This window comes from Polypterus senegalus, chromosome 2, assembly GCF_016835505.1.
Source record: "Polypterus senegalus isolate Bchr_013 chromosome 2, ASM1683550v1, whole genome shotgun sequence".
NCBI classification, from domain to species: Eukaryota; Metazoa; Chordata; class Cladistia; order Polypteriformes; family Polypteridae; genus Polypterus; species Polypterus senegalus.
Window position 1 is genome coordinate 193,330,480 of NC_053155.1, and position 288,358 is coordinate 193,618,837.

General features: G+C 38.0%; 5 protein-coding genes across 12 annotated transcripts in view; 2 read left to right on the forward strand and 3 right to left on the reverse strand.

The window, feature by feature from the left end:
* The first annotated feature begins 249 nt into the window (after window positions 1-249).
* atp6ap2 (ATPase H+ transporting accessory protein 2) lies at window positions 250-33,107 on the forward strand. The gene is made up of 9 exons (XM_039745094.1): window positions 250-376; window positions 16,258-16,388; window positions 23,821-23,949; window positions 25,998-26,093; window positions 26,781-26,918; window positions 27,072-27,125; window positions 29,510-29,659; window positions 31,284-31,403; window positions 32,803-33,107. The coding sequence occupies exons 1-9, from the start codon at window positions 298-300 to the stop codon at window positions 32,995-32,997; spliced, it is 1,092 nt and encodes a 363-aa protein (XP_039601028.1). The 5' UTR covers window positions 250-297; the 3' UTR covers window positions 32,998-33,107.
* Window positions 33,108-35,004: 1,897 nt separating this feature from the next.
* On the forward strand, window positions 35,005-38,946 carry LOC120524447 (renin receptor-like). Its single transcript, XM_039746299.1, has 3 exons — window positions 35,005-35,011; window positions 37,117-37,286; window positions 38,685-38,946. Exons 1-3 carry the CDS (start codon window positions 35,005-35,007, stop codon window positions 38,877-38,879), a joined length of 372 nt encoding a protein of 123 aa, XP_039602233.1. The 3' UTR covers window positions 38,880-38,946.
* A 28,790-nt stretch (window positions 38,947-67,736) lies between these two features.
* LOC120523627 lies at window positions 67,737-164,623 on the reverse strand. 5 transcript variants are annotated; one of them, XM_039745096.1, is made up of 26 exons: window positions 164,251-164,623; window positions 158,462-158,596; window positions 154,913-155,038; window positions 152,148-152,300; window positions 147,803-147,982; window positions 142,634-142,808; window positions 138,525-138,632; window positions 131,847-132,017; window positions 127,420-127,566; window positions 126,316-126,453; window positions 124,460-124,669; window positions 122,300-122,383; window positions 121,367-121,510; window positions 117,037-117,186; window positions 113,928-114,131; window positions 106,091-106,231; window positions 99,902-100,051; window positions 99,348-99,497; window positions 89,818-90,021; window positions 87,953-88,084; window positions 82,552-82,761; window positions 77,625-77,768; window positions 73,909-74,205; window positions 73,101-73,142; window positions 72,016-72,159; window positions 67,737-69,113 (listed from the first exon to the last, which is right to left on the reverse strand). In XM_039745096.1, the coding sequence occupies exons 1-26, from the start codon at window positions 164,527-164,529 to the stop codon at window positions 69,034-69,036; spliced, it is 4,098 nt and encodes a 1,365-aa protein (XP_039601030.1). In that variant the 5' UTR covers window positions 164,530-164,623; the 3' UTR covers window positions 67,737-69,033. The 5 variants fall into 5 exon arrangements, with proteins under 5 accessions (XP_039601030.1, XP_039601029.1, XP_039601034.1 ...); XM_039745095.1 differs by having other exon boundaries at window positions 89,812-90,021; window positions 164,251-164,622; XM_039745100.1 differs by lacking the exon at window positions 164,251-164,623 and adding an exon at window positions 164,173-164,246 and having other exon boundaries at window positions 89,812-90,021.
* Window positions 164,624-165,927: 1,304 nt separating this feature from the next.
* On the reverse strand, window positions 165,928-181,863 carry LOC120523628 (uncharacterized protein CXorf38 homolog). Of its 3 annotated transcripts, XM_039745102.1 has the most exons (9): window positions 181,740-181,863; window positions 181,247-181,570; window positions 177,454-177,588; window positions 173,671-173,793; window positions 172,755-172,904; window positions 172,434-172,604; window positions 169,750-169,921; window positions 167,871-167,921; window positions 165,928-166,853 (listed from the first exon to the last, which is right to left on the reverse strand). In XM_039745102.1, exons 2-8 carry the CDS (start codon window positions 181,454-181,456, stop codon window positions 167,884-167,886), a joined length of 999 nt encoding a protein of 332 aa, XP_039601036.1. In that variant the 5' UTR covers window positions 181,457-181,570; window positions 181,740-181,863; the 3' UTR covers window positions 165,928-166,853; window positions 167,871-167,883. The 3 variants fall into 3 exon arrangements, with proteins under 3 accessions (XP_039601036.1, XP_039601037.1, XP_039601035.1); XM_039745103.1 differs by lacking the exon at window positions 181,247-181,570 and having other exon boundaries at window positions 181,740-181,853; XM_039745101.1 differs by lacking the exon at window positions 181,740-181,863 and having other exon boundaries at window positions 181,247-181,723.
* A 5,019-nt stretch (window positions 181,864-186,882) lies between these two features.
* med14 (mediator complex subunit 14) overlaps window positions 186,883-288,358 on the reverse strand; it is a 106,161-nt gene continuing 4,685 nt past the window's right edge. The window contains exons 2-31 of one of the 2 annotated variants that reach the window (XM_039745104.1): window positions 278,264-278,290; window positions 272,523-272,628; window positions 270,033-270,206; window positions 265,836-265,965; window positions 255,149-255,277; window positions 254,323-254,430; window positions 250,131-250,263; window positions 248,960-249,110; window positions 248,096-248,207; window positions 247,842-247,967; window positions 247,590-247,668; window positions 246,970-247,129; window positions 244,466-244,660; window positions 242,380-242,514; window positions 241,230-241,306; window positions 239,001-239,161; window positions 235,653-235,799; window positions 235,466-235,557; window positions 231,483-231,635; window positions 224,923-225,192; window positions 221,799-221,933; window positions 218,441-218,552; window positions 217,906-218,037; window positions 217,186-217,368; window positions 209,750-209,988; window positions 205,925-206,104; window positions 204,921-205,028; window positions 204,307-204,432; window positions 196,876-197,065; window positions 186,883-187,577 (exon numbers count right to left, since the gene is read on the reverse strand). In XM_039745104.1, coding sequence (XP_039601038.1) covers window positions 187,504-187,577; window positions 196,876-197,065; window positions 204,307-204,432; window positions 204,921-205,028; window positions 205,925-206,104; window positions 209,750-209,988; window positions 217,186-217,368; window positions 217,906-218,037; window positions 218,441-218,552; window positions 221,799-221,933; window positions 224,923-225,192; window positions 231,483-231,635; window positions 235,466-235,557; window positions 235,653-235,799; window positions 239,001-239,161; window positions 241,230-241,306; window positions 242,380-242,514; window positions 244,466-244,660; window positions 246,970-247,129; window positions 247,590-247,668; window positions 247,842-247,967; window positions 248,096-248,207; window positions 248,960-249,110; window positions 250,131-250,263; window positions 254,323-254,430; window positions 255,149-255,277; window positions 265,836-265,965; window positions 270,033-270,206; window positions 272,523-272,628; window positions 278,264-278,290 — 4,144 coding nt within the window. In that variant the 3' untranslated portion in view covers window positions 186,883-187,503. The remainder of the gene's footprint in view (window positions 187,578-196,875; window positions 197,066-204,306; window positions 204,433-204,920; window positions 205,029-205,924; window positions 206,105-209,749; window positions 209,989-217,185; window positions 217,369-217,905; window positions 218,038-218,440; window positions 218,553-221,798; window positions 221,934-224,922; window positions 225,193-231,482; window positions 231,636-235,465; window positions 235,558-235,652; window positions 235,800-239,000; window positions 239,162-241,229; window positions 241,307-242,379; window positions 242,515-244,465; window positions 244,661-246,969; window positions 247,130-247,589; window positions 247,669-247,841; window positions 247,968-248,095; window positions 248,208-248,959; window positions 249,111-250,130; window positions 250,264-254,322; window positions 254,431-255,148; window positions 255,278-265,835; window positions 265,966-270,032; window positions 270,207-272,522; window positions 272,629-278,263; window positions 278,291-288,358) is intronic. The other variant, XM_039745105.1, reaches the window with a different exon arrangement.

The window sequence follows — 288,358 nt, forward strand, 5'->3', positions numbered from 1 at the left end:
CGCCTCAACAAATTCGTAGAAGCTTTTAAAGGGAATGACATTTCCGCGCGCCCAACCTGCAAACTTCCGTCCTGAGAGTGAACGGCCCCCGGAAAATCACGTGTTGTTGTGCAATTCGTCATGACCATTGGTTAAACGATCTGCCAATTGTAAATATCTAGCGTACGATAGGTTATTTTCATGCTGTTGACGCCCATCTAGAAAGTTCTGATTGGCCACTATTAGGAACTCTCAAGGACGCAAAGCAAAAGGTTCGCCTCAGAGAGACAAGTGAGAGAGGAAAGACAAATCGGGAAGATGGAGAGTGGTGGAACGAGGAATATGTTCTTTAGCCTCGTCATAGCGATTTGGTTCGTCTTGGCCTCTTTATCAGCAGGTAAATCTTTTCCACGTAACCATGTTTATGCCCGAGGTTTGGTTTTAATCAGACGAAAGAGCGGTGCACGGTAATTTTGTCTATCCAAGATGAATGGCCGGTCATTCCGCTGTCAGATGGTTAATCAGCTGATCGGCAGCCCTTTAATCCATCCATCCATCCATAGATGTGATTTTATGGAAACCTTCTTCTCGACGTTTAAATCGTTCCGTATTGTTTGTTTAGCAACGCTTACGCTATTGTAAATTTACTCTCTGTATTATCAAAAGAAGTGTTGTTTTTGAAACCAATTGTGCTATAGGAAGAATACGACGCAGTAGCGAGCAGCTAACACCCATTCAGTACAAAAATAATGCTTGTAGTTTTTCGTTTTATTATTATTTAAAAGACATATCTGATAATAAAATGATGCAGTCTCTTCAGTACCGCCTTTTGTTGATCGGCATAGAACCGCGTGAGCCAAGTAATTAATTCTTACGAGTAAACCTTTATGGACCATTTTTACTGTATGAGTGAAACACTAAAAACCAGGAAAGTGAGTGCGGTATGATTAGGACATTCAGTCATGTGATGCAGTTTATTTCACATAAACGCAGAAACTGCTTCCCCTATTTTTTTTCCAGTAATTTACATATAAAATGTAACCACTATGGGGTAAGTAGCGGTTTTCAGTGTCAGGATTATGTGATAAAGACTATGTATGATTTAAATTTTGATTGGTCAGAGCATTTTGTTTTGTTACTAAAAAGCATTGTGCTGTTTTGACCTTTAAAAAAGTGTCATTTCAGTCATATTGGCATAAACATGGTGTTATGTGTTATGGCAACACAACTAAAAGAACATCTAAATAATGAAAACCGTAAATTTGTTTCTTTCCATTGTGACATTAAAATCTGAAATTTAAATTTTAGAATACTAATTTGTTTGGTGCAGTGGTGCAATTTCTTTAAATTTTGTTGGCCACAATTGTTTCACTTTGGATAAAATATATCTGCCAGTAAATGTCCTCCAGTTAGATTTAAAGACTGATAACATTTTGTTAGATCGTGTTCTATAAAGTCTCTGACAAAATGTTTTTGACCAAATAGCACAGTAAGAATTAGAAAACACCCTACACATACAGAATAGACAAAATAATAAGCCATTTAATTTTTGCTTTTTTTCCTTCTTTAGTCCGTATACTTTCAGACTTTTGAGCAGTTTTGAGGAGAACAGGCCATTTAGACCAACAAAGCAAATTAATTCAGCTAATTTCTCCAAAGTGATTACACTTTTGAAGGTCCCTCAAGTTCTGGTGTCTGCCACACTGCCTAGTAATGTATTCCATGTGTCGATGAGTTGTCCTTCTTCAAGGGTAATTGCGTCCTAGCTGGACGTTTTCTGGGTGTGTTTTGTTTGTATCACAAACATGGTCTGGGTCCTGTCACTTCAGTCTGGTTTTTCCTACCGTCTCAGGCTGATGTAGTTTATGCTCAGGATCTAACAAGTTTTCAAACAGGTTTTTGACATGATTGTCCTTAGAGGTTAGTCAGAAATGGCACGTTTGTACTGCTTTGTAGTACTTGACAATATTCATTCTAACTGCTAAATGAACTTGGTGTTCTTTATAGCAAACAATTTTAGAAAAATAATTAACATGCAGTAGATTCACTGCAGCCCTGTTTTAAGTAAGCAGGTCAGAAATTAGCTGGATACAATTACCTGTGCTTTATCATAAAACTCATTTACAGATAAATTATGTGAGTTATGTAAAATTCTTATGTACACAATACATTTATAGTATATGCTCACATTAAGTTTATTTTCCTTCACCAGATCCCACTGTGCTGGTGAGCTGTTGATGTTTCTTTCAATGCTGCTTTGATTTTCAACTGCTAGTGGACAGACTGTAGTAGTCTTTTGTCAGCTTTGACTAAAAAATATATTTGTATATATAATATCTACTGTCAATTGCTTAGCAAATCATTTTTAGTGTTAGCACTCTGTCCTTCCATTTGAACTATTTTAAGTATAAAAAAAGAGCTAAAAATGTACTTAAAGCACTAACAGTGAGCAAAGAGAAAAGAGGTCTATCAGTTGTCTGTGCAGCATCTGTTTGCTAAATTTATATTAAGCATATCCAACAAAATCTTCAATACTCTGCTAATTCTGTCAACTGTGACTTCCATTTAAGTCTGTAGTAAGGCTTAGAAATTTGTAATGCTGCACAGAAATGATAATAAAATATAGTGGTGAACACACATGTTTGTAAGACTAAGAGAATTCAAAAGCATAAAGTTTTCAGACATGTTTTTTCGAAATTTGTGACTAGGTTTATTTGTTTGCATAAACATGTTGGCAGACGTTGTTAAGTGGTGGTTTTATTAGGTATACATACCCCTTTGCCTGCATAATAATGTCATGGGATGTATATGCTTCACAGGAATGTTGGCTTATGCCATCTCTTCTGTGACCCTTTCTACTCCCACTAGCTTACTTTATTCATTCTGTACCATAGACACTTTGCCAGAGTGAGATTTGATAACTTTGTTAGTCACTGCTTTAACCTGAATTCACTGCTGGGTTCTGGGAACCATTCCAGGGCTCTCATAATCCCTATAGTGGAGCATTATTAAGAAGAAAATCTAATGTACAGAGGGACACACTGAAGCATTGAAGGAATGCACCTGCACTTGGGGTAGCTGACTTTGCAAAAGTAACATCAGGTCTCCTCTGCCCCCTTTTATCAAGTGCCCTGTTTGTCACTGAAGCTCAGTTAATGGCTGGATGTTGCTTACAGTAGGTGGTAGCCCAGTTTCAGTGGACCCTTGACCCTGCTTGGCATGATTCATGCCGACCTGCCTGCCAGATGTCATTCAAAGTCACTGAAATTTTTTGGCTGTCTCATTCATCTTCAGTATTGAACACACAATGCATTTTTACCTGGATTAATATGATTGTATGTATATATATATATATATATATATATATATATATATATATATATATATATATATATATATATATGTATGGTATGATGCTGTGTCTGACTGACACTGTAATAACTGGCTTGCCTGATGAAGTGGTCACCTTGTGTATGTGTTTCATTGTCCGGTATTTTTCTCTTTTTTTATTTTTAACTTTTATTTTTAACCGTGTTTGGTTTTCCAGATACACACTTTTAAGATTTTTTTTTTCTTTGAATTGTTACTATTTCATTAGTTTCACTTTTACTTCAGAACTTCTGTAAAAACAATATTTGGAATCTTTCGTGTCCCAATATGCTGAATGTTTTAAATGAGGTTCGTGAGACTTGTGTTTAATGACTTTGTACCCTAATTCAGGATAGGTTTCTCTGTTTGGAATTTCAGCACAGACAAAGAGATCTACATCATCAGCAGTTAGTAATGTTTTTTGCAAAGTAACCAATAAATGCATGTAAGGTAAACCACATTTTTGAAATTCTCTGACTTAAACTTCAAAGGCTTACAATATTTACGTACTTCTGACATATCACCTATGACCATATATTCGATCTCTATTCACCTTTTCATTATTTATCCAAATAATAATTTCTCTTTCTTTAATGCAGTGTTTACTTTCTTTGTTTTGACACTTTCGTTTTTTTCTGCTTTCATATTCTGTATCTTGCTCTGCATGTGTTTTGCTCCTACGTTTTTTGTGAGTCTTTTGAATTCCAGTTTTTATTATCTCTAACCTGCTCTGCATGTGTTTGGCCCCCTTGTTTTTTAACCTTTTTATGACGTTATACTTAGTTTTCTACTCTTTTATTTCTGACCTTGCTTTATCCTGCTTTTTTCCCCAATTACACTTGGTCCGTGGTGAATATTTTCCCTTTTTCAAGTAATACTTTTCGTTTGTTTGTGCTACTGCGATCTTTTTTTATACTTTCTAATTTTCCTACTTTCATATTCTTTAACTTGTCCACATGTGTATCGTGCCAACTTTTTTTTTTTTTTTTTGAGCCTTTCGAGTTCCACTGCTTTTATAATCTCTGACCTGCTCTGCATGTGTATAGCGCCAACGTCCAGATTGGACGTGCTTTTTTTTAATTCCATTTCCTCTGGGCTGATAATTACTTTCCTTATTTTCTGAATTTGAGCCTAGATTATTCTTCTTCTTTTTTCTTTTTTTTCTCCAACGCTTTTGAGTCTCTTTTCTGCGCACTGCTTTCTTCTTCGCTTAGTCATCTACATTTCATTTATAACGTTTTGTCCTTATATGCTTTATATGCGCTAAGAGCCCTGAATCTGTGTGTGCTCAAAGCCAAAACAGGACTGAGTCTGTTGTTGCCCGTGGTCTTGTTTGATATTGGTTGTAAGTAGAGCGTGTCTAGAATCTCATGTTCTCCGTCATTGCGAGACGGTCCTGGGTCAGTCTCTTGGCACCATGTCTCATGTTTAAGGTCCCTGCGAGACGCTCCGTGGCCAGTCTCTTTCGTCTCGCGGGTCTTATAAGTGTCTTCCATGATCTTCATGTGAAGATCACATCTTGTCGCCCTAGTGTTTCTCTCCAGGATATTTTTTTTTTTTTTTTTTTATAATAGAAAGATGTGCATGACCTGGTGAATTTCCCTCCTGTGAAAGCAAATTTGATCTTATTTAAATGTAATTGTCTGTAAATGTACAAATCAGAAAAAGATGGGACAGTGTGAAAAATGTGAATAAAAAAGAAAAAAGCAAGTTATAAATTCTCCTCAAATTTTATTTCATTGCAGACAGTATGAACACAAAATAATTCATGTTTTTTTTGTCAACATCATTTGATTTGTAAATAAATATCCATTCTTGCCATTCAGGCTTGCAACACATTTCAAAAAAAGTTGGGACAGTACAGCATTTACCACTTTGTACAGTTCCCTTGTCTTTTAACAACACTTAAAAGACGTTTAGGCATTGAAGAAATCAAGTGACTAAGTGTTGCAGATGTTAGTGTGTCCCATTCTTCCTGCAAACAACGTTTTAGGTGCGCAACTGTATGGGGTCTTCGTTGACGCATTTTTCATTTCAAAATGCGCCAAACATTCTCTATAGGAGACAAATCGGGGCTGCAGGCAGGCCAGTCAAGCATCCCCATCCTCTTCTTACGCAGCCATGCCTTTGTTATGCACGCAGTATGTGGTTTGGCATTGTCTTGTTGAAATAAGTATGGGCGAACCTGGAAAAGACGTTGTCTTGAAGGCAGCATTTGTTCCTCCAAAACTGAGATATACTTCTCAGCATTGATGGTGCAATCGCAGAAGTGCAAGTTTCCTTTGCCAACGGCACTGACACAACCCCGTACCATGACAGACCCTGGTTTTTGGATATGTATCTGGTAACAGTCTGGATGGTCCTTTTCCTCTTTGGTCCGCAGCACACGGCGTCCTTTTCTTCCAAAAAAGATGTGAAACACCGATTCGTCTGACCACAATACACGTTTCCACTGCACAATGGACCATCCCAGATGCCTCCGAGCCCAGAGAAGTTGACGGCGCTTCTGGACATTATTTATGTAGGGCTTCCTTTTGGCACAGTACAGTTTTAGCTGGCATTTCCTAATGTAACTACGTACTGTAGTGCTTGAGAGCGACTTCCTGAAGTAGTCCTGCGCCCACGCAGTTATATCATTTATTGATAAATGACGGTTTTTAATGCAGTGCTGTCTGAGGGCTCGGAGATCATGGCCATTCAGTATAGGCTTGCACCCTTGGCCTTTGCGCATGGTAATTTCTCCAGATTCCCTGATTCTTTTCACTATGTTATGCACTGTAGAGGGAGAAATGCCCAAATCTCTTCCTATCTGTCTTTGAGAAACGTTTTTCTTCATCATTTCAAAGATTTTTGCCCGCACTTGGTGGCAAACTGACGGTCCTCTGCCCATCTTTGCTCCTAAAGGAGTAGGCCTATCCTCGATGCTGCTTTTGTACCGAATCATGATTGCAATCACCTGTTAACATCACCAGTTTCAAATCACATCATTATTTAGTTATTATACCTCATTACTACCCCTGAATTGCCCCCATCCCAACTTTTTTTGGAATGTGTTGCAAGCCTGAATGGCAAGAATGGATGTTTATTTACAAATCAAATGTTGCTGACCAAAAAAAACATGAATTATCTTGTGTTCATACTGTCTGCAATGAAATAAAAGTTAAGGGAAATTTGTAAATTACTGCTTATTATTCACATTTTCCACACTGTCCCAACTTTTTCTGATTTGGGGTTGTATGTTGTTATTTGGTATAATGTATCCATTTCAATTTACCCATCATTATGTGAAAATGATTAGACGGCCAGAATCATATTTATTAGAGAAGGATTGTTACCTAACAGTGTCACAGCTAGGATTTTGGCAGACAGCAGTATTATAACTGACATATGTGCCATATACCCAATGTACACAGCTGAAACATACCTACTGTTTCTAAACAGAGTGGAGGTGAGTGAAGACTAGATGTCCTCCTGGCTATTTAAGCCGTGAAAGGTTCCCCTTGACTACATATGATCTACGTGTTGCCCTTGGACAGACAACTTGTCTGGGACAGCAGCATTTCTGGGAAAGTATGTGTCCTTGAATTCTCCTGACCTGTCCAGGGTTTGTTCCTTCCTTGTACGTATTTCAAGGCTGCAGAGTCTTGTAATCCAGAATTCATTTAAGTGCTTTGATGGGGTGAATTCTCTGTAAAAAATGAAAGTATAGAAAAGGCGTAACACAGATACTCATTAGTTAGCTGACTGACCATTACGTTGAGGCTTTCAACTCAATGCTCAGGATAGACACTTCAAGCAATGTTGTACCCGTCACTTGGGGGTGTGCTCATGTGCAGTTTATTTTCCCTGTTCAACATTATTTGACAAATTTTAAGACTTTAAGTAGGCATAATAACAGATACTTTATTATGGGGGGTGGGAATACTGTGCTTTTCATATAAATACCTGGATCTATTTCTCTATCATTTGATATTTATAGGTTTCTAAATATCAGAGGACAGACACCTTGCAAACTGTGCCATTAATAATTCAAGAGTAAGCTAGTTGTGTGCAGGTAAAAGATATCCTGACAGTCAAGCACATCTAATTTATTAATTTTCTTTCCTCTCCTTTTTCCCCATATACAATTTTCCTAGCTCCATGAACATACAGCAAACTGCCGCACACATTCTTAGAGCTGCAGCAAAGAAATCAACGTGAATTCTAGTCACCTTTGTTGTAACAGTCCTGTTCAGCTTTTATTCCACTCTGTAACCGTTTGAGCAGAATAACTCAGAAATTTAAATTTAGAAATGTTTCCTCATTTTGTTTCCTCTTTTTTTAATATATCTATGTTAACCTGGCTCAGCGTATTGATACAGACCACCAAGAACAAAACTATTTGCCCCCTTCCTGATTTCTTATTCTTTTGCATGTTTGTCACACAAAATGTTTCTGATCACATTTAACCATTAGTCAAATATAACACAAGTAAACACAAAATGCAGTTTTTAAAATGATGGTTTTTATTATTTAAGGAGAAAAAAAAAATCCAAACCTACATGGCCCTGTGTGAAAAAGTAATTGCCCCCTTGTTAAAAAATCACCTAACTGTGGTGTATCACACCTGAGTTCAATTTCCGTAGCCACCTCCAGGCCTGATTACTGCCACACCTGTTTCAATCAAGAAATCACTTAAATAGGAGCTGCCTGACACAGAGAAGTAGACCAAAAGCACCTCAAAAGCTAGACATCATGCCAAGATCCAAAGAAATTCAGGAACAAATGAGAACAGAAGTAATTGAGATCTATCAGTCTGGTAAAGGTTATAAAGCCATTTCTAAAGCTTTGGGACTACAGCGAACCACAATGAGAGCCATTATCCACAAATGGCAAAAACATGGAACAGTGGTGAACCTTCCCAGCAGTGGCCAGCTGACCAAAATTACCCCAAGAGCGCAGATACGACTCATCCGAGAGGTCACAAAAGACCCCAGGACAACGTCTAAAGAACTGCAGGCCTCACTTGCCTCAATTAAGGTCAGTGTTCACGACTCCACCATAAGAAAGAGACTGGGCAAAACGGCCTGCATGGCAGATTTCCAAGACGCAAACCACTGTTAAACAAAAAGAACATTAGGACTCGTCTCAATTTTGCTAAGAAACATCTCAATGATTGCCAAGACTTTTGGGAAAATACCTTGTGGACTGATGAGACAAAAGTTGAACTTTTGGAAGGCAAATGTCCGTTACATCTGGCGTAAAAGGAACACAGCATTTCAGAAAAAGAACATCATACCAACAGTAAAATATGGTGGTGGTAGTGTGATGGTCTGGGGTTGTTTTGCTGCTTCAGGACCTGGAAGGCTTGCTGTGATAGATGGAACCATGAATTCTACTGTCTGCCAAAAAATCCTGAAGGAGAATGTCCGGCCATCTGTTCGTCAACTCAAGCTGAAGTGATCTTGGGTACTGCAACAGGACAATGACCCAAAACACACCAGCAAATCCACCTCTGAATGGCTGAAGAAAAACAAAATGAAGACTTTGGAGTGGCCTAGTCAAAGTCCTGACCTGAATCCAATTGAGATGCTATGGCATGACCTTAAAAAGGCGGTTCATGCTAGAAAACCCTCAAATAAAGCTGAATTACAACAATTCTGCAAAGATGAGTGGGCCAAAATTCCTCCAGAGTGCTGTAAAAGACTCATTGCAAGTTATCGCAAACGCTTGATTGCAGTTATTGCTGCTAAGGGTGACCCAACCAGTCATTAGGTTCAGGGGGCAATTACTTTTTCACACAGGGCCATGTAGGTTTGGAATTTTTTTTTCTCCCTAAATAATAAAAACCATCATTTAAAAACTGCATTTTGTGTTTACTTGTGTTATATTTGACTAATGGTTAAATGTGTTTGATGATCAGAAACATTTTGTGTGACAAACATGCAAAAGAATAAGAAATGAGGAAGGGGGCAAATAGTTTTTCACACCACTGTATAATATTAAATGTAAGCTAAAGTACAAATATATAGCACGTGTCAAAGGCTCAGACAAGAGGCAATCAAGAAATCCAGCATGGCACAAGCTACTGAAGAAACAACACCTGGAAAGCCATTATTGTTTAGTAAAGAGAGTGTTTCACAAATATAAAGCACCTGGTATCTACAATGACCAAACACAGACAGAATTATCTGTAAGATGATGAGAAACATCTAAGTGCGGAAAGAAACTATTACAATACCCACCCACATGCCTCTACTAGGAGAGATCAGAGCCACTGCTCCTCCGCATTGAGATGAGACAGATGAGGTGGTTCAGGCATGTCCAACCAGGAGAAACCGAAACCGATACATTGGAGTTTCTGTAGGTACCCTACATTCTGTGTAGTGTTGGTTTATTGAGTGTATGCAGTAGCTGTATGTCTTGCACGTATAGTATATAATATCTTTCTATCTATCTGTCTATCTATCCACTGTTACAGTAGGTCCTGTCATCCTGTTGGACCAAGTGAGTGTCCGTTTGTGGATAAAATAAAGTTTTGTCTAATCTGTTTAAAAGAGATAATGGCTAAATAAAACTTGGTTTGTGCTTGGACGTCGTTCTACTGGAATATGGTAAAAGGCTAACTTCCCATTAAAGTTCTTTTGATCTGATCTGCCTTTCTGAAATAGGCAAAGGTAAAACTTCTGGATCAATTTGATGACCTCTTTGTATGCTTGTGTACCAGCCTACTGGCAGATGGGATGAGGCCGTTTTGCCACTTAAGGTCGTACAATGAGTGGCAGGATCTTGCCAATGCACTGTTGCAGTTTAAACTGCCTACACCCAGTACCAGAGGTGACACTCTGTTGCAGACAAATTCCATAGCAACATGTTACCTGTTTCTATGGCAGTATGAAATTCATGAGTGTTTTGTTGTGTCGCATCTCTTTCCTTGTCATTTGCTTTGCTTAAAAGGATAAGTTTGGTATTTTTCAAGTCAAAGTTTTTGGTTTTTTCCCCCACAAACATGGTACTGTATGTACGTGTTTGCCATGAAAAAATGTGCTCTAAAAGTAAACATTTTCTATAAATGTTTAAAAATCTCTTACCCTCACTGGCACTTTACAATAGAGGCTAATAGAGCAGCATAGGAAAATAAAAGCTTGAAAACTTACCGATGAAGCTGCAAAAGTTTTGATGGAAGAAAACATGTCCTCCTTGTTTCTGTCATATGTTTGTGACAACAAAAGGGATCTGGCAATAATAATTTTATCACATATTCCTGGTGTTATTTTTCTCTTTGTAAGGATATGTGTTTTATTTGCTTGTATGAGTACATAAATACGGAAGTAAATAAGAACAAAACATATCACATTGCACAAAAAGTTTACTGTGATTTGGCATTTTAAATGGAAATCACACTCCAGTGGCTGGTTAAAAGATTTTTAAAGAAGAAGGCAAACACTGAGATGGATTGCACAACTGGTCTTCTTTTAAAGTGGCTGAATCTCATGATATTGTTTTTGGTTTTTTTTTATATATATATATAATGTGTGGGTAATCATCAGACATGGATCAATACTTGACAACTGTTTTGGATGTATTCTGTAAGTTTTTAAGCTTTTGTCTTCTAGTGATGCCCAATGCCCTATTAGCCTGTATTGTAAAACTACAGTGAAGGCAAGATATTTTTTTTTAATTTATAGAAAGCACTTAACTTTAGAGGCTGGCACAGTGGTAGCGCTGCTGCCTCGCATGTTCTCCCCGTGTCTGCGTGGGTTTCCTCCCACAATCCAAAGACATGCAGGATAGGTGCATCGACGATCCTTAATTGTCTCTAGTGTGTGTTTGGTGTGTGTGTGTGTGTGTGTATGTGTCTGTCTCCTGTTGTGGGCTGGCGCCCTGCCTGGGATTTGTTCCTACCTTGTGCTCTGTGTTGGCTGGGATTGGCTCCAGCAGACCCCCATGACCCTGTGTTAGGATATAGCGGGTTGGACAATGACTGACTGACTTAACTTTAGAACACAAACTCATGTGTCAAATGCATACAGTGCATCCGGAAAGTATTCACAGCTTATCACTTTTTCCACATTTTGTTATGTTACAGTCTTATTCCAAAATGGATTACATTCATTTTTTCCTCCATATTCTACACACAACACCCCATAATAACACCGTGAAAAAAGTTTACTTGAGGTTTTTGCAAATTTATTAAAAATAAAACAATTGAGAAAGCACATGTACCCCGATCATCCTTGAGATGTTTCTGCAGCTTAATTGGAGTCCAACCTGTGGTAAATTCAGCTGATTGGACATGATTTACTCCAGCCTCTTTGGTGTGCTTCCCTCTTGATAGTCTTGAAGTCCACAAAAGCATCACCATTAATGATGTCCTGAAATGGTCACCGCACATCTCAACATCATTAAGAAGGCCTATCAATGCAATTTTCTTCCTTAAACATCTGAGGAAACTTCAAATGCTTCCATATATGCTTACTGACTTCTACAGGTAAACAGGGGAGTCCATATAAACTTGTTACATTTCATCCTGGTATGACACCTGTTCAGCTCAGGATAACAACACATTACAGAAGAAAGTGAAGTTTGCTCAGAATATCACTTGCACGTGGTTCCACTTTGTTCAGGACACAACACAAACTACATTAGTAAGGTAGACAGTATAAAGATCTCTGCCATCAAGCAGAGTCTTCTACTCTGGCAAAAGCTTCCGGACCATTAAGCATGCAATAGTGCAAGACTAAAAATGGAGCAAGAGAGCCCACTGCATGGTATGGCAATTTTGTGATTATAGTTAGAATTCAGAAGCCCATTTGCTCTGTTAAACTAGGGGAATTTCCTTACAGCTCAGCTGGGTAAAATAATGTTTTCTGAACATTAAAATTTTAAGTTCATGGCCAGCTTCTCCATGTGAAGATGCGAAACAGAGATGGAAGGGGACATGAGTGATTTCTTGCCAGTGACACTCAACACCAGTTTTTATCTTCAGGTCATAATGATACTCAATCGGCATTTGCTACTAATACAGACAACTGCATGAAGGCACCCAGTATTTGTTTAATGCATACATAAATGCATCTCCGTTTAGACAATGAAGGACGGGCTGTGGGAGACATGAGTGGAGTTCAGAATGGTGTCCTGCAGAGGTTGAAAAACTGGCAGTGGATGCTGAGCGGGAATGGTGAGCAGGTACAGTGTATCTGGAAAGTATTCACAGCGCATCACTTTTTCCACATTTTGTTATGTTACAGCCTTATTCCAAAATGGATTAAATTCATTTTTTTTCCTCAGAATTCTGCACACAACACCCCATAATGACAACGTGAAAAAAGTTTACTTGAGGTTTTTGCAAATTTATTAAAAAAAAAAAAAACTAACAAATCACATGTACATAAGTATTCACAGCCTCTGCTCAATACTTTGCCGATGCACCTTTGGCAGCAATTACAGCCTCAAGTCTTTTTGAATATGATGCCACAAGCTTGGCACACCTATCCTTGGCCAGTTTCGCCCATTCCTCTTTGCAGCACCTCTCAAGCTCCATCAGTTGGGATGGGAAGCGTCGGTGCACAGCCATTTTAAGATCACTCCAGAGATGTTCAGTCAGATTCAACTTTGGACTCTGGTTAGGCCACTCAAGGACATTCACAGAGTTGTCCTGAAGCCACTCCTTTGATATCTTGGCTGTGTGCTTAGGGTCGTTGTCCTGCTGAAAGATGAACCATCGCCCCAGCCTGAGGTCAAGAGCGCTCTGGAGCAGGTTTTCATCTAGGATGTCTCTGTACATTGCTGCCGTCATCTTTCCCTTTATCCTGACTAGTCTCCCAGTTCCTGCCACTGAAAAACATTCCCATAGCATGATGCTGCCACCACCATGCTTCACTGTAGGGATGGTATTGGCCTGGTGATGAGCGGTGCCTGGTTTCCTCCAAACATGACGCCTGGCATTCACACCAAAGAGTTCAATCTTTGTCTCATCAAACCAGAGAATTTAGTTTCTCGTGGTCTGAGAGTCCTTCAGGTGCCTTTTGGCAAACTCCAGGCAGGCTGCCATGTGCCTTTCACTAAGGAGTGGCTTTCGTCTGGCCACTCTACCATACAGGCCTGATTGGTGGATTGCTGCAGAGATGGTTGTCCTCCTGGAAGGTTCTCCTCCCTCCACAGAGGACCTCTGGAGCTGTGACAGAGTGACCATCGGGTTCTTGGTCACCTCCCTGACTAAGGCCCTTCTTCCCCGATCGCTCAGTTTAGATGGCCGGCCAGCTCTAGGAAGAGTCCTGGTGGTTTTGAACTTCTTCCACTTACGGATGATGGAGGCCACTGTGCTCATTGGGACCTTCAAAGCAGCAGAGATTTTTCTGTAACCTTCCCCAGATTTGTGCCTCGAGACAATCCTGTCTCGGAGGTCTACAGACAATTCCTTTGACTTCATGCTTGGTTTGTGCTCTGACATGAACTGTCAACTGTGGGACCTTATATAGACAGGTGTGTACCTTTCCAAATCATGTCCAATCAACTGAATTTACCACAGGTGGACTCCAGTTAAGCTGCAGAAACATCTCAAGGATGATCAGGGGAAACAGGATGCGCCTGAGCTCAACTGTGAGCTTCATGGCAAAGGCTGTGAATACTTATGTACAATTGCTTTCTCAGTTTTTTTGTTTTTAATAAATTTGCAAAAATCTCAAGTAAACTTTTGTCACGTTGTCATTATGGGGTGTTGTGTGTAGAATTCTGAGGAAAAAAATGAATTTAATTTATTTTGGAATAAGGCTGTAACATAACAAAATGTGGAAAAAGTGACACGCTGTGAATACTTTCCGGATGCACTGTACATACCGTGTTTTTGAAAAAGTAACTTTGACTTGGAAAAAATACCAAACCCATCTTTCAAATTTTGAGGTCATCAACCTCTTCTATGAAGCAGGACTCATCTCTATAAAATAATTTGATTATCAGTCACCCAGGTCATTGCTGGTCATTCTTGGTACCAGTCCAGATTTAGCTGACATTGGTTAGTGATCAGTATTAGAAGTTGTATGGGCACTGTGAATGGAATGCCACTCCTTACGTCATGGGTCCATGGTCTAAGGCACACTAACTGGTAATTCACAGTCTTTTTAGGAAAGATTTGATATTGGTGCTGTTGCATGATGGCTAGTCCTTACCTTGTAGGCCTCCCAGATATGTCTGAGACCTTTTCTGCAACAGCCCCTATTGGTATTCTTCCACTGTCACATTTTTTCTATCAAAATGTACAGTGATAACATCAAATGGACCTCTGAACCTCATAGAAACAAATGATTTGGTTTCTGATACTTGATACGTTTTTGGTACAACTGATAACTGCCATTGTATGTATTGTGAGGTGATAGTAGGGCAGGGTCAAATTACTGTTTGCTATGTGTGGTGAGCATCTGGTGGCATGGAAGAGCAGCGAGCATGCAAATGTAAACACCTCAGCCAGGGTGATTTTATGAAGTGAAACCTCTTTCTTGCACTAAACAATAATTCAGCATTGTTGATCAAGCTGATAAAGGCATCAGCAGAAAATGTATTTAAGGTTCAAGCTGTGAAGCTTTACAGATTAATTGTGAACACAGGGACAAAACCATGGCAAGCTGTAATTCTAGACTGAATTGTAGCACATGTTAGCTTAGTAAAGCAATTCAGACATCTTTGAGGAGGTTCTTTAAATGATACTAGGCCAGTACAAGGCCCCATCAGTGGATAGTTGGATGGTTGTTGTGTTTTGCACGCAGAAAGATAGAAAATGTTATTTTCATATTGCAGCTTGAAAATGTGCACAGTCTTTTGTCAGCTGCAATCTAAGGGTTAAATGTAGTCATATCACCCTTCTGTGAATAAGCAGGCCACAAAGCTGTTGTCATATATTTCCAGTGGAATGAATTAATTTATTTGTACATATGTTATATATAGTAGACAAAATGTTAGTTAGTCAGTAAACCACACACTTATGAGGATACATAGGGTTGTAAATGTGGTGTCTTTCATCATTTGATCACTCGTGGAAATTTCAGAACAGGAAGTGGATTTAAACAGCATATGTTGTAGCATATAGCACTGCCCATCTCAAGCTGTCTGTTGTTGAATTGTGATATTCATAAATTTGTTTCATACATTTGCCTGTAAGGTATGCTCATTGTTTAAATGAGTCCCATATAACTTACTAGAAGCTGGTAATTGTATGAAATCTTCGGGTTTAAAAAGATAACAAAAACAATCTTCTGTACGAGTTTCTGCAGTGCAAGTGTTGTGTGTGTGTGTTTTTTTTTCTTATATATATAACTTGTTATGCATATGTGCTGATTTTATATACAAAAATACAAATGGAATGAACTGTTGCAAATAAAACTTTGAAACTTATAAAGCATGTCAGTAGACGTTTGGTTTGTTGAAATGCATGCATTCTTCTCACCCTTTTAATGGTTAAAGCAGGTCCAGAAGTTGTCAGCATTCAGCTCTTTAGAGTCCTTTGCTATAATCTGATGAATATGTTTGTCCTAAATTGTTTTTTAGCGGATTTTGAAGAATAGATGATATTTATGTTGTATGCTTGTATTTTTGTAATTGTATGAGCTTCTGTTCAGCTGATGTTGCAATGCAAGTAAAGCTGAAAAGAGATGGTTGGATAGAAATCATATACAGTATCACTTTTTATGTATTCCGCATGTCTCCTTCCTGATACTGTAGTTAGTGTAGTATGTATGGTGGATTTAAGAGTTGTAAATTGTGTGCCTCATTTTATCTGAGTTCAAAGTTGCATCTCTTGTCTGACAAAATTGTTATAGATTTAGAAGTTCAATATGCAGTGTTTACATGAAGTGGTAATGGTACATAAAGCACTTTCCTCCGTATCTGAACAAAAGTATGACTGACAGCATTTTTTCAATTCTCCTTACATTGCAGGTGTGCTTGGAGACCGCCTCATCGTACTCAAAGCTCCTCCATATATCCACTTTCGGGATGGCAAGTGGCCAATCTCAGGAGACAGGATACCAGACCTGGTTGCATTAACACTGGGCTTCTCTGTGGAAGAAGTATGTAATATCACTTATTTAAATGAATCTTTTTAAACTATGTACATACTTTACATAGTTGCAGAATGTTTAATAGCTTTTTTTAGCTCATGGGGGGCAATAGTGTTTGATTTGACAGTATGGTGGCACAGTACTTGAAAGTAGGCATATTTTAAAATGTAGTCCTTATGTGACAAAAATGTACTTTGGAACTTTTGATTGTAACCGAGGCCATCTATAAAGTTATTGCAGCTATTATGAGATCAGCTTGTACTCTGAATTGAAATAATTTAGCTAAGTTACCTAGCACTGGTTAACAAAACCAGCAATTCTGTCATCTGCGTGTTCATGTATGTCCTTCTTTAGCCTCTGTAGTATTTTGCATTGTACTTTACTTCAGAATTGATGTTTACCTAAATAAAATTTGATGTCTAAAACGCAGGCATGACTTCCACTATACAGATACGGGGACCAATCGGCATTCAGCAGTGGATCTTAAACTTAAACCTCTTACACCTCATCTTATCATAAGTTTTTTTTGGAAAGCTAAGGAGAGTATTTCCTTTGTAACTACATCACACTATCTGGTTTTCTGTCTTTAAAATGAGAATCACCACCCATTCTGTTAATTCAGCTTTGTGTTATGCAACTTGAAGAATATCCAGTACCATGAGCATCCATTGTTGAGATTTCTGAACACCATAAGAGAGATCCAAACTTGGAAGTTGCATTCAGCGCTACAACCACTGAAAAGCAAATACACACCATGTTCCTACTCAATCCCTATATAATTACCCTTTATATTCCTTCTTGCTATGAATTGTCAGAGTAAGATCCCAGTTACCCTCCCTGAGTCATTAAATGTTTTGACAGAGTCTTAGTGATACTTTCAAAAAGCCATTCTTCATGTCCTATCAAAAGTCTTTCACTTCATCTGCTGCTATGTCATTGAACTGCCAGGGCCATTTGTTCAGACCCGGAGACGGTCCTCCTGACATTGCATAGAAGACCTACTACATAGGGCTTACATACCTGGTTGAACAGGTCATAACCATTTAGATCAAAGCTTTAAAGTTTAATAGTAAATAAAATATATTGGATTAATACAGCATGATGGAAAATAGCATTTCTGCTACAAGGGCTTGTCTATGTCCAAAGGCTCTCTATACATGAAAACCACCAAAGGTAAGCTTTTCTGATGGTACCAAGGTGAAATACTCTATAAGATTAAATCATTTATTTGTGCATGTTTGTCTTTGATTATACAAGTGATTTATACAAGTGATAAGTTATTATAAGTTATTATATTATTATAAGTTATTATAAGTGATTATACAAGTTTGTATGAGTGTGCCTTGCAATCAACTGACACCTGTCCAAGGTATGCTCCAATTTTACACCCAGTACTACTATTGTAACCTCTGCCATATTATGGGTTTCCCTTCAATTTTCAGTAAAGTAAAACAGAAGTAGAATTATATGGTTCTGCCTGTGAACATATGTACCACTTTATCTCCTGCCCAGGAAAACAACTTTTTTGTATAACGTAGGTGCAAGATAAAATCGGCTCTGCACAGATCTCTACTGAGTAACCCTTCTGTAAGAAACAATACTTGAGTTTACTGCCAACTGTACTCTTGAAAAAACTGTTTTCAGTGATATAATTCATGTGACCTTCAAATACATAGTACACACATCCAATCGCAAATTTATTTGAAGATGACTATCTCGGCTTCAAAGCAATAGAGAAATTACTCGCACTCAAGATGTGTGGTTCACAAGCCAATGCTATACTTTAGGGAAAGTCCATATTAATTATACTAAGGGAAAGTCTATATTAAGCCCCTTCTTTTCAGCCTTCTGAATAAGCTCTAGTTCCTGCTCATTGCAGTAATAATGTTCAAATGAGTTGCTGTTGTCAAGATCTAGTCCATATATCTCCGTCCCAAACATTCCGATCATCTGACAAATATCATACCTGAGCCCCACACTTTATGTAGCCTGGTTTTGTTCTACAAACCGGATTCCAAAAAAGTTGGGACAAGTAGCAATAAGAGGCTGGAAAAAGTAAATTTGAGCATAACGAAGAGCTGGAAGACCAATAAACACTAATTAGGTCAATTGGCAACATGATTGGGTATAAAAAGAGCATCTCAGAGTGGCAGTGTCTCTCAGAAGCCAAGATGGGTAGAGGATCACCAATTCCCACAATGTTGCGCAGAAAGATAGTGGAGCAATATCAGAAAGGTGTTACCCAGCGTAAAATTGCAAAGACTTTGCATCTATCATCATCAACTGTGCATAACATCATCCGAAGATTCAGAGAATCTGGAACAATCTCTGTGCGTAAGGGTCAAGGCCATAAAACCATGCTGGATGCCCGTGATCTCCGGGCCCTTAAACGACACTGCACCACAAACAGGAATGCTACTGTAAAGGAAATCACAGAATGGGCTCAGGAATACTTCCAGAAACCATTGTCAGTGAACACAATCCACTGTGCCATTCGCCGTTGCCAGCTGAAACTCTACAGTCCAAAGAAGAAGCCATTTCTAAGCAAGATCCACAAGCTCAGGCGTTTTCACTGGGCCAGGGATCATTTAAAATGGAGTGTGGCAAAATGGAAGACTGTTCTGTGGTCAAACGAGTCACGATTCAAAGTTCTTTTTGGAAATCTGGGACGCCATGTCATCCGGACCAAAGAGGACAAGGACAACCCAAGTTGTTATCAACGCTCAGTTCAGAAGCCTGCATCTCTGATGGTATGGGGTTGCATGAGTGCGTGTGGCATGGGCAGCTTGCATGTCTGGAAAGGCACCATCAATGCAGAAAAATATATTCAGGTTCTAGAACAACATATGCTCCCATCCAGAGGTCATCTCTTTCAGGGAAGACCCTGCATTTTTCAACAAGATAATGCCAGACCGCATTCTGCATCAATCACAACATCACGGCTGCGTAGGAGAAGGATCTGGGTACTGAAATGGCCAGTCTGCAGTCCAGATCTTTCACCTATAGAGAACATTTGGCATCATAAAGAGGAAGGTGCGACAAAGAAGGCCCAAGACGATTGAACAGTTAGAGGCCTGTATTAGACAAGAATGGGAGAGCATTCCTATTTCTAAACTTGAGAAACTGGTCTCCTCGGTCCCCAGACGTCTGTTGAGTGTTGTAAGAAGAAGGGGAGATGCCACACAGTGGTGAAAATGGCCTTGTCCCAACTCTGTCCCAACTGGCCTTGGCCAATTCTGAATCCACATATTTTTCCCTTAAAATGATACGTTTTCTCAGTTTAAACTTTTTGTTCCGTGATTTATGTTCTATTCTGAATAAAATATTAGAAGTTGGCACCTCCACATCATTGCATTCAGTTTTTATTCACGATTTGTATAGTGTCCCAACTTTTTTGGAATCCGGTTTGTACATCCACAAAATAAAGAAACTGATTACAAGGTCTTTCTGGCAAAAAACTCCCCAGAGAGGATTATATTACCACTCCTGTAGGCAAGGTTTAAATTGCTTTTGATAAGAAGTGGATGTAAGATTTCAAAATATAAAGAATTACTGAAGCACTTTATTTGACCATTAGTGGCATCTTTTCTGATACTGAGTAAAAATTGGAAGTATTGTCTGCTCCTCCATTTCCTTGGAAATGTTTTGCCTTCCTTCTGGCTGCTTGGCAGTTAGTGTGTTCTGAAGCCCATGTCTACACATTTGATGGTTGTGATGCACATTGTTTTTTTTTTGTTTTTTTTTTCTCAGGAAAACTAGTGTATACATTTAACTGGAAGAACTAATGGTTTAATTGACCATTTATACCTTGTAAACAGCATGAATTGATATATTTTTTTCTTTTGAGCTAGCATAAGACCCACCCAAATTTAAACTTATGAGGGTCGTTCAAAACATTTCCGCACTTCCATATTTTCGTTGTAAACGATGAAGGCGGGAGGAGTAGTGATTGGTCGTGTCTGAGAGTGTCATGTGATTAGTTCTGTCTGGCAAGCCAGCTGCCCTTGCAGTTTAGTATAAGAGTTGTCACCCTGTGCAAAAGATGGCTGCAACACTTATAAATTGTACCGAAGAGGAACAGTGTTCTGTCATATGCTTTTTGTGGGCAGAAGGTGTGCCTGGAGTCAAATCATCTCCGCATGTGTGCTCAGTATGGGGATAAAGTTCTCTCTCGTAGAGTTGTTTATGAGTGGATTGAGATGTTCAAAAATGGCCTTACTAGTGTGACGAATGCAGAGCCCTCCGGTCATCCAGCTACAGCCACGACCACGAGGAATGAAGAAAGAGAACTCTGATGCAAAAGCAGCAGTACATCAGTGGCTATGCACTCAACTAAAAACATTTTTTTCTGATGGCATTAAAAAGTTGGTAAGATGCTTGGAAAATTGCATCGCAAAGGAAGGTGACTATGTAGAAAAGTGATGTAATTTGTTTTTGAAATTCTTAATAAATAGAGTTTTTTTTGAATGCCCCTTGTATATTTTAATTTACGGCTTTCCATAAACTTTAAATAATCACCAAAACAGCCAAGCAAACGAAACACTTAGCTTAAACATAAAGGAGTGATTTATAAATTAATTTGGTTCACTCTGTACTATATTAAAAACACTACCTTACATTATTTAAAGTTTTACCTTGTGAATGTAATTGTTTTTTTCAAAATATACACTTCTGTCAAATCTGATGACTGCAACACGCTCCAAAAAACTTCCAGTGTTTACCACAGTATAACATCACCATTTCTTTTAAAAACACTTCATGGGTGTTAGGGTACTGAAAACAAAAGTTGGTTACATTTAGCAATTGTAATTTACTCCCATTCATCCATTATGAAGGTCTTCAGTTGGTTAATTGTACTCCACTGCTGTATTTTGTGCTTCATAATGTGCTTCATATTCTCAATTGAAGACAGGTCAGGACTGGGGGCAGGCTAATCTACAATGTATTACCCGCACTCTCTGTTTATGTGGTCGTGTGGTTGTAATCCTGGCAGAATGTGGTTTGGCATAGACCTGCTGGACCTGAAAAAGATGGCATCTGGATGGCAGCATCTGTTGCTGAAAAATGTGTACAGTGCATGTCTTTCTGTGGTGTCCTCGCAGATAAACAGCTTACCTATGCCAAGGGCACCAACACACCATCATACCCTGACTGACAGGACAGTGGCTTTTGGAAAACACACTGATAACAGCTTGGATGGCCTTTTTCCTGTTTGGCCCAGAGAACACAATTTTTTTTTTTTTTGTATTTCTGGCTTCTGTTTTGCACAACAAAGCCTTAACTTGCATCAGTGAATGCAGCAGTAAATGTTGTTGACACACAAAGGTTTGCAAAGCATTCCCAAGCCTGTGTCATGATATCCATTACAGCTGCACAACAGTTTTTAAGACATTGACATCTGAAGAATTGGAGATCATGCACATTCAGAAGTGGTTTTCGGTCTCTCCCTTTATGCATTGAAATTTGACCTGATTCCTTGACTCTTTTAATTATATTGTGCACCGTACAGGGTGAAATGCCCAAAATCCTACCAGTTTGACTTTGGGAAACATTCTTAAAGTGCTTGATTATTTGGTGAAACATCTGTTAGCAAATTGGTGAACCTTGGCCTATCCATACTCTTGAAGGACTAAGCCATTTTTGGATGCTGCATATATAACATAACATGATTGCCTCACCTGTTTTGGAATGTGTTGCAGGCATCAATTCGAGGATAAAACATATCTTTAAAAAAGTTGATAAGATAAAACATGAAGTACATTGTCTTTTATACTGCTTTTATTTAAGAATGTGTAAGTAAATTTAGCATTAACAGTTTTTATTACCATTTTCCCTACTGTCCCACCATTTTTGGAATTGGACTTATACCATAGATTGGGCACTCTGGAGCAGACCCCATACCTGGAAAGATACCAGTATAGTCCAGGTAATGGGCAGCAAGGGGTTTTAGTCCAATAACTTAACAAGGTGGCCACAATACCAATGATAAAGAAAATATAAAAGTGTTCCCCACTGGTCCTTCTTGTACTTCATTAGGGGTGTCTTATCAGAGTATTAAACCAAAGTGTTCCTTGTCTAGCTTCATCTTCCTCAACACACTGGCTTTATTTTACCTCCATACCAGATTAGCTCTCGTCTCTGCCCCTCTTCAAATTCCTGCTTGTTTTGTACAATGACAGATTTGTGGACTCTTTGAGAAGACTTGCAGCCATTTTCTGCCATTGTATAAGCATAGGTACTTAGGCCTCTACATGTAAACTAGTAACCCATTCACCCTGAACTCAACATTCTTCATGCATTCCAACATCAGATGTCTGAACTGACTTTGCTTTAACTTCATTGGTGGATATGCATGTATTCCTTCATACTGTGTCCTTGAGTGCTGTATGGTAAAGATCTCTATTATCTCCACCGTTACACCTACCTTTGTCGCAGGGTTTCATGCAAGACCCTGTAGATAAGTTGCCAAGGCATGTAAAGGAACTTTACTTTGTGCTTCCATCTGACATGTGGTAGCTTTGAGGAACTGAACATTTTCAAGAAGTCCATTAGTGGCTTCATAAGCTCCTTAAGCTTTTGGACATTGCTGCCTAGCCCTCTTCAGTGTAGATAAATCTGTCCTTGTCAAGGCAACATTCTTAACGTGTGCCTCAGATATCTCTGGGAAGTCATCTAGGCAGGGCAAGTGAATGTCTTCAGCAAATTCTGCCTGCTTCTAACAACACTATCAGTACTGTTTTTCCCAGTTTCTTTATGGAGGTGGGATATCCCATCCAATCCTGTGGTTTATGGGACTTGGAGTCCTCAGGTGGATAGTGTGTTCTGGTTAAATGATAAGAGTGTGTCACTAAGAAATATACATAAATACTCCCACTTTCCCTTATGGATCTACACTATCATCAATATCATGTTGGTCCATAGAGGATCACTGTCATTTTGCCTGCTTATCAACTATCTCTAAATTTGTGTCTCTGGGCTTTTATTAGCAGACTAATATTGTGTTCTAGGAGTACCGTATCATCTATTGATTCCTCTAGAGATTTATGTATGGACACCACCTCTGCTGTTAGATGGGGAATCTTGGCAGCTTTGATCGCACTAACTTTCCAGTTCTCCACTGTTCTTCACTATGCTCTTTGACTTGCAAGTGACCTAACAAAAATGGATTGGAAGTTAATACTGTAATTAAACTTTTGTCATTGATGTCTCTTTCATCTTTTCTCCCAAGCCTGATGTATTAGTTCTTGACAAAAGCACCAACTATGTCCATAAATAAAACAGAAATATGCTGCATAGCTCTTCCCCCAGTGTACCCTAAAAGTCCCATGTATTACAGGCTTCTTAGAAGCGCTTTCCCTTTAAATTTTCTTTGACTTTTTTGCATTTCGCACTTTATATCAAATTCAGGTTCACAAAAAAGTATATTTTTGTTTTTCTGCAGGACCTGGGATGGCCTGGCTTGCAGGTTGGAAGCCTGTTTCATCGGCCTCGTTCCAATGTTGTCATTGTGGTCAGGGGAGTGAGTGAACTTGAGGTGGCCCAGCCTGAAGCATCATATCCTATTGAGAATGTAAGAATCTGTTTCCTGTGTCCTCCTTAAGTTCATTGAGCTTAAGTTTTTAATTTCAGAGAACCCCACATGTATGTGCAGCTCTTCATCAACCCTGTGGTGCAATTCGCAGCTATTCTCTTTGAATAGGCATTGAGTTACTTCATAACCCACAGTATCTGTTGAGAATATAACATGTATTCATTATACAAAACTAACATTGCACTGTAGTCATAGATTTTAAATATAAAGATAACTATAGAAATCAAGTGCATAACCTATGCAGTTTGTTTTTGGTTAGTTCATATGCAGATGTATGAAAGTAAAAATATGTAGATAAGGCAACGCTATCTGGGGCCAGTAGGCCAGCATCTGTAGTTCTGAGGGTGTGAACACTTCAGTTGGCTTTTTTTTCCCCCCAGCAGTATGTCTCCCACACATACGTCATACATCTACCAGCATTGGTGCTACATAAAGCTCCATTCAGTGCCTCTTACTTGGTAGAATTTGCACATACTTTCTGTGTCTGCATGCAGTTTTTCTCTGGGTACTCTGGTTTTCCACCCACCTGACCAAGTCCAATTCTGTCAAGTGGGGATATGTGGGCCCTCTGATGGGCTAGCACCTTTTGTTCCTTCTTTGCTCCTGATACTGCTGGTATAAATTCTAGCCCCCATGATCCTGAACTGGATTAAATGGATTACAGGGTGTATAATCGTGTCCCATAGCAGATTAAGACTGGTAATTGCGGATATTCTCTAAAATATTAGTGAAAATTGCTTACTGAATATCTATGTTATATTACAAAAAAAAAAAAAAAAAGGCAGTGTTCAAATTGTGTCCTTGACGAATATTATTTGAGCAAATACTTACCTTAAGTTAACAAGCTGAATGCCACCATTTGGAAAAAATATAATTATCCTAGTGGAAAATTAAAGTATAAAGCACATGTGAAATATTTTGTTGCGAAGCGAGGCAGTTCTTTAGTGGTCATATAACCCTTGAAGCTCTTTTAGAATCAAAGGGTAAATTCAAGCAATAAGCTACTCACATCAATTTTTTTCATGAAGCCTCCTCATGTTAGACATGTGATTTTACCTTTAAGCAAAACTATCCAGCCAATCAATTTACAGGCAGTAAAAGAAATCACAACCAGTTTCTTGCTGTACTTTTTATTTTTGTTCTCCTGGCAATAACATTTTTTTTTTTTCCCCTCTTCTGTGCTTAATCCATTTGGTCGTGAATTTATGTGACACCAGAGTTAATTATATGGGTTTCATTTCTTGATGGGTGCTTTTGTTTATATATACAGTTAAAATCTCCTGAAGTGTGCCTAATCATCCATCCATCCATTATCCAACCCACTATATCCTAACTACAGGGTCACGGGGGTCTGCTGGAACCAATCCCAGCCAACACAGGGCACAAGGCAGGAAACAAACCCCGGGCAGGGCGCCAGCCCACCGCAGGTGCCTAATCATTCTATTGGATATCACAGATAGATGGATGGATGGATAAATAGATACCTTATTGATCCGGAGGGAATTTAAGCAAATTAAGTATGTGTAACTTAGTATTTAATTAAAATATTTTTATTTTTTATGTGCTAGTATGCTTCATTTAGTAACACAAAGAATTCCAACGGTTCACAGTGACATGCTGAAAAAACATTATGGAACAACAACAGCAACTTGTAATCTTCTGCACCATAATTCTAGTGTGTGTGTTGGTTATTTACCAGACAGATTGTAATGTACTCTCATAAGCATTTTTATTTCTTGTTCTATTGTCCATCACTTCTGAGCTCACCCAATAATGCCAACAGGCATAACAGTCTCTTATACTTAATTCAATGCATTTTTTATTTTTTAGTTTTAATTCAATGATTAACTGAGTTGACTGCATCCAATAAATAAATAAACGTCCGAGTTGAAATAGAGGCTTAATTGACAAGTTAAAGGTAGGGGTACTAAATACATGCAAATTAAGTTATAAAAAGTAAAAATGTATTCGGTATTCGGCTTGAGTATGTTCAGCTGTGATTAGTAACTACCTTGTCTGCCCTACAGGCTGTTCCCATTTCTCTTGATGGAGTTGCAAACACTGTGCATTCTATGTTCTCTGAAGACACCCCTGTTGTGTTACAGCTGACTCCAAGTGAAGAGGTGTGCTTTTTGATATTCTGATAAATAGAATTGTTTAGTATGTACTTAAGCTTCACATTTCTAATCAGAGAGCAGGATGATGGCTCAGTGATTAGTATTGATACCTCACAAATCTGGCAGTTGGGGTTCAAATTATGTATCTAGTCATTATAAGTGTGGAGTTTGCACATTCTGCATGTGTCTCCCCAAATCCCCAGCAAGTTTAGTTCCTTCCACATCCTACAGATCTGTATGTTAGGTTACCTATAAGTCCTGTGGTGGGCTAGTGTCACAGTCAGTGCTTCCAGGGTGGGCTCAAACCACACACAACCCTGGACTGGATTAAGTGAACTTAGTAACATTATGTTATTTTTAATATGAAGTCATCATAGTAGCTATGATTTGGGATTTCTATCCAATCATTGCTGACTGTAAATGATTCATTCCATTTTACTGTGCTCATTACATAGCAAGGCTGTAAAGATGATAATCACAGAGTCCTTGCACCATTGACTGACAGCTTCCTTGGTAAGTCCAGTATTATCACTCCCGAACAAGTCGTCTGCCTGATTCTAAATGCATTTTAAAAGTATCAAATTCAAAAACTAGGATAGTCTTTTTTTTTTTTTTGTCAGTTTGTTGTTGTTTTAGTGTATCACTTTGGAATATCGTGCATTGAATAAAATAAATTGTGTACTTTTTTTGCAGAGGATTTATATGGTGGGGAAAGCCAATACTGTGTTTGAAGATTTGCCTGTGACATTACGACAGATCAGAAATCGAGTTTTCCAAGAGAATTCTGTGTTCAACTCTCTCATGCCAAACTCATTGAGCCGAAATAGTGAGGTGAGGCAATATTATTAACAGCAACACCAGTGAAGGCCGTTTCCTTTAGTTGCCTTAACAGTGCCTTTGCCTTTCTGTTTTTTTTATTTTTATTTTATTTAATAATGATGTATTTTAAAAGAGAAATAAGCATGTTATTTGCTTCCTTTCCAGGTGGATTTGCTGTTTCTGTCAGAACTCCAAGTTTTACATGATATGACCACTCTGGTAAGCCTGCTAGATTTTGTGTATTGTAGGCCAAGGTCTATCAACTGAGCAAATTCAGCTCATTTTGTGGGACAATATGAATGGAGGAAGGCTGCTTTTTTAATAGTATAGTCCAAATCAGTCTGAGTTATAAAATTTTGTCAAGATCACTGGCAAATGCACTGCTTATACTTTATTTTTACTGTGTTGTTCTTATATATCTTGTGGCCAGATGCAAATTTGAAAATTTGGAACACCAACTCGGTCGTCATGTTTAATATGATTGACCAAACAAAAAAAATTACGTCTTTAGGCAGCAAAGCAAGTGGCTACTCAAGCACAATAACAAAAAACAATAAGCTATCAAAAAAGCAAGGGTCGTTTTGTGGAGCTGTGTCCGACGGGTCCCACTAAAGTGGGAAATGGCACCTCCTTCTGAGCAATTGGGCTTCTTATAGGGTAGTGTGGAAACCAGAAGGGGTGGAGCTAAGTGACCTCACTGGGTGGTTTCTCAGTGCTGCAGGTACAGAAGAACTGAACGTTTGCAACAGTGTCCCTTCTCAGCCCCAGCTGGTTATCATATAAATCAATTCAGCCTGTGAGGAGATCCTCCAACACGCATGTGTGACAATCTGTAAAGATCTCAGCTTTGTTTGTGAGTGATTTCATGTGGCATTTGTTTCTACATGGCATTTGATTATAAAGGCATACTTTCATAGGGGTTGCAGTGCACACAGTAAAGCTGCCATTGTATTTTTTTTATATTTATCATTGTGTGTACCTTTTTTTATCTTGCAAACATTTATTCCATTTTATGTCCATCAGTGAGATTTCACTTAGAAATTCTCATTAGTTGAGCTTTTCAGCCTTCTTTATAATATGTAATGTCATGAAGATCCATAGTCTGTTCAAGAACCATTTTTATAAGGGAGAAATTTTACAGTCTAAAAGAAAATTATTTCTATTTTTAAAATCTGTACTTTGCTGTGGTGTAAGGGCTTGCAGGCTTCAATGATCATTAGAGCTTTATTACCCCTTGCCTCATCTGGTCACCCTGATAAACTTTGAGTGGATAGGTCATACAAAGCAGTCCAAATATTTGACACTCACGATGGTTCAAAAATAACAATTGAAAAAACTCTTCCCCTGAAAAGCGATGCTGTAATCCACACTGGAGTCATGCTTGAGTAAGCAGTCGAGGAGCCTAATCAAGGTCAAGATAAAGAAGTCACTGTAATGGCTCACCCAACAAGGAGAAGAATAGTGGTCAAGTTTGTGATTAGTCTTAACATACATGTGTACATAGATCCAGACAGATTACATCTGGACAGTCATAACTGGAATGATGAGGAAAACATTAAAGAAGTTCTCTACATTTCAAAAAAAGATGCCACTTGGTGCTTTTTTATTCATACATGGAAATGCTTAAGGAGCCATAAATTGTAAGTGTCTTAGTTAATGCATCTTATAAGTCAAAATCCATACCATAATCACCACAATAGAGATGTTGTGGAAAGAACTCAATTGAGCTGTTTATGCTGAAGTACCGACCAGCATTTCCGAATTAAACGGTTTTACAGTGAGAGCTGTCAAATATTTCTCTAGTCATGTGAAACACTGACCTTGAGAAAGAGTGACATTGAATTTATAAGAAGTATTTGGTGGCCATCACTGCATTTAAATATGGCTAAAAAAAAGTAGCTAAGTGCAAGTAAGAGATTGCTTTTTCACATGGTGCCAATTGGTTTTAGGTAATTTTATGAATTAATACATAACATTAATAATAAATAAGTGCCTATGTTGCATATTCGATTTTTACATGAAGACTTTGAAACATTTTGTGTCAAATATTTGCAGAACTAGAGCAAATCTGAAAAGAGGCAATCAGTTTTTTATGGCACTGAATTTTGGTGGTTATTGAAAGCCAAGCAAAACAAATTTTAAGGCAAAAATAACATTGTTAGGAACAACTTTGGAGTGGGAGACTCTTTAGAAAAAATAATGTAAATTCTCATATCAGACATGAGAGACTGATTAATATTATAAGAAGTGTTTTAATGCTGTTTCCCAGCTGAAAGAATGCAACACTATTTGTGGAACTAAAAGATTTTTTTCTGTTTTCGTACTCACTGAGTTTCTATTAAATAAACGTTTCTTAAGTAAATAAAACGGTAAGGTGTATTTGCATTATGTGTGTCTATTAAATATTGGAGTTGCTAATATTTTTTTTTTTAATTATTTACACATTAGACATAAATTAATACACACTAAACTGAGTAAACACTAAAGACATTGTTTTCATTTTATTTTTTCTAATTAAAAAAACCAGCTATTACACTGAAGGCCTTACTCCTCTACATTAGATAACAGTTGTAATAATTTGCATTTTTGATTTGCTTTTTTAGCTGTCCCGGCATAAGCATTTGGCAAAAGATCATTCCCCAGATCTATATTTCCTGGAAATGGCTGGTTTGGAGGAGATTGCCAAGCATTATGGCCCTGAATCGGATCAGTTTAAGGAAGCCACTCAGATACTTGCTAGTCAACTGCAAAAGGTACAAGATAAAATGTAGCTTGTCTGTGTTGTTTTTTGTGTTTTATATATCTACACCAATATCTAGCCATGGTACCTATCGAGGACAGGTAACAGAATAATTCAAAACTGTTTGCTATCTGTTACCCTATATATACTTTCAACATCTTTCCTTGTTATTCACGTGTGTGAACCTCTTTTCACCGGTGCTTCCTTTCTCAAGCACATTCCTGTAAAACCTGCTTCTCTAACTCTGTCATTATTTTTGAGATGCCTCCACTTCCTGTCTGTTTTTTTACTTTCCATCTTTAAAGTTGACTTTCATTGTGCCTCCTATGCCTTTACACATCCTCTTTGTATCTCACACTCTCACTTCCTGTTTCTTTGCATCACCAAAGCCAAATTAAGCAGTGAGATTGATCTGAGAGACTGCACACACAGACCTTGGTGTTTTATTATATACAGTACAAGGTTTGACTGCATACGTATATATGTTTTGTGGACAGGTGTGGTAATGACAGACTCCAAGGCAGTAAAATGTTGGGACATTAACCAGGTTGTCAAACAAAAATGGAAAAAACGTAAACAGTGCTTCTTGGCACTTTCCCCTTCTTAGGTTTACAAAAAGGTTTAGGGTGGTCTGGTTTCAACTGAGTTCTGTCCTCCGGCTTCTTCAGGCCCAAAGGGACGCATCCTGCTGGGATGTCTGGGATTTATGTCGGTGGTACCAAAAGGGTTGGCGCTACTTTCCCTCACCAGGCAGGTTCTCAGCACTCTGAGGGAAGAATCGAAGACAGGATTAGTGGCGATGCCCCCTCATTGCCCCAGCAGGTTATTACATACCTCAACAGAGCCTGTGAGGTAGTGTCAATGCGTCATGTGCGTGGCAGTGTCAATTTGTTTTTGGCACATTTATTACACTAGCACTTTGAGCATATTTGTCTCTTAAAACAGGCTTTTTTTTTTTGGTTCTTTGACATTTATCTTCAGGTTGCTTCAGTAATTCAGAATTAGTATACATTTCAGAAAGAACATGTGCATTTTCACACTTCACTGTTGTACATTTACATTTTTTACATGGCAGACTGGTGAAACAGGACAGGAACAGCATCATAGATGAAAACGTATACCTGCAGAGATCATACAGAATAAAGACTACCACTAGAGGATGATATGCCATTTATATGTATGCCTGGAATGGCTAAAGACAGGAGAACTCTGATGCTAGAGTGTGTGTTAGGTGCCAGGACAGTAGCAGAAAACATGGCATTCACCAGGTAACACCCATCCCTCCTAATAGTCAGAGAGCAAGGCCATAGAGGGCTGGTAGTGGGCAACACAAAGTCCTAGGCAGGGACCCAGTTTCTATTTTAAATGGTGAGGTCTTCTTGGTGTTTGCTTTTTTTTTGTTTTTTTGTTTGTTTTTTATTTATTTATTTTTACCCTTGGGTCATTTTGCTGTTTTTCTGGGTTTGAAAGGACTATTAACATAGTCTCATCAGTGCTGAAAAATTGAATGGGTTTATGGGGTATTTTTGTATGAAGAATGCAAGTGATGGTCTTGTCATTTGAGTATGTAAACAATTTCTTTTTGAGCTTTTAATAATTATTGTTCTTATAATTTAATTACTTTGTTCTTTGATCAGTTTGCAGATAACATCTTCAGCATTTACAATAACAATTCGGTGGTGGAGGTTCTGACTGTGAAGACATTTGAAACGCCTTTTGTTAGAAAAACACGGTCAATTCTGGAATCGGTACAGATCGTGAGTACTCCAGATGTAAAAGTTTAGTTGCTGGTTTATCTCTAGGTAGAATATAACATTCAAAGTCAGGCTGCAAAGAGTGGCAGTCCAGGTCTTGGAGGGGCACAGCAGCTGCATTTTCTTAAAAGCAAATTCTGGCTGTTAATGGATTTAATTTAAGCGGATTGGTGCTTTGGCTTGCCGCATTCTCAGAAAATGCTAATAATGCTGGTTTTACTTCTCTATGAATTCAAAAATGTGTGTGTTATGGTCACAGTCTTATTTTTGGATTAATTTAGTGCATTTGTTTTTGTTTTCTGAACCAATTAATTAAAAATAAGGTGTTTCCATTAGTACTTTGAGTGCAGCTTTAAACAAATTAGGTTGTTTTTTTAAATGTGTAAACATTAACTATTGAGTTGCACAATAAGGGAGGAAATTTAAAAATACAAGTTCCAAACTAAAGAATTAGTTGCACTTAGCGTTTTAAAATGTGCTGCCTTTCTGCTTGTCACCAGGCTGTACATTTCCTATGAAAAGATCAAGCCATGTGCTTGCTAGCCACCTTGCCCCTTCTGACCGGTCATGGAGTGGACAGTGCCCAAAACTGATATCCAAGACAGCAGTGGGAAACCCATCTCTAGTATTTAATACACTCGTGACCCTGTGTTCGGATTCAACGGGTTGGAAAATGGAAGGATGGAAGTCTGTCTAATATTTTCTTAATTTAAGCTGCTTTGAAGTCTATACATGATAGACTTACAAAATCAACAAACCAGTAACCGCGAGAACACGCCTCCATTTAAAGTGGCTGATCAAAAACCTGTGCAACTGATCAAGAAATGGAGGCTATCGTGTAGTTTGCTGAACACTGAGGCCAAATTCAGTTAAGGAAACCTTGTCTGCATGAATATCCTCTTCTCTATGAAGTTATTGTTAATATCTCTAGCATGGCATTTTCTTAGAACTTCTCTCACTGAATTTTTAGTTACAGCCATGCAGCCCTGATGCCATAATGTCAGATGGTAAATCACAAGATTGCCAATCCAGTCTTTGCCATTGGCTTATGGAGCCCTGAGCAAATCACTTAACCTTTCAGTCCTCCATATGAAGAAACTGTAGTGTGATTTGCACGATGTATAGATAAATTCAGGTGAATCTAGTTTGCTGTCTGGAAGTCAGATTTTAAGTGTTTTCACATTAAGTCTGCCCAGCTTTATGGTATTTCTGGCAGACATTTGGTTGGTCCATTTGCATTGGACAGTGTATGTAGTGATTGAGGAACTGGAATGTGATTGTGGTGTTTTATTGTTTGAGTTTTCTTGCTATTTGTAGAAGGTATAAAAGTTAAAGCTGTTTTGGGGTATTTGTAATAATTTGTACATTTTAGAATATAACCCATCTTGCATTTTTATTTCAGAGTAACCCTGGAAGCCCGTATAACCTTGCCTACAGTTACAATTTTGAGTATTCAGTCATCTTTAACATCATCCTCTGGATCATGATTGCTCTTGCTCTGGCTGTCATAGTCATCTCTTATAACCTGTGGAACATGGATCCTGGTTATGACAGCATAATTTACCGGATGACCAATCAGAAGATCCGCATGGATTAGTTTTCAGCATTCTTCACATTTCCACATACAACAAAATAAGGCGGTCTTGTCAGTTACGTGGCAGTACGGGTGGGGCCTTTTATTCCTGTTTTGTTTCTCGTGTGCTTAAGTTGGGGTGCAGTAATGTGTCTTCCAAGAACAGTGCAGATCCTTTGTATTTCTTGGGTTCACAATATAGAGCTGGAAAATAAAATTTTAAGTTCCCTGGAATCCAGGAGATTCTTAATTTACTGTATTTAAGAAAAAATTGTTTTGTTGACTCATTTAAAAACTTAAAAACTACAGGTGTTTCAAAAAAGACAAAAGCCATAATTTTTATAGTGCAAACAAATGAACACGAGTTCCCGTTAATAAAGAGGCAAATCTGGGTGCTGCAATATTCATCTGAATTGAGGTTATTGTGATAGAATTACTTTGCTGCAGATGCAAGTTTTCTTGAGTACTTTTGGTCTAAAATAAAAGGTCCCACCTTAAGTGCAGGTTTTGGATAATTCCATGGGGAGGTTTCGGGGAGGCATCTTGTTAGATTACTTTTAAAAGTGTCTGGTGGTTCTTACATGAGGTGATGTAACTATTTTATTTTCTCCTTCAAAAATCTTTATTTTTTAATGCTTACTGCACTGAAAAAGACAGGTGCAGTTTAGTTTGTCCAGTTTGTTTCTGAAGTTTTGTGAGAGAAGTGGACAATTCCTCTGGTGTTGTAAATGTTTGTTCACAGACAAAATAGTGTAATTGTCTAATTTTAATTTAAAAATTCAAAACTTTGTATATATTGCAAGATATATATATATATATGTATAATAGCCATGAGGCTAATATGGACTTGTGTTCGCCTCCTGACACTCTGATATTATTCGTCCCAGTTTGATCATAGAGTCCGTTAAGATGCCACTGGGCTTATTTCTTTTTCCTTAAAGTAACTGTAAGCCATGGATGTGTATATCACATGGGTGAGTCTGTTCGGATGGTCTCTTAAAACTCATACTGGGGGGGATGCCAAATTGATCAACTTTAAACTTGTGTTTTGGCCATGTTTAGGATGTGCTGCAAAATTCCTGTAAAATTTTTATGTTAAATAAACTAATGGCCATCCACTATATTTTTCTCTGTCTCTTTTATTACTGACAAGTACAGATTTTTGCAGTTATCTCAAGGGAATCCTCCTAGCATGCCATCCAGAACCAGAATAATAAGAATTCAGACCACCCTCCATTGTATAAACTTACCTAATCTGGTTGTAGGCTCATGGACATCTGGAGCATGTGCTGGCAGCATCTAAGCAGGACTCATCCCTGGATTGTGCCAAACCACCACTGTTTAAAAAACAAAGGAACTTTATATGTGCCTTGTCATATTTAATTAAATGGACTCAAAATATAAACACTTGCTGTCCCACACTCAGACCTACATGGATGCCTGTTTAATCTTCGGTGGGCAACTTGTCTGCTTCCTGTTCAAAACCTTCCTCTCCCTCCCTCTCTGATAGTTCTTGTCATTTCCATTTGTAGTGAGCTTAGTGCCTTTACGTTGCAAATTACATCATCCTGGGGTTTAAGTCCAATGTCTCCACAGAATATATGTAACCTTTAGTATCCTCTAGTAACCCCACACTTTTCTGCATGCCACTGCCTGTTTCTTGGTTCCCATTAACCTCCCTGACTTTAACCCCAAATGTGACATGGGCTTGGAATTCTGTTCAAGTACAGTTAACCACAAGTCAGACTTGGGGTGACACGTAATGATCCTCTTTACAGCCTGAGTAATGCTTTGGGCAGTATTTTGCTGCCATCTAATGGATGAAGTAACATGCTGCAAAAAATCATGCATATTTCTGTTTTTGCTACTCTTTTAAGATATCTTGTCAATATGCATGAGTGGAGATGGAGTGTCAAAAAAAAAACTTGATGGCAAACAAAAAAATGAACATGCTCTTATTTAGAACGTACTGAAACTGAACCATTGCTGGCATCAAGCGATAGTGATGACGATATGAATTGGTCATCGGACATGGAAAGTGAAAATGATTTTTGATACAGCACTGTATGACCAAATCACCTCGATATACCCGGTAAATATAACTGCGTGAAGCTTCAGTGTGGTGTGACAGAAGCTGTGTGACAAAAAGGTAAAATAATTGTGATAGAGTACAAGGACAAGCAAGACATTAGCCCCCATAGCACTGTTTACAATGTGGCAACTGTCAAATTCCATGTCAGGGAAATATGGAAGTTGCTATGCCTTCGATGTGATAGCCTAAAATAACACAAGAGGCGTATCGATTGCGCAGGTCAGACACTCAAATTCTACCCTCTTGTGTAGGAATGATAACAAGAAAAATGTGCAAAGAAACACTTCTGTCCTGTTTGCAACAGCGGGCTGTGTGTTGGTGATTGTCTCAAAGCATATCACATGAAGCACTTGCATTAAATCTGCATCAGTATAGCAATGAGCCTAGACATACCTTTTTCAACTGTGTTTATGCTGATCTTTTGGTATTGGCATGTTTCAGTTACACAACATTTTCCTTGTTAAAAAAGGCTAATTTTTCCAGGAGCTCACTGTGTGCTTTCATTCCAACCAACTTCAGCTTTTATTTGTACTCCCACCTTAATTAAGCAAGCTGTTGTTTCCCAGTTTCTATTGTTTTGTTGCAAATCAACAAATTACACAACTAGACTAGCTAATGTTTATTGTAATATATCAAGCATTTGTGTATGTTATATAGGAATAGTTGAATATTTTATCTGATGTTTAAGATTTTCAGACTCATCATTGTGCTCTTCTTTCCGCTTTCCCAGGTATTTTGGTAATTTAAGCCGTTCTGAACTATTATGCAAGCAAGTTGTTCTGACTCTGAAGCAGCAGCAGCCTTTCTGCATTTGGTGCTGTTTACCCTATTTGACATTTTCATTATTATGATAAAATTAAGGGAGCCAACTAAACAGAAGAAAATGTAAATGAATAGAGAAACGACAAAAAAAAGAGTTGGAATGTTTAATTCATTGGCAAAAAATATGAAGTCAAGTCAAGTTGGGGAGTATGCACTTGTACAGTGTATTACCACATCCACCACAAGACGAAACAGCTTGGCAACCCTCCAGGCAGACACGTGGTCTGCCACAACCAGGTGCTACGTGGGTGACGCCTTGGCCTGGTCCAGCCACTCATGTACCCATCAATGAGGATCCTATAAGTTGGATCACCCTTGAGAAATCCCCATAGTGCCGTAACTGATGCTCCCTCACAATGCAGGTAATGTGCCTCATTCGGGACTCCCAGAGCAACCTCTCATTCAACACAAAGTCAAACCAAAGGTACCCAAGGATTCTCCGAGAGTCCAGTCTTCATCTCGGTCACTGGACAGACATACCTCAACAGAGCCTGTGAGGTAGTGTCAATGCGTCATGTGCGTGGCAGTGTCAATTTGTTTTTGGCACATTTATTACACTAGCACTTTGAGCATATTTGTCTCTTAAAACAGGCTTTTTTTTTTTGGTTCTTTGACATTTATCTTCAGGTTGCTTCAGTAATTCAGAATTAGTATACATTTCAGAAAGAACATGTGCATTTTCACACTTCACTGTTGTACATTTACATTTTTTACATGGCAGACTGGTGAAACAGGACAGGAACAGCATCATAGATGAAAACGTATACCTGCAGAGATCATACAGAATAAAGACTACCACTAGAGGATGATATGCCATTTATATGTATGCCTGGAATGGCTAAAGACAGGAGAACTCTGATGCTAGAGTGTGTGTTAGGTGCCAGGACAGTAGCAGAAAACATGGCATTCACCAGGTAACACCCATCCCTCCTAATAGTCAGAGAGCAAGGCCATAGAGGGCTGGTAGTGGGCAACACAAAGTCCTAGGCAGGGACCCAGTTTCTATTTTAAATGGTGAGGTCTTCTTGGTGTTTGCTTTTTTTGTTTTTTTGTTTGTTTTTATTTATTTATTTTTACCCTTGGGTCATTTTGCTGTTTTTCTGGGTTTGAAAGGACTATTAACATAGTCTCATCAGTGCTGAAAAATTGAATGGGTTTATGGGGTATTTTTGTATGAAGAATGCAAGTGATGGTCTTGTCATTTGAGTATGTAAACAATTTCTTTTGAGCTTTTAATAATTATTGTTCTTATAATTTAATTACTTTGTTCTTTGATCAGTTTGCAGATAACATCTTCAGCATTTACAATAACAATTCGGTGGTGGAGGTTCTGACTGTGAAGACATTTGAAACGCCTTTTGTTAGAAAAACACGGTCAATTCTGGAATCGGTACAGATCGTGAGTACTCCAGATGTAAAAGTTTAGTTGCTGGTTTATCTCTAGGTAGAATATAACATTCAAAGTCAGGCTGCAAAGAGTGGCAGTCCAGGTCTTGGAGGGGCACAGCAGCTGCATTTTCTTAAAAGCAAATTCTGGCTGTTAATGGATTTAATTTAAGCGGATTGGTGCTTTGGCTTGCCGCATTCTCAGAAAATGCTAATAATGCTGGTTTTACTTCTCTATGAATTCAAAAATGTGTGTGTTATGGTCACAGTCTTATTTTTGGATTAATTTAGTGCATTTGTTTTTGTTTTCTGAACCAATTAATTAAAAATAAGGTGTTTCCATTAGTACTTTGAGTGCAGCTTTAAACAAATTAGGTTGTTTTTTTAAATGTGTAAACATTAACTATTGAGTTGCACAATAAGGGAGGAAATTTAAAAATACAAGTTCCAAACTAAAGAATTAGTTGCACTTAGCGTTTTAAAATGTGCTGCCTTTCTGCTTGTCACCAGGCTGTACATTTCCTTTGAAAAGATCAAGCCATGTGCTTGCTAGCCACCTTGCCCCTTCTGACCGGTCATGGAGTGGACAGTGCCCAAAACTGATATCCAAGACAGCAGTGGGAAACCCATCTCTAGTATTTAATACACTCGTGACCCTGTGTTCGGATTCAACGGGTTGGAAAATGGAAGGATGGAAGTCTGTCTAATATTTTCTTAATTTAAGCTGCTTTGAAGTCTATACATGATAGACTTACAAAATCAACAAACCAGTAATCGCGAGAACACGCCTCCATTTAAAGTGGCTGATCAAAAACCTGTGCAACTGATCAAGAAATGGAGGCTATCGTGTAGTTTGCTGAACACTGAGGCCAAATTCAGTTAAGGAAACCTTGTCTGCATGAATATCCTCTTCTCTATGAAGTTATTGTTAATATCTCTAGCATGGCATTTTCTTAGAACTTCTCTCACTGAATTTTTAGTTACAGCCATGCAGCCCTGATGCCATAATGTCAGATGGTAAATCACAAGATTGCCAATCCAGTCTTTGCCATTGGCTTATGGAGCCCTGAGCAAATCACTTAACCTTTCAGTCCTCCATATGAAGAAACTGTAGTGTGATTTGCACGATGTATAGATAAATTCAGGTGAATCTAGTTTGCTGTCTGGAAGTCAGATTTTAAGTGTTTTCACATTAAGTCTGCCCAGCTTTATGGTATTTCTGGCAGACATTTGGTTGGTCCATTTGCATTGGACAGTGTATGTAGTGATTGAGGAACTGGAATGTGATTGTGGTGTTTTATTGTTTGAGTTTTCTTGCTATTTGTAGAAGGTATAAAAGTTAAAGCTGTTTTGGGGTATTTGTAATAATTTGTACATTTTAGAATATAACCCATCTTGCATTTTATTTCAGAGTAACCCTGGAAGCCCGTATAACCTTGCCTACAGTTACAATTTTGAGTATTCAGTCATCTTTAACATCATCCTCTGGATCATGATTGCTCTTGCTCTGGCTGTCATAGTCATCTCTTATAACCTGTGGAACATGGATCCTGGTTATGACAGCATAATTTACCGGATGACCAATCAGAAGATCCGCATGGATTAGTTTTCAGCATTCTTCACATTTCCACATACAACAAAATAAGGCGGTCTTGTCAGTTACGTGGCAGTACGGTGGGGCCTTTTATTCCTGTTTTGTTTCTCGTGTGCTTAAGTTGGGGGTGCAGTAATGTGTCTTCCAAGAACAGTGCAGATCCTTTGTATTTCTTGGGTTCACAATATAGAGCTGGAAAATAAAATTTTAAGTTCCCTGGAATCCAGGAGATTCTTAATTTACTGTATTTAAGAAAAAATTGTTTTGTTGACTCATTTAAAAACTTAAAAACTACAGGTGTTTCAAAAAAGACAAAAGCCATAATTTTTATAGTGCAAACAAATGAACACGAGTTCCCGTTAATAAAGAGGCAAATCTGGGTGCTGCAATATTCATCTGAATTGAGGTTATTGTGATAGAATTACTTTGCTGCAGATGCAAGTTTTCTTGAGTACTTTTGGTCTAAAATAAAAGGTCCCACCTTAAGTGCAGGTTTTGGATAATTCCATGGGGAGGTTTCGGGGAGGCATCTTGTTAGATTACTTTTAAAAGTGTCTGGTGGTTCTTACATGAGGTGATGTAACTATTTTATTTTCTCCTTCAAAAATCTTTATTTTTTAATGCTTACTGCACTGAAAAAGACAGGTGCAGTTTAGTTTGTCCAGTTTGTTTCTGAAGTTTTGTGAGAGAAGTGGACAATTCCTCTGGTGTTGTAAATGTTTGTTCACAGACAAAATAGTGTAATTGTCTAATTTTAATTTAAAATTCAAAACTTTGTATATATTGCAAGATATATATATATATATGTATAATAGCCATGAGGCTAATATGGACTTGTGTTCGCCTCCTGACACTCTGATATTATTCGTCCCAGTTTGATCATAGAGTCCGTTAAGATGCCACTGGGCTTATTTCTTTTTCCTTAAAGTAACTGTAAGCCATGGATGTGTATATCACATGGGTGAGTCTGTTCGGATGGTCTCTTAAAACTCATACTGGGGGGGATGCCAAATTGATCAACTTTAAACTTGTGTTTTGGCCATGTTTAGGATGTGCTGCAAAATTCCTGTAAAATTTTTATGTTAAATAAACTAATGGCCATCCACTATATTTTCTCTGTCTCTTTTATTACTGACAAGTACAGATTTTTGCAGTTATCTCAAGGGAATCCTCCTAGCATGCCATCCAGAACCAGAATAATAAGAATTCAGACCACCCTCCATTGTATAAACTTACCTAATCTGGTTGTAGGCTCATGGACATCTGGAGCATGTGCTGGCAGCATCTAAGCAGGACTCATCCCTGGATTGTGCCAAACCACCACTGTTTAAAAAACAAAGGAACTTTATATGTGCCTTGTCATATTTAATTAAATGGACTCAAAATATAAACACTTGCTGTCCCACACTCAGACCTACATGGATGCCTGTTTAATCTTGAGTGGGCAACTTGTCTGCTTCCTGTTCAAAACCTTCCTCTCCCTCCCTCTCTGATAGTTCTTGTCATTTCCATTTGTAGTGAGCTTAGTGCCTTTACGTTGCAAATTACATCATCCTGGGGTTTAAGTCCAATGTCTCCACAGAATATATGTAACCTTTAGTATCCTCTAGTAACCCCACACTTTTCTGCATGCCACTGCCTGTTTCTTGGTTCCCATTAACCTCCCTGACTTTAACCCCAAATGTGACATGGGCTTGGAATTCTGTTCAAGTACAGTTAACCACAAGTCAGACTTGGGGTGACACGTAATGATCCTCTTTACAGCCTGAGTAATGCTTTGGGCAGTATTTTGCTGCCATCTAATGGATGAAGTAACATGCTGCAAAAAATCATGCATATTTCTGTTTTTGCTACTCTTTTAAGATATCTTGTCAATATGCATGAGTGGAGATGGAGTGTCAAAAAAAAAACTTGATGGCAAACAAAAAAATGAACATGCTCTTATTTAGAACGTACTGAAACTGAACCATTGCTGGCATCAAGCGATAGTGATGACGATATGAATTGGTCATCGGACATGGAAAGTGAAAATGATTTTGATACAGCACTGTATGACCAAATCACCTCGATATACCCGTAAATATAACTGCGTGAAGCTTCAGTGTGGTGTGACAGAAGCTGTGTGACAAAAAGGTAAAATAATTGTGATAGAGTACAAGGACAAGCAAGACATTAGCCCCCATAGCACTGTTTACAATGTGGCAACTGTCAAATTCCATGTCAGGGGAAATATGGAAGTTGCTATGCCTTGCGATGTGATAGCCTAAAATAACACAAGAGGCGTATCGATTGCGCAGGTCAGACACTCAAATTCTACCCTCTTGTGTAGGAATGATAACAAGAAAAATGTGCAAAGAAACACTTCTGTCCTGTTTGCAACAGCGGGCTGTGTGTTGGTGATTGTCTCAAAGCATATCACATGAAGCACTTGCATTAAATCTGCATCAGTATAGCAATGAGCCTAGACATACCTTTTTCAACTGTGTTTATGCTGATCTTTTGGTATTGGCATGTTTCAGTTACACAACATTTTCCTTGTTAAAAAAGGCTAATTTTTCCAGGAGCTCACTGTGTGCTTTCATTCCAACCAACTTCAGCTTTTATTTGTACTCCCACCTTAATTAAGCAAGCTGTTGTTTCCCAGTTTCTATTGTTTTGTTGCAAATCAACAAATTACACAACTAGACTAGCTAATGTTTATTGTAATATATCAAGCATTTGTGTATGTTATATAGGAATAGTTGAATATTTTATCTGATGTTTAAGATTTTCAGACTCATCATTGTGCTCTTCTTTCCGCTTTCCCAGGTATTTTGGTAATTTAAGCCGTTCTGAACTATTATGCAAGCAAGTTGTTCTGACTCTGAAGCAGCAGCAGCCTTTCTGCATTTGGTGCTGTTTACCCTATTTGACATTTTCATTATTATGATAAAATTAAGGGAGCCAACTAAACAGAAGAAAATGTAAATGAATAGAGAAACGACAAAAAAAAGAGTTGGAATGTTTAATTCATTGGCAAAAAATATGAAGTCAAGTCAAGTTGGGGAGTATGCACTTGTACAGTGTATTACCACATCCACCACAAGACGAAACAGCTTGGCAACCCTCCAGGCAGACACGTGGTCTGCCACAACCAGGTGCTACGTGGGTGACGCCTTGGCCTGGTCCAGCCACTCATGTACCCATCAATGAGGATCCTATAAGTTGGATCACCCTTGAGAAATCCCCATAGTGCCGTAACTGATGCTCCCTCACAATGCAGGTAATGTGCCTCATTCGGGACTCCCAGAGCAACCTCTCATTCAACACAAAGTCAAACCAAAGGTACCCAAGGATTCTCCGGAGAGTCCAGTCTTCATCTCGGGTCACTGGACAGCGTCCATGTCTCACAACCGTATTTCAAGTCGGGAAGCACCAGGACTCTAAAGACTTGGACCTTCGTCCTTTTGCATAGACATCATAGAAATCCAGCCACTACAGTGGACCCCCAGAACTGAACTTGAGAACTACTGCTTTAAAGGGTCAAAAAACTCTTCTTAGGCTGCCTTGTTAGGTCTGAATATCAGGCTACATGTAACTTACACAGGCCAGCTTCTTAGCCTTGGTCTATTATGTTTCTCCACGAGACTTCCAGTTACACCCATGGCCTGGGCACCCTGTTGAATGACCTGCTGAACAAAAGAACGTCTTAACCCAAACCAAGGGTTCTCAGCTTTTTTTCTTGGTGTACCAACCTGAATGGAAATGGTTTGTTTTTTTGGGTTTTTTTTTTTTGGTTTTAAAATGTTAAGTACTGAACTTGTTTTTAGGTGAAACTAAAGGAGATATTTTTCAACCCAATATCCCCTCCCCACACATCATTTTTGGGTGAGTGTTAACAGGAGTGTTTGAGAGAGTCTAAAGTTTCCAGACTTTTACATTAATAAAAATATACTCTTTAAAGGCTGGATTTCAGGGTAATAACTAAATGGATTGGGAGTTATTGGCTTTGGTGGTTTTAGCAAAGATTTTATAGACATTAGATAGAACTTTATTTGTTTGTATCCTGGGAGAAGTTTGATTTTTTTACAAAAAATAGGTAAACATTGTGGAAGACAGGGGCTGCCACCAAGCACCAAGCCCCAAATCCCAGATATAACTGATAAACATAAAGTCACAGGTTCAACTGTAATAGATTCTATTGCTTAGTGCCTTATATATAATTCAGTACATACTGTATATGGATGACAGATCCTTCTTTTTTTTTTTTTTTGTAACTCCCTATTTTGTTTTCTCTCACAAATGTTGACCTCTGACTCCCTGAGGCAAGGCAGAGCGGTTCCCTTTAAACTGGATCCCAGGAGTACTTCCGGTGTTCACCCAAAGTCTGATGGAAGCACCTCTGGGTCAGGTGGAATGTTCTATAATGCAGACATGGTTCCTGTGGTGTTAAGGGTCCACAGCTCACTGAGCACAGGCCATTTTTAATAAATAATCGATGTGCTCGCTGCTTAGCGAGGGGACGTTGGGCCATAGTGGGCGCTGGACGATCCGTAGGGTGTGGGCGTTTCTCACCTAGTGCACAGGTGAGGAACTGCCCACATTCATGATTGTCCCGTGGCTAATGCTGCAGCTGCGGTGGCCCTCGTCATTTTAAAAAGAAGCGTGAGTCGGTTTTAAGGGAGGAAAAAGGTGGAGAGAGAAAGGAAAGGAAAGGAAAGGAGAGGACGGAGGTTACCGGGAGCAGGAGAGGAAGCAGACGGTGCGTGAGTGTGGTGAGCGCGCGATCGAGCGCTCGTGGACAGCTGCGTGGAAGCTGGGTGTTAGGCCGACACCCAGGCGTTTGTGTTGATGTCGCTCCCGCTGAGCGATCAGGTAGCGGGAGTGACCAGGGAAGGCGACTGGCCGCATGAAGGCCATGGAAAGGCAGCGGAAGTCGGGAGACTTGGTGCTGGAATCCCCAACGTGGGCGACCTGGCCGTTGGTTGGAAGCCAAGTTCTCCGAGACTGGGATGAGTGCCATACCGAAGCCAGGGTTCGGGAGGTCTCCAGTCTCATGCGTGTGTTGTAGGAGGGCAGCTGCAGAGAGCGTCTTGCCTGCTGCTTGGCCCAAACGGGATTAGCAGGTGAGACGCTAACAGAAGAGCACCGGATTTGTTTGATGGTTTTTAAGACTGCTTCCTGATCATTTTAACCTCTGGTTTTAAAGGATTGTTTTTCTATTGATTTTAACCTCCTCGTTTTCATTTAATGGATTATTTATTTATTTATTGAAGAACTTGGAGTACTGCACTATTTATGAACACTGTTTTTGTTTTGTTGATTTTTAATAAAAGCACTGTTGCACTTTTTGCACCACCCCTTGCTCAAGTGTTTATTTGCCTCCACTGACTAGCTCACTCGGTAACATTATCGACGGTGTTGGGTTCATGTGCTTCCAACAGCAAAGGGAGTGTGGAGCCAGAACCCACATCGTCACAGTTCCTCCATGCAGCTCCCTCTGACAGCACCACAGGACTACATCTCCCAGTATGTCTGTAGTCAAAAAAAAAATGGGAGCAGTAACACAAGAATGCTACCCTCTAGTGTATTGAGGACGTATAGGCTCCCAGAAGGCTAACTCCCCCAGTTCCTTCATCATTCTGGCCTCCCTCCCTAGCAAAAGATCAATTCTCAACCTGGTCAGGACACCAATCCATTATTGTCTTTCCTCTCTAGCCTCCCCTCCTGGCAGGGCACCCCTTTCCCTCCAGTCGGGATGCCAGGCAATCCCTGATGACACAACATATACACACTCACTTCCGTCTGAACACACACCAGAACTACTAAAAAGAAAAAAAACTACTGACTTGGCTGTCACAGTCACAGTGTGGCATTATGCGGGCATTGTGGTGTTGGTATAAAGGAGCCCCAATAGCGTTTCTTGACACTTCTGCTGAATAATTTGTACTCAGTGTTAGTGGGTCAGAGAAAGGATGTGTAGCATTGTTTGCAATGGCACTCAGTTTTGTTTTAATTCTCTCCTTTACTGCTAACTCCAGGGGGTCCAGAGTGCATCCTATAATTTAGCTTGCCCCTTTAATTAGCTTGTTGATTTGGTGGGCCCCTCTTGAGTGACATTACCAGCCTAGCACACCACAGCATAGAAAATCAAACTGGCCATCACTGAGTTATAGAAGATATGAAGGATGTCACCACCTACATTAAAGAAACAGAGTCTGCTTTTTCCTTTTCTTATATACTTTCTCATTGTTATGAGCCCAATTCAGCTTGTCTTTGATGTGGACCTCTAAGTACTTGTAAGAGTGCACTACAGTGCGCATCACTTTTGCACATTGGAAACAGCCTTATTCCAAAATGGATTCAATTCATTTTTCCCTCAGAATTCTGGGTGGTGTAATAACTGGAGACCAGAGGCGGTTTGGGGCACCACCCGCTTAATTTTCCTGGCTGCAATAGAATTTGAGACATTTCAAACAGTTGTTTACACAACAGAGTCCAAGTGCCTGCCTACAGGCCTTTATAGCTCCAAATGATGTCGAACTTGACATCACCCTTGGGGCAACCGAAGTGACCTCATTCTCCCTGGTGTGTCCTTCCTGGAAATGGCGGCTCCTGGTGGGATTTCCGGTAAGACCTGCAGAGAACTCTGGGTGGCTGCAAAGAGGAATGGGCTGCAGGTCAAGAAACCACCTCGTGACCCGCGGATTCTCCCTGTGAAGGGCCATACTTTAAAGGCGCATGATCCGTCACCAGAGTGAACACGCGACCCAAGAGGTAAACTCTTTTCTTTGTCAAGTCGGTCAAGGGCGCCGCTCTCGAGAAACGAGGCACAAACCGGCGGTAGTACCCGCCAAACCGAGAAAGGATTGGACTTGCCGCTTGGTTTATGGACGGGCCAGGCCATTATGGCTTGCAACTTGGAACACTGTGGCCTCACAGTACCCCGCCCACTAGGTAGCCCAAATAACCCAGTAACATTTCTTGGGGTTGATGCGAGCCCGTCTCCCAATGTCCGTAATACTGCTGTGACCTGCTGTATGTGCTCCTTCCAGGTGCTGGAATAGATGACAACGCCATCCAGATAGGCAGCACAGAACGAAGTTATGGGGCAGCCGCGTTTTTCCTTCGGACTCCGTTAAAGGAACCTGCCAGTACCCCTTTGTCATGTCAAGTGTAAAGCATCAAATCGGGAAACTTGGTTGAGCCGACGGAAGTCATTGCAAAACCTCCAACTGCCGTCAGGCTTAGCAATCAAGACGATGATAGGTGTGCAAGGGGAGGAGTTGGTCCCAATTCCTCCCATCCTTGCTGACTACCTTACGTAGCATTTGCTTGAGAGTTTGATTGAATCAGGCTTGTGGCATCATATTCAAAAATTCTCCCCAGGCCGGCTGGGCAAATTCCTGACTTGAGGTGCATCGACAAAGTATTGAGCAAAGGCTGTGAATACTTGTGTACATGTGATTTCTCAGTTTTTTTATTTTTAATAAATTTGCAAAAACCTCAAACTTTTTTTCACGTTTTCATTATGGGGTGTTGTGTGTAGAATTCTGAGGAAAAAAATGAATTTAATCCATTTTGGAATAAGGCTGTAACATAACAAAATGTGGAAAAAGTGATGCGCTGTGAATACTTTCCGGATGCACTGTACCTCTACATCCACTCCTTGAATAGTAACCTGACATAGACACTCTTTGGTTTGGCAAGTCATAATCAGCTATTTCCTTTTGCTAAAGCTAAAGTTTTGATAATTCTTTCTTTCCCAAGTAACAAAGTTCTCCACCTGACACCTGAGAGCCTCTGCAAGAGACATATTTATAGTCTGAGGTGTACAGAGTGAAGGAGGAAGGAGACAGGAATGTTCCTTGTGGTGCTCCATAGTTGCTTACATCACTATCAGAAACACAGTCCTTCAGTCTCACAAAATGTGGTGTGATAGTTCATCAGGGCACCACAGGCTCATCCACCTGCATATCTCTGAGTTTGCCACCTAACGTATTCCTCACAGTGCTGCCAGCTTTGTCCAGGTGAGAATAACCCTTGTGGAGCAGACAAAGAATTGCATACTCCACTCCAATCTTTGTCCGATTAGCAAACTGCAGTGGGTCCAACACAAGGGTGGTCTAACAAAAGAGGACTAATATAGTCCAGGACCAGTCTCTCAAAGGTCTTCATGAAGTGAGATGTATGTGTCACTGGTCAGTAGACATTAGAGGCACCTGCCTTCTTTGGAACAAGGAAATTGCAGCATGTTTTACACTACAGAAGCACTTTCTGGAGCCTTAGGAACAGACTGAACCGGTGACAATTTCATGCTGCATATCACAAATGATGAAACTTTGTTATTTACGCCTATGTTGTAACCCAGAATTTGCCACGGAACTGAATGGTAATAATTACTTTGTCATTATAAATCAACATTTCATAAGGTAATAAAGTGTAAACATTTAAGTAAAACATCAAGTACAAAAAAGAAATGCATTCATACCATATACAGTATAAATATTACAAAACAAGCCTGAAACAGATACTTGCAATTTGTAAGTGACAATCATTCCAATCACATTTTCACAACACATTTTAGAAAGCACACGGTCAAACACACCCAAACTTTGACAGCAGACCCTGCCTTTTTAGATGCCATCATCAGAGAGCTTTTGAGCACCAAGATGCTGACTTGACCCAGGCAGAAGGAGGTGATCTAAGGAGAGATGGTCATGTTATTAAAAGAGAGATAGAATCAGAGAATAAGTAGACAGGAATACAATGGGACAAGAAATGAAGCAGAGTGACACAAGGGTAGGACTGCCATAGTCCTTATCATGTGGATGAACACTGTAATGAACAGTGTCTATCAATCAGCAATTAACAGACACTTAAGTCAATTGTCCGCATCAGAAAGGGGTGTTTACCCACCAAACCAATGTGATTTGGCTTAACGGATGCAGGTACTGAGTGGGATATAGAATACTGTCTGGAATCGAGAGATGGGAGCAGTAAGGTGAAATAGTGAAGATCAAGCCTGGGCTTTTAAATTGCTTCTGAAGGCCGAGGGATCAGATTGCATGTGGCAAGGACTGAGTCGGGGTTCACAGTTGTAACTGTGCCTGAACAGCCATTTGACTAAACCTGTAGGTGGCAACCAGATGCAGTGGCATGAGGCTGAAATGACAAAGCAGCTCTTTTGCTACAGCTTGTGGGACTCTAAGTAGCTTGCTAAGAGAAGTACCACTTTGGTGTTCTTGTTAAAGCAAAAAGAATTAAGCTCCTTTTTAGTTGTCCTTTATTTGGGTTGTTTTAAATAACTCCAGGAGGTTATTACCTATTTGGGGCATGTTGGCCACTGGGCCCAAGAAAGTGGAAGCTGTGCATTTGTGGCCAACATCTAATATTGTAACATTGCTTTTTTGAGATCAGTTTCCTACTATAGAAGGTTTATTGCAGCATTTGCAGCAGTTGCCCAACCCCTACTTCAGTTAGCATAAACAGAGATTCATTTTGAGTGGAATATTAAATACCACAATGCATTTGAAATTTTAAAGCAATGGCTTATTACTACACCAATACTGTAATATCCTGATCCCCCTAAGCAATTTCTTTCAGATTCTGATGCAAGTGATAAGGGGATTGGTGCTGTTCTTTCACAGATGCTTATAGGATGTGAGCAGGTGGTAGCTTGTGCCAGTTGGGGGTTGACATGAGCAGACAGAAATTATGCCACTACTCATAAGGAACATTTAGTTGTTGTTTTTACACACTACTTTAAACATAATTAACTTGGGAGAGAATTTCTTTAAAGGACAGATTCAAACACAGATAAAACAACTTTGTAAGTTACACAGGATAGCTGAGTGCTGGGATAACGTTATTGGTTAGAATTAGGGGAACTTTAATTACTTACATTGAATACCTGTGGAGACAGCTATAATTTTTATGAGATCTTTTTTTAATTTGTGCCTAAAGAAAGAACACAACGGATTTAATGAATGAGGACCACAGACTGCAGCATTTTGCCTTCTGCTGCAGATCCATTATTTTACATGCAAAAAATACAATATATAAAATGGATTCAAACATATGAACAGCATATATAGAACTTAAAAATGTGCCTTTATTTTTTTTTTTTCTGAAAGGACATATGTGAAAAAACTTTTGTTGTACTCCATCCTATACAACCAAAACAATTTGTAACACACAGAGAAGGTAAATCTAGGGAGATACAGAGAGGACCGCTCAGCAAGCCATGGAGGCAGTATGATCTTGTGGTGAAGGACCTTGACTTCAAAACGCAGTCGAGGACTGGCATTTAATGTGTGACCCTGAGTGAGTTAATCAGCTTCACCTGCTTTGGTGCAAATTAAAGAGACAACTGCTGCACTGGAGAGGCAACAGCAAGACGCTCCCCAAAAAAGAAAGGGAATGGTTTTGCAGGTGGTGGCCACAGACAATTGCTTTCTCCTTATCCTTCTTGACGGTTTCTTCTCTAGTTTTGCATTTTGCTAGTGTCCTTGTCACTACTGGTAGTATGAGGGGTTCCTACAGCCTATTCATGCTTCACAAGTAGTCCAGTTCCTCCAGGATGGCACAGGATGAACAAAATTGAGTGTCATTATGAACAATGCTGCACATCCTTTCTTTGACACACTAACACTTTCAGACAACAAATTATTTAGCATAAGTGTATCAGGAAATGCTACTAGGACTCCTTTACACCAACAGTAATATGTCTGCATAATGCTTCACTGTGACTGACTGCCAAAACAGAAATTTTCTTTCTTTTTCATGTTTGTCTTTTTGTGATTCTGGTGTGAGTGTCTATCTATCTATCTATCTAAAGAGCTTCTGTAAAAAATCGCATTTCCCCTGTGGTGACAAATAAAGTTCTACCTACTATAAAACCATTTTTGCCCTAGGGTATATATATAAAGCTGACGTCTCGCAGATCTTGATTAGTTCTCATGAGACTTGCTTTTTCAATAACTACACCAAAAATATCCAAAATCGTAGGTGAAAAGCAAGAACAAGCTTCTCACTGATTGATGTGGTTTTGTTCTGGCATACCATTATTTGCTCAATTATTCGTTGTTTTTAAATATCTGAAATAGCATTATTATGTACTATTATTAATGTAACTTGTAAGAAAAAACTATCCTAAAATTTCCCCTTTGTTGATTGCTTTATTGTGCTAGAACTATAAATTTAAATTATTGAACAAAACTGGGTGAGGGTAAATTTATTTTCAAAAACCCAAGGTGGTATACAGTGCAAAACAGGATGGGAACCCCTGCCACAGAGGAAAAGCAGATGTGCTAAGTATGACTTGCATACGGGCACCAACAACCAATATCTGATTTCTTTTACTTCTGTACGTTTCATTCAGAGAAACATGGGAGGGAGCCTGCTGTGTGGAATAAATGTGCCACAGGCTGTTGTTGCTTTTGAGATTATCCTTTGTTTTGTTCCATCTATTTTGTGGCTAGAAAGCAACAAAGCCTCATGAGTTAGAATTAGAATGAAGGCTGTGGCTTTACAAATGGAATACTTTATACATGCTTGCATGTGCACCTGTCTTTATCAAATAAAAGGTATGGTCTAATATTTACGAATCTTTGCTTGAAAGAGCACCCTGTGTGCTTTTACACTCCAAACAAACAATAAAAAAATAATCATCCTAGATAAAGCATGTTGTTGTTTACTTACCGTTGAAAGGTTCTCAATAAAATGATAATTGATTCCAAGTGTTACCAGAAAAGCACTGCTGAGCCATTGTGGTTGAACTTGGGTTCGATTTCCATCTGGGCTGCTGTCTCTGTGGAGTTTGCATGTTCTCCCCCTGTTGATGGGGGCTTCACCTTCAGTGTCAGCTCTCAGCTGGAGCTGTGTGAGTGCCCCCTACCTTGGCCTGCTGTCCCTTCCAGTAATGGTTTCTGATTTTATGACCATAAAACTTGAATAAGCGGGGTTAGATAACGTATGGTGAGGTGACTATAAATCATTAACAGGAATGGCCTGCTCTCAAGTTCTGTATAAATGAGACGCGGGCACAGTCCTCTAGTCGTCCTCCTTTGGCTGCCGTTGTGTCTGTAAATAATGAATGAGGAAGGCGTACAAGCTGTGAGAGGCAGCGTTGTAGGAGTCTCCAGCGAAATCAAAAAATTGCACAGGGACAGGGGGATGCTGCCGTAATTGAATTTCTGTTTTGATTTTTGAGCTGTGCCAGCGCCTGAACAACTTGTCATTTCGAGCCTCCTACTGCTACAAAGACTTGAAGAAGCCTGGCGGCTTTGATTTAGTGTCGCCGGCGCAGTGCGGATCGCGGAGCTTCCAGCCGCTCAGGCGTCTTGAGGGGAATGTTAAGCAGTGTCGCGAGTGCGCTTGGCGCTTTCCTTCTTCTTTTCCTTTTTCGGGGGTGTCTCTCAATAGTAAATTCTCAATAGACGGGTGGCTTTTGTAACTGAAAAAAGCAGACTTGCGGTAAAAGTCGACTTTTAATCTGCTCTGTGACATTTTGAAAGCAGCTGTCATGCAAATAAATCATACTGCAACGCCTCTGGGTCGAGACCTCAGAGGGACACGTCTTCTCGGGTGGCGGCGGACTGTCTGAAGTTGGCGGGAGTACTCGGCTATAAAGCGACCGCGTATACAGCAGGAAAAATGGGGCGTGCTTACAGAGCACTTCAATCGGACAGGGCCCCTGGCTACAGAAAACCATCGATTCGGATTCTTGGCCGCAGATGAGCCTCGGATTGGACCCTGGGCTAGGAGAGCCGGGACACAGAGTGGCATATAGGTTACCACTGAACCCAGGTGAAGCAGAGTCGGGTGACGTGTATGAAGCACCAGAAGTGCGTGGCGCCGCTGAACACCTGAGTGGCAGGAAAAAGCCAAACCTGTTATTTTAGGGGTCACTCACCTGCAGAGGCTCGTTCTATTCCTCCGTCTCCCAAACTCCCGGGTCTTTACAATACTGAAATGTCCGTTAATGCACAACTATGTCAAAATAGTCGCTGTCACACAATACCGTTAGCTGCCACCACCTTCGTTTATGCCCGGTTTGAGTATGACAAATTCACGCACTCATGCTTTTTATTAACAGAAACTGAGGTACCATATACAGACAGGATTCCATGTAAACTTATAAAAGAAGAATACATGAATCATGAATTACTAAGTGAAACACTGAATAACGGAAAAATAACTCATTAATGTAAATCAGCTGTTACAATCAAATAACTTCCACAATCGTGACCAAATGTTACAGCGCCCTGCCGCCAACCAAAACACCACAAACTTCACTTAAATGTACTGTAAATGTATTCATATCTTCTCATTAAAAGACACAAAATGCACCCGTCAAACACAATTAAAACAAACTTCCCTTCTTCGGTGAATGTTGGGATTCCTACGAAGTATAGTTGTCCGTCTTTCCTTAGAGTTTGCTTTTACTTTAGACTTGCCGGAGTCCTGAGATGTCTTTAACCAGCAAACAGATTAGTCTAATGACTGGGAGGTTTAACAAAGCTAATAATCCCAAATTCATTTAAAAAAATAATTACTCCTTCCCAAATCTGCGACTGGACGGGTCAAATTTACAGCAGCAGTTTGAGTCCGGAGTGTGCTGTACTGTTACGTTTTCGCGGGACAGTGGCACGCACTCACGTGACAGTGGCACGCGCTTATAGGTCAGCGGTACCGACGCACGTGACAGTGTCTACTACGGGCCCGGAGCCAGTTAAATGACGGGTCCCATGTACGATACTCCGTTGCCACACCCGCCTTAAATAATCTCATTCAAAAATGTAGCGGCATAATCTGAATCATAATTATTACCTTTATTTTATTACGGTTTTAATCATGACAACACTGCTACCTTTACAGCGATTGCATACGGTAGGTCTTTGACACACGATTGAAGAGTGAGGATGATATATTTATGTTTATTTTCTTTCTGTGTGTTTAAACATACTGTAGAGTTGTCTTTGTTTAATCATTGTGTAAGCACATAAACATAAGTGTGCAATTTGTAATTCCATTTATAGCACTCTGAGCCTGCACTCAGTGAAGGGTGCTATACCAAAATAAAGTGAGTTGACCTGAAACAAATGTCAAGAAAATCATCATAGACTGTCCACCTACTTAAAAAAAAATCAGTACTAGAATCCCCCCAACTAGCACTAAGGGAGCCAAGCCGCGCTTTTTTTACGCCGTTGATAAGAGCAAAAAAGCTCATCACCGTGTATCTGAAATCAGATAACCAGTTTGGTTAAGGAGGAGATTGTGGTTTCTTAAAGTGTTAGTTTTTTATTGGTATCTGTCCAGATAGACTCGGAATTACTATCAACATTACCACCTCAACGGCGACATCATAAAGAGGTTCAGAATGTTCTTTCTATACTGCCAGCTCTTCATCTATGCCGCCCATGGTCACTAGAGGGCGGCAGAGACAAAATTCTGATCGCGAGCACACGAAACGAGCGTTGAGATTTGGAAAGCGTTCGGTGAACAATAGGACAAAAATCAATCAGTCAATCAGCTTTATTTAAAAGTGTAAAATCACCGGGCAGCATGGTCCCGATACACTGTACAAATGAGAAGAATACATGAAACATGATACAAAATAAGTAAATAAAACAGAAATGAAAATAAAACATCGATGTTAAAGGATGACTAAGATAGATAGATAGATAGATAGATAGATAGATAGATAGATAGATAGATAGATAGATAGATAGATAGATAGATACTTTATAAATCCCAAGGGGAAATGAAATTGGAATTAAATAACATTAAAATATTAAAAGTTAAGGTATGTCAACAAAGGACTATTGTAATAAGGAACATTTCAAGGATGATAGACCTGATTGAATAATGAAGACAGTAAATGCAGATTTTAAGTCTTGATTTAAAAGTCTCAATTGAGTGTGTTCCTTTTACACATAATGGCAGGCCATTTCAATGATAAGGTCTACAATAGGCAAATGGTCTTTGGCCAACTGATTTTTTCTTAACTGAGGCAATGACCAAAACACCAGCATTAAGAGAGCAAAGAGGACGGGCAAGAGTGTACGCTATAATTAGCTCAGCTAAGTAAGGAGGTGCAACTCCATGCAAGGCCTTGTATGTTAAAAGAAGAACTTTTAAATCAGCTCATGCTTGTACTAATAACCAGTGAACAGAAACTAGAATGGGCTTAATTTTTTTGCTTTTGTCAAGATTCTAGCTCCAGCATTCTGAACAAGCTGAAGACTTCTAGTAGCACAAATATGAAGAACCAGAGAAAGCGGCATTACAATAATAACATCTAGAAAAAATAAATGCATGCATTAATGTTTCAACATCATGCAGAGATAGACTAGATCGGATTCTTGCAATATTAATAAGATGAAAAAATGCTGTCTTAGTAATAGCCTTGATATGAGACTGGAGTATGAGATGATTATTGAAAATTACTCAAAGATTTTTAACTTTCACAGATAGAACAGTCATCAATATTAAACATAAAGGTGACTGCCTGACTGATGCATACTTAAAAAGGCACAACAAAAATGCTTAAGTGAACAGTGAATATGCTCAATCCCTGTTATTTACTAAGCTGTTAGTCACAGCTCTGCTAAAGCCCCAGAAATCTCCCTAACGACGCCACTATAGCCAACATACAAAAAGCAGTCTGGCACTCCGTAAAATTCTTTTATCCATCCATCCATTTATTTTCCAAACCCACTCCATCTTGAACATGGCTGTAGGGGAGACATATCCTATCCTGACAAGTATTGGGTGCAAGGCAAGAATAGACTCTGGACTTTGTGTCAGTCCATTACAGGGCAAAGATACACACACACACACACACACACTCTGGTACGACCAATTTAATATTGTCAGTCCACCTAACCTCCATGTCTTTGGACTGCAGGGAGGAAATTCAGCAAGGAGCACGGAGAACATGCAAACTCCATGCAGAGAGGACCTGGGACATGAACATTGTTCTCCTTACTGCACTATCACTGCATCACTGTGCCATCTGCATAAAATTCTTTCATTTCATGAGCCCAACTTTAAATTTCAGGGTTTCGGAAATCTACTGCATTATTGGATGCAAGGCAGGAAACAGCCATGAATGAGGCACTGGTTAATGCAAGGCATGCAGTTCCCATACTGGACCAGTTATACTCAGATGCATATGCCTGCAATGTTGGAGGAGACCTTGCACCAGCATGGGGTTTCAACTCAGTGTGCTGAATCTGTGAGGCAAAAGAAGTAACAACTGTGCCTTCTGAGTTGAAGTGAATTAAAGAGAAATTAGTATTAATCAGGACACTCCATCTTTACTAGACACATGCCATGTAGATTTTTTGGTGAAAAGGTTGGCTGATTTTCCACTTAACATCACAGTAGGTCATAAAATCCTGCAAGTGTTATAGGACTGAAGAAGGACACCATATATGCCAACACCCACCTACTTACAGTTTAGTTTTAGATACCCATGCACTCAACAACTTATTACAGCCCTCTCATAACCTTTCAAAGCAATGACAAATGGATAAACAACCGTGCTATTTTCACGGTAAGAACAGTGATTTAAATTCTTACTAACACATTCTTTTAATCTTCTTTTAAACTGTATCTTTAGATAAAGAGGATGTAATTGAAAAAATGGCTTTGCAATAATGTATTCAATGAAAAATGAAAAGATATTCCATTTCTATCTGTGGAAAAAGTAAGACTACCTTGGCTGTAATAGCTGGTATTGCCCCTTTGACAGAAAGAACCTCGAGTAGGCAGTTCCTATATTTGTCTACCAGTCTCTGACATTGACTGAGAGAAAGTTTTCCACTCCTCCATGCAGATTTATTTTCAGCTGTGCGATGTGGACGAGGCGTTATGTGTGCACAGTCCATTTCAGATCCCCACAAAACATCTCAATGGGATTCACATTTGGCCATTCCTGAACCCTCAATTTCTTTCCTGTAAGCTATTCCTTGATGAATTTATGGGTATGTTTAGGGTCATTGTCATGTTGCAAGGTCCAGTTTCATTTGAGCTTCGATCTTCTGACCAATGGTCTCATGTGATCTTCAAGGACCCCCTGGTACAATAAAGAATTTAAACTGGATTCTGTAATAGTGAGCTGCCCAGGCCCTGATGCACCAAAGCAGTCCCTAAACCATAACATTTCCACCAACATGCTTTATTTTTGATATCAGGTTCTTCTGGTGAAATGTTGTCTTTGGTTTATAGCAAACATGTTTCCTGCCATTGTGGCCAAAAATCTTCATCCTTTTCCTCATCAGTCCAGAGCACATTGTTCCATAAGTTCTGATCTTTGCCCTAATGTTCTTTCTGGAAAGCAAAGGTTTACTCCTGGCACATGCCCGATGTGGATCTAACTTGTGTAGCCTCTTTCTAATGGTAAACTTACTCTCTTTGACAAGAACAGAGGCAAGAACTGCCTGTACTTGTATGTCCTGTGATGAAATTCTGGGGTTCCTAAAGACTTCTTTCAGCACCTTGCATTCTGCTCTTAGGCAGAACTTTCTGGGGAGGCCTGGCCTGGAAAAGTTGTTAGTTGTTTGATATCTTCTACAGTTATATACCAAACCATGGAGATCTTTTTAAATATCTTCCCAAACCTATAAGCATCTATAACCATTCTTCTGAAAGCCCTAGAGCATTTTTTTTTGATTTAGGCATGTTAATGACACACACCTCAACAACAATGTACAAACCAAACTAAATGTCTGAGGTTTAAATAGAACAGGTTCCTCCAAGGTACTCTGTAATGATGTTCTTATTGTAGGCTTCAAGCCAAAGAAACAAAAAAACATAGGCAGTTCAGTGCTCTCAGCACACAAATCAAGATTCAGAAGCAAGTTCAGTCAACAAATTACATTTCCGCAAATAAAGCAAGAAGGTAGCACCATTTATGTTGCTGTTTGGTTCAAAATGAGTTGGAATCTGCCAGGGACCTCCTGCTTTTATTGTGTCCCAACAGCAAGGTGCGGAGCCTGCTAGTCTTCCTTGGGCTGCCTTTCAGAACCGCAAGTAAAAAAAAGGCAGACAGTGTTAGTAACAGAACCCCCCTCATCCCGAAATGGTCCTCCTTACCGCAACAGGGCCAGGAAGGTGATCCCCAGGCACACGTGTGTGACTTTATAAATGTGTATGTATATTTATTTATTTATTTATATACATTATATACACACACTAGCTGTGCTCCTTGGCTTTGCACAATGGATATCGGGTGTAGTGCTTAGGGTTAATCAGATGTATCAGAAGTACTATGGAATTAACTGCGGACTTTTCTGTGTACAACATTTGTTTTTTGTGTTTTTTTACCTCAGGGGGTAATATTAGCAGTTCACTGGTGCTCCTTACTCTTAAACATGCCACATACAGTTACAAATGGGTTAAACATTCCTGAATGAGGTGGAGTGTAAAATGAGTAATATCTAGCATGAGATGATAAATACTTTGTATGTGTTTATTTGTAATGTTAAAGAGTCAGGATGCTAGACAAGCCAGTTCTCCACCCCCAGAGTGTCATTGATAAGGAAAACACCATCTGTGGTAATGCGTGACTCCATGTATTACCAATTTAAGTTAAAAGTAACAGTATATCAAACATTATTGTTTAAAAATGTAAAAGTATGCCCGCTTAAAGGAAGGACGCTTACTGTGTGTGTGTTAAAAGCGCTGCACTGGAATGCCTGGCCGTCTCAGCGGGTACGTTGTGAGGCACAGCAGGTCTAAGCACATGTAGAGCTGGTATAATGGCCAGTACGGGCTCCTCCGCAGATGTTCAGTTTCATATGCCACTGTCCTCGCAGCCTGCCCATCGCGGATGGTTAAGATGCAGCGTGCCTGGAAGAAAAAGCCAGCAATTGCCTTTGTAACTGAGGTTGAGTCAGAGGTGGGGGATCCCATATGCTAAATAAATGAGGTTTACTTACTGGTGAGTTGGTGTGCTTGAGCTCAGCATAGCCATTGGCCATCCAGGGAGGCTTACTCGCCCACAACTGGCAGGGGTTTGATTTTAAATAGAAAGTTGCTTGGGGCATGGCATGAATGTGCCAGTGTCTACCTGGATAAGTGAGTGGGGTAGTCAGGAGTGCCAGATTGGCTGGATAATCTTGCCGGTAATATTTAAGGAGTTGCCAGCCAACAGGGGTCGTCATTGGACCTAAAGATGAGGTAGGGTTAAGCACTGCTGACCTATTGAAGGGGCAGTTGTGTTACTAGACATTGTCACACACGTGTGCATGGGAGGCAGCTGAAGGGCTTAGAGAGGACTGATGATACATCTGCCCTTACGCTGACGCTCTTTCTGAGATCCCTTCAGGTCTTTCCCGGAAAAACCCACCAGGAGCCGCCACCTCGAAGCGGGACACATCACTTCCGGTCCCGGCCCCGAGGACGACATCACTTCCGCCCACCGTCCAATAAAGCCTCCTGCCTTTGCTCTGGGAGGCAGTTCTGTTTTGGACTCTGTCGTGTAAACTTGCCTTACATGAATCAATTGCTTTTGCAGCCAGGAAACCGCATTAAACAGGTGGCTGCCCCAAACCTTGCCATGCCTCAAGTCTCTTCTTATTACAACAGTTTTGCAAATATATTTTTTAATTGTATGTATATATTTCCGAGTGACAATTTTGGTGGAGGTATATATACTTACTTGGTGTTGGAATAGTTTCAGTTTTGTTTTTTTTTTGGAATTGGTGGAATTGGTTTTTTTTATTCCTTTTGTATAAATACACACACTTGATTTTTTTTCTTGTGCATTTATTTGTTATTTTATTTTTCCCTCTTTTGAGGAGCTTCCTGAGCCAGGGATAAAGAAAGAAGACTGCCTTGATTTTTGGAGTGGATGTGTGTAGTTTTTGTATAGAGGGCTGTGGAAGTGCACTGGCCATATTGTAAATACACAATTTTATTTCTTTCCATTTGTTTTTATTGTTCTTTTGTTGGAGTGTCAGTGCTTAAGGTGAAACAAAGCCTGTCCTGTATGACTTTGCTGTGTTTTTGTTTTACAGCACTTTGTGTAAATAAAATCACACCGTTCACCCATCAGTTTTGGTCTGTGTCTCTTCTTTCTGCTGATCCTGTTCGGCTCGTGATCTATCAGATGTCGAGAGTGGAGACTGGGGTCACTTTCCCACTACATAGGATATCATGCCATCTGATGGCTTTATGGTTTAATTGTTTATTTGGAACCACAGAATATGCTAGGCCAAGGGGTTGAGTTTGTGTGAGCTGTTTCATTAGGAAGGGCCTCGGGAAGTGTCCAGGGTGTGTGTGTCAGAAGCTGCAGAGGGACAATAACAAGGGAGGCTTACAAAGGCACACGCTCTCTGACATTTTTCCAACTTGAAGACATTAGACTATATGATGACCCTGAAGAAAGCCGACCAGAAACAAGCTGACTAGAAAGAATAGAGTATAACTGCAAGTTCATGTGTCACCAGAAACTACACATCCAGCTTAATCATGATATATGGTGTGGTTTGTAACCAACACATTGTACTCTCCTTCCTTATAATTTCAGTAAGTTATGAATGATACAGGGCGGCACGGTGGCGCAGTGGGTAGCAATGCTGCCTTGCAGTAAGGAGACCTGGGTTTGCTTCCCAGGTCCTCCCTGCGTGGAGTTTGCATGTTCTCCCCGTGTCTGCGTGGGTTTCCTCCGGGTGCTCCGGTTTCCTCCCACAGTCCAAAGACATGCAGGTTAGGTGGATTGGCGATCCTAAATTGTCCCTAGTGTGTGCTTGGAGTGTGACTGTGTGTGCCTTACGGTGGGCTGGCACCCTGCCCGGGGTTTGTTTCCTGCCTCTTGCCCTGTGTTGACTGGGATTGGCTCCAGCAGACCCCCGTGACCCTGTAGTTAGGATATAGCAGGTTGGATAATGGATGGATGGATGATACATAATTAAATGTGTAACTTAAATCCTGCCTGTTCTTTTACTCCAACAAATTGCCTTAGGTTATACATTTAAAAAAGAAGGGGGGGTCAGGAAGCGCTGAACTACAATACCTGATATTTTATAAGAGTATGGGATTTAAGACATTTTGTTAAAGTCTACATAATAAAGAATATAAAAAGGGACAAGACAAGACACAACCATAGACCAATTCTTGTTTTCCCTAGTGTCTTTATCTTTTGTTAATGGTCATTGCAAAACACAATCTTAGAAAAAAATGGATAAAAGTATTTTACAGCACTTTGTGTAAATAAAATCACACCTTTCACCCATCAGTTTTGGTCTGTGTCTCTTCTTTCTGCTGATCCTGTTCAATTATTCAATAATTTTGAATTGAAATTGGTAATTAGTAGGAATAATGAAGAATTTTGGGTAAAAATATAATTTCACCCTTTGAAAATTCTAGCTTGAGGCAAAATTGAATGCAACACTTTGATCTGTAATCATTTATTGTTATTAAGTTTTGGATGGTTTCGATCAAAAGCAGGATACTCTGAATCGTGGTTTACTTTAACTTGTTACATACAAGATTGACATTTACAGGATGAACATTCTTAGGGCCCATTTAATAAAGTCACTGTTTTAAATGTACAGAAAATAATGGGTGAAAAGAGATAATATTGTAAACTATGTGCAATGTCCACCTCCTCTATGTTCTGTCTGTGAAAGACCCCCTTTACTGAGCTGTGTAAGCGTTTAAACTGACCAAGGCATGCTACCTCTTCCTGGCTTGTGTTGTAACCAGGATTTGACGCGGGGCCAGTGTGGCGTATTTGCAGTTCTTTGTTCTGCTTACTGAACTGGAATGTAGCAGCACATCACAGTCTGACCTCCGGAGGGGACACTTTGTTCTCCACAATATTGCATGCATTTATAACCAAGCCATCCCTCCAACCCACCGTTTTTTTTAAGTTTATGAATAAAAGTGCTCAACAATCCAATCCAGCTTGAATTTGTACGTATTTTGTACCACGTCATGGAGAGTAAGAAGAAGCTGACAGAGTAGTGAGTGCTACGTGTACCCAAAGAGGTCACTTGTTAACCACATCTTCTTTGAGTTCTGCCTGCTTTTCTTTGTCCATTTCACATGCCATCTTCAATGCAGCTTGACAACTCATCTCTTTTATTTTGTGCAGGGTAGTTGCTCTTTTTCATTCAACACCAGCCCTGTTTGTCTGTGCAATTACAGTGTCAGCTTTTACAGTGCGGGTGATCTGCTGGTGGCATTCATTTGCATGAACTGCACACCTCACGTCCTCACGCAATTACATCTGAGGCAAAAATGATTCGCTGTCTAGGAATACTCACCCTACTCGCTTTATTACTGACAAATATCTCTCTCTCTCTTTATATATATATATATATATATATATATATATTGTGAACCTCGCCCCGGACACAGACAGGCAGACACGTTAATGTCACCCACAAACACAGGTTTATTCTCCATTTCTCTCTGTACAATTCTGCTCACCAACCCCCCTCAGTCCAGGCCACTCCAATGCCTTCTCTTTTCTTCTTCTCTTTTTCTCTCTCTCTCTCTTTCTTTCTCTCTCTTTTCTTCTGACCGCCTCCTTCCTCCTCCAGACGTTGCCACTCTTCCACCTGACTCTTGTCAATGACTGGAGGGAGGCGGCCCCTTTTATAGGAACCCGGATGGGCTCCAGCTGCTTCCCGGCAATCTCCCGCGGACACACCCCGTGTGGCGGAAGTGCCAGCTGCGCCCGGAAGCCGTCCGGGTGTCCCCTGTCGTCTTCCCCCCGGCACTTCCGCCACACCAGGATAATCCTGGCTCCTGTGATAATCAGGCACTGGGGCACTGCCTGGAGGTGGCCACGGGTCCCTACAGGGCTGGGCTTCCAAGGCCTCTATCTGAGGCCTCCAGTACAACCAGGACGGACGTCCCCTCTCGGTCTGGAGGAGGCTCAAGCCCTCCTCTGGTCCTCCTGGGCGTCGGGACCACACGGGATATACCGGCATCGGGGCGCTGCCTGGCGGTGGCCACAGGTCCCTACAGGGCTGGGCTTCCAAGCCCTTTACCCGAGGCTCCCAGCATAACCAGGACAGACGCCCCCTCTCGGTCTGGAGGAGGCACAAGTTGGGGACCACAGTATGTATATATATATATATATATATATATATATATATATATATATATATATATATAATCCAACATTTCTCTGTCTCTCTGTCTGTTCGCTTTTCACAAGAGAACTACTTAATGGATTTAGATCAGGTTTTTTTTGTATGATTTGCTTGAAAATTCAGCTTGATTTTGCAACTAAGCAACTTAATTACACTAAGTATCATAGTTCGCTTGTAGGAGTGATTTATTCGCGCTAATCTGAGACAGAGGCTGTCAACTGAGGGGATGAGGAAGCGTGACGTGAGGAGTGGGGAGCCAGACAGGAACCTCCTCACTAACACGCCAGCCTCCGTTCGAGTTGGTCTACCTCTTGCGAAATGTTGGAGCGTACCTTGCCTCTACTTATTTAGCAATACCCATTTGTTTATTGATTTTTAAAGTTTGTCCTTTTTCAATACTACGCAGGTGGAGCCGCAGGGGACAGCTAGTATATACATAAAAAAAACTCATCAACTAATTTTCTTTTTCCTATAACGTTACCAAATTTCAAAACATTCTTGAGATTTTGGGGCATTTACTTTCTCTATCATGGGGGGTGGTTACCCCTAAATTTGATAAATTGAAATGTCCTTTCTTAGCAGATAACTTCTGGTCTAGATGTGCTATCCTGATAAATTCAAGATTTTTTACTAAATGGGAAATTCTTAATTTACATTTTTCTCTTATTGTAGATCAACACTTAATTTCTTGATTAACTGCTGAAAAGGCTGCCACCATCTCTGTTACATGCTTTTCTATTTTCTGACAATTAAATAAAACTCTACAGTATAAACATTTCAAAGCTGTCCCATAATACACCATACATCACATTAGTTTCACGCTTAAAGTCAGAGGCCCTCAATCTGCCAATATTGTGTTTTGATTGTTGGTTTTGACGATCGGCTCTTGGAACTGCCTAAATCTCACAAATGCGTGCATAATCGTGAATTGTGTAAATCCATCTCGATTGAACGAGAAACACAATGTGTTCACAGAACCAACTGAGCCTCTACTGAAGAAGGAGGCTTATTCAAGCAAGACTTACTCAGCTAAGTCTCAATTTTGTAAGCACTAAGCTTCATAGTATACTCCTCAGGTGTGCAGGAGCCTTGCCCAGGATACTAGATCTGTCTGGGAGCAACATTAAGCACTGTGCCACTGTACGGCCTGACACCAGATCCTGACAGTTAATACTGCATTTGACTAAAACTCACAACTCCCAATTTCTGAACCCCTACTCGGAAAATACAAGGAAGATGCATCCCAAACTCTGGATTACTACTTGCAAACTCAGGTCTGGTCTGTCAAGTCGTAGTTTGTCTGTCTTCAGATTATGATATCAATCCAAAATGCCAGCACACGCCACAAACAGTAAGTATAGCTACACTTTATAGGTTTACTTTGTTTATTACAAGGATTTACTTTAAATTAATCACCTTAATCCATAATACTGAATATTGAGAATACTGAACATTACAGCACGATCAATGTTAGCTGATACGTCCCACTGTTCCTACAATGTGCTCAGTGACTGCTTTGTGCAGTTTTTTTAATGGCAACCTCTAAGCAGAAATAGTAATATTTGTTGTGGCCAAAAACATAAAAATCTTTTTAAGACATGGCAACATACTTTTTGTGCCTTTCTTGCTTATCAGTTTCATCTTCTATTCTGACTGTAGAATCAAACATTCATGGGGGCATCCATGTTGCTTTCTACACTTGGAGGTGGCATATAACACAATAAATAAGCATTAAATGAGCATTAAATTCAGTAGTGCTTGAACAGTTTAAGCAAATACTAGTAAAACATTAAAATAGACAAAAATAAAAGCGACAATATTAACAGTAATTTATTATAAATTAATGGAAGTCAACATTTAACACAGAAATCGTTTTACATTACTGCATAAAGTTGAAAAACAAGATGAACAACTTTTATTTGCATGAACTATTTTCATATTTATAATTTTATATCCTATACTTATTTCCAGGGTTTCAATATTTTTATTTTCAGGCTGCACTGCCACAAAATGCGGTAGCTTTGTCATGTTTTCACATGCCCAAAATGCCAGCTAGGTCTGATGGAGGGCACTAATGGGATCTGTAAATACTGATTGAAAGTTCTTATCGTCAAAGACACTGACTGGGCCCCTGCTATTTCTTTATGCAAAAGTATTATTGAGTTGGTAAGAATGTATGTCTGGTAGCTCTGTATCATTTAGACAGTAGGTTTGCTCTACATGCTAGCTTATTGCTACTTGGTGTACATTATTCACGTTGTATCTCACGTCACCCCTCAATGTAGGTTTTTAACGTACGATGAGCTCTGTAGGAGCAAACAAATTACATATGTAGGTGCAATGAAATCACCATCAGCGTAAACAAATTCATTGCATGAAGAGCACACAACAGTGGGTCAGTAGTAATCGCACCACAAGAAGTGAATGTTTTTCCAAAATAACACTTCCACAACTTCAGATTCACTTCCCATGCTCCGGGTAGTTCTTTGGAATTAGCTGGTGCCTCTGCAATATAGGACTACAGAAACAGCATGCTTTATGCGTGCTAGGAGATTGGCATGATACAACACCTTCAAGTATATTCTTCATAAGAGCTGATGACAGAACAAATAAGACACAAGCAAGGAAGACTAAAGGCTATGCAGTTTAACATAACGAGAATTCTGAATTCTAAAACAATGGTAATTTTACAGCACATAATTTCATGTCTGCAGTGGGTTGGCACCCTGCCCAGGATTGGTTCCTGCCTTGTGCCTTGTGTTGGCTGGGATTGGCTCCAGCAGACCCCTGTGACCCTGTATTTGGATTCAGCGGGTTGGAAAATGGATGGATGGATAATTTTCATGTAATACTCATATGCAAATTTCAGAAAATCTTAATTTAAAGGAGGAAAACCCCTAAAATGTATACATAAAAATCTTCATATACAGGAATGGGCCACATTCTGACACACTATGATATAGAGCCATAAGACAAGTGTTATTATAGTCTATAGTATTTTTTTACATTTGGTGAATAGGCAGATTAGTTGACAGAGGGTAACGAGGACTACAATTATGCATTTGTTTTCTGACACTGTTGTTTTCTGTTAATGTTGTTTTGCTCTTGTTTCAGTTTGTTGATATGTATATTTAACATTTGACATTTTATAATAATTGTCTGTACAGAGCTTCTGAAAAGGAAAAACCCTTGCTGACAGTAAGGGTGTTTACGAGAGTGAAATGTAAAAAAATAAAACTGTAAGGCATTGTAAGTTACAAGTCTTCAGGAATGCTAGTGTGTCACTTTTATCACTGATAAGAACTGCTGTTACAGCTTTACAACTGCTGTTTCACTACATTTCCCAACCCATGCCCCTGCATTTTGCTTGCTGGATGGTGAACGAAACACTTCTGAATGTTTTTAGTGGAGCAGAGGCTGAATGAAGGATAACATGCGCGCACCTTATTTGCCGCTTCTGAATGATTGTGACGGGTTGGTTTCATGGTCTCGTATCTGTTTGAAAGCCTCTTGAGCCCGTCACTATCGATAATCATAACCAAGATGAGTCAGGTAAAGAAGGACACACACATGCAGCAAGGGGTAGGTGCAAAAAAGTGACAAGTGCTTTTATTAAAATCAGTCCCAAAAACAAACAATCAGTGTTCAAAACAGCACACAGTGCCAGCTCTTCAATAATAAAGTAATAATCCAATAAAAATCAAAGTAATGGTGGTGTTTGAAACCTCAATAAATAATCTATAAAAAAAGGTTACAATTCCATGTCAGGAAACTTTTCTAAAAATCTCAGTCCTCAGGGCATCCCTTTGAAACTGAAATCTCCAAATGGGGCATCGCAGCAGAGGAGACTTCCAACTAACAAGCACAGCAGACCTTCACATAGAAGCCTGGGTCCCTACTTGGCCATGGCTCACAGCAGAGCTCCCAGTCCGAGCCTCACCTTGCTCTGTCCATTTATCTCTACCTCTCCCTGGACTTCTGTGGGAGCAAGCTCCAGGTCAGATGGAGTGTCCCCCTACAGCCCCTGAACTTCGGCCTCACACTCTCTCGAGGGGCTCTCCTCCGGCCTGCCTGCCTCCTCTCTTCCACACTGGTTCACTCCCGTTCCTGCCTTCTTCTCCTGTCCTTTAACCTTCATCTTTTCTTTTTCCCCACCTGTTCTCATTTCCCCCTCTCTGCCATGCAGGCTCCTCTTATATTCGGCGTTCCTAATTGGGTGCAGGTGTGTTGCACCGCTCCCTCTGAAGCAGTGATAAGGCACCTGACTGATGCTCACATTTGCACGTGCATACACAATCACCCAGGCACCAAAACTGTCCCCAGAGCGAAGCACATTCCTGCACAACCACTCCCAATTGAAGCCTGCACCTCACAGGGTGAGATAATTTATTCCAAATTGCACAGCGCCACGGTCCACTTGTCAAACTTCTTTTAGAAGCACTGTTTCTGAGTGTGTCGCTTGTGACATGTTTTTAGAAGAGCTGCTTTTGAGTGCAAATGATGTCACATGCATGGATCTATTTATATTAACACTTCATTTGGAGACAAGAATTTACATAATATAAGGATGGTTTTCTAGAAATTGTAGATACCCGATCTCTACCCACAGGAAGAAAGCATAAGGAAAGAGACAGAAGAATTTATGAGCCTCAGTAGTAAAATGATTATATAAAGCCAGACAATGAACTAACTAGTACAAAGAGAAGGATTATGTCAAACCAAGACTTTGTGAAACTGTAAGATTAAGTGCTGCCTGAGAGACGGCACATTTATCACTATCAGGTTGTATGGTTCAGATTATCACAAACTATTTGCTTTTGTTTATGGCACTAGCTATTTGATGATAACATCTAAAGAGTAAAGCTTAGGCCTCTTTCCATGTTTGCACGTTTTCCTCTATTTTATCATCAGGGGCTGGGAACAACAACTTCATTCAAGGCTGAGACAGAGAGAGCGAGCGAGAAAAAGAGAGAAAGAAAGAGAGAGACCACTCCTAAGTAATAAGCTATAGTGATAGTCACACCTAAATGAACTCTTACAGAGATCTATTAACAGAAGATACTGGACCATAGTACTATGTGCAAGTGCAGCTTAGAACTGAAACTGGAGTAGCAGCAGAGGTATAACATACAATATAACTGTAAGTCTACAGGAAAAAATCTACACATTTGATAAAAAGAGATTATGTTTTATGTTATGAAGCTTTCCCAAAAAAAAACATTTGGTGCTGCAAGAGAGCAAGCATAATCATTTGATTTTATAGTGCAATAAAACCAGAGTCACACAGAGGGTTTAAAGACCAATGCCCTAATTAGTATGCTGCACAACAAGCAATAATCAATTATAAAAACATAACTTTAATTTTTACAATTAATTGTGCAACAAGAAGACGGCTAGAAGACAAGGCCAGCTAAACAAATGTCAAGGCAAGGATGTTATATTATTTTATGAAATAACAGAAGAACAAGAGGCAGATTCAGTGGTTGCTTGGCTTCTTCCATTGGCCCAGCAATGATCCATGCCCACATTAGCCTTTCTTTCATCCTTGGAGATGAAAATTATTGTGAAAACACTATATAAAATGGTAGTGAAATCAGTGGGGAATAGTGTTTCTTTAATGAGGCACTATATAATGTAGTGTTCCTAAATTGGCCCTAGTATGTGCTTGGTGTGTGTGTGTTTGAGGGGGTTTGTGTGTGGTTGTGTGTGTGTGTGTACCCTGCGGTGGGCTGGTGCCCTGCCCGGGGTTTGTTTCCTGCCTTGAGCCTTGTGTTGGCTGGGATTGGCTCTGTAGTTAGGATATAGCAGGTTGGATAATGGATGGATGGATGGATGGATGGATAATGTAGTGTTTGGATCGAAAACAAGAGGTTGATTATTAGTAACATAATATAATTTACACAAGTTGAACCCTGTTCTAATAATAATAATGGCAATAATAAATTTTATTTATAGAGCACCTTTCCCATGCTGAAAGCACTATAGTGAAACAAGTTCGTCTTCACAAAGGCCTACCCTGCCATTGACACCAATGAGGCTAAGATGGTTGCTCTATAAGTTCAACAATGCTTATTGCGCATCTGGAAACTAACTGTGGTCCCCTCCATTATGGAAGTGTATTGACTTTTCACAAAAATCATGATTGTACGGGGCACTGTATTTCAATTGTTTCTTGCAGCCGCGTGGAGATATTTTCATAAGCTAAATTGTTATAAGGTTTCTGAGCATTATGCCAAGGACTGAATATGAACAAATAAGATATTGAAAGGAGCTTTTCATAAAGCTGATATATCTTGTTCAGACTAAGTAAGTAATGTCCTATTTTTCCCTGGAAAAAAATACAAACTACTCTAAAGGGGAGTTTGGAAGGAGACTAAATGAATCATCCACTGAATGAGATTCACACCCATGAGCTAAATAAATGAAATCCAATGAGACAGCGAGAGTAAAAGTAGAAAAAAAGTGAAATGACATCATATGTCAAGCTACATGGATGTATTCAAATAAAGATAATTTAACCCTGCATCAGTTCTTTGTCAGGGTGAAATGTACAGTATGCAGAGGCAGAGAATAAAATTAGGGATACTCAACAAGGTGGGCTTGTCATATATCAATACAGTACGTGAGTTTGGCCTATCAGCTTGGAGATAACTGAGGTTTCTTAATATAAAAAGACTCTTCTCATCCCAAGAAAAACTCCTCCCATTTGTTTTCAGCTGAAAGACAGTCTGACGCCAGGGTTAGAATGATGACTATGTGGTGCTGCTTGCCATTGGTTAAAAATCTCTTTCTGAAGCTTGTCTTCTCATTTCATTGAAACAGGTCAACACATATGCCTCAATTTGATTAAACATATACAATCCTCTTTAAAATACACTTGCCAGATTTACAGATGAAAAGATACAGTCATCTTAGAAAGTGTCTGTTGGGATTAAAAAATGAACATTGAATATAAAGGAGCAACATTCTGCCAGTCTCCAGATAGACATAATCTGCCCAGTGGAGGCCTGGTGACTATCCTTCAACATGACTGATTCAATGACATGTGGGATGCAGGTTGTCTCAAACTAACCCACAATGTGCTCAATACAAGCCTTGAGTTCTCTGAGTAGTTCTTCCTCTGTCAGCTCCCAGGTTGGCTTTGCATCTGAGGCGAGAAATAAAAACATATACCATAAGTAAAGGCATTATTTAAAACAAAAAAATCATATTTGAAAATAACACATTCAATGCTGCATGGTATTGTGGTTTGATATTTAGTTGGTTAAGGCTCCCAAAGAACAAAATATGCGGCAAGGCTTTCTTTGTTTTCTAAAGCCAAACACACATTAACACAATTTGGTGTGGTCTAGTGGAATGACTCTAAGCATGGATGAAAAGCAGTGCATGTGGCACTGTGCAGGTTAAAAGGGTGAACACTACAGCAGTCCTTTAAGAATAACTGAAAACCACTAGTTCATGGAAGCCTCTAGTTTAGATGTTTGGACACAGCTGCACGCTGTCATAAGGCACAGCAGAAAGGTGAACCTTAGACTCAAGTGAATCGAGCATTCACTTAGGGAACAGAGGCAACCAAGTTGCTCCCTGAAATATCCTTTTGATCCCACAGATAGGGAGCTATGTATGCCTGTGTTGGTGAACTGCCATTCCATACTTTATTTAAAGAAAAATACAGTTTTATTTGAACAAATAAAATTTATGTGAACACCATTAATGGGATTGAAACCTCGTTCAAATGTATAAAACCTAAACTTGGTGTAAAGCCACACACATTTTCACGGTAGCTCCAGCCCTGGCATACGCAAGTTCTCCTCTCAGTTTTGCAAACTGGCGGCATCCAGCGTCAAAGCAGTGCTACTGTTCCTGTGTGGTTATCCTTTGTTTTTTAGATCCACATCCCTGACGCGGCTTTATCATATACACTGAAACTAACTGCATATTGTTTATTAGTTTAAGGCATCTGATTGTAATTAAGCTGTAACAGTATAATGGTCCACAGAATGGTCAAACTATTCTAAATACCATAGCTGCTTTAGCGTTGTTACTCTCACTGCACCTTCTTTATCTTCTTTCAGCTCCCGTTAGTGGTTGCCACAGCAGATCATCTTTCTCTGTATTACTCTCACTGCACCACTGAGAGTATTTATATCACTGTATCTGAGTGTGGAATCACAGCTCAGCAGCTGATTGGAAGGAGAATTATCGGTGTACAGCATCAAGCACACGCTGCCTCAGCCATGCTGTCTATTAACTGCTCTCATACGGCAAACGCTTCAGAGCCTTTCCTGTACGGACCTCGCGGTTCAGAAACAGTTTCATCCCAAGAAAAATAAACGCACTCAATCAGTCTATCAAGTGCTCCTTGTAGAACGGTTTGTACTTATAAGTAAAATCACCTTACTGTAAACTTGCGATACAGTTGTAATATTGCACAACCTGAGCCACTTTATAAAGGGTGTATTTATATATGATGACAATATAATTTCTAAGATGAAATGCAGCATAATATGTTTATTATATTATACAGATAAAACTTTAACTTCAATTAAATAATCTACAGTATATTGTTAATAATTAAACATGTGAGGACACGGTGCTGCAGCGCTAGCAAGGAGCTAGCGCTCCGTTCACAGATTGTTCCTGCCTCGTGCTGTATTCTTGCTGTGGCTGGCGTGACACTGGAAGGATAGATGGATAGAATAATTTAACATGTACTATGAAGATATTTCAATGTTCCTTAAAAGTTTTGAAGAATCTGCTTTCTAAGTTTACAGATGGCTTAACGTCTATTACAGAGCTGATTGTGTGGTGATTGGGTATTTGGAGAAAGAAAAGGAAGGAAGAGAATTGGAGGTTAGTACGTTTGAAAGAGACAGTACTTCTACAATAAAATATTTCATCGAAGGTCGCGCATGGCGCAGCAAGCATTTTGCGTGAGACATCAACAATCACTGCGCCTCCATGTTCCCATGTTTAATAACATGCTTTAATTCCTATCATCGTGAAAATGATATCACGTATACATCTCAGTATTTTAATTATTCAGAGAGCTGTAATATTACGAATGTAATGGATTCTGTGTCCTGTCGGTGGTGGAGAAAGCCCGGAAGCACGTAGTGATTCACACACATAGAGCACATAGAAGATCAAATACAAAACAAAACATTTAACATGCTACTTTAGTTACGATGGGATTTGAGAAACTGGTAAATTAAACAATTTTAAGATGAAGTTTATGATGTTCTACTTTAATGACAAAATAAACTACATGATTAAAGTGGAAATTTCGAGATTAAAGTTGACATTTCATGCTTTTTTCCCCACTGTGTGCCTATTTATTTTTTCTCTTTACCCTAATAAGCTTTCATATGACATTCAGACGGTGGGTACGAATTGCCTTTTCGCGGCAACTTTGATATCGGACAACTTTTTTTTTTATTTCGGGCACTTGAGCTTTCAAGTTTCTCTGACACACTATGTCACTCGATCAACTTCCTTTTGTTGTTTATACCACTTTTAAACCAACAAATAGTATGTTTTTCCTTGCCTCCACTTGGTATTCACTAATATTCTTCTATTTTCTCCCGTGTTTTTGCCATTGTCTTTTCACAGAAGGCTGAGCTTCAGGGCTATTTATATTGATTTGCATATTCAAAGAGGTATAATTCTGGGAGGAGTTGGGGCGGGACAGCAGGCACGTGCGTTACTTTTCACGCTGACCAGGATTTATGGAGCGGATAAACGTGGAAGTTGCCGTATGCACTGATTTATGCATCTGGATTTTTTTGTGCGTATGAACATTTCTGCTTTTGTGCTTACTCCATGTTATAGTGTGAATTCTACGCACAGTGTTATGCATGAGGCCCCTGAAATTCAGTACTTTTCCCACTGGTTTGACTAACTAATTCTTTTGAAATTCAAAATATTTATGACCTCTGAGATTGTCAGCTCTTTTCCTCATTCCGCCCACATTTTCTCCGTTTATCTGAGTCTTGAGCTTCTCACTCCAAGTGTCCATTTATAAAGGAGCAAAAGGACAGACTACTTACCTTTATGCGTGAGTTGGATTTTTGCAGAAAATGTTAACTTTGCACCATGTTTGTAAGTTGTATCTTCATAATGAGGAATAGTTAAGCCTTGTTTTGCAAACCATTCCTGTACTCTGTTACGTGATGAAGGGCTACTACTTGATCCTAGTATGTTAAAAAAAATCAAAAGCAATTTCACTAAGATCGAAATAAATTAAACATCAAATTAAAGGGACCATACAAAATAAGCTCAGTGTATTCTAACTTAACCCACCTCAATCATAAATGAGAAAAGACTTTAGCGGACTCACAAAACTTTATGAACGGAGCGTCAAAAACATGAACATTTTCTTGTAAAAATAATAAAAACTACCAAGTAAAACGATTGCATTTACAAATATAGATAAATAATGTGATAACACAACACAATATAACCAAACACAACAAAAAAGGTGTTAAGAATTCACTTGATTTTCATGTTGTATAGGTGTAAAATGGAAAAAGGAGTGCATTGTTAATTATTCTTTGCATCTTGACTGAAGGTATAGACTTCGTGGTCAAAGAGTTTCAGACTTCATTCCCACTTACTCCTTAATGATGGTGTTTCTACCTTCAACTTCCACCAAACATCACTTTAGCCACGATTCCTTCTGAAATCCTTGAGATTTCAGAGCCAGTTGTGGCCACTGAAGCTCCTGAGAAAAGTGCCACAATTATCCGCCCATCCTTTGTCTGTGAATCATAATAGTTAAAATAATGAGGAAGGGAGTCTGTCCAGCCCATTTATGGATGGCCTGGAGCGTGTCGGGATATTATTTGGTTAGTTACTTCATTAGCTACACCTCTGTTGCATCAGCTGCTTTATTATCACTGAGAAGTTTCCATTAGATGTCACATTTCCGTGTCGCATTTGCATCAAAGTTAGCAAGGATTTCTTTAGAAGCAGGAATTAATTGTTCATTATGAGACAATGGAACCCTAGAAACAGAGCGGCTCTGCCTGGACTGTCCTAAGATATAACGCATCACAGAGTTTTTTATATCATTACTAATGGTAATACTTAAAAGGTTAATACTAATGATACAAAAAACAAAATTCAAACTTACTGTTTGATAGTGACTGGAGCAGGACATGTTGTGATTTAGAATCTGTAAAAATAATTAAGCCAAAAATTAATTATCAAATAAATAAAACCTGATATATTATTTTACATCTGACAGATTTGCTGACAGGTCAATTTTTGAACTTCTAATTTTATGTTTCTGCTAAAGTGCTGGATTGTAAACCATTAGATCATTGGATTTTAAATACTGTCATGTCCTTTGTGTGATGCAGAGATGAAAACTGCACACAACCTTCTACTTACTGTAAGAATTAGACATTCAGCTCAATTTTTCACATGCCCATTTGACTCTGAATCCTTTCTTCGCTTGTGTGTTCTGATTTAAATGCCTCTGTGGTTTCTCCATATTTAACTGATTTGAGCTTTGGCAGGGTTCCTCCTTTCTGAACCATGTTTTGTTTTCTTTGTGACCATTAGGAGGTAGCTAGCTAGGCAGGCACTAGAATCTGTCCAAAGAGGAATAAGCGAGCAAAGCAAGCCCTTAAAGGCTCAACCAAAAGGCATTCATCACCAACTCCCTTCTGTTACACTAGTAGTTAGGGGAGTGTAATGCACAGGTTTCCTAGTTTTGTCTTCCAGCTGCAAAGAAAATTATTTGGTGATGGAGGATCACGTCTGTGCCTTCCAATTATTGAGTGTATTTTAATTTTGTGCCTGCTGAGTCCTGACAGTCAATCAACAGAACTAATCCGGAATATATAATAGTCCTGCTATGTTTAAATAACTTTATAAATTAACAGTTTATGCAGAGGAAATTCAATGTGCAGTTAAAATGAAGTCTTATTCCTTACCATGTTCTAGCAGTCGCAGAAGACGATCACTGATTTCTTGTTGTGCTGCTTTTTTTGAGTCATGCTTTTTGCTCTGAATAGAAAAATCTTTGAAATCTAGGCAAAGGATGGCTTTATGCTTAGTGTCTCCACTCTCAAAAGTCAGTTTACTTTGCTCCTGCTTCTGCAAAAGATGCGTAAGTCTGTCCAAAGGTGACTCATTTGTCACTTTAGCAAGCACTCCCCATTCAAAAATCTCTGCAAGTCTTGAAAGTGCTTTCCGTGATGCCTCCTGTTGGGCTTCTTCCAGGTCAGTACCTATAGGGGAAATTAAAAAATAGGCTGAGCATTATATTATCAGAATTGTTATATACTATACTCTCAGTATTTAACAGTGAAAATAGATATGATCTTCAAATACTTGATGAAATTTGAGAGTGTTTTTTTTTTGATAGACTGGATTGTATCTTGGAAAATGAATTCCTAAATGAGAAAGCTCTTCTAACATGATTGTTAGGCATACTGTACCACATTTTTGTTTGTATTTGATACCAATACTGGTGAAATCTTAGAATACTTAATACCTATTCAATACCACAGCAAAAACAGAAATCCTGTTCAAACACTTTTTATTAAAAGCACTTCCGTTATTCAGTTCAATACTATTTCATCTTTTCTACGTTAGTATTTATGTATTTTATATTCTAACAGTAACAACAGCTTTACATCAGCATTTACATCAGCTGGTACATCCATCAAGTATTTACCCAGCTATTATGTAACTAAACTAGTACTGGTGTCCATAAATATCAAAATACCATGCAGGGCTTGATTTTTAATGTGCGATGGACATGGGGATTACCCCAGTACAACAACAAATGGGGGAATATTATAATTATGGGAGATTTAGCACAGGGTTTATAAAGGATGATATTGTCATGGACTGCCTGATTTATGTTAATATGCACACATTCTGATTTTATTCTCTGACATATTCACTCCTGCAACTGAAAATACTTCTTAAAAATAATGATAAAAATAAAAATTCAAACATTATTACATCTATACTGCTGAATTAGTTACTTTCAAGATAACCTTAATTACACAAACTTGTTAAAGCTGTTTTTTTAACAACATGCTCTTAAAATGTGGTTTGTCAAAGAATCAGGGTTTTAAAATTTTCGATTCTAAGTTTTATATTGACATCATTAGCTGGTTAAAAAACTTTTTGAAGAGCACTATTTAATGAATGAGTCAAATTAATTTAAATATGAAATGTTACAGAGTGCTGGTGCTTTAATTGTCCAAATTTGTCCCACTTTTTCTACATTTGTCCAAACTTGAAGGCCTCCTGTGTAAATTAACTCTTGTCATATTTAGTAAATAGTTATATTTAAATATATACCAAATTATGACCAAAAAACAGGAGACAGAGCTGGAGGTGGCAGAGTTAAAGATACTAAGATTTGCATTGGGTGTGACGAGGATGGACAAGATTAGAAATGAGTACATTAGAGGGTCAACTCAGTTGGAGATGAACTCAGAGAGGCGAGATTGCATTGGTTTGGACATGTGCAGAGGAGAGATGCTGAGTATATTGGAAGAAGGATGCTAAGGATAGAGCTGCCAGGGAAGAGGAAAAGAGGAAGGCCTAAGAGAAGGTTTATGGATGTGGTGAGAGAGGACATGCAGGTGATGGGTGTAACGGAACAAGATGCAGAGGACAGAATGATATGGAAGAAGATGATCCGCTGTGGCAACCCCTAACGGGAGCAGCCAAAAGAAGAAGATATATACTCCAGGCAGATCGGAGTTGGGTGGAAGGAGGACAATGCTCGCCTGGAGATGTGGAGGAGAGGTAAAAGAGAAACAAAGTGGAATTGTGTGTGTTTGAAGAAGCCTTGTTTAGATACTATTGTTACTAGATAGATAGATAGATAGATAGATAGATAGATAGATAGATAGATAGATAGATAGATAGATAGATAGATAGATAGATAGATAGATAGATAGATACTTTATTAATCCCAAGGGGAAATTCACATACAGTATTATCATTATCATTTCCAAACACAAATCACAATAACTTAGATTTGTAAAATCCAAATTACATTTTATATCAAATTTACTTGAAACGTAATGTGCTTGAAATTCCCTAGACATTTGAAAACAAAATTATGTTTGGGTATCAGAAAGGCTTGGTGTCAAGCAATCAGAAGAAGAACATTTTATTGTGAAAATGATGACAAAATGTTCAGAGACTTACAGTCATAGAGTACAAGCAAACAAACTTGGCAACATAGAGAAATACACACACATGCACACACCCATTATCACTGACCTGAAAAATGATAAGTAAAGTTGGGTTTTTCAAATAAATAGTTAATCTGCAGACCAATGCTACAAATATGCCTCAGATTCACAATAAACAGCATCAAGACAGAGCTAGAATGAAATAAACTAAAAGTTGTATGCTTTATTATCTAAAAATGCAAATACTGTAGGTTAGTTGCAGTGAAAGATTTGTATATCTTACAGTGAAGCATTGGATAACTTATGGTAAGTAAACAGTTACAAAAATCTTCACATTAAATTTGTTACTAGGCTTCCATTAACTTAGGCAGCTTTTGTACTCGGTGATCACGATATGACCGCCTTGTTCACCAGAACACTGTGCATCATCATTATTCAAAATGCAGACATTTGATGGCACTAAGTTATACGATTCTAGAATTGGTAAGGCAAAGTCTTTACTAGAAAGCTTCTTGTTTCAGATTGAATAGAAATTCCAAAGCTCAATCAAATCAATTATAGCGAAGTTTGAGATTAATAAAGAAAGGAACAAAAATAACCAGAGAAGGATCGACTGCAAAAAGAGAAAATAATGAGAAGATGTCATCAAATTAGAGAAATATGCATACAGATCATGCATTGTGATGAGTGGCACATAACAGAAAAAGGGTCAAATGGAGATGCTTTCAGAACAATTAAAATGAAAAAGAATTCTTCTGTGCATATCTAAACAAAATATAAGGAGGACAAGGTGGCCATCACAGCATAATAATTATTAAATTAGCTGGGTTACAGAGAAGAAAATATAAAATATATTTTAAAGAGGTCATTATTCTTGATGTAAAGAACTCACACTTTATTTGCATTTGATAAATACTGTTCTAAATAAAAAAAACATAGTCGCATTGCTGTTGCTGTTGCTGTTGCTGTAAAGGTGAATCTTGTTTTGTGTTGACAGCACATTGTGCATGGCTGTTAATCTTAATACCATGTGTAGATTTTCCAATTTTTTGTTGGTGGGTTGGGAGCCTGGTTACTACATACAGTGTAAAGAGAGGTATCTATGAAGATCTGTTTTAGCTAATCTGTATTGCAACATTATTTATTTGCTTTATTTGACATATGAACGTAGTGTTGGGATAATGGCACAACTTGCTCTCAAGGATAATGTCAAGGTAGTCAAATTCTGCCTACAACTTTTCCTCCTGCTACCACAGCTGTACAAACCTTTAAGCGCTTTCAATGACAGTGCTTCAGAAATGAGGGGAAAAAGTAAGCCTAACATTCATATGTTTATACTGTCAGAAGAAATCCACACAGACTTGGGGATATTCTCTGCATTTACAAAAACTAAATAACATGATTGTGTAAAAGTCTACTTTTTTTTTAGAGGTTTTTGTACATTATAATGTATAAAGAAAAAGATCACAAAACATGTAACTCACCATTGCCAAGGTATGAAAACTTCAGAGTGCAAGTAAGCTCGCATATGAAATGTTTGTCTTTCGTAGTAAATTCTTCTACAGGGAAATCATAATTCTTTTCCCGACAAAAAGACTTCACCTTGGAGACAATATCCACTGGGTCATCTGGTGAAATAAGGTGGCATGGCAGTTACAGTAAGTATTGAACTATAGTATTCACACATCAGCATTGTTTTCGGATATGACACATCCATCTATTCACCTATTTTTTATACCTACTTAACACATTTCAAGGTTATAGGGAACAACAGCTCATCCTGGACACAGGGCAGAATATGAACTTGAAGGAGGGCACCAGTCTATCACAGAGCCAATTCACACGCACTCCCCACCAGGCCAGGTCAAAGTCACCTATTAACTTGTCGTTCATGTCTTCGGAAAGTGAAATCAAACCTGGGTGACCCCAAGAAAGTCCATTCAAACAGTGAGAGGAACAAGTAAACTTCACACACTTCCACAGTAAAAGTACTGCAACCTTCATTTACTGACTGCTGTTATGGGGTGCATTATGAAAGAAGGTTCAGGAGATTAGATGATCCGTAGTCAATCATTCAAGCCTCATTTAAAAAGCTGGAAATGTAGAAATACATTTTTTAATCAGTGCTATGAATTACTATAAGATAAAAATTCTGGAAGCTAATGTGGTATTATTTATTAAATGTAACATTTAAAGTATTCTAAAACTTAATGTAGCTCCCATGCATTACATGCATTTCAGTGTAATTTGTGTAATCCTTGCATAAAGTTAATTCCATGCATATTTTTTAACTGTATAGTTAGGTCAGAATAAATTATAAAAGCAACACTTAATGTTGTGAAGTACATTACATTGTATTTAAATAAATTCAGCCTGTTTGGATCCCTATCTCCTTAAGCTTGTGGAAGTTCTACCTACTAAAGAAACCAGTCTTTAATCCTTCTGTCCAATCTAACATTTACTTTCCTTGTGTAAAACATTTGCGCACATTCTTCCATCTCAGCTGATTTATAGCCTGACTGATGTAAATATTTCTTTCTAGTACGGATTCCTCAGAACTGCACTGAAAATGCCCCTGTCCAAACTGTGAATGACTTCCTCGTCAAAACTGATGATGACTATCCCTGTGTGCTTCCCCTGCTTGGCCTCACTGCTACTTTGAATTCTGTTCTGTTGACCACGGTATCTTCCTGAAACATTTAAAGGGTGCCCCTTTCTTGCTAAAAATTAGTTCTTTCAAAATGATTCTTTCTTTGTTGGCCAGTATTGGAATCCTAACTGACAGCATCTTTAACTTTGAATCCCTTTTCTTTGCTGCAGTCATAACTTTATGTTATTATCTATAAAAGTATGACCCTGTGTCTTGGCCCAAATTGCACCCCAATGCCACGTTATCAGCCAGTAGACTGCTTTTCCTGTATGGACTCATCTTGAAAACACTGCTACCGAATTCAAGAGTAGTTACATGACTTGCTCAGACCCACATGGTGAGTCAGGTCGGCACTAAACCACAAAGCCACTAGGCCAAACTCCTAAGTAGTTCTATTTTTAAGCTGACTGTTTACTAATATTTTTAAAGAATAAGTATTTTGGAAATTTATATTTTTTGTAGGTTATGTATTACAAATGATGAAAACATTACTCTTTCAGACAGTTCAAAGATGGCATTATGCAGATGTGAAAGGAGAGACCTCATCTAGACTACTTTAACCACCAAGTTCTCCACTTATTTTAAAGACACCTTCTACCAATGTACAAGTCTGTTTTGTAAAGTGACAATACAATTATTTGAATTTTATTTCTTTTATTTTTAATGTCTTGTCCAAATTGAAACCGGAAATGGAAGCTGGAATACTATACATCAAAGACATTTCAAAGACTAAAGTTACAAATTCTGTTGTCAGTTCATTTAATAAATGCAAGATGACTTTAGTTTGGACTTGATGTGATGATGTCACTTCATCACCTTTAAGTCCATAACCGGACCATAATTCAGTGTAGTTAAGAAAATAACTCCACACTCTACCAGACTTAGACCAAGTAAATGCAGATCAAATTATGCAGCTTTTGCTCTGAGAACAGTGTATTTCCCATTTTTGAATGCTTTTAAGGTTAAGGATAGCCAGACCTTATCTTGACAGTTTGGGGAATAATTGAGGAACAAACTGTGGCTTAAGCGCCAGGCAATAGAATAACTCATTAGCTCAGGTCAGTTTAGTATCACCAATTGACCCAATAGATGTGTTTTTGGGATTTGGAAGAAAATCAAGAGCTTCTAGGGAAAAAAAAAAACATGCAGACTTTGTTAGAATTTGTAAAGTACAGAAAGACAGTGAATGGGCTGGGATGTAAAGCTAATCTCCTGGAGGTGGCATTCAGAATTTAAGGCCATGATGTACGAATTCTAAGAAAAAATTCTAAATGCCTTTAATGCTAAGTTAAAGAAAAGTACCTTGATGATAAATTATGTTGATATGGTTACTAATTTACATATGCAAGAAAACATTTGGAATTAAATGGATTTCTGGATTAATATTCATACTCATAAAAATGTGGTGTGATCACAAACCAAGACACAATAATAGACAAATACAATCTCCTTAAACTATTAATACATAAACAAATTAAACTTGTTCTTGTCAACACTGAACACAGTTTATACATTTACTGCCTAAGATGCAAAAACATGGATCTCTAAAATGGCAATTTCTCCAAAAGCTAATTTATACAGAAAGCCAGGTAATCCCAAAGGATTCACAAACTTTTCTGGCAACTGTATACAAATTCAGGATTTCTGTATATCACAGAAATGTTTTCATGAATCTAAGATTACTTTGTTTTATTCCGTATTATAATTCTGGTACTCTTGTATCTTGCAGAATAAAACTACTTTTTGTATGTTTCCTTCTTTCCTCATTTTTTTGCATGCTGCCAGCATTATTTAGCAGGAAAACGGAGTGTGCTGGAGCATATGCCTCCAAGAAAAAGTTAAACCCCAAACAGATATTTGTGTATTTACTCAAGATTCGCTATATTGGTGTTTTTTTTAATAAAATCAACTGTTTCCAGTTTAAATAAAGGATAGGAACAGATCAAATGTATGGATGTGTGTGTCTGTGTGTGTGCATATATCTAACATATAATAAAACGCTAAGGCTGTCCAGTCCTTCAGAGCACTCTGATTGGTCAGTTTGACTTTGGTGCAATTGGTCATTTTGGCTTTGTGATGCGATTAAAAGAGGAAGTGCGAGATGTACATGGAGGAGTAAAGGCATAGGAGACATGCTGGGAGTTGCCTTCAAACTTTGAAGTTCAAAGACATATATATATATGGCTTTCCAGCCAAATAATAATAACAATTTTTAAAAAGTGTAAATTTATAAGGAAAAAACAGAACCGGTGACTTCGTTGCTCATTGGATACTGTGGAAAGCTGGAATACCATATATTGAAAGAAGCGATGATATTTTGCTAAATGTGCAGGTATAGTCAGTCAGCATTTAAATGTGCAGAATGCACTCTCCCATTTGCAGGACGCCTTTCTGTTCCTCTCATTCTATTTATTTCTATATTACCTTTAAAAACTGGAATTGTACATGAGTCAATTCACACAGCTTCACCACATTGCAGACATTCAAGAGTCAAATCTGTGCTCTTTAAAACAAATTTTTAGTGCATGATGCTGTCATTCATTTCCTGTTTTTATCACATATTATTTTGTGTATATATAGAGGTATCATGTCATTTTGTGGAATTTTGTTTAATTCTGGAATGTTATTAAGTTATCAGTCACATGTACAAAATATGTAAAATGCCTCTTTTACAAGGACAGCAAAACATTCAAGTTTCGTTTTCCATATTTTTTTTTTTGAAAGTCAAACAGAAGCTGTGAAGAATTAACACATTTTTGTTATTAATTCCTATTTTGTGTGTTTTATTCCTTTAAACCTAATCTAATCTAATTTTTCCAAAACCAGTATATATGATTGAGTTATTTATTCCTAACTTTGTTTTTTTCGTGGGTGCACAGTATCGTGGGAGCATCGTATTGAGAAGCCTGTATCGCAATACATATTGTATTTGACTAAAGTGTATTGGCTCTTGCCTATTTAAGATTTTTGAGTGGTTCAAGCAAAAATGTGCCTGGCTTCAGTGGCATTAATTATTAAGCTAGTCCTGACTACATTCATTACATTATCTGCAAAACTAAACGTTTGGAGTCTGTTGGCGATTTCTCTTATTCTAAAAAGCTGGTGTGCCGAGCACCATAGTGTAACAATTTTTCATGCAATTGAGAAAGCGAGCATAAATAAGAATGAATGAATGGAACTTTCTTGTAGAGTACCAGAGCATAAAAATTAAAATATAGTCTCATTTGAAGAAATGCAACTAACAAAAGAATGTTACGGATCTTCAGTGTTGAACATAACAGAAATAATGACATAAAATCAGTCAGTCATTATCCAGCCAGCCATATCCTAACACAGGGGTCTGCTGGAGCCAAAGCCCAGCCAACACAGGGCGCAAGGCAGGAACAAACCCCGGGCAGGGCACCAGCCCACCACATGGCGTGCACACCCACACACCAAGCACACATTAGGGACAATTTAGGATTGTCAATGCACCTTAACCGCATGTCTTTGGACTGTGGGAAGAAACCAGAGTACCCGGAGGAAACCCACGGCCTGACATGCAAACTCCACGCAGGGAGGACCAGGGAAGCAAACCCAGGTCTCCTAACTACGAGGCAGCAGCGCTACCACTCCACCACTGTGCCGCCCATGAGATAAAATGAAATATTAACTTAAAAGATCATTAAAAAGTATAATAAAAATATACCAAAAGCTTGCAGTGCTAAAGATAAATAAAACTACCATTTGACATGCAACATCTTCCCTAATAAATAACACACCTTCACTCTCCTTAACAATGTCTAGGGCTTTTCCAAGTTTGGAGTAAGTTGAACGTTTAGCGTCTTTACGTGAGCTGCTGCCTTTTTCAGTTTTAACAAGCAGTTTCTCCACCTGAATGACAGCACAGTACACAAAGGACTTCTCCACATTCAAGTGATGAGACACATGAGGGGGAACGAGTTGATATCTCTCAAGGAGGTCCTGCAGCACTGCATTAAAAAAACACAAAAAAACATTTCAGACTTGGGGATTAATATGGATTTGCAGGTAGAAGAAAAAAAACAATAATACAGAGAGCAGTTAATCATGTTAGATTGCTTTATGTTTGCTGAATTTAAGAGGTAATTTCTTACTTAAGAAGTATTAATTGAATTAATATATGTATTTCTATAAAACTCAATTGTGTATGAAATGCCCTTCACCAGCAGAGGTATTTTATAAAATGGAAATCAATATATTATCTAACTAGCAAAATACCTGCGCTTCACAGCAGTGAAGTACTGCCTTAAAATTTTAATTAAGAAGAATATTAAGCCTTTTTAAACTGAGGGAAAATATACCAATAATTATTTGTTAAGGATCTATTTGTATACCACATTGTCAGTTCGGCTCTCTGGTTGTAATATGACCAAGTTGTGCGCTGAGCTTACTCTTGAGCATGCAACGTACAGTTGGCCATGTGAAAAGTAATCTTGTCTCAAATCTCACAGCTTGGATTGCTGCTGTCATAATCGGTTTGAGTTTCATGGTTTGTTTCAATTACGACAGTATTTGCAGGACTTGTGTTGAAGAGACATTCGGCATCTGTCAAGCGTTGTAAGCATACAACTGGTTTCATCGATAACTTCACATCCAGCTTTTGAGAGTTTAAACATTCATAAACATCAAAGTGTCCACTACTGAAATCGTCACCTGTGAATCTAAGATGTTTAAGAGGCATTGGCGGTTGTCCAAAGGTGTAAAATATTTGGCCATTTCGGTACACTTGAAAGTGACAACCGAACAATTCAGCGGCAGCCATCAACTCACATGCAGATCCATAGGTGAAGGGCTTAAGCATTTCACTCTTCTAGTACTCCTGTGTAGTATAATTATCTCCTGTACCATCATCAGTCCACACCTTGAACCTGTCCCAGTCATTCAATACATAAGACACAATGTTCCTCCGGATATCAAGAGTGAGCCTGATATGGCCGTGCAATATTTAACAAAGAGAATGGAAAAGGCAGGTGCCATCTCTGGGCATGGAAACCACTCGGTAAGTGACAGTTCTTTGATCAATGGTGATCAATTTGATAGACATGTTAATGGGGGTACGGTTGGAATGATAAAGGTAATGGGTACCTGGACAATGTAAAGTAAGTCTAAAATACCTAGACAATAACTATAATTGTAATAAACGAACAATAAAAAGGCTGTAGTTATCAACAGGGAGACATGAATCCCATGGCGAAGCAAGGAAAGGAATGTAGAGACCGGAGCAACGGATGGCCTTATATAGGCAGGCAGCCAACAACGTGGGAGGCGTTGAGATGGGGGACCCAATGCCGCCTCACACGGTGACCGAGCTGCAGGCTACGGACATATATATGTACGTAAGTAGGATTCAGTTAGTGTTGGGAACCCGCGTACCAAATTTCTTGAAGATGGGCCCATAAGTAACAAGGACCGTTGAAAAGTTCAATATGGCAGCCGACAGTGGCATCATACCACCAAAATAAGTACGTACATTGGTTTTGGTTAGCGCAGGAAAGCCGCCTATCAAATTTCGTGAAGATGGGGCCATAAATATGAAAGCAAACATGGCAGACGTTGTCGACCATTATGACCGTTACGCGTAGAATTTCGAAATGAAACCTGCTTAACTTTTGTAAGTAAGCTGTAAGGAATGAGCCTGCCAAATTTCAGCCTTCTACCTACACGTGAAGTTGGAGAATTAGTGAGTGAGTGAGTCAGTCAGTCAGTCAGTGAGGGCTTTGCCTTTTATTAGTATAGATAGATAGATGAATAAACTAGAGAAACCTTACAGCAAAGTTGCGGTAAAAGCCACCTGATAGTATTGCTTGTAGACCAGAGTTCCTCATCACAGATTCAAGTAAGTTATTAACTATTACGCATTTAATTGAAACCAAATCCAATCAACATGATGTCCTCCAAAGAGCAGGACTGCAAAAGACACAGGGTGTCAGCAATTGGTAAGGATTGCTCAGGAGGAAGAAAATCTACTGGATGGTGAAGTTTGGAAAAGACTTAAAAAGAACTGAACTGCATTATATCCACTGCACACCTATAAAATCATTCAAATTCTATGGCTCCCGATCACACGATATCAGAGAAGCACAGTTCATTTTTATAAAAGTCACACACTGAATATTTTCTGTGTGCCAATAGTGCCCTGTGAAATCAACAGAGACACCATTCTTGAATTTTTGTTTACTTTTTTTTTATTTAATTAGCAGTAAAACACCCAAAAAGCAGGAAGACCACCTTATTGTCATTCCCTATCATTTGCTGGTGTTGTCACTCATATACAATTCTGCATTGCAAAACATTACCCCAGGTACTATGCATTTGAACTTCATAGATACATGCGTGGTTCACTTATCTCGCTCTTCATTCATCGCTCTTTACATTCTCCCCATGAAGCTTCCTTTCAATGCAGTTAATAATTCAGAAGTTCTCGTCTTTTAAAGCAGTAGTATTGTGCTGTACCATGTTAGCCATTATGGATGCAATGACACCTTTTATTGGTTAACTGAACAGATTAACATATACAAGCTTTCCTAAAGAAGGGGTCTGAGTTGCCTCAAAAACTTACATATTGTAATATGTTCAGTTAGCCGATAAAAGGTGTTGTTTTGCTTCACTTCTCATTGCATCTTTCAAAGTAAAACTCAGAAGATGTATTTCTGAAGAAAGACCAACTCAGCTTCAATATGATCAGGAAGTAAGAGGAAATATTGTGTACTGCCCAAAAATAATGCATATCCGCTATTAAGGTTGGCCAGTGTCAGTGTAATATGGCATACAAACTGCTTGAAAGTCCTGTGCTGTCTGCTGCAATGACATCTCTTTTAAGTGAGTTCCCCACCCCAAACCCCTTCCATGAGAGACCAAAGTACTGGGCATCCATAAATCAACAGTGGAAAATTAATTTATATGACCACATGGGGTGAAATTTATGTGCACACTCTCTGCTAATGTATGCAGGCAATAGTATTATTGTTATATCATTTAAACACAAAATGACAAGCTGATGCCTGCTGAATAACACATGGAAACACATAAACCTACTCGCAAGAAAAAGCAAATGATTTAATTCATGTCTCTGTATATGCAAAAATGGGAATGTAACCTAACACATGTTAATTTGCTCAGTTCCCTCAAATCCAGGCTTTATGGGTTAAATACTTTCAGAGATCAACTTAAGTTGTTTTCATTTAGCAAGTGCCAGTCCTCATTAGACAAGTGAATAATTTGAATGAAGTACAATTAAGCATCACAATAAACTGGTACTTTTTAAATTGTGAATGTCAAGTGTCAAAATGCACCAGGAATTAAATTCATTTTTTTAACAACATGTGCACTGTTTGGAGGGGTTTATTCAGGGATTGTTAGGTATGAGCTATGAAGAAAGGTTGAAGGAGGTGAATATTTTAACTTTTTTAACTGAGAGTTAAAGCTGAAATCATGAAATAATAGAAGGGGCCCAGTACAGTGGATCCTGTAATATGAGTTATTTAATAGTAAAGTGTTCTTTAATGATTAATATACCAATAGACCCAAAGAAAAAAAACACAGAGATGAAGATGGAGCTTGGTTATATATGACCATGAGAAAGTCACTTCACCTGTCTGAGCTCAAATTGGAAACAAAAGAGAAATGTACTTAATTGTGTCTCAGATGTTGCAAGTTGCCTTGGATAAAGGTGGCAGACAAATAAGTGAATAATAATAAAAGCAGACCAACTTGGAGTCAAAGAGAAAATGACTCAATGCCCAGGAAGTTGAATGGGACCAATGCTTAACTTTATAGAGTGCATTTGGTAGGATTGCACTCCTGGGTAACTGGAAGGTCCTGACCCCATGGGTTCAATTAATAAGAGATTAACTAAAATACAAATGGTAATAACAGACAATTAACTAATTTAAAACCATTAACAAATACTAAGTTAGAATAATTATACATAAATACAAACAGAGGGACATAACTAGTGTAAAGGATGAACTGGCCTCCCAGCCAGTATGGACCTTATATCCTTACATGGTCAGGAGGCCTTGATAATGGAAGGTCAAGGAGGTAAAGATGATATCCACTTTCCATTCCAGGACCCAGATGTAGATGTACATTACCAGCAGCTACATCAGGCCCAGTGTCCTAACAGCCACTGTCGAACACCCGGGATGGTCTTTGGAACTGGGAAGGAGAGCACAGTGGGTGAGTGCCTACTACTGGCAGAGCATCCCTCTTTACACTGGGTGGCAGTATCCCATCTGGAAAGCTCCATTATGGATGCCTGCAGGGCAGCATGGGAGTTGTGGTCCCATGAACCTGCTCTGACATGTTCTGTGGGGGCCGCCAGGGGGAGCTCTCGGATAGCAATGATTCATGGACAGTTGTGGAGCTGCCTGACCCAGATGTGCTTCCTGGAGGCGATAGGTTAAGCACCAGAAGTACTGCCAGGTTCAGAGTTAAAAGGGAGCACTCCACTCGGCTCAGGGAGTTAGAAGTCAGGATTGGAGAAGGGGAACACGTGTGTGGGAGGATGGAGGAGTAAATAGTAGACAGAGAACAAATGGAAACAATGGAAAGATACTTTATTAAATAAATGTTGATTGTGAACCTGGGGCTTGACTGTGCCATTGTGTTGCCCACACTAATAAAGAAATCGGCAAAAACAAAAAAACTAAATTAAAACCAGGGAACGTGTGTCAGTGCAATCCTGATACACGATGGTGAAGAAATTGTTTTTTAAACCATTTAGCAGAAGAAAACAAGAAATCGGACTTCTTAAATGTTAAAATTACAAAGGACTTTAGAAGTACTAGGTTGTTGTACCGTGTTAGCCATTATGAATGTAGAGAAAAGCCAAGCAAAATGACACCTTTTATTGGCTAACTAAAAAGATTACAATATGCAAGCTTTCGAGGCAACTCAGGCCCCTTCTTCAGGCGAGATGTATTACATGATGGATTACATCTTGCCTGAAGAAGGGGCCTGAGTTGCCTCGAAAGCTTGCATATTGTAATCTTTTTAGTTAGCCAATAAAAGGTGTCAAAAGACTTCAGATAAAACAAAAGCTTGAAGAAAAGCTCAACAATGCACGCTGGTTAGGTGCATGCAGCAAATAAGACTCAACAACTGTGGATGAATCAGAAAGGGACCTTCTGATTGGCTTACTTGATGATTCAATTTTCTGTTTTCTTGTTGTACCCTGTAGTTCCTGGAAGCCCTCTGCCAGCCTTTTTACTGATGTTAAGGTGCTTGATTCTTCATGTATCTTACTGGAAGAAGGAGCATCAATCAAAGACCCTGAAAACAAAAACACAGACAAGTAAAAAGTACAGAACATTAAAAAATGTAAAAATGAGTCCTTTTAAAGTCATCCAATTAAATTACATAAAGAATGATTGGCAAGTTTGAACTTTTCATACTCCATTACCTGCTGGTTTGCATTATTTTAGAAATGCAAATTGCAGACTAAGGCACTTATAAAGTGCTTTTTGAATTGAGAAGTTCATTATGTTACAGTCTACAAAGCACTGGCTATTGGCAGGAGGACAGGCATAACATATTTTGTAAGAAGAAACTTAAGCAGTGTAATAATTTCAAGATTGTGATTTAACAGCAAGAAAATTAAGTATATAATAAAAATAAAGGAGGCACTGGAAAAAATAATAATTGAAGACATGACAAATGAAATGAAAGGTATTCAAAAGGTGTGGGCCTTTTATTATATTTTCTATTATATTTGGACAGTGACACAATTTTCATAACTTTGTGGTAAACCCTCTTTACTTTCTTGAAGCCTTCTCTTGATTGTAGACTTTCGCAATGACAGGTTTACCTTGCAGAGAGTGTTCTTCCATCCATCCATTAACCAACCTGCTATATCCTAACTACAGGGTCACGGGGGTCTGCTGGAACCAATCCCAGCCAGCACAGGGTGCAAGGCAGGAAACAAACCCTGGGCAGGGTGCCAGCCCACCGCAGGAGAGTGTTCTTGCTTTGGCTAAATGTTGTGAAGAGGTTCTTCTTCACCAAGGACAAAATTCTGCAATTAACCAAAACAGATGTCTTTTACGGTTTTCCAGACCTTCTGGTGTTGCTGAGTTCACCCATGAGTTCCCTCTTTTCAGAATATACCAAATGGCTGATCTGACCACGCTTCGTGTTTCTGCTGTCTCTCTAAAGAGATTGCTTTGTTTTCTCAGACTAATAATGGACTGTTATTATTACTTGCATGGACAGCTCTTTGGACCTCATATTGTGAGTTCACAGTGACAGCCTCTAAATGCAAATTCCACACTTGCAATCAATTCCAGACCTTTTACCTGCTTAATAGTTAATGAAATGATGAGGGAACTGCTCCCACCAGGCTATGGAACAGCTTCCTTGTCAATTGTCCAAATACTTTTGAGCCCCTGAAAATAGGGGGACCATGTAAGAACATGGCTGTCATTTCTAAATGGCTCATAAGATATTTTTGTTAACCCCTTAAATTAAAGCTGAAAGTCTAAACTTCAATCACATAATGATTGCTTTCAAATCCATTGTGGTGACGTACAGAGCCAAAATTATGAAAATTGTGTCACTGTGTCACTGTCCAAATACTTATGGACCTAACTTTATATTAATAAAAACAACAATAAAACCAAAATGGTTTTAACCTTTTAAACATGTGTATTTGTGTTCAAGGTTTGAAGAAGTGTGGAAAGATCCAGAAGAGGAGAAGGAGACAAAAAGATGTAACATCTTCGTTGATCTTAACAGCAGGAGAAGGAAACATTGTAACTGCAGAAGAGGTAAATACAAGTGTCCTTGGGCTTCCCTGTGGTGCATCCCTGTCACAAGAGATTGATTGAAATGTAATGTTCTAATACTGTGAAATGTCTTGAGATAATGCTTATTAATTGGTGCATATTTATGGACAAATTGCATTTTGCTTGGATGAGGAAATCTGACCCAACATGACTAGTCAATGTAGACACATACTGTATAACCAAAGTAGCAAGTGGAGTATATTAAAGCGTTATTACCTTTACCTTGGGAGTCATTTTCATTTGTTGTGTCACCAGAGAATGGTTTATAAGTAGGATTCTCAGAGCCTTGCTGAGTGATTAGAGTCTGTAAAGTGCCCTTATAATTTTCATTATTAAGATTGACATTCCAACCAAGAACTGCAGAGAGGCGAGTGAGTGCCTCTTTGGCTGCCTCCTGCTCTGCCTTCTGTTTTTTAGGTGAAGGATCTGAAACAATAAAGTGCATTAAATGATATTGCAGTCTTACAAAAAAACATGCTATCTTAAGAATGCTAATATCACTGGCCTTTAGGTATAAGCTGAGTATATGCTGATTTTCACCCACAGTTCTACACACATTAATAACATTAATATGCACCAACGTCTTCATAGGTTCATAGGTTAATTTTTCGTTGTTTCACTGAGTTAATGTATTTTTGTAAAACCCATATCACGGAATACAGGCTTCGAGTGTTGTAACACATTTAGAGGTAAAAAAGAATTTGTATAATGTATATATTTAAACAGATGAGGTTAAACAGGCCATAAAACAAAGTAATCTCAAACTCATTAATATACCCTGTACATGGATCCTAACAATTTGTTCATTAATATTATTGCTAATTCTTGTTCAGTTGACAGCAGAGAAGAGGAAAACAAAAACTCCAAGAAAAGAAACCTCTGGTGAGTCCATGGTCAGTCATAGTGCAATGTCATACACAAAATCAGCCATGGTTATAGATGTGACAACAACTCCCCACTTGTCTACTGTATAATATAAATTTGTGGTGTGAAGTCTAATAAGAAGGTTGAATACTTTCATCTTTGGATTGAACCTTAAATGCCAAGGTTCCCAATATTCCTTGTCATCTAGGGTAGGCTCACCGTATGGACCATCGACATGAGTGCTTCTTTTGACCAGGACCCAATTGCCTTTTGTGGGTCCTCTTGCTCACCTTAAGTATAACTATTTGCATTTGCATACTGATTCCTACAAATAACATCCCATCATTTTTCGGAACACAGCTTGGATCAGTATCAGCTTTTTAATTGAAGACAGGGCTCTTAACCAATTAATGATGGGAGAGATGAGTCTTCAATTCAAATGCTTGAATTTGCTTTATCAAATTTCACTACTCTCATTTTTCCAGAAGTATTTATTTAACAGTATTTTACCAAAAAATACATGTGTTTTGGGTATTGTCAGTATACAATAAAATAACTGATAATATGAGATTTGTTTAACAAACATTTTAAATTTGTTTGCTCCCTCCCATTCAGTATTGGGACCCCATTGGGCCCCATTGAATAAATACTTTCATCACCATTGAAATCATGAGATTAAAAAAGAAAAAGATAAAAAATTGTAATTTTTGTGATAAGGTGTTCCTTTTAAGATACACCTTTCCTTTCTAGCATTTTAGAACTGATGTCCATACATTAAACTGGAAGTCTATCCTTTTTGGGATTTGCTTACATTACAACATTCATTCATTTTCTAACCCGCTGAATCCGAATACAGGGTCACGGGGGTCTGCCAGAGCCAATCCCAGCCAACACAGGGCACAAGGCAGGAACCAATCCTGGGCAGGGTGCCAACCCACCGCAGGACACACACAAACACACCCACACACCAAGCACACACTAGGGCCAATTTAGAATCGCCAATCCACCTAACCTGCATGTTTTTGGACTGTGGGAGGAAACCGGAGCGCCCAGAGGAAACCCACGCAGATACGGGAAGAACATGCAAACTCCACGCAGGGAGGACCCGGGAAGCGAACCCGGATCTCCTAACTGCGAGGCAGCAGCGCTACCACTGCGCCACCGTGCCGCCACATTACAACATTTAAACACCAAAACACTTTTACTTCAGTTTTATTTTTCAAAAAGATAAACACAAGGTATAGTCCTGCTCCCGACAAAAGCATATCCAACATCCAATCGCCCATTTTACATGACTTATAAACAAGCCAGCCCCTTTCATGAAACTTCAATTGTCATATAACTACTTCAATAGCTCAAAATTAAGTCTTCTTTTTTTACATTTTGGTTTCCATCTAGTGTCAGTCAAGGTTTACTTCTTGTTTGCATGGTAGCAAACGTGATAAACAAAATTGTAAAACAAGCTCCATGAAAATATGAGATTATTAGACTTTCTCTGTAATCACTACAAACAGAATGAGGTAAGTAACAGACAGAAAAGTGCTACTTTTGGGTGGAGCATTCCTTAAAAGCCCTTTTTGAATATGTAAGATGTTAAATTTGCAATAAAATAGAATTTAATGATTGAAAATCATTACATGGGGAGCCTGAATTTCAAGCAGGGACTATGCAGTCCTGTAAAGAGATTGTACTGTATGCTAGCAGTGTGCTAACACGACAACATTTCAACGCTCATTAGCTTTATTCTAAAGCTTTGCAATAAAGCACACCAGCCAAGGTGAGCTCTGTGATTGTTCCTTATAAAATTTTGAAATTTGGATGATGTTACTTCAAAGGGCAGTACAGTATACAGTACATATTTTACAGTATATCGATGTTTTCTGTTAACCAAAGCGTAGGTAAAATTCTTACTTTGTTACTATATACTGTAGATAAAGATTTTGGCATTTTCATAAGAATATCCAATATTTTCAACAGTACTATATTCCAATTGACTTCACAGATATGATCTGACATTTTTATTACTCTTTAAATACTTTAAACTGCTGCCTCACAACTCCTAAGAGTCGGAGTTTGAATATCAGGTCCAGTTACTACAATATTTATTGTGTATGTGCGCCCCTTGTTGGAGTGGGTTTCTCACTAGGAAGTTGGCTTACTTCCAACATCCCAAAGATGAGCGAATTAATTTAATTGGCATCTCCAAATTGTAAGGCATTACTGAATGTGTCTTATGATGACTTGGCACCCATTTCAGGTATGGTTCTTGCCTCACTCCTAAAGCTGCTATTCCATATTCCTGTGATAGAGATCTTTTTAAGTTAAACTTTATTTTGGAATTTCTTTTTACTGCGTAAATGTCCTCTTGATATGCCCTGTTTAATGGTAAAAGGATGCCTGGCCAGGAGAGTTCCAGGTCTAAGGGTACCACTAAGATCAGGATCCTGCATTCAGGAGTTTATCTTGCCTTGTGGCATGACTCCATGATCCTTAAATTTGACTAACAAGTTACAAAAAATAGATGGATGGCTGGATAATCTTTTATTTAATTAATACCAGTTATTATTACTGTTAAAAGCAGCCTTTGTCATTTGTCTTAGTACGTTTTGTAGAAGTTTAGCTAATCTGGTGTTACTATGTATAAAAACATTAATAAATACTTCTAACAGAAATGTGCATCATATGACAAATAAAAACCTCCAAGTGGCCATTAAGTGCTTGACATTATCGAGTTTTAGAAATCATTAATGTCTCTTTGGAAGATGGGCAAAGTTCTATTTCACACAACATTTTTTATTTCTGAAGGGGTTATGTTCTATTCATAACATTTTCATTCTTCTGAAAAGGGTCCAGATGAGAAATCCAGATGGTTGATATATCTAAAGAGTGATATTATAGATAAGAAACAATACATTTTATATTTAAAATGAAAATGGTTAACAACAAGTGTATTTTTCAAACAGTCACACATGTATGCCAACTGCTTTCATGACTTATTTTCCTAAATGATATGCTGCCAAACCTGCTATCATGCATTTGGATCAGAGGGTCACCGTACAAGTTATTCTCAGGTATGTAGTTCCACCCAAGGCCGAGAGAGGGTGCTGCTGTTAACTGTGTTGTCTATCTTCTCATCTGTAGTACCAAGAAGCTGCCCAATGAGGGCAACTGACTGCGCCCCCTCCGGTCCCTGGGCTATAAAAGCACGACTGCCCGGAAGGAGGCTTTACTTCACGAACTAGCAACCAGAGAAATGGAGTTTCTCTATAACCTAAAGTACCGTAAGATTACTTTGCCCCGTGCTTCTAGGGGACTATTATATATTATACTAGGGATTCCGCCCCCTGCTTGCTTCACTCGCCAACCCCTGGGTTTGGTTAACCGGATATACAATTTAAAGAGATCGTTATTTTCATGGGAAGTGTTACATAGGCATTATTTTCACTTTTACTTTAAAATTTCAGTTAAAACAATATTTGGAATTAACTTTTCTTCAAGATCGCATTGAATTTTGAATCCGTGTTTAGATTTACATTGTGACAACGCAATATATAACTGCCCGTGAGTGAATATCATTTCTTTCTCTCTAATAAATAAACTGACTTTTTTGAATGTTTGTCCCTGTGATTTATTCATTGTCATAGCAAAAGCTATTCTAACGGGAAACTGTAAACGTTTTAATATGAATGGCATATCAAGATCTCTTTTTGTGTCTAATGTTATCCACAGAAGATGTAATACATTACCTTTCTTGTCGCCTGTTAAATTTTACATGTTAGAATTGTTTGACCAATTTTTAATACAACTAATCTTGTTCCATTGCATAGTGCATCACTCATACATAAATTACGAAATAAAATTACGATATATCCTTCTTTCAATAGTAATTCGTTGGAAGTTGGAAGACCGGACTGTTTTAACACGTGTAGATATTCTATGGGATATTGTAAATTGATGTTTTCATCTTCCGCACAATCACCATCAACTGCTTCAGCATAATCTATTGATACACATTTAATCAATTTGCCGTGTAACCACTCGACAATTTTCACGTTAATTAGTTTCTCGCTGCCATATTTAGATAAATAGGTGATTCTAAACTGGCTCTTTGTAAGTGTGTGTGTGTGTGTGTTCATAAGTAAGCCCTTTAATGAATTGGTATCTGTCCAGGTTAAGTGCCGGAATGCACCTGATGACCATGGTCTTGTTTGAAAATAGTTGTAAGTAGGGCATGACATGAAAGAATTTCATGGTAAAAGTCTCCGTCTCACAGGACCTCCTTCCAAAAAGTCTCTTCAAAAAGTCACGCCTCGTCGCAGTATTAGTCTCGTCTCATCCCAAGATTTTTTTTATTATAATAGAGAGACTTTTGACACTATTGTGCATTTGTTTTCATTTTCAATTGAAGTAAATGGGAACGGCGGGCTTGGCTCCCCAACTTTTATTTTGTCAAGACTATCATTCCCTCGGATGACCACACTGCCCATGAGATATGTTTCAGGGTTGCCACTTTGACATCACATTCTTTGCTGTTTTATTAACTGTATTTTCTGCACAAGTTCAGATTTCACATTTTGAAACTTAACTGTTCCTGGGACAAAGGTTACTGTGTGAAGTTGAGAGGCAGCTAAATCACACTACATTTGCTTCAGGCATTTTAGTTGAACTGTTCCTTTTTAGCCACATTTTGAAAATGTGGTATATCAAAGAAAATCTAAGATCTACTCGAGTGTTTACTGCATTAATTTCAGAATACATCTCTTTGTTACTAGAATATACACAACTTTCAGAGGTGAAGCAGTGAGTGCAAAGACAGAGCTCTGAGGCTTTACTGAAAATGGTCACAAGTATACTGCGTCGATGTCACTTAGGCTATAATCTTACAATAGCATATTTTAGCCATGAAACAAGGATAGATGCAATTTAAAAATAATGAGTTGAACAAACTCTTCTACTTCCGAAACTTAATTAACAGTTTAACTAGCCTGCTAGCCATGTCTGACTTGAAGTATAAAAGAAATGTATGAAAGAGACTGAGAGATGAAATAGTCAATGAAATAGAGCAGGCTGAATCAGGGTCAAAAGACAGGCAAAGCTTTATTAATGGGAAGCCTAACTAAATGGTATCACTAAACAAATAGAAAGGACAAAAATCACAGATTAAAAAGCGGGATTCAAACGCTGTAACTTACCAGATGAAATTCGTAACCTAAAATTCTTTGAAATACCCCAAACTCTTGTTACACAGCATAATATCTTAAAAACAAGATGCGTGATGACGACAGTTTGAAGCATCAGTGGTTACATGGTAGCAACCAGCACCACTACCATATACAGCATGGCAGCAGCCATGACATTCGAGTGTCAAGTGACACAATCAGTCATGGAATGGAGTGCAATAATGTTACCATTGTAACTCTAAAATAAGTAACAGAAACATTTTTTTTCTCTTCCCTCCTCTGCAGACCGGATGACTGATGGCTATAACACCTCTGATGTCATTTCCGTTGCCTGTCCACCTGGACCTGCCTCTTCCTGCCAGAAGGACCCAAAACCGGAAGCTCTGCCATATTTGGCAGTTCTGTTGTGAACTTGCAGTTATTGCATATCCTGTTCTTTTTCTTTGCAATTCAATTATATGGGGTAACCAGGCTGGTACTCATACTCTTTATCGCGGTCTTCTTCTGTTACACTGTACAACATTAGAAACATCAATTTTCTGTACTCACATAATCCTTAATAACAAGTGTAATAATAATAATAATCATCATCATCACATAGTAACAAATACATTACAGTTAGGAAAAAACAATTATGTGCAACTAATAATACATTTTCTTATTGTCTATATGGAGTTTGTGTGCTCTCCATATGTCTGCATGGGATTTCCCTGTGAGTATTCCCAAATTCCCAATGACGTACATGGAATTTTGGGTGAGTGGGCTTGGTGATGCCCACCTTTGTGCATTAAGTAGGTTTAAGAATATTATGTAATTGTGGAGAGTTGGAAATTGATGTAGAATATGGTGGGAGATTTTACCTTTAACCTTTTACGTGTCTATGCCACAAGTATATTTTAAAAAGAAAGGAAACATGTCTGATCCATTTAAGAACAACATGTGTAACAGCTGTTGTCACAGCTATTAATAAATAATGTGTGATTAGGTTTCAGGCCTTGAGAGGATGTGACTGAATTCCTACTGCTGCAAAAATCACTTTGGAAATAACAGGATGTCCCAAAACAAGATCTAACATAGAGGTGTGTAGTGTAATCTAATTCTTGAGTGCCAATGGTACACCCTCAACTGAAATTTATTGGCAACTGCTAGAGGTGTCTGGTGTAAGATAAATACAGAATGCACACTGTACATGTCACTCATGAACTGTTATCATGCTTTGCATGGGAGCTGCTGAACAATCCACCTCACAGCACAGACCTCGTGTTCAATTTGCGAACAATGTCATGTTACTTCACTTTTAGTCTATGACTTATCTCCACACTTTGTTCTTTTTCTTCTGTCTTATATAAGTTTCACTTGTATATACAAACCGGATTCCAAAAAAGTTGGGACACTAAACAAATTGTGAATAAAAACTGAATGCAATGATGTGGAGATGACAAATGTCAATATTTTATTTGTAATAGAACGTAGATGACAGATCAAACGTTTAATCCGAGTAAATGTATCATTTTAAAGGAAAACAACAAATCCCAAAAAAGTTGGGACAAGTAGCAATAAGAGGCTGGAAAAAGTAAATTTGAGCATAACGAAGAGCTGGAAGACCAATAAACACTAATTAGGTCAATTGGCAACATGATTGGGTATAAAAAGAGCTTCTCAGAGTGGCAGTGTCTCTCAGAAGCCAAGATAGGTAGAGGATCACCAATTCCCACAATGTTGCGCAGAAAGATAGTGGAGCAATATCAGAAAGGTGTTACCCAGCGAAAAATTGCAAAGACTTTGCATCTATCATCATCAACTGTGCATAACATCATCCGAAGATTCAGAGAATCTGGAACAATCTCTGTGCGTAAGGGTCAAAGCCATAAAACCATACTGGATGCCCGTGATCTCCGGGCCCTTAAACGACACTGCACCACAAACAGGAATGCTACTGTAAAGGAAATCACAGAATGGGCTCAGGAATACTTCCAGAAACCATTGTCAGTGAACACAATCCACTGTGCCATCCGCCGTTGCCAGCTGAAACTCTACAGTGCAAAGAAGAAGCCATTTCTAAGCAAGATCCACAAGCTCAGGTGTTGCCACTGGGCCAGGGATAATTTAAAATGGAGTGTGGCAAAATGGAAGACTGTTCTGTGGTCAGACGAGTCACGATTCGAAGTTCTTTTTGGAAATCTGGGACGCCATGTCATCCGGACCAAAGAGGACAAGGACAACCCAAGTTGTTATCAACGCTCAGTTCAGAAGCCTGCATCTCTGATGGTATGGGGTTGCATGAGTGCGTGTGGCATGGGCAGCTTGCATGTCTGGAAAGGCACCATCAATGCAGAAAAATATATTCAGGTTCTAGAACAACATATGCTCCCATCCAGACGTCATCTCTTTCAGGGAAGACCCTGCATTTTTCAACAAGATAATGCCAGACCACATTCTGCATCAATCACAACATCATGGCTGCGTAGGAGAAGGATCCGGGTACTGAAATGGCCAGTCTGCAGTCCAGATCTTTCACCTATAGAGAACATTTGGCGCATCATAAAGAGGAAGGTGCGACAAAGAAGGCCCAAGACAATTGAACAGTTAGAGGCCTGTATTAGACAAGAATGGGAGAGCATTCCTATTTCTAAACTTGAGAAACTGGTCTCCTCGGTCCCCAGACGTCTGTTGAGTGTTGTAAGAAGAAGGGGAAATGCCACACAGTGGTGAAAATGGCCTTGTCCCAACTTTTTTGGGATTTGTTGACACCATGAAATTCTGAATCAACATATTTTTCCCTTAAAATGATACATTTTCTCAGTTTAAACTTTTGTTCCGTGATTTATGTTCTATTCTGAATAAAATATTAGAAGTTGGCACCTCCACATCATTGCATTCAGTTTTTATTCACGATTTGTATAGTGTCCCAACTTTTTTGGAATCCGGTTTGTATTTGGGCAGTACATACTTAACACTTTTCAGTTTTTAAAGTACTCTGTTTAATAGCAAGCCTGAATTCAGTGTTTAGTGTCCGGTCTCCTCTTCATTGAACTTTCTTCATTTGGTGTGCATTTTACAGTCAACTTGTTGGATCATCAAGTAGTATTCCACTCAAAGTCGAGGATTCGCACCGTTGCCAAATGCTTCTCCTCCTCGCTCCCTAACAGATCGGACAACTGGCAGGACCAGTGACGTCACTTCCAGGTTACAATGCCCTTGGCCCATCTTTTGTTTTTGTCACCTGATATATGGGGTTCACCTTAATGGTGCCCGAACACTTTTATCATCTCTCTGTGTTTTCCTTACACTTAACCACTGTTGTGATGGATTCTATTAGTACAGTTCCCAATACATTTCCTTAAATAATACCCAGGCTATATGCAAACTGAATGGCTGCTGATATACTAATGGCAACATTACTGGAGGTAACTATGCTCAAGTTGTGAACATTGTTGGTCAAAGTGCACTGAAACTATTGTGTTGTATCAATTTCTCTTGTAAACAAAACATTAAAAATGAGTGACACTTCAGTGTGCTCAGGCAGAAAGTCTACCTGTGTTACAATGTGGAACTTGGTAAGCATTATTTTACCAGTATTACACATCTGAAATTTTATACAGCACTCAGTGTGCGGCCAAAGGAAGTGTATAATATTCAGATGTATCGAGCATATAAAAACGTTCAAAATATAACATACACTGTAAGGTCAAAAACAAAAGTACATACATGGATTGCAAAATCTGTATTGTCCAGAAATATCAAGTTTGCATTGAATTTTTTTCTCTGCAGTTTCTTTCCAGATCACAGCAGGCTGATTAGAAGAATACTTTCTAAGGAAATCTGTAACTGGTTGCTCTTTATCATAACCAATGGTTTCTGTGAAATAATTGCAAAAATAAACATCATTAAAATAAAGCATTGACTAGATATCCAGCATTCCTGATCATTCAAAGCAAATGTTGACCAGGAAACACATTCCTAGATGATTATGAGCTGAAAGCAGAGTATTAAAGAGAATGTTGAGGTACAAACTGTTCAGAAATGTCAAGTATGCTGATAGTCTTGAAATGAAATAATGTGCATGGGTGCTGACCTACACATTATGCCCCACATATCAAGGAATTCACAAAGTGTTGGCTTGATGATAAGGATGCTATGGCTGGCGGACCCTTGGACTTTAAATGTAGTGGTACTCCTATCTCACAGTGGCAAACACCTTAAAACGTCATACTTTCCACATGTTACATTTTTACTGCACAAATATTCAAAAAGTAAAATACCTGATTCTGGGGCCAAGAGGTCAAGTTTTCGGAACAGATCTTGGTATATGGCTCTTCTAGCCTCTTCCTTATCATTGAAAGTCTCTGGTAGTTCAATAATTTTTTTAAGAGTAAAACACACAGATACATGGAAACCTTCTCCTGTTGAAGCTAATGTTAAAGAAAAATGTTAAAGAAGGAAGATACAAAGCAGATAGTACACACACTCATAGCCATTGCTACAACTGAATAACAGGACTGGCTATAAAACCTCCCGGTCAACAAATCTAAACCTGGTCCTTAAAACGGGTCAATCTTGAAACAAAAGTGCTAATAAATGTTGACACTCTACCTTACCATTAGACATTTTACTATTATAGCTGATCCAGGAGCCTGAACTCTACAGGGAAAGTGTTAAGACACAGAAAGCACTAGCAAGATCAGCAGCATCCATGAGTGACGTCTGGCCACACGTAAGCACAATCCTGCCTTCAAGAGATTGCAATCTTATGAGTTCTTGCCATTTTCTTTCTTAAAACTTTATTTTACCTCATGTGCCACAGATGAGACACACAGGGTGAGTAGGGCTTTACTTCAGTCCAGAAACGGATGGACACAAGGAAGGGAATTCTTTATTGACAAAAACACAACAGCGCCAAGTCGACACCCTGAAGTGTGCCTTGTGCCTTTGAACTATAAAATACTTGTCAAATTGTGCTTATACTGCATTGCTCTTACTGCCTTGACTTGTTTATGTAAGTGTTTATCTTGTAATAATATGTCAGTCAAAAAAACAATATGACGTATATTTATATATAATACGCTATCGCGGCTGTCCGTTTGTCTGTCCAGGATTTTAAATCACCTGTAGCTCGCACATTTGAACTACTGACCTGAAATTTGGTACATATATACTACGTGATGTCTACTATTCACTTTTGGGGTGATGATTGATCTCCAAGGTTATTCCTCTTTTTCTTTTTCTTTTATTTTATTGTAGAATCAACCCTCGGCAGTGGCCAGCAGGGTGGCCGTGTGGCACATGCGTATGGGCGCCGTTCTCATTCCCTAACATCCTTCCCCGTCACTTCCCCACCTCTTCATATCTTAAATCATTCTTGAGGCAGATTGAAGACTTAAATGCCAGCTTAAGTAAAAAATTAAGAAAAACGTAATTGCAACATAAAAACTGACAATCAGTTTTAATGCGAAAAGATGCCGACAAAGAAGAGAAGAAGCAGGCTGCTAGAGTGGAGAAATGAAGAGCTGTTCAGGAAGCAGCAAGTGCATCAGCCTCTGAGCAAACAAATGCTAAACATACAGAGAAAGAGTATGAAAACTATGAATGCTCCAGTCAAGTGTATTCACTGCACGTTATCTATCAGGCAGTGCACCGTTACTGGTAACATAATAGTTTAGGAAAACTGCAAATCATTCAGTTCCTTTTCTTTTTATAATACTGAACTGACAAGTTTAGTAAAGTAATGAAGGCTCTTATTAAATAAAGTTAAAGTAATTGATTTCTGCCCTAGCATAAACAATTAGGGGCCGGATGTGTAAGAGCCATTTTCCTAGTTCTATAAGATTCATGAATATTTTACTAGATAACAATGCATAATTTATAAGAGGTTCGTAAATATAATTGTATTGGTATATTCTTGCCATTTCTAACAGCTTTGAGTGAACAATGTTCTCCAGTTAGTGACAGCCTTGCCATGAGTAAGGTGGAATTCAGATTGCCTCTAAGTCTAATAATTGAGTTCAACCTCAAGGCATAATTGAAAGAGTTTCGAATATGGTATCACAAGCTGAGGGGTGGGTGTGTAAGGGGCAGATGTCCAGCTACATAGGACTTGGGCATTTAGTGGTTGCTCATAATTTCCAGCTCTTGTGCATACATTGGCAGTTCACTTTGTGTTTTATCTTCATTCAGTAAATTGTTCTGTTCCCTCTTCTATATTGTCTTCTTATCGTTTGAAGGACCTGAATTGTGCAGCAGTTTTTCAATTGTAAACCAATTAGCCAATTCAAGATTTCTGTGTACTCAGATCTAAATTCAGCACAGACATCATTTTGATATTATTTTGGGTCAAGTGCACATCCACAGAGCACTCCACACAACACTAAGTTTTTGAAGCTACATAAACATATTTGTGTTGACTGCATATGTGGTGCAGATGTTACACACATATGCTTTAAACCAGCAGCAAAATGTGCAAACTGAGCTATTTCCACATCAGGACAGCTATGCGTATGTGTAGGCGTTCTCACTTCACGCCCCCTGAAGTACATGCAGAGCCCTAAAGAGGATATGAGAGAAGGAAAAGTCAACAGAAATTCATCAACACAAGAGCACAAGAATATATATTGATAGAGCGATTGTTTTAATGACTCATTCACACCCAATGCCAATTTTATGAAGATATCTAAAAGACAAAAAGTAAAATGAAGCACTGCACTAGTAAGAAAGTAAGAACACACGTGAAGGATTCGGAACAAACTTTGTTACACATCCTAGGCTTAGTGGTTCAAGTTAGCAGGTACAGAATGATATTTCAGAATGATATCTATCCATCCAACCAATATCCAACCCGCTATATCCTAACTACAGGGTCACGGGGGTCTGCTGGAGCCAGTCTCAGCTAACAGAGGGCGCAAGGCAGGAAACAAACCCAGCCAGCCCACCGCAGGGCACACACACCAAGCACACACTAGGGACAATTTAGGATCGCCAATGCACCTAACCTGCATGTCCTTGGACTGTGGGAGGAAACCGGAGCTCCACACAGACATGGGGAGAACATGCAAACTGCACGCAGGGTGGACCCGGGAAGCGAACCTAGGTCTCCTTACTGCCAGGCAGAAGCGATATCGCTGCGCCACCATGCCGCCCATTTCAGAATGATAGCTCATTAAAAAAAAATTATTGTGACAGCTGAATTTGGTTGCATTCTGGTTTAGGAAGTATATGTTGAAGTTCTAGAAAACTGCTTTGAGCCACAGCTAAGAAAAAGTTATGGATCTGACATGCAGTTTGGACTGAGCCCAATGTGACTAGAAGAGTGTGTGGAGCAGACAATTAGAAAAAGCCACTAAAACAAGAAATATTGGAGAAGAAATTAGGAGAATTATGTATTTTAAATTTTACATTTTAAAGTATTCCTTTCCAATATAATCAATGGTGAATACTATACTGTGAAATACACATGATGACTACTAGCAAATGAAAAAATAGCCTAGATGTCATGGTATGGGCTGCTGTGTATCCACAAAAATAAATAAGTCATCCTGTCCTCTAAAGTCTCGAGATCAGGCACTTGTTTCTAGGCTTTGGAATGAGGGCAGCCATTTGCAAACCAGCCTTGCCTCACAGGTACTAAATAGTGACTCAGCCATTCTCCTGTCTTTCAACATGCTAGCCTTATTCCTACCGCATCACAAATATTCTTTTCAAGTTTTTTTTTTTTTTCTCTTTTAATTATGCAAACATTCGATTTACACTTTGGCTTACATTACCACTCTACCAAGGTCAGTTCACCTATAGGATGTGTTAAACATTTCAGTTTCTTGCCATTACCGCGCACATCTCACCCTTTAAAGGCCACATCTGCATCAAAGCAACATGTCAGAGTTCAGAGGAGACGCAAGTGAAATCAAAAGTTAAAGGAATACACAGAGAGGAAGTTAACCTTTCACACAAGGATAAAAAGGGATATGACATGAAGTGTGTATTTAAAATCTTTGTAGTTCTTAGCCCCACTGTATAATAATATTGTAAAAAACACAGAGATGGAAGGACCGAGACGCACATTGAATGGAGGTTAAGCCAAATAACAGGCACATTTATTCCACAACAAATTTACAGCAGTCTTCTAGCAGAAGATCTTTTGACTCAAAGATTCTAGCAGGATAGTCTTAACAGTTCTGCAGTGTGGCCTGCAAAGAATATAAATACACATGCTTTTGTAAATCACCTATATGGTAACACAAAAGCAACCATATTACCAGTACTCCGTGAGTTTTAATATTCATTAAAGAATATTTCCAATGATTATAATTTATAATTTGTATCCATTTTGTTCATAGATGGTACGAAGATATCTTTGAAGGTTTTACCCAGCTGTCTGTAACATGGCTGGTGACTGCACACAAAATGACTGACTAACATTCAAAAACAGTTAGAAAAATAGTAACACTACAGCCACTTCACCAGTAGATGGCAGCAGTTACCTTTTTAAGTCAAACTTTCTAATACAAGCTTTAGATTATAGCATGCTTATTTTCTGAGCACACTTTATTATTAGTAAAAGACTTAAGATGAATCTTTTTCAGCACATGTATAATGATAAAGCGCTCCCTTTATCATTTGTCACAGTGTGTGATTATTGTTGACTCATAATGTACATGTGACAATGAATTACTACAATGAATTTCTTGTTTTCAATGTTAACTCATTTGATTTTTAAATGGCTTTTGATAAAAGCTTCAGCAAATAAATATTGTAACATGTGTGCATGTTTTATGCACTAAATACATAAAAACACCCATGAACATTACTCTTTTTTTGGTGACTATAATTGTGGCACTGTTGTGATATGAAATGTTGTATATAAATTGATAAATATTTTGTATGTTTTTTAATTGTAACTTAGACATTAGTGTTATATAATTGATAAGAACAGCAGTGGTTTCATGGTTATGAACCCCTACCTTTAAGGACTGAGTCTTTGTAATTTTACGAAAGGGCTGGCGGAATTTTGAGAGGTTTACTTAGCAGTGACATTCATGTCTCTGATGACTCTTCCTATGAAGCCAGTAGACGGATTGGGAGTGCATGGGGGGTCATGAGGTCGCTAGAAAGTGGTGTGTGGCACTCCCGATATCTATGCAAAAGGACGAAGGTCCAAGTCTTTTGATTCCTGGTGCTTCCTGTCTTGCTATATGGTGGTGAGACATGGATGCTATCAAGTGACCTGAGGCGAAGACTGGGTTCCTTTGGTACTATGTCTCTCTGGAAAATCCTTGGGTACCATTGGTTTGACTTTGTGTCGAATGAGCGGTTGCTCATGGAGTCTCAAATGAGGCACATTATCTGCATTATGAGGGAGTGTCAGTTACAGCACTACGGCCATGTGGCGTGTTTCCTGAGGGTGATCCGGCTCGTAAGATCCTCATTGTTGGGGACCTGAGTGGCTGGACCAGGCCAAGGGGTCACCAACGTAACACCTGGCTGCGGCAAATAGAGGGTCACGTCCGGAGGGTGGGACTGGCCCGCGTGTCTGTCTGGAGGGTTTCCAACCAGGATCCCGAGTTGTTTCGTTGTGTAGTGGGTGTGGCAACGCACTGTAGCAGTGCATGCTCCCCAACTTGACTTGACTTGACTTGTTGGGGGAACTGCCTAAAACTAGTCTGACAAGTAATTCTCTGCAGGACTCTCTCAATCAACCCCTACATGGAGGCCAACTACCTAGCTGACAAGCTTCACCTTAACAAATGGTATTGGGGGCAGGTGTGAAACCATTGTGTCGCACCAGAATTCTATTGGTCTAAAGTTGCCTGAAGCCATTAAGTATCACGATGCCCTATTGGCTGTAGGGTTTGGACAAAGAGTCTATATATTTGCTTGATTTACTCCTCCCTCTCTCTATTAAAAACATCAGGAACACCAGGAAGAAGCATCTCTTTGTCACACCATTGCCATGAAGAGCACAACTCGGCAGCCAAATTGAGACAGGCATGCGACCTATTCTGACCAAAATGATGCCTTAACTAGAGACATTTAAAGTAACTACAAGTCTGTATGCCGCCTGAAATTACACATCAGCATTTATCAGGTTGTGTGGTTGCTAATATTCACTTGTACTTTGCTTATTGTTATTATTTATTAACATTATCAATAATACATTATTTAAAGTTGTAACTTAACTCCTGCTTGTCTTTAACTACCCCTAATTGCCTGAGGTTATAAATGTAGAAGGGAAGGTGAGAGAGGTTATATACTATACAATACCTTATAAACAGTGGTAAGTCTGTGAGATTTGAGGAATTCTGACATTAATATACACATTAATAATGCAAAAAGGGAAAGTAGAGTAATACAGAAGTCTACCAAGACAAAACAGGCACCTCCTAGTAGTAGGGTTTGTTCACTCCTTAAGAACTAGACCTCAAACACTAACTTCACAACTGGAAATATGGAGACTGCCTTACTTGATGACTCGGTTTGAAGTTTTTTCATTTTGGCCTGCGAGGCTGAGATATCCTCCATAGATGCTTCTGCTGAAATGGATGGGAGACTGGCTGTGGAGTCTTCATCATTTCTGGGGGGACCTACAGCATTAGAAGAGATACCTGAAACAACAAAATGAAAAAAAAACTGTAAAAAAAAACAAATATTTCAAAGTCATTTTTTAATGAATAGAAAATATACTACATAATGATCAAAAGATATAATGCACAAAAGTTTTTATAAATCATATAAATCATTAAAATTTATAAAACCTAGGCATTCTTAATAATAAAGAATGTAAGGAAGGAACAGAAAGAAAAATCTGCTGTGGGTACTTGTTACCTTAATGATAAAAACACAATAATACAAAAGAAAAAAACGTATTGGCCGTAACAGAAATGAATCAGCAGGTGTGTCGCACATGAAGAACTTCTTGTCTGAAACCCATCAGCAAACCAGACAGACTGAGGTGAGCTCATCCTGGGAGTGTTTAGCATTCATTGATCCCTCAGATCAGGTATTATATACACAGCTTTAGAAAAACAATGCTAAAATACAATTCTGCCACCACTGCTAAATTTCTAAAATGTTCTTGACTAATTTAATGAGTGTGTGAATTTGTGGTTTTAGATCGTTGGGAACTGATAGTTACTTATATTGTATGTTTGCATTGATGTTTTATTTGTGTCAGCTTCACGAAATCAAATTCATGGTACTGGTGCTGAAATTTGAATAAAGGAAGTTGAAAGTGAACAGCCATGTTCAGATTGTTGTTTCTATTCCCTGTTACTCACAAATATTGTGCCACATGACTTCAGGCTTTGCCATGTGTCTTTTACCAAATTCCAGGTATAATATTGTAATATTTTTCTCTATTTGCGTCTTTCATCTAGCAAACATCTCATTAAAGATACATTGTCAGGTAGTGCTGGGATTGTTGTTCACTGGATTGGTTCTGTCATCCCATCCATGAGATTTATAATTCTTGTTGGTCATTAAGAACAGTTTGGGCAGACAGTCGGCTTTAGAAATATTGGCTGCCCCTACTTTAATAAAATTTGGCTATGCAGGAAAACTCTTTTAATAATTTTGTTAATCTTACTAACCACAATTAAGTTGAATTTTCATGATTACGAAAACCCAGTCTGGAATGACTTTCGAACGTGTGATGGTAGCGCTAATTTATCAATATTAGTCATAATCATTCCAAGCACACCTGGCTGCACACTGCCAAACTAAGAGGGTAGAATGGTTGGTGGATGGTGGTGAGATGCAATCTCCGTTTCATTTGTTCTCATCGCCCATTCTGCATTTACACGCTGTGGTCCCGGCAGCTTGGCACATGTTTTACCGAAGGGTCTTCTCATATCATCTTGAGTACTGTGGCTTCAAAAAAATCATGAAAGAATTTCTCTGAATTAATAAAGCATGGCTTAAGAGCCTTATTAACCAATATTTAATGAAGGGAAAATGTTGTATTAGAGTTGGTTTGAATGATAAATGCTGTTATTAAACAAATTCTGGTTAGGTTTTATGTATCTTATGTCACAAGAATGGACAGGAGACATAAAAAGGTTTGGGGCAGCCACCTGTGTATTATGCCCTGGTTGCAAAAGGGTTAAATTCCATAGAGTTGTGTCTGGTTCAAAGTCCAAAACAGAACTGAAGACATGTGGCAATGATGGCAGATTTAAAACTGAGGACTGGAAGTGATGTCATTGGGAAAGGAAGTGACATCACCACGGGCGCCACAAACAAAAGTTACATCATCGGGACAGGAAGTGACGTCATCACGGGCACCGGAACCCTGTGGAATTTCCCGTGAATGGTCTGCAGAGGATTGAGAGAAAAAGTCAGTGCACCTCGCCACCCCCTGGTCAGGAATGGAATTGTCACTATTCTGACTCTTTAGCTGCCTCCCATGCACATGTGTGTGACACTTAGCATTATTTGAGAAAACAATGGGGATTATGTTTTGGGGCCAGGCAACATTTACATTTATTTCTATTCATATTAATGATAATTATGTGTTTCTATTGCAAAAATTCACCTTACAGTGTTTTTTAGTAATTGGCTAGATTTGCAAAGGAGTAGAGGCCTCTATTGAGTCCATGTTGACATGTGCTATGCCAGGAGCCCACAGTATACACTGTTGCGGACAACAGGGGGCTTATGCCCAGCCGGGATGCCTGGAAGGACCGGGAAAGGGATTATACCTCCCCTGGTCCACGAGAGAGCAGTCGGCCTGGTCTGTATGGGGGCCACAGGGACTGAGCATGGAAGCTCAACCCTATTTGAGCCTGTGGTCACCACCAGGGGGTGCCCGGAAGTTTGTGGAGCCCTGGATGCACCCGGAAGTGCTGGTGAAACAAATTCCAGGGACACCCGGAGTGCTTCCGGATGCACATGTGGCACTTCCGCAACACCAGGAAGTGCCGCCAGAAGTTCATCAGAGAGCACCTGGAGCTCATCCAGGTGATTATAAAAGAGGCCACCTTCCTCGAGAAGGAGAGCTGGAGTCTGTAAGAAGAAGGCATTGCTTGGGAGGACTGGAGGAAAGGAGGCCAGAGAAGACTCAAAAGATGTATGGTGCATGGACACTGTGAGTGTGCTGGACTGTTAATAAAACGTGTGTGGTTTGGACATCTGGTGGTCTCAGTGTCTGTCTGTGTCCGGGGCTATCTTTTACAACACTCATAGCCCTCACCAGATCTCAGCATCATCAAATTCTATCACATAGATGTACACACAATCCCTCCATGGAACCTTTATAAACAATCAAATTTATATGGTATATGACCCTAAGTGGGCACCTAAAATATCCATAGCTAAAAGCTAAACCATATTACATATACAATTACAACCCCAACTCAGAAAAAGTTGGGGCAGTACAGAGAATACAAATAATAATAGAAAGCAGTGATTAGTAAATGATCTTTGACATGAAAACCATATAAACAGCCCATTATTTGATGTTACAAATAATGAATTTTCTTGGGTTTTTTTTAAACACTAATTTTTATTTTGATACTTACAACATATTCCAAAAAAGTTTCAAAAGTAAAAAAATGTAGCACTTTGTAATGTTAACTCACTCCGGGCCCTCACATGGCTTCTACTAACCAACACCTCACCTGTCACTCTCATGCCACAAGTGACAGAGCACTACCAGGGTGTCAGTACACAGCGTGATAAGCCTGTCTGCCACCTCCACCCACAGAGAACTGCCATGACGCCGTCCAGCCACTCATGCTGGTACCCCCTGCTGCATCCGTGCAGCTATCCAGCATCCTTTGCTAGCTTCCCATGCAGCACCATACCTCCTCCTTTCATTGAAGTAAGGACTATTTCGTTAAACAGAAGGGTAATCAGATGACTGAGTCACACTACCCCAGGCTCTCATGTATCCCCATGACATGGCCTTACCACAAAGCCACACACAGTCACTGTGCTTGTAACACTGGCTTTTCTAGATGGCTTGTTATGATTTTTCAACCACACCCAACTTTCAAAAAGTATTGCAGATTTAAAAAAATAACAGTTTTTCACGACACATTGTTTTTTCTGCCTATCAGCTCAAGCACATTGCAACCAAGCAAAGCATTGTAACATCATGGGCATCTGTGAGAATGATTTCCACGTCTTCTTGCTCTGACAGGAAAAAAGAGCGACTCATTTTGGCAGTTCCATTCAACCTCAGTGGGGTCAGGTCTACTGATAGAGGTGAAGGTGTTTCATTCTGCACACACCTGCCAAACGAACAGCACCCAAGCAATGCTTGGTCCAGTATATTAATCAAGGTCGATGCTAACTAAGGGCTTCCAACACCGTTTTGAGATGTTGAAAATCTACGTCACATTTTTCTGTATCAACAGCAACTGCTGAACAAAGATCAGATTGGTTACGTACAAATCCAGAAATCTAAGTGGGCAAGCACAGTTCTCTGATCGTAAGATATCACTATTAACAAAGATGAAGCTATTGAAAATGTTTAGTATGTGAGATCCAAAAAGAAGATTTTGCTATAAAACTTAAAAGCTGACAATATCTAAAAGGCAAATGGTGATATTTATTTTTCTTTTGTATTTGTTACTGAGAGATCTTAATACATATTGTATATATAAAATCACCTTACATTACACTTCTGAGTCCTTGCTGAAGGTCTAAGGCACAAAACAGAATAGTCGTCTATGTTAACCAAATGATCAGTTCTAGGGGCTTCTTGAAAATCTGATCCACAATAGGCACTTTATGGAGGAACAAAACCTTTCATTTGATGTGCTCATATAACATCTCTTGCTGTTAAGGTCAATTTAATGCATAGAACTAGATAGAAATACTTTATTTGCTGTTTCACCTTGTTAATATGTATTATATTACAAAAATAAAGTGTTATGTGCGGTACAGGTGGTATTGTGTCCTTTTTTGATCATCTAACGTTATTAGCAATCACAGACAAATATTATTTGATATTTTGTGAATGTTAAAATACCCCTGAAGTTACATCTAAATGTCCCAATGTAAAATGTCCATTAAAACATCTGCTAATGCTACTGCTCTGAGCACAAAGAACTCTGTTTCTTCATTCTTCACATGAAATATTAAACATTAACGTAATGAAGGTATTGAACAGTGGCAGCCTCCACAATCATGCAATGCTGAATCAGAAAGTTGGACCCACTGCAGATGTCCAGTCAGAGACAACGAGACACAAGACATCTTCCATGATAACCAGTTTATTTGTTTACTACCTTGTCCACACTATAAGAAACTGGAAAAGGAATCTCATTCACCTTTACATGCATGTTACATTAAGTATATGTGCGGTTCAGGAAATGAACCTTTGTAAAACATCATGCACGTAAATAAAATAGTACATACAGTCATGGCCGAAATTATCGGCACCCCTGGAATTTTCCCAGAAAATGCACCATTTCTCCCAGAAAACTGTTGCAATTACAAATGTTTTGGTACACACGTGTTTATTTCCTTTATGTGCATTGGAACAACACAAAAAAACAGAGAAAAAAAGCCAAATCTGACATCATGTCACACAGAACTCCAAAAATGGGCCGGACAAAATTATTGACACCCTCAACTTAAAATTTGGTTGCATGTCCTTTGGAAAAAATAACTGAAATCAAGCGCTTCCTATAACCATCAACACCTCTCAACTGGAATTTCCGACCACTCTTCTTTTGCAAACTGCTCAAGGTCTCTCGGATTTGAAGGGCGCCTTCTCCCAACAGCAATTTTGAGATCTCTCTCTAAGTGTTCAATCGGATTTAGATCCGGACTCATTGCTGGCCACTTCAGAACTCTTGTCTTCAACCATTTCTGGGTGCTTTTAGAGGTATGTTTGGGGTCATTGTCCTGCTGGAACACCCATGACCTCTGACGCAGACCCAGCTTTCTGACACTGGGCCCTACATTGCGCCCCAATATCTTTTGGTAGTCTTCAGATTTCATGATGCCTTGCACACAGTCAAGACATCCAGTGCCAGAGGCAGCAAAACACCCCCAAAACATCTTAGAACCTCCATCATGTTTGACTGTAGGTACTGTGTTCTTTTCTTTGTAGGCCTCATTCCGTTTTCTGTAAACAGTAGAATGATGAGCTTTACCAAAAAGCTCTACCTTGGTCTCATCTGTCCACAAGACGTTCACCCAGAAGGATTTTGGCTTCCTCAAGTACATTTTGGCAAACTCCAGTCTGGCTTTTTTATGTTTCTGTGTCAGCAGTGGGGTCCTCCTGGCTCTCCTGCCATAGCGTTTCATTTCGTTCAGATATCGACAGATAGTTCGAGCTGACACTGTTGCACCCTGAGTCTGCAGAACAGCTTGAATATGTTTCGAATCTGATTGGGGCTGTTTATCCACCATTCATACTATCCTTCATTGCAGTCTTTTATCAATTTTTCTCTTCCATCCACGTCCAGGGAGATTAGCTACAGTGCCATGTATTGTGAACTTCTTGATTATGTTGCGCACAGTGGACAAAGGAACGTGAAGATCTCTGGAGATGGACTTGTAGCCTTGAGATTGTTGATATTTTTCCACAATTTTTGTTCTCAAGTCCTCAGACAATTCTCTGCTCTTCTTTCTGTTCTCCATGCTTAGTGTGGCACACTCAGACACACAACAGAAAGGTTGAGTCAACTTTTCTCCATTTTAACTGGCTTCAGGTGTGATTGCTATATTGCCAGCACCTGTTTCTTGCCACAGGTGAGTTCAAACGAGCATCATATGCTTGAAATAAAATGATTTACTCACAATTTTTCAAAAGGTGCCAATAATTTTGTCCGGCCCATTTTTGGAGTTCTGTGTGACATGATGTCACATTTGGCTTTTTTTCTCTGTTTTTTGTATTGTTCCAATGCACATAAAGGAAATAAACATGTGTATACCAAAATATTTGCAATTGCAACAATTTTCTGGGAGAAATGGTGCATTCCAGGGGTGCCAATTATTTTGGCCATTACTGTATAATGTGAATGGCAGCAACAGATCAATGATGTAATGTTCTATTATTACTTGGAAGAAATATATAAGTACAACATTTAAAATATTAACACATGGATTTGTAAGAATTGACTCCATATTAAAGTAGATAAATGTAGTGAAATTCAAGTCCAAATGAAATAATAACATCAACAGAGGTCGCAAACGGCACACATAAAAAAAACATTAACTAGTTGCTTTTAAACAGTAACCAGCATGTCACTGTCTTCACATCAATGTCTCACATGTTTCAAAATTAACTTTAAATATACAATGTAACACTGATACCATCCCAAAAAATGGTATTCTCTAATGACTTAGTAAAAAGAATATTTACTTTATATTTACGCACACTATAAAGATATCAACCCTAAACAATTAGGACCCAGCTCACTGTATTGTAAAATGGCATCTAAGCTTGTTGCCTGGTAAGCAGGAGAAAAAAAAAAGATTAATGACTTTCAGACGAATCAGAGCGATGCTGCACTCCTTGTTTTTTTTTCTTTTAATGAATCTGGATACCAGCCTTCCTAACAATCCAGGTGCTGAATGGCATAGGGATGTATACACTAAGTAACACAGTAAAATACACATGTGAGAACGCCACGAGAATATATTCAAGAAGGAAAGCAGAAAGCACTTCCTCATTTAAACATCCATGGACATATGAAACAAACTCTGTGGCCTCTTACAAATGAAAATACTGGAATAGCATAACTAACTGTTCAACAGTCTCATCTTGATGACATGTATGCGTGTTAGTGGATCTTCCCCTGGGCTCTTCTGGGGTGTGTACTACCACTCCTGGCCATGAGGGGGCAATGGCACTAACCGTATCATCTTCTGTTCCTTCCGCTGAGAAGATGCACAGTCAGGGCAAGCGACTCCGCCCCTTCCAGTCCCCTAGCTATACCCCCCCATGGTTCCAAGAAGAAGGTGCCACTCGATATGAGAACACACCACTGGACAGAGCTCCTTCCCACAGTGACTGAAGCAGGCTTTGTTATCCAAGAACGGTTCCTGAAGCAAGGAGACCCTGATGCTCATTTGTTTTGGCACCATCAAGCGGACCTTTTGTTTATATCTTTCATTTCATTAAATGGGCACAACCAGATTGGCACTCCAACACTTACATTTGTGGACCTGTAACCCTTCCATCAACCACATTGGTTATAAATGGCATGTTCTAAATAAATTCAAACTGCAATTTCATGAGACCTACTCATAAGACTTTCAGGAGGAAGTTAAAAAAAGTTCCCAAGTGCTTTCCAGACCTGTCACTTGTATGCAATAAAAAACATGAAAGTTTGGCTCTACCTTTATCTGTGACATCTTCCTCCTTCTTCCCATCACAAGACTGATAGGTAGGCTTTGCCTGACGCTGCCTTTCAAGCAGCACTTGAAGCATCCCTTTATAGTTTTTGTCATTACATACACCATCCGAGCCAAGAATTCCGCTCAGATGAAACAGGGCTTTTCTGGCTGCCTCTTGTTCTGCCATTTGTTTTTTAGAAGACGGCTCTAGAAGAAAACAAACCAAACAAATGACCTTACCAATAAGGAAATATGTATGATATCAAAATGTAAAAAGAGTCCACAGTGAAAGGAGTAAAGGTGGTTAAATTAAACAAGCTCATAATTTCAACTGTCATGCATTAAATGCTCAACATACATGAATCTTACAATAATTTGTCAGCATAAATTCTATGAATGCTGATGTGTGAAAATTAGCTAGCAAAGCAGATGATGTATAGTACTGTATATAGAATAACATTTAGTACATTTGAACAGTTTTACCAAGAACAAGTAATTCAGGCCAACAAGGCTCATCATGTTAAAGAAGAAAATATTTCGAGGGTATCAGTTACCCCAGGATTATGCAAGTGACCACGGCTTCAGTTCATTGCATCCTAGCTATGCTCGCCCCATACTCCTTACAGCTCCAGACCGACTTCTGACAAACAGTAAGACCAACTTTGACTCTTTATTGTCTTCTTGATTTACAGTCTTGTTGACTGTTTACTCTGCTATACACATCAACTGTTTATCACAATGCAAAATGTTACCTGACTTACATTAGAATGCACAGTTTGTTACATTTGGTTTCAATTGTGATGACCCTTGATTTTTACTATGAGAGTTTCAATGTATTCAGCACATGTAATAAGATTGACCTTACAAACGTAATGTCATGGACACCAAGCATGGGCTGGCATCTCGGCCAGAATGGTTCATGGTTCCTTACTTGGTTGGGAAACCAGTATAAAGGAGGAACAGGGTGAAACAACCTGTATGGATTATCTGCTCCCCTCACACAATAGGTGGCAGCCTCCCTGCGCTATGATACCTTTATTGATACCAACAGGGCAGGCTGGGAATGACAGCTCTATTGGGGTCCTTGAGTGCCACCAGGGGGAGCTCCTTACTTCTTTGAGAAGCTTTCATCCGAGTCGGAAGTGCTTCCATCAGACAATACTCTAGCACTGGAGGTACTCCTGGGTCTGAGGTAAAAGGAGACTCCTCACCTGCCACTGGGACTCAAGAGTTTGGAGGAAGGAGACAATGCTCAATAAGGAGGAGTGGAAGGAAACAGCTAATAGCATCAAGGTTCTATTACTTTGTACTGGACTAGCTTAAAGTACCTGTTAAGATGGTATTGTAAAATGAACCAGATCTGTGTCTGTGGGACATTTGTCTGGCATTTGGGGCTCAGTGGCTCCCCCTTTTGGTCACACTACCGTATATACTCGCATTTAAGTTCTCTCTCAGATAAGTCGGGGCTTGATTTTACTGTATAATTTCCTGTATTTTGTAGTGTCAGTCATATAAGTCGAATGAAGAAAACTCACGCTACTGATCTAAGAGATTATGATTTGCTAACGGCCGCCTGAGAGAGTAACCATGGAGCACACTGCCATTTTTTTCTATGTATTGTGCCTATGTGACCAAATGGTAATAGCTGAACTATTCCAAAGCGACATCTGCACTGTTGTGTGTTTTTTGTATCTCACACCCTTATACACCTTTATCGTAAGAGCATCCCTTATCTACGATGGAGCATTCGATCAGAAAAAAATATGAAGCTGGTTTTAAATTAAACATTGAAGTGGCAAAATAAATTGGTATCTGTGCTACTGCAACAAAATTTGATGTGTCTGAGAAACTGATGTGAGATTCGAGGAGGCAAGAAGAGGTGAGAAAAAACAATTTAAGTGTTGGATTTTTGAATGGGCATATAAGTCAGGGTCTGATTTTAAGATTGATTTTTCTGGTTTCAATACCCAATTTAAATGCGTGTATATACGGTATTTAACACAAACATTTTTTTAATGATTTAATTTAACATACAGCTGAATGCCATTACAGCATATCTCACCAAAAATAAATTCTTGGTTAAAAAAATGTTTGAATGAATGCTCATATAACTTTGTTAAAAAAAAAGCAATCTTCCTAATATTGATAATACAAACTGAAACCCAGCAATGAATGATGCTACAGTAACAGAATCCTTGTCATGCACTAGCATAGTATTCTTCTGGCTGGTTGTAAAACTGATTGAAGACATGTAAGATATTCACTCAGATGTATATTGAAGAAAAGATTACACAGAAGGTTATTTCAGATATTTGAAAAATACATTTATCATCAGGGACAAGCTTGAAGGAAAATAGTAAGGTCTACCCAACTATACCCAGAAGGTCTAAAACAATACATAAAGTTACCAGACTTGACTTTTTTTTAAAAAAGAAATCACATTAGTTTCCTACACAACTGCAGCTCTTTTCCATTAGAATGTCAGTACCTTGACACACACCAACCACAGGAGTAACAGTAATAGTAAGGAGGTTTATTTTCTCCAAAGGATGCTGCTCCTCCATTCTCAAAAAGCCATATCAACAATTAATCAGTGGACAAATATTAGTTTCCTATCACGTTAAACAGTTTCTGCTTAGTTTTCTGTGTGTTTTTGTGTGTATTAATTCTGCATTTAGAAATTTGTAAAATTTATGTTTAGATTTTATACTTACATTTATACTTAGATTTTACCTGAACTCAACTGAGTCAATCTTTTATTGTAACTTGGACCAGTGAGAACACCTCGATGTCTTTTTTCAACATCTGACAATACTATTTCTGACCGTTTACTTCATTTTGTATTTTTTCAAACATTATACCAAAACCAAATGAATACATAAACTAACATAGCTTTCTCATACTGGCTTGCCATAGTCTATCTAAGGCAAGAGCAAATCCATTACTGTGCCTGCGCTCACACTCACACAAGGCTAATATGGACTCACCAACTACCCCAACATGTATGATTTAGGGATACAAAGAAAACAAGAGTAAAAGAAAGAAAGCCAAAGAAGACATGGAGAGGACACAGAGACTCCAAAAAGACACTTTAGTTAAAATAGTTTCTTACCTATACTGCAAAATTTATATTGGCCTGAGATGTCTAACTTGCATTGAAACGTTTTCTCTGCCAATGACACCCAAATTTCTTCAGGTTGCTTAGAGACATATTCCTTAAAGAAACTTTGAATTTTCTGCTTTGCAGAACATCCAGCTTTATCTGTAAAATAAAAAATAAAGCAAATTATATTAAATTAATCAGAGGTAAATAAGATTAAGTTGGTCTCACACAACATGCATTATGAATGCCATAGACTTTAACAACAACATTTATTTCTATAGCACATTTTTATTTTCACAAGCTCAAAGTGCTTTACAAGATGAAGAAAGAAAAGTTTATATAAAATAAATATAAGATTAAGCAATACTAAGTAACAAAGAATAAAGTAAGGTCAGATGGCGGGGAGGACAGAAAAAAAAAACTCCAGATGCTAAATAATGTTGATAAAGTATGAACTTTAAAGTGTGCTCAGTTAATTAGGTCCTCACCATTGAACGTAACCTTCCAAGACAGCAATAGATGGCACAAATCAAGCCAGGCTAACTCAAGGGTCCTCAGGTTTGGTCCAGGTGGGCCTCTGTGGCTGTAGGTTTTTGTTTCAACCAAGTTTCTTAGAAGCCACATCAAGTGGATAACGGAGTCTGCTATTTAATTCTACGGCTTTCTTTCACTCATGTCAGGTCATTCTTATATTGTAGATTTTTTTCTTTCTGATGTCATCTAAATGATCTCTGACCAGAGCAGATAAGTAATTATTAGTCTTTTTATTACTTTTCTCTTGCATTTCCTCCTATATATTTTAGTTAAACTAGGGGGCTCTGCCTCCTGCTCACTTCGCTCGCGAACTCGCTGGCCAGCGCTACACACTAGCCCTCTTTGCAGTTCTGCCACTCACGAATGGGGATGTGAATGTACAATTTAAACAGATTTTAATTTTCATGTGAAGTGTTACATTTGTATCCACGTGACATATAACTGTCCATGACTGAATTTCATTTCTTTCCCTCTACTAAATAAAATTACTTTTTCGAATGTTTGACTCTGAGACATGTTAATTGACATTGCAAAAGCTATTATAACAGGAAACTGTTAATGTTTTAATACGAATGGCATATCAAGATCTCCTTTAGTGTCTAATGTTATCCGCGGGAGATGTACTACATTAACTTTCTTGGATACATCCTTCTTTCTACAGTAATTCATGCGGTGGAAGACCGGAAGGTGTTAACATTTGTAGATATTCTTCGGGATATTGTAAGTTGTTGTTTTCATCTTCCGCATGATCAGCATCAACTGTTTCAGCATAGTCTATTGATACGCATTTAACCATTTTGCCATGTTACCAATCAACATTTTTGCCGTAAATTCAGTTGACTTCCTCATTTCTAGGTGCTAGGATTGCCCGTGTACTCATTTCTTCTGTTGATAACCCTTCGTGATTAAATTCTTCAATAAGATTTGAACATAATAAGTCTTCTTTAATTGAGAACTTAAAGTGAGAAAAACGTTAAAATTTATAAGAGCTGATAGCACAAGAAGTGTGTCTGACAAAACCATTCACAAGATAGAGAACCGTGGTCTTGTTTCAAAATGGTTGTAAGCAGGGTGTGACTTGAAACAATCTAATGGCAGAAGTCACCGTCTCGCAAGACTACATTCCAAAAAGTCTCTTCAAAAGATCGCAGGATAAAAAGTCTCGTCTCCCGAGATTTTTTTATTATAATAGAGAGATGGATACTTCATGATGATCACATACAGTACTGGTATAAATGGGACAGGATTAAATGATGAACTGCTGGTTCCTTTACCATTTTTCTGGAAGATGTTTAAAGAAAAGAAGGCATTTAAAAATCAGAGAATACAGGTGTTTAAGACTAACAGAACAAATTAAGAGTTGGGAATCTTAGCAAGCAAGTTAACCAAAACAAAATAAAAAAATGTCACCTGAGCTAATGATTTCCAAATTAATAATCGACTTCTAATTTAGAAATTAGGTTGGAATCAAAACCTGCAGTCACTGTGGCACTCCAAGACTGCACTTGGAAACCCATTAAACAGGTATCATGTGTCTGTTCTGGACATTAGTTTACATTACAGGCCCCTCATGGACCCCATGATCATCAGAGGTGACTGTGTGCAGAGGGTGCAGACCTATAAATACCTGGGAGTGCAGCTGGATGATAAATTGGACTGGACTGCCAATACTGATGCTCTGTGCAAGAGAGGACAGAGCCGACTATACTTCTTTAGAAAGCTGGCATCTTTCAACATCTGCAATAAGATGCTGCAGATGTTCTACCAGACGGTTGTGGCAAGAGCCCTCTTCTATGCGGTGGTGTGCTGGAGAGGCAGCATAAAGAAGAAAGACGCCTCATGCCTGGACAAACTGGTGAGGAAGGCAGGCTCTATTGTAGGCATGGAGCTGGACAGTTTGATATCTGTGGCGGAGCGAGGGGCGCTGAGCAGGCTCCTGTCAATCATGAAGAATCCACTGAACAGTATCATCACCAGAATGAGGAGTAGCTTCAGTGACACGATGTGACTCTTCAATTCCACCCGGGGGGTTAACATTAAAAACGTTAACATTATTCAATGTTATTGTCTGTTATACCTGCATTTTTATCACTCTTTAATTTAATATTGTTTTTTATCAGTATGCTGCTGCTGGAGTATGTGAATTTCCCCTTGGGATTAATAAAGTATCTATCTATCTATCTATCTATCTATCTATCTATCTATCTATCTATCTATCTATCTATCTATCTATCTATCTATCTATCTATCTATCTATCTATCTATCTATCTATCTACCTATCTATCTATCTATCTATTCTCTCACTGCTTTGTCCTTCCCTAATGCCTTTATTTTGTAAGCAAAATTATTTACTGTTATAAAGATCCTGCATTAGTACTTTTTTGGGCAACTGTGGCACACACACAATAATGTAAATCATAAAATGCCAAAATGAACATTTCAGCATCAAACTCAAATACCAGTTTTTTTTCACTATTCATTTAAAACGTCCCTTAATAATACTGTATGACTAAATTGCATTTTTCTTTATCTCACATAAAGATGTTATGGATTTCTCTAAAAATGACATTGCCTTTATTTCAAAACACTACATTTTAATCATTTTCTGAATATTAGATTATTCTTCACATATTCTTTTCCACTGATTTGCCTTACCAAAGTAAATGTATTGAGAAAGAAATTCTGTTTGCAACCTGCTTGTCTAATTGTCTGTATTAGAGGTCTTCATTTCTTTGGAATTCCCCCAGAACCCAATCAATTTTTTGTGGCCTGGGACTGTAGTATTAGGGTGTTGTACCGAGTTAGCCATTACAACTTGCCTGAAGAAGAGGCCTGAGCTGTCTTGAGAGCTTTCATATTATTATTTGTTGAGTTAGCCAATAAAAGGTGCCATTTGCTTGACTTCTCATGGTGTGGGACTAAAATTTAGGAGTAGATAGGAGAAATGAGTGATTAGACTTTTTTATAGCGTTGGGAGGGCTGCACAAATAAATTGTAAAGATGTAAAAACCCAGAAAGATGTAAAACAAAAACACACAGATTCATAACAGGTTCCCTCATAAATCCTTCATTTAGCATTAGGTACTCCTTTGGCATCAGGGTTACTGCTTTGTTTCATTTCATTTTCTTAGTTATCATTATGAAATGATTATGAAAATCCTTTCACTTTTAACCATTTAGGGACACATTCCATGTGCAATTAGAAAATGGGTAATAGCCAAAGAGACATAAAAAAATTACATATGCCAATTATTCTTTTAAAGATTGTAATGTTAATTGGCTTCTTTCCAGTGACACAGAGAGTCCAAACTAAGCTCATTATTTCTGCTATTTTAAAATAACTGTCTGCACTATTTTAGGAGACACTTAATGATTAATTCAGGGTGTCACAGTACAACACCCCCACAATGGTTCAGAAATTAGTAACAAGGCTCTTTGATTTTTGCAGCATTTGTATTATTTAAAGTAACTTTACACTTATAAAAAATATATATTTTGTAAGGGCGCAAATCTAGCATAAACAAAAGGTAAGGGATTTGCTGGGATGCCCACTTCACAATGCTCCTATCATAAGTGTTCCTTAATTTGGAATAAGATTTGAAATACTAGTTAAATTTGGTCAAACACATTTTTGAATAGAATCAAATGTAAGTTGTTTGATAGTTGGTCTGGAATGAGGCATGCAAGCCTTTCAATATTTGGCATCCATGTTACTGTAAAAAATGTTAAGATACTGCATTGGAAAAATGGGTGCAGCTTTAAAACTGTTGTGGCATAACAACATAAGCTTTGTGATCCAAGTACCTGAATTTGGGCATTCCAGTCCAAGTTTCAGGAGTAGGTCTCTGTATATTGCTTGGATTGCCTCCTCCTCCACAGGGAAAGTTTCTGGCAGCTCAATAATTTTATTTAAAGTAATGCACACAACTGCAAAGAATCCTGGCGGTACTGTTAATATAGAAGAAAACAATAAAAATGAAACACTTAAGAAAATCTGACACATGTATTGTACCATTAGACTTGAGTCATACAACCACATGAAAGGCAATAATCTCTCCTTCAGCACTTAAAATCTTCTCACAGTTGAGTGTGTTCTCCAGCATATTGCATTATTAGTCTCATTACATTGCAGGTTTATATGGTGTAGTGACACAAAAGGCAGAGTGCTGCCCTGGATGAGAAGTACCACTCCTTAACAGTTTACCCAGGGATGTTAATATTCATCAGTCAACCTATTCTGCACACACATGGGATGGCGAACGAGTAGCCAGAGAGAAGCCGAATGAACATAAGTAAGCTACAGGTGGACAACGGCCACAAAATATTGGTAAAAGTAGCATGAAAGAGCACTGGCTCATGTTAAAAAAAATTTTTAAATTCGACAGGATAAATAATTAAGTATCACGTAGGTTTCTGAATGTGAATGTTTCACTCAAGGCTACACAGATTCAGTCTGAGGCCCTGAACTGGACACCATCCATGTGGAGCTCGCATGCTCTCCCGTGTTTTTTGGTTTAGTGAGCTTTTCCTACTGGTAACCGCTCCATTTCCCAGTATCCCTCCACTGGAATAAGGAGTTTAAAATTAGTGGACAGATTGAGTTTTTTAAGTATTTAAATATCTTGTAATCAGTCACATTTAGATTGAGCAGTCATAAAATAATATAGTGCCTAATTCTGAGCTTAACTTGAAGTGGTAAATGAAACTCTGAAAGGTAGGTGATTTGTTAAGTGTTACCTGCTGGTACTTGCTGTGGCTCATAATTCGGCAACAACTGTGCTGACTCCGTTTGAGACGTGTCAGAGACATGGTCCTTTGAGACTGTAGATAAAAATATGAATATAAAAAGTTAAAGGTAGGTTATCATCACAAGCTGAACATTTTCATTAGTAATAAACTCTACATATTTTGCCTACCGCCTCATCCATGATGTAGTTCCATCTTAAAGGACAAATTATTTTTAACCTTTTTGTAAGTTATTAAAGTAATAAGATCACATGTGGTGAGCCTGAGACTGAATTTAAGTTAAAATGTCACCAGTCAGAAGTTGGCAGGGTGCTTCAGGTGTTTATATGGTTTTCCCCAGGGATTCACTTTCTCACCCAGTATCCAAAAGTGTGTGTGCCATTCGTTTGACTAGTTATAGACAGTTTCCCAGAGTAAATATGGATTTATTTTGAAATGGTTGTTTGTACATTATGGCCGTCTGTTTACCTCATTTTATGAACTGGCTTAATCTTAGTATAGAGTTACTGGGAATTAGAGCCTGCAGTATACGGGCAACATCAGCTACTAGGTAGGAATCATCCCTGGGCACCAGTCCTTCAAGGGCCATTTAGAGTAACTGCTTTGTTTTTTCCGATATATCCATACAGGGATTTACTATGGGCAGACAAACAGACAGTACATTATACACTCACCTAAAGGATTATTAGGAACACCTGTTCAATTTCTCATTAATGCAATTATCTAATCAACCAATCACATGGCAGTTGCTTCAATGCATTTAGGGGTGTGGTCCTGGTCAAGACAATCTCCTGAACTCCAAACTGAACGTCAGAATGGGAAAGAAAGGTGATTTAAGCAATTTTGAGCGTGGCATGGTTGTTGGTGCCAGACGGGACGGTCTGAGTATTTCACAATCTGCTCAGTTACTGGGATTTTCACGCGTAACCATTTCTAGGGTTTACAAAGAATGGTGTGAAAAGGGAAAAACATCCAGTATGCGGCAGTCCTGTGGGCGAAAATGCCTTGTTGATGCTAGAGGTCAGAGGAGAATGGGCCGACTGATTCAAGCTGATAGAAGAGCAACTTTGACTGAAATAACCACTCATTACAACCGAGGTATGCAGCAAAGCATTTGTGAAGCCACAACACGCACAACCTTGAGGCGGATGGGCTACAACAGCAGAAGACCCCACCGGGTACCACTCATCTCCACTACAAATAGGAAAAAGAGGCTACAATTTGCACAAGCTCACCAAAATTGGACAGTTGAAGACTGGAAAAATGTTGCCTGGTCTGATGAGTCTCGATTTCTGTTGAGACATTCAAATGGTAGAGTCAGAATTTGGCGTAAACAGAATGAGAACATGGATCCATCATGCCTTGTTACCACTGTGCAGGCTGGTGGTGGTGTAATGGTGTGGGGGATGTTTTCTTGGCACACTTTAGGCCCCTTAGTGCCAATTGGGCATCGTTTAAATGCCACGGGCTACCTGAGCATTGTTTCTGACCATGTCTATCCCTTCATGACCACCATGTACCCATCCTCTGATGGCTACTTCCAGCAGGATAATGCAGCATGTCACAAAGCTCGAATCATTTCAAATTGGTTTCTTGAACATGACAATGAGTTCACTGTACTAAAATGGCCCCCAAAGTCACCAGATCTCAACCCAATAGAGCATCTTTGGGATGTGGTGGAACGGGAGCTTCGTGCCCTGGATGTGCATCCCACAAATCTCCATCAACTGCAAGATGCTATCCTATCAATATGGGCCAACATTTCTAAAGAATGCTTTCAGCACCTTGTTGAATCAATGCCACGTAGAATTCAGGCAGTTCTGAAGGCGAAAGGGGGTCAAACACCGTATTAGTATGGTGTTCCTAATAATCCTTTAGGTGAGTGTATACAGTAACATTTACACACTCACTTATATTATTTTAACTCATTGTCCATTATTAGCAGGGCCATCTTAATTCATTGGCACACTGGGCAGTTGTTCCAGGGCCCCATGCTAATCTATGTATGTTGTGACTTGCTGAGTAGTTGTGTAGGTAGGGGTCCCAGTGCACTGCTTTGCCTGGGGGACCTATAATGCTGTTAAGACAGCCCTGATTATTAGCTGTTATCGAGTACTGCGACATCTTTAGAGGACATAAGACCAAACAAACCTGTGACCTTGGTGTCTTGAGTGCACATGTTCTCCCCATCAACCGATTCAAACATAGCCCGACCCTCAATGGTCAGAGCAAGCAGTTCCAACAGCTTGCCTTTATAGTTTCCTTTGTCACAAACACCATTCCATTGCAGGACTCTGGTCAGACACATCAGTGCCTCCTTAGCTGCATCTTGCTCTGCTTCTTTTTTTTTGTAGCAACCCACTTAAAATAAGGAAGAGCAAAGAAGAATATCTCAGGTATGTTCATGGGATGTCAACCAATTCCAGTAAAATAACGCTGAGAAAATCAAAAAACTTCTCCAAAAATCCAAATGATGTTGTTCTGCCCCACATGTTGTTAGTTGTGACTGTTATTTGTTGAACTGTGCTCCCCCTTTAACTTGTCATTTATTAACACACCTGTCACTCACATCCTACAACAACAGTGGTGTTATAAATATCTATGAAACTCAAGTAAAGAATGTAGTTCCCATAATAAACCTATAAATACAATACACTCCATGAGTCTCATGTAGGCACCCCTTTATTTCTTGTTTTGGTCACATCCGAAACGTATCTTTAAGGTATATAAACCCCTGGGTCTGGTTAGTTGTGGTATGCAGCAATTTGAACCTCTGTCTACGCGCTTCTCTTTGTCTTGATCCAACTGTGGAAATCACTTGCTTTATAAGTGTCTTTTAAAGCTTCATTGTTTGATGTATGCTCTCTGCTATGTATTGCTTTGTAAATCATTATTTATTGTCTTTGGTTCTACACCTGTAAATACCTGTATGTTTATTTTGTATACTATGGGGCTTTGCCCCCTGCTCACTTTGCTTGCCACCCCCTTTCCCACCCTGCCAGTGGCCACATCTCCAAAACCCCCTCTTAAACGGTGATACAATGGGAAACAAATATTTTTTGTTTTAACTCCTCTTTGCTCGAGCAGCTGCTGGCGTGCTGCTGCTGCCGTCATGCATGATCTGCAATTTGCTCGCCTATAAGGAGATGCGGCCGATTCTCTGAAACCCCTCTTAAGCAGTGATACATTGGGAAACAAGTAACAGGTGTTTTTTTCACCTCCTCTTTGCTCGATTAGCTGTTGGCTTGCTGCTGCTCCATGCTGCGTAATCTGCATGTCATGCGGCGCTTCAAGCTTTTAAAAGTCTGTACAGCAGCTGAATATTCAATCTCTTTTCACTGTTCCGTTATTTCCCCAAGCAAAATTTTCAGTTTGTTTGCAATCTTTCCTCTCATTTTTTGAGACTTTTGAATTTTCCTACTTTCATTATCTCTAACTTGCTCTGCATGTGTATCACGGGACTTGTGTCTGAAGGTTGTAAGTATGATGTGACTTGTCCGTCTCGTGGGAAGTGAAAGTGTCTCTGTCTCTCTGTCTCTCTTCAAAAGATCACATCTCGTCCTCAGGGAAAACGTCTTGTCTTGTCGCAAGTTTTTTTTTTAATAATAGAGAGATATTTCATTTTACAACGAGGTACATCCAGTAAAAGCCTTCAAGAAAGCTCACCCTTGTCGTTTTTATGTGGATGTGCCAAGTTGTTTAAGCTTTCGGCGGCTGTGTTGCACGAACAGCGTGGAGTGAGGCAGAAAAGATGTATTTATGAAGATCAACAAGTATAAAACTGTCAAATCTAAAGTAATGGATTTTCCTTTATATGTGTTTTTCAACTTTTGGAACATGATTTTTTTCACTGTACTTTTCATGAGTGATTCTTTGACAAAACGGTGTGTTAACTGTATATGTTTTTTTCTCTTAGACAAAATAAAAAAAAAATGGAATTAACTACTTAAACTTGCTTTCCGTATGATTTTAGCTCTTAAAAGAGATTTGCATATTTGACAGCATACCTTTATTTTGAAATCTGAATGGGCCACATATCTGTAACAAGCTTTTAAATTTGTTTTCCTTAATTTCTTGGACAGTCACATTTGGCACATTAAACCCAGATTTGTTACAGAATTCCAGGACTGTTAGTTTATGTTTACCTAAAAAAGAAGGAAAAATGAATTAGCCATGTTTTACTGTTATTGTTTTGCATGAAACTGTGTTATATAAATAAATATTGTTCTTATCAGAATTAATAATGCAGTAACAGATAACACATAAACAGGAAACCCAGTCCTGGATCACTACATTTTGGACTCTGTTGACCCACCACATCTTGAATACCCCACTTTGGAGTCATTGGAGTCCTATGGTATAATTTATCCTAGCAGTAGTCAATGGAAGTATATTGCCTAACACAGAAGTGCCATCTCCAGGGGTGCCATAAGGCCTAAATGTATTCAGTAAAGTTAGAAGTTACATCTCTCAGAGGAAACCCACTTAACCAGAAGACATACTGTACATAAACTCTACAAAGAAACCATTCTAGAATTTAATTTAACTTATGACTCCCTAGTTATACTATTAACTACAATTTGCTTTACATACCTGTATATATGCAGTAATGGAGTTGAATATATAATAATAAAAATTACCCATTACTGATGAATTATTTATTTTGTTCAAGATGATGGAGCCAGGAATGAGATGCCTGTTAACAAACATCTGCACTGCCTTCTTAGAAAATGTTTCATTTAAAAACACAAATCTAAAGTCTCATTTCAGGTGACTACATTAACCATAAGAATAAAGACCAATATTAAAGGTATTCTTGGATACAATTATCATTTCTTTGAACTATTTTTGAAAATGTCAGTAGAAATATAATATTTTAAATTTACCATCTATTAGCAATGAAAAAATATCTGCTAAATAAGATAAAGTATTCAAAGTGACAAGAAAACAAGACTTTTGAGGGAAAGACATTTACCTACAGTAACTCTTTAAAGGAATATTTTGTGAAATAATTTATTGTGGTTTATAAACTTAAACCAAAGAAAACTTCAGTACAGCAGCCACACACACGATATACCAAACTGAACAATGATAACTAGAAGATGACAAACCTTCTGATGAAGTTTCCATGTTAAACATTTTAGCAAACTCCTCATAACTCGCATTTTCAGCAGTCTCTACTTCACTGTAAATATCTGGAAGTTCATATTTATTCTTCAAATGAACTGTCACCCGCACAAAAAACAGAGATGGACCAGCTGATGGAAAAGAAACAAAAGCTAAATGTTTGCTAGATGTAACTCAATGTGTTCATTTGAAAAATATATTTCAGATGTGTAAAATCAAACAAACATCAAAATAACAATGTAAGGTGCAGATCATTGTCAATGTACTCAAGGCATAGCAATATAAAGATAAGGAGTCTGTAATATTAGCTTAACAGAAAATGCTAGCGTTTCTACAAAGTAGAAATCTGTAAGCAAACATAACCAGCATGGCTGGGCCTTTACATGATCTCAGGTGTCAAGGCTTGTGACTTGCTGAATTTCCCCTAGGGCTGACACCTACCTTCTGACAGCCCTTACACGTACACTGCACTCACTTCCCACCCCCTAGACCTTCCTATCTAAGAGTAAATTTATAAATGTACAAATAAAACGGACACTTAAAAGAGCACCACTGTTGAAATATTTCATGGAAATTAAATGTAATAATAATGTGGTGCCACATGGATTTAAATCAAGGATCGCGTTCCCTTGCCCGGGAAAGGGTACCCAGAGCCCCACCCTGGAGCCAGGCCCAGGGAGGGGCTCGCTGGTAAGCGCCTGGTGGCTAGACCTTTGACCACAGGGCCCAGCTGGGCTCAGCCCGAAGGAGCAACCAACATGGATCCACTCTCTTGTGGGCCCACCACCAGCAAGAGAGGCCATAGGGGTTGGGTGCAGTGTGATATGGGTGGTGGCTGAAGGCAGGAACTCTGGCATTCCGACCCTCGGTTGCCGAAACTGGCTCTTGGGACATGGAATATTACTTCTCTGGTGGAGAAGGAGCCTGAACTGGTGCGAAAGGTTGAGAGGTACCGGCTAGATATAGTTGGACTCACCTCTACGCACGGTCTGGGCTCTGGAACCATTGCTCTTGAGAGAGGCTGGACTTTGTTCCACTTTGAAGTTGCTGTGGGTGAAAGGTGTCGGGCAGGGGTGGGCTTGCTTATGGCCCCCTGGCTCGGGGCCTGCACGTTGGAGTTCTTCCCGTTGGACAAGAGGGTTGCTTCCCTGAGCCTTCGAGTTGGGGGAAGGACTCTGACTGTCGTTTGTGCTTATGCGCCGAACGACAGTTAAGAGTACCCAGCCTTCTTGGAGTCCCTGGAAGAAGCATTGCGAGGCGCAGCTCCTGGGGACTCTATCGTCCTGCTGGGAGACTTGACCGTTCACATTGGCAACGACAGTGAAACCTGTAGAGGTTTGATTGGGAAGAACGGCCTCCCTGATCTAAACTCGAGGGGTGTTCAGTTGTTGGACTTCTGTGCTGGCCATGGATTGTTCATAACGAACACCATGTTCGAGCATAAGGGTGTCCATAAGTGCACTTGGCACCAGGATGCCAAGGATGTCACAGTTCGATGATCAACTTTGTAATCATGTCATCGGATCTGCGACCTTATGTCTTGGACACCCGGGTGAAGAGAGGGGCTGAGCTGTCAACTGATCACCACCTGGTGGTAAGTTGGATCAGATGGCGGGAGAGGCTGCCAGATAGACCAGGCAGACCCAAACATATAATGAAGGTCTGCTGGGAACGTCTGGCAGAGGAACCGGTCAGAAAGATCTTTAACTGCCACATTCAGCAGAACTGCAACCTCATTCTGAGGGAGGCGAAGGATATCGAGTCTGAATGGGCCATGTTCCGAGCCTCCATTGTCGAAGCAGCAGAACGGAGCTGTGGCTGCAAGGTTGTCAGTGCCTCTCATAGCAGCAATCCACGAACCTGGTGGTGGACACCTAAGGTTCGAGAGGCTGTCAAGTTGAAGAAAGAGTCCTATCGGGTCTGGTTGACTATTGGGAGAGGCAGCTGAGGGGTACCAGCAGGCCAAGCGTGTGGCAGCATCGACTGTTGCAGAGGCAAAAACTCAGGCATGGGAGGAGTTTGGTGAAGCCATGGAAAACGACTTTTGGTCGGCACCGAGAAGGTTCTGGCAAACTGTCAGGCGCCTCAGGAGGGGAAAGCAGTGCTCCACCAACACTGTGTACAGTGGAAACCGGTGGAAGAAATACGTTGAGGATCTTCTCAATCTCACCAGCATGTTTTCCTTAGAGGAAGCAGAGCTGGAGGACTCTTGGAGGGGGCCGTCCAAATCAGGGGCCGAGGTCACCAAGGTAGTTAAAAAGCTCCGAGGTGGCGGGGCCTCTGGGGTGGACGAGGTTCACCCTGGGTTCCTCAAGGCTCTGGATGTTGTGGGGCTTTCCTGGTTGACATGTCTCTGCAACATCGCATGGACATTGGGGGCAGTGCCACTGGATTGGCAAACCGGGGTGGTGGTCCCCTTTTTTAAGAAGGGTGACCGGAGGATGTGCTCCAACTATAGGGGGATCACACTCCTCAGCCTCCCCGGTAAGGTCTATTCAGGGGTGCTTGAGAACAGAGTTCAGTCGATGGTTGAATCTTGGATTCAAGAGGAACAATGAGGATTCCGTCCCGGCCCTGGAACACTGGACCAGCTCTACACCCTGGCCAGGATCCTGGAGGGGGCATGGGAGTTTGCCCAACCAGTCCACATGTGTTTTGTGGATTTGGAGAAGGCATTTGACTGTGTCCCTCGAAGCATCCTGTGGGGTGTGCTCCAAGAGTACAGGGTACAAGGCTCGTTCTTACGAGCCATTCAAACCCTGTACAGGAGGAGCAGGAGCCTGGTCCACATTGCCGGTAATGTCAGACTCATTTCCTGTTGAGGTTGGGCTCCGCCAGGGCTGCCCTTTGTCACCGATTCTGGTCATAAGTTTTATGAACAGAATTCCTTGGTGCAGCCAAGGAGTGGAGGGGGTCTTGTTCGGTGACCTCAGAATCTCGTCTCTGCTATTTGCGGATGACGTGGTTCTGTTGGCTTCATTGGACAGTGACTTCCAGCTCTCACTGGAGCGGTTCGCAGCAAGTGTGAAGCAGTGGGGATGAGAGTCAGCACTTCTAAATCCGAGGCCATGGTTCTCAGCTGGAAAAGGGTGGAATGCTCTCTCCGGGTTGGGAACACATCACTGCCTCAAGTGGAGGAGTTCAAGTATCTCGGGATCTTATTCACGAGTGAGGGAAGAATGGAGAGAGAGGTTGACAGACGGATCGGTGTGGCATCCGCAGTAATGCAGGCTCTGCAACGGCCTGTTGTGATGAAGAGAGAGCTGAGCCAAAAGGCGAGGCTGTCGGTTTACCAGTCGATCTACATTCCTACCCTCACTTATGGCCACAAGCTTTGGGTAGTGACCAAAAGACCAAAATCGCGGATACAAGTGGCCAAAATGAGTTTTCCTGGGCCAGATGGAGTTCTTATTTTCACCTTCTCCCCAGTTTCATGAATCAGCATTTTGTCTTTTTGGCTACATTTATGGAATTACAATTTGTATATTCTTTATCATTTGCTTTTTTAACTGCATGGCAGTGATGTCACCTAAATGCTATTTTTTTGTTTTGTTTTGTTTTTTGTTTTATGGATGTTTGCTACCATTTTGTATGGGCACAGCCATATTGTTTGCTGTCACTATACCCTTTACTGGTTACAGGACATGGAGGTCATGTCATAGTGTGACCCATCTTGTCACACCATATAGCTCAGTTGTGCAACTTCTCCACAATCAGGACCTTTTCCGTCAGATCTTCTTATACTTTATCCATAAACCTCTGCTTTGGCCTCCCACCCTTTCTCTTGCCCTGTATTTCCATTCCCATCACTCTTTTGCCCACATATTCATTGTCTCTCCACATCAAATGTCCATACCACTTCTACCTACTTTCCAGCGCTTTCAGAGATATCTTTCCTGCTTCTGATGTACCTAAGATTGTCTAATTTCTTACTTTGTCCTTTTTTTTGTAACTCCACATGTCCACCTCAACAATCCCATTTTTGCACATCCTGCAATCCCTTTACTGCCCACATTTCAGCTCCATAAATCATTGCTGGTTTTATCAAACAGTGGTAAGCAGTGCTGTCACTTCTAAATGAAAAAAAACAACCCCTTGAAAGGCATGTATATTTCAAATATGTGGCAAAGCAAGTTGTGATACACATGAGGTAAATTTACCCAGTCCAAGTATTAAAATCAAGCAGTATTCCCTTATGCCCACCAAATCTAAGCTTCTTAGACTTCATGCTACTTTTATATACACAATGATATGTACAACAATGCAAGTAAATAATACACATTTCTCAGCCATTATGTAATACCTAGAACAGACTGTGGTTTACATTCCCAAAAAAGTATATTCACATATCATAATGTGAAAAAATGCATATACAGATTATCTGAATGACAAGAATAATAATGAATAGTACTTTTGCTCATGTCCAGAAGCTCTTCTTCTGTAGAGGATGCATCAGTGTTTTCCTCTAACATCAGTCTATCATATGCAATTCTGGAAACTTCTTGATGTGCAGCCTTCTTGTTAGGATGGACCTGTAATCCTTTGTACTTTTTACCATTTACTGTCACTTCACCAATATAGCCTGTGAAGAGTAAAATGAATGTATTAATACACAAATCTATATGCATTTTGGAAATCCCTAATTTGAAAACCTTAGCAAAACATCTTATTCCCTATGAAAACAATCTGCATATCTCCTAATAAAAAATGGTGGGTCACTGCTTAAATCAGGAACTTACTGAAGGTACTCAACAATCCATTTCAAAACGGTGATATGGAAACACACAAGAAACGTAGATACAGTACAAAAGAAAAGAAGCCATTAGTATGGCTAGACATCAGTATGAAAATAAACGAGACAGAATTTATCAGCTGTAACAATCTGTGCAAACTGTGGCAGGGATTTGTTGAAGGACTCCAAGTTAAACCTAATCCAATGTCATCTTTCATTTTCCATTCCAGATCAACTTTCTACACTTGTCCTGATCTTGACAGCAACTAGCCAGTCATGCCTGCAGCACCACGTGATTGACCCTTTTTTGTTTCAGTACATGAAGTAAGAAAGATTTTTAAACTAGTTAATGTCCACAAGGCAGCCGGTCCAGATGGAATTGCAGGGTATCTTTTAAAAACCTGTACCAAACAGTTGACGTCTTCAGTGATATTGCTAATATTTTTCTGAGTGAATCTGTTATCCCCACCTGCTTCAAAAGGACAATTATCCCTGTGTCTAACAAAACAAAAGAGGTCTGACTGAATGACCTCACTCCAACTGTGACCAAGCACTTTGTGAGACACATTAAACAGAATATTCCAGACAGTGTTACACACGTGCGACTGGGAGGCAGCTAAAGGGCCTGAATAACAGGAGTACCATGCCAGACCAGGAGGTGGCGAGCTGCACTGACTTTCTCTCTCAACCCTTTGCAGACCATCCACGGGAAATCCCACTAGGTCATGCTGCCCTTGATGACATCACTTCCAGCACCGGCATCATTGATGACATCACTTCCGGTTCTGGTGCTTTTGATGCCCTCACATCCAGTCCAGATGACGTTCCTTCTGGTTCCGGTCCTGATGATGTCACTTCCTGTCCCAGCCTTTAAAGCCACTTTATTTTCACTCCTAACTCAGTTCTGTTTTGGACTCCAATCTCTGAACAACTCAACCAAAATTACCCATTTGCAGCCAGGGCATAATATAGATATAAATGTATGTACCATCCTGGCACATCTAGGTAATAAAAACTCTTAAGCTAGAGAGTCCTGTTTACAGGCTACAGCTCAGAATTTAACAGATTTGTACCATCAAAGCTGACTACCAAACTCCTCAATTTAGGACTCGGCACCACTATCTGCAACTGGATTTTGAATTTCCTAGTATGGATTAGCGGATTTGTCAGCATCACCTTCTCCTAGCTAACCCTCAATACAAGAAACCCACAAGGTTGTGTGCTGAGCCCCTTCTTGTACTCCTTATTTACCTCTGTCTGTGTGGTTAGACATGGATCCAATCACATCAATAATTTTGCTAATGGCTCCACCATCATAGGCCTGATCAACAATGATGATGAGGCAACTTACAGAGAAGAGATCTACCTGCTGACTCAGTTGTGCCAGGACTATAATCTCACCCTTAATATCACCAAAATCAAGGAGCTGGTCATAAGACTTCAGAAAGCAGGAAACATACCACATTTCCGTCCATTTTGGAGGAAATGCTGTTGAAAAAGGTGAGCAGCTTCAAAATTTCTTAGAGCAGCCATCACTGATGAACTAAAGTGGACACTACATATTTCGTCTCTTGTCAAAAAGGCTCACCAGCACTTCTGCTTCTTCAAATATATGAGAACAGCTCACATTTCTCCATCTGTTCTCATGAACTTCTACAAGTATGCAGTAGAGTCCATTGTTTTTGGTGGCATCACATCTTGGTGTGGCACCTGCTTGGCTCAAGATGGTATAACACTGCAGAGGGTGGTGAATTTTACTCGCACCCAGTTGAATGAAATACATGACATATACAACACTCACTGCTTTAGAAAAGCAATCAGGATAATGAAAGACCTCAGCCATCCACACAGCCAATTTTTTCACTTGCACCTCTGGGATGGTTTCTACCCCCAAAGTCAAAATGTTACTGAACAGCCAGTCATAAGATATTCAAAAAAATATTGTAACATCACAAACACTGTGCACACATACTGTGAATTCAGAAAGTATTCTGATCCCTTAACTTTCTGCACACTTCATTGTGTTTAAATGTAGATTTAATTTTAAATGGATAAAATTGCCATTTTTGTCCATCAGTCTGAACTCAATAACCAATAATGAAAAAGTGAAAACATATTTTCCGAAAGGTTTGCAAATTTACTCCATCCATCCATCCATCCATCCATCCTCTTCCGCTTATCCGGGGACGGGTCACGGGAGCAGCAGCTTAAGCAGAGAGGCCCAGACTTCCCTCTCCCCGGCCACTTCTTCCAACTCTTCTGGGAGAATCCCAAGGCGTTCCCAGGCCAGCCAGGAGACATAGTCCCTCCAGCGTGTCCTGGGTCTTCCCCGGGGTCTCCTCCCGGTTGGACATGCTCGGAAAACCTCACCAGGGAGGCGTCCAGGAGGCATCCTGATCAGATGCCCAAGCCACCTCATCTGACTCCTCTCGGTTTGCAAATTTACTGAATATCAAAAACTGAAAGCTCTCGGTCATATACAGTAAGCACTCAGAACTTTTGCTGTGGAATTTTAAATTGTGGTCAAGTGCATCCTGTTTCCTTTAATCATCCTTGAGATATGTCTAGAACTTGATTGGAGTCCAACTGTGGTAAGTTAAATTAACTGGACATTTTAGAAAGGTGCATGCCTGTTGTGGACACTGGCCCAGACACAGACAGGTAGACATGATTTTAAATCACCCAACACACGTTTATTTATAATATGTTATTTACAAGGTGCACACTCAACCCCAAAACTCCAAAAAAAAGTCCAGCCCTCTTTCCTTGATGCCTTTGCCTCTCAGGCCCGCCTCCACTGCTCTCCTCCAAGCTCCATCCTTCTTCCACCTGACTCCAGCCATTGAATGGAGGGAGGCGGCCCCCTTTATACACACCCGGACATGCTCCAGGTGCTTCCCGATTAGCTTCCGCCGGCACTCCCAAGTGTGGCAGAAGTACTGGCTGCACACCTGGAAGCACTCTGGGTGTCTCTGGTCTTCTTACCCACAGCACTTCCGGGTGTGGTGGAAGTGCTGAGGGCCAGGGCTCCTCAGGCATTGGGGCGCCCCTTGGCAGTGACCACAGGCCCCTATTGGGTTGAACTTCTAAGCTCTGTTCCCGTGGACCCCAAAGACACCAGGGCGGTAGTCCCCTCATAGTCTGGAGGAGATGTAATCCATCCTCCGGTCCTCCTGGGCGCCCCGGCTGGGTACCACCCCCAGCCACTTGCCACACTCTGTATTTAAGACCCCACAATTCACACTTCATGTCAGGACAAAAACCAAGCCATAAACTCCAAGGAACTCTCTGTAGACCTCCGTGAAAAAACTGTGGTGAGGCACAAATCAGGCCAAGGGTATAAACCCATTTCTAAAGTGTTGAGTGTTCCCAGGAGCACAGTGGCCTCAATAATTGTGAAACAGAAGACATTTATAGCCACCAGAAACTCTTCCTATAGTTGGCTGTCCGGCCAAACTGGCAAGAAGGCAGAAGGGCCTTGGCCAGGGAGGCAAAAAAGAACCCAGTAACATTCATGGGTCAACACTGAGCTTATCTCAAACAAATTGGATAGAGATCCCATCTGAGATGAATGCAAGTACAGTACTTAAGTGTAAGCGTGACAGTTGAACTAGTTTTGGGCAATGCAAACAGGTTAACTGGAAATGAAATGTCAGTTACATACAAAGAAGTAGCTAAAGCAAATATAACTGGTAGAAAAGTGCACACTACATATAATCAACCTCACCTCAACATACTGGTCAGCTCAGGAAGTAGGCTCCTTGGTGTCAGATACTAACATACGTACTGTGTAGCCCTCCAACAATACTGGCCCCAGACCATTGTGTGATTTGTTACATTACATCAGTCTATTTACACTAGAGGACCACAGGCCTGCTCAATGTAACTTAAGCTCGCAAATAAATTATCTTTTTTCTTAGATGCATGTTTGCAACTAACTACTCAAACTATTCGACATTTCAGAGACAGTGGGTTCAATGCATGAAATGATACTACCAAACTGTTCTGGAGACCTAACTGTAGACTTTAACACTCAAATGGAAAATGAAAGATACCCAGACGGGCATAACTGGGAAGAACCACCTGCTGGAATGGAAAGTAATTTCTGAAGTATTGTTGTATTGCAGTGCACATTATCAGTTACCCATAACAAACACCTATTTTGCGAGAGGCCTCAGAACCAAGAATCAGATTCACTTGCAGACACTGTGAAAGAAAAATTAACTTCTTTCAAGCTAAAAAGGGTTAAAAGCTGACAAAGCTGTTTTGCTATAATGGCAGGTTATTCATACAGGCGTCTGTCATAAGACAGGGTGCAGTAAGATGACTGAGGACAATTTCCTCTTTAGGAACACGTCTGTTAGACACAGGAATGATGACATTTTCTTCTTTAGGGTCCATCTGACACGTACACAAAACAGAAACAGATGGCCCATTTGCGTAATAAAATGAAATGCTTAGGTAAACGATGTTATGCTTTTTGATAAGTAAGGGGAAGGGGGAGGAAGGAAAAACATCTAAAGCCGACGAGAAGGGGAATCTGCGTTCTTCTACCTTGCAATGCATGAATCCATGTACTCACCAGTGCCTGAATAAAGACTTATTGATTGAACTATTCTTGTCTTCCTTGGAGTTTTTTCCATAACACTCAAGAGTGCTAGTGGGGTACTAAGGGTGTACTGTGAATGCCTTATAACGTGTATAAACTCTCACCTGCTCAAATGTTTCTGTCACACACTTGATGAGGTTTAGGAAACTGAGTCTAAATTAACTTTTTAACATGCTTCAGTAGTGGAGGGAACTGCAAGGAGATCTGACTAAATGATTGTTATAACTTCGCAGAACAAGAAGGTGACAAAACTGGTAAGGGAAATGGTCAAGCTAAAAAAAATTAAGCAGGAGCGTTTTCATATCAAATTAAGAAAATCACTGGGCCAAAAACAAAAACTGCAGCTGTGGCAGTGACCGAAATGAAGGCCTGGTTATGGGACAAGTTTGGTAAGGTCATGAAGACAGCTTTCCATGCCATCTTCAAGAATCTTTAGCTAACTAGTTCATGTTTGAGGAATGGCAGACTACCCATCAGCAAGGGTAAGAAAGTAATAACTGTATCAGCACAGGCATTCAAGTTTAACTCCATTGTCATAAGTATGCAGTGCTATAGGATTCTCACATGCATGCCTCTGACATATTAGTGACAGCAGTATTTCACACAGGAGAGTGTTACACTACTCCCACCTTTAAACATAAGGACTCAAGAGTGTGAAAGCAGCTGGACACGACACATAAGACTGGTGGACATAAATGGATATAAATCATCAGCCTCCTCAATTAACTGGCCTTGTCTTCTGTTGGTGATTGAAAAACAATGTGACTTTTTGTTCTGTGCTTTCTGACACTGGCCACAAAGAAAACCAGACATGAGTAAACCTCAGCTCAACTAACAGAGGAAACCAATTAGTTTCCAACATAAAAAACCATCCATCCATTCATTTTCTAACCCGCTGAATCCGAATAGGGTCACGGGGGTCTGCTGGAGCCAATCCCAGCCAACACAGGGCACAAGGCAGGAACCAATCCTGGGCAGGGTGCCAAACCACCGCAGGACACACACAAACACACCCACACACCAAGCACACACTAGGGCCAATTTAGAATCGCCAATCCACCTAACCTGCATGTCTTTGGATTGTGGGAAGAAACCGGAGCGCCCGGAGAAAACCCACGCAGACACGGGGAGAACATGCAAACTCCACGCAGGGAGGACCCGGGAAGTGAACCCGGGTCTCCTAACTGCGAGGCAGCAGCGCTACCACTGCGCCACCGTGAACATGAGTGGTGTCTGAGGAATTTGCACACCATAGCTGCTCACCATCTCTAAGCCAGTAGTAGTGGCAGGAGGTAAGGCCCTGAGCAATTTCTGGCCAATCACAAGTGGAAGTACACTTGGTCACCCTGCTTTGGATGGCACACCCTTGGTGGTATCATTCTTCAGCATTTTCTTTTTCTCTGTTTTGTGAGATACACAAAAGACACCAGACTGTTCTCTGCAGTCCAACTGGTTAATGATTCTAGCCATTCATTAGTCACAGCATTTTGTGTTCCCAGTACCCTTTACTTGCACCAGACTTCCCACAACCCCTAACTGGATAAATGGGTTGGGATTGGAAAATTGAAATCTTCTGCTGAGCTGCATTTTAATGTCTTTTGCAATTAGACTAAGATATCTGTCTGGAACTGTACTCTGCCCAAATGAAGCACTGCACAGGTGAAACAGTTGCCATCTAACACAAGGAATTATTGTGAACATTAATCTATCAAATTGTTTAAGAAGGAAAAAAATGACAAACTCCTTACCATGAGTGTGCCTAATAGAAGAGAAGTCTGGCATAGGCCAACGTTTTTCCTGTGCAAGTTCAAGTAGATGATTCTTGTTTTTAAGTACAGGAACACTGAAAATTGGCTCTGAAAGACATAATTCAAATAAATATTCAGAAATCTTCAAAACCAAATTTACATTTACCCACAAACCCATCCTGTACCCATGTAATAAAATGGAATTTTAGCTGTACGGAGCACCATGCACTAAGGAGATGTAGTTGTATGCATCCTTGTTTTAGTGAATATGTAAATGTATTCTCTTTTTTTTTTTGACTTGTACTTTACAGTGTAGCAGGTTAACTTATTTATACATCTTAAGTGCAGGATTTACGTATAAGCTACACAAGCTATAGCTTAGGGCCCCCGCCTTCTTGGGGGCCCCCAAAACAAATTGTCCGAGTGAGCAATTGTCATATATACTTAAATATACTACAGCATTATTTGTCCCAATGCCGCACGTCTCAAATAGCTTAGGGCCTTATCAAGTCTAAATCCGGCCCTGTACATCTTGATGAGCATTTAGTATTTAATCACTGAATTTAGCACACTGAAAAAATAAAACAGTAAATATGGTATCACCTTAAATTTAGATTAGGTTAGATTAAAGTTTTAACTCCCATGGGGAAATTCAGATGCATTTAGCAGCAGAAACATAATAAACACAAATACAAACTCACAGGGCAGATAATACAGCCAATCAATTAATCAACAACTTGATAAATACACGTAATGAGTACATCGGGAGGAAACATTGAATTGCCTAATAGCAGACCCCCAAACGCGCTTCATAGCAAAACATGGTAGAATGAGCCTGTGGCTAAATGTGCTCCAAGAGAGGATGGAGGGGATTTGTCATGATGGCATCCAATTTTGCCACCATCCTGTCTTCCACAACAGTTTCCAATGTGTCCTGGGTTCACCCTGTGATGGAGCAGGCTTACTTTATATGTTTGTTCAGGCATTGTGCTTCTTTTGAGCACAGGTTGCATCCCTAAGAGACTGCAGTGTAGAACAACACACTGGATACTATGGACTGGCAGAACATTTCCAGAATCTTGCTGCACACATCAAAAGACCCGAGTCTCGTTAGGAAGTACTGTCTGCTCTGGCCCTTCTTATACAGTGCCACTGTGTTGTCAGACCAGCCAAGTTTGTTGTTTTTTATATGGACCCCTAGGTACTTGTAGTTCTGCGTCACTTCTGTGTCCTCCTCCTCCTCCTCCTCCACCAGCTCTTTTGTCTTGCTGATGTTGAGTTTCAGGTTGTTGTCCCTGCACCACAAGACAAAGTCTTCAACAGCCTTCCTGCACTCTTACTCATCTCCATTATTAATGCAGCCTATGATGGACGAGTTAACTAAAAATTTCTATACATGGCAAACGCTGGTATTGTGACGGAAGTCTGATGTGTACAGGGTGAACAGGAAGGTAGTCACAGGACAGTTCCCTGAGGTGCTCCAGTATTACATTCAACCATTTTTGAAACACTGTCCATGAGCCTAACAAACTGCTGTCTGTTGGTCAGGAAGTCCATGACCCAGGAGATGGTGGGGGAAACAGGATTGATAGCCTTCAGCTTTTTCCTCTGTTGATGAGTCAGAATTATGTTAAAAGCACTGGAAAAGTCAAAGAACATTATCCTGACTGTGATGCCGGCTTTGTCCAAGTGGAAGTCGGGTCTGTTGAGCATGTAGATGAGAGCATCCTCCACACCTCTATATGTCTGATAGGCAAACTGCAGAAGATTCAGATGTTCTGAGATCAGGAGGTCTTTATCATGAATGAAGCAAGAGCAACTGGTCTAAAGTCCTTGTGATCACTGGCACTGGGACCACATTGGATGTTTTCCACAGCTAGGGAACCTTCTGCAAATTCAGAGAAAGGGAGAGCAGGTGCTGAAAGACCCTGCAGAGTTGACTGTCATGTTTTCAGCCCCATGAGGCTGATTCCATCCAGCCCTGAAGATTTGTTTATGCAGAGTTTTCCCAGCACTCACCTCACGTGATCAGCAGAGATACACAGTCCAGGGACTAGAGGTGGGTTGGAGACCACAGGTGTGATGTCATTGTAGGGGAAGTTTGTATAGTGTGCAGATGGCAGTTAGGATTCCTGAACCTCTTCAGCTTGCTCACAGAAGTAGGCAATGTTAAAGGAGGGCTGTACTAACAAGAATGCCAGCTCTGTTCTTGTTCCCTTCATCTGCATGTTTTACAGCCTGCTTGTAAGCCAGTGACAATCCTTATCCCGTTCCACACTTCCTTCATATTTCTACTCTGGAAAAGAAGCCAAGAGTGGTGGAATGATACTGGATTCTTACAGTATCTTATTCGATGATCCCCAGTCGCTGGATAGGTGTATAGTTCATTCATCTCTGCAATGTGACCTACTAACAAAACTTCACTTTGGAGTGGTCTAAGTAGGTTTAACTGAGACACATTTCTATTGATATTATTTTTACTATATGACCTGTGAATCCTTTATGTTAACAACTTATTTTACCATTGTGTCACTATGCTACACTGCCCAGAGGTAAATTGCCGATCTACTGATGTTTGATGAAAGTTATGAACACCAAAAGATGCCTTTATTAAATTGTTATATAACAGTAAATGAGTGATAGATGCATTTTTGCAGTACCTAAACTAAAGTGTTACTAATGATGTATTTGATAAAATATCCAACATCTTTCCAGTTTCACTTTCTTCACTGACACATTAGCTTCAAGAATTGTTTGATATTTATTTGATTTATTCTGCCTTCTACCCACACAGGATTTTATTTGCCACTGCTAAACAACCACAAGGTATAATTTCTTAACGGTAATCTCAATGCTCAACAAATGCTTTATCTGGTTTTCTTCCAATAAATCTTTTAAAATAGCGGCCCAGCAATAGGTCTCCACATCACAGCAACAAAGCCAAAAATCATCAGTGTCCATGAAAAAAAAAATGGTGATGGCAAAGACGCAGAAGTAATTTAACTATTTTAAATAAATTTTAAACAGAAAACTAACCTCAGGTTTAGAACCTGGGCATTTCAAAACCTAGAATGATATAGAAAAAAACAGAAAAACATAGCATAATACTTGGAAAAAAATTAAATCAGAGCTCCCCCAGCTCTGAAAACTGTATTAACTCCTCTTCTTTTATATGACACTAAGTCTCCTTCTCCCTGGCACATACACATGTCTGTAGCCCTCCTGTGGGGATATTGCTAGTTTTTACTGTATATGATATCATGCATTCCTATTTGATGCTGACTAACTTATAGTTATTTACAGACTGATACTGACATTATATTACTATTAAGAAGATATGTCTATTTACACTGTGGTCTATGGCCGGCTTGTCATCACGGCCAATACCCCCAGGCAACCAGACGGAGCTCTCCCTGCAGCATGGAGGTGACCCAGATACCAACAGGAATCATGGACTATGGAGTTAACCCCTACAAACCTGCTGGATACCCCAGGGGCCAACAGTGGATGCTGCAGGGAGGCCCAGAGAGTCATATGTGCCCTATAACCCAGAAATACGTCATAGGCAAAGCGACAGCAGAAGTGACGTACTTCCGGGATGAAGAAAAGGACTTTTTAGCTGACCCAGAACTGATAAGGAATCATGGACTGAAGGATTGGAAACACTTCCAGGTCAGGGAATATAAAAGGCTGAGAAAGACACCAGAGTGTCGAGCTGAGCTGGGTGGAAGTGTGGCAACGCGTCGGGGAGTGGAGGAATTGTTTATTGTGATTATTGAATAAGTATTGTGGAGAAGAGGGTGCTTTGTGCACTGTGCGGTTTGAATAAAGTCAACATTTGGACTTTTATCTGGTGTCTGGCGTATTGGACAAGGGTTCAAGGGAGCAATAGCGCCCCCTATCTGTCACAACACCTAGTTTTGTAATTCCATTTCCGCTTCCATATTTATTATTCTTGATAATAACACACTGTGAAATTTCTTTCACAATCAAAACCATCAAGGAGCACAACAAATTTAGCTGCATGGCCTACTACTTTACTATTATAAGTGAAATTTCATCACATGACCGTGGTGAGGTGCTCTACAGACACCTGCCACCTTTCTCACCTTCAGATATTTTTTCCAGTCTGTCCACCTTCACCCCCAGAACATCGAGCTGTTCATCATGCTGCGTCACCTTCACTTGAATTTCATCCAGTTTAGCCATGTATGGATTCAGCAGCTCCAGCAGGTCTTTGTTATTCTCTAGAAATTCCTTCAGTTCACTGAGCTCTTTTTGATTCTGAAAAAAAATATGATTTTTCTAATTTTATATATTAGCATTCTGTTTACAGTTAACAAAAGGCAACATTTAACTTTAAACAATAAAAATCATTATGTGCATAAGTCTTAGCTCATGAATTGGTACTCTCTGTCAAAGTGTGAAAAGAACAGAAATCCTTTGGGCAGCTGAAATCAGAGCAAGTGTTCAAATAACAGTCAAGAATTACTTTATAACATATGAAATATCCACAGACAGCAGGAAACATTTACTCTCTTCTTATAGCAGAAACTGGGAAATGGAAGCAATGAGTAGTAGGGTTCCTTTTTATAGTTGTAATATGAAATATACAATGTTTCTGTCATTTTTATATATTCTTTTCATGTTAATAAATTGTTATATTTTACATGTTTCAAAACAAAAATTGTTTTAAAGAATTCTTTATATATAAAATTTCAATTAAATTAAAATGCAGGGTGTGATGATCAGAGAAGTGTGTTATTCAGGTCTACTTCTTAACTGTAGCTGACATTGTTAACTGATGAAGTGGCAGTAGAAAGGAAGCTATGGCAGAAAGAGGCAACAAAAAAAAAACAAGCAGCATGAAGGAATGAAACTAAACATAAATAGCAATAGTGACAGTTAAACCTCAGTGAGTAGTGTTTTAGAGATTAATATCCTATGCAAAATTGTTTCTACAATCAGCCTAAAATGTATGTCATTGGCTAAAATGCACAGTGGACTCTTCAAAGTATCCTATTCAGCATTTAGCATGCAAGAGATACTATAAAATAGTCCAAAAGGGCATAGCAACTCTCTTTGATGGCAATATACTTCATCACAGATATAATGATTTTTAAAAAGTAAACTATTAATGATTGTAAATTTTCACTTTAAATATTCCAGTACAGCAAAGCAGTAAGACTGCCGTGGTTTTATCTTTGATAAGTTATTATTCTTTTGTCCTCTAATGGCTGTCACAGATAACATTATTCAGGCAGTTTCTTTCTCTGTCAGGTTGTACCTACAGGAAATGCTTCAAATTTGGTAAACACCGACACCTCAGTGGTCGCAAAGAAAATCCTGTGACCACCAACAGGAAAGTGTATGGCTGCATGTATTACAGTATTCTTGAACAATTAAGCGTGTTTGGTAATGCTATGTTACATTATGCATTATGACATGAATTTTAATTTGCCTTGTACAGTATTTAAATAAAAATAAACCAAGGCATAATTTTTTTAAAGACATCGTAAAATTTGCATTCAAGATGCTAACTAGGAATCCCTTTTTTCACACAAAAAAGTCATGTACACTACCGGTCAAAAGTTTGTCATTGATAGAAATGGATACATTTTTTATCAAGATATCATTACATTGATTTTTAAAATACTAGGGGGCTCTTCCCCCTGTTCGTTTCGCTCGCCAACCCCCGGGCAGGCGCTACGCGCTAACCACTTTGTGGCTCTGCCACTCACGTATGGGGTAGGGGATGTACAATTTAGACCTATTGTTATTTTCATGGGAATTGTTACATATGCATGATAGACCTAACTATTTTACATTACGTTGAGTAATTAACCATAGTAAAAAATAGTAAAACATAATAAATTAAAAGAAAATTATGTTTCATGTTCGTTAGAGGTATTCGTTGCGTTTTATGTTTTCATTCTGTTTGGCTTTGAAATTAACACGCAAATACTTTTTAAACTTAGACTTTTACTGTAAAACTTCAGTAAAAACAATATTTGGAATTAACTTTTCGTCAACATCGTTTTGAATTTTAATTCCGTGTTTGGAGTTGCATCGTGACAATGCAATGTATAACTGCCCGTGAGTGAATATCATTTCTTTCTCTCTAATAAATAAACTGACTTTTCTAATGTTTGTCCCTGTGATTTGTTAATTGTCATAACAAAAGCTATTCTAACGGAAAACTGTATATGTTTCACTACGAATGGCATTTCAAGATTTCCTTTGGTGTCTGATGTTATCCGCGGAAACTGTACTACATTACCTTTCTTATCGCCTGTTAAAATTTTACAAGTCAGAATTGTTCAACCAATTTTGAATACAACTAATCTTGTCCTATTGCAAAGCCCATCGTTCATACATAAATTACGCAATTACATTACGATACATCCTTCTTTCAATAGTAATTCGGCTGGTGGAAGACCAGACAGTGTTAACATTTGTAGATATTCTACAGGATATTGCAAGTTGATGTTTTCATCTTCCGCAACATCACAGCCAACTGTTTCAGCATAATCTATTGATACACTTTAACCAATTTGCCGTGTAACCAGTTTTGCTTTAATTCGTTTGACTTCATCGTTTCTTGGTGCTAGGATTGACCGTATAACCCTTCGGGATGAAATTCTTAAATAAGATTTGGACATAATATGTCTTCTTTTATTGGGAACTTAAAGTGAGGAAAACTTAAAAATCTATAAGAGGTGAGAGTGTAGGAACTGTGTCTGACAAAAGCATTCACATGAATGAGAGGTGAGAGGACCGTGGGCGTGGGCCATTAACCAGAAATGGTTGAAAGGAAGGCGGGACTTGAAAAAATCTCTTGAAAATAGTCTTGTCTTATCTCAAGATTTTCTTTTATTATACAGAGATACTGTAACTTAGGCATTACTAGTGTTTATACTGCTTAAAAAGAATGCTTTTCAAGCATTGTTCACATATAGCTGTAAAGCCCCATTTTCAGCAGCAGTTCCTTCAAGTGTCAATTCTCTTAACTTATCCTTAATTAGTTATGTGTTAATTCTAATTGGTAATTAGAGAAACCATTCTAACTGCATTAGCACAACTGAAACCTACTATGATGTTCATGTGTGTCACAAGGTACTGGCCTTCCTAAAGTTCTAGGTTCAGAAATAGCCAAAATGAAATAAGAGGATAAGATAATCACAGAGGATGATCTTAGTTTGAGGAACAAATGTCTCAAACATCCTCAGTTGTTTTCTTCAATAAAAACACAACAAATACCAGTGTCATCTACCAAAGAGGAAAGACTACTCCAGGATGCTGACTTCAAAGGAGTTGGCCATTGCTGCTAAAGGAATTGCTGCTGAAAATGGAGCTTAGTCACCATATGTGAATAACAAATTACAAATCAGTCATTTCAAGCTGTAAGACATTACACATTATAAATGCCTTAGCTATATTTTTAAATCAATTTAATTGTATATGTATTGTATAATATGTATTATTTAATTGTATGATAAAAATAGTATCAATTTCTCTCAAAAACATGTACAGTACCTTTCTGAGTGACTCCAGACTTTTGACTGATGGTTTAAATCTGGAACAAACTATATACTACTTTGTATCAGTATACTGCTGCTGGATTATGTGAATTTCCCCTTGGGATTAATAAAGTATCTATCTATCTATCTATCTATCTATCTATCTATCTATCTATCTATCTATCTATCTATCTATACTAGAGCCATGCTGCTGAAGTAGAAAGCTTTACAAAAAGTGTATTTAAACACTATAATAAGGGTCTAACTTCTCTGAATGTTCACCATCTCTACGCTGCATAGTTAAATCCTTTGGTGTTCCACATGTTTTTTTTTTTAAGGTTTGAGGACCCGAGAACATAACTGAATGGGGTAAGGATTATCTCAGATAAACTGATTTGGGTTTTGTACTCAGTACAATGACATTATGAATTTTACTACAGTACATTCTTGTTTATCATAGTGCTACTGAGTGTTGCCTTGTTGCATATTGGTTAGAATTGCACTGTATTCTGTACATGTCACAATATTACTACTGTGTCTTCTTATGGCATATCAAAATAGCAACTGATATGAAGTGATTTATTTTCTTACAGTATCAAAACCTTCTACGGTTCTTCTTTTTATTCTTGTTTTTGTAAAAGTTGCACAGAGAAACAGTTGTTCAAGTCTGTCTTCATACCTAGTGGTCCAAGAATTAATCTATTAGTTTTCTCTGGACCATTTCTGGCACTAGTTTGTCCATGTTGTGATATAAAGGCCAAAACTGCACAAGATGTTCCAAATCAGCCTCACAAGTGCATTATGCAGCTTTGAATGACATGGGTGGCATGATGCCATGTCTGTTATGACTGCTGTCTCACGGCTACAGCAGACTGTTTCTGAATCCAAAGCCATTCATTGCTTGTATTTTTCTTAGCATCCTCCCGGTGTTTATGTGAGTTTTTCTCCAAAGACATGTATACTAAGGTAATTCTCAATACTAAACTAGCACTGCATGAACAGGTGTGCCCTCCAATGGACTGGCAGCTTATCCAGGATTGCTTAATTTCTTCTTTCTACCAGACAGTATTTGGACAGTCTCCAGCTGCTTGTGTCCCTATGACTGGACTAACTGGGATTAGTAAATGACTTACGACATTATTAAGTAATGGATTAAATAGAGTGATTGTGGTCATTTCAATAAAGAAACTGCATGTGCGGCTTTCTCAAGAATCTTTACGGTTTGTCTGCATTTATCTGAATATTAAAATTGACAGTGGCAAGGTAACAAATAGGGGAAGAGTCAACCTTTACAAATCAATTATCATTGACTATAAGAAAGAGGCATTCAAATTAATGGGAAAAAAACTGTTTTTCAATGAAGATTTGTTTTAACATAAATTGAGATAGGAGTCTTAGTCTTAACAATAATTACACATTCCTTAGAATAGGAGGTAAATCATTTTAAAAATTCTGCAAGAAAAAATTAAGATAACACTATGCTCTGCCAGAGTCCAGTCCTTTATTTAATGATGAAAACAATAAAATTTTGAGTGAAATTTTCTTCTTATTTGAATAGGTAAGCTGGTATTGTGTTGGCTGCACTGAATTTAATTACTGTCTGTGTGATGATATAGTCATTTACATAATGTGATGGATATTTAGCAAAAGAAGAAGATGTGATTAAAAATGGCGATGACTGACACATAATGCAGCATGTGTGCTTTGCACTTCATTCTGATTTTATTCAATGGCAAAGATGACAAAGAAAGCACTTACAACTGCGCCATCTTTGGTTTCTTCCAGCCTCAACGTCAATATTTCAATCTTTTCCTTCAGTATCTGTTGTTCCAAATCGTGAAACTTCTGTTTGTCCAGTACTGAGTTAATGACCTGCATTCCATCTGAGAGCTCAGGCTTCATTTCTTCGAAGAATAAATTCAGTTCAGTTGTCTGCAGCTACAAGAGGAACCACTTTTATTATTACTTTGAAATGACAGTGCCTATAAAAAGGTTTTACATTTTATTCTTATACCACATTGAATCGCAGTGGATTTAAGTTAACTTTCTTGACACTGATCAGAAAACTCTTTATTGTCAAAGTGAAAACAGATCTAAATTAATTACAAATATAAAACACACGTAACAGATCCCATATGTATTCATCCCCTTTAAACCCCCACTGGTGCAGCCAATTAATTAATTTAAAGTCACATCACTAGTTCAATGAAGATCAACTGTCTGCAGTTGTGGTATAATTGCACTTTTATGTGGAAGGTCCACCTTGTGGTACATCAATATGGTGGCTTAACCTAAACCATGAGGACAAATGAACACCCTAAGCAACTCTGAAATAAAAGTAATTGAAAAGCACCAGTCAGGGGGTGGATACAAGAAAATACCCAAGTCACTGAATATCCATTGGAGTTCAGTTATATCAGTCAATAAAAAAATGGAAAGAGTATATCACAGCTACAAATCTGCCTAGAGCAGGCCATCCACTAAAAGTGAGTAATCGTCAAGTAGAAGACTGGTGAGGGAGGACACTGAGAGAACTCTGAAGAAGTTACAAGCTACAGTGACTGAGACTGGCGAGATTGTGCAGACAACAACTGAAGCTTGGGTGCTTCACCAGGTACAACTTTATGGGAGAGTGGCAAGGAGTAAGCCACAAAGAAAATGCACATGACTTCTAAAATTTTACCAGAAGGCACACAGGAGACTCTGAGGTCAGCTAGAAGAAGGATCTGTGGTCTGATGAGACCAAAATAAACGTTTTCAGGCATGTTTGAACATTGCACATGATCTAAAGCACAGCATAAAGCATGGCGGTGGCAACATAATGCTGTGGGAATGCTTCTCTACAGCAGGCCATAGACGGCTTGTGAGGCTAAAGGGTAAAATGAATGCAGCAAAATACGCAGAAATCCTGGAGGAAAACCTGATGCAGTCTGCAAGAAACCTGCGTCTAGGGAGAAAAGACAACAGCCCAAGCATAAAGACATGGCTACACAGGAGTGGATTAAAAACAACAATGTTAATGTCCTGGAATGGCTGAGTCAAAGTCTAGACCTCAACCCAATTGAGAATTTGAGGCTGTCCACTCATGATAATCCTGCAACCTGACAAAGCTTGAGCAGTTTTGCAAAGAAGAATGGAAAAAAAAATGTCAGCGTCTAGATGTGCAACACTGAGTGAGACCTGTGCACACAGACATAAGCATGACATGGCAGGCAAAGGTGCATCTACTAAAGGGGGCAAATGTTTATGCAATGAATTATTTGTATGTTTTATACTTGTAATTGCTTTAGACCACTTTGCAGAGATTTGTTTTCACTTTGACACTGAGGAGCCTTTTTTGCTAATTTGTGTCAAAATAGTTAAATGAAATCCACGGTTATTCAGTGTGGTATAAATTAATTGCAAAATACATTTTATAGGCATTGCATACATATATGTACGTATAAACAAAACATTTATCAAAATCTCACACTTTTGGAAGGACAAAACAATTATAGTACAAGTGTTTCCTATACACTGTTTAGTGTTCTCTCTAAAATGCTGTGAATTAAATACAATTTCTTTCGGTATTCATTGGCAAAGTTGCTTTTACAATATGTTAACCTTGTAATCTGATTGGAAATTTCAAAAATTCATCTTGCGTTAAAGTTGAAGAGCTTTGCTATTTGACAGAGCTGCATAGTACAGTTACTGGTTGCTCCATATATATGCTCACTTAAACTATTAATTCTAATACATTATATCACGTGTGTGCAAATAGGAGGTGACAGTAATTATGTGCCAAGCCAGAAGTTTGCGCTGTGTTCTAATGCCTTCTTTCTGCCTTCCTCTGCAGAATGGAAGACTGACAACTGCTCCACCACTGACGTCACTTCTGTTATCCACCCTCCTGGACCCGCCCCTTCCTGTCTGGAACCTGTATGACCGGTAGCATGGCCACTTTGAATCCAGTTCACTTCTGAGGTCCCATCAGAAAGGATGTTATCAGCAAATTGTTGCATATCTTTCCTTGCATTATTTTTATTATATGGGGTCACCAGGGTGTTGATGTTGTTTTGTCTCCTCTTTTCAATTATATTACATTGTAAATTACACTTTCCATTTTTAGTACTGGACTACCCCAAGATTTTATTTCTGAAATGATCACAAAGACCAAAATTAACTAGTTTTCTTTATTTAATTGAGCATACCTCACATCAGACATACAAGGAAACTGTGTGTTGGTATCTGTAGAAATTGTCTTTTTTTTCCCTTTGCAGGGTAGTAGTAGGTGGTAAATCTGTGGAGTTTTCCACACTGAGAATGATGCTAAGGAGGCAAATACATTAGGAATGGTGTGTTTTTTGAAAAATAAATACAAACCTCAGTGTCACTCCATTGGGGGCACACATACAATAAAGTTACAGACCAAACTAGAAATCAGCTATCAGTCTCCCTATAAGAGGGTGGACCACTAATGTCCTCACCTATCAGTTATCATCAAGCATTACTTTTCCTCAACACTCCCCTCTCTCACTCTTCCTCTTGACCTTGTTTCTTCTTGGGCTATGGAGCAAACAATATTAGAACTTTGCTTATGGCTTTTGTCGTTGCAACTCTGAGATGGACAAAGTCTCTTCCTATCTGTGCTCTGCCATCCAGTGGGTTGGTGCACTATATATTGCCTTTTGCCAGTCCTCCTAGGCATGCATTTTAAAAGTGTACTTCTCTGCACTTATTCAGGAGGCCCCGCTACCAGGTTTCCAAGTTTCAAAATACCTGGTTATGATAAAAAAATACACAGTTCAAATGTTTTTCTTGTTTTTTTTAACCTGCTGCCCCATAACTCAGCTCTTATTCACATTGTACTAAGATTAACAAACCAAATGACGCATACTCTTCTGAAGAAAAACAGTTTTCTCAGTTAGGGTGAAGGTTTTTAGTGTAGTTCATGTTTGCAAATCTTAATTGTTTTTGCGATATACTGTATTGAACATTAGAACGTTACAACAATAGAACATTAGAGCAGTCAATACAATTTTAATAAAAAAGAAATAAACTCTTATGAAGAAAAGCATAGCTGCTGTTGGTGGTAAGCCTTTACTGACTGTGGTCCTATTTGATATATAAAGCTGAATGTATGCTTGTCCAGTGTGCATATTAAAGAATTTTAATCAAATACATGCTAATTTTTACAATTTAATATAAGCATATACTTAAATGAAGTTGTAAAAATGGATTATTAAAAGCATAAGGAAAAGGACTCAAGGTAACTAAAGGGTTAACTAAACGCAGCTTAAAGCTTGGGCACGTGAGGCTTTTCTCTCATCTAGAGGAGCCACCAAGATAGTTGCTAAGATTAAAATGAAGTAGATGAGTGATGAAAACCCCCTTAAAAGGGGAGAACAAACTAGCGAGAAGGCCCAAAAACCTCTGTTATTAAACTGTGATAAGATCAATGGGTAAACCCATAGGACAGCTCTGTTAACGAAGCATTGTTTAGAATAATGGAAGAATCGACATGTATATGAAGTTACTGGCGGCAACAGATGATTGGATAAAAGGATAGAATTCTGCATATTAAGAGTCAGATGACATGATATATTAGATAAGGTAATGGTAACAGAAAAGTATAAAAGGGAATGAATTGTATTAATGCTAACTCCATGGACTGAGACATTTGTGTATATCTCTGTACAAATAAAGAACCGTTCTGCGTTTTCATCTGGTCTTATGAATGACATCTTTTGATAACAGAGGAAAGTTTTTTCCACTACAATATCCACACCATTGAGCTTATCTGTGCCAAATTTGGCACAGATTCCCTATTTTTACATACAAAGATTATAGGCTATGTTTCTTTCTGAAATTTTTCCTCCAGAGAACGTTTACTCAGAAACCTCACTTGTGCTTTATAAGGGATGTGACCAAGTCGGGACTTGGAACTGATAGGCAAAGTTGCTCCCTTTGTCAGTGAAATTTTGGTTTGTGGCCTAACATTTTTTTCCTTGAGGAATTAAGTGACTGGACCTGCAATTTATGCCATTCCAGACAGTGCTGGGCATCCCCGCTATACCCTACAATTACTAAACCCTAGTCAATAACTTAGGGTCATCTTACTTACCTTAACAATTTCATTGTCAATTTCTTTTAGCTCAGGCACACAAGTCTGGAGCTCCTTAAGCAGTGCTTGGACTTTGCTGATATGTGTCGTCATGTCCTGAGTACTGACCTTCATTGTGGCAGAATGCATCATTTGATTTCTTACATAGGTCACCTGTATTAAATTTAAATAGTTAGACATTTATAATACATATAGCAAACATCTAGTAAAATGAATTAATCTGAAAATACTTTGTGCTGCCTACTGATGTCACATTAAGGGACACTTCCTTTGGAAAAGTATTCAGCACACATGTCATACAAAAAGAGCCATTTCACAGAGATTGTAACTGCCATCAAATTTAATTTCTTAACAGTTTATTCAGATCATTATAAAGTCCTATATTTATAAGTAAACAACTATTGTTGTTGACAAAATAAGTGTCGGGAGAAACATACTTATAAAATGCCACAAGGTGTGAACTGTATTGAAGTAAACCAGTTTATAGGAAAACACAGCTGTGGTATCAAAAACCAAAGGAACATTTTAACTTCTTGTTACAAGCAAACACATTGTAGATGTGCATCAGAGTAGTCCAGCTGGGAGCATCCCAGAGACATCTACACGTCAAGGGACCTCAAGACTGACTAGTTTACAGGGAATTGTCAATATTTTGTCATTGTGGGGGTGAGTGATAATGTTTGAAAATCAAAAGGAATTAATTATTTTTCCTAACAATATGATACACCATGTATGTGAACTGTAACATGTGTGTTCAGGGGACATCTTCAGGGCACCTCAAGCTCCAACAATACCACCCCGAACAGAAAGAGGGTGCTGTTGTTTACTGTTCCTTTATTCCCGCAGTTCTGAGGCTCATTCCTGAGAGGACTAGTTATTGAGTTTCATTTCCTGCCAATAGCTCCGCCCTTTCCAGGCCATTGCTATATAAGCAGCAGCCCAGCCGCCCGGAATTCAGCACTCAGTGTGGAACAAGCTTTGATGGAAGTCAGAGAGCTCTGAAGGCCACTTTAATGTGCTTTGCACCCTTGTCTGCCTTTTTCTTTGAACTCTTTTTACCAGTATTAAATGGGGTCTTCCATGTGGAACCCCAGACCTTTTTTGGTGATAACGTTTCTTCCTTTTGAACCCTCAAAAGAATATATTTTTTAACAATTTTAGTGCTTCATCTATAGGCATATACATATTATTACATACAAATTTTAGCATTGTGTTTTAGATATGATGGAGATGTATAAATAACTGTAAGAAAAAATAAAGCACACTGTGATTGGAGAGGTCCCTCAAGGCAGCCCTGCAGACCCAGAACAACTCCCAGGAAACGCAAAGGAACAAAACTGTGCTTTTCTTGCAAAAACGAATACATGGAGGGATGTACAAAAAAAAGAAGAAGATGAAGTCCTAGTACAAAGAGTCAAATTAAAAAAACTTGCTGCTGCCCTTGGTTTAACTAACACGTCTTGGACCCCTGGCTTATTCACTTTCCAAGCACTCCCTTCACCTCCCATGTCCTGTTCTCTCTTTTTTCCTCGATCCGTTCAGACCCTGACCCTTTGTTCCACTCTGTTCTCAAAGACCCTCTTACAGTGTCCAAGCCCAAGGAGTCAGGACTGCCTTAGGTTTTCTCCGAGGCCATCAGTCTAGGACTCCTTCTAGTGACTCCTGATGTCCCTGTAGCTCCAAGCCTTTAATTGCTCTTAAATCCTTGGGTCTCCTAAGCAGCTTCCCAGCCTGCACTATCAGTAAAGCCCCAAACATTCCCATCTGAGATTGTTTGTTCACTAGCGGCCAGGTGGTTTAGTCACATCTGGCCTCATTTTCCTTCTTGGAAGAAAGTCCGGCAACACTGGCATTTACTGAGTGACCTTTTCTTTAACAGTTTGGGGATAGGCTGCTACACTTTCCCACATTTACAGATGCCCCTGCCTGTTGTCTTTCCAGGGCACATGGCACATATGTGGGACTTGCCATCCCACAGCGGCCTCAGCATTCCCATACAGACACAAACAGGACTTCTCCTGTAATTAGTATGGATGTGATTTTTCCTGCAAGATGCCTTCCATTGACATTTGCTGTGCTATGTTTTGAACTGGTGATGCCCTTGCCTTTGGCAATCACTTGCTAGCTGGGCACCTGCTCACAAAGTTAATTTCATCATAATAGTACTTTTTAACTTTAAATGTCTTCTACTGCACACTGAAGTATACAGTGGTCTTTTTCTTGACTACACAAATGTAAACAGAAGACACTGATTGACATGTCTACATTAAAAACAACTATCAATACTGCATAAAAGAAAGTTGCAGTGGACAGATTTGTATTTAAGAAACTTTACTTGGATGCTAAGAAACAAGTGCAATATCAACTAAAGAGTTCATCAGAAAAAAAGATAAATGACAAAGAAATAATGATAAATGCTATCAGACACTAAGGCAGTACAAGGGTGCAGAGCTCTAATTTCAGTTCCAGGCCAAGCCATTATCTTTGGTGATATTACAAATTCTCCTTGGGTGGCAGTTTTTCTCCTCTCTCCCAAAGATGTATGGGTCAGCTTGACTGGCATCTGTAAAGTGGGCCCGCACAGGAGAGGCTCTGTGAGTGGCCACTGTAATAGGCTGACGCCTGGTCTGCTGGTGTTTTCCACCTTGCAATGATCCAGTGGATTATAAAACAAAAAAAAAAACTGACTGTTAACTGCCAAAACTGTCAAGATCATAGCAGCAAAGAAGACTCAATATGTTTAAGGTATATAGGAATTTCTTTACCTCTGTCAACCTTTTATTTTTCACCATGTTTGTAAAGTATTTACAGTTGCTCATGTAGGTCAAGACAGCAGAAATATCAAATTCATTCTCAGCGGAATGTTTCGTGTTCCCCTTTGGCATATACACCTGTAGCACACATTGAAGAGAGATGGAAATTAGAAACGTTTCATACACAAGTAAAAATAATACTGACCCTAGCTCTAGGGGTCCTCAATCGCAGTTCTGGAGGGCAGCAGTGGCTACAGGTTTTTGTTCTAACCCGGTTGCTTAATTAGAAAGCAATTCTTGCCAATAATTTAATTTCATGGCTTGTTAGTGCTGTAACTCTGCTTTGCCAGGTCATTCTCATATCCTAGATTTTCTTCCCCTTTCTAAGGATATCATCTAAATGATTTTAAGGCTAAAATAGATGAGTAATTCTCAGTCCTTCACTTTTTTCTCTTCACTTTCCTTCTAAGTGTTTAATTAAACACAATAGTGCATTATAAATACACACAGGTGTAAATGGTAACAAGCTAAATGGAGAAATGCTGCTCTCTTTTGTCATTTGCATGTTATTGCTAATTAGGAGCAATTAAAAACCAAGAATACAGCTGTTTAACACTAAAATAAGCAATAAGAGTCCAAAATCTGAACAAGCAAAACAACTAAAGTGAAGCAGAAGTGTTATTTGAGCAATAAGTGCTTCTTATTAAGCAATTGGGTTGAAGCAAAAACCTGCAGCCACTGCGGCCCTCCAGGACCGTGATTGAGGACCCCTGCTCTAGACTGATTACAGTGCCTTTAAAAAGCATTCATACTCTTGGAAGTTTTCACATTTTATTGTTGACATCTCTGAATCTCAGTGGATTTAATTTGGCTTTTTTGACACTGATCAATAGAAAAAGACTCCTTAATGTCCAAGTGAAAACAGATCTCTGTAAAGTGAGATAAATTCACTGCAGAAATAGTCCCCCTCTTTGAGTCAATATTTAGTAGATACTCCTTCAACAGCCATGACAGCCTTGAGTTTGTGAGTACAGGTCTCCCTAAATCAGTTTGCACATCTGGACACAGGAATGTTTCCCCATTCAAGTTCTGTCAGGTTACATGGAAATTGTGAGGGAGCTTCCTTCTTCAAGTCCAGCCACAAATTACCAATCAGATTGAGGTCTGAACTCTTCAGAACATTGTTTCCATTTTTAATTCTTTCCAGTGTAGCTTTGTCTTTTATGTTTGAGGTTGTTGTCTTGATGGAAAACAAATCTTCCGCCAAGGTGCAGGTTTCATGCAGATCTCCAGGATGTCCCAGTATGTACTCCCTGTCTTCACAAGCCTTCCCAAGCCTGCTGCTGAGAAGCATCCCCACAGTGTGAATCTGTCACCACCATCCTTCACAAAGGGGTTGACATGTTTTTGATGATATGCAGTGTTTAGCTTAAGCCAAACATGGCGTTTAGTCTGATGGCCAAAAACCTCCAATGTGGTATCATCAGACCATTGACTTTTCTTCCATCTGACTTTATGAGTTTCCTTTGTGCCTTCTGGCAACCTCTAGCTGAGATGTCATGTGCCTTTCTCTTTGCCATTCTCCCATAAAGCTGTGACAGCTGAAGCACCCAGGCAACATCACAGTCTCTCTAGTCTAAGCCGCTTGAGCTCGCAACTTCTTCATGGTCTCTTGATGGTCTTCTCACTTGTCAACTCCTTGCACAGATTTACAGCTCTGCCGTACTCTTTCCATTTCTTAATGACTGTTTTAACTGGACTCCATGAGATACACAGTGACTACTGTAGGTTGTCTCACTGCATACTGGGCCTTCCAAGTGCAGGTGCATTCATACCACAATCAATTGAAACTATCTGACTATATTAGACAAGTGATCTCCACTGAACTAATTATGTGACTTCTAACCAACTGGCTGCACTAGTGAGGATTTAGTCGTGTCATATTAAAGAGGACAAATACTTTATGGGATAAGTTATTTTGTGTTTTATGTCTGTAATTAATTTAGACTACATTGCGGAGATGTTTTCACTGTGTCAATAAAAGCTTCTTCTGTTGATCACTGTCAAAAAGTCAAATTATAACTACTGCGATTCAATGTTGAATAATAATAAAAAGTTAAAACTTCCAAACGGATAAATACATTTTTATAGGCCATGGATGCTCAAAACACAGAGATTTCTCTTGAGCATTTCACTTGTAAAGTGTATTACTTGAAGACATAAGCTTTTAAACTGAAATTATTATGGGACACAGACACAGATCAAACAACGTATTTTATGACTGATCAAGGCATTTTTAACTGAGGGCAACAACAGCATGGGGGCTAAATAAGAACCCATACCTGTCTTCTATGTGTTTTTGCTTGCAGAAGTATGGCAGGACTGTTAAGAGAATAACTAGTTACTAACTGAAGGTGTCCTGGGTTGGTTTCCAACCGCCTCTTCCCAGAACAGGCACTAGCCACTATGACACTGAACTGGTCAAAGTATACATGATGGCTGGATGGGTAAATAAATAAAAGAAAATGAGAAAATAGCTTCAATAGATTTTCAAGACACAGTTTATCAGTTGCTATTCTTATTCAAACAAGCTGCCTAAAGTATGAGGGAAGTTTTTATTATACAGGTAAAATTCCGTTACAACGAATATCTTTACAACAAAATTTTCATTACAACGAAGTATTTTTATGGTCCCGACAGCTTCCCCATATGACGCAAATCTATAGAAATCTCGTTATTACGAAGTACATTCAGCAGATACTTTCATTACAACGAAGTGCACAAAAGACTTTGAAATGCCTGTTCTCACTGAGTAATGATTTTCATTTGTTTGCGCTAATGCGATCTTTACTGTCAGTTTTTTGAGACTTTCGAATTTTCGTACTTCCATTATATCTAACCTGTTTTGCATGTGTACCGCGCCAACATTTTTGAATTCTTTACGACGTTCTACTTTGTCATCTACTCTTTGTCTTTTATTTCCGGCCCCGGGTGTGGTTAAATCTCTTGGTGTCTTGCAAGACATGAAAGTATGTCTCTGAAAAAATCCCATCTTGCCTCCTTCCAAGATTTTTTTTTATGATAGTGAGATGTAGCTAAGAATAAAACATAGGCTTACATGCAGAACATCTGACAGCCAAAGCATAAATTGTAATGTATAAGCCTTTTCTGAATCTAAAGTTCTCAAATCAGACAGATTTTTTCCTTACCATTTACATACCCTGACTAAGAAGTTAAGGCTGAAAACAAGACAAACATTTTGATTACGATTATAAACTTTGAAGGCAGAGTCATTACGGTGTTTGGATCCTAAATTTTAATGCCACTCAGGCTTCTTTCTTTGTACCTGTTACCTTCATCCTGGTGAAATTCATTCAAAGCCTGTGGCCTAATAACACACAGTCTCATTATACCAGTAAATTTCCTTCATGCGAGAGAGTGACCCAGGCGAAGGATGGGTGTGTGACACAGGAAAGACAGCTGTAAGTGAAGAGTGGTCTTCAAATGCAGTCTAAAATGATTGGATTGCACCTCATGCCTTTATTCTAAGGCTTGTCTTACCTTGGCCACTTCCCATTTTTCCTTAGACCAATGATAAGGGATGCAATTGTTCCAATAGATTTGGCCTTTCTTGTTGTTGTGATGTGACAAAATTTCACTGATCCAGTTATTGCAGACTGGACATAGTATTGGAACCTGCAAAGAATAAGACAAATCAGTAAGTGCTAACATGAAATATTAAGCAACGTTTAGCCTTAGCATTTTGTCTGCAGTAAAAGTCAGTGGCACAGACCTCCACCAAATTAATAATAAGCTCCCCTTAGTAAAATAACTTATCATTACAATGTTTATAACAACCGTCAGCTTGGTCTACTTAAGCAATTTTTTCCTATTCTGTGTCAAACACTTAATTTAATTTCTTATCTAGAGAAATATTGCTTCTTGTAGTATTTCAAAGTGTCTTTGAGTCTGGTGCTGCCAACCTGATTTTGTCTAAGGGGGGTTAGCTCTGTTGGCTCTGCAGTGGTCACTGTATACACTTGGGGCATGTATGCACGTGTGACTTGAACTCTTCTGTTTAGTGATAGGACTTGAAGGTCATTGCCTTCATTAAAATGATTTTTTTGTTGTTTCGTTTTCTTAGTCATGTTTCTACGTTCAGATTGAATGTTACCACTTTGAGGAAATGCAGCACATACCAGCAAAGAGGTATAAAGAGTCCAATTCATTCACAAGACATTAAGCTGCATCTTGATTGAAGCGTTGAGCTAATTTAAAAAGACATCAAGGAGGCCTACGTGTGCTCCTTCCCCAATGTGGAAAAGAAGTCTGCAGTATGATCCTCCTGTTTCAAAGAAGCATAGAATCTCGGTGTGGATGAGCAAGTATGCGAATAGAAAAGCATTTTTTTCAACAGTTTGCCAGCCTTGCATTGAACATTACAGCAATCTAGACGATAACAGGCCATTCAGCCCAACAAAGTTCGCCAGTCCTATCCACTTAATTCTTCTAAAACACATCAAGTCAAGTTTTCAAATTTGCTAAAGTCTTACTGCCTACCACGCTGTTTGATAGCTTATTATTAAGTGTCTGTGGTTCTCTGTGTAAAGAAAAACTTCCTAATGTTTGTGCAAAATTTACCCTTAACAAGTTTCCAACTGTGTCCCCGTGTTCTTGATGAACTCATTTTAAAATAACAGTCTCGATCCACTGGACTAATTCCCTTCATAATTTTAAACACTTCAATCATGTCACCTCTTAAACTTCTTTTGCTTAAACTGTAAAGGCTCTGCTCCTTTAATCTTTCCTCATAATTCAACCCCTGTAGCCCTGCAATCAGCCTAGTCACTCTTGTCTGGACTTTTTCTAGCACTGCTATGTCCTTTTTGTAGCCAGGAGAACAAAACAGAGCACAGTACTCCAGATGAGGCCTCACCACTGCATTATAAAGCTGGAGCTTAACCTCACAGTAGTAAGTGCTCTCAGTGGATGCATAGTGTGCAGTTCAACTCATGCAATGTGTAGTCTGCGAGTTCTTTCTGTGTTATTGTGACTTGTCCTTTTTCAACTTAAATCCATTTGATTCTTATCTCAAGGTGTCACTGTTTCAATTTAGACAGTTCATGGCCAACTGATTTTCCAGAGCAAAACTTAACTCTATATGGCTTTGTTTTGTCAGTTGATAAGATCATAAGAGATTTGACAAATGACAGTCAATCAAGCTTGTCTGTTTAGCTAAAAGCTAAGCTGTCCCGGCATCTCATCTAGATACTCCTTAAAGGCTGTCAAGGTTTCTGCTTAGACTACAAGTCTCAGTAGTTTGTTCAAAATTCCCAGAACTCTTTGAGTAAAGAAGTGCTTCCTGGCTTCAGTTCTAAATGCACTTCTCCATAATTTCCACTGGTGTCCTGAAGTATGTGATTCAGCGTTTAGATCTAATTTATCACTGCCTTTGAGAATTCTGAAGTTCTGGATTAGGTCCCTATGGAGTCTCCTCTGCTTGAGACTAACTCACCCAGTCTTTCAGAGTATGACATGTCCTTCAGTCCTGGGATGCACTTGGTTGCTCAAGTGCTGCTATCTTTTTCTTGTAGTGTGGTGACCAGAACTGCACACAATAATTTTTAAGATATAACCTAACATTGTATATGCATTTGTAACAGCCTCTGCACAGTGCTTAGATGACAAAAATGTCTGAAAATTAGAACAATCTAGACAAGAACAGGCCATTCAGCCCAATAAAGCTTGCCAGTCCTATCCACTTAATACTTCTAAAAAAAACATCAAGTTGAGTTTTGAAAGTCCCTAAAGACTTAGTGTCCACCACACTACTTGGTAGCTGATTCCACGTGTCAGTGCTTCTCTGTGTGAAGAAGAACTTCCTAATGTTTGTATAAAGTTTATTCTTGACAAGTTTCCAACTGTGTCCCTGTTTTTTTGCTTAATGCATTTTAAATTAACGGTCTCGATTCATTGTACTAATTCCCTTCATAATTTTAAACACTTCAATCATGTCTCCTCTTAATCTCCATCCATCCATCCATCCATTTTCTAACCCGCTGAATCCGAATAGGGTCACGGGGGTCTGCTGGAGCCAATCCCAGCCAACACAGGGCACAAGGCAGGAACCAATCCTGGGCAGGGTGCCAACCCACCGCAGTCCTCTTAATCTCCTTTTGTTTAATTTGAAAAGGCTCAGCTCTTTTAATCTTTTTTCATAGCTCATCCCCTGCAGTCCTGGAATCAGTCTTGTCCCTCTTCTCTGGAGTATTTCTACCTCTCCTATCAACATAAATTCCTTAACCCTTTTCAGATGTCACTTCCTTTAGGACAGTGTGCTCCCATCCTCTATTTATACCTGAAGCTCCTTTTGCCTGCGTCCAGCACTTTGCACTTTTGTAGATTAAACTACATCACCCAGTAATGACGCTTGTCAGAAGTCATCTCAGTGATCGGATGCCATTCGAGGCACAGCAGGCAGCACTTTCCAATTGTTTTGTTTGTGATGTGATAGGTGTGAAGTCTGCACACATCTAGGAAAATTCTGGGATGGCCCTACTGGACTTTCTATGGCAAAACTGACACTGTTTTATGTGATTAGGAGTTATCCTGTTGATGTAGTCTATCTTTATAGTTCTCTAGGACCCAGTTTTTACTGCTGCTATATACCAAAAGTACAATTTATACAGAATAGCATTCAGATAACAACAGTGCATTTTATGTAATTAAATATTTTAATAAAAAAATGTGCATCTTCAAAAAAAATCAAAAGGAAAATTCAAAATAATTAACGAGGATTAAAAAATAAAAAATGTACCCCACTATTTAAATGACTAAAATGTAGATCTGTAGAATAAGAGGGTAAAGTGAGACCACCCTAGGATTGACTTTGGCATGGTACACTTCGAAGGATGTTTAAGATTGGTAAACTGCTATAAGGAACAGACCAAGAAAAAGGTAACGCAACAACTGTATCTCCTGATGGTTTAACCAAAAATACAATTCTTCCAGGCAAGTGAAATAAACAAATGTGCAGACGTGTAAGTGATGACAGCAGATTGTTTCCATTGGGCATTGAATTTTGATTCCGTGTTTGGAATTACATTATGACAACGCAACATATAACTACCCATAAGTGAATATCATTTCTTTCTCTCTACACGAACTGTGTCTGACAATAGCATTCACACAAATGAGAAATTATTTCTCTCGCGGGATTTCACTTTTACCAAACAAATCTTTTAATTCTTGGGGATATGCATCTTCATTGGGAAGAAACACTACTTTTTTTCCCTGATGGCAACACGAATTAGACAATCAACAAGTCTCTGACTTAAAGTTTAAATCTGAACAATATTCGATCTCTTTTCGCTGTTCCGTTATTTGTTTGTTTGCGCTAATGCGATCTTTGCCATTATTTTTTGATATTTTCGAATTTTTTTTTACTTTCATTATCTCTAACCTGCTCTGCATGTGTACCACGACAATGTTTTTGAATCCATTACATCGTTCTACTTTGTCATCTACTCTTTGCCTTTTATTTCCGGCCACAAGCCTGGTAAAATCTCTTGGCACAAAGATTCGCCTCACAGGACATGAAAGTATCTCTCTGAAAAAGTCACATCTAGTCTCCTTCCAACCTTCCAAGATTTTTTTTATAATGGAGAGAAGTCACTAACATGAATACACTAAAAAACATTGATAAAAGGACTGCTTTTCAAAAGATGGAAATATATTGTCACTATTGAAATATCTAAAAGCCCCAATGCCAAAAACGCTCCACATGTTTGACATTGACTTCTTTAGTGCAGTATTTAATTGTCATGTCTCTGTCATGTCACCTTCTCCATCGGTTTCACTCGGACAGCCGTAACTGAATAACCTTTATGGCACAATAACAATTCAATACATTTATGGTCACTACAGTATTTGGATTTAATAATCGTCATGTGGGAAAAGGCTGACTCGCATAAATAAGTAGAGCCGAACAATGCAGTCAATTAGCTTTTGAATTCAGCCATGTGAAAATTGACGGCTGCCCGATTAACTGCGATTTTAGTTCCCTCTCCTTTCTCTTTCTCAGATCGCTTTTTGGAAGGACGTCAGTTTTGTAGTTTTTATGAACAGTTCCAAAATGCCTTTCCACATTTTCCTGTCTTTGGAATAGCAATGATAGATTGACAGATCAGACAAACGCACTTCGATTGTGACATTGTGAGAAAAAAATCCTCTTCAAAATTCCACATCCAGCCCATACCCTCCCCAAACAATTTTTTAAAATCCCTTCTTTAGTCGATATAAATTGGAAAGCTAACTAGATCACAGCCGGAGTTTTGCAGTAGCTCGCGCGTTTGATCCTGAGTGCAGGTTGACCAGTGTGTTAGAAGAGAAGAGATCTCAGACTGGCCGCCCTGTATGTCAATCAAGTGGCTAATGCCGTAGGGAGGATATATGATAGACTAACGTTTAAAAACAATTTTTGAATGCAACGCGATCTACCTGCACTACCTTTGCGATCGACGCATTGGGCACCCCTGCTTTATACCAACAGCGATACGTCTGTATAATGCCTCACTTTGACTGTGACATACAAGTCAGAAGATTTCTTTCATTTTAGTCATTTTGGTGTGTGTTCAGAACATAGAGTGTTTGTATGTATATGTTTATTTAACTATTGATGTATGTATTTCATTAAAGAGCTTCTGTAACAAACCCAATAAAGTACAATTTATCCATCTATCTAACTGTCTGTCTGTCTATTTAGCTTGTTAAGAATACATTTAGTGTAGTCGATCTGACCAGTGACGAAACAGGCAGGTCAGAGGCATTTTGTGCTGGGCTTCTAACAAAACCTGGAACATCATTAACAATGCACCATACATCCATAAGTGAAGAAGGAGTGAGTGGGGCTACGTTCAAGCTCGTATGGTAAATTGGACTGGAACAGAAAGTGAAGAAGCAGGGTGGATCGCGGAGAATGTAATTTTCTTGAGGTGCCCTGGTGAAGTAAAAAAAAATATGTATTTCTGAATCCACGCTTCTTTTACATCGTCCTTTTTTGGACCAGCTGTACCGAACGTAAGTTACCGCATGTCAACAGCTACCGTAGCCGGCTGGTATACTAAGGAAGTGGTTAGATGGGATGGTGTATGTGGTGCCGCCAGTGGCTGAGTAGAGCAATACAGCCAAAAAATGGACCGTATAGCTTGGTATTAGTAAGCACGTATATCCGCTTGGTTTCTAAAAAAGAGAAATGCACAAAGACAACTGACCGCGAGATGTCAGAGAGCAAAACCTTCCGCGTGTTTCCCGTCCAGCACTTCCGATCTCTTGCACTCCAATCCACAAACCTTGTTAGTGCCCAGGTTGACTCTGGAGGTGATCTGGCAGTTGCTCTGGCAGGACTGTGCTGATAGTGCAGAAAGCAGCTTGTCGTGGAATTTGCCCGTCTCCGTCTCCAAAAACTTCGACAAGCCGCCTCTCACCAGCTGCAAGCACAGAGTCGTCTTCAGCCAGTTCTTGTATTCCGGATCCTGAAAGCGGCCGCGGCTAGCTGTCAAATCTGCCATGACTGAGCTAGACAGCGGCGAGCATCGAGTGCCTCCTCCACTTAAGTTTCGTTTCCGCATCGTCCCACCCTAGCCTGTCGCCAGCGTTGCTGGAAAGCATACGTAGGATCAGCGAGAAACGGAGGGCGTGAGCGGGCACCAAAAGGCAATTCAAATAATGAACATGTAAATGCACGACTTCAAACTTCCACACAAACTGTATGTAAAGAATCTCGTTTTCAAAACACAAGCCAACCGTTTCTGTCGGCGAAACTGAGACTATGACTGATCCGTCAGTCTGTCTTTTATAACGATGTGCGTTTTGTTCTGTAGTCATTCAGCAATAACGTAGAGATCTCGAAGCCGATCGTGCTGCAGACTTACACGGAGGTAATTTGGGATCACATACACTAGGGCGACAGGAGGAAAACCACACAGTGCCGTGCAATGAGGGAGCCATGATTTAACAGGGTTTAAAACCACAACATTGGATCGGTAGGCAGTAGCACAATACCCTGCACCACCCATCTATGGAAAACTACATTTCTCAGCATTCTTCTGTCCATTATGACAAGCCAATCCCTGTGATGAATATTAGCTTGTGAGGGGGTGAAAGGGTGCATTTTTAACGTTTCTTGACATGGGAAACAAATCGTCATTCTGCTGAGACCCAAGGATACCAGCATTGCAAAGCACATATTTAATTCCATAACTCCTTTTGCCCACAAATAAATTAATAGTGTTTTGTAGCTTGCTATGTACACCACATGTTATATGAAGTCACATTACTGGAAGATTTACAAGTGCATATCATACCCTGCAAATGTGTAGCACAATCTGTAATCACAGATCTCAAGAGTATGGCTCCAGCACGAAAAACACAACTGTGATCTCTGGTGGCTGATACAGAATATCTACTTAATGTTTACTACGATACCGATAACAGTGAAATTTTATGATACTCGATATCTATTCAATACCCTGGAAAAAACAGAAATACTATTAGAATGCTTTCTCTAAAAGTGCATCCATTAATGAAGTCAACAATATTGTGCCCTTTTCTGTAATAGAATATAAAATATATAAATACTAACAGTAACAACAGTTTTAAAATACTGGTATACCCATCAAGTAGTTACCCAGCTATCATGTAAGTAAACAAATATGGACATTCATAAATATCAAAATACAAACATGGCATTTCCCAATTGTAACAACACATTGAGGGGATGTTATATTCTTAAGGGGATATCAGCACAGGCATTTTAAAAGAATGATACCAACAGCAATACACTTCATTGTGATTAACTGTCAAGTCAGACTTTTTCCTTTTCTTTTTTACTTTTCTTCCTTTTTAGTCACTCTGGTGTGTGTTCAGACTATAGCATGCGTGTATATCTATCTATCTGTCCATCCACACCATGGACTGCCTGATTTATCTTTCTTCTTCAATTGATACTAAAAATAAAAATTCAAACATTGTATCTGTACTGTTGAATTTGTGAACTCCAAGATAGGATATTTTAATTTAAAACACACTCATTTAAAGCTGTTTTTTTGTCAGAGAATAAATTGGTTTGGTTTGTAACATTTATTATTGTAGTATTTATAAGATTTATATTTGCATCATTAACCGGTTAAAAAACTTACTAAAAACTAACATTTAAGCAAATTAGTCAAATTCATTTAAATCTTACATGTCACAAACTCCTGGAGCTTTAACTGTCCAAGTCTTTTAACATTAGTCCAAACTTTTCTTCCTTGTGTAAAATCAGTCTTCTCAGTTTTACATGAATCCATTGTTTCAGTGCTCTTGTAAAACAGTCTTTGTAGTTGTAATTGTTTGTCGTAAAACATGTAATGCATTGTGCACTACTAGCCTACATATACGCTATGTAACAAAGACTGATTTAAAGTCTAACTTAGAATGCTGAGACCAATAAAAGCATCTCTCTAGGATTCCTGATTGAAAAAAAACAAAGTAGTCATGGGAAGAACATATACATTTGTTAGAGAAAAGTGCTGAAAGTTAGACTCTTCAGATGTTCAAATGTTGTGTGTAGCAACCACTTATATTTTATGTGATAAAATGGTATAAACAAACAGAGTTACTTGAACAGATAAACTAAACACAACACTGCCTGTGGCCCTGAGAATTATCTTGTTAGACTAGAAATGAGATTGTCATATGGGGTACAAACAAACTCCAAAGAAGAGAGGACTTCAGTTTGTAATCCACACCATTATTAGAAAGTGTGACTTTTTACCATACAAAGCAATATGAGCATAATATATTGAGCAAGTGCTTGGGAAGCATATTTTCTGAAGAGATCCTGTCACATGTATTCATAGTGTCTTGTGCAGTTAAAACAGAGGGAGTCTACTCAGAATGTTCATAGGATGATCTGGAAAATAAAAACATAAGAGTACCATTTTAGTCTTGGTAGCTAACAAACAGCTAATGATACTCTGCACATTATAAAAAAAAATAAGGTTTTTAACCAAGACATAAAACAATGAAACATTAACATATTTGTGATACTTTTTTATTATTAATAATATAGTTAATAAAATGTTTATAGCCTTATCTGGTTTATAATGTGTGCCCAATGTGACATTAACCAGGTTACTACTGTATATGGCAAATATTGACAGACTAAGTACATCAGGTCTGTTTCTAAATAGACACAAGATCTGACCAATCCAGCAATTGCAAAGCTTACATGTCAAAAGAAAAGCAGGCAAGAGGGTTTACTTTAGCAGAGTATGCACCCCATGAAAGACTGATCAAAGTGAAAATATAGTACTAAGACAGAGATCAAGCATGTTCCAGGTGTAACATAAGGCCCTCAGACAAGAACAAAACAACCCAATATCAGCAGCTAAGAAAGACATTTTTAAATTCTGCTTTGGTAAATTATAGAACTTGTGTCTGCAAGTTTTTCTGACGGGTGTTAGTTTTGAGTTTGTTGTGAGGGCAAAGTAAGGATCTATAACCAGCTCCTTGAACAACATTAATTGATTTGAGTGGCTATGTAGGATCTCTTTCTATATTTCTGTGAACTTACAGTTTAAATGTTAACCTGGGTGAAACATACAGAATAACTGTGTGTTCTAATACCACAACAATAATAGCAAATAATAAAGAGATATGATACGAAAATGTAATTACATACAAGAATCACTATAATCCACACAGCAAAGGCATTGCCCCATCCTTTCCCATAATCCCAAAAACCCACCAACTAGACCATTTCTGGTTCAGGAAGAATCTGGTTACCCTATTAACAGAAGACTATTACAGCAGAAGATTCCCCAACCTGTTAACTGCAGAATGGAAAAAAAGTGCTAGTGAGTCTGCACTTTATTTAACTATCAAGTCTTTATTTGTCAAGCACCTCTTAGCAGTAACATTTGCTTACCTATATACAGTAACTAAACCAGCATCTTTTTCTTTTTTTGGGGGACATATCCTGCAACACAAAAAATATTACTTTAGTAGGCAGACTCAATTGATAATAGCCACAAATTGAAAAAAAAATCACTCATTTGTAATATTTTATATTGATTTCCAGGTAATTACAGTATGTACAACCAGTCTCTTCCACTGGATAATCTAAAACCTTAAATCAACAAATTTTTCGGGTATTGTATTTTTATTTGTTTAAAACAGAGTATATAATACCACAAAGTATTCAGAATACCAAATTCAAGTATCTTATTCTATTTGAAAACAGTATAGTAATCTGCTTAAGAAAAAGGACTTAAAACATAATCCTGCAGATTCAAATACCACTTCTGGTACAAATATGAAAGAGTACACAAGATTAAATTTTGTTGAGGGCCATCAAAACTGATACATTTTTAGAGTCTAACAGACACAAATTTAATTTAGTGTTATTGTATTCCAGAAATCTTTGAGGGTGTGCATAGATAACTCACTGCTTAGTACAGTAACTGGCATACAGTATACTTTAAGCAATATACATCAGTATATTACACCTATCATTTTTATGAATTTCTTTATGAAGACTAGGGGGCTCTGCCCCCTGCTCGCTTCACTCACCCACCCCCGGGTTTGGTTAACCGGATATACAATTTAAAGAGATTATTATTTTCATTTCATTCATTTTTTATTTCTTGATATTTGCCAGTAATAAAGCTGTAGTGAATGCGTTAACCCCAACAGGGTGCACTATGCGCCAGCCACTTTATGTCTCTGCCTCTCACATTGTGAAGAGGGGAGCTGAACGCACGCTAAGGAGATGTGCTTGCTCCTCCAATACCCCCTCTTAAAAGGTGATACAATAGGAAACAAATACAGTTTTTTTTACCTTCTCTATGCTCAATCAGCTGGCTTGCTGCTGCTGCTGCAGCTTGTGCCGTGCTGCGTGATCTGCATGTCGCGCAGCACATCAAACATTTAAAAACCTGTACAGCAGCTGTCCTTTTATCTCACTTCCTTGTCTCGCAGGACATTAACGTGTTTCCGAGAAAATCATGTCTCGACCCAAGATTTTTTTACTACAATAGAGAGATTATCCTTATCATTTTTGGCAATTTGCCCAAATTCAACTGTTGTATAATCCTTGGAGCCCTTTTTCTCTCTATTCTCCCTATTTCCCTCTTTAAACATAATGATAATCCCTCTAATTCTTTGATGGCTTATTCAGTGCATCTTTTGAGACAAATCACTTCTGTATATAACTGCTAATTTTATTTTACTCTTGTATACAAAATAAATTTTTTCATTTTTTTTCCTTACTATTGCAATGGAAGGGGTGTCAAGACCATCTGTTTCATGGGTGGAATAAACATGCTGGGTTACAATCTAGTGCCAGGTCATAATGCCTGGTCTGTGTATGCTCTACTCTGGTTTTCCTTCCACATTCCAAAGGCAAATTTTAGGTTAACAGTTGCTTACAAACTGACCCAGTGTGGGTGTGTGCATGTACGTATGGGCTTAGAAGGCAATCTGTCCAGACCTGGTGTTTGCCATGAGAAGGCTATGGGGTACCATGTAACCCAGAGAGTTGGATTATGTTAAAAAAAAAAAAAAATCACCATTCCAATATATTCTCATTCCTTTATTTTTAAATGTGTAAATGCTCAACCTCAATAAGGTTTATTTAACTATTGATTAGTTTTTCTTCATTGATTAAACAGTGGAATTTTGAAAATGTTCCATTCCAGATTTTGTAACATGTTAAGACTGTCAACATTTCTTACACTGCTTCTTCTACAGAATGTCATGAGATTTTGTAAATAGGCAAAAAATGCTTATTGTTTTGTTGTTCATACCTTCCTCTTTGTCATGCTCTTCTTCTTGTGTGTACTTCTTGGATTCTTGGTTAGTTAGCAAATCTGCTGGTAAGTGAAGGTTGTCGACTTGCAACAGCTGATTATGAAACTGTTCTTTCAAGTCCTTATTAGCTTCTATAAAGCCTCTCAGCTTTTGAAGTTCTTGAAATTGCTGTTGAGTATAGAGTATTGTTAAAATATGAACATTGTGTATGCAAGCAATTATATTTTTTACAAAGAGTTTAGATTCATTACAGTACTTGTTTTCTTGCAGGAATGTTTCTTAAAATATGTGAATCTATTTATTCTACTATAACAAGGATTATTTAGAAATGAAGAACATTCAAGACAGTTTCAACCTTCTCAGGAGTATGAGGCTCTGGTATGTCCTGACCAAAAGTCAGAGCATACCCAAGAAGTACTGAAAAACAAAAAGCTACACTCAGCGATTTACAGACCTCTATCAACACGGTAAACTGTATGGTTTATGACTCTACCATCAGAACAAGAACTATGGGGTGTTTTGCCAATAAATGAGAAGTCATAAATTTGAGAAGGCACATACAAAAGAATACAAATAATGCATACAGAAAAAGAAATGTGTACAATGGAAATAAACAGTTTAGGCAATATCAGTGAAGTTATTCTGCATCAAAAAATGATCTTATGCTGAATTTTTCAGAATATTTATTAGAATACAGAAAAATCTACTTGTCTATGATGGAAAAAATTTAAAATTTAAATACTGGGTATATTGCATGTAGATTAAGTGTGAACGCAAAATCAGTAGCACATTTCAATGATTACAAGCTGAAAGACACTGTTCCCAATAAGTCTTAAAATGCTGGTTGTAACTGGAAGGTTATACAAAGCAAAAGTAATATGACTGGAGAACCTTGTTTATTTATTGGGTGAAAATAATACAAAGAATAAGTAAACCCAATCCAATCATAGTAAAAAGTAAAAAATACATATGTTTAAGTCTATGTTATGTCTATTTTTCAAAAAACACACATCAAAACTTCACAAAGGTATATGGCCTAGTCATGAACTGTGATGGATGTGGACAAATGTGTTGATACCCCTCCACAAAAAAACAAGATCCCACATTTTTCTGAAATAACTTGCAACTGGCAAAAATAACTGGCAGCCATCATTGTTTCTTTCCCGTATTTACCAAAATTCAGAGTCTGAGTTAGAGTTTTGATTCAACAGAAAATTTTAAATAATAACAGAAATGAAAATGACATGAAGAAAAATGATGGGACCCTTCACCTAATATTTTGTTCCACAAATTGTAGAGGCAATCACTGCGAACAATCTATTCCTGTAGCTCTCACTGAGACTTCTGCACCTGTCAACAGGAAGTTTGGCCCACTCTTCTTGAGCAAGCTGCACCTACTGTGTCAGGTTTGAAGTGTGTGTACTCTAGACTGCATGTTTTAATTTTTTTCCATTGATGTCTTATAGCATTGAAATCAGGGTTCCTAGAAGAGCCACTTCAGAACAGAGCAATACTTTGTTCTTAGCCATTCTTGGGTGCCTTGTATGTTTCACTCCAGAATGTCTTGATAGTCTTGAGATTTAATTGTGCCCCGTACAGACTCAAGGCACCCTCTGTCTGACGCAGTAAAGCAGTCCCAAAACAAAACCAAGACTCCTCCTACATGTTTCACAGTAGGCGTGGCATTTGAAAAAATCACTCTTATTTAATTATTTATGATCTTTTCTAGGGGTACCAACAAGTGTGTCCAGGACATTTTAAAATACTTTTGTAGATAAAAAATACTTTTTTCTCTTTTCACACTTGCTTTGCTTTACTCAGTGACATATCAAAGGCATGCAGGTATGCATGGAACAATTACTTTTCATTTAATTACTTTTTCTGGGGGCATACAGCACTTTTTCCATTGAGTTGTAAGGGTGCCTACAAATTTGTCCACAACTTTTAACAGAATAATAATTTATGCCTCCGGTATTAAACATCAGATATGACAGAAATACAACACTGTGCATCTTCTTGAGAATAACACCATCAACAAGAAACATGACTATGGCATCAGGATTGTTAAATAGCAACACTTTAAAATATGCAAGACACTTAGAAAATAATCTTATAGAGAAAAAGCCACACTGGAGTAGCATGAAAGTAAAACAATCAGTGCACTGGAGTAAACCAGTCCAAAGCCTAAATTTTGAGCCAATCAGGAATTGCAGATATCTAGGTCATATGTTAGTATGTTCAGATGGTCAAAACTGGTAGAGACATATGCCGAAACAAAATAGTGCAATTTTAATTTCTCAGTCTATAATAATTTAACAATTTTGTTTTTACATCGACGGTATATCACATTTTTATGTTAACCAATGGAAAAAACAATTATATTAAGATCCCATAACTCAACATAATAAAATGCAGAACCACCCAGGGATGGTAGCATATAGTTTTCATTGCCATGGCACATAGGTATGTTAATTATAATGCTGGGGGTATGGAAGTATACTTATGCAATGCTCTTTCATCTAGAAATAATCATCCACTCTGTATGTCGTCTCAGAGTATGTTGTTTATTGTGTATTAAATTATGAATTATTTTGTAAAGCTCTTGGTGACAGTGAAAAATAAAATCTACAATGACAATTCAAAATTTTTAATAGATTGTTGAATTGTGAGAAAGCTTTACCTGTGCATTGGCAGAACTGTCTTCTTGTGCCTTTAAGTACAGTTCCCGTAGACTCTCTTGCAGGATCTCTGCTTCCACTGTAGAGATAACCTCTGGGTCTACAAACTGACTTTCATCTCCATCAACATAGTCCTGGCCAGGAATATGAACAACCCAGTCTACTGACAACATCTATAACACACAACAGAAAGTAATAAATATTACATGGCTTGATTTTTCATTTTTGTTATGACAAGTGCCTTACAAACCCCAGTATTTAATTACAATAGTTTAGTAATACACATGTGTATGTGACCAGCAAAACCTCTATCATTAAATTACCTCCCTCATTTCCTGACCAGCAGATGTCACCTCTGGCACATGTTTCAGTTCTTGAATTAGTTCCTCCAATTTCCTTTCATATTGTACAATCCACTGTGGGGTCACTCTCATCTCACAAGAATGCATCAGTTCATTGCGACTTTTTATTACCTGCAGGTAGGAAGTTGGAGAAGGTAGGGCAGTAAGTTTCAAACAAGTTCTCATCTTTGGTTGTTCTTTGACAACAGTGCGTAAGTGACTCCTTAGATCTGAGGTACCATGACATATACCTACTGAGTTCTGAACCTTTGAAAAAACATTTTAGCAAGCAAATGGTCTCCTTTCTTCTCAACAGCAGTGGATAATAAATACACCATGTCCAATTTTTCTAGGGTTATTTTGATTGGTTTAAAAGTGCCATTATTAAAGCTCTTTCAGCATGGTTGATATCAATTTTATATACCTCAGCCAGTGTCACAATAGTCTAAGTAAGAATTACGGCTTCAGAAAAGTGCTTCCTGCTGCCTGCATCTTTCTCTTAATTCTCTGCTCTGTGTTGCCACTTGTCACATGATCTTAAATATCAAGGTTTATCTTAAAATTATGATTTAGATCACCTCTACTACCTTTACAGAGTAACTAAAAAAGAAAAAAAAACTTAAAAAAAAAACTCAAAATTATTTGATTCACACATTTTCATTCCCTGACCATCCACTTTAATCCTCACCACTAAAAGTAGACATTGCATAAGAAATAATTAAGTTGGACCCATTTTTATGTAATCAGAAATATATTTTAAAAATTAATAAGTGTTATCTTATTTTTTAGTGTTAAACATGGAGCTAATTTTACTGTTTTTCAATATGTTATCTGGATATGGATTTAAAAATTTTATTTACAAAGCAAGTCATATAATTCAATAGCAAAGTGAGATTACCTCTCTAACTTTTTGCCGATTAATGAAGTTAAAGTGATCACAGAAGTTAATGAGGTTCAGCAAAGCAGCAGCATCACACTTCTCTGGGCCAGGTATGTCCAACTGCCCACGGGGCATGTATGCCTGTCAAAACAAGAGTTCAGTAGTGTAGTTCAGTAGTTCAGAAAGAAGCAGAATCAGGCATTCTGCTTCTTTCAATAAAATATTATTTATAGTTAGATTCTTCCAGTAAAATATTATACAAAATATGAGGTGATATAAACATTACATTCTGTAAGGAAACTACACCTGAATGCAGACACATTTATTCATTAATATGCAATGCTAAATCAGTAATGTTATTTTTGCAATGCCAAATACTTATCTACCATGCAATGCATTTTCTCATTTTTCAGTTTTCATTTCTGTATTATTTTTATCTTAAATACTCTTCTACCATTACATTTATTACATTTAAAATAAAGCCGAAGGCAAGAGGGTAGGTAATAAGTAACAAGAACCTATTCTGCTTTTCTTGAGTTAAAGTTACTTAAAAAACAGCCTTTTTCAGGATAATTGCTTCCTGTAACGAAACAATTACAAAGTTGATAACAGTCCCACAAGAAATTAGTCTATTATCATTGTACCATGATGCACAAACAGGATATTTGTTCTGATTTATTTAAATGGTTTAGTACCAAGGTTATTATAGTTAATGAAAACTAAAATCAAAACCGAAACTATTATTAAAAAAACATTTTCGTAAACTGAAATAAAATAATTAACAAAACTGAAATGAAAAACTAAAACTAAACAAAACTATTAAAGTAGCTGGAAAGACTAACTGAAATAAAATAATTCACTAAACATAATTTTAGTTTTCGTTTTTGAATTAATTTTCTAGCTATTAGTTTTTAACCTTTATAACATTTAACTCTAAAACCAGTGAATGGCGGCTGGTGACAAAGGGCGGGTGTTCACACAGCATTTGCGGTGACAGAGCAAGCTGATTACGCGTGTAAAGCCTGTGGAATAGAAAGCAGATTTACGAGCCGCCTTTCTATGCACTTGTATATCAAGATGTAATTCAAACGCCTGAAATCAGAATGTGCTGCTCAACAAAAACTTTACTGTATGGACAGAAAAATGAGTAACGTTTCAGTTTATTTCTCAGGTGTCTGCTTTTTGTTGACAGTAATTCACCTGTCACTTTGCACTCGAAGTATACGAAGTATAAACTATACAGTACTAATCATGAAAAAAAATTGACATTTTGATGAATCTTCACGTTCCCAGAGTCCGAAAATACCGTTTTTTGGAATTATGTCTGTGTGTGTGTGTGTATAAACACGATATCCCAAAAACGCAACCAGATAGATGGATGAAATTTGGCATGTGGTTGTTACACTAAACTGTAGATCTGTATTAACTTTTGGGCCAAATCCATTAACCGGAAGTGGTATTTTACCTGAACACATACTCGATTTTTTTTTTATTCATGCAGCTGCAGAGTCCGATTTATTCAACTTTACTTTTAGAATAATTGTTCAATACAGTATATTATTAATTTGGGTGGCACGGTGGCACAGCTGCCTCGCAGTAGGGAGACCTGGGTTCGCTTCCTGGGTCCTCCCTGCGTGGAGTTTGCATGTTTTCCCAGTGTCTGTGTGGGTTTCCTCTGGGTGCTCCGGTTTCCTCCCACTGTCCAAAGGCATGCAGGTTAGGTGCACTGGCGATCCTAAATTGTCCCTATTGTATGCTTGGTTTGTCGGTGTGTGTGGGTGTCCTGCAGTGGGCTGGTGCCCTCCCTGGGGTTTGTTCCTGCCTTGCACCCTGTGTTGGCTGGGATGGGCTCCAGCAAACCCCTGTGACCCAGTATTAAGATATAGTGAGTTGGACAATGACTGACTGACTGACTATATTATTAATTTGATTTGCTGTTGATGGTTCTTTAATGAACATAATATAATCATTGTCTTGCTGTTTACTAGTGTAAACTAGTAAATAAATAAATGTATTTACTAAACTATACAGGTAGGTGGGGGAAGAGAGTCTGCCAAGTGGTGAAAAGCTAAACATACTAATTTGCTTTTATATTTATTCTATATTTATTAATTTATCTTTTTTTTAGTTTATATTCACAGATAAAAGTACATGATATTGTGAAAATAATCCAGTAGCAGAATTACGCTATTATCTGTGCCCATTTTTTCAATGTTTCTCTCTCTCTCAAATCAGAGAGTAGAAACATCATATTCTTTTTGCTCTTAACATCAGCCATATCATACATATTGCATACCAGGGATTTTTTCTGCCTTGCTTCCAAACCTGTCTGGGTAGGCTCCAGGTTCCTGCAATCCTGCTCTGGATAAACAGGTTTATATAATGTATATATATTGTTCCTAATCTCATATGCTGTCTCTGTCATTTTGTATCTGTCCATACTCTTATTACCTGCTCTTGCTCTGCTCATTAAGGGTTTATTGTTCTTATGCATGGGCTATTCAAGTCTCATTGCCCCTAACCTTCACACTACATGCTTGTTTTTCTTTATTTCCCTCAATACAGCTAGGTGGGGTCTGCACACTGAGTCATGCCCATGAGCCTTGTTCTTCCTTAACCCCCGTGATTTTCATGGTCACACCTGTCAAAACACAATAGAATCTCTTTTCTTATTTTTTTTATATCTTTCCAGGCCTGCAGGTGTAAAATTCTGTCTAGAAATTGTTTGTGCCTGAGATGGAATCAGAGATCAATATGGCTGGTAGAAAATAACAAGGCCCAGTGTTTCGAGATTTTTGAATGAAATATTGAAGGCATTCATTAGCACATTGTCATTGGAGCAGGATATGTTGTGTGTTGTAGACACTTACAGTAAAAAAAACTCTCACACCTTAAAATTCACCTAAAGATCATTACAAATTGGATGGGAAAGGTGCCATACAAATAAAATGTACCATACAAATACATGTATTAATATTTATTATTATTACCTGTACAAGTGAGCATAGGTTAGGCTAATCCAGCATGCATTCACTGCCATAGTATATGGTATGCATGTTTGCAAGAGTATGATCATTTAATAATTTAACAGGATTATTTTTCCTTAATCCCCTTCGTACTGTCATTGGAAAGTGCCTTAGGTCTATAGGGTCAATAATACCACATGTACAGAGAACAATGACATTGTTACTTGCATGTGCTAATCAAAATGCAACATGTTGCCATTCTCCACTGCCATGATTGCAAGTATAACTACACTACCTTAACATTTCTGTCTGCCTTATCTGAAAAATCTCAGAACAATATGCTGTGTACCTGTACCTGCTGACTGGCTACAATAAAACTGTAAGGGAAGCTTGTTAACTCATAATTTATTTTGAAATATAAATGGGAATAAGACTTATTTTTACTATCAAATGAATTTACATCCTAAATAAACAAACTAATTATTTTAAAATTAGTTTTGTATTATGTACACATATAAATTCCTTTCAAAAAAGATGAAATTACAAAATTTACCTTTAATGTGAAATGGTTTAACTTTTTTTTCTGGTATGGTGTCTCTTCATTGAGCTCAGTAGCCTCCCTTGTCTTGCTGATCCCAGCTACATCAAAGTTGTTGCTTTTGCCTGATTTCTGACATGACTCCACCAGTGTTTCACGATATTACTCTGAGTATGTCAATTAACTAGGTAATGTCCCAATTGTAGAAATTTACAAGAATGTGGGATTGGTTAAGTTGTTTGAGACAAAACAGTGCAAGCAAAATACAGAAACATAATGAAACTGTAATGCTGTTACCTTGGCCATCTCCCAGTATTCAGTGGACCACAACCACGGCCTACAGTTGCCCCAATGCACACATGCATCTCTGTTGGTGTGGTGCTTGAGGATCTCCTCCTTCCATGTCTTGCACTGTTCACAGAGGTCATAAAACTACAAAAATGATAGAAATGTTATTGAATTATGAATTTCAGTACATGGTGGCTCATAAACAGCTGCACAGAAGTGAGGTTATCAAAAGTACAATTCTAACTTGAAAAATGCAGTAAAAAAAGTGATACACTAAAGTATTATTATTACAATAAAGAATAATAATTAAAGTTAAGACAGAAGTAAATAACAAAAACACTGCAAGACCTCTCCAGATTAAAAAAAGTTATAATGGTGGATTTTAACACATTTGTGGGGTCTAGTGGGCTGTTACTGTACCTTTTTTAAACTAAATATTGGAGTTTTTTAAAATTGACCTTTATTATTTATATTGGAGAACTGAGGCTTGGAGGAAGAATATTTCTGCCTCCACCTCTCTTTACTCAGTTTCTTTTCACTATGGTCTGCTTTTTCTCTTTCAGCAGGTTGTGTTGGACAGATTCAATCACTAAACACATCTGTTTAGTTTATGCTTTTACTTTTTCAGAATACTGTATCAATCTCTAGTCTGTTATGGGTTGATGGCATTTCTACTTTCTTCTAAATAGTTCAGTTAATCAATGAGTTTTGTATTTTTTTGTTTTATAACAGTTCTTTATTTTTTGTTACTTTATAACGTAATCAAAATGGGTGGTACTGTATATTTTTTATTCTTGAGGATTTTCAGAAGAATCAAAAATTTATAGACTTAAGCCTCAGCCACACTATACAATTTACATAACGTTATGTGCAGTTTCTTCCACAACTGCTGCTCCTAGTTTCTGTGCCCATGACCACTTGTCATGTAGTATGATATTCTAAGCGACTCCGTCATAGAACTCTATGACGAGTCACAATAAAATCAAACAGGATTGAATCTGGCACATGTCATAGGTGTGGATTTCTGTGTGGACTCCAATCAATTTCTAGATAAACATCTCAAGGGTAATTGCAGCAAACTGGATGCACCTCACCACAATTTTAAGTGACACAGCAAGAATATGAGTACTTAGAAAAACGACAGATTTCAGTTTTTCATTCTTAATAAATTTGCAAACATTGCTGTTATCTTTGTAATTATAGGCTATTCAGTACAGGTTGATGGGCAAAAGTGGCAAACATCTCTTTATAATTAAACCTACAACACCTTCAAGTCTGCACAGAAAGTGAAGCGGTCTGAATATTTTATGACTCTACTGTTTCTGAGGAAGATCAGAGCTATAGACATTCTTGTAAAGATTATAAAGATGCTTGGAGGCAAATAATTTGTGGAGTGGAGACAGGACAGACAGTTACTTGGCAAAAAAGAATTCAGGTGTCAAAATAAATGAAAGTGTATGTGAAGAAACAAACTATGAAAACTGGAAAATAAGCAATTTAACAAACAAGAGACCATTCACTCCATCAGACTCATTTGTTTAGCTAATAACTAAGCTATCCCAGTATCTCATCCAGATACTTCTAGAAGGTTTCCAAGACTTCTGCTTCAATTCGGTGGTTCAATAGTTTGTTACAAATTCTCTCAACTCTTTGAGTAGTGCTCGCTTGCTTCAGTCCTAAATGTACTTCCTCTTAACTTCATGAATGTGTATATGTATTCCTTTGTCTGATGAACTTTGTTAGAATCATCATTTCACTTCCTAAAAAAAACCTAAAAAGTGTATTTTAATACCTTCTTGTTTATCATGGGATTAGTTAAATACTGTATGTTAATACTACTATTTCCACATAGTGTTACTACAGATTAAAGAAATGGAGTCAAAAATGGTTTCTGAAATCCCTGTACTACAGCACTGCTTGCTGCTTTAAAGACAGATCTGCCCCATTTTGCATGTTACATTTCTGGCACTTTTACTGGAATCCCGAATAGTGAAGAAATGCTATCAGACATATTTTGACCATGCCATAAATCATATTTTATTAACAGCTGAACCGTCATGCATCATGCTTTTTAATAATGGCATTCAGACCACATCTGTCAAAGACATTAATATTTAGAGACAGCTGTAGCTATGGGGTGACAGTTGGAAGACAGAGGTATAGATGCAATGGCCTGTGAGTATTCCAATGAAGCTTAGGGTTTCCCAGATTCAGTCTTGGGGGACTCCTGTGCCTGTGAGTTTTGTGTGCGTGTGCATTTTTTTATTTAAAGAGCTTCTGTTAAAAGCAAAATTTCACCATGGGGACGAACAAAAGTCCTGTCTGTCTGTCTATATTAAAACCACCAACATGTTTGTTGTGCAGTGGATCAGTGCTTCATAGCCTCCTTAACGTTAAACCTGAGCATTACTCGGGCTGCAAAAACTGTGCTAAAAGCCTTAGCTCCGAGGGTCACTCGAGCAACTGTACAGATGCATCTTGCATAAGCGTTATAACCGAGACCATCACCTTTTATTCTGCTGAAATCCAGGCACTTCCAGGCAGGTGGTGCAAGTGCATTGAGAAGGGTGGAGACTACATCAGTTTTGTTAAGGTTTGTTGCATTTTTTAATAAATCCCATTTTCTAACTTTAGTTTGACTTCCCCCATATTTTTATTATTATTGTTTATTTCATATTACTACTTTTATTCATCATTACTATTATTATTTGTATCATTATTACACTTTTGAGATTTCATAAAAATATAATTTTTGGAATAAAATGCAACGCTAAGGAGGTTAATGTATTTTCTTTCAAGGTCCCCTAAGCCAAATCAAAGGTCAAACAGCCCCCTTTCCCTCCTAATAAATTAAAGAAAATGTAGTTAGGATATAGCAGGTTGGATAATGGATGGATGATGGCGTTCTGGCTAAAGGTTCTGGGCTGGTAATTTGAAGATTGCCAGTTGAAATCCTGGCAGTAACGGAATGAATGCTACACCGTTGGGCTCTTGAGCAAGGCCCTTAACTTGCAATTGTTCCAGGAGCGCTGGACAAATAGCTGACCCAATGCTCAGACCCCTACAAAAAAACTCATAGTGTGTCTCTGGAGTGTAAGTTGAGAGTATGTGAAAAACGACAAATTCCTAATACAAGAAATTGTATGTGGTGAATAAAGGATTATAAATCACTAAAAGCTCTTTGTGAAAGGCTATCCGCCTTGGATACCTGCTGGTATAAAACTAGTCCTGTCTGAATATGTCTTTAAATACACTGATTCACTTTTCTACTGAGAAAAGCTTTGCTTTCACTGAACTGAAAAACTAAAGGGCTCTTTCCTCCTCTGAAAGGGCAGGGAATCGCTGAGAGGAAAAGATGGGCCACGAATAGGAAAGGAGATTAAAGGACAGCTTGTTCAAGTCTTCCATGAACCTAAGGTTCTCATACACCTCAAGAATATAACTTTCAGCTCCTAGAATTTTCAAATCAAACAACTTATTCTGGACCACAGTTTGAGAAGCACTGTTGAAGATAATTATTCACACGGTCGGCTGCTCACTCGCGTGCTGTCCAGGCTCACCAACTTTGCAAGGAAGCGGACTGACAACGTGATGTTAAGAAAATCTACTTTTATATTCAGAATTCGTTTTATTTCGCTGATAATTCTCTTATAATTAACATTACCTAACGAACTAAATTAAAGAATACATGATGAGCAGCCTTGCTCGCCAGACTGCTGATAGCGGGGACGGGACGTCGACGTCGGACAACGCGAGATTTCCGAGGGACGAGCCTCGCTGTAACGTGGCTGTGCTGCCTCACCTGATTGCCGCGGGGCTTGCACCGTTGTCGACATTGTATGCCTTTTCGAAGCCGTGGGTTATTTCGAGATAGCGTCTGGTGAAAGTCCCTCATCTCGTTTTTTAGGAATCCCTGGAGCCCATCACGTAGCTTCACGAGACAATAGCCCGCTTTTAACCAGTTTTTGTAGCCGATGTCATTGAGGCGGGCGCTCAGTTCTGCAAACACCATAGTGTCAAAGCGCCGAAAAAAACACAAATCAAAAGAGGCGAGTTACATTGCCCACAGCGTCTTCTTTGTTTGGCGGTTTATTTTCACAGTGATGTTCGGCTGGTCCTTCACTTCCTGTATATTTAAAAATGAAAACAAAAATAAAAAAGGGCACTGATGTCACACGTGGGCGTGGCTCTGGTCTTCATGTCACAAACTGTGATTTTCTGGGGATTTGTTAGGAATGCTTTGTTAGTACGAGATGCAGATAACTGCAAAGTAAGAAACAGTACAATTTACATACCCAGTGACAGTGTCGGAGGATATCCAATGTGAATCAAGAGGTGTAAGCATCAAGAGTGCCTAAGCAGATGTGGTTCTGCTGATGAAAGGTGAGAAGCAGGAAGAAGGATCACAGCTTCAGGCGGGAAATCCGAATATAGAAATAAAGAAAAAGAACGAGATGCAAAAGACCAAATGGAAAAAAAAACGGGAGAGCATAAACAGAACATGTGGAGAAAAGTACCAGGGGCACTCAATGTGCAAAATTGACAAAGAGGATCAGAGTCCATACCCACTAGAGAGCGCTCTTATAAAGTAGGGTAAAGTCTATGAGCAGACATTAATTGGGGTTGTTAATAATTAGTATTTCGGGAACGGTGTTAAGACTTTATGAGATATGGTCGCCCAGGTAGGAGAAGCAGACGAAGGAGAGAGGTCTGTGAGACAAAATGAAATTAAGGGGAGAGGTTTATAAGCAGTGGCGTGGCTGGGGCCAGTCCGCCCCGGGCGGCACATTTTTGGGGCCGGCATTATTGGCCAAAAGGCTCAGTACAATTCGTGTGTAAGGAGCAGGGTTCGGAAAAATATCACTAATGTATGAAAAAAGTCAAATTCTCCGATTTTTGACCACAAATGCTTGAAAAATAATGTTCAGACTGTCCTTCTGCATCAGACACAGCAGTTGAAATGTATGAGTGAATGACAAAAATAAACAAACATTACACCGATAATTTCTAGAAAGATAAACAACTAATTTATAATTTCGTTTCGTTATTAATCCGAATGCGTTCCTGCTCTGCGCAGAAAACATCCCACCTATCACTTGTACCCTACTTTGGTTCTGGTTTTCGTAGCGTAATTATATTAAACTAATAATTAGAACACGGCTTGTCAGTGCGTCTATACTATAATCTTGTCTAGCTGATGCTTATAAATGTATATAAAAATATTGCTGTTTCTATATATATATATATATATATATATATATGAATAAATCTATGCAAAATGTATCTTAATTTTTCTCTATACGTCATTTTAATTTTCTATTTAAATAGTTTAACATATTCAGATATGTTGGAGGGCTGCAAATTGAAGCACCGTCCCGCCCCTCCCTGAGCGGTAAGAACTAGAGCTACGCCACTGTTTATAAGCAGAGTTATATAATACAGTATAGAGGCTGGAGACGGGAACCTACTGGGGGAGAAAGACATAAGTCAAGAGGAAGACTAGACAGAGCAGAGGAAAAAGAGATACTATGTGTTCTTAAGAATTTAAAAATCTGTAAATAAAAGAAATAGATATGGAAGAGACTAGCATCATTAAATGAATTACTAAGTTTACTAATTCCTACAGTCTGCCAGACAGGGTAAAAACATGGGTGGCCACCGATGTTAAAGGTATTGTTTGGAAAAATACGGGCTTGGGTGTGCCATTTCACTGCTGCGCCTGCACCCATGTTTAAACACACAATGAAACATATGGAAGGCATATGTAATGATATTACCAATGGAAAGCATATTGGACTTAGGTTTCAAAGGAACAAAGAGACTTACCTGCTAGGCAGTAAGGAGTGACAATAGAGGTTCTGTGCAACCACCACAGAGGGAGAGGAGGGAAGGGACAGCCAGGACCAGAGAGTTCTGCTGTGTCATGGCTCCAGAGTTCAATCTGAATCTCAACCCAAGTCATGTATTCCTTTTTCCCCAGATACACTAATTTCCCACCCTTAGGACTAAATTTATGTCGCTTGCAGGACAAGATTAGTATTTTTCAAGTCTAACTCATTTCTTAACAATCATGGTATATATTAATTTGCCACTTAAAACTGGGTTCTAAAGTGAAGTATTTTTTATACAGTTTAAAAATGCTGAGTCCTAGCAGCTCACAATGACTCCATGTCCATATCTGATAAAAAAAAAGGTCTTGCATCTTACTAAATACATCCACTTTGAAGCAACAATGCTTTCAATTTAATAAAACACATTTTCTGTGTTTATGAGGCATCTATGTGATAATGGAAGGAAACTAGAAACAATTATTTTCTTACAGATTATTGGTCTTATTATCTCAAGGGGAGGATACATTTCTTGCTTATTTGCCTGCTTGCAGCAGCTGTGGACTTATGACAACGCAAATACTGAACTTAAAGTAACCAGTACCTCTGAATTGTCAAAATGTGAGTGTGGTGAACTGGTGCCCCATCCAATGCAGGTGAGATTGATTTTTGTCTCTATAACCCTCAGTTGAATCAAGCAGGTTTGAAAATATTATATTTGTACTGGAACCTTATTGTTTTACCATACAATATGTTGGGGTGCACAAGTGATTTGTTAGCAAAAAAGTCTGCATTCAAAGCATGAATGTGTTTCTTAATCTGTATGCCTATTTAAACTTTCTATATTTGAAATGTATTCATTTTCTATATTACTTTTGAAAAATAGTGTTGATTTTTTACAAAAGCGCAACATTGTTGGCCAATGTACTTCATGAATGAGATGGTACTTGTTTCAAATATGTCATACTATAAAGCTTTGTTTAGTTTAACAAAACATCAGAAGTCACAATTGTGGTATCATGACTTTAATATCAGATCAGCACAGAAACTGTAGGTTTTTGTTTGAATTTAAATTTTAATAACTCATAACAAATAGTTACTTATTACTAAACTCAGTCAGTGGGGTTTGTACACAATGTAGCTTTCAAGAAGTCTTAGGTTTCGTTCCAGACCATGTTTGTTTATTCTTTCTCTGTAGTGACCTCATTATTTCAATACACATATACAGTGTACCCAGAAAGTATTCACAGCGCATCACTTTTTCCACATTTTGTTATGTTACAGCCTTATTCCAAAATGGATTAAATTCATTTTTTTCCTCAGAATTCTACACACAACACCCCATAATGACAACGTGAAAAAAGTTTACTTGAGATGTTTGCAAATTTATTAAAAATAAAAAAACTGAGAAAGCACATGTACATAAGTATTCACAGCCTTTGCCATGAAGCTCAAAATTGAGGTCAGGTGCATCCTGTTTCCCCTGATCATCCTTGAGATGTTTCTGCAACTTAAATGGAGTCCACCTGTGGTAAATTCAGTTGATTGGACATGATTTGGAAAGGCACACACCTGTCTATATAAGGTCCCACATGTCAGAGCACAAACCAAGCATGAAGTTAAAAGAATTGTCTGTAGACCTCGAATTTCTGCTGCTTTGAACGTCCTAATGAGCACAGTGGCCTCCATCATCCATAATTGTAAGAAGTTCGAAACCACTCGGACTCTTCCTAGAGCTGGCCGGCCATCTAAACTGAGCGATCAGGGAGAAGGGCCTTAGTCAGGTAGGTGACCAAGAACCCGATGGTCACTCTGTCAGAGCTCCAGTGGTCCTCTGTGGAGAGAGGAGAACCTTCCAGAAGGACAACCATCTCTGCAGCAATTCACCAATCAGGCCTGTATGGTAGAGTGGCCAGACGGAAGCCACTCCTTAGTAAAAGGCACATGGCAGCCCGCGTGGAGTTTGACAAAAGGCAACTGAAGGACTCTCAGACCATGAGAAACAAAATTCTCTGTTCTGATGAGACAAAGATTGAACTCTTTGGTGTGAATGCCAGGTGTCACGTTTGGAGGAAACCAGGCACCGCTCATCACCAGGCCAATACCATCCCTACAGTGAAGCATGGTGGTGGCAGCATCATGCTATGGGAATGTTTTTCAACGGCAGGAACTGGGAGACTAGTCAGGATAAAGGGAAAGATGACGGCAGCAATGTACAGAGACATCCTGGATGAAAACCTGCTCCAAAGCGCTCTTGACCTCAGACTGGGGCGACGGTTCATCTTTCAGCAGGACAACGACCCTAAGCACACAGCCAAGATATCAAAGTAGTGGCTACAGGACAACTCTGTGAATGTCCTTGAGTGGCCCAGCCAGAGCCCAGACTTGAATCCGATTAAACATCTCTGGAGAGATCTTAAAATGGCTGTGCACCGACGCTTCCCATCCAACCTGATGAAGCTTGAGAGGTGCTGCAAAGAGGAATGGGCGAAACTGGCCAAGGATAGGTGTGCCAAGCTTGTGGCATCATATTCAAAAATATTTAAGGCTGTAATTGCTGCCAAAGGTGCATCGACAAAGTATTGAGCAAAGGCTGTGAATACTTATGTACATGTTATTTCTCAGTCTTTTTATTTTTAATAAATTTGCAAAAACCTCAAGTAAACTTTTTTCACATTGTCATTATGGGTTGTTGTGTGTAGAATTCTGAGGAAAAAATGAATTTAATCCATTTTGGAATAATTATGGCTGTAACATAACAAAATGTGGAAAAAGTGATGCGCTCTGAATTCTTTCCGGATGCACTGTATACATGGTCTAATACTATCAGTCTCAAAGTTCAAAATATAAATGCATGTACCTGTATTTGATAATTTGCACTTCATAGAATGGTTCACTGACATTTCAGATAACCTTCTGCCTAAACAAAGAAGCCATCTGACTTAATAATATAACCCTTGTAGGAGCATTTTGTGCCTAGACTCATATTAATGAAATATTGAAACTTATCAAGCAAAAGCGGGAATACTTTTTCAATAAGGACTACTGAAAGATAAGAAAATGTAAAGTGTTGCCCTGAAAAAGTTAAACTTAACACACACACTCACAGGTCACCAAGTATGGGTTTCATTTAGAAGACGCAACAAAAAGTCAATATACGCCTCCAGAAAGAATTTAACATCCCATTTTATAGGGCAAAGCACACTGCCTTCTTAGAATGACAGTCATTTCCCACCAAGTGTTCCAATACTCAGCAAAATATTGATAAAGTGAAAATAAAAAAATAAAGGTCTGAGGTTTGTAACATACAGTAGAAGCCAGTTGTTTTGCTATGCTAGCTTGTAATTCTGGGTGACTTCTCACAACTGTAAGCCTTGCAGCCTGGCACCATATGATCAGAGGACTAAAGAAGACTGATGAAATAGAAGCAACGAGACACACCACAAAGAAATGATCCCAAAAGGACATGTTTGTTTTGTCCTCTGCCATGAGGCCCAAAGAACTGAAGAGTGCATAATGATATGAAAAGATGATATGCTTATTGATGCATCCTTGAGAAAAATCATGGGGGGTAAGTCATGCTCAGAAATAATTCCCATTGCTTCAGTCATGCAATTCATTTGACAGACATTTCTTTATCTATTTATTAAATATTATTTGTCTGAGGCAAGCAACAGACTCATTCTGTAAAGACTCAAAGCAGTCATTATAAAATACAGCTTCATTATAAAGTTTGTCACAGTTTTACAGTATTCAAAAGTGACAGGCTTAACAGAAGAAAAAAAATAATTTAGACTGTTACATCAAAAAAGACATTTACATAATATACTAAAGGAAGCATTTCCAATACCTTAATATTTGTTTCTTGCAGTATAAAAATTAAAAAGTAAGCTATGAATAAAGTTCATTGCAAAGAGTCCTCCATATTGGACTACATGTTCCTTGAAACCCATTATATAAAACACTATACAACAGTAGGTAAACAAACTTTTTTTTTTTACTATTATTACATCATTTTATTGTCTCAAGAAGTGCATTTCTGAAAAAATAAATCGAAAGTTTGTTAGCTCTTTAATATAATTTATGACTGGAAATCCAATCTGTGTTTGCTTCTGTTCAGCTCAGTTCATGTGTTAAAACAAACAAGTTGAAAAAACAAGAAATTCAAAAGTCTTGTATCTGATGATGAAAAGTCCCTTTTCTAGGCTTCATTTCAATGAGAAAGTGAATGCTATGGTCGTCCACCAGGAGGCAGTGTAAGATTTGCCATCAACTCATGCACTGCAGCATATATTGTGCATTCTCCTGGAAGAAAAAAAAAATATTTTAAAACTTACAAATATACCAACTACAAGGATTTATCAGGTCCTTTCTTTTGCCTAAACCTGCAAAGTTAAAATATGACTAATAATACTATGAATTGTTCTTTAAATTTTAGAATAAAGCCTTATTAGCAACACACTTTCATTCCTCATACTTTTCTTTAATATGTTAAACCTTTGCACTGATATATAATCCAGACAACTTTTACAATCTTAATAAATATATTTAGGTTGGCCATTGGTAACAAGCCACAACATAAATATTGACTACTGCGTAGCACTGCAAACTCTTTGACAACATAATCTGAGATTTGTTTGCCATTTTGTTTTTGTTTGTCCCATATTTACTGAATTCTTGACATGTTATACATTTTTACTTCAGTCCACCCATCTTCTAACCATTTTAATCAAACTTCAAGATTGCACAGAGCAGGCACCACCATGGCAAGAACTAACCCTGGACATGACTGAAGATGCCCACTGGGGAAACTCACCCACAGTGGTCCAATGTAGAGTCAGCAATCAACAAATCTTTTTAAGTAGTATAAGTACAGTGGTGTGAAAAACTATTTGCCCCCTTCCTGATTTCTTATTCTTTTGCATGTTTGTCACACAAAATGTTTCTGATCATCAAACACATTTAACCATTAGTCAAGTATAACACAAGTAAACACAAAATGCAGTTTTTAAATGATGGTTTTTATTATTTAGGGAGAAAAAAAATCCAAACCAACATAGCCCTGTGTGAAAAAGTAATTGCCCCCTTGTTAAAAAAAATAACCTAACTGTGGTGTATCACACCTGAGTTCAATTTCCGTAGCCACCCCCAGGCCCGATTACTGCCACACCTGTTTCAACCAAGAAATCACTTAAATAGCAGCTGCCTGACACAGAGAAGTAGACCAAAAGCACCTCTAGCTAGACATCATGCCAAGATCCAAAGAAATTCAGGAACAAATGAGAACAGAAGTAATTGAGATCTATCAGTCTGGTAAAGGTTATAAAGCCATTTCTAAAGCTTTGGGACTCCAGCGAACCACAGTGAGAGCCATTATCCACAAATGGCAAAAACATGGAACAGTGGTGAACCTTCCCAGGAGTGGCCGGCCGACCAAAATTACCCCAAGAACGCAGAGACGACTCATCCGAGAGGTCACAAAAGACCCCAGGACAACATCTAAAGAACTGCAGGCCTCACTTGCCTCAATTAAGGTCAGTGTTCACGACTCCACCATAAGAAAGAGACTGGGCAAAAACGGCCTGCATGGCAGATTTCCAAGGCAAACCACTGTTAAGCAAAAGAACATTAGGGCTCGTCTCAATTTTGCTAAGAAACATCTCAATGATTGCCAAGACTTTTTGGAAAATACCTTGTGGACTGATGAGACAAAAGTTGAACTTTTTGGAAGGCAAATGTCCCGTTACATCTGGCGTAAAAGGAACACAGCATTTCAGAAAAAGAACATCATACCAACAGTTAAATATGGTGGTGGTAGTATGATGGTCTGGGGTTGTTTTGCTGCTTCAGGACCTGGAAGGCTTGCTGTGATAGATGGAACCATGAATTCTATTGTCTACCAAAAAATCCTGATGGAGAATGTCCGGCCATCTGTTCGTCAACTCAAGCTGAAGCGATTTTGGGTGCTGCAACAGGACAATGACCCAAAACACACCAGCAAATCCACCTCTTAATGGCTAAAGAAAAACAAAATGAAGACTTTGGAGTGGCCTAGTCAAAGTCCTGACCTGAATCCATTTGAGATGCTATGGCATGACCTTAAAATGGCGGTTCATGCTAGAAAACTCTCAAATAAAGCTGAATTACAAGAATTCTGCAAAGATGAGTGGGCCAAAATTCCTCCAGAGCGCTGTAAAAGACTCATTGCAAGTTATCGCAAACACTTGATTGCAGTTATTGCTGCTAAGGGTGGCCCAACCAGTTATTAGGTTCAGGGGGCAATTACTTTTTCACACAGGGCCATGTAGGTTTGGATTTTTTTTTCTCCCTAAATAATAAAAACCATCATTTAAAAACTGCATTTTGTGTTTACTTGTGTTATATTTGACTAATGGTTAAATGTGTTTGATGATCAGAAACATTTTGTGCGACAAACATGCAAAAGAATAAGAAATCAGGAAGGGGGCAAATAGTTTTTCACACCACCGTATATATAAATATATATAAATTTTCGTTTAGATCATGTGGATAGTCATGTATTTGTGCATGTCATTTACCTGGGGATGAGATGGCAGAAGGATGCACTATAAGAAGAAAACAAGCTGGCACAGGCAATATTATGCTGGGAAACCTTGGGTCTTAACATTCGTATGAGTCTTACTTTGACATGTACAACCTACATAAAGTTTGTTGCAGACAACATACACCTATACTTGGCAACATCATTCTTTGATGCCAATGGCCCCTATCAGCAGGAAAATGTGCTGTATCACACTGCAAAAATTGGTCAGGAATGGTTTGAGGAACATGAAAAATAGTTCAAGCTGTTGACATGGCCTTCAAATACCCCAAATCTCAGTCTGATTGAGCATCTGTGGAAAGTGTGGAAAGACAAGTCTGAGTTGTGGCAGCCCAGCTTTGCAACTTATAGGATCTGTTGCTAAGGTCTTGGTGCCAGGTACCACATTACATCTTCAGAGGTCTTCTGGAGTCCATGCCTTAACAGGTCAAAGCTGTTTTCGCAACACAAGTGGAACCCACACAATAATAGGCACGTGGTTTTAATGTTGTGGAGAATATTTTGTAAAGCCTTACATAACAAGGTATTTTCACAATGGGTTTCACAAAGAAATTCCAAATATGAGAAAAATTAATTCCATAGAAATATCCACTGCTTCATGGGAAGACACTGAGAGAATGTGCCAGACAGCAGGTGAAAGAAAGCCAAAGACATTTTCTAACAGTGAATCAGAGGGTTGGCTGGCTTTCTTCTTCAACAAGTTTATACTGCTGATGCAGAGTAGTCAGCTGAGAAGTTTCACCATACCACTACCTGGAAAGAAATTTCTTTCTGTAGCGTATAATTAAGCATAAGCTTATGACATTAAAGATTAAATTTTATGTGGTCACTGGAACTCCATTCATGTTTCTAAGTAATATTAGGGCATTTATAACAGAGTTCAGAGACTCTGGATAAGGAGAAAACCATTCTGGTTTTCTTTTAAGTTGCCCATTCTTGGTATTAATTAAACATGCCACTGCACCTTAAACTAGAAGACTGCCTGCTCAGTCATCACCTCAGACTCTTCTGACAGGGAGCAACGCTGGCAAGTGGTGGTTAGTTGCCAGCTGTAAAAGACTGATTATATTAGAATGACCTACAATAACTATAGTATGGGTTGACAACCATTAGGGCTCATTTATACTTCACGCTCAGAACGCGTACACGCCCGCATCATGGCTGCCACGCGTTCCCAGCGTTCATTTCACGCGTCCTCTGAGCAGGTCCTCAGAAATTAACGCGACGCGTGAGCGAGTTGCAGTACCAGCAAAAAGTCGGGGGGGCGCAGTGTGCTAAAAGTCGGAACGTGAAGTCAGAGTCTCTGTTTACTATCTACATGTGACAGCAAGCCTCTATGGAGATCCTTCGGGAATCGATGTGCGCACTTTGCTGTTTGATGAATGGCTCAAATACAGCGCTATACATTATGTTGCCGATGTGAAGTTGCAAAAAAAAAAAAAATAGACGGCACAAAAGATGGTATGTGAGACTTTTAAAATGTATCGTGTCATTTATATATGTCTTTTTTACTTTTTAATTTTTGCAACTTAACAACAGCAACATAATGTATAGCGTTATATTTGAGCCACTGAGAAAAAAATAAAGGACACAGTGAAAACGTGTACTTTGTGATTAAAGTGGAAATTTCGGCTTTAATCTCGAAATTTCCACTTTAACCTCGTAGTTTACTTTATCATTAAAGCAGGCGATCGCAAAGCGTCATCCCAGTTTTTAATCGCTACGAGCTTCTTGGACCTGACAGCAGGTAAAGTAAAACAATAAAAAATAGATGGCACAAAAGATGGTATGTGAAACTTTTAAAATGTATCGTGTCATTACGATCGGGAATATGCGACGCTTGGAATATAAAAGCACCACAAATGCATCTGTATGTCGGCATTTTGCTTCAGCAGCGGAAAGCAGCAATAGATCGCCAAACAGAACAAATTAAATGTATGATATTCCAACTCTCAGCACATTTAGAATCTTTAGATTTATACTTGATATCACTTTCATGATGAAATGCATTAAAATGTGTATGTTACATTTTACATATAATTTCGTTTAAATAATGAATACTGTTAATAAATACACACATGGGGGAATAATTACACACATGGGGGTGTCACGGTGGCAGAGCGATAGCACTGCTGTCTTGCAGGGAGTTATGTTGCTGGTATTCCACACTGTGCTCTGGTTTCCTTCCAAAGATATTCAGATTTGGGGATTTGGTGCCGCTAAAATGACGCTAGTGTATGTGTGTGCTTGTATTCACCTTGCGATGAGCTGAGCCCTCATCAAGGGACTGTTTCTCACTCGTGCCCAATGCTTCCTGGAATGGACACATACATCCCTGGATTTATGGATTTAATCAAAAAACATCCTTTTCAGAGATATTGCGGTAAGGTGTTATCGGAATTTAATAGGTGTTCTAGGCAATTCACAACACAGAGAAGCCGAACATGTTCTCACCACGATAATATCTCGCACTGCCACCTGGTGGATTCCTCCAGATTTACGTAAAGAACGCGCGCAAGTATAAACACTACAACGCTTGCGTAGCAGGAGCGTCCGCTGCAGCATGCGTCGCGTGAAGTATAAATGAGCCCTTAGATGTCCAAGTTACTCTTAACAATTGGACAGAAGTTTTGTGGTGTGGTTGTTTTTCTACTATGAGGTGTTTGGAATGAATGATTCCAATTATAGATCTGTGTGGCTCCCAGTGCTACCATTGGAGAGAATTATAGTGTTTGTAGGCATCTACAGTGCATCCAGAAAGTATTCACAATGCATCACTTTTTCCACATTTTGTTATGTTACAGCCTTATTCCAAAATGGATTAATTTAATTTTTTTCCTCAGAATTCTACACACAACACCCCATAATGGCAACATGAAAAAAGTTTACTTGAGGTTTTTGCAAATTTAATAAAAACAACAAAACTGAGAAATAACATGTACATAAGTATTCATAGCCTTTGCTCAATACTTTGTCGATGCACCTTTGGCTGCAATTACAGCCTCAAGTCTTTTTGAATATGATTCCACAACCTTGGCACACCTATCCTTGGCCAGTTTCGCCCATTCCTCTTTGCAGCACCTCTCAAGCTTCATCAGGTTGGATGGGAAGCGTTGGTACACAGCCATTTTAAGATCTCTCCAGAGATGTTCAATCGGATTCAAGTCTGAGCTCTGGCTGGGCCACTCAAGGACATTCACAGAGTTGTCCTGAAGCCACTCCTTTCATATCTTGGCTGTGTGCTTAGGGTCGTTGTCCTGCTGAAAGATGAACTGTCACCCCAGTCTGTGGTCAAGAACGCTCTGGAGCAGGTTTTCATCCAGGATGTCTCTGTACATTGCTGCAGTCATCTTTCCCTTTATCCTGACCAGTCTCCCAGTTCCTGTCGCTGAAAAACATCCCCAAAGAATGATGCTGCCACCACCATGCTTCACTGTAGGGATGGTATTGGCCTGCTGATGAGCGGTGCCTGGTTTCCTCCAAACATGACGCCTGGCATTCACACCAAAGAGTTCAATCTTTGTCTCATCAGACCAGAGAATTTTGTTTCTCATGGTCTGAGAGTCCTTCAGGTGCCTTTTGGCAAACTCCAGGCGGGCTGCCATGTGCCTTTTACTAAGAAGTGACTTTCATCTGGCCACTCTACCATACAGGCCTGATTGGTGGATTGCTGCAGAGATGGTTGTCCTTCTGAAAGGTTCTCCTCTCTCCACAGAGGACCTCTGGAGCTCTGACAGAGTGACCATCGGGTTCTTGGTCACCTCCCTGACTAAGGCCCTTCTTCCCCGATTGCTCAGTTTAGATGGCCGGCCAGCTCTAGGAAGAGTCCTGGTGGTTTCAAACTTCTTCCACTTACGGATGATGGAGGCCACTGTGCTCACTGGGACCTTCAAAGCAGCAGAAATTTTTCTGTAACCTTCCCCAGATTTGTGCCTCGAGACAATCCTGTCTCGGGTACAGACAATTCCTTTGACTTCATGCTTGGTTTGTGCTCTGACATGAAATGTTAGCTGTGGGGCCTTATATAGACAGGTGTGTGCCTTTCCAAATCATGTCCAATCAACTGAATTTACCACAGGTGGACTCCATTTAAGCTGCAGAAACATCTCAAGGATGATCAGGGGAAACAGGATGCACCTGAGCTCAATTTTGAGCTTCATGGCAAAGGCTGTGAATACTTATGTACATGTGCTTTCTCAATTTTTTTATTTTTCAATAAATTTAAAAAAATCTCAAGTAAACTTTTTTCACGTTGTCATTCTGGGGTGTTTTGTGTAGAATTCTGAGGAAAAAAAATGAATTTTATCTATTTTGGAATAAGGCTGTATCATAACAAAATATGGAAAAAGTGATGCGCTGTGAATACTTTCTGGATGCACTGTATGAGCAGGATACCTAACCTGGACTGGTTATACATTGGTTAGTGCATTTACATGTACGTTTAAACAGATCTTTGGGCTTGGGGTTGTAGGGAACCCTTGAATACATGAAAAATAACAATTCCTGTGCTAAATAACACAATAAAAGTTAATTTTTGAGTGGTGGGAATAAGCTTTTGTAAAAACATCTATGCAAAGGATTTGTTAAATACAAGGTGTGATCAAAAAATATGGTGAATGCTGCTGCTGCTGAATACCATCCAACGGAAAGGCAGGAATCTTCAAAGCAGAGTGTCGAACCTTAGTAACAGTGTGTGACGAGTTTCAACTTGTTCAGTGTAGTCAGTTGTAGGGAATCTGGTAATTGGGAGCCCGGGATTCCCAGACATTTTCATTCCGGCATTCCTGGGAATTATAGCAGTTTCCCAGGAAAGGCCAAGCTTGCATATATAGCGTGTAAAAGTGTAAAAAATGATCAAGAAATAACAGAGTTATAGTTGAAAATAATTAAGTGGCACTTTTTTTGGCCCACTGTGTAGTGTTTTGCAGATTGATTCAGTCAACCAGCAGCAGTCGTCAGTCTCCCGGCTCAGACTAAGACTGAGTACAGCGGACTGGGAAGAGACTGCACTCTGCAGCTCACGAATGCCGGGACGGGGCAGACTACATTGACGTCTGCAAGACAACAGCTTTGAACAGCAACTTGAAATTACAATGCGTCAGTCTGTTGCATCTGCATTATCTATGCCAAGAAGCTTGCCATCACAGAATGATGACAAGAAACTGGATGTATCAGTAAAAGCTGAAATGGCAGTGTTTCAGAGCAATGGCAAGCACGGGCGTTGTTTAGGACAAGTGTATCAGTATCTGATCAGGTAGATCATGTTGCATTCAAAAAAATCTTTTTTTTAAACGTTAGTCTATCATATATCCTCCCTATGGCATTTGCCACTTGATTGACATACAGGGCAGCCAATCTGAGATGTCTTTTCTTCTAACACACTGGTCATCCCACATGCACCCATACAATCAGATTGTGATTCAGACTACAAATGCCATGAATGTAATTACCCCGATCTACATGCTGTCAAATAAACAAACCACATGCCGTGGCGCAACAAAGGGCGAAACACGTGTCGCATACTCTTTGCATTATTTGACAGTAAAACTATGCAATATATATATCATTTTTAATGTAGGTAGATCATTTCGACCTGGTCATTTTAAAAATAGCTTGCAAGCCGAAAAAGCGTGGGCACCCCTGAACTAGATACATGTACTTATATGACAGCTTGAACTGCTTGTAGATAAGGGTAGTCTTTTATTGGTGTCAACATATTGCGTAGTTTTATTAAAAATAAGTGTTGGTCGTTCTAAAACCGTTCAGTGCCCGTGCACTGTGTCATCCCCAGGAGCCCAGGATTCCCGGGAATGACATTTGGGATTCCCAAATTCCCTGGAATGGATAAACCCGTCCGGGAATGGATTCCTTAGTCAGTTGGTTGTTAGGAGGTATGTTTTAAAATGTGCTGTAAATCATGGATTGCAAACAACACATTAATATGAAGTTTTGTTTAAAACTGCAAAAAAGTACTAAAGAAACATTCAAAATGTTAAAATTAGTTTATGGTAATGCTACAGTGTCCGTGAAGATAGATTGCAAGTGGCTCTGGCAATTTTGTAATGGTTGTGCATCAGTTGAAGGCAAGGAGAGATTGGGACATCCTTCAACAGCAAAGTCCCAAGAGAATGTTGAAACCAGTATGTGAAATGCCTTGATCAAACAGGAGTTTGGCCATTAGGGAAATTTCTGAGGAACTGAACATCTCTTATGGTTTCTTTCAAAAATATTTTAACAACAGGAGGCGAATGAGTGCGAAATTTGTTCTACACGTATTGATGGTCAAACAATAGTAACAGCATTTGTCAATTTCATTGGAGTTGTGCGATTATGCTGCTTCAGATTCCAGCTTTTTAAGAAGTATCATCACAAAGGATGAAACTTGGGTCTATGGTTATGAATTCTCAATGGAAAAATCACCCAGTTCGAAAAAAGTATGTCAATCAAGACCCAACATCAAGGTGATGTTTGTGTTTTTTGACCTTGAAGGAACTGTGCAAGCTGAGTTTTTATCCAGGACCATGACTTTGAGCCCTGAATATTATAAGGGCTTATTAGAGCATTTAAGAAACAAATGTGCATAGAATACAACTTGAGAATTGAGCGAAAGGTTTCATCCTCCATCATGACAACACTCCCTGTCACATATCGCTTATGGTATGGCAATTTCTGTCAAATAAAAACATTACAGTGTGTCCTCAGCCACCATATTCGGCACCATGTGACTTCTGGCTCATCCCCAAAGTTAAAATGACCATGAAAAGTAAATGCTTTGAATCGATTCTGGACACTGAGGCATCCACAAAAGCACAAATAAAGACTCCAACGAAATGAGGACTTCCAGAACTTCTTCAGAAAGTGGCAAGAATGATGGGATAAGTGCGTTTGAAGCAAGGGGGCGTATTTTGAGTAATGGCAGTGTGTCTTTTACTGTAATACATTTTTTTATTCAAACATTCACCATATGTTTTGATCACACCTCTTCTCTATATCAGTTTAACAGAACCAGCAAAGAATACATACCCTGGCGAGGAGGATGCATCTCATGAAACCTCTTCAGGATACTACTAACCATGAGTGCTGCAGCACCAGATGAGCTCTGTTGCCGTGGGATGTCAGCCTGCTGGGTCATGCCAGAAGCCATGTCATAAACAATAGGCACAATTATACTGATTTGATCCTGAGGGACTGGCAACCTTTGAGTTAACTGGAGCTGAGAAAAGACATCAAACAGTGACATTAATATTTTAGATGAATACTAAAATTACAAAATAATTCCCTAAAACACTATGACATTTAAACAACATGTGAAAAAGAGAATCCATGCTCTTGCTGCTTATTAGGACTTCCTTGACTTCTGACAACTACCCTGTAGCTGTTGCCACAGCTTCCCCTGCAGCCGTTATTAATTTCTTTACTATCAGTTTTAGACAGTTGTAAAAATTTAAATAGCCAAATTTTACAAAAGCACTCTGATTCTGAAAAAGTGGCTTACTTTGCAGGATGTTTCAGCTTTAGTTTTTCATTGGAAAAATCAAACAACCATAGAACAAAACACAATGGTATTATGCTGAAGACACGGATCAGCAATTTATTTTTCCCGCAGGTTAATTAGTATAAACAATTTTAGAATTGAAAGAAAAAAATTAATACATTAGCTTTTGTACTTGTATGCAAATAAACATTCAACCTAAGGAGTATAACAGTGCTGCAGTGATTCACGGCACTGTCTCACAGATACAGGGACAAGGGTTCAAATATTCTGGTCCATAAATTGTGTGCAGTCTTTCACATTCTCGACCTGCCACACTTTTTTCTCTAACATGACAAAAACATATAGGTAATTGCTGGTTGATTGGTGGCTCAAAAGTGATTCAGTGTGAGTGAGTGTGCCCTGTCTAGAGTTAGGTCCTACCTTAGGTCTATTAATATCAATTGACATTGGTTATAACAGTTTAAGAAAATGGAAAGTAGGACCAAATTACAAATAATAATAACAATTTCTAATGCGCTAAAAAGTCCATAGTATACATTTTAGCAGGCAGTAATTACTAACTTCATCCTTAATCTGCTACACATTATTACTTAGGAAATGCACATAATGTTTAATATCCTAATTTAAACAAACCTCCAAAAGTATTGGCATTCTTGATTAAGGATTCACTGAAATCAGCAAGAGTTGTATTTATATGAAGTTACACATTTTTTTTCTGTTCATTATTTTCATAAAGTACAAGGAAATTCTTACTTGAACGTCTTCCAACAATACTAACAAAAGAAGACAATGAATAAATATAGCATCACACACTGAATGCAACACAAATACAATTTCTTGGGAAAATAAAATTCTCACACTGCCAAGGCAAAAGGAAAAAATATTCCTTCAAACTAAAAATTCAAGGAATTCAAAAACAACTAATTGTTGACATTATGATGTAATTCGTTAGATTTTATTTGCTGGTTTGTTAGTAACACATTAAAAAAAATATTTTTATTGATATTTAACTTGTCAACTAGCATGAATAGAATAACTCAGCAGCATAACTCATGGATTAGTGTTTGTATGACTGCTCTGTGGATGAACTCCTGCACCTATTCTTCTATATAAAAGTAGTCGGGATTGTCCTTCCATCCCGTGAGTGCTACACTGGTGCGGAGTTTCACACACGCCCCGTCCATTTTGCAATGCACGATGGGATTTGTAGTTTCGTTTTTCCAGGTAAAAGATGATTTTCTACTCCAGACTGTGCGATATCTTCTTCTTCTTTCTTACTATATTACTATATAAAATCGGTCAGGATTGTCTTTCCATCCCATGAGTGGAAAGTGTAGCGGTATTCCGCTTATCACAGACTTACTACTTGCAGCTTGCGGTATGAAGCGACATGATGTGAGCAGAGTTCTGGTGCTCCCATCGTTCCCTTGCTTTTGTGCGTGATGCGCTGGAAAAATAGAAAAAATTATGTCTCTGGAAATAATTAATGTTGATGGAGTACAAATGCCTAACCACGTAGTAAATATCAGGGGGGTTCAAAAGGGCGACCTCAATATAGAAAAAAATTATAAATTTCATCACAAAATAACAGAAACTACAGTATTAAAGTAATACCGCTCAAATGCAATATAACCAAATTAATGAGTTTGTATAAAATATCAAATTGATCTACATATTGAATTGCCTTAAGAAGTGGTCAACTTAAAAGTCGGTCGCCTTAAAAGGCGGGTCAGCCTAGTGATGTGTAGGTTATGTTGGATAAAAGTGTTTGCCTAATAAATATAATGACTCTGGAAATCAACACTGAGTATTGTCTTTCCTCAGTGAATTAAAGAATATATAACACTGAGACAAAATTTGATTTGAAGGGTTAATTCGTTTTTCTTAATTTTGTAGCATCTAGTTAGAAAGTACTTTTCAAAATTTCCATTTCCTTTTTTTATTAAATTACACTGCAAGGATTCCAAACCATTTTCTTAATTTTACCCTATATATGCAACTGGTATGAATTCCACGGAACATTTGTTTGTGTTTTGTCAGTTCCGCTCTATGTTTTCCTGGTTAACCTTATTATTTTATACATACACAAATTGTACAATTTTGCTTATACAGACAAGTGACATGTCAATGTGATTTAGTCCGATTTTGCCTTTCTGTTCTCAATTCAATAAAGCCAACTACAGGATAGACCATTTTGACTCTCCACTGCAAAGATAACGTTCTCAATATGTGAATTTATAGGATCTTGATTTTGGGTTGGGAGGCCCCACTTGGTTAATTGTAAATCTAATGTCAATACACATTTACTTGCAATAACAACATTGTAAAATGAGCAGCAGTAGAAGACAGGGATATGTGGGTGATTTTTTACTTTTATCTTACGTCCTTATACTCAAACAACCCATGTGTCTGCTTGCTGCCATATCAAAATATAGACATTTAATTACAGAGGGGAGATAAATGGTAATTCTTGAGCACTTTAAAACTTACTCCATGCACTTTCAAAATGCTTGCCCTCAAACCTTTGAAATTGTTCTAAAACAATGGTGCCCATTAGCTCCATACTGCAGTAGAAAAACTGTGGCATGGACTTGGAAAAGCTGGATATTTTACATCTATATTTATATCTACGCCTCTATATAAATGAAGCCAACTTTGTTTGCTTGAGTTTTATCTCATTACTCATTGCATAATCTCTCTTTTAACTTGTTGATGAATTTTTTGTAACTTATTTTACAGATAAGTAAAATCAGGGAAAGCCATGAGCCTAGAAATACCATATTGGCAGCTGGCTGTCACTTTCTGAAGGTGCTTCAAGAAGCTGATAGGGGGTAAGAAACTGGAGTTTTTTTATGAACAGTTTAAATGAAAAAAAAAAATTATATTTTTTTGTTACATACATTTATATTTGTCCAGCTTTCCTTTGGTTAGATTTATTTAAAGTCAGAAATTAGCAGTATGTTTATAATGTCAACAGATAAAGAAACAAAGGTTTATTATACAATCACAAGAATTCCCAGCAATCTTAATTTTAACTGACAGCTGGAATTAAAACACTATCCTCCACATGATTCTTGACATAAATGTATGTATTTAACCCCACATAAAGTAATAGTCAAATGGCTTAAAATCTTGGTGTATAATGAGAAAATAAGACTCTCTCTTCACATGTGTAGCTGCCCTAGTGAGGCTTTTGTTTAATTATTAAATATTCTTTACTAGTACATTCAGGCACTAATAATGTTTATAAATAAAGTATTTGGTAAGTTACTGAAATGTAATTTTATATTGTACCAAGATTATAGTTAACAAAAACCAAAATCAAAACTGAAACTATTATTAAAAAAATATTTTTGTAAAGTGAAATAAACTAATTTACAAAGCCGAAATGAAAAACTAAAACTAAAATATTAAAGTAGCTGGAAAGACTAACTAAAATAAAATAATAAGATACCAAAAGTATTTTTAGTTTTCGTTTGTTGAATTAATATTCTTGCCATTAGTCTTTAATTTCTTTTTGCTTGCTGTATGTCAAGATGTAATTCAAACAGCTGAAATCCGAATGTGCTGGTCAACGAAACCTTTACCGTATGGACAGAAAAATAACTAGTGAGTAACATTTCAGTTTATTTCTCAGGTGCCTGTGTTTTGTTGACAATAAATCACCTGCCACTTCGCACAGGAGAAGTCTTTTTGAAAAAAAATGGTACTGATTGAGAGACAGACTATGTCATCATACAAGATCAGCATATTGTTACTGACCATTCACTTTTGTTTATTAAAAAAAAAAAAGTCATTTAATAACGAAGCGATACAATCCTTGTAAAATTCCCCGAGTTGGCAAGGTCTCTACTGAACTACAGGTAGGTAGGCAAAGACAGTCTGTCATCAGGTAATAAACTAAACATACTAATGTGTTTTTGTATTTATTGTATATTTATTAATTTATCTTTTTTTTTTAGTTTATATTCACAGCTCAAAATAACTGATATTGTGAAAATAATCCGGTAGCAGTATTATTTTTAAAATATTTGTGCCCCTTTTTTCAATTTCTCTCTCCCTCAAAACAGATAGTTGAAATATCATATTCTTTTTGTTACTAACATCAGCTATATCATACATATTGCATACCAAGGATTATTCCTGCCTTGCAACCAAACATGCAGGGGTATGTTTCCTGCCATCCTGCTGTGGATAAGCAGGTTTAGATAATGTATATATTGTTCCTAATCTCAGATGCTGTCTCTGTCATTTTGTGCCCTTCCATACACCTATTACCTACTCTTACTCTGCTCATTAAGGGTTTACTGTTCTTATGCGTGGGCTATTTAAGTTTCACTGCCCCTAACCTTGACACTACATACTTGTTTTTCTTTGTTTCCCTCAATACAGCAAGGTAGGTTCTACACACTGATTCAAGCCTAAGAGCTCTGTTCTTCCTAAGCCCCCCGTTTCATTATCATAATCGTCAGAAAACAGTACAATCTATTTTCTGATTTTTCATAACTTTTCAGGCCTGCAGGTGGCACAAATCTGTCTATAAACTGTATGTGCCCGAGATTGAATCAGAGATCAATATGGTAGAAAATAAAAAAAGCCCAGTATGGGAGATTTGTGAATGTAATATTGAAGGCATTCATTATAAGCACATTGTCTTTGAGTGAGATATGTTGTGCGGTATAGACATTTAGAGTTAAAAAAAACAAAACAAAAAACTTAGTTTTAAACCTTAAAGTTCACCTAAATTTCATTACAAATTGGCCCATTCTGGGCAATAAAAAAGATAAAAAGTGACAACAATCAGCACACATTTCTTGAGCACAAATGACAGAGAAAAAAATGTACATTTTTTTTAATTGTACAGAATTGTTCATATTCACTATCTGGTTTTGATTATGCTTGTTTGTACCAGAAAAACACAAAACTAAACTCCATAGTACCTCTTTAACCATACCATAATTACTAAAACTAATACATATAAAAATAAAATAGAAATGTCTGTGTGAAATAAAAACAACATTAAAACTAATAAAAATACACAATGAAGCAAAACTAAAACTAAACTGAATTTCCAAGTAAGGTTAGAAAAAATATAAAAATAAAAACTAATATAAGAAGGAAAAACTACCCTTTTTGTAATATATTGTGAAACAATCACCAACACACACACACCAACGTCACAATTGAGACAGCTGAAGCAGGTTTCTTTACACACTTTTCTTGTATTTTTTTAAGTCACTTGTGACAGTGCCTGATCTGCACGATCGATGTGCCCCTTGTGTTATTGTAGGCTACCACAGCACAAGGATTAGTGACACAAATATTGATATTTCCTGAATTGTGAGCAGTGCTTTGGGGGCTGATATTTTTCTTGTCCTCACTTGATCGTAATCATTTTGCCAAGTAAATACTGCACCTTGCTGCAGCTTTACACGACTGAAATGACCAGGCATATAACAGCAGTTAATGTCATGCAGTGCTGCATGCATCAGTTTCACTATCCATCTTAATACCGGACAACCAATTTACATTGTCATTCACTATTGCTTGATACAACTAATGGTTCACTTTCAATTTGTACTAAAACTGGTTTTACAGCTTTTGCTTACATGCATCAGGAATATTACTGAATTATCATATAGTGGTGAAACACATAGTAATATGCATGATGTTTATTTATCCACTAGTTGTCAATAGACTACTTGTCGCCAAGATTGATTCAGACTAAACACTTTACAATGGGTCATAACAGCTCAACCAAGTGAGGTTTAATCATTTTCACAAAGAATTCCAAGCCTGAGGGATGCTCTGGATTAATGATATGGAGGTGGTTATGGTTTTTTTAATGTAATTTTCTTCTGAGTTTACTTATATCTATTATTTGTTTCAAGTTTTTTTTTTCAATGTAATGTAAACTATTATTTTGTTATTTTTGTCTGACCTCTTAAAATGACACTACCCGAATGCATACTTCTGCCCTTTCCTTTAGGCAATCAAACTGTAATAGGTCCTTCTAGCTGTGATTGAGTATACCATTCCCAGAAAATCCTCTTCACAAAGCTGCACTTGTTCAAACTCACAAGCATTAGGGCTTTAGAGTACTACATTATTTATTGCATGCCTTTTATAGGAGGTTGAGATGCTTTAATTTGGGTTTAAAATTACCCAGGGACCTAATAAAATAAACTAACTGGAATGCAACACTGTTTAGGAGAATTAATTATGCTCAGTACATTTTAAATAGTATTAAATGGCAATAACTTATCTTTAGAGTGCTTTATAAATAAGAAAAATATCAACAAAGAGAAATTTTTTAAAACCATTTCTTTCCAGAAACATTGCTGCTTAACATTTTTGTAGTCTTTATAAAAAGATAAGATTGTTGAGGATACTTGAGAAGTCAATGTTTATAAGTTTACAGGGTCATTACTGTCATGTGTTCAGAGCATAGCAAAATTCTTATTTGTATTTAATACGCCATTCTCTCTGTCATGATTATTGAGTATACTGTAACTATCTTACCTTGAAACCTCAGTTTCCCTTAACTGAAAAATCTTAGAACATATTTGTCATTACCAGAAAACATAAGAACCTTTATATTAAACTATTTATCAACAATTAATTATTAATTTATTTATCTACAGTATATAAACCTATATGTTCTTGATTGACTCACTTACTGACTAACAAAGAAATTCTTAGCTATTTGTAGACAGCCTAAGGAAAAACAGTTCTCCAGAATTAATCTATTTCTCAGTGAAATGTTAATTTAATCATTGGGAGAATTAGAGATGTTTCTGATTATCTTTTAGTTTTAACGGTTTTAATAGTCAGGAAGGCCCAATTAGTAGTAAATAAAATGATGTATTTACACAGGACACCATGCAGCACTAACCGGTATAAAGCAGAAATATAGCAATTCATCAGCAAAGTCATGCATTAGATTACATTATACTTACAAAGAACAGCATTTTGGATTTTAGCACTACTGCAATTGTCCCTGGTGGGGCAATAGGAGGTGCACTGGGAGGAATTGTTAAACAGAACTGTACATTCCACTTCAATGGGCCAGCTTGATCGGGAAACTAAAACAAGAAAACACAAATAAGTGCGTTATACAGCACAGAAATAAAACATCACTAAGTAAAAGTGAGAGCTCTAAATATAAAATTAACAAGAAAACATTTTTTTTTTAAATAGGATAAAAGAAATCCTGATAGCAGAAATATCCTCTGGTCACCAGTAGACAAAGTGTTGCTCTCTTGTTAAACAAATAGATCAGTAAATATACACTTACAATTTACAAAAGAAATTAAACACTGTATGTTAGCTTCACTTATTTAGTTCTTGGGAAAATGAAAACAGGAAAGGAGATAAATTACATTAAGAATCTATTTTAAAATTACATAGTCTAATATATTCTATTGTAGCAGCAATTGGCAGTAACAAAATGTAATCTGTGGTGGGGATAGAGGTAGTACAAATGTAGCTGTCAACACAAATTGGTTAAACTTAAAATGTAAGAAAATATGAAAGATAACTCTTTGTACAGTTTTGGGCTGCTTTTACTTACCAGCTCAAGTTTCATAATCCGAACACAATCTCTGAGAATATGAGTAGGTGCTCCCAGCAGTTTAGTGAAGGCATTTAATGTATTATATTTAAAAGGTGGGCCAGCAACCTGTGGAATAAAAAGAACAGCTACTAACTCAAAGTATTTAATAATAAGCTTTGCAGTTTAAATCTGTATTTGAGACAATTACTTCAGACTGAATCTAAATGCTAGAAAAACAGCTACTGAATATTTCTCAAAAAGAGAAAAAAATAGTATTGATTATTCATCATCTCTGACAAAGGAGGAATCCTGTGTCTGTCAATACAAAGCAGCTTTCAACAAGTGGAAGATTAAAGGAAATGCATTCTGTAGTTTGTTAAATCTCCATAAAATCAGACAAAGAAATGTACTACTTCACCTATAGTATTTGCATCATCACTTTTTCAAATTGCCCAAACCAACATTCAATGTATACTGAAAAAATAAGTGCTTGACAGTTTCTCTATTGTCATTCTTTATTAGTTAAAAAAAAATATTATGAAATACAAACTAATGCATGCAAAACTCATGATATAAATCATATGTTCATAGTAGTACCTTGAAAAAGTAGTTAAAGCAATGAAAACAATCAAATACTACAGAGACAAAACAATCCACCATGAAGGAATAGAACTGAGATGACGAGATGACAGACTGCTCAATCATCACTAAAATATTTCTTTAATTGCTCGTACCACCTTTAACTACAAAAACTACAAAGGATTAAAACAGGTTATTACCTTTTCTACACAAAGACACAAGTTCCTGGGTGAGTTTACTTTTAAATAAATATAGTATCTAACTTGGTATGTCCCTATTATGAGTATTTGAACTTGTTGTAAAGATTTGAAGACATTCCATGGAAACATATAGAAAATTTCAAACCAAGAGATACTCTATCACATTACTATTTTCTCCTGTTAAACCTAAAATTTTCCTGAGACCACATTTGTAACAGATGCTGCTCAGTTATTCAACATTACCCTTGTTTCAAAGAATTTCTCCAGAACTTGCAGCTCCTCTTGGGACCAAGGTCCTGTGTTCTCTGGAGTCACCTTTAACTGTAGTGTCTGATATGTTTTAGGATTTAATGCAACTCTACATTTCAGAACTTCTGTCTTGAACATGATCACTCCAGGTTCATTTGAATTTACTATCTGCAGCTAGGGATAAAAAAAGAAAGGGTAGAATTTCAGTCTTTATTAAGAAGAGATAAAATAAAATGTAAATTATACAAAATGTACTGATGAAACTATAATGACAAAGCATAATTTCAGGATATAAGAAAATATATTTCAGGTATTAACTGTTACTATGCTTCTCCATGTGTGCACTATGCAAACAAACATCTGCACTTTTACAATAAATTAATAAGTAAATAAATAAGCATGGCATAAGTGAGCACAGATTTAACATATTTCTCCTGTAACATTTGTTTACTTTATTAGAGCTTTTGAATACATTATTTTATACACTTTTATATTGTTAACCTTATTTTGTATTATTGCTAGATGCCCTCTGGAAGTCTGAACGATAGCCTACACAAATTGAATGACCATTTTGACTAAGGCGGAGTAGTGGCTCTGAGGCTACGGATCTGCACTGGCAAATCCCGTAAATGCCAAAAAAGGGACTCTGCTCTGTTGGGCCCTTGACCAAGGCTCTTAACCTGCAATTGCTGAGCGCTTTGAGTAGTGAGAAAAGTGCTATATAAATGCAAAGAATTATTATTATTACTACTATTATTATCTGAACAAACTGGTGTCACTGCATTTTAGGCGACATTGTCACCTAATATTATACATTTATATTTTTTGTCACCCACCTTTGTTTCATTCCTTCCAAAAACTGTACACCACCTAGTTATGCAACAATTATCTGTATGATGTTCTACAATATTAAAATGACTTTTACGAAGGTCTGTGTTCATGAATAATAGAACAGTGATAAATCCATTCACCACAAAATACTGCAGTCAAGCTTTCATTATACTTTAGTGTAAGGTAAACACATAAGCCATACTAAAGTCTAAAATTTGCTAAACGAAAAACAATACCAGCCAAACATCTGCCTGTCCCAGTTAAGATACAAGCTGAACACTGATACTCAGCAGATAAATTCAAGCTAACAATGGGGTTTGAAAATAATTCTTTCCCTTCAGAGGATGACAGAAAATAAAGTTTTTGGGAGATGGGATCTTGTAACAAAAAATTAGAGTCTGCTTGTAATACAACGAATGAAACCAGAAAGGACAAATTACTGTTTTTAAACCTTTGTCTCTATATTTGGCGAATTCTAGTATTTAAGGTAATGCGAACAGGAGTTGTATCCGAGTAAATTTGGCCAAGAAAAAACAGAATATACACTCATGGCTTTATTCAGCTACTAATTATGAACGTAATATATTTGACAAATGAAAGCAGACCATTCAATTCATCAATTTTGTTCATTTAGCAAACAATTAGGTCGTTCCATTGTCTCACCCAGACACTTCATAAATGTTATCAAGGTTTCCACTACTGCTGCATGACTGGAATAAATTATTCCCTAATTCTCAAGGCTACTTTCATAAATGTTTCCAGATTTCAGTCTTAAAGGAACTTCCACCAGTTAATTCAAGTATATGATTCACTATCTGGAAAAAATAATTCTGCTGGACCAGGTCTGCAAATTTTGTAGACTTGGATTAGGTCTGTACTAATGAACTTACATAGCCTAGCAGAGTACAAGATGCACTTGTTTGCACTGCTTCTAGTGGTTCTATAATGTTTAGTGTTGCACATAAATTGTTCTGCCCTGCATCTTAAAAAATAATTGTTTAAGATGAATGAATTTTGCAATAAAAAAAAAACCCTGACAATATGTAAGTCTTCCCAAAAACCTCCATACTTTCTACAACAATTACATATAAATGTTAAAGAAAGTTCCATAAAATATACCTTCAAATATTAAGAAATAACTTAACAGAGTTAACAGAGGAATCAATAAATTCATTTTAGTTTCTCGCATAACTCAATTATAATTTTGGCAACTTTTCACTTACAACATTTAGTTAACATATGAATCCATAACTGGCGTTGCAAAATGTACAAAAAAATTGCACACAAAAAACAATGTACAGTGCATCCAGAAAGTATTCACAGCACATCACTTTTTCCACATTTTGTTATGTTACAGCCTTATTCCAAAATGGATTAAATGCATTTTTTTCCTCAGAATTCTACACACAACACCCCATAATGACAATGTGAAAAAAAGTTTACTTGAGGTTTTTGCAAATTTATTAAAAATAAAAAAAAAACTGAGAAATCGCATGTACATAAGTATTCACAGCCTTTGTTCAATACTTTGTCGATGCACCTTTGGCAGCAATTACAGCCTCAAGTCTTTTGGAATATGATGCCACAAGCTTGGCACACCTTTCCTTGGCCAGTTTTGCTCATTCATCTTTGCAGCATCTCTCAAGCTTCATCAGGTTTGATGGGAAGCGTCAGTGCACAGCCATTTTAAGATCTCTCCTGAAATGTTCAATCGGATTCAAGTCTGGGCTCTGGCTGAGCCACTGAAGGACATTCACAGAGATGTCCTGAAGCCACTCCTTTGATATCTTGGCTGTGTGCTTAGGGTCGTTGTCCTGCTGAAAGATGAACCGTCGCCCCAGTCTGAGGTGAAGAGCACTCTGGAGCAGGTTTTCATCCAGGATGTCTCTGTACATTGCTGCAGTCATCTTTCCCTTTATCGTGACTAGTCTCCCAGTTCCTGCCGCTGAAAAACATCCCCACAGAATGATGCTGCCACCACCATGCTTCACTGTGGGGATGGTATTGGCCTGCTGATGAGCGGTGCCTGGTTTCCTCCAAACATGACGCCTGGCATTCACACCAAAGAGTTCAATCTTTGTCTCATCAGACCAGAGAATTTTGTTTCTCATGGTCTGAGAGTCCTTCAGGTGCCTTTTGGCAAACTCCAGGTGGGCTGCCATGTGCCTTTCACTAAGGAGTGGCTTTCGTCTGGCCACTCTACCATACAGGCCTGATTGGTGGATTGCTGCAGAGATGGTTGTCCTTCTGGAACGTTCTCCTCTCTCCACAGAGGACTTCTGGAGCTCTGACAGAAGAACCATCGGGTTCTTGGTCACCTCCCTGACTAAGGCTCTTCTCCCCCGATCGCTCAGTTTAGATGGCCGGCCAGCTCTAGGAAGAGTCCTGGTGGTTTCGAACTTCTTCCACTTACGGATGATGGAGGCCACTGTGCTCATTGGGACCTTCAAAGCAGCAGACATTTTTCTGTAACCTCCCCCAGATTTGTGACTCGAAACAATCCTGTCTCAGAGGTCTACAGACAATTCCTTTGACTTCATGCTTGGTTTGTGCTCTGACATGAACTGTCAGCTGTGGGACCTTATATTGACAGGTGTGTATCTTTCCAAATCATGCCCAATCAACTGAATTTCCCCCCGGTGGACTCCAATTAAGCTGCAGAAATATCTCAAGGATGATCAGGGGAGACAGGATGCAACTGAGCTCAATTTTGAGCTTAATGGCAAAGGCTGTGAATACTTATGTACATGTGCTTTCTCTTTTTTTATTTGTAATAAATTTGCAAAACCTCAAGTAAACTTTTTTCACATTGTCATTATGGAGTGTTGTGTATAGAATTCTGAGGAAAAAAAATGAATTTAATCCATTTTGGAATAAGGCTGTAACGTAACAAAATGTGGAAAAAGTGATGAGCTGTGAATACTTTGCGGATGCATTGTATATTATAAATGTTCAGCTATTTCTACTATGGTTAACACGTAAACTTACATTGGGTTCTTGCTGTATAATTCTTTGTAAATGGCGTCTCATGATGACAGAGCCCAGGAAACGCTCAAGAGGGGAGCAGAGGTAGCTGCCTGCCAACCCAGGCACAAGGCAAGGTGTGGGTGAGGGTAACAACAAAACATGCAAGGCACTGTGGTTCAAGATGGTTGGGATGGAGGCTGCCCAAGAACGCTGAGGTAGTTTGCGCGGTGGAGGCATGTTAGTTGGCATTGACTGGGAGCCTAAAAAACATAATACATAAAAACAGATGTGGCAAATCGTGGATTTATATACAGCATATTTTATATTGTGAAAGTAATTTTTACTGCATATTAAGAGTAATTATCAAATACATTATGCTGCATGTATACATCTTTCAAAATAACATGTTTTTTAGCTGATTTAACCCAAACTTTTAATGTGTGATTACAGGTAGGTTTGACATGAAAAAAGTGATTGCATTACACAATAGTGAGTTACTAGTTATACATAAATAAAACTAACAAATTGCACATTATGCCTTGTAAAGTCCTTGCAGTATAAATGTGCATTTTTTAAATATAACAAATAAACATTAGGGAGAACGTCACTGAAAAATAATGATCAGGAGAAAGCTAAAAAGATTTTGAATTCCCTATTAGGTGATACTGTAGATCTAATGATGGGGACAAGATGGGAAATAATGGGGAAATCTTAAATGCACAACAGATGACTCTGCTGTGAGCAAAGTGAACTGAATCATAAACTAATGAAAACTGCAGTGATTCACCCAAACATCCCAAATTCAGCAGAAATACAAGGACAAAACTGCACAGACACTCTGTTATACTGCCAACTACAGCGAAGAAAGATATATGTATAAGAGATATGTAAAACAAAGATACTTCAGAAAATATCCATTAATCGATCTGTTCTTAACACAATTCTTTTTTTTGTAAAAACTTGATTGCTATGTATGGATTGTAATAAAATTAATAATAATAAAAAAAAAAAAAGAAAATATCCATTAATCGTTACATGAATCTTTGCAACAAAACAAAACTGCTTCAGGTAACAATTTAACATAAATACGAAACCTCACAAAAACATCCAAATTTCAATCAATCAAGACCTGTACCAATTGGCTATACAGAGGGACCAAGCTGGGAAAGATGAGCAGCAGGTTAGGGTCATAAAAAATAAAGATGGAAACATACTCACAAGTGAGGAGGGTGTGTTGAGAAGATGGAAAGAGTACTTTAAGAGGCTGATGAATGAGAGAAAGAGAAGGTTGGATGATGTGGAGATAGTGAATCAGAAAGTACAACAAATTAGCAAGGAGGAAGTAAGGATTGCTATGAAGAAGATGAAGAATGGAAAGGCCGTTGGTCCAGATGACATACCTGTGGAAGCATGGAGGTGTTTAGGAGAGATGGGAGTGGAATTTTTAACCAGATTGTTTAATGGAGTCTTGGAAAATGAGAGGATGCCTGAAGAGTGGAGAAGAAGTGCACTGCTACTGATTTTTAAGAACAAGGGGTATGTACAGAGATGTAGTAACTACAGGGGGATAAAATTGATGAGCCACAGCATGAAGTTATGACAAAGAGTAGTTTAAGCTAGGTTAAGAAGGAAGGTGATGATTAGTGAGCAGCAGTAAGGTTTCATGCCAAGAAAAAGCACCACAGATGCAATGTTTGCTCTGAGGGTGTTGATGGAGAATTATAGGGAAGGCCAGGAGGAGCTGCATTGTGTCTTTGTGGACCTGGAGAAAGCATATGACAATTTGCCTCAAGAGGAGCTGTGGTATTGTATGAGGAAGTAAGGAGTGGCAGAGAAGTATGCAAGTGTTGTACAGGATATGTATAAGGGATGTTTGACAGTGGTAAGGTCTGTGGTAGGAGTGACGGATGCATTCAAAGTGGAGATGGGATTACATCAGGGGTCAGTTCTGAAACCTTTCTTATTGGCAATGGTTATGGACAGGTTGACAGATGAGATTAGACAAGAGTCCCCTTGGACTATGATGTTTGCTGATGACATTGTGATCTGTAGCGAGAGTAGAGAGCAGGTTGAGGAGAACTGGAGATATGCTCTAGAGAGGAGAGGAATGAAGGTCAGAATGAACAAGATAGAATACGTGTGTGAATAAGAAGAAGGTCAGTGGAATGGTGAGGATGCAGAGAATAGAGTTGGTGAAGGTGGATGAGTTTAAATACTTGGGATCAACAGTACAGAGTAACTGGGATTGCGGAAGAGAGATGAAAAAGAGAGTGCAAGCAGGTTAGAATCGGTGGAGAAGAGTGTCAGGAGTAATTTGTGACAGCAAGAGTGAAAGGGAAGGTCTATAGGATGGTAGTGAGACCAGCTTTGTTATTTTGGGTTGGAGACAGTGGCACTGACCAGAAAGCAGGAGACAGAGCTAGAGGTGATAGAGTTAAAGATGCTAAGATTTTCATTGGGTGTGATGGGGATGGACAGGATTAGAAATGAGTACATTAAAGGGTCGGTTCAGGTTGGACAGTTGGGAGACAAAGTCAGAGAGGCGAGATTGCTGGGTATATTGGGAAGAGGATGCTAAGAATAGAGCTACTAGGCAAGTGGAAATGAGGTAAGGCCTAGGAGAAGGTTTATGGATTTGTTGAGAAAGACAGGCAGGGGATGCGTGTGACAGAGCAAGATGTAGAGGACAGGAAGATATGGAGCAAGATGATCCTAACGGGAGCAGCTGAAAGAAGATTCACTCTATACACACACACATTTTTTTCTTTCTATGTATGTATGTATGTATGTATGTATGTATGTATGTATGTAATGTATGTATGTATGTATGTATGTATGTATGTATGTATGTATGTATGTATGTATGTATGTATGTATGTATGTATGTATGTATGGTAAAATTCCATTACAACGAACTTCCAGGGACCTAAAAAAATTTAATCGTAATGAGATTCTGTATTTGTTACTATAGTACTTTCTTTAACTTGCGCCCAGGGATTTGCAATCATTTCAATAGTTTATTTCGCATTAATTTTAATCTACTCCTGTCTACAAGAATTTTTCCCAGCATTTCCTTGTGATAATACACTTTCATGGTGCGAATGATGCCCAAAATCCAATGGCTGAAGCACTGCTGTGCAATTGGGTGGGAGGAATTCAATGCAAACATTATCTAAATGTGGAAGCATGTTGTGGGCAGCACAGTTATCAATCAGGAGCTGAATCATCCTTTTGTTCTTCATATTGTGAGGTTTCTGAACTCTAAAGAGACCCAACACCCCACCCAACGGAAACGACACGCTGAAATGCGTCCCAAAGCGCAATTGCAGTGTCTGTGGAAGACTGTTTGTCCGTTGTTGGGGCAGGGCAATAACAGGCTCATAGAACTGCAGTGAAGCGACACAGAAGCAAATCATAAAAGATCAGGGTTGCGCTGTAAGTCCCTGTCTTGCACCCGAAAACACGAGTCTGAGTCTCAGTACTTTAGCAAAACCAGCTTTATTCAGCTTGAAACAGGAACAGCACACATTTATTGTAGCGTGATCTGCCACTCTGCTATACACAGATACAGCAGTCAGGTTGCATCACCCACCGATATCTTTTCTGTTTGCTTTGGCAGAGAGACACAGCATAGCGGCAACAGATAAATAGTCTTCCATAGACATGGAGATTGTACTTCACAACGCTCTTCGGCATGTCTAGTTGGGGGAGGTCCCAAGAGAGTTTACAAACCTCACATTTTCTTGAAAGAGTGCCATATTAATAAGAATGTATCTTGAACGAGCATCACTGAACCACATAAAAACTGCTTTATCAAATGCAGCAGTTCACATACGTTTGCAACCCAAGACTTTTTCAAGAAAGTTGACAGCGTCGATGGAGAAATTGCAAATTCACTGGCAAAGTCTTTTTTCGTTTTGCCACAATTGAGAGCTGCAAAAATGTAAAGCTTTTTTTTCCCCTAATATGTACTGTTATCATTTTTTCGTGTCTGCCGTTTCTATAGGAGGGTGACAATTTAGTTAACTTCCAGACAGACAGATAGATAGACAGACAGATACTTTATTAATCCCAAGGGGAAATTCACATACTCCAGCAGCAGCATACTGATAAAAAACAATATTAAAGACATAAAAATGCAGGTAAAACAGACAATAACTTTGTATAATGTTAACGTTTACCCAAAGGGTAGAACTGAAGAGTCGCATAGTGTGGGGGACGAATGATCTCCTCAGTCTGTCAGTGGAGCAGGACAGTGGAGCAGTCTGTCGCTGAATCTGCTCCTCTGTCTGGAGATGATACTGTTCAGTGGATGCAGTGGATTCTCCATGACGGACAGGAGCCTGCTCAGCGCCCTTCACTCTGCCACGGATGTCAAACTGTCCAGCTCCATGCCTACAATAGAGCCTGCCTTCCTCACCAGTTTGTCTGGGCGTGAGGCGTCCTTCTTTATGCTGCCTCCCCAGCACACAAACGTGTAGAAGAGGGCACTTGCCACAACCGTCTGATATAACATCTGCAGCACCTTATTGCAGATGTTGAAGGACGCCAGTCTTCTAAGGAAGTATAGTCGGCTCTGTCCTCTCTTGCACAGAGCATCAGTATTGGCAGTCCAGTCAAAATTATCATCCAGCTGCACTCCCAGGTATTTATACGTCTGCACCCTCTGCACACAGTTGCCTCTGATAATCACGAGGTCCAGGAGGGTTGTGGGTCTCCTAAAATCCACCACCAGCTCCTTGGTTTTGCTGGTGTTCAGGTGTAAATGGTTTGAGTCACACCATTTAACAAAGTCCTTGATTAGATTTCTGTACTCCTCCTCCTGCCCACTCCTGATGCAGCCCACGATAGCAGTGCCATCAGCGAAATTTTGCACGTGGCAGGACGTATTGAAAGTCCGATGTATATAGGCTGAACAGGACCGGAGAAAGTACAGTCCCCTGCGGCGCTCCTGTGCTGCTGACCACAATGTCAGACCTGCAGTTCCCGAGATGCACATACTGAGGTCTGTCTGTAAGATAGTCCACAATCCATGCCACCAGGTATGAATCTACTCCCATCTCTGTCAGCTTGTCCCTAAGGAGCAGAGGATTGGATGGTGCTGAAGGCGCTAGAGAAGTCCAGAAACATAATTCTTACAGTACCACTGCCTCTGTCCAAGAGGGAGAGGGATCGGTGTAGCATATAGATGATGGCACCCTCCGCTCCCACCTTCTCCTGATATGTAAACTGCAGAGGGTTGAGGGCATGGCGGACCAGTGGCCTCAGGTGGTGAAGCAGCAGCCGCTCCATGGTCTTCATCACATGTGACGTCAGAGCGACAGGCCGGAAGTCATTCAGCTCATTAGAATTATACCTTTGGGACTGGGGTGATGCAAGATGTCTTCCAAAGCCTCGGGACTCTCCCCTGTTCCAGGCTCAGGTTGAAGATGCGCTGTAGAGGACTCCCCAGCTCCAGCGCACAGGCCTTCAGAAGCTGTGGCGATACTCCATCTGGAGCCGCTGCTTTGCTGGCACGAAGTCTCCTCAGCTCTCTGCTCACCTGGGCTGCTGTAATTGTGGGTGGGGATGTATCTCCTATGCTGGTATCAGAAGAAGAAAAGGTGAGAGTGGGTTAGGGTGGTCAAACCTGTTAAAGAAGTTGTTGATTTGGTTTGCTCTCTCCACGTCTCTCGATGGTGGCACGCCGCTTAAAGCTGCAGCCAGTGATGATCTTCATCCCATCCCACACTTCCTTCATACTGTTATTCTGCAACATATGCTCCAGCTCTCTCCTGTACTGCTCCTTGCTGCCCTGAGCTGGACTCTGAGTTCCTTCTGCACATGCTAATCACCACCTTTAAAAGCCATTTTCTTCTGGTTCAAAAGGCCCTTGATGACACTTGTAATCAATCCATGGCTTGCTGTTAGCACAGCAGCGTACTGTTGTTACTGAGACTACATTGTCCATACAGATGTTGATGTATTTAGTAATGCAGTCAATGACGACCTCAATGTTCTCACTATATGATCCCTGCAGGGTATCCCAGTCCATAGTTCCAAAGTCATCTCTCAGAGCCTGCTCTGCCTCAGGGGACCACTTCCTGAATGAGCGTGTGGTTTTTAGGTAGCTCCCTTACTCTTGGTTTGTAGTGAGGCTAAAGCAAAACCAGGTTATGATCTGCTTTCCCAAGTGCAGGCAGTGGGGTGGCGCTGTGTGCGTCTTTAATGCCTGCATACAGTAGGTCAATAGTGATATTTCCCCGGGTGTTACAACCCACATACTGGGAGAAGGCAGGTAATGTCTTGTCCAGTGTCACATGGTTAAAGTCTCCAGCGATTAGCACAAGCGCCTCAGGGTGCTGTGTTTGTAATTTAGCAACAGCGGAATGGATAATGTCACCCGCTATCTCCATGTCCGCCCGAGGGGGGATGTAAACAATAACAACAATGACGTGTCCAAACTCTCTGGGCAAGTAATAGGAACGCAAACTTACGGCCAACAGTTCGATGTCCCTGCAGCAAGTGGAGATTTTGACTTTTACATGTCCAGAGTTGCACCACCTTGTATTTACATAGAGAGCAAGTCCACCTCCTTTCCGCTTTTCGCGTTTCAGTCCACTCTATCTGTGCTAAAACCGGGTAGCTCCACGTTAGCATCTGGGATGGAAGTTGTTAGCCACGTTTCACAAAAACACAACAAACTGCATTCTCTGCAGGGCCTGACATTTTTCACAAGAGTGGCCAGTTCGTCAATCTTATTTGGTAGCGAGTTCACACTTCGCAGGATCACAAGGTAGAAAAATAAAGTCGTACAAGGAGCTGCTGGAAAGGCTGCCACTCGTGGCGGCGCCTGAGTCATCCATTCCAATGGATGTTTTTCAAATGTTGATGAGCAATAAGCAAAAGGTATCACTGAAAACCGCAGGAAACAAAAAAGGCAAAAAAAAAAAAAAAAAAACAGCACAAGGAAAGTTCGAAGAAAGAAAAAAAATTACAATGTTTCTGTTTCGGGATCGTTGTGCACAACTGAACTGCGGCCACAGAACTAACTGCTCTGTGGACGATTCATTCAGGCATTTCAAGGTTTTTTGGGCACTTCGTTGTAATGAAAGTATCAGCTGAATGTACTTCGTAGTAACAAGATTTCTATAGACTCGCGTCATATGGGGAAACTGTTGGGGCCATAAAAATACTTTGTTGTAATGAAAATTTCATTGTAAAGATATTCATTGTAACAGAATTTTACCTGTATATATGTGTGTGTGTATATATATATATATATATATATATATATATATATATATATATATATATATATATATATATATATATATATATATATATATATATATATATATATATATATATATATATATATATATATATATATATATATATATATATATATATATATATATATATATATATATATATATATATAAGTGGTTATTTAAAAGCACTTGTTAAACACCTACTTGTTCCAGCTCGTGGGGAATGTGATGCATCTGGAATTGGTGAGTGCAACGATGGGTTTGCTGGTGACATCCCAGGTATTCGTGCTGCTGGTGAGGGGCCTGAAACCTGAGGTGAACCAGGCCAGTTTCCAGGGCGTTGACTTGGAGACATCATGGCATAAGGTGAACTGGGATCAAGAGTCCCTTCAACAATAAAAGTACATAGACATTTATCAGAAAATCTCGTATAACTGCACAAAAATGTACTTAGACAGTATCTCAAAATTTTCTAGCATTTTTGCCTTATTGTGTAATAGCAGTCCGATAAAAATAAAGATGTCATTAATGAGTCTGTCAATATTAACATTTTAGTATTCTTTTGAAAATAAAAGGTTGGCTACCCTAGTGATGCAATCAGAATACATGACTCATAAAAGTAATAGCACAGACTAGATTATCAGAATACAGAATAACTTAAAAAAATTAATAGTGTAGCTGGTAAACAAAGCCATTAAACATTACTTGCCCTTGTTCAGTTAAAAAAAAGCATAAGCTACATATTTTTGCTTTAGCAAAACTGGAGAGGCAAACATGGTCCTAGACAAATTAGGGTTATTTAATAGGTCAGCATATAAATAAACATACAAATAGGTTAACCAGCTAAAAATAACTTTAATATAGGGGATCTGCTCATATAATGAGTTTGTGTTTACTGTGTAGTTGTTTGGCACATGCACTTACCATGTGGACTCGCAAAGTTGGAAGTCTGCCCCATTGAAATCCCCAGAGATGAGGGAGACGGGGTAGGGCCAAACGAAGCTGGTGAAGGGGCCCGCAGAGCGCCACTAGGCGAGTTTGCTGCGTGGATGTTCCCTGCACAGCACACAATCAATCATTGGCTCATCAAACTCCATCAAGTGCAAATTCATTTTAAAAAAATGCAGTACTGTGGGCTGGTTGCCCAAGACTGAAGCCTGAAAACAGTACACTGTACTTTCAGACCATGGGACTGGAGTGAAAAAAAAGTCTAATGTACAACAAATAACATGAGAATTTGGATGAAGTAACGCAAATGATGATCACGACACTAAACGCTTTGTGCAACTTATATACAAATAAACAGCTAATTGATTCATGACAAGAAAACCAAAGAATTAAATTTTGTCAGGTGCTTTGTCACATACATCACACTTAGAAATGTACACTGTATGGACTAAAGAGTGAATGAGATCAAGCCTAAAATGTGAGCAGGTTGTCAGTTATAAAACTTACTTACCTGGAGACTGGGTGGGCATCATTGAAGGTGAAGGAGCAACTCCAGTGTGGTAAGAAGTGGGAGGTGAGGTCAAGGGGTAACCACTGGTACTTCCAGGCTGCTTTGTAAATGGCTGAAATTAAAAATCGTCAGAAAAATAACAATCCAGAATCATGTTTCATGGTAATTTTTATGTATTATTCCATGACTACATGTTTATACTAGATATTTATGTGTGTGTGTATATATATATATATACATATATATATATATATACACACACACACACACACACAGTATATATTGGGATATCCCAGAATTTTTGTATTTGATTTTTTTTGTTTTGACTTGATAAACTTTATTAATTCCTCAGGGGAAATGAAACCAATACCAATAAAATGTAATGATACTCAACTCAGCAAAAATAGATATCCCACTCAATGGCTTTTTAAGTGCCTCTGCTATTTACTTTGTCTGTAATAAAATATATGAATACTATCAAAAACAACTGCTTTAAAATAGTATTATCCATCAAGTACCCAACTATTACCTAAGTAAACCAATACAGGTAGACCTTCAGCTTATTCACCTCCCTATAATCTGGTTCCTTCTCTAATAATGCATTACTGTTGGATTCGCAATAAGGTGCAGGGAGCCTGTGAACTCTCGATTGTGTCGCACTTCACATTGCGTCAAAGTAAAATGAAGTGTTGTAAAGTAATGATCACTTCAAAGCAAGGGGGTGAAGATGTCATGTTCAGAGCACATCAAACCAATAGGTGTGGATTACAGTTTGCAGGACTGTGAGATGTTTATTTCCGGTGCCGAAAATACCAAAATGCTGAATACACACCATTTTTAATTTTTGTTTTTATTTGGTACCTTTCCAGAACCAGTACTTTGTTAAAATTTCACTTGCTTTTTCATTTAATGTTTGCTTCCTTTATTATCCAATTTGTACTGATTTACATAATATTTAAAGATATGATGGAATGTTTAGCTACTGTTTGGAGGCGATGCTTCTGTGATCTGACATACAGTGCATCCGGAAAGTATTCACAGCGTATCACTTTTTCCACATTTTGTTATGTTACAGCCTTATTCCAAAATTGATTAAATTCATTTTTTTCCTCAGAATTCTACACACAACACCTCATAATGACAATGTGAAAAAAGTTTGAGATTTTTGCAAATTTATTAAAAACAAAAAAACTGAGAAAGCAATTGTACATAAGTATTCACAGCCTTTGCCATGAAGCTCAAAATTGAGCTCAGCTGCATCCTGTTTCCCCTGATCATCCTTGAGATGTTTCTGCAGCTTAAATGGAGTCCACCTGTGGTAAATTCAGTTGATTGGACATGATTTGGAAAGGCACACACCTGTCTATATAAGGTCCCACAGTTGACAGTTCATGTCAGAGCACAAACCAAGCATGAAGTCAAAGAAATTGTCTGTAGACCGCCGAGACAGGATTGTCTCGAGGCACAAATCTGGGGAAGGTTACAGAAAATTTTCTGCTGCTTTGAAGGTCCCAATGAGTACAGTGGCCTCCATCATCCGTAAGTGGTAGAAGTTCAAAACCACCAAGACTCTTCCTAGAGCTGGCCGGCCATGTAAACTGAGCGATTGGAGGAGAAGGGCCTTAGTCAGGGAGGTGACCAAGAACCCGATGGTCACTCTGTCAGAGCTCCAGAGGTCCTCTGTGGAAAAAGGAGAACCTTCCAGAAGGACAACCATCTCTGCAGCAATCCACCAATCAGGCCTGTATGGTAGAGTGGCCAGATGAAAGTCAGTGGCAGGAACTGGGAGACTAGTCAGGATAAAAAGAAAGATGACGGCAGCAATGTACAGACACATCCTGGACGAAAACCTGCTCGAGAGCGCTCTTGACCTCAGACTGGGGCGATGGTTCATCTTTCAGCAGGACAACAACCCTAAGCACACAGCCAAGATATCAAATGAGTGGCTACAGGACAACTCTGTGAATGTTCTTGAGTGGCTCAGCCAGAGCACAGACTTAAATCCGATTGAACATCTCTGTAGAGATCTTAAAATGGCTGTGCACCGACGCTTCCCATCCAACCTGATGGAGCTTGAGAGGTGCTGCAAAGAGGAATGGGCGAAACTGGCCAAGGATAGGTGTGCCAAGCTTGTGGCATCATATTCAAAAAGACTTGAGGCTGTAATTGCTGCCAAAGGTGCATCGACAAAGTATTGAGCAGAAGCTTTGAATACTTATGTACATGTGATTTCTCTGTTTTTTTATTTTTAATAAATTTGCAAAAACCTCAAGTAAACTTTTTTCACGTTGTCATTATGGGGTGTTGTGTGTAGAATTCTGAGGAAAAAAATGAATTTAATCCATTTTGGATTAAGGCTGTAACATAACAGAATGTGGACAAAGTTATGCGCTGTGAATACTTTCCAGATGCACTGTATTTACTAATCCGGCAAACATCAGGTCACAATGGTGATGGATTAATGAAGGTCTACATGCATTGGCATTCATAAGTAATGAAATACAAAGCAGGGCTTGAACTTTAATATGTGGCAGAGATGTGAATCTCCTCAATTTAACAACAAATGGGGATCTAATACACTGGAAGGGGATTTCAGCATAGGGTTTATAAAGAATGACATATCATGAACAAACCGATTTATCTTAGCATGTTCACTCTTTACATTAATTGTCTGACATTTTCTGTCCAGTAACTGTAAAACATTGCTTAAAATCAATACTAAACATAAAAGTTCAAACATATCTGTATTGCTAAATTAGTGAATTCCAAGATAATTCAGGATATTTGTATTTAAACAAACTAATTAAAGATTTTTTTTTTGGTAACAACATGCTTTTAAATTTTAGTTTGTCTGAGAATCACTGTTAAGTTGGTTGGTTAAAAAATACTGCTGAAGACTTTTATTTAATAGACGAGTTGAATTAATTCATTTTTTAAATTTCACAAACTTCTGGGGCTTTAATTGTCCAAATCAGAACATCTTTCTTTTTAATTTCTCCCAACTTTAAAGTTTTCTATGTGAAATGAAACTTGTCAAATCTGTCAGTTTTATATGCTGTTGCTTTTAACTGCTGATGTCTTCTTAAAAACATTGTTTTTTATATTATTTTGTTTGACAACAGATCTTTCATATACAAATCAATTCCAGACAACTGACTTAACATTAAAGTTTCTCTTTTTTAATTGTTAGAGAAGTGGCACTTGTTATATTCTTTGCATTAATATGTTTTGCCGGGACACAGGTGACTAACTGTACCTTTAGGTAATTATATTTTTAAAAAAATATATATATATTTTTCGTGTTGAAGTATCACTTTAAATCAATAATTCAAATCAATCAGTTAAACAACACAAGTACCTGCTGCTGCTGAGGTTGCAACTGAGACATTAGTGTGTCCATCATTTCACCTATAGGAGAGGGAGGATTATCATCTTCATTTACAGACCGTCTTCGTACATCCTGGTTACTGTCCACAAACATGTTCAGGAATGTCTGTGCAAGTATATTAAAAAGGAAGGGTTTACAATTTTACAATTAACACTAAACAATCAAACTAAGAAATACAACAAGGCAAACGGATCATTATATATACATAAAACTAGACAAAATGCAAACCCTTTAAAATCACTTATTTTAAGTAAGCAACCACAAAGAGCATATACAGACTTTAAACTAACCATTTTAACATAATGGAGTTTAAATTTGACAATGTAAAAATGACACTTAAAATGTATATACAGTAGACCCCTGCAAAGTCACGGTTCAGGGTTCGCGGACTCAGTCATTTGCAGATTTTTCCTTACAACCTAATTATTAATTGTTAACGGAAAGCGCAAATATCCTCCGCAATTTTTTATGGCTTTTTTCATGGCAATACTGTGCTGTAGAGAGAACAGGAAGCAACCGCTGAGGGAAACACGGACTGGGATGGTGAAAGTAGCCAATCCGAGAGCGTTAGTTATTTCTCCTTGCTGCTGATTGATTTCTGCCCTGTGACGCGTCTCCACGTGAGTGGGTTTACCACCGCTGAGGGAAACGCGGTTTGGGATGGTGTAAGTTGCCAATCCAAGAGCGTTATTCATTTCTCCTTGCTGCTGACTGATTGCTGCCCTGTGACGCGACTCGAGCCGAGTGTCCTCGTGTTTTCCATTTTGTTATTGTATTCATTTTATTATTCTTAAACGCACAAGATGTCGCCAAATCGCCCTGTACCTTCTAAGGCTTCTGGCACTGAGCCTAATCACCAGAAATAGTTTAAAGCACTCCAGGAGAAGGTTGAACTACTGGATTTGCACCGGGAACTAAAAAGTTATGCTGCAGTAGCGCGCCACTATGGCATCAATGAAAGCATTACACACTACATAAAGAACGACGAAGCAGTGATCTGGAGTACCGTATCTGTACATTTCAGTGATAATGCCAAAACGGTAACGACCGTAAGGAATCTGCCTTGGCATTGTAGATTACCGACTGCAGGAAGAACAACACCCCCTGAGAATGCACGGAAATTGTACCAGCAGTTCGTTACAGGAGACAATGTTGCAACTTCCCATCACAATGTTCCTGAAACCTATAAAGAAAAGCCAGCACAAAACCCCACCAGAAGAAGACCTGTCCAAAGTTATGACTCCGCCTGAAGAAGAGGTGCCACCCGAAGAGTTTTAAATCCTCTGTATCGTACTGCACAGCTACTTCATCATCATCAATATCATTCATCATTGGTGAATACCCGTACATTTTACTGTATTTTAATTAAATGAAATTATTATGTATTTACTCTACTTATAACATAGAAAACAACAGCACATACAAAAGAAAATGGCCTTGCATTAATAACAGTACATACAGCGGCAACATCTGTATTTTACATTCTAGCACCGCGGGAGACATAGCAGTACAGTACTGTACAGTAGACGGGTTTACCTTTACATTCTGTTTTTAGGTAATGTATTAATGTATTTTGTTTGCAACGAAATGAAAGTGCTTTGGGGGCATAATGTATTTAGAGTTTAAACTATAAAAATAGGCATTTAAAAGGCATTTTTTAACCACATCCAAAAGTCGTGGTTTTTCACAATTCGCGGGTGCTCTAGGAATGTATCCCCTGCGAATTTTGGGGGTGTACTGTATCTGCAAAACAGTGGAGCAGCCACTGTTAGTCCAGTCTTGAAGTTAACAGAGTCTAAATCATTCCAAAACAAATCAAACAAGAATTAGAAAAAGAAACGTATACCAATAAATTATCTTAACTTGCCAAACAGTCTCCTTCACACGATAATTAGCAATATCTTAATGATAAAGGATAACCATAAATATTAGTGTGTAAAATTATTTCTGATGTGTGTGTGAAGGAGAAATACTGTAATGAAATAAAACACAATATAAAATATGGATTTGGTATACAACATTGTCTTATTATATGATGATACTTGGCTAACCATTTGCTAAATTATCATATTTCCTTTCTAAAACATTTTTTCTGTTACTCGTCTTGGTAATCTGCTGTGTGTGCTACAACTATACCACCAAGCTACCTATGAGATTGAAGCATTGTAATCCAAGGATGGAAAGAAGTTGCCCAGAAGGGAGAATCATGAGAACTGAGACTTTGTTTTATACAACATATCATGGACACAAAGAAGTTTACGTTCCTTCAGGAAACAGTGCTGACAGGAGTCCAGTGCTGACAGGAGTCCCCCCCAATAACACCTCCCATCTTTTCTGTTCTCAACTGATCATAGCTCAATAATAATGTGACTGGAGTGTAATCCGTCACGATTCTTTATATTACTCAAATTTAAACCGCTCTGTTTTACTGTTTAACTTGATTTCTGGATTTATATATGCAAAGTATGTATTGTTTTACTATGTCTGCTATTTCATTACAGCTGTACATTTATGCAGGTACTCCCGAGCTTGAACTCAGTGAAAATAGCCACAAAAAAATAAGTGTAAATTAACTGGGATCACTAAAAGCAGTAATAGATATAAGCATGATCCTTGTTTAAAATTCTCATGTCAATTACCCTGTTATGAATTTATTTTCAGTCTGTGCATGGAAACTGGAGTCCTAAATGGAAAACTAAAAGAACACTTGGAACATGTGGGTTTTGTAGTAAATGAAAAATTCGCTATTGCATTAAATTTAATTTCACTATTTATAGATAATATGTGATAGATTACCATTTGTGGTATATGCACCCCTTTGAAAAAATGTAAGAGATGTTCCTATATAAAACAATATTATTTACAACTGAGACAGTTGGCAGGAGATCAATGAAAAATTTGGAAGGACCCAAAAACAATATATATATTTTACATATATATATATAAACTTTTCTTTTAGAAAAATTATACATTCTATTGAAAAAATTAACTGACCAAATGTAAAAATTCATGTTGTTTTGCATTTACCACTGAGATTGCAAAATAAACACTGAAAAGATTTGACTTTTCATACATAAACACTATATTCACTCACCTTTAATCCCGGAGCAGGGTAAAAACCTTCAACTATTTTAGTGTTGTCAAACATGCTGTAAGCTCCATCACGGATAGCCACTACTCCACGGCTGCGGCAGTAAATGTCAATGCAGAACATATTACGAAAGGCCAAACGAATGTGTGTTGGCGACTGCGGTAGAATGGAAAAACACTGATAGGCTGTATTTGTCCGCTGGGGCAAACCCAACATGGGTACAGTAGGCAGCTTATTGATGGCATTGAGAGGAGCTTGGGTATCGAATAGTACCTATTAAAGAAACAAAGTTCTTCAATTTAAATCCAGTTATTATTTTCTATCGCTGCTTTCTTGAGACATGCTCAGAGACCTTGTATAGAAACAGAAATACATTAATAGAAAAAACTCAAAATATTTACATACACATAAAGACACATCTATTTAAATGTACAGTAATAGACTAATAAAAATATACACCATAAACATATTGTATTAATGATTTGAAAAATAAGGGCACAACAATTTACAAAGAAGATGCTAATTTCTACATGGTGATTGAGCTGAAGAAAAAAAAAAGTGACAACAAAAACACTAGTTGGTGATATTCCTGAAGGGCATCCATAGCCCAAAAAATAAGAAAATTAGTACACTTTACATTAATAACATCTCCAAGATCACAGAACTCTGGGTTCAAAGTTTACTTTCATTTAAAATTTAAAAATGAATTCCCTGTATATACAGCCTAAATAAATTTGTTCTAGCAGAGTTTTTATCCTGTCTCTTATTACAGAGCCAAGAAATAACACTTCTGAAGGAAGTTGTATAAAGAGTGATTTAGTGAGTGCGATAAACCTCAAAAGAACATCCAGTACACCATACTTGGACAGCTCTGATTGATAAATATGACACTATTGAAAAAGAGAGAAAATTTTCAGGTATAAAAAAAAGTATTTCAAAAAAATAAGTTTCATAAAAATGGCCAGTAATTACATGAACAGAGGTAAAACAAGACTGTTGTTCAGTAGTCTGTTATATCATCTACTTTAAATGTATCAATTTTAATGGGAAAAATTTTATACATGTAAACAAAATGAAAGGCAGGTTATTAACAGAAAAAATGGATTCATCAAGTAGGCTAAACTGCCTTCTGAACATTATTTAAAAGGTAATATAATAAACATATATTAAAGCATTAACTAATAAAAGGAGAAGACTCTTTGATAGTTAATCTTAGTATATCTAAAATGGCCTAATATTTCTGAATTGTTTCACTCATTGTCTAACTTGATAATTCAGTTTAGACAGGAAGCAACCCTGGATGGAGTGCCAGTCTACCATAATCTATCACAATCAACCTAAAGCAAAAATCTTTGTGTTTCAGGAGGAAAGCCCAAGCACTGACAAAATATGCAAACTGCACAAAGGCAGTGACTAGACTTCACATCAAAACATTAAAAGCAAATAAACTTGCAAATCAGTCAGTGGAGTAAGGGCCCTATATTCATAATTATGTTTACTTGCACTGTCCAACAAAGTGTAAACTTTGCATAAAAAAAGATGACTAACTAATGGCTTTCTTCATAGATTCACAACATTAACAGCTAATCTGGCGATTACACCGATTTCAAATACTATTCTTTTTCAGGGACACTTCATTTGATGAAACAGTGCCAGGTGTACTTAGTGTTTATAGTGTAATATATATTTGCACAAGAGATGAGAACACTTTTATATTTCAAATGATAAAGTAAAATGTCTAATACATTTAGTAAGTCTGCTGTATCAGCAGACATGCCATTCAAACCTTTCCAACAATACTGAGATCCTGCTTGCTTTAGAAATCCAAAAAGTCAGTAGTCCCAACATGCATGTCAATGTCAGACTCTGTTACCATATATTCCTTCAAATAGCAAATTGGAAAAAGAAAAAAAAAAACAAGACAACATTTTGAAATGCCAATTCATCCAAAGTGTTCAAGAGGAACTTTGCTAGCACTGGCAATAAATTTCTCATCTAGTTTTCATTTTGAATTATTAAAACCTGCTTTTATTTTCTCCCCACCTGTGACAAGACTAAAGAAGATCGGATTCTTTTTTGCATGCAGTTTTAGCATATAGACTGTTCTGCTGCCCTCATTTCCGCACTTACTGCCTTCAAGACCTGGAACATTTAAGATTGATACAACAGACCAGGCAAGAATTGTGAAGCTTGTTTTTATTAAAATACAAAGCGTATATTAGTATTTATTGGTTATGTAGACTTTACAGAAAGCCAGGCGGATGGAGCGAAAAAATCTTTATGGCATATGTAGGCCCTGAAGTGAAAAAATACACTTGATTTCGGACCTTAAAAACATCAGTGACCACCAAGCTCAGTTTCAAACAAATAGTGTTAATTAAAAGCTCAGTTTCAAACAAATAGTGTTAATTAAAAGTCACAGTGCCAACATATCAAGCTGAAGAAACCAGATAACAATATTACTTCTGGGGAATACCCAGATAGTGTGAGGCTACTGTCACACACGTGCGCATGGGAGGCAGCTAAAGGGCTTGAGTGAAGGCAGTTCTGAGGCATGCCGGGATGTGACAGAGTGCACTGACTCTTTTTCTTTTCTTTTACCCTTTCCTGTAGGCCATTTCCGGGAGATTCCACCTGGCTCTCTTGACGTCACTTCCGGGACCGAGCCAATGGAAGTAGACCTTTCCAGCCCCGGCCCCTGTGATGTCACATCCAGGCTCGAACCAATGATTGATGAACATGGGCCCGATCCTTATGACCTCACTTCCTGTCTTCCCCTTTAAATGCCTACCCTTTTCCCATTTTCCCTCAGTCTTGTACTGGACTCATTTGTATGCACTTCAGTGCTGATTATTGGATAAAAACGACTTTTGCAGCTGGGATACCATATTATACAGGTGGCTGCCCCAAACCTTTATCTGTTTATGTCTCGTTTTTGTGACACTACCCAATACATAAAATCACTTCTTTGTGGCCACAGTTCACCCCAAGTCGTCTCACAATGAGCCATACCTGATATACAATACCTCCTGCAAAATTATTCAACACATGCCTAAATTGTTAAAAACAATACCTCCTGAAAAATTATTCAACACATGCCTAAATCGTTACAAAAAATGGACAATAGAATGAGGTTTTCTTTGTATTGTTGAGCTCTTCACTCTGTCATGGAGAGGGTGTGAAGTATGTTCTGACAGCACGTTGCCACATGCACCACGCACCAAACTACCTGGATTAGGAATCCAGTGCAGCGGGTGACACCTCGGCACCACACTAGAACAATCCTGCAATCAGCCCCCAAGTTTTCCCTGTAAGTTGGAGGACCTGCTTGCAGGGCTAGATGCAGACTGAAATTATACACAGGATGAAGCTATTGCAGGTTAATGGCCTTGCTCAAGGGCCCAATGGAGTAGAGTCACTTCTGGCGTTTACAGGATTTGAACCGGAAACCTTCTGATTGCTGGTGTAGATTCCTAGCCTCTGAACCACCACTCTGCCCTACCCACACTATTGTGAAGTTTGAGTTGTAAATCCTTGCACAGGAAATTCACATTGGATTCTTGTAACCATGGTCTCATTTTTCAGTAACTATTAAGCACTCTTGACCATAGGTAAGAACAAAGATATAGATTAAATGGCAAATCTACAATTCATCTAAGAACTTGCATCTGCTTTACCACTACTGTACAATACAGTGGGTACAGAAAGTATTCAGACGCCCTTCAATTTTTCACTCTGTTATATTGCAGCCATTTGCTAAAATCATTTAAATTAATTTTTTTCCTCATTAATGTACACACAGCACCCCATATTGACAGACAAAAAAAAAAGAATTTTTGAAATTGTTGCAGATTTATTAAAAAAGAAAAACTAAAATATCACATGGTCCTAAGTATTCAGACCCTTTGCTTAGTATTTAGTAGAAGCACCCTTTTGTGCTAATATAGCCATGAGTCTTCTTGGGAAAGATGCAACAAGTTTTTCACACCTGGATCTGGGGATCCTCTGCCATTCCTCCTTGCAGATCCTCTCCAGTTCTGTCAGGTTGGATGGTAAACGTTGGTGGACAGCCATTTTTAGGTCTCTCCAGAGATGCTCAATTGGGTTTAAGTCAGGGCTCTGGCTGGGCCATTCAAGAACAGTCACAGAGTTGTTGTGAAGCCACTCCTTCGTTATTTTAGCTGTGTGCTTAGGGTCATTTTCTTGTTGGAAGGTAAACCTTTAGCCAAGTCTGAGGTCCTTAGCACTCTGGAGAAGGTTTTTGTCCAGGATATCCCTGTACTTGGCCGCATTCATCTTTCCCTCGATTGCAACCAGTCGTCCTGTCCCTGCAGCTGAAAACCCCCCCTACAGCATGATGCTGCCACCGCCATGCTTCACTGTGGGGACTGTATTGGACAAGTGATGACCAGTGCCTGGTTGTCCCCACACATACCGCTTAGAATTGAGGCCAAAAAGTTCTATCTTGGTCTCATCAGACCAGAAAATCTTCAGGTGTCTTTTAGCAAACTCCATGCGGGCTGTCATGTGTCTTGCACTGAGGAGAGGCTTCCGACAGGCCACTCTGCCATAAAGCCCTGACTGGTGGAGGGCTGCAGTGATGGTTGACTTTCTACAACTTTCTCCCATCTCCTGACTGCATCTCTGGAGCTCAGCCAAAGTGATCTTTGGGTTCTTCTTTACCTCTCTCACCAAGGCTCTTCTCTCCCGGTAGCTCAGCTTGGCCGGACGGCCAGCTCTAGGAAGGGTTCTGGTCGTCCCAAACGTCTTCCATTTAAGGATTATGGAGGTCACTGTGCTCTTTGGAACCTTAAGTGCAGCAGAAATTGTTTTGTAACCTTGGCCAGATCTGTGCCTTGCCACAATTCTGTCTCTGAGCTCTTCAGGCAGTTCCTTTGACCTCATGACTCTTACTTGCTCTGACATGCATTGTGAGCTGTAAGGCCTTATATAGACAAGTGTGTGGCTTTCCTAATTAAGTCCAATCAGTATAATCAAACACAGCTGGACTCAAATGATGGTGATCTCAAGGATGATCAGAAGAAATGGAAGCACCTGAGTTAAATATATGAGTTTCACAGCAAAGGGTCTGAATACTTAGGACCATGTGATATTTCAGTTTTTCTTTTTTAATAAATCTGCAACAATTTCAAAATTTTTTTTTGTCTGTCAATATGGGGTGCTGTGTGTAAATTAATGAGGAAAAAAATTTATTTAAATGATTTTACCAAATGGCTGCAATATAACAAAGAGTGAAAAATTAAAGGGGGTCTGAATACTTTTCGTACCCACTGTATAATGCTTGCCACTAAGTTGATTCACTTGCTAATAAGTTCCCATGATATTTGAACCTCACCACTTGGAACATCTTTCTCTTGCTAAAATAAGGCACAATATTCCAGGAGCAGATCAAGACCTTACACTGGGAGGTGCTAATTCTCACCATAACATAAAAGGGTTTAAGAATAATACTTTAAGGTTATAGCCGCACTACCACATTTCCATTTAAAAACAGCATTTAAACAAAAATTATCTCAATCCACAATAGCATTTTTGTATTATTTACAAAGTATTTTTGTCCATACTAAAAAAGTAAAACCCGATGTGACGAAATCACCCATCTACACTGGGCATGCATACAGCTTAGACATCTTTAACCTGGCATACCCAATTTTTGGCAAGAACTTCAGCTGTCAACTGATTTTCTAAGTCACCCAGAATTTCTGCTTCATTGGCCACTGTTCTGTATGCAGTATGAGAGTGGCTGCAATGCCTGATTGCATATTACGATTGGCATATCACACGATCAGAAGAATATCTTCCATTGTCAGAAATTTCCAACTGCATGCTTTAGTGTGACTAGTCTCACCAGCCAATTTTCTTTGTCACCTTCAAATTTCCCAAAATTCATTGTATAGTGACCACAGTAAGTGTGTATTGTACGTGTATAGTTTGAGCACTCACTTAGAGGCATGTGAATTAGAACAAACCTGCTCAGCATGGAAGAACCACATAATAAGCATGAATGAACCAGAGTGCGATGAAGTCTACCTTTTCAGAAATGTTGGTTATCAGACACAGGTGTATTGTGGATGAAAAGTGAAAACAAAAGACAAAGAGCTGCATTTTTAAACAAAAACATAGTAGTGTCAACAGGGCATAAATCCTATCATGAGTGTATTACAATCAGCTGTAACTGCTCCAGTGGTTAGACTTTTAAGCAAACAGATGTGACAAGAACATTTTCAAAATACTACATCACCCTTGACATAATATCCTTTGAAGTGTGTGGCTAGGGGAAATTTTATATCACATTAATTACACTATCACGTAGTACAAAATAAAATCACTTCTGCAGCTGGCAACATACATCAAAACATATTTTTAAAATGGTCCTTTTACCATAATGTAACTTTATATGCCACAATGCAACATTGAATATCCATTAATTTTGTTTATACTAGGATGACCTTGTGCTTATGCTCATATTAAATATATGCAGCAGAAATTTGACAAATAAAAAAAAAAATTAATAGATAAAAAGGCTTTTTTAATAAACACACCTGTAACAGCTGTACCACATTGGGAGTCTTGTTAAACATTTCCTGAAGCTGGTGAAGAATTATGTTGTGACAGTTACTACAGCCTGAATTTGGCCCCACTGTTCCCAGAGATATGTGGAACTTCTGCATAGCAGAATTCCACTGAATTGTAATCTGGTAAAAAATAAAATGATTAGAATTAATTTACAATTAAAACCTGTAAATAAAGCAGTGAATTCAGATATCTGCCATATTTTTACTATTTCTGCAGTTGAGCTAAAAAAAATACTAGAATTAAGCAGTTAGCAAAATTAAGTTTTAAGCTTGGAAAACGCAAGTTGGTTATATCCCTAAGTTGCTCTGGTATGAAATACTGATACTCTGTGAATTTGGAATATATTCTAGAATTGAAAACAGTTAAAAACTAAATTCAAGAGAACAATCAACATTTATGATTTACTTCTAAAATAAATGTTATGATATCAACAAGTAATTAATTCAGCATAAAAGTAGCTTATCAAATCCTCTTCAACTGTAAGAAAAATTTAAAAGAGATGGTTAAGGTATTATTTTCAACTACAATGCTAATAAACAGGTTTCTTAAAGATTCAATAAAATGTCAATAAAAATACACTTGGAACAAGGTTGTTCATGAATAAACTATTTTAGAACAGCAGCAGCATTAAAATTAATTACACACAATGATTATTAAGAGGTTCAGCTTCTGTCCTGAAATGGACTGATTTTTTTATGCTCTTAACTTTAATATTTTTTGTCCTCTAATAATGTAAATATAACCTGTGGTATAGCACGTGATGAAGTCTATGGTGGTGTATGATTTTTAAACAAATAAACTCTGAGCAACTAGATAAGTGGCTCCAAAGTGTTGATAGGGAGACTGGCAAGCCTGCATTCATATGTAGATGTGCACATCAGTCAACTTCCTCATTAGTGCTCCAGGGTTCCATGATTGTGGCACCTGTGCCTGAGGCTCATGGTTTTAACGAAAGGATTCTGCCAGTGCTTTTAACCTTGTTTTATAGATGTATTTATCGTTATTCATCATCTTTTAACCTTCACTTGAGAGAATCTCATAGTGGATTTATTGACTACTTATTTTATGGATGGAGCACTGCACTTTTTTCACACTATGTATTTGTAATAAAACCACCAAAACACTTTGTATCACTTCTTGCTGGTTTTTGTGTCAATGCTCAATGGTACCGAGTTCAAGAATGTGATGACAGCTGCAGCTAACTCAAACCATCACATAAGCACACAAAATACTGATGTTAAGGCATTATCTACTCACTTATCCATGCAATGACAAGCGTAAGGATTGTGAAGTAGATAGAAATGGTGTAACAGAGTAGAAGAATTAAGTAAAATATCTGAAGAATTTCATTACTAATGAAATCACCCTTACAAGGTATAATATTCCAAAATGCACCATAATCTAGTTTGTGGCTACAAATTTAAAATGATGCTCTTTGAAACAATGCATTTTTTCAATATTAAGAACAGCTTACTTGAAGAATGCATATCTTTAAACTGAGCCTTGTAGAATGAAAGTCCACTAATGGGTTTGTCCAGTATTTAAACAACCATAAAATGTCACATTTAATGTGCACTCGTATATAGTGCGCATGCTGATTTAGCCCAAAATTATCAGGGGGAGGAAAAAAAAAAATTATATATAATGTGTACTAAATTTACTAAAACTGCAATCTTTTTTGTAAACAACATTCAAAGTAATAATTACTATAATATTTTATTTATCTTTTATTTATTTTATTTAATTAGGTAAAAAGGGACATTAAAATTTTAACAATACTTGTAATATCAAGTAGATAAGTACCTATTAGGTAAAAATTTTTTAAATTTGCAAGATTTTATTTTAAACTGCATACATTTTTTCACAAAATCCACCTATAGGAGGTAATAATTATTACCTAATCAAAAATATGCAACTCTAAACATAGGTATGTCTAACTGGAGGAACAGTCGTTATCATCGTTAATAGTGAGAACTTCCTCTACTGCTGTTGAGTCAATGCTATTGTTATTAATACAAAAATCGCCATCATTATTTTCATCAGATGACACCGGTTTATCCTCTCACAATACGTCACCCTCACTGCCATCACAATCAATAGAAACAGAAAGGCAAACTCTCTTTGCTTGACTTGGCCGTCTAATCACTGTGTGTGCATCAGTAGCAACGAGCAAACAATGGCAAAAACGGCACTGACGTCTGATGAATGCGTAAAGAAAATTACACAGTGAATGACATTTTACATATACAGTATTTTATTATCCTGAATTGGACTCTGACTTGTCTAACTCCAATTTCAGTGCAAGTGATCTGGAGATTGTGATCTACAACGAAAGTGCGGTGCCAGCATCAGCTGATTGGGAGGCTGAAAATGGACATGTAGCTGATGTGCCTACAGCAATGTTGCCTGGGAGGATCGCCACTTACAAAGACAAGAGGTACAAACCAGATTGGGTTGCACGGCAACCATGCCACTGTCGCCCCGTATCCCCACACAGACAGTAAACACAAAGCAAGAGTGGCCACAGAACCATCAACAGACATTTTTATGTTAGTTTATGTGTGAATCCATTGAGTTTTTTGGAAAAATATTCAGCCTTGGGAGAAAAAGGAAAAAAAAATCAGCCCTAAAAGAGTTAAAATTATTACCTACTGAAGGAACATAACAACCACCTACCTACTACTATCAAGTTCATTGTATCAAATCAAAATTATTGACTATAGTGCGATATAATATACGTGCGGACTGAGCAGCTACCAAAAGATGAGCGCCGGCGTCTGAAATGAAAGGGGAGAACTGTAACACAGCTTCACTCAATAGTCAAGCAGCACTGCAGACAGAACCAAGCGCACTTTACACACATAATGAAATCAAGCACCCATATTCCTACTGTGCAGGTTTTTTGAAAATACCTAATTAAAATTATGTCTCATGCATAATGCGTGCCCCGATTTTTTAAGAATTAAAACGAGTGAAAAATGTGTGCATTATACGCAAGATTTTAAGGTATTTCTTGCTTAATGTTGCCAGAAATGTGACTTTACAATTTTCTCACTAAAAATTTTTGAAGACAGAAGATGAATCTTTCTAGTGAGCTTATTACTACTTCAGATAATCATGAGTATAACAGTGTGTAACACTGTCACTTGAGAGATTGTTCTAAGTAAAAATCTTGCAACTTGACATTCTCAGTGTATAGTCTACATACTCTCCTCATGAGTACATGAGTGTTCCTCCAGAAATCAGATTCTCCCCACACATCACTGAAGACATGCAGGTCAACTTAACTGATAATTTTAAACTAGCCCTGTGTGGCTGTAGTGATATGTCTGAGATGGACCAGGTGACTGACTGATGACTTGTCCAGGACTGTTTCCTGCTTTACATCAAGTCCTGGCACGATGACCACCAGTTCAGCGGAAAGAAAAAAAAAAAAAGGTAATGCAGATTTAAGGGTGCTGTTAGGTTGCGAATGAAATGTACCTCTCTCCTGTTCTGTACTGTTCGTTTATATAACACATAAAAAGACCATTAGAAAATCCCTTAATTCACGTTTTGAGCCACAGAGGCTGAAGTGCATCGCAAAAGTACTAGCACAAGACAGGGACCCAATCTCAATGGGTTACCAGACCATGTAATACATACCTTTAATCACTCACACTGAACCTGTGTGGAGAGAAACCATTTCACTTAATATCCATGTTAAGATGTGGAGTGCCCATAGAAAATTATGCACAGACATGTCTGAAGTATGCAAACTCAAAACAGAGAATGACTAGACATGGACAGTCTCTTGAAGGCAGCAACAATAACCAATCAACCACCACGATGGCCATAACAGAAAAAGTAATAACATTGTAAGTTATTAACAACTGTAGAGATAAGCATTTAACTTAATTCATATGTAACTTAAAAATAAAAAAAATTACAAAGCATTAAGTACACTTACTGAGCTTCCCTTTGTGCTTCCATAACACAGTACCAACTTACGAAAATTGTATAGTCGGATTTCAGAAAAAAGATTTAGGTATGGGGGTATATCTAAGATGAACAAAAATACTTAGAATTAGAAATCATTATTCTGTTCCTTGAGAAAGTTAACTTTTTATTTCATGCATTTTAATTATCCTTCTTACCTGGCAGTGATCGTGCAAATTCTAAGACACACTCATAAAGCTGAGCAATACTATTCCAGTCATTAAGAAACATCTCAACAACCTTGCGACCTCCAACAGGCTCTGACAGTGGGTTCTCATAAGTGAGATAAACATGTCGAGTAGACACTAAAGAAAAGACAAAAAAAATGTTTGTTAAAACTTTTATTCTGATGTGATCATCTTCAGCAAAATTAATTATAACAGGAACACACTAACACTGACAACACAAAAATGGAAAAAGTGTAAAAGATTAAATGAATATTATTTAATGGATTATGGATATATATTGGTATATTATCTGTCCTTAGTGTCTTTTTTGTGCAAAACTGTGGTGGCCACAGGGAGTACTAGGGAAACACATATCAAGTGTATATATCCTCTTTTAGCTAATGAGGGTCACAATGGTTATTAACACACTAAGTTGACTAGACCAGACCAACCTATCCTAACTTTAACAGCAACCTGCACCTCCTCCTTAGAATTTCCAGGCACACATAGAATGATAAAATCCCTCTAGCATGTTTTGACACTGGCCCTGTCTATCCTCTTATAAGGTCATTCATCTCACAGGGCAATTTGTCATGGCTCTTCTTGACCTAGAGAATGACATTGAGTGTCATTAAGAATGACATCACCAATCCTGCAAATTAACCTAATTTCTGCAACTTGTACAAATGACTCTATTCTTTCCTCTATTCATATATGACCTGATTCTAGGTCAGGGTGTAATATACAGCAGAGGCGCACCCTTGCTGCCATTTACTGCAAGTCAGCCCTCATGCTAAGATTTTGGATCAGGGTATGAACTTCATGCGGATGTCATCCTTGTATGGGGGCTTGATGCAAGAGTAGAGTGCTACGTGTTGCATCTACGTGAAACTTGATTAAGATACAGCATTGGCTCTTTAAACATTGTTTTCAGTTGCCATTAAAGGTATAAGCTGTTATTCTCTTTATAAGCATTTTTTTCCTATATTTTTTTCAGCTCCCCACAGCAAATCACATTGTGAAGAAAGATTGCATGTAGCTCAGGTGCACATTGCAAGTGAAGTGTCAGCAAGGACAGAAGCACATGCAGCATAGCAGAAGTCATACAGTAAAGTAAAAATTAATTAACTAGTTTTGCATTTGTTAATAGTAAATATACAATTTAATTTTCCTATAAGTAAGAAATCAAATGTTAAAGTCGGGTACATAGCAAATGGGCTAGCAAGTGATGACACTAAGAATGATGATAAAAAGGACAAATGAGCACATTGAAAGGAGAGGGAGCTTTTAAATAGGTATTGATTATTGATAGCTACATTAGATTAGAAAGAAAAAACAAAAGAAAGTAGTGAAGACAGTTTCTTAGGGAAACAAACACAAGCAAGTAAGTTACGTAAGTAAACCAACACATTAAAAATTGCATGCCTTAATGCTAGGAGTATAAAGAATAGAACAAATGAGTTGAAGTTGTATGTAGCTAAACAAAATTACATTACAATAACAGAAACCTGGCTAAATAATAGAAATGAGCAACAGTACAACATAGATCGTCAAAAATTATTTAGGAAAGAGAGGAAAACTGAAGAGTCGAGGGAGTTTCCATTTATGTAAAACAGAATATGAATATTTGTGTTTTTCAATTAGATGATAAACCAAATCTTCATGGTAATGTTTGAATTTAACTAAAATGCACTGGGCACAGAGCCTGGATATTAGGAATGTACCCTAAAGTCCCTTATGCAAATGACATTAATAGTATTAAAAACAAATACAATTTATATGGGGATATTATAGTCATGAGGTGTTGTAATTAACCAACTGTTAGTTGGTTTACTCTTACAAATATCAGCACAACTTTTTGGATATAGTCAGTGATTTATTTATTATTTTTAGCATTTTATTGATTTTGTTAAAATCAAATAATATTCCATACAAGCAAGTCAAGTTTAACAAAAATAGGTTAGAAACAAATCAACCCCCATCCATGAGAAAGAGAGCTAGGCCACCAGAGTAAAACTTTGAACTAGTAAAAATAAGTAAATAGATAAATTAACAAATAAATAGAATAAAAAAAGAGGAGAGAGAATCTGCTTCCTCAATTTAAATGCTTATTTTAAAATGTTATTGATTCGATCCTGCTAAGTTTTGAAAAAGTTTAGTACAGATCCTCTAAGTGAGAATTAGAATTTTTCCAATTTCAAATAGTATATACATCAGTTACCCACTGACTTAAAATATTTGAGTCCCAGTTGAGCAAGAGAAGTCTACGTGCCAATAGTGTAGTAAAGGCAATTACAGTTTGTTTGTCCTTCTCCAATTTAAGTCCATCTGGAAGTACACCAAACATAGCTGTTAATAGATTAGGAGGGACTGGAAAACCAAGGCAAATCTTTTAAAATTCTGTGAGTGCTGTCTGCACTAAAAAAAAGTGATATTTTTTAACACAGTATATTAAAGCACCAATAAGAGGGGAAGCCTGTATAGAATTAGTATTTTGTAATCATCAATGTAGAATTCAAGGTGCAATTGTGATCCAACAATTAGGATCTAGAGACCATAATATAATACAGTATTCAGTATATGTGTTTTAGCAGAGCACATATTTAGGAAAATAAAATTTGGTTTAACTTTAGTAGGGCAAAAATGTGCTCAGTTATTAAAAATTCAGACATTTGCAAAAGTTACAATAAAATTCAGGTAAATAATCACAATGAAATCAAGGATGAAAGCAATATTGTAATTGTTTCTGCAAAGGGTTATGTGAATGTGGCATACATTAGTGAGTAACACGGTTGATGTGGAGAGTCTGAAAAAATTGAAAAGCTGCTACTGTATGTATAAAATATTTTATTTGAACTCCTAAAGAACAATCTCGATGTCCGATTGCACCTGTGTCAGTGTTTTTACCCACATTGTTTGTAAGTCTCTATGTGCAAAGAAAGAGTGTAAATATAAAACTTTAACATGTCAAAGTCAAGACAGAATCACTATAGGGAGCATATGCACTTCCTTTCCCATCCATGCCACCACCAAAATCAAGCCACTCTCTACGAAATTTGTAACATTAATACATTTGCTACAGTGTGTAATGAATTGGGATGCAGGGTCGCCTTAACCAAAAAATTAAAACTGGAGTTAAACCTGAGTGTATAAATAACCAAAGGATCACACTGTGAAAAATGTTATTTTAAGGATGAACATCTTTTAATGTTTAGTTCCAATTTCATATTGAAACAAACTTGCTTTATGTTTTCTTCCTTTTAATTAGTAAGAAATACATATTTATACTGGATTGTTATTAATGGGTATAAATCAAAACAGAACTGTATCCTGACCAACCTTGTTCCTTTGAGGAGGTACTAGAGAGAGGGCAGTTAGCGAAAATTAACTCTGCCACCCAGGTGCGATTATTCCTTCCCTGGAGACGGAAAGTGCAGTCAAGCAAAGATCGCTCTAATACCTTCTGTGTTTCTTCACTGATGCCTTTACTGGTGGGAATTCTGTGGGCAGGAAAAAATCATAGGTTTCTATTAGTAAAAAACAAGAATTTTATCAAATGACATGTATAAGCTGTCATATTATTGTACAGCAATAATAGCTATTATATATTACAACCCCCACCTATTCTGTACAGTTCTAAAGATAGTGTGGAAAATATTTTCTTCATGTAACTCAGTGTAATTAAATGAATGAGATATGAAAAATAACTATGCAAAACAATTCTAAGCAAAGTAAGAGTTCACAGTTGTCATCAAGAGATAAACTTGTTCCACAACTAATTTATCATTGACTCATATTATATTAAGAGATGAAAATGAACATACACTAGTTAACATTTTTCTAATTTTGGCTTTTTTCTTTTAATACAGGCTTCCCTGAATTACTAAAATCTGTTTTACAGAGAGCTGCATATGCAAAGAAAGTCTTTGAATGCGTTTTTCATATCACAAACCACTATGAAGCTGAATTTTCACAGTTATGAGGACAGAATCTTGGACAATTTCCCAACATGTCCCACTAGCAGTTAATTCTGATTTAGCACTGATTTGAGCTACAACTTATTCATTTGTCCTGTCTTCAACATAAAGTCATTTTCATGATGCTTTAGTTTCCTGTTTAGGATGTTCACGGATTATTTCAGAATTATATATTTAATATTACTTTAGCAAAATAATGAGCTTAGCAAATTTGTCAGCAAGCGACTGGATAACTGACATTAAGTGACATGAGTAACATGAACATTTTTCTTCTTTTTCCTTGGACGTTTTTCACATTATTTGCCACTGCACAGCATTTATTACTACTGGCTTCTAATAGATCATCAATTTTTTTCTCTTCATTCTGTATGAAAACATGAGATAAAAAATTTTCTCAACCATCATCACAAAATACACTGGATAAGTAACCTATAAAGTAAAAATTTTTGGGTGGCATATTACTTTAAACTCTTCCACTATATCTACTGTCACCATGGTCTTTAACCCAGTTAACTGTCAAAGAACAGTCAGAATCAAGTTGTATGTCTGTTAAGCCGATGTCACATTATGTGAGAGGCTGGCACTATACAAACAGTTAACATCGTCAGCGAGTTCAGCAGTAATCTCTGTTCTTTACTTATTTTTTTTTTTATTCTGTTATGGTATGTAAAATAGGAGACACAGACAGATGAGCGTCTTTTATTTGTGAGGTTAAAAACATGCATGTTCCTTATTCCTCATTGCTATATTTAATGCATTGTACGTTTGACTGAACACTCATGAATTCTCAACTCTCACACAAAGAGTCCAACCCTTCGACCAAAAAAAAAAACAAACTGACACCTGTTTGGTTTTATCCTAGCCAGTTGCAGTTGGTCGCTGGCATTGGATAAGTCACATTACATGACTGTGACTTCAAAGGACTACACCGCCAACTGCCACCGTCTAACTAAGATCATATAAATTGACGTTACAACGTTCATGTTATGAAGTGCTTTAAAAATGTTTAAGAGTAGGGTGTGCATCATAATTCTGTAATTTTAATGTGGCCAGTGTTTCATATTCAGCCCTGTTTGACACACATTCAGCACTCAGTATGGTTTCCATAGTGAAATGGATGACTTTATGTAATGAGACCCTTCCAGATATAAGATAAAACCATGGCCTACAAAGCTTTCCTTTTCTATACTGTACAAGCACCAAATAATACCATCAAAATGTGAGTGACTTAATTTTTTTCTTAGCATTGCTTCTGCTGTGTTTTTATTTAGTTCATTGTGCTGAACAACTTCATATCATAACTATCTTTGAAATCACCATAACAGAAAGCCAAACTTAAACAAAAACAATATGCTGCATTTTATACCTCGGCAAACAGTGTGGTTTTATGGTTAAAAAAAGGAAACCAATGTTTACATTAATCAAGCACTTTACAGAATAATTAACTAAAGTATACATACTGTATAAGAAAACTCTTTAAAAATACTTTAATTAATGCTATCAATTGTTTTTCTCATCGTTCCTTATTTTTTGCTCCCAATAGAGGATGTACTATAGTCAATTTGAAGAAGAGGACTTTTTTGTAACTCACTTCAGAACTCGAATGGCATGGCTACAACTGTCTCCTTCAACTTGAACCCCTTGATGTGGGATTTCCATGTTTGAAAGCTGGATTAAACAAACAAAAAAACACTGTAACAATATACAGAATATTTATGCCCATTGAATTTTAGTGAAAACTAGCTAACTTTAAGGCCCTAGGCTATCACATAATCTCTGTGTTTAATTAAATCACTCAAACAATTCATTGTAAATCTTTTGAGTGTTTTCTATAGTAAGCCCTGTTGCCAGGGCTTCAAGAAATCATTTGCAAACTCTTGAATTATTAAGTCACCTTGAATAAAGATGAATGGTAAATAAAGAATTATTAATAAAAATTAATACACATAAGTATTTAACAAATATTTTCACTAACCCAATATGAAAATATTCTGTAGCTTATCATTCTAGCAATTAGGGCTGGGTGTTATATTTCGGTATACCTAATTTTTAAACCAGTACTGTATCAGTATTTTGGTAATTTTGGTACAAAAAGTAAACAGTAATTTTGAAAGACCTTGTGCTCAGCTCTTCGGTCTTACAATTTCTGACACACTTTAGGCTCCACAGGAAACAAACTTTCCCATGCTGCTTTCAACACACTAGAGAGCAGTGTTTCTTAAACTAGGGGCCTAGTTTGTGGATATGATTGTGATGGGTCACCACATGATTGTGTAATAAAATTAAAAGTTCAGCTAAGTGTGAATTATCTAAATAGTGATATACTTGCTGCTATTTACCATACATTTAACTATGTAGAAGACCCAAGTGTCATCCTATAAAACATTTCTTAGATGTGAAGAAATTAACTGAAAAGCTGGATCATCTTTTTCAGGAAACAAAACATTAACTTTTTATTCTGTATGACATTTGTGTATGTACATTTTCTGGGTTTCTTGAGGAAAGTTCATTTCAGAAATGCCTTTTCTTTTTTTCTTTCTCAAAAAGTATAATTTAGACTTTTAAAATTCACTTCAAATTAGCAAACCTAGTATATTAGTCCATAAATAGTGGAAGCTGTTGAAAATGCTTTGGGCCTTTTTAAGGAGAAACATATTATCTAACACTTTTGAACACCACTGGAACAATGTATTCAAATGTTACACATTTTAAGAAAGTAAAACTTCAGTCCAGAGTCTTACCTCACAACGCAGCCCTACAAATGGCATATTGCTGTCACACATTGCTACAAGATGAGCCAATACTTTGTTATAAGCACACATTTCACCAGCTCGTTTTGGTTTTTTGGGCTCCACAGCACCCTGGTCACCAGACAGCTGTAATTAATTTGAGAGTGAAAGCAAAAGTAAAATTTATATCACTTTAGTCATTTCGTTTTTTTACGTTAATGTTATTATACAGAACAATGGCCTTCTTAAAATAGACATAGCTAAACACAATTAAATATAACTAAATTTTAACAGTGGGTTTGGATATACAACAAAGAAACAAATAAAGGTATAACTATCCTCAAAACCATTAAATAAATATACCGCAAGATACATCATGACATGGCTTGGATCACTTCCAATGGCACTACATGGAATGCATTATTCAACTTCTTGTATACAAATAATAATCTTTAGTAAACCCAAGATACAGAACACAAAGTTCCAAACTTTGTGAAACATCAGGCATAACATGGTTTTGTTTTATTTTTTTCTGACATTTATACTATGTTTTTTCCTCAACGTTCTGGATTTTGAACTACCCAGATTCTAACTGTGAAGTTATTTTTTGTAAGTAAAAATGTAAAGTAGTTATTTCTGTGTCTCCGGTAACCATTTTGGGGATTTGATGCCAAGATGCAGTGACCCTTTGCTATTTCTGGTTAGCATTTCTAAGTACAAGAGCTTTAGCTTCATCTTTGAACTTTAAGTTAGGATTTTGTTTTGGCATTGATAATACTGCATTTTGACTCTTTGCCTTTTATATTAAGTGTTTCATCTCATGTTTTTTCCCCAATTCAAAACCCTGCCATCTCCATCAATGGAAGTATAATACCAGTGTATGGGGGAGGCTTTAACCTTTTCAACCAAGATATTTCAGGACTTTGGCCTGAAAGACTTGTCAAGCTGAACAGGAGTAAAGTGTATTCTGGAAAAGCTGAAAGGTAAAGCAGGACCTTAGCATGTTCTGTATAGTCTGTGTGCACCTTATTACTTCCATGGCAAAATTACATTGACTTAGTGATAATGTCTTAGTAACATTCCTGTGGTAAAAGAATCTGTCTATCCTGTTAGTGCACAGTAATCCAGGTGTGTATGATTAATTTCAGAGAGAGACTAGACTTTTTCCAAAAAAAAAAAATATCTTTCAGTTCAGTTTGTGCTTGGTTGGAAAATAGAGTGCTTGGTTTAGTTGCTTTCTATCACTTTGAGAGGAGCTACTGCAATTTAAATAGAACTTCCTGTCTGCTTAGCAGCTGGACACTTGCAAAGGAGATTTCGCTCTCTCGCTCTCTCTCTCTCTCACAAGAAATTCTTCAATTTTTCACTTCAAAATATATATAATCTATAACTAAAGACAGTCCCAGTCAGCAAGCAGGGTGCTGCTAAAGGACCCTAGGATTTAATATGTGGGGTACAATACGGACTGTGAAACAGGAAGAGGTTATGAGTAACATGTATGTAGATAGTGTTTAAAATTTCTTCTTATCCCCTATTTAGGAAAGAATCTAATCGGTTAGTTAGCACCTTTCATGTTAGGTGTATGTCATGGGTGATCTGATAACATAAATACATACACAAAAACATAACATAAAACAACCAGCATCTGTGGTTAAATATACTTTTTACCAAAACACAGTTCATACATAATTTGAATACTATTTCAGCCATCAATGGGATGCAAAAACGTAAACAGTTTATTCATGCATTAACCAAACTATCAGACTGTGACAAATTGCATTGAAAAGACATTTGTGGGAACTGTCAGTTCTTACATAACTTTTCTGATGGTTACACATGGATCTACAATATTACCCTCATACATAATGTATAAAAGCCAGTCTGATTCACAACAAAAGATATCAAAGAAATAATAATGCTATCTGAATATTAAGCATAATCAAATAATATTTAAATATCAATGTAGTGTATATGTTAAGATTTAGCTGTCAGATCCTTAATGATTTTTATGAAGCATGGCCTTACTGGTACAAGCATGAGCCTTTAATATTTCACATATAGTACTAACTACTTAGATTCGAAAGATTAAGAAGCATACCTTCCTCTTCTCTCCTGCCTTGGCTCCATGTCCTGTCTTACAGTTAAGAAGGAGGTCCATTGCTTTTGGCTTGAACTGCTGCAGTAAAAGTGCATTAGGTGGACCATCATCCCCATCAAGTTGACTCACTGAGAAGAAGTAATATTTGTACTCCAATTCAGTGGGACATCCAGGGACATCAAACATTTCCACCACCTTGGAGACAAAATATCAAAATGCTAAGACATTAGTATAAGAAATGAATAACACTGGTCGTTCTGGTTATTAAAAACCTTGCATTATAAATATACATTTCTGAGTAGTACACACCGAGTATTGAAAAGAAAAGAAACAGATTATTAAAAGTTCACTTAAAGAATTCTGATGATTCTCTTATGACTCCTAAATTTCTACTTAAATTATCAGAACTGTATATTACAGGGTATGTCAAGTCTGAGATCTGCATCAACATCCCATAAGACATTGTATAGTTTCTACAAAGGTTGCGCTCACCACTTGCTAACTACATCTTTTATGCGCCTACTTCAAACAACCCATGCGTTGGACCGAATTTCTCTACCAAACACATCACATAACCATGTGCCCATCTTTTCCAGGTTTCCTATCCCTTTGCCCCTAACCACTACTTTGCTTTTTCCTGCAGTTGATTTAAGGCCTGCCACTTCCAAACTAGCTTTCCATTTCAGTATCTTCTCCTTAAAATCTTGTTTGATTTTCATTATCAATAAAGATCATACATGTACAAGAAATTGCATGTTAGCCCTTCAACCACTTCTCTATTTACCATCTCCATCAGTGTCAATAAAGCAAACAGACCTCTGGTGAAACACCAATTTTATCTCAACTCTTTAACTATCCCCATCTGCTGTTCTTACCACATTCACACCTCCTGATCAATCAACATCACTGGAACAACACTGACAAACTGGAATGAACTAACTTTATTTCCAAAGTTCAATAATCCTATCTTCACTTAGGTCTGTCAGCTAGTCAGGCTCCAGAACATTCTGCTGTCTACAATATTTAGAAAGCCATTCTAGTTAACTCCACACTACTTTCACAAAGCAAAGATCATAATTCAATTCACTGATCTATTTCATTTATTCAACAAGTTCTCCATGTACCTTTCTAGGTATCTTTAATTCTATTACTATCAATTAGACACTGCCTTTTTTTTTCAAGCATTTGACATCTACTACGTGCTATCCTTATTTTGCTGTCTACAGTACATAGTGATAACAAGCATATTCTTCTTTCCTTCCCCATTCAAAAGCTCACTCCTGCCTACCATAATTTTATGATGTCTTTCCAACACTTTGTTTTGCTTCTTTATGGATCACCTTGGTGCCTTGCACCTTTACTTTCTGTCATTGTTTATGGCATCTCCTCAGTTACCTTTTCTATATAAGGACTCCACTAACACAATCTTCTTATGTCTTAGCATCCCCATTATCTAACCAGAGAATTCTACTTAGTCATTTACTGGAATAAAAACTTGAAAAACACTTTGGCACAGAATGTTTTAACACCAATAAGGACACATTACAGTCAACTGTTATGGACAAACGATACAAACATAAACCTCTATAAAGTTGATGGCAAGGTGCAAACTTGCATTAAGGAACAGACTGTAATTTATTCAAAGCATACGACTTCACTCACAAAACATTTTAGTGGTATCAAATTGGCTTGGGTGGGCAAGGTCACAAAATACAACAAAGGACTAGAAGAGCAGTTAAGACTTCAAACGTTCCTACATATAAAAAAATGCCCAGAAACATATTTCAGAGACATTAAGGAAATTTACCAAAATGAGAAGTAAAAGCTGGATAATTTCAATTTATGGCTTAATATAGTCTTTGCACACAGATTATACAATATGTAATGAAATAGCAAGTATTATAGTACTTTATTTGATGTTTCTTTACACCTATACTTACGCTACCACAAAATGGATGAATACACAGAAAAAAATGTGAAATAACATGCACAGAAATATCAAAATGTAACAATGACATTTTATTCTTTTTCATCATTTTAGTCTTTTCACCTCAAATCACAGTTTAGTGTATACGTGGAAAAACAGGATGTAGCTTGATACTTAAAGTTGTATTATAAAAGCGTTTAAAGAATAGTTACAATGAAAACCTCCAAGACTAAATATACCCTTTTAGGCATTTTTAACTATGCACAAGAGAGAAGCATGTAGTACTTGATCTTGTCTTTCAAAATGAAATGTATTAGGCTATCTTTTTACACTTAAATCTAAAAATTATCTTTAAATCAGAATCACTTTCATTCACCAGTATTTAATGTACAGGAATTTACTTGGCAGCATTCAAGCAGCTGATTACGTAACACAAAATCACATACAAATAACATAAGTTAAATAACATACACTATAAAAATTTGCACTACTATTACTGTTCAACTGAAAACACAAGACAGTTCTATAAACAAACTATAAGGCTGCAAAGGAGTGACCATCAAGAATTTAAACTTACAATGTAATACTGAGGGAGACGAGTTAGTTTGATAAAGAGCTTCTGTTTAGAAAGATTTCCCACTGGATGAGATGACATGTTCGCAAGATACAAGGAGTTGCTACAAACTGTTGGAAGGTGTTTTACTGATTGTCTGCAACGTTGTTCACCAAGCCAAAACCTGAAAGCATTAGGAGGGTATGAATTCAGAGCATTCATTTTTGCAGTTAATGTTGCTACAATGACACTTATAACAGGAAGTAGGTTGATAAGGAGTAACTATGTAGAAATGAGATAGGCTTTCGATACACTATAGCTATTGCATGTCAAAACAATGTAACCTTTGTTCAATAAATCCATGAAAGTAAGCCTAGAAAATATTCCCTCCCAAATAAAGTATGGGAGTATTATGGCCTTGTGGATTGTGAACTGATATATATAAAAAATAGATTTAATGTCTCGAGAATGCTGCAAGAAGTATTTGATTCAGAACAGATTCTTGTAGGACTAAATAAATGTGAACATATACATGAGTTATTTAATGAAATATTACAAAGTATGTCAGCAGCAAAGCAGTGATTCTTATTTTTATCAATATGCAACGCAATGCTTGTATCTGAAATGCAAATTAATAGACTCACTTGAGTTGCTGGAGCCAGGAAATTATTCTTTTCATATCATCATTAATGGCCTTCTCAATATCATCTAAGGTGGACTGTTCTGGAAGAATACAAGGTTGATAAAGAAAGTTTGCATTAGAAAATTAGACAACGCTAAACCACTCTGTCATATTGGATTTTTGGGGTTATAGAGAAAGACTATAGCTAGTTGACTGGAAAATAAACTGCACTATATTTCATAATTCGGCAAAGAAAACGTATAGCAGTACTTACCAATGCCATAAAACATTGGCTGGAACATTCCACAATGAAGATCAACAAATATGTGAAGGCACTCTGAACGCCCACAGGGCTCAAGAACAGGAACAACCAGTGTAGGAAGTGCAGTTTCAATAAAAGCTGTAATGCAAGTATTGAAATTGCAGAAGATATGAAAATTGTTTTGTTTGTGTTAAAAAAATTCAGAAAAATAAATAAATCACTGACAATATTAAAAACAACATTCAAATAAATGAAGATTAACTTACAGTTATCATTAGGATTATGGTTTTTGAGAATGGCTTTTAGTTCCTGCAGTTTTTGATGGGAACGAGCATGCACACTGTCGATAAGCAACTTTTCTACAGATAAATGGTCAATCTGAAATATAAGAACATCTGACATGAATAAACATGACATTTTTAAGCAAACAAAATTTTAGTGACTCACTTACACAACTAAATCTTTTTTATATTATGACCATTTAGAGATGCTATAATCATGCTAACCTCAAGGTCCAAAAGGGAGAAAAGAGGAATGAGTATGAACAACAAGATAAAAATTTAAAAAGTAAAGAATCAAGAAAAGCAAGACTTTTTTTATTAATTACACATGACGATTCACTCATATGCAGCTATGTAACAAAGACTTTCAGAAACTGAAATCATCAATCAATTTGTGTTGACATATTGTTATCACTCTAATGAGGGGCATCATGAGGATACTTACCACAGCAAAAGTCTTTTCCAAATCCACTCAAACTTTGACTTGTATGATCCCCTTTCATTCAAAATCAGCAGATGTCATGCTGTTTTTTCTTTTTTATTATACACTTGACAGTGTTAAAGGGTGTTAAGAAAGCCCTTTTAATAATTTTACATTGCCTTTTCAAGTTATTCTGTTATTCTTTACACAGTTTGTTAAATAAGATATTAGATATTCAACAAAATAAATGACAGGAGAACATACATAGGATTGATATGTGATGTCAGTTATATATTTTTGCGTTTTTTGTTACCAAATTTATTTGTTTTCCATTAACAAAAATTAACAGTCAAAAGTTTCAAATAACAAATGTGATAGCAATGTAGTACAAAAGAAAAAAGCACCCCCACCAAAATGTCCCATTTCACCTTCATGGCACGTTCCATTAGCCTGAAGTCAGAAGAGGGCAGTGGAGGCTCATGGGAAACCTGCAAGGGCTTGGAGGCATCACTCTCATCAATTTTGATGTTGACTTTGTGGACAGAGGCAATCCCAGTTCTTCTCCCTAGAACTTGCTGGCTAAAATTAACAAAAGGAAAAATGGAGCTCAGTTTTGTCTTGTTTCAAAATTAATTAGGAATGGATTATCAAATCAGATGTAAAATTACAATTGTGTAAAAGTTACTGATTTAAGTTGGCTGACATATTTTCAAGTTAATTAAAACATAGAATATTGACTTTCATGCATCTAGGTAGTTTAGGGTATTTATGATTATATATAGCACTAACAACAAATGAAATAAAGCAAAATTAATATTAATCAGTCTCAATTAATTGTTATTTAGCAGGTCTACAGATTCACCAGACTTTCCTTTACAAACAATACAAATAAACATTCATATTTCAGAAAAACCTGTTAGAAATAACTTCATCTGAAACAATTAAGCCAGCATAACACCACAATTGTTTTACAGAGGTATGTGCCTTGATCATTTTAGCAAATGTTGCTCAAGGAACTTGTTCAGAATGAGAAAATAAGTTACTTGTAAGATTTATCCTAACAGCTTCCAGTCAAATTCCTAAAAATCCTTAATCTATCTGAGAAATGACCCAATTTAACAAGGGTTTATTTGTTTATGAGGAATCAATGAGTACTCACTGTCAATGTCTAACATTTGATATAATGATGGCTTACAGTTTATTTATTTATATATATATATATATATATATATATATATATATATATATATATATATATATATATATATATATATATAAAAACACCTCTCATATACAAATCATTATCATTAACAACAGAGGGTAAAATTGCAGTGGCTCAGAATAGTTATGATTTGGCTGCATGTTTCATTATGTAAAAAATAAAGAATAGTTCTATGGCTGATAAAATTATCAATTTGAATTAAATATCTGCTTCTGACTTTTTTCTACATTCAAAAGGTGTACTATTTTGTGGTGGTAATTTGTAGTTTTGAATAATACTGTCCATCTCTCAATCACTTCATGTTCGCAATGACTGATAAGTACTGCAAAGCAGGTAGCAAAACTAAATTGGTGCTTTACTATCAATCATAAACTTACTTCCAAACTGAGAGAGTGAGGCACTTTCCAGGTATGTACCGCTCAACCTGAACCAGGTCTCCCCATCGCTCACGAATTAGCATTTGAGTCTGAGAGTGTAGCACTTCCAACTGAAGGGACATGCAAAATGAATCTGGTGGCACTTTAGTTAAGAAGTCATGTCACAAGCAAAAATGGCATGATGGAAAATAAACATTTAAAACAGTAAGAAACAAATGAAATAACAGACCAAATTTTACCCATAAAAACACTCCTTAATCTATATGCAGATGGCTGCATGAAAATCAGTTAATGTATCCTTCTATATAAAAGCGGTCGGGATTGTCCTTCCGTCCCGTGAGTGCTACGCAGACACGGAGTCTCACACGCCCCGTCCATTTTGCAATGCACGATGAGATTTGTAGTTTCGTTTTTCCAGGTAAAAGATGATTTTCTACTCCAGACTGTGCGATATCTTGTTCTTCTTTCTTACTATATAAAAGCGGTCGGGATTGTCCTTCCGTCCCGTGAGTGGAAAGTGTTGCGGTATTCTGCTTATCACAGACTTACTACTTGCAGCTTGCGGTACGAAGCGACATGATGTGAGCAGAGTTCTGGTGCTCCCATCATTCCCTTGCTTTTATGCGCGATGCGCTGGAAAAATAGACAAAATTATGTCTCTAGAAATAATTAATGTTGATGGAGTACAAATGCCTCACCGCGTAGTAATTATCAGGGGGGTTCAAAAGGGCGACCTCAATATAGAAAAAAAGTTTAAATTTCATCACAAAAATAACAGAAACTACGAGTATTAAAGTAATACCGCTCAAATGCAATATAACCAAATTAATGAGTTTGTATAAAATTTCAAATTGATCTACATATTGAATTGCCTTAAGAAATGGTCAACTTAAAAGTCGGTCGCGCCTAGTATTATAAAACAGTTGGTTAAAAAGACAGTTGGTTACATAATATGGGCATTACCACGAAATAAAAACAGTTTTCCCATTATTAAAAATAATACTTTAAAATGGTAGTTTTCTTTTTAACTACTGTATATTCTAATATCTGTCATATGTTCTTTTAAACAATTAAGTCATTATGCTGCTGCCATTTCAATATCTGAAAGACTGGAAGACAGTTAATACTTTTACAAACAGTACATGCGTGACAAGGAACAGCTCTTTGTACATATGAATATGTTATTTCAAATAAAAAGCAATATGCTGAAAATGATCTAGTAAGAGATAATCTGTTCCACATTGAATGCAATTTGCAATATAAACAATGGGAAACCTCTCTTTCATCAATCGTGCTACTGCACAGCCAGTTAATTCCATATACTATTTTTCTGAGATGTCATGAAGGTGGACAGAAAATTTGTTACAGTAAAATCTTTTCGAGTCTCAAAAACTGTGAAACCACTGCGGCACACATTAGGGGTCTTATATTTGTGGGTCATGTCAACCTTGCAGACTACAGTTGCTAATCTTGTCACTTGACCATATCAATTTAAACAACTGACAATTACTGGGCATGTCTAATTTACTGCCAACCTTCCTGAAAAGTTGTGCTTACCTCTCCATTTTTGTGACCACTAACAGCATGCTGCCTGATGCAGCTGGCACTACACAAAGGGCTGACAGCTATGGTAAATTCAGCTCTAATCTTGGCCCTTATTTTAAATCGGTATATAAAATACAAGATGTAAGACAGACAAGCTTCTCTTCGGTTTATGATGTCCAAAACAGGCATGTTCCTTATTCCTCATCTTTGCATTATATGCATTGTATATCCAGATGATCATTCATTTGTAAGCTCTCTTGCACACAAGCCATTTATGACTAAAGGCAAATCAGAGCAAGTTGTAGACTAGTTGGAATGAGTCACTGGGCATGTCACATTATGTGACTGGATTCATGGAAGCATATCACTAACTGCCTCCAACTTGCTATGGTTAGTAAATGAACACTACGACTGTTAATTGTTGGAAAAGTCATGTAATGAAAGTTTGTTGATCTATTTTAAGAGTGCATATTTCCCTGTTGAGCTTTTGTCATTGGGAAAAGAGCAGCACTGTGTTTTTTGTTCTTACTTGCTTCTCTCTCAAATGCAGTTTTACCTCGGAAACACAATCCCTAGTGTATAATTTCCAAGCATTGTTCCTTTCAGATTTTTTAAGTCATTGGTAAAGTCAAATATGAAACAGAATTGAAGATCCTGCAAGGATTTTGGTGACTAGTGTAGACCAGTTTGACTGTGTTTGAAAAAGTATTTAAATTCATGAGTGAGAATTAGTAACTCTTCTATTAGCTTTTTAACAGTGTCTTGTCCATCACTTGATGTACTCTGCATATGGGTTTAATTAATTAATTAATGAAATTAATTAATTTAGCCTGACCAATAAACATTAAAATGCTGTGGCTGTGTTTCTCATGACGGCACCCTAACAAAGTCTTGTGTCATGTGCACATTATCACACAAGGGCCACAAATAAAAGCTGCATGCTACTCTTTTCTTGGTGGCATTTGTACATTTATTGATAGCAACACAAATATTCAATCAGTGAGTTAACTGTATTCATCAACTGTTAAGAGCAGTTATAAGTTGGCTCAATGACTTCCTCAACTACAATATTACTTGAAAATAATAAGTGTGTACCCCATGGCACACATTTCTTAAGGATTTCTACATCTAAAAATGGTTTAAATAAGCAAGCAATTTAATACAGAGATGCATTTCAAATTGCTAGATAGATTCTACCATCGTATATCATAATACAGAATACATTTAATTAAAACCTTCAGCATACAAACCTTTTACGCACAATTTATATTATCATGTTGTTATCAATAACTCAAAACATCAAAAGAGACAGATAAGCCCACATTTATTTCTTTACTTTTCAAAGAATGTCATTTATTTACTCCCTTGGTATATACTTCTTTTATAGCCAGTGACTAGATTGTTATTTATGTTATCATTTACTAGAATCAACCTATATTCATGAAACTAAACATATAAAACTGCTATGTAATTGCTGTTATGCTTTTAAAAGTTACATCTTGCCTGAAGAAGGGGGCCTGAGTTGCCTCGAAAGCTTGCATATTGTAATCTTTTTAATTGTCCAATAAATAAGTCATTTTGCTTGACTTCTCACTACATTCATAACGGCTAACACAGTACAACACCCTAGTACTAAAAGCTTACTATAAATATGAGAGACAAAACAATAAAATCAAGTTGATTATCATCTTTAATATTACTAGCATATGTTAAAAAAAAAAAAAAGGATAATATATCTGTATCTTAGCAAAATCCAATTTTACCGATTCTTTATGCCTACAATAAATTATATACTAATGTTACATTTAATAATTGGTATGAACAACAGCACAAATCTTAAAACTGTTTTTGCTACAACAATCTAATTAATGAAAAAGGAGTTTGGCCTAAGTCCTGCTTCCTACAAATCAACCCCTAAGCTTGTTGAAAGTGATGTATAGATTTCTCTCTCTCCAAAGCTCCATTCCACAAGATTCTTGATATCAGATATACTAGGTTCACCATTAACAATAGTTATTTATCCACTGATGGTACTTTAACCAACAAACTTCCAGTAGGTACTGGACCCAAGCCATTCAATCATAAGTAAACATAACAACAAGTCTATCTATAATAAAACATCAAGATTTGTGATATAGTGTCCTGTTCTGTTGAACAAATATAAGTTAGAACCATCAGTATTGCTTTCAATCACAATGGTACCATTGGTATAATAAGATAGTTATAAACATCAATTCTCTAACTAACATGCTGCAGCACATTGTTTATGCTAGGGTATAGTAACCACTGTGAACATAAATTATTGAATCGGTCAAATGCACAAGAAAAATATTCATCAGCATCACATTTTTTTCTTTTATTTCCAAATGAAGAGAAAGAACAGCAAAGAATTTTAACCATATTAAATTATACATTTTTTTTTATTGTTCAAGTATTATGTTTTTAAAGAAACTGAAACCACATTAACAGCAACAGTAATTTTTCATACTTTAAAAGGTATCTATGGAAGGTTTTTAAGATATCAAACCTAAAAGAAAAAAAAGGAGTGGGACACTAGAGATGCATTTATTGAAATTAAAATTTAATACTATAAAAGAGAATTGATAGGACTCAAACACTTGTTTCATTAAGAAAGTACAAAGGATACGCAGGCAGTTGTACATGTCCTGTAGTGGTTTTTCATCAGCAAACAAGCGTGATTGTACTAACTCATGGATAAAGTTAACTTGCAAGCTATGAACAAGAGCTCGACCATCTGAAAGATGAAATGAAACAGTCAAGTCACTGTCAAGTTCTTCAAAAGACTTTGAAATGAAATAAATACAAAAATCAGTTTAACACATACATGAGTCAACTTATTTTGTAAATGGAACAACACAAATGTAGTTCCTTTTGTAGCTACATCAAGACCTCACACAAAATAAAGGCAGGCAAAATGGAACTATAGTAACTAGATAATAAATACTAAAAATTTCTGTCACAGTAAAGGTAAGTACTTTAAAATTAAAATTATAGCTATAACGTTTTGCATTTGTAATTCAGAGCTCGGCTGAAGCAATTCACTTTTTATTTGTAGGTACTGCCTTAGAATAAATGTTTTCCATTACACAATAGCATAAATATGGGGCAGTGGGCCACAAGGTGTTTTTATGTCATGCTAATTGGGCATAGGTTAGAAATGTCAATATGTAACAGTGTAAATTCCTAATGTCATTTTGTATGAGGGTATAATTATCACTGCTACAAAAAAAAAAATAGAAGGGCAACTTGAAAATTGACTAAAAAAAAAAAAAAAAAAAGTACAGGGATGAAACAGCAGAACTATAGAAACATGTCTCAGATTGAAGTTATAACTGTGGAGAAAGAACAAAACCTTGATCCAAACCATAAAATTTCATATCCGATAGTCACTGGATCTACATGCTAACCTAAATATTTACGGACATCCCAAAAGAGCACAAAAGTAATTTTACCTCCAGTTTCCTTGTCTTCCACTAGGATTTCTAACTTCAGTAATCGCCAGGGAATTTCAGGGTCATCGCCCATTACCGTAAGAGTAGCTTCAAACTCTCCTTCAACACGAAATTTCACACGACCATTTGCTTTATTAAGAAAAAGAAAGGTAATATTCCTATAACTGTAAACAAAATACAAATGCAACAAATATATACATTTCATGCAATATTATATAATCTTCATATTAACTGAAAAGCATTTTATATTTTAGTTTAGTATTCAAAAACATGGAAATTAACTTTTTTACAAAACATACAGTAAATGACAAACTTTCAGGTTCACATGAAAGGTAGGTTCGTTAAAACATGAAGCCAAAAAATTGAATTAAAGAAACATAAAAACATTATTTGATGTTAACTGTAATAGTAATGTACAGAGCATAACACTAGCATTCAAAGGTTGTGAAATAGAGACATTTTAATGTTTGATAGAAATGTACATATTTTTTTTTTAGTTTCTCGTATACATAGTATAGAGAAAGTATAGGAATCATGAAAAAAATAAGATTCATCAAAATCTTGAGGTCTAAACATTTTAGACCTTCCCGAGTCAGAAAATACTATTTTTGAAATTATGTCTGTCTGTGTGTAAACATGTTAACTCGAAAACGCTTTGACCTAGAGTAGGTCAATGAGATTTTGTACACCTGCTTTATATATAATAAAAAAAAAACAAAAAAAAAAAAAAACAACTCCTATCATCTTTTGGGCCACTTCCAGCAACCAGAAGTGGTACTTCAACTGAATACTTTCACAAATTTTCAAGTAAAACTATGGTTATAATTAGAGATAGATGATTTCAGTTTTGCGTAGATATTTCTAATGATAAAAAACAAACATGGAATTTTAGAAAAATTACTCAACCAGAAATAGTATTTTATTTAAACAACCATCTGAATTTTTTGTATCATGGAAATATAAATGTATACAAGATATTGAAAACTGTATTTAATTAACATAATGCATATTCTTTCAATAACTATTATTAATTTTATTTTAATTTATACTTTATATATCAGTTTAACAATAACATGTAATCCATCATGTTCTTGGTAATACATTTAATTTTATGATTTTTTTTTTATTTCCACCATCATTATCGTAATTAAATGTAGCTTAATGCAGTTTTACCTATAGCAATTCATTCCAACAAATCTTATATAACACTAACACTTTTTCTACTGTATGTTTTAGGTGACTATAACTCTATTTGTTTTGCAAGTTATCTAGGTAATGCATATGTAATCATGAAAAAATTCCACCACTGTTTGACCTCCGTAAGTGTGAAAATATCAATTTAATATAAACTTTGATTATAAACAAAGATAAATGATTGCTATCAATATTAACAATTAGTTATGATGAGAAACAAAGACATATGATATTTGAGAAATATTGTGCAACTGGAAGTGGTTCTTATGACCTTTTCCTCGATCTCAGTATATGAGAAAGTCAAGGAGAGCACGCTCACAATTTTTTTTTTATCAAGGTACCATTAATCTGATTTCAGAATTCAGCCACATTATTATCGTTTCTGACAGTAATCACAAATGCTCTTTGGTCCTTTATGAGGAAATTTCAGAAATACTCTATAGGGTGGTCCAGATCTAATTATGCAATTTTCATTACGCTATAACTTACTAAGTTTATTACATAGAAAATCACCCGAAAAATCAAGGACCATCGAGAAGTGTGCGAACTGACGACATGAAGAATCGTCTTTGCGCCAAACTGGAATTGGCCCCGCATAAATCAAAGTCATCCAGACGAGCTGGATCTGCATAATTAGATCTGGACCACTCTGTATATGAGATATAAAATAAGTGGTAAGAGTGTAACCCTTCTCCCATAAATACTTCCAGAGATAACTACTACTAGAAATGGGTATCATTAGGATTTTATTGATACCAATACTGCTTATTGATACTGAAACTTATTGATACTCTTATCAATAGTTCATAATGTGGGGAGATAATGTATCTCTTGAAGGAAGGTGGTAACTGGGGTCAAGGGCTGTCATCATCTCTCTATAGTTGAAGAAAATTAAAACTAATTTTGTTTCTTTTTGTATTGCTTATGTAGCACCTCACAGCTTTTACTGAGGGAGTAGACCACAGTTGGCGCATGCCCTCCCAATAGTATAATAAGAATGCTTTAGATTTACTATTGATCTCAGCACTATATTTTAACAATCTAATGAACTAATTAAGAATCTACCCATGCTCTATGACAAAAATGATAAATCAATATTTTAAACAGTTAACTCAATAATTGACATAACTTTACCATGTTACAAAACCATATCTGATAAAACTTTAGCTACATGCTAAATCGTTATCCTCTGTTTTCCTTTATGGCTCAGCCAGTTATTATCAAAAACGCACACATTGAGTTTAAGAACTCAATTGTTTACCTGCATGAAATATTATTTACATTTATACATCTCATATCCCATACAAAATCATAAATTCAGTAGATTTAAGTCCAGGAAAACAATTGTAGTGTTTACCAAACAGTTCTTTCTCTGAAAGCGTAAAGAAACAAAATAAGTAAAATGCCCTTATTATACCTGAGCCAGCAAAAAAACTGATAGAAAAAAAGTAATGTAAATGGTGCCACACATAAACGTTACAAGCCTGGTACTTTCTTGCGATTGCAGCATTACTTGCCCACTGTCTCCTCCTCTCTAATAGAGCATAAGGAAAATGCTTGTTCCCAGCAGAAGCAAGCCAACAGTTGTGTCCATCTCAGCAAGTGTTAGGTTGGCAGCAACAACATCCGACAGAAACAACGAACTCCAATGCCTGGTGACATCTCCTTTGTTCAGCCATTTGCTTGATGGCACCCCAGAGCTTTTCAAAGGTTATCAACATGGTCCATCCAACCACTAGCACATTCACTTATTCTATCCCAACAGTTAACTCCATGCTTGAATTAGTTCTTTGTTAAATAAACTCGTAGTTGAAGTTTATCATTGAAATGAACAAATTTCTCATTGTAACAGCTCAAATATAGTTATCTTGTCAACAACTTTATACCAATGCCTACACCAGTGGTTCTCAAACTGTGGGGCGGGCCCCCTTAGGGGGGCACAAAGTAACAAAAAGGGGGGGTGCGAAGATGTGAAAAAAAGAAAACAACAATCAAAAATATGAAAAATACATCTATTGAAACCAAAACAGATTAACTTAAACTACATTCTGATACTAGAAAAATAAATATAGAGTTAGATAAATGTTGATAACAGTTAAGTAGGTATAATAAAATATGTATCTATGATATATCATTAATTAAAAAAGAACAAATTGGTATTAGTGGGCTCCTTTAAAAAAAAAAACCGTAGGGGGGTTGTGATTAAAACTGTTATGAAAACTTGGGTCGCAAATACTTAAAAGTTGAGAAACGCTGGCCTACACCATTACTCCTCGCTTTACTTTTTTCTCCTTTGTTTCTTTTCTTCGTGTCTGAACTGCATCTTCATAGGCTACCATCCAAACCAATAAAATAAGTTAACATAAAGGCCAGTGTTTACTTTTAAATACTAAACATGCATACAATTAACAGTTTTTATCCAGTTTTAATTATATCATGATCATTGTATTACCATTTTGTAACTCAAATTTTAAAGTGCTACACTTATTGTGGTTTTAAATTAACTTATCACTGGTTGTAAGGACGGCTTATTTCAAGCATAAGATAACTACCGAGCAGTTATATCATTCTCTGCAAACCAAAGCCAATTCGACTTCACTGTTGTGAAGGGCTGTAAATATTTCACAATAAACTTTGTAACAGCCCTGTGACATTCTGGTGGTTTCTCCTAAGTCATTTTTACTCCTCGAACTATGGAGAACAGGATGGATCTGATTGTCTAAATGCTGGCTATTCACTATCAAAGCAGCTTGACTGATGCGGTCTAAATACAAAGTAAAACCAATGCTCACTTTTTACGCCCTGAGTGAATAGCTACAGATTTTATAACAATAACTAGGGGGCTTCGCTCACCCACCCTTGGGTTTGGTTTACCGGATATACAATTTAAAGAGATTATTATTTTCATGGGAATCATTACATAGGCATTTTTTTTTCAATTTTACTTAAAAATTTTTGTAAAAACAATACTTGTCCTTTATTTCCGGCCCCGGGCATGATTAAATCTCTTTCTCGCAGGATGTATAACGCAGCTCGTGTTGTGAAGGGGGTGATGGTGTTTGGAACACACGCTAAGGAGAAGCAGTTGGATCATCTGCTGGCTTGTTGCTGCTGCTACCGGCAAGCTGTGTCTTCTGCTTGTTGCGTTTCGGGTTGATCATTTAAAAGCCTATACAGCAGCTATCCTTTTGCCACTTCGCATTTCCAATAGTACACTTACATTTGTACTATTGGTAATTTGACCTTTTTAACCAGCAGGTATTTTTGGTTGGACCTACTTTCAACCTATAAACTGTACTGAGTTTTTAGTAATTTCCATATGTGAAATTTTCTGCTTCTATCCCTTGCATTAACTCTAAGCATGAGTTCTCATAGGATTAGATGGCTGGATATATCAACTATGTAACAAGTTATGCTCTAGACAGGTCCTTAATAACTTAAATATCTGTAACTGTGGTGTCAAACTGCCAAAAGTAGGAAAATTTGAAGAGAAAGAAGAACAACTATGGTTTACTTTTCAGTTACATATGGATAATAGCATGTCAGGATATTTTTAGATCCATAAGCAAGACAATATTCTTTTTTTTTTTATTTTTTATTTTTATTAATTTTATTACAATCCATACAAGGCAATCAAGTTTTTACAAAAAGAAAAATTTAGTTAAGAATAGATCGATCCTCACCCCGCAAGACAATATCTTTAATCTATGAATTACACTGCACTTTTATGGGGCCTGACTTTTTTATTGATAATACATTACTACCTTTGCTTGACTGCTGTAAATATAACACTGTTATCTCTTATCAAGTCCTCTTGATTCTAATGCACTTATCAATATGCCATCTTTTTATAACTAGCCTGTGGTGACTTAAATGATTATTGCTAGTGGATGAGGAATTTATAAGATTCATTGTCTCATACATTATTTGTTAACAAAGGTAAATACGTCTCTAGATATATCTACAAGAACACATATGTTTCACGTAAAAATAAACTACAGACTAGAAAGGTTTCAGAATTGATCCTCAATGTACCTTTGATCAATTAGGAATATGCAAGATACACTTTAATAATAAATGTAACATTAATTGTGTTTTAAATCCACTCTTAGATAGGTCTCCTGTCACTAAGGGGATGACATCTAACACTGCAAAGACAATTACACAGTTTTTAACCACAACTTATCAGACCCCTGGAGGTTTCTAAACCCAAACTCAATAACATATTCCTTCTACTCACCAGTGCATGATTGCTACTCAAGAATTGATTATTTCTTTATAGATAATAATTTCTTGCCTATGATTAAATCTTGCAAGTATGACGCTACTGTTATTTCCGATTTTAAATTTATTACTGGGCAGCAAACATACAAGCTATAGAAACCTGGACATGGACACAAATAGATGAACATACACAGGCTTGGTCCGTAACAGAAATAAAATCCTGCAGTACTTCTTTATATTCCCTGCTTTGTGCCCCTAAAAATGCAAGTTATCGCCAATATACTAACAACCCAATTGTGCTTCACTCACTCAGAATATGGAACTAATGTAGGAAGCATTTTAAGATAGAGAATCTTTAATCTGTGGCACCTCTGCATGAGAAACACCTTTTTCAACCCTTGCAAACATAAGCAGTTTTTAATACCTGGAAAAAAATTGGGATTAAATTGCTTAGAGACCTTCATATAGACAACATCTTTGCATCCTATAAACAATTACATTCCAAACTTAACTTTCTAGCAACATATTTCTTTCACGATCTTCAAATTAGAAACTTTGTTAAACAGAACCTGCCCGATTTTCCTCATCTCGCACCTTCCTCTATGCTGGAAAAAATACTGCTCGGTTTTGAGGATTCAGACAGCATCTCTGCAATACATAAAATTATTTTACAGTCCCTCCCTTTCAAAGATCCAAGAGAACAATGGGAAAAGGAACTCTCACTCAACATATCAGAAAAGGAGTGGAAGGTAGTAATGCAGAGAATTCACTCGAGCTCCTTATGGAGATGAGCTTGAAACCCGTGGGGGCGGAGTTTCGTGTGACATCATCACGCCTTCCACGTAATCACGCAGTACGTAGAAAACCAGAAAGAGGCCCAAAAAGCGCTGAAGAAAACATGCATTATATAATTGCGAAGGCAGCGAAACAATAAGAAGCGAGCGAGTGACATATACAACCATATTCATGAGTTCTGCTACTTCGGAAACAAAGCACGATGTAAACCTAAACTTTAAATTAAGTTCATAGACAGGCTGCCGCTGGCGTTTGTAATTTAGTGCCTACCCATATAAGGCCGTCCGTCAGCGGCAATCCAATAGCAAACTGCCACGGGTAAATATTTACGGGTAAAGGACTGTGCTTATGCAGAGGAAGATGAGATGGTCAGGGTGGTGTTTGGCACAAACTCAGCGAAACTGCGAGAGAAAGTTTAAAGTGCCGGGACTTCGGTAACATTAGATACAGCCATGGACATAGCACGACATGGCACCAGCACAGCTGGGAAACTTCGATGCATGTACACCGAGTGGCTCACGTGAACTGACGCAGTGCACAGACAAAAAGCAACAGTTCCAAAGAGCGCTGAACAAAAAACGAATTACACAATTGAAAAGGCAGCAAAAAATATGAAGCGTCTGATACATACAAGCATATTCATAAATGCAGCTACTGTGGAAACAAAGCACACGGTGGAAAAAGTCAATGTCCCGCTAAAGGAAGACAGTGTAAAAAAAAAACCTGTGCATGCAGTGTGTCGGGTCTCAGATAAAGAAGAAGACGAGCTGTTTATTGATGCAGTAAGAAACGAATCGATTTTAAAATGTTCCCTTTTCTTTTTCATTGCTTCTTTAACACACTACGTCTCCGCTGCGATACGCGGGTATATATATATGTATATATATATACCCCGATCTACATACTCGAATAATGGATACTTTTTTCGCCATCAATGATTATTTTGGTAAAGCCATACTCAGTGTATTCATTAGATGAACGGTAAAAAAGTAAGAGCGAGGGGAGGATGACTTATTGAGGCATGCAGGCAAAACCACAATAGCACGCTGGCTCGATGTACGAAAAAATATCTTTTTTCAAGTTCTATTTAGTCCATATGTGTCAAACTCAAGGCCCGAGCCACATCCGCCCGGCGTGTAATTATATCCGCCCGAGATCATTTTATATACTGTATTATTGTTATTAATGGCCCGGGGATATGAAGCGCTGGTAACACAATAAACTACAGATCCCATAATGCAGCGCTTCAGCTGCCTTGCCGAACACGTACCGCGTCCCCGCGGTCTCTTCAGTCGTTTCCTTACTTTGCGAAGGAAGCAGGTTTTTCACAGCTTCTGCACTGTTTTATAAACGAACGATATATAAGAAAATCCTTTTTCCTTGCTTCGCCAACGAAGCAGCCTTTTTATTTAATCCACGTGTTCTCCGCTGTTTCATTGTTCATTTATTACGATTTTTATAGTTATTGTGTAGGTTTTATTTAATCCACGGGTTCTCTTCTGTGTTCACTGCGGTGTCTTCTTTCGTTTACAAGCTTCGCCAAGGAAGCAGCTTTCTCACAGCTTCTGCACTGTTTTAAAAACGAACGACATATAAGAAAGTCCTTTTTCCTTGCTTCAACAACGAAGCAACCTTTTTATTTAATTCACGGGTTTTCCGCTGTTTCATTGTTCATTTATTACGATTTTTATAGTTATTGTGTAGGTTTTATTTAATCCACAGGTATTTCACCGCTGCGAAGCGCTTGGTATTTTGCTAGTCAATAATATTTTGGAATAAGCTCTTAAAGCACTGAGGAAGTAGATTCTCTTCCCATTTCTTTTTCTTCTCCATTTATCTTTATCCACCTATTAAACTCATCAATTTATGTATTTGTACAAGCTCTAAGTTTTACTCCGTTGGCCATGCTCTCTTTCTCAGGGGTGGGGGTTGATTTGTTTTCAATCCTATTTTTTATAAAAATGAAGGATATTTTTAATAAAAAAATAGTACCCCTGGATATAATCTGTACAGAGGAGATAAACAACCCCTTAGTACTACCGAAAAATTCAAGATGATATAAACTTGCTACAAATTGGGAAAGCTGCTGACCCTGATGCATAGCCAAAAGAATTCTATTAAAAAAATCCACTAAATTAAAATTAGGGTTAGGGTTAAATTGATACTTCCAATGTTTGTGGCTCTGTCAAAAAAATATGTAAGGCATCAAGCACAATCTTTTCAAAGAAAGATCCACTTGAGTATATGTTCTATATAACAATCTCTCTCTTCCTCTTTCTCTTCTGAATAATGTTATGATCCTGGCAAACCTTTGATCTTCAATGTGGAGAAAATTATGCCATCTACAATATGTCAGGGTCAAACCAGATTAATAAAAACATGCATCACCTTGCTATATTTAGTCACAGAAAAGGCTTTTGATAAAGTCAAACACAGTTATCTATTTACAGTGATGTGCAAACTTGGGCTTAGCTACAATATGTATGCATGAATTAAATTACTCTTCCAGAAGCTTCACTTTATATAAATATAAAAATGGAGCTGTTTTAGGAAATAGGCAGGGAAGCCCAATATCTCCAACTCTTCTTTCAACTGGAACTGAACCTCTTTCAATTCATGCAAAGATAAAAAGGGATCATAACCTCAAACTCAAATATGCCGATGACATGGTGTCTCACCTCAATCTCAGTACTGCCATTCATAATGAACATATTTTACAGAATTTAATAAGGTCTCTAGGTCTATTTCAGCAGAAGCATTCTACTCACAGTGCTTCCACACACCAGTTTAAACTCGATTACTGGATTTACTGTGGTGGCATGTATTTCTCTTTTCGGCCTTCTGCTTCTAATACAGAATCTGCAGCATGTTCTTCACTACTACATCCATTATTCTCATTTTTGAAATCCATCACCTGGCAACTCCTCCTCTAATGTCATTCTTAGTGCATTGCTTTACTCTTAGTGCATTGCTTTACTCTTGTCTCCATACATGTCTAGGCCACTGCAGTTTTCTCCCCAATCATTTTTCACCAAATCCCTTTCACCTTTAAGCTTCCCATATTTTGAACTTGATACATTCTCTTTACCCTCCATACCAACTGCAAAACTTTCATATCATGAAATTCCATTATTTTAGTCTCCCTGCTAACGGTTTCCCAACATTGCTGGTCTCAGCATTGTACTTTATATTTTTTCTTTTATCTTGGAATCTACCCTTTTGTCAGAGTATTCCACTACACTTCTCCAGTTTTTTCCAAGTTGCTCTGATTCTCTGCCTTAATATTGTATCTTTTCCTCTTTCCAGTAGAACCTTTTATACAATGTACAAACAAAACTCTACTTTTTATCTAACTCGCCTGATGCCAGCTGCACTTTTCAATTTTTTGTTTTTACACTATTGTTGCAGAACATAAATTAAGTTTTTGATCAGCTTGTCTTCATCCCATGTCCCTCCCTCTAAAGCAAACCTCCACCTCACTAATTTAATTTCTAGGTCCTCGTTTGTACCTTTAAACAACTAAAAATCATCTACAAAAATTTTGACTACAGAGGTTATTTCCTACCACCATTCTGATCACATCTAATATTAGTGTAAAAAAAAAAGGCTCAACATGTATATATATATATATATATATATATATATATATATATATATATATATATATATATATATATATATATATATATATATTTTTTTATAAAAAAAAAGGGCTCAACAACATGATATATATTCCCACTCTCTCTTTAAATTCATCTCCTATTCCTGCTTCAAACATGACTACAGTTCTCACTTCAGCATACATAGCAAATTTATTTTTGATCAGCCTTATGTACTGCTCAGATACCCTTTTCCTTCTCAGGCTCTACAAGATCACTCAGCACTAACATAGGCTTTTTCAAGGTCTACTAAAGCCATTGCTATATCTTTCCTATCTTCTGAAATATTTCTCCTAAGGGAAATCAAGGAAAATACTGCTTCTGTGGTTTCTATTTGTTCTGTCGTGGGTTCAGACACACACACACACCACAAACCTTCTTGGCTCTCAATCTTTGCAAGGTAGTGGGTGTGGAGTGTGGTGTTGGTATAGAGCCGTAAAGTAGAGGCGGGGCTGAGAGACGGAGCCCACAATAATAACCTTGAAGCACTGCGCTCATTTTACAGCCTTGTTCTTGCACCTAAAGGAGCTACTCCTTTAGTTTAAAATGCAGACAAGGAGGTTTATTAAGAAATTCATTAGAATCCAAAGCTTTTACATCCAACGTATGTACAATAAGCAAAAATTACTATATCTTCACAAAACACTTTGATCTTTCCAGCTGGATTCTAGTCGGAACTTACAATGGCTAAATCTGATTTCAGAGACATTTAAATGGTAGGAAACTGGGCAACAGCATAGAAAAAGCACATGCAGGTTAAATAACAACAAGCACTGCTTAAACTGAACATTTAAGGCTTGTGATAAATATCTTACCAACAGTGAGATTTGCCAGCTGTGGAGGGAGGTCTGTTGTAACAAGCCGATGTCTCAGAATCTGGTTCAGCTGATGAAGAGTGGACTGTTTTTCTCCCTTAGTAATTGGGTCAGGGGGAATTATTTTATCCTGGAAATATATAGGAGAAATAACTGATTTATGCATCAAGACATCAATGTATATCTACAACTCAAAAAATATAACGTACTTTGTATGCATATTAGTGTCCAAACCATAACATTTCCAATATAAATAAAATTTTCATTTTGCCTACGAACTTTGATTTTTTTTGAAAATTAAATATTGCCTATTTAAATAAGAAATTTATTCACAAACCACACTCTCAAATTTTACCATAAAAGGTAACAGAGATTCATCAAGTATCCCACTATTAGGTTTTCACAAAATTGTGCTTCATAAGGATGTATTTAAATGTAAACAAATAATGACAGGACAAAATTAAATGCACTCCTGCATTTATATTTATGCAAAATATTTTCATTTTGTTATATCCAAAAGGCAATGGGCGCTATCTAAATAGAGTTTACATGCTCTCCCTTTTGGTTTTCATTATCTATCTCAACAACATGAATGTTAGTTTGGCTGGCAACTATAAACCATACATGAGGCAGTGTGCCCTGCAATGAACCTGTGGCCCGTATAGGGTTGGTCACTGCCTTATGCCAAATGCTACTATAACAGGATCCAGTTTCCTCAACCCAGACTGAGATTTCATTGGATTGACCACAGTTAAGAGTCATTAAAATATCTCAAAATATTCATGAGGTTTTTCTTCAAAATCTTTCAGTGACAATTGTCTTTTAGTTGGAACTCATCAGGATCATTTTCATTCTGCTTAACCTGGTCTTGGTTAGCACCGCTTATTTAGGAGCTGATCATCATGACCTCAGTCCTGGTTAAGTTAATTCTCACCCCTTCCTCGTTTCACTCAGCTGCAAACTGTTTCAATGTGCAAATGCAAATGAGACTGCATTTTAATGAGATCAAAAGGATAGATCATCAAGAGATGGTACAGTGCCCCATGCCTAGAACGAAATGTACATTGTTCTTCCTTAATCTATCGGATGAAGACTCTGTTTCCCTGATACAAACTTCCTATGGAGCCTAAGAACACTGATCCATTATTAACTGAAGCACACACATTCTTGTCCCACTTTATAAAACAGACAATGAAAAATATTAGCCAGATTTAGTTGGACCAAAACATAACATTGACTACTGAACCAAAAATCTCAGACTACAGTGGTTTTTTTTTTCTCCTGCTCTTGAATTGCCCCACAGAAGAAGCATTGGGCAGATGAGGGGATACTCACGAGCCCATGGATAACTTGCATACAGTTGACATTTGCTCTGGTGGACTACAGGGTTATCTCCATAATCTGGATAGCTTGGTAGTGAATTGTTACTAGCATTTTAAATAACTTACGGATTGTCATTAACAAAAAACATGTTCAAACATAAGGTTACTTATAAGTGTACACAGTACTAGAGTATCTTGGACCAAAGAGTAACAGCTGACTTTGGAGTTTTGTCATCTGAATCAAATCCCCTTAACAATTGGGAAAAGATTGATTCCGAACATTTAACTCATCACCTAGGAATTGCTGGGAGCAGCTAGAAGATACCCCTGTGAAGAACATGTTTGACTTCTGTTAATGAGAGAGCTTGTTCAGTATCTTAGGAGAGGTCAAGAATATAGTGTCCAAATGGACACTGTTCAAGACCTTAGTAGTGGAGGCAGCTGCTAGGAGCTGCGACCAAAAAACTGCATGTGCCTGTCATTGTAGCAATTCTTGTTTCTGCTAGTCAATACCATCGGCAAGGAATTTTTTGTTTTTTTTAAAAAAGGGCTTTCCCAGTAATATCAGCAGGAGGTGTAGAGATTTGACAGAGGAGGGATACAGGAAAGCCAAAAATTAAGCAGCTGGATGAACTGACAAGACATTCCCATAACTTTTGGACAAATTCAAAGGGGTTATGGAAAAGCATTTAACAACTTAGGAAAAGTAGGTAGGATGTTGCCCAGGCTGTTCAGTAAAGGTGGGTAAATGTTGACCTCAACTAAAAACATCATTTAGAAGTAGAAAGAGTCCTTTGAAGAACTCCTGAACACAGAGAATATGCTCCATCCAGGACTAAAAATGTAATACACAATCCATTTTCTGAAACCACTAATTCCACTATCAGTTTACAAAGAAGTTACAGTAAACGATTACTACGTGCTGGTGCTTATGTTGTCTTAGTTGTGTCGAGCTTATCTCTCTATTATAAAAAGAAGTCCTGGGAGTGAAAGACTAGGCAGACAAGACGTGATCTTCATGTGAAGATCATGGAAGACACTTAAAAGACCCGTGAGACAAAAGAGATTGGCCACGGAGCATCTCACAGGAAACTTAAACATGAGACTTTGTGCCAAGAGATTGACCCAGGACCGTCTCGCGGGGACGTAGAACGTGAGATTCTTGCAAGACATGCCCTACTTATAACCAATATCAAAGACCACGGGCAGCAAAACACTCAGTCGTGTCAAGGCTTTGAGCACACAGATCCAGGGCTCTCAGCACATATAAAGCGTATAAGGACAATACTTTATAGATAAAGCATTGACAACTAAGCGAAGAAGAAAGAGCAGTGCGAAGAAAAGAGACTCAAAAGCACTGGAGAGAAAAAAAAATGCAAAAAAGAATAATCTAGGTGCAAATTCAGAAAATAAGGAAAGTAATAATCAGCCCAGAACAAGTGGAACTGAAAAAAAGCAGGTCCAATCGGGCTCAGAATTAAAAGACAAAGAGTAAAAGACAAAGTAGAACTTCATAAAGACATTCAAAAACGATGGCGCTATACACATGCAGAGCAGGTTAGAAATTACGAAAGCAGTGGAATTCGAAAGGCTCAAAAATAAACGATGTAACGAGTAAAATTCTAAAGTATTGTAGCGTCCCAGCCAGGTTGAAGCCTTTTTTCTTTTTGAGTGACTGTTACATTCGATTGAGGGAGGGCAGAGTACAGCACAGAAGAATGACAGCGGGGTATTGATTGATGTGGTTGGGGGGGGGTGTCCCAGGACAGGAGGAGGGGCTGGAGAGGGTGCTAGAAGGTTTTGTTTGGGGTTACGAGGTCAGCGTTCTTTCTTTCTTTTTTTTTGATTGTTCAAGTAAAACTTTTGTGACACTTACATCTGTCAGTTTTTTTTCTTTTTTATTTTTACTTCTCTTTTTGAGTCGGACACGGAGGTCGCTACAGTATCAAAAAAAGATAGTAAAGATCGCATTAGCATAAAACAAAAGGAAATTATTACTTGAAAAAAGGGAAAATAATCATCACGGACCAGGTGTAATTGAAAAGATAGCAGGACAAAGCAAGGTCAGAAATAAAAGACAAAGAGTAGAAAACAAAGTAAAGAGGTTAAAAAACAAGTGGGCCAAAAACATGCAGAGCAGGATATAGATAATGAAAACAGTGGAATTCAAAAGTTTTAAAAAAAACATAGGCGCGAAACACATGCAGAGAAAGATACAGAATATAAAAGCAAAAAAAAAACAAGTGTGAAAACAAAGAAAGTAAACATCACATTAGCACAAATAAAGAGAAATTATTACTCGGGGAAATAACAAAAAGGCAAATAGAGATCGAATATATGGACAAAGGTGATATGTCAGAAGTATGCAAATATTGTAAGGCTTTGAAGTTTAAGTCAGAGAATTTCAAAAACGGGGTTTAACTCACATGCATTTATTGGTTACTTTGCAAAAAAAATTTTTAACTGCTGCAGATGTAGACTGTTTTGTCTGTGCTGAAATTCCAAACAGAGAAATCTATCCTGAATTATGGTACAAAGTCATTAAACACAAGTCTCACGGACCACATTTAAAAGATTCAGCATGTTGGGACTCGAAAGATTCCAAATATTGTTTTTAAAGAAGTTCTGAAATAAAAGTGAAACTAATGAAATAGTAACAATTCAAAGAAAAAAAAAATCTTAAAAGTGTGTATCTGGAAAACCTAACACAGGGGTTGGTGAGCAAAGCCCCCTAGTACAAATATTAAAATACTTTATATCAATATATTATATGTTTATGACAAGCAGTAACTGACACTAAAAACAGTTTCAGATTTATTTTCCAACAGCAAAACATACAGTAGCCATTAGACAGACACTAAAAACTGTTACTTGCCCTGATACAAGCAGGCAGACGAGGATAAGATCCTGTAGTCAAGACATCAATAGCAAAAGGGATGGCGAAGTTAGGTAGCCGGGCATGTACAAGAGCATCCCTTGCCAAGGATGCCAACCTGTCTGCAGTGTCCACAAAGAGAAAAGCCTGCTGGTCCAGAAAACTGGAAATTATCTGTTAGAAGAGCAAATCAAAATAAATTATTGTGGAGAAAAAGCTTTTGCATTTCCATCAAATATTACTAACTGCATTATAAATATCAAGCTCTTATACAGTACACAATATGTAACAAAGTAATAGTCAGGAAACAATGTGATATGTCTGACACTTGCTGATGTGAACAAAACACAATCATATTTCTAGTTTTAATTTAATGCTCCTGCATTTGTCCATACATAGGGCAAAGCCATGTGATTTAAATGTTCAGACTTTAGGAAAGGCAGATTGTGATAGTAGCCTAAAAAGGTGGAATGAGAAGTAAGACCAACTGTTTTTCTTTCTGGATTGCAAAGGCCAAATAAGAGTTAAAATGAGGGAAGGACAGATTGTGCATAAAATATGAACCAACATTTTCATACACGTTCATTTATGGAATATCTTATCTTTTCTTCCATTTGAACTAAAAGGTTCTTGGGAGTAAATGAAAATCTGACTATTTTATAGACTGCTTCCAGTTTTAACAACACCTTTTCTGTACTGGAAACTCTAAAATGTGTCATGCTTATTGACGTTCAGAGAATATTTGTTTTTTCAGTACAGAATTTGTTCCTAGTGTAATCAATGACAATAAAGACAAAAGTGAAGAAAGAAAACTAAAACTAAGCTTGTGATTTTTCTGTAAAAAGACAACAATGACTAAACATAAAAAGAAAACATTTAATCAATTAATTAAATTTTTTCTTTGTAGGCTGTGAATCTCCAAATACAAAATGTAGTACTTTATACTTAAAAGATTCTGAAGTTTGATGTGCCTCCCTCCCCTCAGATCTGCTCCTAGCAGTTTATCTACTGTTGTCTTTATTATTCATTGTTATCATTAGTTTATTACTACCTATTTTAATGTATGACCACCTATTCATTATTTGTTATGTATTCATTTACCCATGGATATAATATGTACATGTTTCTCTGTGGTCCTGGGCAATGTTATTTCATGCCACTGTATGCTACAATACTGTATATGGATGATATGACAAAAAAGTCACTTGACTTAACATTATATGAAACCTTCAAAATGTGAAGAAAAATGCTACCCAAACAATCGGTTTTTACAAAATGTTACATCTAATCCTTTCAGCTTGTCACCTACTTATTTTATTGTAGTTTATCTGTTTCTTCTTTGAGATCTTGGTGCTTGCCATCAGCTACCTTTCTGACTGCACTAACAGATGTGCAAATCAAATTTAGCTCATATCCTACTCTTTCAAAGCTAGCTGGCAAGCAGATAACAGAAAGCAAAGTTTAGCTTGCATCAACAGCTCAAATTCTATATGAAAGAATTTATTGTTTTCATTTCTCCATGAACTTTCTTTCATTAGGGACTGTGCACCAACTTCCAAAACAATTTCATCTCTTGCCACATTTTCAATTTCTATTTGTATTGAATTTTAAATGTCTATTGGAATTATCACTTTCAAACTCACTGATCAAATTAAATCTGACTCAGGTTTGCTTGGAGCATGTTTAAAATGTGGAAGTGTAGAGAGGCACTATGAGTAGTTTCATGGAACATAAACAGATGATGGTAGACAGATTTGCTAAGATAACATGCACATTATATCTACTTTTTGTGTATGTATTCAAGTGCTTGGACTAGGATTTGAGTCCAGTATCATAGTTTTGTGAGACAGCAACACTAGCCACTGCACCATCATATCACACATTTTGATAAAGTTTTGAAGATGTAGAATATTATTTACTTTTTTAATCATATATTATATACTTGAGAAGAAAGATAAGGTGGCACCGTGTTTAGAGCTGCATCCTCAAAGATTCAGCATCATAGGTTTAAATCTCATACCTAATGAATTATCGAACTACTCTCCCAAAAGACCATATGCACATCCTAATATATGTGTCCCCAAAGATTCCAAATTACCTGGTGTGGGTCTATACACAAACTATCCCTGCAAAGGTCTGGCAGCCTTGTCTAATCTATAGGGCTCGACTTCCTGCCACCCTAAATCTGATAATCAGAGTTGGAGGGTTTCCTGTGTTGTAATACTCTGTGGTGATGTCATTAAATACAGAACATTACTGGATTGAAAAATACTCCACCTAAAATCAAAGTCTTTAAAATTAGTACAGTATATTAAGTCAAATACTGAAATAGCTTTCTTGTTAAAAGTGAGTTAAGCATTGTATCCAAACAGCTCTTAGAAGGAAAACAGTGAAAAAGTGAATATCAAACACCATTAGATATTTTGGAATGTTGTTCTTCAATCTATGCTTCTTTAAACACAAAAAGTTTTCTTTGTAATTTCTACATACCGCACACTTTTCCACTTTCCCAGCATTGCTAGCCCATTTAACAAGAGCTAACAGACGAACGAAAAGCTGGCGGGTTCGGCTGGCAAACTGTACAATCTCAATTTTTCTGCAAATAAAGGGAAAGCGAGTTAAATTGGCATTTTTGTAATTAAAACAAACAAAAAATGTCCCAATGTGTTCTTGTTTATATTCCACAACAGCACATTTTGACTCTACCCAAATATTTGTTTAATTATTACAAATCAGTACATTTCACTCCTGTTATAACTGGGAATATGTTTAATTAAGCACATCGTAAATAATTAATGTTAAAATAATTCTAATACAGGAGCCCCAAAAAGCAGAACCAACACAGGAAATATAATTCCCATCAAACAGGAGCATATTTGGGCTGATGGGAGGACAACCTTTATCAGCCCACACAAATTTTTATACCAGCCAAAGTGAGATCTCATCTAAGTCCACTAGTACAGTGGTTTCTACTCAACTAATTTAGTAACAATTTCACTGCTTCATTTGATTACAGCTTTTGTCCAAGAGTACATCATTTTGTCTCATTGTGTGTTGTGTTAAATCATGTTAAATTTCTAAAAAGACATGTGTTCCCCATTTATTTTAATTTGGACCCTTTGTTGCCATTCCCTTAAGGAGCAATGATATTCCTAACTCCCATAAAATGTAAAAAAAATTCTAAAACACCATTCATAGTGAGTTTTGTCTGCAAACTCACATGTGAAATTATGTCTAGTGGCAGTTTCAAAAATGTATGCAAAAGGAAACTTACCATAGTTGTTTCACTCATCACCTCCTATTATTTTGTGATGTTCTATTATATATAACCTATTACCTAGTAGTGAGATTCAAGTTGCAGGACAGGACAGTTAGAGCACTTGCATGCACACACAAAACCGGGATAAGGTCAGTTAACCTAATGTCATACTTCACAACTTCTAGTGAGAAGGGATGTCAGATTTGACAATTGCAGTTTCTGAACTCATCACAGGGCCATGTCAGATCACACAATTAGAAACGAGTGAGTATGTCAAATAACACAACTGACTTTTCAACACAGTTTCTCATTTCAAAAGTATCACGAACTTTTGGCTTTTTCATACAGCCAATAACAAGGGTTTATAGGTATGAGGAGTTAACACAATATTTACCCTCATCTTTATTTATTTATTTTTTTAACTTTTTACAATATATCATGGTACAAAAAAAAAAAAACATCAGATACACCATCCTCTCTTCTCAATACAAGGTCCAAACACTATTGTTCCTTATTTCTTTGTTAGCTGCATTACATACATTGAATACATGGGTACATGATCATTGTCATCCCTCATGCACACAGAGCCTGCAGAACCTGCATATGATTTACAATAAAATAAGTCATTTGATAATGTTGGGGTAAGTCACAGACTACTTGCGCCGAACTGTTGGGCATGTCAGACAATGTAACTGGCAGTCTCAGCATTCTGCCACAACGGAGTATGACTCACAAAGAATATGTAAATGAAGTCTACGGGTTTTAGTTGGTTTAGTCAAATAGCATACTGCTACTATCACCATACTCACTGCAGGTGGATTTTGAGGTGTGGGTAATATTATATTTGTGCTACTCATATCTCAGTGAAAATAATAGTAATTCTTTACATGTATATAGTGATTTTCTCACTATTCAAAAAGGCCAAAAAACTTGCCTTGTTTTTATCTGACCAGAAATCCTTTTCACACATTGCAATATGGTCACTATCATGCTTTTTACAATGTATTATATGCAGTGTACTTCCGGGTGAGCAATCAATGGTTGTGAGCCTCATGCACACAGAGCTGGCCCCTACGGTGAGTCACAGGCTAGTTGGACTGAGTTGCTGGATATGTCAAACTACGTGACAGACAGTCACAGGAGCAGGCCACAACTGTCAACAATTTGGTAAAGAATACACCTGAAAATCACTGGAAAAGCAGTGTAATTCAACATGGCCTTAACTGTCAAGCTTTCCTGAAGAAAATGTGTCAGCTGTTTAAATGACTCACTCATGGAGTCCAGTTATGGCCAGGGGTTCTTGTTACTCAAGTACTGGGGTACTGTCTTCAACTGCGTAGCTTCTGAGGTTCTACAACTAAGAATAAAATACTTGCACAAACCATTTCTATGACATTTTTCATTTTAGAAAAATCATATATTGGGTTCCAGTGATTTGAAATAAAAATAATACAGACACGAAAATTCCAGAATTTGGCAAGGGAAAGACTAAATACTTTTGCAAGAAACTCCCAATATTAAAAAAAGTGTAGCACGACAGACTACCTCTAACATTCTTGCTTTTAGCAAATGAGAATTTTCTGCTTGGTGTATGAGCTTTAATTATCATTACAACTTGTACCAAATTAATTTCACAACCACAAGATATTTTTGAATTAGTATTGATTTTACTTAAGAAAAGATTTATTTTTTAACACCAAGTGTCCAGTAATAGAAAGTTACAAAATAATCATAAGCCCTTAAAGAAATATGATTTTAACCCATTCTGTAAAACAGTAAACTATTATGTTTTATGTAGGCATTTAATACAGGAGGTTCTGTAGCCTGTATTATGAGTATATAACTGATGAAAGAAGAACTAGGCTGACAGCCAAAAAAGCTTAAATGCTAAGCCTCTCATGTGTATAGAAAAGATGTCTGTGAAAAAAAAAATAATAATAAAGGTTAGCTTTGCACAAGTATTTTTTATGATTTACATTACAATCTTTTTAATGGTATTTATACCATGTCAAAGTTTACATTGAGGTATACAGTGATTTTATTATATTTTTGATAGAATTGATTTTTTGACAATTCTAGAAAATTAATAATTCCTTAATTTAAATAATATTTAATAATAAAAAACAGCAGTTTTCTATAAGTCAAATTTCTGTGTTCCCTCTTGTAGCATAGCAGCGTGCTTACTTGAGCAGTTTGCGAATGATATTTTAAGATCATGATCTTGTATGAAGTCCATGGATACAAATCAGCAATGTAAAGCTTTGTAATATTGTAATGATATTGGCATTAGCAGATACTCAACATTTTAATACTGGCATCAGAATTGTTAAAGAAAAAGTGGCTTGTTTTACTCCAGACATAATGAGACTTATGTTGTCCAAAGGTTCCACCTTTGTCTCGCCCATCTATAGATAATTTTCCTAAAAGGGTTGGGGGAAATAACTTGTTTCCTAGCAACTCAAAGATTTGCATCTGTATTTGTCTGTGATACTATTAGTTTGCCTTGCTTCTCCCCAATTATGACAATTTTTGCAAAGTGTGTTTCTTACTGTTTAGCCATAAACACTGATCTTTCTCAAGGCAAGAGATGCCTAGCTGTTTTTCTAGATGATTTTAGACTGTAACTTTTAAGTAATTTTGGCCTGCTGGTCACTCAGGGGAGGTTTCACTACTGTTTCAAGTGTTTTCCAGTGGGAGATTATTGATCTTACTGTGGTTTGGTCTGTTATACAGCCTTAGAAATGTTTCTGTAGCCCTGTCCAGACTAATTAGTTTTTCTAATCTATTCAGGAATTTTCTTTGATTGTGGTACTACATTCACTATCGCTCAAAAGGTATAGAACAGTTCAGTTTTTAGTGAAATGCATGCAGAGTAATGTCTTAATGTTCCATGAAATCAGGGTATAGAACAAATAAACAATGGCAAATAAAAAAAATAAGTCAAGGAATCATTAAGTGTACCAAATGTTATTCAAATTTTTGATTCATCAAAGTAGCCACATTTTGCTGATATAACACTCAAACTGTGGTGGTAACCTATTTGATTCAGAATGCTAATAACTCTGTGCAAGTCACACTAAGGAACCATCCTTTCACAAATTCAACACCATACAAACATCCTGTGTGATTTCAAATTTTGATTCATCAGTCCACAAGACTTTTTTCCAGACTTGCAGTAGTCCACAGCTGGTATTTTAAGGCCCTATTATGTCCATTAAGGAATGGCTTTCTTAGATTTTTTTTTTTTTTGCAATTTCTCTAAATGCAAAGCCTGCACTTCTAAGATTGATACATTGATTTTATTCATTAATTGCTGTTTTCTTGCCATTATCAATAGAATTTAAAACATTCTACAATGTAATATTTTCCAACTAGTACTTCAGAGGGTATAGTAACACAGCCTGTTCCAACTCTGCTTTAAGACAGACAGAGTTTTCAAGTCATCAGCAGAAATTGGGTCACCTGTGCAAATTGTTTGCTTCAACTTGGAAGACTTAATTTACTTTAACTGCTGCAGAACATCTATACGTTGCTACCTATTAGTTGGTTCCAGTATAAGGCCCATTTGTAATATTCTAAAATTTCCTGTTTTCAATTTTTGCTAACCTAAACTTTAAATTTAAACCTCTAGCAGTTTGTCAACTACTTTTTCACCATTTTAGGTCATCCATTGAATTTCAACTGATTAAATTTGAAGGAAAAACTGGAAAAGCTAAGGTGTTCTAAAACATTTGACCGGTAATGTACTTTTTGGATCTTTCTGCTGGCAACTTGAATCTGACAGTAAGAGTGAAAATAAGTGATGTTTACATGGACCAGGGATAGTTTGAACCAAGCCTGGTTGTGTTCAAAAGTCTGACTACTTATTTTAACTGGCCTGATTTAACTAGTGGGCAATTACATTTTAACTCAGTGCAATCTGTGTTGAATATCTTAGTTCGTTAAATAAGTTCACGCTGTTGCCATCTAGAATACTTGATTTTAGTTGAAGGTGAGATCACTGTTAAAAACTTAAACTTGCTATATAGTGATCCCTCGCTATATCGTGCTCCGACTTTCACAGCTTCACTCTATCGCGGATTTTAAATGTAAGCATATCTAAATATATATCACAGATTTTTCACTGGTTCGCGGATTTCTGCGGACAATGGGTCTTTTAATTTATGGTACATGGTTCCTCAGTTGTTTTGCCCAGTTGATTTCATACAAGGGGCACTATTGGCAGATGGCTGAGAACCTATCCTATCAGAGCACGTATTACATATTAAATAAAACTCCTCAATGATACAAGATAAGCTTCCCGTGCGGTGCTTCGCATACTTAAGAGCCCAAACAGCACGTATTGATTTTTGATTGTTTGCTTTTCTCTGTCTCTCTCCCTCTGACATTCTCTACTCCTGACCGAGGGGGTGTGAGTAGAGGGGCTGTTCGCACACTGGCCTAGAGGATACGGACGCTCCTCTAAAAAATGCTGAAAGACTACCTTCACATTGCTGCCTTCCTTGCAGCTGCTTTGTCCGGCGCATACTTAATAGCCCAAACAGCCCTATTGATTTTTGATTGTTTGCTTTTCTCGCTCTCTCTCTCCCTCTCTCTCCCAAATTCTCTGCTCACTGAAGAGGAAGATATGTTTGCATTCTTTTAATTGTGAGACTGAACAGCACAGTTTAAACTTTTGACTAAAGGATGTTATTTCATGTCTAGAGGGCACTAATAATGTTAAAAAATGTATTTAGAAGGTCGTAAACAGGTTTTCTATGCTCTAACAGCGAAAATATTCGATTTATAAATAAAGAATTCTACTTCGTGGAAATTCATTTATCGCGGCAGAGTCTGTAACGGATTAACCGTGATAAATGAGGGTTTACTGTAATAAAGAAAATCAGAAAACAATAAACAATAACAAAGGTTATGACTTAATCAGTTCTACAGAAGGACACAAAAAAATAAAACACATTTTTTGGAGACATACCTTTCCATATCTGTCTTCCTCGGAAGGCTACAAATAAAAAAAGTAAAGGGAAAAAAGTTAATCTTTAACTGGCATAAACAAGACAGCTATTATGTAGAGATACATTTGTTATGACACCAGTATAGACTCCCAGAAATCACATTTTAGAACCAAATGGTCAAATGATATGTCTCACTGGAGTCAGGACAACAGTTTACTCTTGAATGATTGCAAGACAAAGGAGTTGATTATGGACTCTGGAAGAAAACAACAGGGACACTACCACCCCTCAGTATCAACAGTATTCCAGTGGAGAGCTTCAGATACCTAGCTGTCTACATCACAGAGTACCTGGCCTGGTCCAAGCACTTCAACACCATGATGAAGAAATCAAGACAACACCTTTACCACTACAGACATCTCAGGCTGCCCTCCCAATTACTAATTTTTACATATGCACCATCAAATGTTTTCTTACAGTATGACTTCTTGGTTTAGCAAAGGCTAGTAGCAGGACCGTAGGAAACTGCAGACAGCAGCATGGTCAACCATATACATCACTGGGTATGCACTCTCAAACTTCCTGAACATCTATACCAAGCGATGTCAAACCTGGGCAAAGAAAATTATCAGTGATACCAGTCACCCAAACAATGGCCTCTTTTCTATGCTGCAGTCAGGTAAATGATACCACTGCCTGAAGACTAGTTCAGAGAGACTGAGGAGGCGCTTGTGTCCATTCACATGATGAATAAGAAAAGCGTCTAGGTCTTATGTGATGCCCTATTGTTAATTCTCTTACAATAAGTTATGTACATTATAAATAAATAACTTAATAACTTCTATATTTTTAAATTAATTTAATGAATTTTATTGATATTTAAAAAAGTCATGTATTATTGGTATTGTCCTTATAGTTTTCTTATATGCACTGTCAGAGTTTAGCAACTAAACATTTTACTACAACAACATTTAATTATATAGCACATTTTCATACAAAAAAATGTAGCTCAAAGTGCTTTACAAAATGAAGAATAGAAAAATAAAAGACACAGTACGAAAACAAAATAAGTCAACATTAATTAACATAGAATAAGTAAGGTCTGATGGCCAGGGAGGACAGGAACAACAAAAAAAAAAAACTCCAGACGGCTGGAAAAAAAAAAATAAAATCTGCAGGGATTCCAGAGCATGAGACTGCCCAGTCCCCTCTAGTATTACATATTGTACTGTATGTATAATCTATATGGGATAAATTTTGATTTGATACATCTTCCTTTTATGTATTAACATAGAAGAAAATAAAAAGTAATGCTATTCACTGCTCATATAAACTGATGTGAATGTATAATTGCTTTGCTTGTCTTACTTCACCCTCCTGTGTGTGCCACACCATCGCACCAAACTATGCACAGCTTCCCTCCTCATAGCCATGAAGTCACAATTGCATTGAAGTAGTGGCTAGTGATGGGAGTAACCCTGCGATGTCCCGATAAAATCAAAGCAGCTCTGTGTCCAAAAGATCTGTGTTAGTAACTCGAAGGTTGCCGGTTCTAATCCCGGCAGTGACAGGAGGAATGCTACTCTGTTGGAACTTTTAGTAAAGCCCTTAATCTACAATTGCTCCAGGAGGTGCTGTACAAATAGCTGACCCTGCACTCTGCCTCTTGTGAACTTGAACCCGGACACAGACAGACGGACATCGTTACTTCACCCAACACACCCTTTATTTACAATATTTACAGGTTCAATCAGTGCACGTCCCAGTGCCTCTTGCACCGTTCCCCCAAATGTCCAGGCCACACAGTCAAAATGTCACTCTCCTGGCCGCCCCCAGTCCCCTCTCCAGCTCCGTCCCTCTTCCACCCGACTTCCGCCATCGACTGAAGGGAGGCGGCCCCTTAAACAGGAACCCGGATGGGCTCCAGCGGCTTCCCGGCACTCCTCCGTAAACACACCCCAGTGTGGCAGAAGTGCCGGCTGCGCACCCGGAAACCGTCCGGGTGTCCCCTGTCATCTTCCCCAGCACTTCCTGGTGTGGCGGAAGTGCTGGGCTCCAGGGATATTCAGGCACTGGGGCCCCGCCTGGCGCTGGCCACAGGTCCCTACAGGGCTGGGCTTCTAAGCCCTTTACCCGAGGCCCCCCAACATAACCAGGGCGGACACACCCTCGCGGTCTGGAGGAGGCACAAGCCCTCCTCCGGTCCTCCTGGGCGTCTTCTAAAACTCTTCCTGGGGTATGCAAAATGTAGAATTTCCCCTCAGGGATTACTACAGTATATCAAAAGCAGGTGGTTTCATTTTGTAAGTCTATAAAACTGACATTTTAGCATCTAGAAAAGCGAGAGGACAGCTTATGTTTACTTCTGGTACTGAAACGCTGGTACCATCCTATTTCAAAATTTGGGTTTCTTAGTATTTTTCCAGTACTGGTATGCCATAAATGATTGTAATTGCAGACATATTTTTATCCTAGCTGTTTCATCCCTTGTCTGTAAGCGCAGTAAAATTTTAACACAAAATTTGATAACAATTCCTGGCTATAATTGCCTGTAGCAATGTCCAGACTCAGATGGGTGTTTTTCAGACATTCTCACTTATCAGTTTCACAGATAGATACAGTTTTCTTGGAGTGCTGGATTTTATTTATCCTTAGGAATAATAACATTACTATTCCCCTCATTCTGTAATTTAATATGTTGCTCTGTGTCATTTAACTTATAATCACTAAGAAATGTATGTATATAGCTTTAAGTTATACCATTTTGGATAACATTGCTAGCTAAATAATAATCATGATCTACAACTTATTGATCATTACAATACTTTTCATACATCAAAATGTTTAAATCATGAAAAAACATATAGACTGGTATTGATCTAGGCTATGTTCAGACTTCTAATCCTAATGAATATCAGTTTGTTGCAATATCAGCACAGAGTAAAGCTGATTTTTCAGGGGAAGAAAAAAATCACATCCCCACCTAGATAGACAGATTAAGATAGAAATCTGGCAAATTCATATTTTTTTGGTAAAATCAGCATTTCAAAATAAGACTAGTGAAATTTTGAAAAAATTCTTGAAATTAACACCACAGCAAAATTCTATTTTTTAATCTGCAAATTAAGAAGCTTTTCTAACCCATTTTTTTAAAGTAGCAAATTATAAAGCAAACATTTACTGTATTCTTTAAATATCACAACATATGACCAATATTTGTAATGAATAAGTGGAATCAATTTTACAAATGCTGTTTCTTTGTTAGGGCAGTAACAAATTATATACTATAAACTGTAAAGTGTTTCACTAGATGCTGGGTGGAACTTGCCGCTTAATTTCTTGCCAAACAAGAGGTACAACATTCTGTCTCAAACTAGAGCTGTATTATTGTTAATTCCCTGAGAATGTACTCTATATATGATTCTTTGTTTCTTGCTGGCGCAGTGCAAGCTAGGAGAAAATAACAATCAATAGCTGAAGAAAGTGTAATCTTTGTACATTTTTAAAGAAAATACACTTTAGTATTCTACATAAGGCTGTGAGAGGTATTCTATTCCCACCCGGGGGAGTAAATGCGAACATTAATTTTATTTTAATTCTTTTCATTTTTATTACTATTTAATTTAATATTGTTTCTTTGTATCAGTATACTGCTGCTGGATTATGTGAATTTCCCCTTGGGATTAATAAAGTATCTATCTATCTATCTATTCACGTCAGTTTGCCTGCAGCTTATAGTAAAGGATCCATTTGTCATTTGAAAGAAACCACAGCAAAACAACTAGTGAAGTGTATAAATATATTGCTTGTGTAACACTATACTGTATAATGCTTTAACTGGATTTGTTCAGTGTTCACAATAAAACACACACAGAGCAACAGATAAAATAATTCCACTCTTTCATAATTAATCTATGTAATTTATTATTTTAAAGAAAACAGGATATGTAACAAACATGACTGAGGAAAATAAGGACTGTAACAAATATGGTGACCTAATTTTTTATTTAGACAGATGGCCTTTGATCCAAAATTGTAAATGTGATATGGTCAATAATACTTAGCAGTGCATGATCATGTTGAACCACTAAATTTAGCCATACATTACCTTGTAATAGCTTAACCTATCATTTCTGTTTATTGTACAGGTATTTAAAAACCCAAACTTTCCTAAACATTATGGCACAGGGAAACTAGTCAAAAATAGCATGGTTGGTGGGCAGTTGTTTTGAATCCCTGAAGCTAATTCATTCTAAAAAGTATATCACTTATACATAAACTACTAATCAAAAAGTATCAAGTTACCAAAGGCTCCTGATATTATATTGCTATAAGACCATGGAAAACACAGGCACATTTTGTCTAATTATCGATTTGTAACACTGAGAAAGGCATGTTTTTTCCTTTAGTTTTACCATGCCTAGATATTACTGCCCATTTCACTTATTATTTCATTATGTGTACTTTGAAGAACTGTCCAGAAGTATAGATTAGCACACCTGAGCGCTAGATTTAAATCCCAATGCTGATTGAAGCCCCTGAGGAGTTTACAGGTTCTCCCCTTGTCTATGGGGAGGTACTCAACCAGATATTCATTTAATATCCCCTAAGATATGCAGTGTAAGATAACTGCTGATTCTACATTAGAGTGTGTATATGGGTTCACTTTTACCTTAACAAATCAACTATGCTTTCGCTACTGTTCGCTGTTGCTCTGTCATATGTTTGCATGTGCACCTGTCCAATGTGATAAACATGAAGATAGTTTGCTATAATGCATGCACAAGGCTGAGGGAGACCTACAAAGTACCATGGTCTCAGAGAGGTGAAACGAACAATGAAAATTTTCTGCAGTATTTAAGGGTTTCAGCATGCTTTCCAAAAATGCAGAGCCACATCAGAACTAAATGGCCAGCATTCTCAGTTTTCTTTTCTAACTTCTGTTCAAATACTGTAGATTAAACTGTTGCCTCTGGCCAATGAATGCTTTGAAAGATATGCACATCTGCGTGCACAAACATGTTTCAATTTGAGCATTTTGTCAATGTGATTTTGCCGCCATCTGATAAGAAGTTGAATTTTGTCTTTCTTGGTAACTGATGGGGTTTTTCGTCACAACTGAATGACAAATCTTGTCAGAAGCGGTTTCTCAGTTTTTTTTACATATTGTAGGAGACCTAATGTTTGTAAGTGTGCCTGAAGATGCATAGAGCACCAGCTTAAATTATTTACAGCAGTTACGTAATGTATCCAGTGTTACTAAGAAGTGTTTATAGTCAAGGCACTCTGAAAATCAAATACCAGTTTAATGAGAAATAACCAATTGCATTTGTCGAATCCATCACAGCCTGACTGTTATAAATCAGCTGATTCACACAAATTAAATATGATCAACATAAAATCACTTAAGTTGTTTAGCAACTTAAATGTCAATTTACCTCAATATAAAAGCGAGGTCAGTGTGCTCAAAATTGTCTGAGGCAATTGCTTTTGCGCTTGCACATCCGTCTCTCTTTGCATAAACCAACAGTAGTCACCGCTCATGCTCAGGGTAAATTTTCTCCGATATCAGTTTTCCATCACCTTTGTATCTTGATGAAATCTTTCCCAATGCTCATATCTGACATCACTTAGGTTTGGTGGAAATAAAGTCGAGATGAGAATGTATAAAATGCATCTTCAGTGACATTCTGGCTCCCGTAAGCTAATATACTTTCAGCATATTCTGCACAAGCCAAGCATAATTCTCTGGTCTGTGACTACCAAGAAAATTCTGGACAACCCGCATGAATGAGGGTGCCAATTCAGTGGGCTTCAGTTTCCTTTTGAACTCATCGTCAAGCATCAGTTCACCGATTTCAGGGCCAACAAAAACACCTTCCTTCATTTTGGCTTCACTTTTCTCAAGACCAAACATATTTCTTAAATGCTGAAATGCATCACCTTTACTGTCCAGTCACCCTAGTTGTCCAAGACCTGGAACATCACAACTAAAAAATGGGACATGCTGGACGAAAACGATTTTCAGATTTGGAGTCAGCAAGTGACATTTGTTAAAGTATAGCTGAAAGAATCCAAGTAGCAAAATGCTTGTTGACCAGTGTAATAGTTGGTAAAATGTAGAATTGAAAAAATATAAGCAAGTCTATTTTTACACTTTACTGTATTGATATCTTAACCATTTCCTTTGTAATTTTTTTATTGACTGGGGGCTCCACCCCCTGCTCGCTTCGCTTACCTATCCCCAGGTTTGGTTTACCGGATAAACAATTTAAAAAGATTGTTATTTTCATGGGAATTGTTACATATGCATTATTTTAACTTTTACTTTAAAACTTTTGTAAAAACAATATTTGTCCTTTATTTCCTGTCCTGGGCGTGGTTAAATCTCTTTCTTGCAGGACATATAATGCTGCTCTAGGCCCGGTTCCAGAGGCAAAGCCGCCATCGTGCCATTTAATTTCAACCGCCGCCTCACCCTATAATATCTTCACTCGTTTTCTAAACCAGTGTATTTAAAATTAAAAATTTTCACAATTTCCTTAATGTCAAAAAAATTAAAGAAAATTTCTTCGTAAGTAAAATAAAACTTGACTTATGCATTTAACACATAGGTGACAAGTTTAATTAATTCATCAGTAAAATTCCGATTAACACTACAAAACCTCTGATTGATGTGCTGCGTACTTGAGCTGCCACAATTCACGTGTTGTGACTTGCCCATTTTTCTTTGAAGCAAGTTACCGACATTCAACAGGAAAAGACGAGCCCCGCACAGAGTCTGCGTTTTGTTGTGGGCGGCCGCAGAACCGGGCCTGCACTACTCACATTGGGTGGCCTGAACTCACGCTAAGGAGATGTGATCAGATCAGCTATTTTGAAAAAAAATGTTTTTAACTTTTGCTGCTGTTGCTGGAGTGCTGCATGCTCTGCTTGTCACGCTGTGTGTCGATCATTTAGAAACCTGTACAGCAGCTGTCCTTTGCCACTTCGCGTCTTTGCCGCTCGCGCAATGTAGGGGATTGAATGCATGCCAAGGAGATGCACTCGGATCATCTGCTAGCGAGCTGCGTGTTCTGTTTGTCGCTTGTCGTTGTTTAAAGAGCTGGAAGCACATGAAGTGTCTGCCAAAAGCATTCCAACAACTGCTAGGTTAGTGGTCTATGAACTTGTTTGAAATTGATGGTAAGTAGGGCGTGATGTGCAAAAGTCACCATCTCACAGGTTTTGTTTCCTAAGGTTGTAATGTCTAGTCTCACGTGTCATCAAAGTTTTTTTCCCCCCGAGATAATCAGGTCTCATTTGCTTTACTGTACCCATCCCCACTGAAACCAGACCCCCCAACCACCCCGGAGATGCGATACAGTCATGCCATTTCGCGTCTCTCCTGCTTGCAGTGTGAAGAGGGGAGCTGAACACACGCTAAGGAGATGCAGACGGATCAGCTGCTGGCTTTGTTCTCCTGCTGCCGAGGTGCGTGTTCTACTTGTCGCACTGCATGTCTTGTCTATCATTTAAAAGCCTGTACAGCAGCTGTCCTTCTGTCTCAGTGCCTTGTCTTGCGTGATGTTAAAGTGTCTCTCACAGGACGTCAAACTGTCTTCCGAGAAGATCATGTCTCGTCTCCCTGCCAAGATTTTTTTTTATAATAGAGAAAATAGAGAGAAGCAATAAGCCCGCACCAACTTCAGGGACTGAAAAAGGACTCTAAAAACTCTTGCATTCTACAATGGAAAGGCAGAAATCAAGGCTCCAGAGACAATTTAACTGAAACATAACTTAATTATTACAGAGCCAATAACTGCCAACTGATGATGACATTTGTAAATTTCATGACAAGATCACAGGACCATTGAGATACTTTCTCTTTGATGCTTCACTACCATGGGCAACCTTGCCTTTGAGGAGGTGTATTCTTACAATAGCAACTGCTGTGCCTTTCATGGATGGCCAAAAATCAAGACTTCATAGTAAACCAAGTTAGTCTGTGCGACTCTCAGGGCTTTTAACTTGGTAGAGGAACACTCAAACATTTTAAAATGAGCGCTGTTGCGTGTAAAAGCTATTTTCACGTAAGAGCTAAATATTGCACAGTTTAACTAAATATTTGGAAATGAGTACCATTTTTTTCTTTGCAGTAAATGTAGAATATTTAAAAGCACATTACTCTGGAATTTTAGCATTTTCATCTACAGACTTCATTTTAAGGAATTTTAACAAAAAAATCCTTATTCAGTAGCAGGTCAGCACCTTTAAAAGATAATCTTATTGAATTGCCAGTAAACATAGTCACAGTATAATGCAATCTAAAATTTTCTTACTCAAAGACTGCAGTGTTATACTGAAAAGTTAGCTAGATGGACAATGCTGTATCAGGATGCATTAAGGACGAACCAATGTTTAAAGGAAGCACTTCTGTACAGTTTTATTTACTTTATATACTGGGGGTTTTCACTGAACAAGAGGATGTGTTATCATTATTATTGTGTGGTTCTGTTTTCTTTATATTCACCCACTTCTTCTAGTACAGGTACATAGGAAGTATGAACCATTACTATAGTAGCAGGAAGTACAGAACAAGCATCTCCAAATGCTTATACCAGTATACTGGGCACTGTACACAAATACAATCACTCATCACAGGCCAGATTAGTGCCACCAATCAACATTACTATGTACAGTATATCTTTAGGACACTGAAGGAAACCCATGTGAATCCATGAGAACTTGCTTTGTTTACTCCAAATAGGAAGTGTTGGGCAGGGATTGGAACTCAAAACTCCAGAGTTGCTGCAAATAAAATAAATTTGGATATGTTCATCTATAGTTTAATAAGAAATGCTATTTTATATTATTGAGTAACAAATAACTGTACACTGTCAGTAAATGTAAATATACTGCAGAAGATGGATGTGGGGTGAGCCAATGTCTTATTACAAACTTAAAAAGGTGTTGGAAGGGTTAAAAGCAACTACAGTAGGCACTGATATGCAATCATAAATAATTAAATGTGTCATGAAATATGTTTTTTATTTCTTTTGTGTTTATTTATTTTTGTGGACACTGAACACAACATGAAATATGGCTTGAAATGAAAACCGTCATTTATAAATGTCTAAGCTGAAACTGTAGGCTCTAGCGAGTACCATGGTTTGAACAGTGAATCATTAGTATAGTGTGTAAATCTTTGGCCATTAAAGTGCTGCAAAAATGATGATGAAGTAAGGGCTTCTTGAATTAAAGCAGCTAGATAACTTTTTGTTTTTTTGACCCACATTCACAATACACATAAATGGTCACAACCTTGATTCTGATTTTTGCTTGCCTGTGTCTCACCTACTGACGATTCACCAATCAAAAAAATAGTAATTCCTAGAGCCCAATAACCTCCAGTAACCACCTTACAGAAATGGAAACCCATCAACGACTTTCAAGGGCTACATTTAATGCAAGTACTACAGCTTTCCATTATACATGCTACGCTCCAACTAATGACGTGAAGGAAAAGTTCAGCAAGACTGGTATGAGCAATTACTATGGTTCTGAAGTAATGTCCCCCAGCATGATCCCCACCTTATTAGGGGTGATATGAATGTGAAGATAGACAGTAGCAACACAAACTGTCAGCAGACTCTAGGTATACATGGGCATGGCAAAGTGAATAATTAATAGGAAACAGCTCATTGTCTTCTATTTGAGCAATAGCCATGTTATTGGATAGTGTCTCCTTCTCACAAGAACACTAATTAATATGCAAGTTCCTACATAATGTTAGAATACACCAAGATACCAACATCTCAAGTAATCAATATCAAATATTAGACACAAACCGTGCGGGTTTGATTAGCAAAACTTCCACTTCCAACAACTAGATGATCTGAGACGGAAATGCCCTGGTGCAAAGAATTTATTTTGGAGCTACATAATCATTTCAGTGCCTTGTCAGTATTATGTGGTGATGAAGCTAATGAACAAAAACTATCACCAATTAGTGGAAGATCACTAAGTCCATCTACAATGTGAATGCAGAAAAGATCAAATAATGTTGATTATACACCAATATCCTGCTCTATATTTACATTCATACATAAATATAAATATATAAATAAAAAAAT

What these genes read in the sequence shown, in the direction of transcription:
- LOC120524447 (XM_039746299.1), top strand. An exon ending in TTCTGGAATCGGTACAGATC is followed by an intron (nt 37,287 to 38,684) that starts GTGAGTACTCCA and finishes ATTTTATTTCAG; the next exon opens with AGTAACCCTGGAAGCCCGTA.
- atp6ap2 (XM_039745094.1), top strand. Translation starts at nt 298, where the DNA reads ATGGAGAGTGGTGGAACGAGGAATATGTTCTTTAGCCTCGTCATAGCG. An exon ending in CATCATATCCTATTGAGAAT is followed by an intron (nt 23,950 to 25,997) that starts GTAAGAATCTGT and finishes TCTGCCCTACAG; the next exon opens with GCTGTTCCCATTTCTCTTGA. An exon ending in AGCTGACTCCAAGTGAAGAG is followed by an intron (nt 26,094 to 26,780) that starts GTGTGCTTTTTG and finishes CTTTTTTTGCAG; the next exon opens with AGGATTTATATGGTGGGGAA.
- LOC120523627 (XM_039745095.1), bottom strand. Translation starts at nt 164,529, where the DNA reads ATGCGGAAACGAAACTTAAGTGGAGGAGGCACTCGATGCTCGCCGCTG. An exon ending in CATGGAAACTTCATCAGAAG is followed by an intron (nt 126,454 to 127,419) that starts GTTTGTCATCTT and finishes CTTCTTTTTTAG; the next exon opens with GTAAACATAAACTAACAGTC. An exon ending in TCTGCGACTGCTAGAACATG is followed by an intron (nt 73,143 to 73,908) that starts GTAAGGAATAAG and finishes TTATTTTTACAG; the next exon opens with ATTCTAAATCACAACATGTC.
- LOC120523628 (XM_039745102.1), bottom strand. Translation starts at nt 181,456, where the DNA reads ATGGTGTTTGCAGAACTGAGCGCCCGCCTCAATGACATCGGCTACAAA. An exon ending in GCAAGCCCCGCGGCAATCAG is followed by an intron (nt 177,589 to 181,246) that starts GTGAGGCAGCAC and finishes TCATTTTTGTAG; the next exon opens with TTTTATGACCTCTGTGAACA. An exon ending in CTGGTCAGGAAATGAGGGAG is followed by an intron (nt 172,605 to 172,754) that starts GTAATTTAATGA and finishes TGTGTGTTATAG; the next exon opens with ATGTTGTCAGTAGACTGGGT.